Source organism: Microchirus variegatus, assembly GCF_963457635.1.
Source record: "Microchirus variegatus genome assembly, chromosome: 8".
NCBI lineage: Eukaryota > Metazoa > Chordata > Actinopteri > Pleuronectiformes > Soleidae > Microchirus > Microchirus variegatus.
Window position 1 is genome coordinate 22,138,620 of NC_139809.1, and position 288,358 is coordinate 22,426,977.

General features: G+C 40.7%; 6 protein-coding genes across 6 annotated transcripts; 5 read left to right on the top strand and 1 right to left on the bottom strand.

Moving 5' to 3' along the window:
- Positions 1-2,065: 2,065 nt before the first annotated feature.
- Positions 2,066-27,114, top strand: ano2a (anoctamin 2a; the record flags this gene model as incomplete). Its single annotated transcript, XM_083893881.1, has 26 exons — positions 2,066-2,200; positions 2,293-2,586; positions 4,412-4,504; positions 4,709-4,881; positions 5,207-5,261; positions 5,354-5,405; positions 5,558-5,613; positions 6,296-6,343; positions 6,648-6,712; positions 7,823-7,957; positions 8,042-8,202; positions 9,150-9,232; positions 12,950-13,024; positions 13,125-13,181; positions 16,498-16,572; positions 18,488-18,689; positions 19,920-20,031; positions 20,118-20,175; positions 20,849-20,949; positions 21,047-21,219; positions 21,315-21,467; positions 21,650-21,702; positions 23,641-23,819; positions 24,056-24,161; positions 25,101-25,656; positions 26,441-27,114. The coding sequence occupies exons 1-26, from the start codon at positions 2,072-2,074 to the stop codon at positions 27,112-27,114; spliced, it is 3,918 nt and encodes a 1,305-aa protein (XP_083750007.1). The 5' UTR covers positions 2,066-2,071.
- Positions 27,115-56,703: 29,589 nt separating this feature from the next.
- Positions 56,704-62,074, top strand: cers3b (ceramide synthase 3b; the record flags this gene model as incomplete). Its single annotated transcript, XM_083893533.1, is given in 11 exon segments — positions 56,704-56,826; positions 56,829-56,881; positions 58,136-58,253; positions 59,021-59,139; positions 59,260-59,317; positions 59,642-59,692; positions 59,784-59,876; positions 60,613-60,741; positions 61,512-61,618; positions 61,702-61,855; positions 61,955-62,074. Coding segments are annotated over 11 exon segments (1,125 nt in total).
- Positions 62,075-77,059: 14,985 nt separating this feature from the next.
- On the top strand, positions 77,060-79,930 carry cfap161 (cilia and flagella associated protein 161; the record flags this gene model as incomplete). The annotated part of the gene is made up of 8 exons (XM_083894286.1): positions 77,060-77,131; positions 77,750-77,839; positions 77,940-78,157; positions 78,237-78,318; positions 78,455-78,490; positions 78,601-78,723; positions 78,854-78,927; positions 79,747-79,930. The coding sequence occupies 8 exons, from the start codon at positions 77,060-77,062 to the stop codon at positions 79,928-79,930; spliced, it is 879 nt and encodes a 292-aa protein (XP_083750412.1).
- Positions 79,931-83,635: 3,705 nt separating this feature from the next.
- igf1ra (insulin-like growth factor 1a receptor) lies at positions 83,636-193,604 on the top strand (the record flags this gene model as incomplete). The annotated part of the gene is made up of 21 exons (XM_083893256.1): positions 83,636-83,741; positions 96,826-97,389; positions 163,458-163,758; positions 165,684-165,820; positions 167,579-167,723; positions 169,413-169,621; positions 170,140-170,263; positions 171,230-171,465; positions 171,616-171,783; positions 173,610-173,817; positions 179,108-179,388; positions 179,532-179,674; positions 180,686-180,851; positions 180,951-181,059; positions 181,274-181,338; positions 181,656-181,885; positions 183,310-183,417; positions 184,428-184,587; positions 184,851-184,980; positions 187,300-187,434; positions 192,077-193,604. 21 exons carry the CDS (start codon positions 83,636-83,638, stop codon positions 192,600-192,602), a joined length of 4,251 nt encoding a protein of 1,416 aa, XP_083749382.1. The 3' UTR covers positions 192,603-193,604.
- A 16,190-nt stretch (positions 193,605-209,794) lies between these two features.
- Positions 209,795-216,933, top strand: synm (synemin, intermediate filament protein). Its single transcript, XM_083893567.1, has 4 exons — positions 209,795-210,982; positions 213,345-213,469; positions 214,657-214,736; positions 214,917-216,933. The coding sequence occupies exons 1-4, from the start codon at positions 210,200-210,202 to the stop codon at positions 216,794-216,796; spliced, it is 2,868 nt and encodes a 955-aa protein (XP_083749693.1). The 5' UTR covers positions 209,795-210,199; the 3' UTR covers positions 216,797-216,933.
- Positions 216,934-217,092: 159 nt separating this feature from the next.
- Positions 217,093-246,479, bottom strand: ttc23 (tetratricopeptide repeat domain 23; the record flags this gene model as incomplete). The annotated part of the gene is made up of 10 exons (XM_083894287.1): positions 217,093-219,229; positions 219,325-219,407; positions 220,977-221,126; positions 221,289-221,416; positions 222,923-223,028; positions 223,147-223,318; positions 243,381-243,506; positions 243,607-243,763; positions 245,035-245,158; positions 246,297-246,479. 10 exons carry the CDS (start codon positions 246,477-246,479, stop codon positions 219,178-219,180), a joined length of 1,281 nt encoding a protein of 426 aa, XP_083750413.1. The 3' UTR covers positions 217,093-219,177.
- Between the last annotated feature and the right edge of the window lie 41,879 nt (positions 246,480-288,358).

Genomic DNA, 288,358 nt, shown 5'->3' on the forward strand with positions numbered 1-288,358 from the left:
AGCAACTTTAAAGGTGTCTTTAAAAAAATAAATAAAATAATAATAATAATATTTATAATAATAAATACTTCCGCTTGGACTTCCGCGTTTATTTCCAGGTTATGGGGCCCATAGAGCATGCGCAGTAGTGTCACTACCATAATGCCTCTCGGCTATGTGAACGAGCCGTCCGCGTTATCGACTTACTCGACACGTACAGTACATCAGCGAAAGGCATGATGGGAGTGCGCTAATGACGTGCGCTAGCAGATTTCATGAATACCTGCATCACGTTAACTTCGGCTTTAGTGTATATGTGTTACAGGAATAATGTTATTTTTGCCTGACTTCCCTTATTGTATAATTATTATTAGGAACAATAGTTAAAGTTAAAAGTAGTTTTATAACTCCCGATTCTTTCACTTCACTTAACTAATATTCAACTATAATTCGCGTGTTCATCACATTTAACAGTAACTTCATAAACCGATAGTGACGATAAGACAAACAGCCTCCCCGGGAATCAGTGGTGAAGTGACCGCAGGTCTCAGTGCATCACACGGTCACAGCTCCACAGTCCACACCGTCATCAGTGTCACGATGTCCGGGACTGAACACAGTGATAAAGTGCAGCATGTCAGTCTCCTCTCCTCAATGAATCCACACAGCAGCTCGTTAATACATCGATAATACGTTTGAAAATAAATGTTAATGAGCGATGAATAAATAGCTAAAACCTGCTTTGTCATAATATTTTAAAAATGTAACCGAAACCCCCTCATTGTCTTCATTTATTCACATTTCTCATAAAGTTTTCATATCGTACAGTTCACTGACAGCAGCACCGTTCCAGAGACGCCACATGACCGCGCTTGGCTGTGCTCGTACACAGCTGTGATGTCACTCTGGGAAATAAGATTTTTCTAGGCTTTTTATGGCCTTTAGGAATGTTTTTCAAATATGAAACTCCATGGATTAAAAATATAGAATACAAAGATCTATAAAAGCCCATGTCCATGTCTCGAGGTGTCCGGTGGACACTTTTACAGGCGTCTCTTTTACTATTGTGGTCAATGGGAAAATAGCTTTTTTGGCCCCATGGGATTTTGTTGTTGCAGTACCCACAGTGGCCACCATGTAAAAATAGTCTTCAAGGCAGAGGGGGCGGAGCTCTATCCAGTTCATATCATACATCCATGACTGGAACCTCCTGTGCGGGACCTGTCAGCTCCCAGGATCCACCTCAAGCCAATCATAAACACTCACACCCATGCAGAGAGAGAGGGAGGGAGGGAGGGAGGGAGAGGGTGAGATAGTGTGTGAGAGGAAGATAATCTGAAGATTATCTCTGACATTTTCTGTTCTTCAATTTGTTCCGTATTGTTTGTGCATCTTTGTCTGAGACACATGATGTGCTTCTCCTCAGTCATTAACAGTTCACCTTCAAAGAAGGAGTCTAGTGACCAAATTACCTCGACAGATTGTAAACTGTGCCACTTGGATTGCAATGAAAGCTTAATCTGACCCCACAGCTTCCACTGGGTAAAGAAAAGAGATGAGACACGCAGCTTAACTTTGGCTTAGATTTGGTCTGTCAGTTTAAAAACAGACTTTCTCTTAATGTTTCACATTATACATTATATTTAGCTCACCAACTATGACTCAGCCTGATATTAATTATATATTTGAGGTTTATTTAAATATGAACACTAGTGATAATCCACAGTGCTATTAAATGTAGGTCTACTTTATGAGCTACAATAATCACTAATGGATTAATGAGGTGCAAGATAATTTCAGTCCAAACACATGCTGATTAGGTTAATTGGACACTGGAAACTGCCCATAGGTGTGAATGTGAGAGTGAATGGCAATCAAGTGGTCATCAAGACTTGAAAAGAGCTATAACAATACACACCATTTACCTTTGGCCTTCAGTTTGGATTTAAGGGTTAGTGACGTAAGTGCTCAAGGTGTTGTTCAAAATCAGTTAAATCCAAACTGTTTTTCTCACAGTCTCGAGATTTTGAATTCTTGTTTTCTTGATGCAGAGGGATGAAACGGAAATGGGCGTATACATGTCACCACAGAAATGAGTGAGTCGCCGTCAATTCACTCGTTGAAGCTTGTGTCTTTGGCCCGATCGCTGTCCGGGCTTGGGCTCGATGCTGCCAATGGAGGCCCCATCAACTCCAGTGATCCATCTGAGTCCCCACCCCCGGTATGGTTTATGCATATGGAGCTTTGTCATGTTTTTGCATATTCAGCACTTTGTTCATTAATCTCCTGTGTGTGTGTGTCTGCGTTTTTCAGGAGTCAGGCATCGATTTAGGCCCTGGTCTTTTTTTTGCTGATGGCAAGAGAAAAGTGGACTATGTCCTTTGCTACAAATACAAGAAAAGGCGATCATCAAAACACCGCCTTTCAATAACATCCAACGGGAGTATTCCAATAGTCATACCGAGCCAATGGGAGACAGATGATGCAAGAGCACCTGCGGTTGATGTGGAGGAGTCAAAGCTGACAGAAGAGGAAAAGGCTGTGATGAGGGACGAGTTTGAGGTGGGACTCCTGGAGGCTGGACTGCAGATAGAGCGTGACAAAGAGGTGTGTGTCTGCTATTACAGTCTACCAAACACAAGAGAGCAATTATGAATCTAATTGTAGGTGAGAAATATAGTGTATGTCTCTCTTTAATGTATTTGTTTTTGTAGTATCATTTACATTCAAACCATTGTTAAATGAGTTCACACAATGCCACACGTGTGTTTGTCAGTAAAGTGAATGTAGAGCTTCTGTTGCCCAGCTACATTTCTGTTCTGCGCACAGGGAGTGATTGCAAGAGCAACATTAAACCAGGAACTCTAGATGGCTGCAAACAGGTTGGAGTAAAACACAAAAACAGCACCCACAAGAAGTTTCAGAAGTGAATTCTACTGCTCTCCGCCCACCCATACACTGCTGCTGTATATGCAAAAATGCTCCCTTTGTCAGGTCTGATAGTATTACTTGATAGTTGACAGTTTCCAGATGAAGGCCGCAGAAAGCAATTAATGTTGCATTGTTTCTATTCATGAAAACTGAACAGGCAGAATCAACAACAAATATCAACAAAAGAATGCTCAAGTATGTATGTGTTTTTTTCCAGGTATGTCCAAGAATCGTTGTGTCTGTGGCCATGAAAGGCTTGCACATAAACTCAGCGGCTGTTTTGTTTTGGGGATCAAGCCTGCACAGGCCAGATTACAGGACCTTATTAGAGATTGATCCACCTCTCTGAAGTGTTTGTGCTGGCACATGAATGGATTGTTTGTGTCTGCGCCTGTGACCAGATATAGTCAGGATGATTAGACAATTGAACAGTGACGGATGTGGTAGAAAATTCAACCCAGTGGATCAGGGAATGATTTGGGTTGAAAGTTACAGTTTTATTCGCAAACGGTGAAAATAAACTTCCTCGTGATACAATGTTGTGATAAAACTCTTCTGACAGAGCCAGACTCAAAGATGTGCAGCCATCTGCCTCAACAAAAATGGGGCAGAGTGGAGAGGTGGGGCACAGAAAGGGGGGAGAAAATGGACAAGATGGTGTAGGCTGTAAAATGATGGTCCACATGCTGTGTGATCACTTCAATTTCACTTGATCAAAACTGATAATTATACGTTCTAATTAGGTTTATCAAAGTTAACATGTTAATCGTTGTGATTAATACAGCAGATATTAACGCGATAAAATAATTTAACCCAGTTAACGCAAGTTTGTTTACTTCTGGCGTGAGCTGACATGAAAGCTGGAAATTATCCGTGCAAAACATTCACTTGCCTGCAGTCAGTCAGATACTGCAGGAGAGACCGAGACAGTAGAGGATTGCTGGGCAGAAGGTTTCATTTGAAGACACGGCACCATTTATTGACAATGACTGGAAGCTGCAATACTTTGCCTCGACTGTCAAAAAAAAAGTTGCGCAACTAATTGCTGAGACCTGTGCAGAGGAATTCCTCAACGTGGTTACAGTGGTGTATGAAATGCACACTCTGGTCTGGTCACTCATTACTTTGGTCATCAGAAGAAAAGGAAACTTTTAATCTCGATAAATTTAGATTTTGATACAAGGGTTAGGGTCAAAATGATCTATTGACAGTCCTAGTTATTAAACAGTATACATAATTTGTACATAATACATAATACATGTAATTTGCTGTGGTCCTTGTTTATACTCTGCAGGTTTGGAGGCTTGGACAAGGTTTTCTCCAAAATGGCCCCTTTGTAACATAAAGCAGCATTTATACACGGTTGGACAAGGCTAATGTGGCTACCTCAGATTAGAATAGCAGGAGCATTTAAATACAAAATGAAGAGTAATTGTGTCTTATGTGTCTCATGTTCACAGTTTTACTAATTGGTGAGTTTTACATCTGTGTTTGTGTGCAGTCAAATGGCCGAGGGTTTATTCGGCTGCACATCCCGTGGCCGATCCTCAGTAGAGAAGCAGAGCTGCAGAAGATCAAAGTTGCTGTGAAAAAGGTCAGAAAAGTATATTCACACACTGTCACAGCGTGGTCATTGATCATGTGCTTTATTTTCTTTATTTTTCTCACGGTGCACATCACAATAACCGTTTTTAGACTGAAGAGTACATCAACCACCTATGACATGAAGGGAAAGATGTGTAAATACACTGCAACTGTGACTGGATCATCATTTTTGTGTTTCTTTTAAATTGAACAGAAACGCGAATTGCGGAAGCGGCCAGGGGTTGTCGGGCTGTGGGATTCCATTGTGACTAAAGTCAACACACCGTTTAAACCAGACGTCCCTGACTTTGACATTCACAAAGACTCCCAGACACACGTCCATTTCAAAACCCTCAAACACCATTTTATCAGAGACAAACTTCACCTGTGAGTACCTGTTCTGTCACATAAGCACACAAAGATAAAATGTACTTTCTTGAGGATGTGACTGCACATGCAGACCTTTATCATCATCATAACATCATCTATTCTAAAAACTGAACTTTTATTGTTTTTACTCCTGAAATGGAAATTGAATATTCTGTATGCGGACTGGGACACTCAGTAACAAAGAGTTTCCTAAAATATGGTTCCGTCATATATTAAAATAGATGATAAAGAATGGCATGTCTTGGATTTGCCTGATTCTAGGTTGTCATATGATGAACAGTCTATTTCTAACACTTGTTTGTTTTGAAACTGCTTCCTGCAGCTATGACATCAAGTCCACAGAAACCTTATTTGATAATGCAACACGCAGCAGAATAGTGAGTCTCATTTTTGAATTTGTCCCGTTTTTCTTTTTTTTATATACCATGCAGGTCTCCTTCCATTTACCTTATGCTTTGTTTGTTTCTAGGTGGCTGAGATTATTTCACGCACTTCCTGTAGAAACACTTGCCAAACCACTGGTGAGGTTGGACTTTAACTGGGATTCTAATCTTTTTCTTTTTCATTCTGTTCTTATGCTGCTGTCAGCCTGTGTTTATGTTGTTCATATGCCAGCAGTCACATAACTAACTTTGCCTATGTGTTGTGTTTTCTTTATTCTATGTTTCATAAGGTATCAACTCATTATTGGCTCGGGGCGTCTATGACTCTGCCTTTCCTCTGCATGATGTGAGTGTAATAAAATGTTTCAATCCCCCTCAAATACATATATTGTCATATTCATGTTTTGTACATGAAGGCCTTTATTGTATCACTATAGAATAAATTAGTCGACATTTGCATTGTTTGTTGCGTTGATTGTCTGTGAAGAATGTCACTAATCCAGGTCAACCATAGTCATCTTCTGTGGTCAGCTTGAGTTAAGTTGATGATGTTTCACGTCTCATCCATGAGGCTCGTTCAGTTCTAAGTGGTAGAAAAAAGCCTGTAAGTCTGGAGAGTCATTACATTGAACTATGCAGATCGTTCACCCCTCGGACCCAGTTTCAGGCTGTTGGTTTCAACTGAGAGACAGTCTGCTATTGTGTGGGTGTAGGACTTTGCTATTGTTGTTTTGTATGTGACTGTTGGTCCATTATGAAGAGAGCACAGCAGTTACCTACAATTCTATTCCAAGCTTGATGTGAAACATATTCAACTTAAATCAAGCAAGTCCTACAGCTAACCACAGAAGATGTTGCAATGATTGTTTATTTTTATTTATTTATTGATTAATGAGAGAAATTGAGGCGCATAAATCATTTTAATGGAAAAATATAACTTCACAGCTATGGTCACACTAAAGTAAAATATGACAATAACTGTATAAAAATGTATCTTATTTAAAGAGCTGGTCTTTCTTTTTTTAAAGGGTCCGTTTACAAGGAGAGGACGGAAAGATCAGCGAAATGACAGACAGGTGAGTTGAGTGAACTTCACAAGATTTGTTAACCAATGTGCAAACAAACCTACTACTATTATAGGAATAACAGTCAAATATGATAGTCCTGCATGTTTTTTGTTGTTACAGTGAAAATTACGGCAGTGTTTGAGCTGTTTAAAACTCTATTATTTATAGAGTCATTTATTTGTGCACTGTCAAGATAAATAACACAACTGGAAGCTAAGTATTATTCATTGGTTCTTGGCCTGGTAGTAACCTCTGTCCTGTATATACAATAACTGTAGTTTTTTTTCTTATCCTGTGCTTGGGTTTCCCTCAGCTCCTGCATGAAGAATGGGCTAACTATGGAGCTATGCATAAATACCAGCCTGTGGACTTGATCAGGTACTGAGTACTTGATAAAAGCTGTAGTTTGCAAATGCATTTATCAGTATATCAGCTACTTGTAGCTGCTTTTCTGTTCAAGAAGATGCACACGTGGGTAAGCATGGTGCTCAATAAAGGGTTGTAGGTTAAAAGTAATTTAACCTATTAAACCTAATTATGAAAGTAAAGTCTCTCATAATTGTGTGTAAGCGATTCAAGCTCCGAGTGTCTAAAACAGAGCATGAGCGTTGCACAGTGATGAGTATTTCCGCTATCAAGGTTTAGGAGAATAGTGAAGAAGGCCCAGGGGTCTGAGATGGGTTAAGTAGGGAAATGTATTTAAATATACTTGACCAATGAGAAAACAAGACAACAACAGCCTGACGCTACCTCCAATTCTGAAGATCACTTCTCGAGATGACACATATAATCATGACTCATGACCTTTAACATATGTCATTAGAATCAGGAAGACATGAGCTCTCTTTGGAATAATTGGCTTGCAGCTCCAATATTATCTACATTTTGGTTCACATCGGCCCCTGATTGGCTTCTTATTGGCAAGGAATAATCATAAAAGCTTTCTCTTGGAGGCAGCCTTGAAATTAGCTGGCAATAATAGATTGTTCTTCTAACAACTGTTATTTCAACTAGAATGGCTCTTTGTTTATAATAAATAATCTGTAATAACTCTTAAGACTGACCAAGGGTTATGTATTTCCCTCACAAGCTGGAAGCTCTCCCCATTCATCCTGAATCCAAATAAATACTCATCGCTTGTTTGAAAAAAAAGAAAACAATTGCCTGCCATTAGAATACTGCTGAATACATGTGTGTATCGTGGTGGAACCAGATTGGGTCAGACATGCCTCAGAGCAAAAAGGTCCGACAGTTAAGGTGATTTTTTTTAATATGCCATCTGATGCTCCCTGCTCTAAAATGGAACAAAGAAAGTCTGCCCTTCAGATTTGGACATTTTTGTTATTCTCCTACAGCCATAAAACAAACACTTGATGGAAAAGAAGTAGCTACCATATAGGGTTGGGGTTCAGGAGAGTGGAGTTATAAGTGAATGTGTAACCGTGCAGACTTCTACACTTAGCTTATGCATTGCATTTATTCTAACAGGAAATACTTTGGCGAACAGATTGGCTTGTATTTTGCTTGGCTGGGTGTTTACACTCAGCTCCTTATCCCTCCTTCTGTGCTGGGCATCATTGTCTTCCTGTACGGCATATTCACTGTGGATACCAGTGTACCAAGGTAGACATCTTCACACATGTGCATGCTTATCATTATACATTGTTATCACTTTGCATGTGACGATATTAATGTCTCCCTTTTCAGTCAGGAAACTTGCAATGACAACCTGAACGTCACCATGTGTCCACTGTGTGACGGAGTGTGTGACTACTGGCGTCTCAGTTCTGTGTGCTCACTCGCCCGAGCCTCATACTTGTTTGACAATGGAGCCACTGTCCTTTTTGCTATTTTCATGTCTTTGTGGGGTAAAGTGTTTTTTTATGATAATGATGCAGGAAAAATGAGAGTGTTGTATTTGATTGCTTCTGTCCCTATGTGTTTAATTATGACTCTGACGTCGGTTCAAGATGACAGAAGAGAATCATTACATTTTACAGTGTCTTGCATTAATGAAATCCATTAAACTAGTACAGTATAAACAGTAAGACCATGACTGATTACAAATGAATTCCTGTAAATGATCTGCATTTATATAGCACCTTTCCAGTCTTGATGACTACTCAAAGCTGCTCTACACTACAGTTTTGCCATTCACCAATTCACGCACGTTTTGACGTGTCACGCCATTTGCGTTTTCGTTCGGTTGATATCACGACCAGTTCTGACTTCTGAGTTCCGTTGTTAATTGAATGCAGCATAATCACTGCATTTAAAACAGGATGCACTGTTCACAGTAGACAGCCTTTTTCCTTGGCAGAAGCTTTCCCAAAAAACCAACACCTTTTGTTCGCACCTTTTCTGCCACAATGCTGCTGCAACTGTCTTGTTGGGTTTTTTGTAACAATGCGTTCATTTAGGCTCACTTTACTTTACTTTTAATGTCGGGAGAAAAATGTTGTCGGGAAAAAATTTGAAGACAGCGGGACTAAGACAGCTGGAATTCTCTTTACACAGGGTTTTCGCTGTCGCCAGTCCCACTGTTGCGAAAAGCGTAATGTAAAGTGGGCCTAATTGGTTACAATCAGGATGTGAAGAGGATTTTAAGCATTTGAGCAAAAAATGCACAAGAAAATTATCTCTCACCCTACTTTTAAATATAATGTAGACTGGAATCAGGCAGGAGAATCAGTCACTCCACATTTATCAGGTCTACCCTATTCCTCTATTATTTAAACACTTTCTCAAGCTGATTAAAATGTCCATTTTGAAATAAATTCACTTTTTAAGGTTTCTTGTGTGTATCCTCTTGTAGCTGCCTGTTTCCTTGAGCACTGGAAAAGGCGACAGATGTGTCTGAAACATACCTGGGACCTGACGAACTTGGAGGATGAAGAGGTAAGAATGCTCTCCACATGCATACGTCCAAATCCAATAAAAACACAATTGAGAGTGGACACAATCTGAATCTTTACTTGATTTTGTTTGGTCATCTTTGTAGCAATGTCTTTAAGTTTCTGTGTTCACAAGCTTTGTGTGAGTCCGGTGAGGTGAGAATGTTGACCTCATGGTTCAGGTTCAGTTATTGACGACAGGGATCATTTGTGTTTGACTTGGAGATTATTCTTCTCAAATCAGATCCATCTTCCATCTATTTCTCCTCTGTCTCCCTCTTTGTCTTTGTCCTTCTATTTCTGGCTTCTATCATTTTATCTATGTCTGCTGTCTGAAGGAGCGAGTACAGGTGGGCAAATTTATATACCTATTAGCTGTAATCACACTCCATGTTAAGGAGTGAACGAAATGACAACAACAACATAATAATATGAGAGGCCGTTTGAGAAATAATTCAGTCTTGCGCTCATGTTACATCATACTCTCTCACACCGTCAGTGTTTCCGAGTATTGATCGTGATCGGATAAAACTCACTGAAGTTTGTTGTAAACTGTGGCCACATTTTCTCATCGACCGCGCTACGTGAGGGCTGTTGATTACAAATCGAAATTTCCGACATTGTTGTTCGGAAGAGGTCAAAATGTTATTTAAAAGTCCAATTGCCTCATTGACACGGACCCAGTCGACCATTTTCACAATACTACATCCAGAGGAGGCGGGACACTGTCTTTGAGATCCGGCTGGAGGGACATCCTGATAAGTTAATTAGAAACTGGACATTCAAGTTGACTTCTGTTTCAATCAAACTCTTTTACACATACTACTATACTTACTCACACTGCATATCATTCTCTCATACATTCTCTATCATGTTGTTGCATCCATAATAGCGTGTAAGAGAGTATGATAGTGTTTGTGAGAGAGTATGATAGTAAACGTGTGTGAGTATAATAGTAAATGTGTGCGACTATAGTAGTGTTTGTGAGAGTATGATGTAACGTGAGGGCAAGACTGAATTATTGCTCAAACGGACTCCATATAATAATATGTATTAATCATGACGTAGTATTTTTGACATAGTCATTTTGACTGGTAATGATCAGCCATCCAAATCAATTTAACATGTTTGAAATTAAGTTATACAAATACATTTGATAACATATATTGCAGTTTCATTGTTTTTAATTACTTTAAAGGTCCCATATTATACCCTATTAACCCAAGTTAAACTAGGTCCTGGTGCCCTAATGAACATGTCTGTGTCATGCTTTAGTCAAAATATCATAAGGATGAAGCACAATAGCAGTTCAATAACTCTGCCAAAACAGCCTTTTTCAGAACGCTCGGTTTTGTGCCTGGTCATTTACATGTGAATGAGACCCAGGTAAACACATATCCACTGCTTCCAGGGGAGTGTCAATCTAACTTACTATCCACAGCCATACTGTCACCACTTATCACCTATTGTCATGCACTGTCGTCACAACCCCCGCTCTGTATACACCATAGTAATGTCCGTTTACCCGTTGTTACTGCGTTTCACCGTAATGCATAGAGTGACCACGATTTTGGCTTCTCGCGATCATAAAAACATTAAAATCGAAGAAAATCGATTAATGCGCCGCGCGGCGTGTATGTAAATTTCCATGCTAGAAAAAGACCCTGAACGCACCAGTGTTACTGCGGCTGAAAGTGACGTGTGTGGATCAACAACACGAGGAGAGAACGTGGAAACACGGCAGAAAGGCAGCCTTTGGTTGAGAAGAAATGTAGGACAACATCTACATCTTTCTGCAGTGCTTTCAAACGCGTGCTCCTCATATCACCGATCCACACGTCACTCGCTAACCGCAGGCACGTAACTGGTGCGTTCAAGGTGTCCCTCCAGCATAGGAATTTACACACACGATCAACAACAAAGGGCTTGTGAAGCGTGTGAACATTTTTTTCATAAATAAAATATATCCACTGGACACACAAGTCCTCTGAGGCTAGAAGTTTGTGTAAAACACTGTGCTCCGCTGTGCAGCCACTCTTCCTCCCTCGCCTGCACTCTCGTATTTCACAGGGACAAGGGGGAGCTACAGTGGAGCTGTGAAGTACTCTGCCTGGCGGGGTGCCAACATTCACGGTGAAATGTCCACACTGTTGTCACTTGGTCGGGAGGTGTAAACATTGCGTGTTTTATCGCCTATACTTACACAAAGTGGAACCACTAAAACATGACTGAGTCTTGTTTTTTCACATTTTGGGGACTGGTATGGCCCACTGAGTCCCAAATATAAGTACTAAAATATTAAAAAGTTGATTTTGCACAATAGGGGACCTTTAATTGCAAAGATGTAATTTGTATTATTACGATCATCATCATCTTTATTATAAGAATAAGAATAAGAAAGTAGTAGTAGTGGTATGTTCAATATTGTAGATTGATATTGATTAATATATCAGAACTATGAAAAGAACACTCAACTAAAAAGTGACAAATAAACCAGAATATATTTTATATTTCAGATCCCTCAGGGTAGCCACCTTTTGCTTTGCACTTTTCATCAGGTTATCGCCTGGAATGGTTTTCCAACATAGTCTTGAAGGAGTTGCTGACAATTGTTGGCAGTTGGGTTCAGGTCAGGTGATTGTGGAGGTCTGGTGATCACACAGCACTCAGTCACTCTCCTTCATGGTCAAACAACCACGTTAATCTTGATTAAATTACCAACAGTGTCACACATCATCACACCTTCTCCTCTCCCCTTCATGCAGACTGCATTCCTTTAGGGTGTGAAGGCCACTGCTGAGGACTTTTTATGACGCTGTGGTTGCGTCAGTGGTCCTGTTTGCTGTGGTGTGTTGGGGAGGGGGTTGTTCTGTGAGGAACAAAAACAGACTGAAACAGACAGGGCTGTCCCCTGGACTCCATCGAGGTCATCCAAGAGAGGAGGGTCCTGGCCAAACTATCGGTCATTATGGACAACACCTCACACCCTCTGCACAAGTCAGTGGGGGCCTTAAGAAGCTCCTTCAGTCAGAGACTGAGGTATCCTTAGTGCAGGACGGAGCGGCTCTATAATATAATTTTTCATAATATTTCGTAATTTTCTATGTATACTGAGCTGCTGGAACCCCGTACTCTCCCCACTGTGGGATAATAAAAAGCTATCTTATCTTATGGTGGGAATCAGAAGGTCTGATTCACACAGTCTCATCTGAATAGCTGATGTTAAGATCTCTTTGCTACGTGAACTTGGTGAAGCATCTAGTCTGAGGTTCTGTTTTATTTATTTATTACTGAGGCAAAGGGAACTCTTGGTAACCGATGGTTTTCGCAAATGCACTTGTGGACTCAATCATCCATCAAAGTTCTGAAATATTCCAGAATGACTGACCTTCATATCCTAAAGTAAAGTGAACTCTGATTAACACAACTGAACACATTAAGAAGGCAAGAAGTTCAACAAATTAACTCTTGTAACTCTCACACATGTTAATCTATCTCATAAAACTGGCTGAAGGAATATCAGAAGTGAGCAAAAGTGTCATCAAAGCAAAATATGGCTTCTCAACAATATAAAACATATTCTGGTTTGTGTCATATACTGAGACTAAAGCATAGAGCACATGATTGATTTGGGCCACTACCCCTTTAAAGAATCTATATATATGTATATATATATATGTATATATATGTGTGTGTGTTTTTACATGGTCACTTGTTGCAGGAGGAGCTGAGGCCTGAATATGAAGAAGCTCTACAGGAGAAAAAGGTGAAGATGAAAGCGCGGTTGAAGAAGAAGGTACTGTAGCCGCCTGTGTTATTCAGATACAGTTTCATGTCTTGTAACAAACACACGCCGCTCATACTGTGTTGGTTTGTGGGTTTGTGCTCTGGTACAGATGACTCACTCTGGAGATGGTGCAGACGGAGAACGAGACCAGATGCTGGCCTCCCAGGTATCACCACACGCACACAGACCAACACATGAAACAACAAATCAAATTAAATTTATTTATATAGCCCACAATTACAAAACATAGTTTATCTCACGTGACAATGAAGTGTGAGAGAGTGAGTGTGTGTGCACCACAGGAATTCCCCCAGCAGTCTAGGTCTATAGCAACTATAAGCTTTATCAAAAAGGAAAGTTTAAAAAAGTCTAACTTTAAATACTGAGAGAGTGTTCCCAACTGTCATTAGGAGCTGGTTCCACAGGAGAGGAGCCTGGTAAAGGGCTCTGCCTCCCATTCTGCTCTGACCATTAAGTTCTTTGTACGTGAGGAGGAGGATTTTAAATTGAATTCTAAACTGTACAGGAGCCAGTGTAGAGAAGCACTAGAGTTATTTGGTCTCTCTTTCTAGTTCCTGTCAGAAATCGTGCTGCAGAATATTTTTAATTAACTGAAGGTTTCGAACAGACTTGTTGGAACATGCTGATAATAAGCAGTTACAGTAATCTAGTCGAGATGTGACAAAGGCATGAACTAGTTTTTCAGCTTCCTTTAAAGCGGACCTAGACCGGAAGTTCCAATTAACGCTGTTTTTTTAGTGTGTATCTGTGTCATTACCTTGTTTATGAAGCCCGGAAGGTTCTAAACAAAAAGTTCAGCCACTGCTGAGAACGATGTGTTTTATTGTAATCTCGGGCTCAGCGAGATCTCTGAAAAAACCCGGTCCGGTTACGTAAACAGCGGTTCTCCTGAACAGCAGATCCTCCTGCTCCGGGCACTAGTCCGGGTACATTGAACCGCAGAAGAAGAACGTCCGTTGTGGAGGTGTTTCATGAGCGACAGTGTCTTCTGACTCTGGGTCTGACTCCAGGTCAAAGTCATAAAAGGGACTGCGGCGGGGAGTCGTGAAGAAGCTATTTTTAAACATTGTTAAAACAATGTTTTGATAATGAGTAGCGGTGCATCCACCGTTCCAGAGGGGGGAGCTGTGCTTCTGAGAGCGGGTGTGCTGAATATACTGGCCAATCACAAGCCTCTGTCTTCTGGCTGAGAGAGTTGAGTCTTAAGTCTCGCTGCTGGGAAACACCGTCAGAAAAGAGGATTTCTATCAGCTCCTTTACAGCAACTAGGAGGTTTTTGACCATAAAAACAAGTTAATGTATGTAAGTAGAGCTCCATAACTAACATATGTGCAACAGGACCACTCTAGACATGTTGATGTCATCTAAAGTGACAATGTGGTCAGAGAGTTGTTCTCTAAGGTGTTTAGGGCCGATTATAATGACCTCAGTTTTATCTGAGTTTAAAAGAAGAAAGTTACAGGTCATCCAGGACTTCATGTCTTTGAGACATTCCTGGAGTTGAACAACCTGATTTGTTTTATCCTGCATCATTGATAAATATAAATGTGTGTCATCTGCATAACAATGATGTGTATGTTGTGCTTTCAAATAATGTTCCCTAAGAAAGCGTATATAAAGTAAAACGTATAGGCCCAAGTCCTGTGAAACTCAAACACAATTAACTTTTGTTTGTAATGAGTCATTATCATTAACATGAACAAACTGGAATCTATCAGATAAGTATGATTTAAACCAGCAGAGGGCAGTACCTGTGATCCCAAGGGTCTGCTCAAGTCTCTGCAAAAGAATGTCATGATCAATGGTGTCAAAAGCAGCACTAAGATCTAACAGGACAAGTAAAGAGACTAGACCAGTATCTACATTATCTGAGGCCAAGAGAATGTCGTTACTAACTTTAACTAGTGCTGTTTCTGTGCTATAATGTAATTCAAAACCTGACTGAAAATCTTCAAACAGGCCTTTAATGCACAGATATTCACATAATTGATTGAAACTGCCTTTTCTAAGATTTTAGAAATGAAGGTAAGATTAGACATAGGTCTGTAATTAGCTAAAACATCTGGGTCAAGGGTCCCTTTTTGTAAGGAGGGGTTTAATCCCTGCTACTTTAAAAGTTTGGGGGCACATATCCAGATTAATTTGATTTAATATAGCGCTATTAATGAAAGGAAAAATATCTAACAGTTTAGTGGGGATGGGCTCTAATTGACAGGTTTGATGGTTTAGATAATAAAACTAATGATGTTAAATCAGGGAGATCTATAGGGGAGAAACTGTCTAATTGTACACACTAAAGCTCTTGTGCTAAAAGATAAGTCAGTGCCACAAGAACAATACATTTTTTGAAAGTACTTACACATAAGAGACTGCATTACCATTTCTACAGTACACGATTCCAGTTTTTACATACGTGGTGTAGGACATAGGGAAGTGTTTAACAATAACAAATTGTGGTTTGTGATAATGTGAGGATTGGGCAACCCATGGCCAAGCAGGAAGGGAACTTGGTTTGTAACCAGGTTTACAAGTGCTTTCAAGTGCTGGTTTGAGTTTCTGCTAGGTCAGGGCACAAACCAACAGGCTGGGGGGCACATCCAGTGTACTCATAATGTTGGTCCCAAGCCTGGATAAATGGAAGGGTTGCATCAGGAAGGGCATCCTGGGGTAAAAATCCCTGCCAAGTCAAAATGTCTATCCTTTTAGAAATGCTTGGGGAAAATACAGTATTTCAGGTTTGAAAGTACAGTGTAGGAGACTACTTGGAAATGTCCACTACATCAAATTATTATTTTGTATTGAAAAAAAAATAGGTGTGGTCCATCGACTATGAAAATGAATGTAGCTTCTATGAGACAACAGCAGCTGTCACTCACACACAATTCAACATCTATTAAAACTTACGTCTTCTATAAACTCTGTTAGATTTTGCAATTATTTCATTGTTTGGATGTGTTGCTACTGGTGTGTGTTTTGGTGCACAAACTTTTAGATTTACTCACCCCCTCTCACTTTTTCTTTTACTTTTTGTGGTTATTACCTGTATATTTATAATTGGCCTGAAATATATAATTAATACATATGATGATGTCTGTTCATATATATCAACAAATGCCATCACAAACGAAATTGCAGTCCATCTGGTTTTTGCATCAGGCCTTTACAGATTAATTCAGTCTGTATCAGTTAATGTTGGTGCAACAAGAAGAAACCCCCTGCTGCTGGTGGTTGAGTCCAAAGCTGCTTACCTGGCTGAGATTAGCCCAGATTACTGATGAGGAGAGAGAGAGAGAAAGAAGGGAGGAGGGAGAGGAGGAAGGGGAGGGGATTTCTTTCCTCTCAGGTGGTAAACACATGCCTGTCAGACAGAAAACGGAATGTCAGTGTGCAAAACCCGCTCAGCATTTCTCTGCATTCCATACTAAGAAACCCAAATAATATGCACGTTTTTTTCTTTACAGCAGGAGCCAGAGTCACTGGACATTGAGGATCACCTGTCAGGTTACCTCATCAATGTGTCCACCTTACTACTACTGGTAATTTATTTGAATTCACTTCATGTTCTCACCTTTCTATACCTCTGTGTAGCTCCACATGACTCTGTGTTTCTCAGTATAGCAGTGTGAACTCATGTTACCCTACCAACTTTGACATAGTCAAGTCAAAGTCAAAGAGGTTGGAGTATGACTGAAACACAATGAACTGCCCAAACATTTCCCAAAAGGTTTGATAGTATTGCTAGACAGAGCCTGTTTTCAGATGTGGGACACATTTACTGTGAGATAATTTTTTTGTTCACAAAGACCAAACAAAGGCAGAATAATAACATCAACAACAATCTCCAAATGTTACACACTGCCGCTTGAAACATAATTCAAAATATTATATTACATGAGAGGTACACTGTCCTCCTAATGCAAACTAACATTTTTCCAGAAAAAAATTAGAGTTGGGGCCAATTCCAATTCCTACCTTATCCCTCAAGCTCAACCCTTATCTTAACTGGCCCTCAAAACCAAGTGTTATTTTGTCACTTAGAAATGGGACACCCCTTAAATGCAGATACGTCTTCAGACTGCGGGGGGCAGAATAACGCGAAAGCTGCGTCCAGTCTGTCAACTCCAAAAAAGAAGAAGAACACATTTACGTCACAATTATTTATTATTTTATTTCAGTCAAGTTATTAGGTTGTCAGTTAGTTATAAGATGATACTCATACAAATACCACAACCACGGACATATTCAGCTGACAGTTACCACACACCACGGCTTATTGAAAAGTAAACCATAGCAAACCATCGCTTGTCTGCACCGGCCGGCTATTGACAAAAGATCGTACAATAAAAATAAATGTTACACAACAATGGCGTCAGTAATCCATAATATGGGTCTAAACTAAGATAATACAATGTTTTTCATAAATGTTATATCTCTATTAACAAAGAAAATACTTAATTTGTAGCGTACTCGTTTCGCTGCTTTCGGCGCCATCTTTGTTGGCATTGCGTGTTTTGGCTACCCAAAACACGCAATGCATTCTGGGTAGCCCTTGCTCCCAAGGGTGGTCTCGGAAAATCTCAATATTGAGGGCGATACAGCCCTTAAACTTGGCCCTTTTTCTGAGAATCGGGACAGCACTTGCACTAGAGGGAGGGCATTTTTGAGATTGAGGGTTAAGATTGAGGGTTAAGCAAGGAATTGGAATTCACCCTTACTGCTCGGTCACAAGAACAAAAAAGACTTTACTTTGATTTATTCATGAGTGAACAATACATTTTGCCTGTAGCTTCTCTTGGGTTCCCTGATTCGCTGATTTGGAGAAGTTGAGCTGAGCTAAATATCAGATCACATGGCCATTCACAAAGTCAAAATCCATTTCTATCCTTTATATACTTATGTAACGAACATAAACAATACACTATTATTATATATTTTGTAAGCAAACTAGATGTTTCTGCCTGCTTGTGACTCGGAGTGACAGTGTGTGTTCTTGCTGAAATATTGAGAGGGGATAATTCTTGTAAACAGACACTGATTTTTACAAAATAATATAGTGACAGAATATTTTATGGAACATTTATTGATGATCATTTAGGATGAGAGTGGGCAACATATTTTTTTTTCTGGTTCTGGTTTTCTTGGTTTCAAAGAAGTAATAGTCATTGAATCCATCTTTATGTACAACATGCATAGCATTTACAGTTTAGAAGTAAAATGCTGTAACGTTACAAAACGTTTTTTGAGCTGTGACATGTAACCTCACTGATACATTTTCTTTCCTGTGATTTTTTCCAAAATAAAAGTCTGGCTGTGTTTCAGCAGCTGTGAGCTGTGCTGTTCACTCATGAATAAATACAAGTAACACAATTTCAGAGTGCGGTGGTTTTTCTCCGTTAATTCTACATGTTGGAGTCTCTCATCCATGTAAATGGTTATCTTTTGTGTTCCCAGATCTTTGTGACCTTCTCAGCAGTCTTTGGTGTTGCTGTTTACCGAATCTGCATGTTGAGTGTGTGGTCCATGAACCCTGATCCTGAAGCCAAGGCCAGCGTGAGGATGACCGTCACAACCACGGGCATCATCCTCAACATGCTGGTGGTTCTGGTGCTGGAGGAAGTTTATGGAGCGATTGCAGTGTGGCTGACGGAACTGGGTATTGTATTTCATTTTAAGCTAATTTCTTTAAGTTTACAAGGACTGTATAGGGAAACCTTACAACTCAGTATGGGCTTGATTTACTGAGATCCCAAATAGAGAGCGCTAAATTGCGTATGCAAGCTCAATTGTGTTTTGCGTGTGACCTGCTGAGATTGCCGCTGCAATTGACTACAGGTGCAGAAGTGGTTAAGACCGCCCCGATTTAAATGAGGATTTTGCAAGGGTTGTCAACATGGAGAAAGAGCAGACTCAAAATGAAATTCGAAGCCACGGAACAGCAAGTACAGCTGACGTTCTGTCATGAGCAGATAACTGGGATCGAGGGATATGACATCCTTGAAGGGGCCGTACCTATGTTCCCCGGGTCCAACAGAACAAGTTGGCAGCGCATTTTAATGTTGTTTCGCCATCTAGTATAGTATCTAGAATGAATACAGTGGATATATATTATAAGTGCTAATATTAACCGAAAAAAACAGTGTTAGCTAGCTCGTTTTAATGTTGTTGTGCCATCTAGTATGGTATCTAGAATTAATACCCAACCCAGTTACACCTTCAAAAAGTCATACTATGGCAGACCAAGTCAGGTCCAACCCATTTTTGAGACTTGGTTCCCTGACTAAAAAGAGTAAAAGAGGAATAAGAGGAATAATAGTGTCTGTCTTCGGGTTAAAAAGGTTTACCAGTGGGGGGCCACAAAACAGAGACAGCCAATGAGACTTAAACAATCCTGCCCCCACTGGAAAGTCACCTCCAGTCATAAAACAAGGACTGTTACAAAATGAGGGGGATGCAGGATTTGTTTAAACTCAAATCAGGCTTTTTGTCTGCATACAAGCCTTAGACAAAGAACAATAGAATACAGCCACATGGCTTAGGTCCCAAAATAGTCCATTATTCTCTGCATTTAGTACAACTTTTGGTTGCGAAAGAACTCACTCAGTACCGCCAAGTCACAGTAGGTTTTTAGACGAGTGACCTCTTGCGTAAAGTAGTCTCTTCAGATGTCTCTCACTCATATTTCTATCTATCTATCTATCTATCTATCTATCTATCTATCTATCTATCTATCTATCTATCTATCTATCTATCTATCTTTCTTTCTTTCTTTCTCCTAAATAAGTTGATTTAGGAGGCAAAAGTAACTATCATGAGCAAGTGTGTCTCACATGAGCTGATGAAGCTATGATGATGGTTTTGTAATGATGTGACTCCTCTTCAACAGAACTCCCAAAGACAAATGAAGAATTTGAAGAGAGGATGATCTTCAAGTCTTTCTTTCTCAAATCCATGAACTCCTTTGCACCCATTTTCTATGTGGCCTTTTTCAAGGGCAGGTTGGTGCTGCGTCTTGTTTCATGTGTCTTCTTTCACTCAGTTCTCACCAGTCTTTGTCATGTGACTTGGTTTCCTCTTCCTACAGGTTTGCTGGTCGCCCTGGCGATTATGTTTATGTCTTTGGTGACTATCGGATGGAGGAAGTAGGCTAAGTTATATGCATTATTATTAAATAATGCTGTGTTCCATTTACATCGGAACTTGGAATTGGGAGTTCACTGCATTCCAGTTGTGAAGTCGGAAAAAGCATGGACACAAATGTATCTGGTCTCTATCTCTCCTCTATCTTCTTCTCTCCTTTCCATTCTTCTTTTTGCCCACCTCTCATTCAACACCCTTCCCCCTCTCTCCTACCCCAACCGGTCGGGGCAGATGTTTATAAGTCTGGAGATTTCTTCCTCTTAAAAGGGAGCTTTTTCTCTCCACTGTAACCAAGTACTTGCTCATATTGTTTCTGTTGGCTTTCTCTGTATAATTGTAAGGTATTCACCTTACCCCTCCATGTAAGTGCTTAATTTATGTTATGAATGGGCACTATACAAATGAAATTGAATTGAATCGGATCTTGGGTTAGCGATACTAGCCATCGTCGATAACAACTCTTGATATGGTGAATGCTATTAAAGTTAAAAGCAGCAGAGATTTTATGGTGGCAGCCATCTTGGAATACTAACTTGGGGTACATGGGGTTCCTCTCTGAGTTAGAAAACGAGTTCGCAAGAGTTCGCAAATTCCAAGTTCCGACTACAAAGGGGATGCAGCATAATACATGTTATTTATGATATGAATAATACATGTGTATTTTGTATTTCACAGTGTGCTCCTCCAGGCTGCCTCATTGAACTTTGCATCCAGCTTAGCATGATCATGCTTGGGAAGCAGCTAATTCAAAACAACGTGTTTGAGATTCTCATACCGTGTGTATTGATTTCATTTCTTGCAGAACTGCTGTTTTTTCACTCGCTGATGTCCCTATTCTTTGAACTATATTGTCATGGTTTTTGTCCTTTGCAGTAAACTGAAAAAGATGTACAGAACAATGCAGGTGGAAAAGGGGAAAAAAAGAGCAGCAGAGGCAGATGAGGACAATGAGAGTAAATCGGAAGAGAAGAGACCAAAGCAGCAATTTGACAAAGATATTGCCCTCGAACCCTTTGAAGGTGTCAGCTCAGAGTACATGGAAATGAGTGAGTTCTTCCCATCTCTCGTTCTCATCACTATCCACTCTTTCTCCTGCTACTTGCAGTTAACTATATTTGCATACATGTGTTCATATTTACAGTAATCCAGTATGGTTTTGTATCACTCTTTGTGGCCTCATTCCCGTTGGCTCCAGCGTTTGCCCTGCTCAACAATGTAATTGAGATTCGTCTCGATGCAGCTAAATTTGTCACTGAGACCCGGCGGCCTGATGCTGTGAGGTGTAAAGACATAGGTAATGATCAAATGAGCAGCAAGCCTGCTCTGTCATTCTCTGCCATCCTGTTTCTTTTAATCACTTTCTTCTTCTTTACTCTGCCCCTCCATGTCTGTCTCTTTGTCCTCATGTTCCTCTATGTGTCTGTTATCATCTCTCCTTTCCCGGTTTGTCTGTTCTGATGTGCATGCCTTCTCCAGGGATTTGGTACAACATTCTCTGTGGAATCAGCAAGTTCTCTGTCATTACCAATGTAAGTGTGTGAAACTTCTTTTTGTTACATCTTCAGGAACTATTTTGGCATAAACACTAGAGAAGCACCAGAATTCGGCCACGAAAACATTTCGGCCGGAAATGGCCAAAAAAGGCATTTTCGGTTTTTGGCTAAAACAATGCGCCTGAAAAGGATGTTGGGATGACACATGCAATAACTGTGGTCAGCACAGCCTGTCTATTCCCACTAAGAATCTGTCCAAGATCAGTTTTGAACACCAATTAAACGGTTCCAAAAAGATGTGAGCACACGGTGGAACAGCACCTATTAAATGGAAAATCTGGAAATCTCTTTGCACAAAAGCGAAACTTGGCTGCATACAGCACAGATTATGAACTCCCCGTGACATTCACTTCACACTAGTGACATTATTTATCTTCTCGCCCACTTTGAGCCGTTAACTAAAAAGATCAGCTCATCTGATGCATCTTTGGCAGACGTTATTCCCTTAATTTCAGCACTAAAGCATATTCTACACAAAGAGATTGAGACCCAGACCACGGGGTGAAAACAATGAAAAGTGTGCTGTCTGTCAAGTCTATCTACTCAGATCCCCTGCACTTCGTCACGACTGTACTCAATCCTCGTCATAAAGATGATTACTTGGATGTGGGGATAAAGCAGCATACAGAGAAGTGATCCAAGCTAGGTTGGATACGGAGAGCCCACTTAGAAACAGAGAAGCGGGGGCAGCGTCAGACGCATCGACAAAAGCGTCATAAAACCATATCTAACAAACACAGACATGCTACATACCCACTGAAAGGTCAGAAACTCAGCTAAAAGCTCATATAAACCATTCTTATGTGCATGAAACACAGTTAAAACACCGATGGATCAAACAGCAGGAGCGGAAAAAAACCGTCAGCGCACACATTGAAAAGCGGCACCGGAGCGTCAGCGTGATTATGTAAACAAAAAAAACATGTGTCGGCTGGACAGCAGGGAATCTACAGATTTCAGTGGTACCATTTTTATCACTCTACGAACAAGATTTACAGATCCAGCCGCAAACTAAGAGCAAAACAACAACTGACTTTAAGAAATACAAGCAGAAATGTCATCTTACCTTTGCTGTTTATCAAAACAGGTTATTTCCACCGGAACAAAACCACTTCTAATGAAGAACTACACTTACATAGTGGTCTGATTGATCATTACAGAGCGACATTAGATCATTCTGATTAGAGAAAGGCGAATGTCTGCAAAAATGCGTCATATGCATATGCATTTATTTATTCACACAGATTGCAATCAATGACAATGAAAGACATCAATCCATGCTACAAACTATAATCACTTTTATATGTCATATCAGCCGATATGGAGAAAAATCACATATTCCATAATGGTATTATGTCAATGGTTATTAATAAAAGGCCTACCAAATCACAATTTGAATCAAGTTGATTTTAAAACAAGCATAATATCTGCTGGCATTCTCGCTGTGAGAAGTTTGGGGTGAGTCCAATGAAGCTGGGATGATGTGGTCCTCATCCTAAGTGATCTTATGGTGATTGGTATTATCTGGTACTGTGGCTTAGTTGCTTAAAATGCCTCTCTAGTAAACAGGAGATCCTGGGTCCAAATCCCAACAGTACCTCAGTAATTCGGCTACCTTGGCGAGCACCCACACAGGAATGCCACTCAAGACAACCTCTGCAAGATAGTTGTCATAACACTAGTACACATGCTGCTACGCTGTTTGTATGTACAATCTACCATGTAGAGGGTTGTTATTGACTGGTGTTGCTAAACCCTGATATGTTCGTGTTTCTGACCTCAAGTGAAACTTGAAACTTCTCATTTCTTCTTATTCTGATTCTGATATTGAGCCGTAGAACTGGTAGTAACTAGTACATGGTTTCGGGTTGTATCTGTGATAACATAGCTGTGTCTCTTCCACTGTCTCCTCAGGCGTTTGTCATCTCCTTCACATCAGAGTTTGTTCCAAGAATGGTTTATCAGTACATGTACAGTGTAAATGGCACCATGAATGGCTACACAGAACACTCACTGTCCTACTTTAATGTCAGCAACTTCCCAGCGGGCACTGCGCCCAACACCACCCTCATCTCCGGAGTCTCCATGTGCAGGTCAGAACGACTCTTTTAACCCTGACCTTCCTTTGATCGCCCTGTAAATCCTTGAGAGCAGCAGCTTAACTCTTACTCTGTCTAAATTCCAAACTTGTTGGCAGATTTTACAAAACGTGAAATGTGGCTTTTATAGAAAGACATTTACCGAGGGAAGTTGTTGTAAGAAGTAGCATATTTTTTTGCTCTTTAATGACATTAGCCCATGTTGCCCATGGTTCATTCTGACCCTCCAGGTACAAGGACTACAGAGACCCACCGTGGGTACCAGATGCCTACACCTTCTCCAAACATTACTGGTCTATCCTGGCAGCAAAACTGGCCTTTGTAATATTTTTCCAGGTATGAGAATCATATTTACCACTGTGGCTTTGTTAATGTCACTCTAAAATGGTGATCATTTATATCAAGTCTTCCTTGAACACTCTTTCTTTATGAATTCTTCACCAATGTTGTCTTCTTAGTTGTGACAAGATGCAACAGGTTTGAAGGGATGCACAATCTAACATTTTTTCTAGATTAATTCTTGGCCTAGGTCACAGTATAAATGTTTAAGGTTGGATAAAATAAATAAATTGGTGAAAAGACAAGGTCATAAGAATAGCAATCTATAAAATTTGGTTTTAATAAGTGATTTTTAAAGACGTCACTTATTCCACAAGCCTTACCTTCTCAGGTAGGTTGTTCCAAAGTTGAAGGACTCTGATTGCAAAGGCTCGGTCTCCTGTGGATTTGAGCCTTTGGAATAGCCAGTAAGGCCCTGACTGGGGATCTATGACTGCATGGTGGTCCGTATGGGGTCAACATTTCTGAAATGTAGCTATGGGGCCAAACCCATATGAGCTTTAAAAGTCAATTTTAAAATGTACAAGGAGCCAGTAAAGAGCAGCCAGGACTTGGGCAATGTAAGAATGTCTGTTTTGAAGCTGGAGATGAAAAGAGAGCAATAGAGCTCCACCCACATCAACCTGCCTATTTACGTACATAATTGTCCCATTGTCTGCAGAATGTTTTACCAAAGAACATGATTTATCATTTAAAGGTCCAGTGGTTTTTATATTTATATCAGGATCAGGATCAGCTCTACAGAGTCAGCCATTTTGACCACCATGTTTTAAGGTAGCCCACATTAGATAAAAAACGTTTTTTACTGAGTTTTGATGCAACCTGAAGGCTACATAGTTTCAACAACACACTTAAAAAGAAGACTGGTGAGGGATATCCTGCATAATGTACCTTCAGGTCAGACAGAAAATAAAATAAATATATTTTTCTCTACAGAACCTTGCTATGTTCCTCAGCATGTTGGTTGCCTGGATGATCCCTGATGTTCCTCGGTCACTGCGGGAGCAGCTGAAGAAAGAGAACATGATGCTGATGGAGTTCCTGCTGAATCAAGACCAAGAAGCTTGTGCCAAATCTGCAAGACACTCAATTTCCTGCTTCCCTGCCATCATAGACATTGTGGTGGAGGCACCACAAGAAGAGCATGAGGAGCAGCAACTCGAGGAGGAGCAGGAGGATAAAGAAGAGTCTGAGGTCAATCTGGATCAACTCAGAATGATGAGTGACAGTGATCCAGAGTTTGGGAAGACAATTAATGAAGTTGAAGAAAATGCACAAATACTGTGTGAAGAGGAGGATGAGAGCAGAGTGGTGGAAAGTGGGAAAAATGAAAAAGAAGTAGTAAATGATGGGGCTGGAAAGGGGGATGATGAGCCAGCGGTGCTGAAAGATAGAGAGGAAGGAGGACACATTTATGAAGAAGACAATTATGTGAATACAGATGAGAAGTTTCTGGATCTTGATGCCATCATGAGTGAGCTGGGCCTGTTAGGTGAGTAGATAAACTTCATATTTCCAGTATTATATCTTAAATTTTCTAAGGGTGCACACCAGTCTGGTCCAGTTAAATCAAACCCTGGTGTGTTTAACCCCTTAGTACAGTTCATGTGAGACCTCTGTTGTGGACCAAACAACCAAACTCTGGTCCGATTGAAAGACGTGGTCTCGGAGTGCATGCAAGTGACATGTGGAGTGGTTCATCACTGATGTGAAATCTATCCAAACCTTTCACGGGACACATACTGGCTACAGCCTCAGTGTTCTCATCTACTGTACATCCGCAAGTCCGAACGTCTGTTTTCTGTGTCTAGCAGGTCGCATCTCTTCCTCCTCTACAGGAAAACTAGCACATTTATCCAAGCATTGTCACCCCAAAGTGGCATGAAATTGCAGACTCGCCACTCCCTTCGGGCTAATTATGCTAGCTCAGCTAGATGTGCTATCTTACCAGTGAAAGGGAAAGAGTTTTGAATCGAACCAGCTGAAAAATTCAACAATGTATGAAATTTCCATCAGGTGTGGACCAAATGAAGCAGGCTATCAGGTGTGAACACACACTTAGACACTGTGTGTATGAATAAAAGGTTGGGAAAGACAGATCTGACCATATGTGGTCAAAGTAGGTGCAGTCATACTCGGATCATTGAAGATGTTAATAACAGGTCTGAATGTGGCCTTAGATTTGCTCTCCACTTGAAATCTGGAGTAATCTAGTAAGTAATCTATTCCTTATTTGTGTCAGTAAATTATTATCCTTGTTTATTTTTGTCACATAGATGAGGAACCTTCAACAAGCAAAGCTATGAATACAAACCTTCCTCAACAAGGCTCTAAACAGGAAAACCAGACAGAGCCAGAGTCCCCGTCATCTAACAGAGGTTCATCTCAATGTCTGAGGGCCTCCAAGGCAGATCTAACGACATCAGATACTGACAGTAGGCTCTTCTCACTGATTGCTCCTCCACCTCCTAGAGATCCAGGCTTAAGGTCAAAGGCTCGCTGCTCAACCCTGCCTTCTCATCACAAAGGGGCCGAGGTTTGTGACAGACTGCCACGGACCAGCCACTCCACCAGCCTCACCAGGTTTCAGCAATCAGCCACACTCACTCCTCTGTGTCCCCTAGAGGCGTCACTTTCAGCATCATCTAGCTTGTTCTCTCACCCACACACACCAGCATCACCTTCACCTTTACATCCTGCACAGTCCCCAACAGTCAGCCCTGCGTCCCCTCAGCCCAAAGCCTCCAGTGAACTGTTTGTGCTGAAAGGTCCGCCAACCCAACAGTCACGCTCCAGGGGCAAAGCCCGTTGCTCCACCTTGCCTCCACGACAAAGAGTTCCTGGTCCGGAGGAGCTCTCCACCAAGACTAGCCATTCCACCAGCTTCACAAAGCTGGAAGAACAAATCCCACCTTCACCTAGTGAACTGAAACGCAATACGCCAGTATGAGGAGAGAGCAAGGGAAACAGGGGTGAGGGCAAGATCAGTCAAGCCTGTCCTATTCCTAGAGGCTCACCTCTGAAGAGAGAAATATTACATCCAGATCAATTAAATCTCCCTAATGTTCACAAAGCTGTGTATACCACTCAGTGGTTTCAGGCTGATCCAGCCAAGGGACAATTCAGAGAAAGACTGCTCTGAATCTCTCCTTTACATTAACTCTTTATATTGTTTTCTTCTTTTGTTTGTTGTTTTTGCCCACATTCACAGCTCACTAGCCTCTGCTCCCTGTTATTTCGAGTCCCATACATGCAGCAGTGCTAACCTGTAGACCAGAGGGAGATGGAAATGTATACAGCACATTTAGGATCACCAAATATGCTTTTAGATACATGTCTATTTATAGAGGTTTTGTTATATAAAAATGTAAAAACATTATAATAAAAGAAGTTCATATTTTTGATATCTGATGTTCCTTCTGATTTCTCTGAGTCATGGGGTGGACCATGACAATTTTTTTAGGACTCATGCAAAAACAAAAAACAAATATCAACCAATCTGGCACAAATTGTGTATTTTATGGATCTTGGTGTGGATTATTAACCCTAATGCAGCCTTTCCCTTCCTTCCCCACTTCCCCCCCTCAACTAAATCTGTCTATTTGGAACATAACTACATGACAACCTTCTGCCTCATTGCATCACCTAGGAATTGAAAGAATGAAAAAAGATTCAACCGTGACAATATGTAGAGGCCATATTTCAGCCATGAATATAGCACCATCTGCTGGGAAGATGAAAAATCTGACGATGCTGTTTGCAGTGCTGTGTGGAGACGCAAGATAGCCAACCGGTGCATATATCTTCATCCATCCATCCATTATCTACCGCTTTATGCTACACATGTGGGGGTACTGTGCCAATCCCAGGTGAGTCAAACACAGGATCAGCATACAGACAGATGACAATTTACTCTCATACACAACCCATGGTCAATTTAGAGTGTCCAATTAACCCAGTGCTTCTCAATTATTTTCTGTCATGCCCCCCCTTAGGATGGAGAAAACATTAAACACAAATCCAGGTATATAAACACAGTATCTAATGCGCTGTTTTTTTTGTGTTTCTACCGTAGAATATGTCTGAGAGAAATAAAGAAGGTAATCAATAAATCATTCACTTGAATAAGAATATGATAAGGAGCAATAACAGGATTTGAATATCAACATTTAATGCATGGCGTCAGTCTTTGTGTAGTGTATCAAATGTTGATATTGGAATTCTGCGTTATAATCGTAATAATCAAAATAAATGTATTGAAATACAACCCCTTATTCATTTGTTACCTACAGTTACTTTTATTGACCTTGTGTTGCCTGCGCGCGTGTGTGTGTTACGCCCCTGTAAAGGGGCTGATAGAAAAGAACGACACGCACACGATGTGACTCTGATCGATCCACTATCACAATGTATTTCTTTATCAACATGGTTAGTTTTACAAAATGCTTCACAACAGCATCACTTTGGTTAGTGACAACATTTGCAATAACTGACTAGCATTTTACTCCTGAAGAAATACCCAAAATTACTCTTATAATTAAACAGAGAGATAAGTAGACTCAGTCATTAAATGATGTCATCAAAATATAACAGGATGTCTTTAAGCAAAAAATATGACTTTAAATGACATATAAGACAAAGTAATCAATGTACACTGCATTTTAAACATTGCACAATAAACATTATCTATTAACAAGTACAATCCTTAACATAACATGCAATGTGCATGAAAAGAGTGACAATTATCTGCACCAGCACGAGTGCTGCTAGCAACAAGCTATGCTAAATAGAAGTTCACTTCCACAGCAACTTAATTCCAATGTCTTATTGAAACAACACATATATTTTACTCTGCAGGTTTGTATAACATTTAAAATGCAAATACGTGATTAACCACGCTTAAACCTCTGTTCTTACCTGTAAAGGGGGTGATAGAAAAGAACGACACGCATACGATGTGACTCTGATCTATCCACTATCACAATGGATGAGCAGAAACCACACGCTCCCCCACACAGGCTGAACCAGACATCAATAATCGAAAACCGATCTATATTTTAACCATACTATTTTCCAAAGTAAAGCTTACAGAATCAAAAGAAAACACATACAAATCACACAGTGCATTCTCCAAAACATTACAGAACACATTTTAACAACAGTTTATCGATAGAACATATTTTAACCCCAGATTATCTATTTTATAATTATCTTCCTCTTCTGCCTGGCAGGCTAAAGCAATGGATCACGCTAAAGCAATGGATCACTGATAATCTCAATATGTAAATTATGACTCTTCATCTTCTATTGTGTCTTCATATATTATATTATGACTTCAAGCTACCTTTACTTAAATATTTAAATATTGATTTAGCTCACATTTCCAGTTAAGTAGTTATCATACCCAATTTCTTATAACCCTTACATGTGCATGACAGGTGTAATGGAGGCCTCTTGTCAAGCCCAGGCTGATTTAATTCCTCTTCCTGAGGCCATCTCTGATGATGTGGTAAAAAAAACAAAAAAAAAAAAAACACACACACACAAAAAAAAACCTGTACATGTACATTTCAGATGGTAAAAGTTATGTTTAGCTGGGTTTTAAATGATGCTGTGCCTTATACTGTATGTCTATTCTTTTCCCCTCTGATATAGAGACACATTGGTGTACTTGTTGATGGTGATACAGCAATCATTCGGAAATGCACAGAACTTTTTCACTGTCCCTTCTGTAAATATGTGGGTGAAAAATATATGATTTACAACCATATAAAAAGCCATTGGTCCATAAAACACCAAGGTACTTATCTTACATATTTACACAAATTAATTAAGTATATTAAGTATTTTAATTAAGTATTTTTCACAAGTATGAATCTTACTCCTTTTATTGCCATCTTACACGGTACAAGTGTGTGATGATCAAGAGTGGGCTAAGTTGTCGGACGGCAACTCATTTTCATTGCTGGTATTGTGCAGCAACAATAATAAATAGACTGCAATTTACAAGGCACTTGAAAATGCACCAGGAGAAGCATGCTACTGCCCTTGTACAACACTTTGTGGCCCCTGTGCAGAAGTCTTTGGCCCCCGCTCAGCACCCAGAGGCCCCCGCTCAAGCCCCCACTCAGGCCCCTGTGAGACACCCATTGGCTCCTAAAAAAAAGTAATGGACAAAAGAAATTCAGTTGTCCTCACTGCAAGATCATTTTAAACAAAAGAAACCTCAAAAAACACTGCAGGAGAAAACACACCCACCTCTTGGAAAAGGTGTTGAAGGACAGATTTGTGGCCTGTCAGTGTGTCGATACTACACATGGTGTGTTCATTCATTTTCTGGTCCTGCAACACCCATACATGTCATGAAGAATATTTGGTGGCCAACACAGAAGATCGTGTGTGAGGTCGACCAGTGTCGTCTAAACGCTGACTTTGCTCGAAGGAGCGGGATGTTTCCTGTTGAGTGCGGTCAAACCGTGACACTAACAGGTGAGGCCTTGGAATCAATGGTAGACAATAAATGGTTTGGTGATGAGCGTAAAGCCAGCCTCTTGAGTTGGCAACACAATGCTGATGCAGAAGGTGTGCCTCTGTCTGTGCACCTGACTGTGGGTGGTCCACCCTCCAAATTTCATATCTCCATTTATGAAAAAAAGACAACCTATTACAGTAGGTTGGGGAGAGTGATTGTGTCATATGACTCACAGCAAAACAATTGGCATTGTCCCTGCTCTAAAGCGAGACAGTCTTGTATTCACAAAGCTGCTGCTAAATGGCATCTCTTTGTCACAAAGAGGGGGCTATTTCGAAAGGTGAAGAGCACGGAGGCACAGACACTCAATCTTACCCAGATCACCACAGTCCAAAATGTCAGTGACTCTAAAGAGGAGAGAGTTATCCACCAGATGACAGACAAATTGCGAGGATGCTTGAATACCTCCTCACCAACAACAAGCTCCCAGCGGATATACCCCAGGCTCTCATAGAACGAGAGAGAGGGCAGAACACAGGACAGCTTTCCTAAGCACCTTGTCCCCAAAGAAACAAAGTGTGTAGAATGTGAATACACACTTGGTGAACAACTCATCACATCAAAGGGCAAGATCCTGACAAGCACAGGTACTACACCTGAAGGCTGGTACCATCACAGGTCTTTCTATTGGTTATCAGTTAGTGCGTTACACAATCTATATGTACATGAGAAACAGAAAAAAAATATTTCTACTTATCTCAAATGACATGCAAGCAATAACCATGATCTTTGGTTGGACTGTGTTTTTAGGAATATCAACATATAGGAAATCATGCCTGAACTGTGGCATGATTTACAAGGCACTTGAAAATGCACCAGAAGGAGCATGCTACTGCCACTGTACAACACTTTGTGGCCCCCGCTCAGCACCCAGAGGCCCTCGCTCAAGCCCCCGCATAGCACCTTTGGCCCCCGCTCAGCCCCCACAGGCCCCCACTCAAGTCCCCGCTCAAGCCACCACAGGCCCCTGTGAGACACCCATTGGCTCCTAAAAAAAGTAATGGACAAAAGAATTTCAGTTGTCCTCACTGCAAGGTCATTTTAAAGCAAAAAAAACTTCAAAACACACTGCAGGAGAAAACACACCCCCCTCTTTGAAACGGTGTCGAAGGACAGATTTTTGGCCTGTCAGTGTGTCGATACTACACATGGTGTGTTTGCAGTTGAGAAATAATTTTCTGGTCCTGCAACACCCATACATGTCATGAAGAATATTTGGGGGCCAACACAGAAGATCATATGTGAGGTCGACCAGTGTCGTCTAAACGCTGACTTTGCTGGAAGGAGTGGGATGTTTCCTTTTGAGTGCCACCACATACAGTCTTTAATGTATTGCCCACGCACTGACGGCAACACAATGCTGATGCAAAGGGTGTGTATGGAATGAAATATTTGCCACCAGAAACTGAATTTTAATCGTTTATATTTGAATTTGAATCGCTAAACTTGAATAATTGCATTAGAAAACTGAATTTGAATCATTTATATTTGAATTTGAATAGCTAAACTTGAATAATAGCATTTAAAAACTGAATTTGAATCACATAATTTGAATTTGTATTGTCTAATTTGAATTATTGCATTGAAAAACTGAATCTGAATAGTATAATTTGAAATTGAATTATTCAAATTCAACACTCCATGTGTCTTTGCATTCAGTTGTCACGATTCAAATTCAGTTCTCACAATTCAGATTCAGTTCTCAAAATTCAGATTCAAATTACTGCGACATACATCCGGTTAGTTCAAGGATGAAGGAAGAGCAATCGAGCGCAGATATAGGATCTGCCGGCTTGGCGTTGTTAACAGCTGCCACGATCGGCTTCCTTAACCACTGGCTGTAGCTCTATCCTACCGGTAATTTGCATTAGTTTGTTTACTTGACTGGGTTTGTTTATGTGCTACTGGTTAGCAGATGAGAGGCTGACAAACTCTCATCTCATCTCTCATTGCTAAGTTAACGTTAGCCTACATTTACGTTACCTTAGCTGTAGCAGCCGGATAGATCGGAGTTTGTCAGCCTCTCATCTGCTAACCAGTAGCACCTAAACAAGTCCAGTCAATTAAACATCCTAACGTAAAGTGAAACTTACCGGTAGGATAGAGCTACAGCCAGTGGTTAATGAAGCCGTTCGTGGCAGCTCTTGTAGTTTGAAATCAAGACGAACACATTATTAATTAATTCATCTGTTAACCTTTCCTGCTTTATCTCCTGATGGCACACATGACAGGCCGTTTTTGATGAAGAGAATTCGGCTTTATTAGCTGATTGCACACTAACATTCAACACGCTCACTATCTGCTCCGGTCGCGTCACTATTCATTCACCGGCACACATGTAAACAAACACCCGACTTCTGCTCACGGGCGAGCGAGCTCGCGCACCGCGCCTCGGCTGCGTGCACGCACTCATTCACTCACTCGCCGTGTCCCAAAGCTGTCTGGTTACACATTAGTGTTAAGTGGCACATCCCACAACATATCTCTTCAATTGGAACAGCAGCGTAACTTCAGTGTTGTACTGTTTGAATGGCGGGTGGCAGTGCTAAGCTTCATTAAGGGTCGCGGGGGTGCTTTGCCAATCTCAGCTTACATCCATCCATCCATCCATTATCTACCTCTTATCCTCCACCGGAGCGTCGCGGGGGTGCTGTGCCTATCTCGGCTGATATTCAAAGTTAAAATAAATAAAACATTCATACTAAAGAGACTTTCAAACTATCAGGTAAAAACGTTTACATTAGAAAAGAAAGTAACGCGTCAACAACAAATCTATCGATCACACCAAATATCTAATGACGGAGCCGTCTGAGCCAGCGGATCGTTTCAACAGGGCAGTCCGAGATAAGGCTACTCTGTGCCGGGCACTGCACGCACCGAGCGTCCGCTGAGGCGGAGCCGATCACCTCCTACAAAGTCGCTGCCAAACTATAAATACATCACATCTTAATACACAAACCACCTTTTTGAATTCCAAATCACTAATTTCTCGCCTCAAATGATATTAAAACCGCGTTCTGGGACACAGAAAAATATTTATTTCAGGTTTGTTTTCTCTGCTGCTGTGTTCTGGCGAAATCCAAAGCGATTATCCTGTATCTGCACTCGATTGCTCTTCCTTCATCCTTGAACTAACCGGATGTATGTCGCAGTAATTTGAATCTGAATTTTGAGAACTGAATCTGAATTGTGAGAACTGAATTTGAATCGTGAGAACTGAATGCAAAGATACATGGAGTGTTGAATTTGAATAATTCAATTTCAAATTTTACTATTCATATTCAGTTTTTTACAATGCAATAATTCAAATTAGACAATACAAATTCAAATTATGTGATTCAGATTCAGTTTTTTAATGCTATTATTCAAGTTTAGCAATTCAAATTCAAATTATGTGATTCAAATTCAGTTTTTTAATGCAATTATTCAAGTTTAGCTATTCAAATTCAAATATAAACGATTCAAATTCAGTTTCTGGTGGCACATATTTCATTCCATATGTGTGCCTCTGTCTGTGCACCTGACTGTGGGTGGTCCACCATCCAAATTTCATATCTCTGTTTATGAAAAAAAGACAACCTATTACAGTAGGCTAAGTTTCATCATCAGAGCCACATATGATGTCCTACCCTCTCCAACCAACCTACATCTTTGGTATGGAGAGGACCCAGCCTGTCTCCAGTGCGCAGCCCCAGCAAACCTCAAACACATCTTGGTGGGTTGTAAGACCAGTCTTACTCAAGGAAGATACACCTGGCGCCACAACCAGGTGCTAAAGTTTTTGGCTGCCGTAATTGAGAACAAGAGGGCAACCACCAATGGCATGCCTCTGGATGCAAGGGGTGCCTTTCTACGGGGGACGGCTTTCGTCCGGGAAGGCGAGAAACAGAGGACCAAGCCACCTACAGACTCGGGCCCACTGAGAGCAGCCCAGGATTGGGAAATGCAGACAGACCTCAGCCAGAGGCTCACCTTTCCACCTGAAGTTGCAACAACCAACCTGCGTCCAGACCTGGTCCTATGGCCTTCATCGTTGAGCTGACAGTCCCTTGGGAAGATGCCATAGATGAGGCATTCGAGCGGAAGAGGCTGCGCTATGCCAACTTAGCAGCTGAAGCAGGGGAGTGGGGATGGAATGTGAAGGTGTGGCCCGTGGAGGTGGGCTGCAGAGGCTTTGTAGCCAGCTCCACCACAAGGCTCCTGAAGGAAGTAGGGATCAGAGGTCAGGCCCAACGGAAGGCAGTCAAAGAACTTTCCACTGCGGCAGAACAGAGCAGTCACTGGCTGTGGCTGAAACGTAAGGACGTAACACGGGCTTCCAGATGAGCACGTGGAGCCACCATACGACACACACCCAGATCTGATCAGCCTGCGAGGGGCCAACCCGGACGGAGGGTGTCTTGTGATAGGTGGCCGAAACACCCAATGAGGTCGGGGCACACAACTGAAGATGTGTCGTACTAGTGACACCACGGGGCTCATTGGCAATTCCACCCTACCGTAGAGGATATCTCCAATTCAATTGCTGTGCTGAAATTTTAGGGATCTTTAACAACTAGTCCTAATAAGAATCATGATGTCTGGTGTCAAAACCAGTGACCGCTGCGAAAGGGCAGCTGACAACCTGGGAAAGACCTGGGGCCTCATGTATAAACCGTGCGTGGAACCTTGCGGACTGCAGAGCAAACTCTCGAGCTGCCGTGAGAATTTGCGGAGCACTCAGCAAACTCTTGTCAGATGGAGACGCTGCAATATTAAGCTCTGAAATTTATCACAGTGTTTCAAAATAATATTATTAATGTGTCTACAGTGACTAACATGAATTATTCTGTGACAAACAACAATAATACACCACGTTTGAACATGTGTGGATAAGATCAGAGGACACTGATGACAAAACTCATCCCGCGCGTAAACACACACACTTCAAATGTGTGTGCGCGAGCGGGTGTGTGTGAAGGTGAGTCACACTTTTCCTCCTAAGACCTGGCGTCCACATGCGTGGACATCACATTTTGGGTTGTCTATACTATAAAACTAAATTCATCATAAAATTGGCCCGATGTCCACGTACGTGGACACTTAGACTGCCATCTAGTGGTGTCAGAAGTGTAAAACACTCTACAGGCGAAATTCAAGATGGCTGGTAAACAACCGGAAGGGTCAGATGTCAACTCCCTTCACAAACGACCGGGTAAAAAATCTAATGAAATTTTACGGCTGATTCTTGTTCAGATATGTATAAAAGGGTTGTATGTTTGCTATGGCATGCAAATTTGACAGAAGTTTGGAAAAGTAACGATCTACTAACTCCCTAAACATGATGTCCACGTATGTGGACAGAGGGACTTAGTTGTGTTGAAAATGTTAATATGTAGCTAAAAAGATAGCAACAAAATGTGAGAATGAAAATGTAGTTTGCTAAGATTTTAGTGGAAAACAATACTTTACAACAATACAAACATATATATATGTTTTGTAAATAAATCTACATAGATTTTTATTAAATTTTTCTCTTGATTTTACTTCATTTTGCGTATTTCTCTGTCAAGAGCAGAGCAGATACTGGGGTAAATTTTTGGGGACAAATCAGAGGTGGAAAATTTGTCTGATATCGATGATCCTGTGCAGGAAGTTGACTATCAACCCCACCAGTAGTGGGGATGAGTACCCAATACCACAGAACTGAACGCAGCAGGGGACAAAAACGTCGCTGTAGTAAAAATCGCGGTTATAGTTCAGACCATGACAATGCCATATCACAAACTCCCAAATGGTGCCGTCATAATCGGCAGGTTGAGGCTGATGGCTAAAATGACTGCCCTGAAGAGCTAACACCAGAACCAAACCCTCAAGGACAGTCCAAGAAAGGATGTGTGGCCTTTTCTGGATCGTATTCTGAAAGGCTGCAGGTGTCAGTCTTGACCTGAATGTGTGTCTACTGATGAGCAGATGATCCCATTTACAGGAGCCTGTCCATGTCGACAATATCTGCCAACGAAGCCAAACCCAGTTGGCATGAAGAACTTCATTTGTGCTACAGCAGATGGCATTGTGCTGGACTTTGACATATATCAAGGTGCACATGCACTGCTTGAGCAGGTTGATGAACCAGAGGGTCTGAGTTTGGGAAGCTTGGTCATCGATTGTCTGTCTCAAACTATGCATCCTGTTACAAAAGGGTACTGCGTAGTGAAGTGGTATGACAATAAACCGGTATTGATGACGTTGGTTCATGCTACACAGCCAGAAGACACCTGCCAGTGAAACGATATGTGACTATCTCGCAGCCAAGTATTATCCGTGTTCATATGTGTTAACATTGCTGTGTTCAGATTGGAAATACAGTGTTTTGCACTTTATTACACTGTTATTACACAATGGTGAGTTTATTGTATCTATGGAAATTCAGACCGAGTGTCCCCATATGTGGACATCATTTTTCTCAAAAACTATATCATGTCAAAAGATGATGCTTAGTTTTTATACTTATCAGGTCCCAATAAGCCCAAATAGCAAAGAAAAATGTAAAATGCATACCAAACAAAAGGTCGGGTCTTAGGAGGTTAAGTCTTACTTTGAGCAAATAACTGACATTGATTTAACACAAATTTATATTTTCTTTATGTAAATAGACACACTGACGTGAACGCATGCGCACACGCCAGTCTACAATGTTTTAAACGCTCCAAAATAAAGTTACAAACCAATTTGTTGGTGTTATTTGTTCTTTGTTAGAAAATTGGACTTGAATGTTGAGTAGAACATTTCCTTATCCCATTTTAATCCATACGATAACAAAATAACTGCAAAAAAGTTATTCCACCACCGCTGCGCCTTTCATCAGAAGAGACAGGTGATGCGGGTGCGCGCTCGTCAGCCGCTGGAGACTCCGGCGCACCTGAGACATCGGCACACTGGCAACTTCTTCCTCCCTCTTCCTCCCTCCCCAGCGTCCACAACACAATCAGTGACAGTAATGAATTATTATACAGTAAGTCAATGAGCTCTATCTGCTTATTCTGTGCGTAATGCATGTGTATGTAACTGGATGATGACGCGTGACGCTGACAGATTTATAGATTGTTGAAATGATCTGTAAATTCAGCTCACATGGATAAGTCATGTCTAAACAAACATGTTACACCTGAAAAACACCCACAGGATGAACTATCAATGCACAGCCAGTTTTTTTTTGAACATCAACATCAATATGAGAGCAGCCGCGGTGACTCTGACATTTATTTCCTTCGTGTTTGTATCTAATTCCAAATAAAAAAATAAACCTAAACATAAATTGATGCGTTGATCGCACACTTTCCATCTTTTTATTTTATTTTCCTCCTTTGCTGCCGCATTTGTCATTGCTCTTCAGGAAGGAGGCGTCAGAGAGTGCGTTTTTAGAGTCATTTGTATATTAATTTGTGGGTGGAACGAGGGCGTGGTGTGTTACTCATTCACCTGCGCTCAGTTTCACGCTTGATGGGATGTCTAAAGAGAAGGTGCGCAGGACTCGGCGTACGCTCGGTTTTATAAATCTGAGAATTTCTTTGCGTACGTACTTTTCAAATTTTGTGAGTACGCCCTCTTTCAGTATGAAAGCTGCGCACTCTTTTATACATGAGGCCCCAGGTGACGGCCTGAAGAGACAGCTGACAGGAGGGAACAGACCCCATCGGGGCCGGCATGGGTTAGCTACCCGTGTTCGGCAGGAGCCTTTCACTACACAGTGAATAGGTCCCTCCCAAATATGGCTACGAAAAATCCAAAAGGAAAAACACCCCTAGAGTCTGCGAGAGCGGGGGCGGAAGATGACTCATCGGGGTACCACACTGTAACTGACCCTGGAACGGAAACGACAACGAGTCAAATGATCAGCACAGGGCTTGACGGAGTGACAGCACTGGCAGGACATAAGCTACAAAGCTGCATCTGTGGCTGGAAAAAAATAACATCAGAGAAGGGTCTCAAGATCCACCAGGATCCAGCAGGAAAAAGTGCTTGAGAGAGCTTAGCGAGGGACCTCGCATTGACCACTACTTCCTCAGAGGTAGGGCAAATCAGTCGACTGAAGCCCAGCGGCAGGTTAGACACCACAGTCCACAGGGTATCAGAACCCCAGACAAAGCTCAACCAAGCACAGATCCACCAATGGCCATGAGTCCAGAGCCCATCCAGCCACAGACAGCAGTGGAGAGGAAGATGAATGGACGGAAGCCTCAAATCTTGTGGCCTAAATCCTGCCAGAAAAAGGAGTGGGAAAACACTGACACAGACCTCGTCCATCTTCTAGAAGGTCTGAAAGGGTGCATGGAAAGAAAGCTGGACAAGATCGGAGAGATCATCTACAGTTATGGAGCAGAGAAATTTGGAGTGAAAAGTGAGAACTTCAGGACCCAGAAGGAAGCATCAGCCCATTGCAAGTCCAGGAGACAACAAGAGATTGAGAGACTGGTGAAAGAACGAAGGTGCCTGAGAAAACGGTGGAAGAGGGCCACAGAAGTGGAAAGGAAAGGACTTGAGTCACTGCAGGGCGACATCAAGCAGCGTCTTGCATCACTGCGAAGAGCAGAATACTTGAGAAAGCATCACAAGAAGAAAGAGCGAAAGAGGACTGCCTTCTACAGAGATCCCTACAAGTTCGTCAAAGACCTCTTTGTCAAGGAGAAAAATGGGACCCTCAAAGTACCTATACAGGAGATAGAGAAACACCTAAGGAAGACCTACTCCGACAATCAGAGGCATGTGCCAGCCTGCATTCCGGATGACATGCCACCAATCCATCCACCTGAGCACCGGCTGTAAACAAGGCCCCCAACATGGAGCGAGGTTGAGAGCACAGTAAAGCGGGCAAGGACAGCGTCAGCCCCTGGGCCCAACGGCGTTCCATATAGGCTCTATAAGAACTGCCCAGGTGTCTTGAAGTACCTCTGGAAGCTAATGAAAGTGGCATGGGAAAAGGGAATCATACCAAAGGCATGGCGAAGGGCAGGGGGGATCCTGATTCCCAAAGAGAAGAATTCCTCAACCATCGACCAGTTCTGCCAGATTAGTCTGCTGAATGTGGAAGGAAAGCTCTTCTTCTGTGTCGTGGCCCAGAGGCTCTCAGTATTCCTGCAGAAGAACAACTTTGTCGACACCTCAGTGCAGAAAGCAGGGATTAGCGGATTCTCATGATGCCTGGAACACACAAATGTCATCTGGCACCAGGCATAATGGCAGGCTGCACCATCTCTCCACTGGCGTTTACCATGGCAATGGAGCTTATTATCCGAGCATCCGATGGGTGGTTGAAGAGCGGGCTGCGTCTTCCTCCAATCAGGGCGTACATGGAAGACATGACGAAGATAACATCAACAAACGCATGTACCAAATGCCTGCTGGATAAACTCCAGGGAAACATCAAATGGGCACGAATGGAGATTAAACTCAGCAAATCCCGGAGTATCTCCATTGTGAAAGGCCAGCTTGCCAATGAGAGGTTCCATGGGACACAGGTGAAACAAGGTGAGTAATTGCATTTATTAAACTTTTAAGCAAACCTACTTTGTAGGTTAAATAGCTATTACTATAAGGTCTGTAAACGATGCATGTTAATGCAAGTGGTGGATGCTAAGCTAAAGTTACAGTGTTGTGTAGCAGCATGAATGAGTTTCATCGCATGCATTACAGTCAATTTGAATTTACGTATAAATATGGTAGATCGCCCCCGGTTTCACTCTTTGCACTCCTTCCCGACGCGTCACTTCCGGTCGGAGTGTTTGGCTCTTGGTGAGTAGGATTGTGTGCTGCTCCGTGTTTCTCCCGTTCATCTACCTGTATGCTTATGGAGTTTCTTTTGTGTACTGCAGAGCAACTGGGTTTGCACGCCTTGCTCAAGGTGCGCTGTTTGTTCCGCTTGCGGTGGTAAGTGTCCCCTTCTCTCTCCGCATCATTCTGCCTGGTGTCTCACGGCTAACGCTGAGGTGGTTGCAGGTGAATGCCGGTAGCAGCGCGACTCTCTCTCTTTCTCTCTTACCCCGATTTGTTGTGCGGGCATCATACTCTGCAACAAGGTTTGTGATTTGTTTTTATTGCGGCGCTTAAAAATATTATTTTAGCTTAATAATAAGTGTTAATTTTGTATTTTTTTAGATAAATGTTGGCAACCTGGCTTAAAAAAAGGAAACGTGATCTGGATGACGTCACAATCAGCTGTTGATCAGCTGTCCGCTGCTGTTTTGTCTCTCCATGAAATTCTGCCGCGTCTCAGCGTGACTCCTGTTCCCTATTTTCGTTCACTGCCGTTTCCATGTACTGCATGGGACTGTCGTGTGTCGGCTTGTTTTAGTTTGATGCCTTAGTTTAGGTTTATTTCTTTATTTTGTTAACTTGGTTTTGTTTGTTCACTTGTCTTTTTGTTTTGATTCTCAATATTTATTTTGGTTGGATTGATCTGATTTATTTCTTATTTTGTTGTTACAGATATTTGTTTAGGTCATATGTTTAAGATTTAGGTATTATATTGGTTATTTCTTTTCTTTAATTATTGTTTAATTAATTTGGGCAATCTTATGTAGTTCAGTTGGTATAATTTGCCCAGTCGTTATTGTAATTATTTTGTTTAATTTGTTTATATATATTCTCTATATATCGCTTGAGTTATTTGTTTGATTTGTTCTTATTTCTGTGCAATTTATATTTTGTATAATTTGCCCAGTCTTTGTGAGAATCTTGAGTTTGTTTTCTGTGTGATTAATTTCTTTATCTTGTTTTAGTTGCCGAGGCCGGTGGTGGTGGTGCTGGTGACCTGGGTGGCGGTGTTCGTTTTCCCTGTGTGCTGTGGTCCCTTGGGATTTGGGTATTCACTGTGTGTGTGTGCGTGTGTGTCTGTCACATATCTGGGTGATTGAGTTAAATTTAATTTGGACTCCTCCCCTCACTAGCCCCATTTCACCCCAAGCCTCAGTATAAAACATGTTCCTTTTTCTGGTGTGAATGGTTAAATTGTGTTTTTTAAAAAAGAGGATTTAAACAATAAATTGTATTTTTCTTACATTTCTGAGCCACGTCTCTTGCATCCTGAGTAGAATTTACTTGCGTGTCCTTTATTGGGGTAAATCTTTGGGTGAAAGTCCCAAGGTGGCGTTGTCAGTCTCTAGTAGGCTACAAACAGGACCTTGTTAGTCCTAATAACTTTAGCTTTAGCAATATTACGTTACTTTGTTTGGTTCCCTCCTTACACTCGCCACAAAACCTGGCGTTGTCAGCAGGATTTACTCTAACAGCAGAGACGTGTGTTCATTTTGTGTTTATTTTGTGACCTAACATTTTTTTTGTTTTTCTTTTGTTGTTTTCGGTAGGCACACGGGGCATCAGTGAGAGACAAAGCAGCAGTGGATCTTCAGGTTGGCCTAAAAAGGTTTCCTTGCTACAGGTTTGACATTTGTGGTGCTGTTGCACTGTAGTTTCACCTGGTAGTGAGTTTCGTGTTAGTCATGGGGGAAGAGTTACAGGAACTTAGAGCCTTGGTGGCGCAGTTAAAAGCTGATAACGAGCGGCTGCGTCAAGAGCAGCCTGGCCCTAGTGCGTCATCTGCCACTTCGGCACAATCTACTGCCCCTTCTACTTCTAGTGTCTCTGTAGCAGAGAGACTAGTCTTCGTGCCCCGAGATAGGAAGTGTCCCATCTTTAGGGGGAAAAAGGGTATAGGGTTGAGTGAGTGGATAGAGGAGGTACAGGCCTGTATGAGGGCACGGCATTTATCTTTTTCTGACCGTGCATTTTTTCTGTATGACCACTTGGAGGGTGAGGCTAAAGAGGAGATCAGGCATCGTTCTGGTGCGGAGAGGGAGGACCCTGATAGTATACTTGCCATCTTTCGCGAACTGTATGGTTGCACAGAGTCTTATGTTGCTTTGCAGGAAGCAGCAGGAGGGAGAGACTCTTCAGGAGTTCTCTCTTGCGTTGATGGGTCTTATGGAGAGGGTGAAGCAGCGTGCACCTACAGGAATCCTGAATGCCGACGCGCTTCTGAGAGACCAATTCGTTGAGCATGTGCTGGAGAGTTCTTTGCGTCGTGAGTTAAAGCAGTTAGTGCGTAGACATCCTGCATGTACTTTGCTTGATGTCAGGGCTGAAGCGATCCAGTGGGAGCGCGAAGGTTTGCCTGGTGGTGGGAGGGCCCGCAGTCACTCAGTTCCCTCAGTGCTTAGTGTCCAGTATGTTGTTCATGGTAGCCATCAGGGGGCTGTCTCTTCCCCACCAGCGTCTGAGGTTTGTTAGATAAGGGGAGATGCTAAAGCGGCAGCAAGAGCAGCTGAATCAGCTCACTGAGAGCATCACACGGTTGCAGAACTCTAATTGGAGTAGCCGTCCATCTCGTGCCGACCCTGTAATATGCAGACGTTGTAGGCAGCCTGGCCATTTTGCAAGGGAGTGCGATGGTGTGCGTGCACCTCACCCACAATCTTCTGCACAACCCCCATCTTATCACAGTAGGCCGCCTCGTCCCGCTTTCGGGATCGGGAAACTAGCGCCCACCAAACTGCAGAGCCACAGTTTGGATGGGGCAGCTACTGGCTCGCATGTTGGTTTTAGTAGTCCAGATGTTCCCAAGTTGATCTCGTCCTGTCCCCATGTTGACGTGGGCATGGGTGGGGTAAGGGTCCCTTGCTTAGTCGATACTGGTTCTATGGTGTCCACTGTTTCTGAGACCTTTTTCCACCAGTATTTTGAACCTTGGGGCCAGCAGCGCCTCCAGTCTTGCCACTGGTTGCAGCTTCGAGCTGCTAACGGGTTAGCTATCCCTTACATTGGCTACTTGGAGCTGGAGGTACAACTTTGTGGGAAGTTGATGTCCAATTGTGGGGTGTTGGTCGTGAAGGATCCCCCTGGGGGTATACCTGCTCAAGTGCCTGGTGTCCTGGGAATGAATGTGATACGTAGGTGCTACCAAGAGCTCTTTGGTGAGTACGGTGAGGCTTTGTTTTCTCAGCCCTGCTTCTCTGGAAACCCAGAGGCCGTTGTGCAGGCACTGCAGCAGTGTCAGCGTGTGGATGCTCAGACCCCTTGGGATGGTCCAGGGAAGGCAAGGGTCAGAGGCAAGAAGGCTTGGCGTATTCCTGGTGGCGTCGTGAAGATCGTGGCAGCCACCTGCTCCGAACAGTATTCGGGTTCCACAGTCTTGTTTGAACCCCCAGCCTCTGGTTTGCCTGCTGGCTTGCTCACCTCCCCTGCCCTAGTTCGAGTGATTGGGGGCACGACCTATATACCAATTGTTAACGTGGGCTCCACCGATGTGATGTTGTATTCCAGCACTGTTGTTGGTACACTAGATCAGTGTTTCCCAACCCTGGTCCGCGGGGAACGCGGCCATGCCATGTTTTAGATGTGACCCTGCTCCAAAAAACACCTGAATCAGATGAAACATTTATTTTTTACTTTTTATTTATTATTTTTTTAAAGACAAAAGTTGAAACATTAAATTTATGAAAAAAAATTGGACAAAAGTTGAAATATAAAAATTTTTGGGGAAAAAATTGAACAAATTTGAAATATTACATTTTGGATTTTTTTAAAACAAAAGTTGAAATAAACAATTTTTTGGGGAAAAATTGACAAAAGTTGAAATATAAATTATTTTGAAAAATTGACAAAAGTTGAACGTTGAGCTTGATGATGAGCTGACGATTTATTTGAATCAGGTGTTTTTGGAGCAGGGCAACATATAAAACATGGCATGGCTGCGTTCCCTGAGGACCAGGGTTGGGAAACACTGCACTAGATGATGTAAATGTTGTAAGTCTTCCTTCAGGAGTCACTGAAGTGCCATCTGGTGTAACCACCTCGTCATCTCAGACAGTTGCCCCTACTGGACAGCACCAGATGCAGGACATTGATTTGTCATCATTGTCTACAGAGGAACAGGTTCAAATGTGGGGTCTCTGCTGAGGCGGTACACCACCGTCTTCTCAGCCCATGATGGAGATCTGGGCTGTACCAACCTGCTCTCTCATGACATACCCCTGGTTGATGATGTTCCAGTCAGACAACGCTATAGGCGCATTCCACCCTCAGAATATGAGGTTGTGAAAGAACACATCAGTCAGCTGCTCTCATTGCAGGTAATCCGGGAGAGTAGCAGCCCCTATGCATCCCCCATTGTGTTGGTGAGGAAAAAGGATGGTAGTCTGAGAATGTGTGTTGACTACAGACAACTTAATGGAAAAACCAGAAAAGATGCTTTCCCTCTGCCTCGCATAGAGGAATCATTGGATGCGCTGTCAGGTGCTTGCTGGTTTTCCACCCTCGACCTGGCCAGTGGCTATAATCAAGTGTCAGTGACTGAGTCAGACAGTTCTAAAACTGCCTTTTGTACCCCGTTTGGCTTGTTCGAGTGGAACAGAATGCCGTTTGGACTTTGTAATGCCCCGAGCACGTTCCAGAGGCTGATGCAGTGCATTTTTGGGGATCAGCAATGTGAGTCACTACTGCTGTATCTTGATGATATTGTTGTGTTTTCATCAACTGTTGAACAGCATCTCGAGCGGTTGCATGTCGTGCTTGATCGACTCCAAAACGAAGGTCTAAAGGCCAAGCTCAGCAAATGCGCCTTCTTTCAGAAAGAGGTGCATTACTTGGGCCATGTCATATCGGGTGAAGGTGTTTCTACTGACCCCAGCAAGATTGATGCAGTTGTTAAATGGCCAACACCCACTACTGTCTCTGAGTTGCGTTCTTTTCTTGGTTTCGCCAGTTATTACCGGCGGTTTGTGGAAGGGTTTGCCCAGTTGGCAGCTCCCCTGCATAAGGCTGTGGCAGAGTTTGGTCGTACCACGACTGGTAAGAAATTTAAGAATGAGGTGATTAAGCGTTGGATGGAGGATTGCGATACAAGTTTCCAAGCACTTAAGGCTAGGCTCACTACTGCTCCAGTATTAGCCTATGCTGATTTTTCCCTCCCTTTTATTTTGGAGGTTGACGCGAGCCATGGTGGCTTGGGGGCGGTGCTTTCACAGAAACAAGCAGGAACGGTAAGACCGATAGCCTACGCTAGTCGAGGCTTGAGGCCTACAGAAAGGAACATGGTGAACTACAGTTCCATGAAGCTTGAGTTCTTGGCCCTTAAGTGGGCCATGACCAAAAAATTTAGAGAGTACTTGCTAGGTAACAAGTGTGTTGTCTTCACTGACAATAACCCCCTGAGTCATTTGTCATCTGCTAAACTGTCTGCAGCTGACCAGCGATGGGCAGCTCAACTCGCCTCTTTTGATTTTGATATTAAATACAGGTCAGGGAAGAGCAATCAGAACGCCGACGCCTTGTCTCGTCAGTACCCACCTGGTCCTCAGGATTTGGAAGCCATGCTTCCAGGTACTGCCATGCCCAAGCCATTGCAGCAGGTTCTGGTTTTGAGAAAGCCTGAGGTAACCCAAGCCACCATTGTAGCTCTGCCACAGCACACTAATTCTGAGATAGGTTCCCTCCAGCAGGCTGATCCTGTTATTCTGGAGTTGCTGCAGTTTTGGCGAAAAAAGCAGCGTCCCAGCCGTGAGGAGCGGGCACTAATGTCTCAGTCCACATTGACCCTGCTTCGTCAGTGGGACCGCCTGGTCGAACGAACTTTGGCACTGTTGCGGTCCCGGTGCTATTGGCCCGGCATGTCCTCGGATGTGGCGCAATGGTGCCATGCATGTGAGAGGTGTCAGGTTGCAAAAGATGTCCACCCAACAGCTCATAGCTATATGGGCCATCTTTTAGCATCACGCCCGAATGAAATTCTTGCCATCGACTACACCACTCTTGAGCCTACCCAGAATGGTGTTGAAAACGTCTTGGTGATGACGGACGTTTTTAGTAAATACACCATAGCTGTCCCCACCCGGGATCAGCGTGCCTCCACAGTGGCTAAGGTTCTGGTATTGGAGTGGTTTTACAAATTTGGTGTCCCCGCTCGGTTACACTCCGACCAGGGCCGTAATTTTGAGAGCTCACTTATACAGCAACTTTGTAGTTTGTACGGCATTGTGAAGTCGCGCACTACCCCGTACCATCCTGAAGGGAATGGTCAGTGTGAACGGTTTAACCGGACACTCCACAACCTGCTGCGCACACTGCCTGTCTCCCGAAAGAGGGACTGGAACTCCTGTTTGCCTCAGGTCCTTTATTGTTATAATACGACTCCCCATCAGGCTACTGGAGAGTCACCGTTCTTCTTGATGTTTGGCCAGGAGCCCCGACTGCCCCTAGATTTTCTGTTAGGTAGAGTTGAGACTCCTGTTGACGGTTCTGTCCATGAGTGGGTCCAGGAGCACCAGGCACGTCTGCAGGTGGCTTTTGCAGGTGCAAGTGAGCGCTTGCAACAGGCGGCAGCCCGCCGAAAGCAAGTCCATGACCAGCGTGTGAAAGCTCTGCCACTGAGGGAGGGCCAGTTGGTATTCTTGCGGGATTTCAGTGCAAGGGGGCCCCACAAGACCCAGGATAGATGGAGTTCAGTGAGGTATCGAGTGTTGAGGGCACCTGTAGAAAGTGGCTCAGTGTACACAATTGTGCCAGTGGACAACCAGACTAAGATCAGGCAGGTCCATCGCAGAATGTTGAAGGCTGTAGTTGGAGCAGACCCCTCTGGTTGTGCCTCCTCTCTTAATCCACCACCTGTGGAAGAACCACCAGTTGAAAATGAGTGCTCATTTGATTATGATTTGTTGGTTTTTAGGCAACAATCCCCAGTGGCCTCTCGGCCCGTGCCTGCCACCAGGTCAACTGTGGTGACCCAGGCGACCCCCCAAATGCCAGTCCCACTATCGGGCCCCAATCCCTCTGGGTGTGTACTTTTGACAGCACCACGCACTGGGGAATCAGAACCCTTGGTCTCTCTCTCAAGTGGTGGCCCTGGTCCTGGCCATATGGCTCCACGCCGGACCATGCGTTCAACTGCTGGTCACCATTCTAATGTGCACCACATCCCACGGCCAGCTGGGCAGGTGGAGGTTGCCGTCGCTCCTGCGCCAGTATCCAATGCAGTGCTTGCATTTTCTAACTCAGCTTCTCATATGGAAAGAGTTCTCTGTCAAGCGTGTTGCTTATTGTTCTTTTATGGTATTCTGTCATTGCTTTAGACCTTGGAACTAGCATGTCTTTGTTGGGAAGTTGTCCATCGTCGGGACGACGATGCAAGAAGCAGGGATGGAATGTAGCAGCATGAATGAGTTTCATCGCATGCATTACAGTCAATTTGAATTTACGTATAAATATGGTAGATCGCCCCCAGTTTCACTCTTTGCACTCCTTCCCGACGCGTCACTTCCGGTCGGAGTGTTTGGCTCTTGGTGAGTAGGATTGTGTGCTGCTCCGCGTTTCTCCCGTTCATCTACCTGTATGCTTATGGAGTTTCTTTTGTGTACTGCAGAGCAACTGGGTTTGCACGCCTTGCTCAAGGTGCGCTGTTTGTTCCGCTTGCGGTGGTAAGTGTCCTTTTCTCTCTCCGCATCATTCTGCCTGGTGTCTCACGGCTAACGCTGAGGTGGTTGCAGGTGAATGCCGGTAGCAGCGCGACTCTCTCTCTTTCTCTCTTACCCCGATTTGTTGTGCGGGCATCATACTCTGCAACAAGGTTTGTGATTTGTTTTTATTGCGGCGCTTAAAAATATTATTTTAGCTTAATAATAAGTGTTAATTTTGTATTTTTTTAGATAAATGTTGGCAACCTGGCTTAAAAAAAGGAAACGTGATCTGGATGACGTCACAATCAGCTGTTGATCAGCTGTCCGCTGCTGTTTTGTCTCTCCATGAAATTCTGCCGCGTCTCAGCGTGACTCCTGTTCCCTATTTTCTTTCACTGCCGTTTCCATGTACTGCATGGGACTGTCGTGTGTCGGCTTGTTTTAGTTTGATGCCTTAGTTTAGGTTTATTTCTTTATTTTGTTAACTTGGTTTTGTTTGTTCACTTGTCTTTTTGTTTTGATTCCCAATATTTATTTTGGTTGGATTGATCTGATTTATTTCTTATTTTGTTGTTACAGATATTTGTTTAGGTCATATGTTTAAGATTTAGGTATTATATTGGTTATTTCTTTTCTTTAATTATTGTTTAATTAATTTGGGCAATCTTATGTTGTTCAGTTGGTATAATTTGCCCAGTCGTTATTGTAATTATTTTGTTTAATTTGTTTATTAATTTTCTTTATATCGCTTGAGTTATTTGTTTGATTTGTTCTTATTTCTGTGCAATTTATATTTTGTATAATTTGCCCAGTCTTTGTGAGAATCTTGAGTTTGTTTTCTGTGTGATTAATTTCTTTATCTTGTTTTAGTTGCCGAGGCCGGTGGTGGTGGTGCTGGTGACCTGGGTGGCGGTGTTCGTTTTCCCTGTGTGCTGTGGTCCCTTGGGATTTGGGTATTCACTGTGTGTGTGTGCATGTGTGTCTGTCACATATCTGGGTGATTGAGTTAAATTTAATTTGGACTCCTCCCCTCACTAGCCCCATTTCACCCCAAGCCTCAGTTTAAAACATGTTCCTTTTTCTGGTGTGAATGGTTAAATTGTGTTTTTTTAAAAAGAGGATTTAAACAATAAATTGTATTTTTCTTACATTTCTGAGCCACGTCTCTTGCATCCTGAGTAGAATTTACTTGCGTGTCCTTTATTGGGGTAAATCTTTGGGTGAAAGTCCCAAGGTGGCGTTGTCAGTCTCTAGTAGGCTACAAACAGGACCTTGTTAGTCCTAATAACTTTAGCTTTAGCAATATTACGTTACTTTGTTTGGTTCCCTCCTTACACTCGCCACAGTTGTAAGTATTTTTGCTTTCATTAAGAATAAAATATTAGCAGTATAACTCATTAACCTCTCCTAAAGCACATTGATGGCGGTTTGTAAAAGTTTTGTGTGAGAAGTTACTGTGCTATTTGTAGCCGCGTTAGCGCTTTGAAAGAGTATAAGTTATTAGCCGTAGCCCGTGCAATGCGCAGGTGTGGCATTGTGTCAGCAATGAACCGTGGCCCGTTTAATACGTGTGTGTGGCGTCGTGTCAGCAACTAGCCATGGCCCGTTTAATGCGTGTGTGTGTGTGGCGTCGTGTCAGCAACTAGCCATGGCCCGTTTAATGTGTGTGTGTGTGGCGTCGTGTCAGCAACTAGCCATGGCCCGTTTAATGCGTGTGTGTGTGGCGTCATGTCAGCAACTAAACATGGCCCGTTTAATTTTAATTGGCATTAGTGTAACGTTGAGTGAATTTTGTGACTTTGGAGAGGATGAGTATAATCACATTTTATTCTATATCGTCACTGTCATGATGAATTAATAATATCTATGTTGTATGAAATGTCTATTAAAATTCTAACAATGTTGGTGGTGCGTTGATGATTTCAAGGTGGAATCCACTGTTAAATTATAATGCTTAAATTGGCTACCTAGATTTCTAAAGCACCCCAAAAAAAAAAAAAGTTGTTGAGTATCAATGATGCTACTCTGGTTTCTGATCAATTCCCTTCTTTCCCTTTTCTAATAAGGTAGTAACTAATTAATGTCTTTGGGCTGGGCACATAATATGTGTATGAGAGGGTAATAAAATTCAACCATCATATACCATGTATTTGCATAAATGTGTGTGTTGACTTTATTGTGTGAATACGTTTGTAGTGGTGCTGGGTGTGGTCAATATCTCTGTATTAAGGTATGTATTTTCTGTGTTTCAGGTGTAGATGGTCCATTTGGTGGCAACTGTTGATGAAGTGGACTTCTAAGTTTTGTAGTTTTGCTACTTACAGTGAAAAAACAATTATTAATCATTACAAAGACAGTCATGGACGTGGAAGACGGGGCTTGAGCTGCATTTACCAAAACTGTCTTCGAGTCCTTCAATCCCATGTGGAACTTGAGAAGCACACAAAGGAGCACAAAAAAGGATCAAATCCAATTGTAAAAGTACGGTGTGAACTTCCCAGTCTGAAGTAGCCAGGGTCTGAAAAGGGATGGTACTCCTGGTTTCACAGCCTGAAATTTAAGCTCGGAAACTACCGGCAAAAGTTAAGTGCAGCAGGATGCCCTGAAGTGGTAATTAACAAAAGAAGAGGAGGACATACAAAGGGCAAAGGTGTTAAGAAATCAAAGAAGTGTGAGGTCAACTACTGCCCAGATCCGCCTGAAGGACAGAGTACTGAAAACATGAGGTAAAGCGTAAGTTGATGGAGGTTGAAATGCTGAAGAAGGACCCTGATCACCAGCTGGTGGAAGACCTGATGGTCGCTACGTTTTCTCAGCGCAGAAAAGAGATTACTGGAGATCAACCACTCATCACAGAAGTCATATCTAGATGGCCAGCTCTGTTCCATGAGAGACAGGTACTGAGTCACAATTGTACATTCCACAGAGGCAGAAAGCATGTTGTGCCAGATAATTTATACTCTTATTAACAAATATGTTTGACTAATATTTTTTATATACGTCTCCTCAGATTAGCTCAGAATTCAAGAGAATCGTCACTATAGACCTTCTGGAATCTTTTTTCGATGGACTCGATGGTCTGGTCCCGAGACTGCTGGAGCTGTTCAAAACAGCAACTAGGTCTGGAAAGAAGCAGCCACTCGGAGACATTTTGGACTGCCTTGAGAAAGACGTAAGTGGAGAAGCTGATGTCCACAAAATTAGGCACTGTTTATTAAAATATTTCCAGCTTTGTCTTGTAGGACACAAATGAGTGGAGAAGGACTGCGGCTCTGCTTGGTCTACCATGCTACATATCAGGCGAAGATCCATCAGACATCATCAGGATGTGTGATGTAAGACCATCACTTTCTTTGTAATGCAATTGGATTTAGCAATTTACATTTTAAGGGTTGACATTTTGAGAATTAATTAATATTTGCTATGTATTGGTTCATTTTAGTTGTCAAGTACTGTACTTGTCAACTAAAATCGTCTCACCATGTTATTTTTGCTTTTCAAGGCTCATGGTGAGACTCTTGATGAAGCCATGAAGGGGATGCAAATCGGCCTACTGATCGGCTATGAAGGTGCTGAACGGGATGCCTTTCCACGTGAAGCTTTTGATGTGGCTGTTGTAATTGAGGAGACCATTGTGCTTCACAACATTAAAGATGTGCCATTGAGCTTTGCAATGCTTATGGGAATGTGAATCTCGAGTATCCAGAGGCCATGAAGTATTCGTTTGAGTTTCTTCAGAGAGTGGTGATGAAAATCAAACCAGACCAAGCCTCTGCCCCAGTACACGGGTTAAGAAACCGCATCCTGAGGTACAAACTGTAACATGTCTACATTTTCTAACTTAGCTTCTCATATGGAAATAGTTCCCTGTCAAGCGTGTTGCTTATTGTTCTTTTATGGTATTCTGTCATTGCTGTAATGTAATTTATTTTATTTTATTTTAGTTTCAAAGAACAATGCATTTTCACATACCCATCACACACAAAACTGGCAGTATTCAAAGGAACTACAAAAATATATAATAAAAAAAATAAATAAATCAAGAATTGAGTATTACAAAAGTAAATAATAAAATAGGACAAAATGCATGGAAAAACGGTCCATTGTAATGTACTTTGATGGGTGGTGATCTTACTGTTCTCTGCTCATGTAGATTTTTATTTAACACATTGCACGTTTAAGGAATGTTAAATGCCTTTATGCAAATGTTTAGCACAGGACTTGAATCACTGTTACTGATGCACTTAATTTTGGGTTCATTAGAGCTGGTCTTGACTGTTCTCAGGCAGATGATTTTCTTACATACATTGAAATGTTTTTGTTTGTTAAATACACTTGTGCAAACAGTCTCAGGATTTAAAGTGGTTATTGTTGATGGACCACTTGTAGTAAGAGTTGATGGGGTCAATTTTTCTCCAGGTAATGACTGTTTAAAATGTGTTGTCTCTCAGTCATCTGCGTGTACTCAAAGGAGATGGAAGCTGCAAGTTGAGACAATTGTTCAAATAAATATTCTTTGAACAGAGGAGTTGTTTTGAATGTGATCTTTAAGGAAACTGGTGAACTTGTCATTTTTAGTTGAGGTAAGGGTTAAAAATGAAAAACTAAATTAAATTAGTCTACTTAATTCAAAAATGCATGTTCAATTGCTGCCTTAAAAACATGAGTTAACATCACTTACGAAGTTAACTGGTATGAATGTAGTTAATTATCTGGACTTGAAAATGTGAGTTGACATGGTGTGGAATTGTATGTTTATTTGACAAGAGAAAGTAAGTTTTCTTCAATGGATAATGTAACATAATTAGTTGTTTTAACTCAAAGTATCTAGTTTAAACATTAAATCAACGTTAATTGAACAATGACAATAACTTACGTTTGTGAGTTGACATGGTGTAGAGTTGTATGTTTATTTGACAAGAGAAAGTAAGTTTTCTTCAATGGATAATGCAACATAATTAGTTGTTTTAACTCAAAGTAACACGTTTAAACAATACATGAACATTAATTGAACAACTTGCCATACTTTGTTTTGTGAGTTGAAACAAAACTTATCATGAAGTTGAGTTTACTCACGTTTTTAAGACAGCAATTGAACTTAAGTTTCAAGTTAAACCACCTTGAAATTTATTACAGTGTGAGACTACATGTTTCAAGGTAAACTGCATTGGAAAATATTTATTTATATCATATGTGTAAAACAAATCGGGCCTTTATTAAAGCAAAGTGATGCTTCACTCCTTCTCTATTTGTGGGAAAGTTTTCTCTTTTTCCCTGTAACCATAACATACACTGTCTCCTCCTCCTCCTCCTCTGTGGCACCAGTGAATAGAGCCTTTGTGGAGGCTTCCCAGCATTCCAAGGGAATTCTTGCAGGTGAGGGTATGCAAACAATCCCACTCTCAGAGGACTGCTGTTGCTGCAGTGTAGCATTTATACAACTTTAACTTTAAAAAGCTCCACGCACAGTCAGGTGCCTCCAGTGCCAAGCTTACCTCACCTCAAAGAACGTGTTGCAACTATGAGTGTGTGATCCCACAAGCAGACAGGAGTGGGAGGGAAGGATCCATCTCTTTCAAAAATAAAGGTAAGTACACACCTTACTCACTGCATGCTCAAAAATCAATATACACACTGGAATTAATCTGTCATGGAAAGTATAAGTTTAGTAAATATTTGTCAATTTTTGGACAAAATCTATAACAGTTGATCTATAGAATCTAACAGGGTTTTTATCGCTTTGGGATAAGCAGCAGTGTATGAACTGCACAAGTAACAGACTTTCGTCTCACAGATCGGTACCTGGAAAACACTGTGGACACATTTCCCTTTAACTTACTGGATTTTGTCACACACGCATGCACGCATGCACGCACGCACGCACACACACACACACACACCAAACACACTCCTTTGTATCCACCATCAGTCTCATTGTCCCTGTCTTCTGTTGGAACTTGTCGAGACAACACTGCCTGCAGGTAAGTACGCTCATTTTCCCATGCTGACTTATCAACTGTCATTGAGGTTCACACCAGTGTGACATAAAGTTTCCCTATAAAATGTTCATTGATAACAGTAAGTATTTATATTCAATAGTTTTCCAACTGCTTAGACAATGTGCACGTATCTACATGTTGCTATGGGCAGAGTCCACAAGGGAAAGGTTTTCTAACTAATCTCAGTCACTTTGTATTGTTTACTCCTCACTCCTCACCTTGCCCTCTGATATTTTGTTGCTCTCATCATCATATTACTCACTTCCTTCATGAAGACATGCTCAGACAATTTGGTAGTGAGAAGTTGTGTTGGTCACAAGTAAAACATTGAAGTGTACATCAGTACATCTTTATGGACCAGAACTTGAGCTGACTTTGGATAAATGTATGCAAACTAGAAAAGCGCTCCTGCTGGGGTCTCCCTCATTCTGCTGGGGGACTTCAACGTTCATGTGGGCAATGACAGTTAGACCTGGAGGGGTGTGATTGGGAGGAATGGCCCCCCGATCTGAACCCGAGTGGTGTTTTGTCGATCACGGATTGTCCATAAAGAACACCAGGTTCAAGCATAAGGGTGTCCATATGTGCACTTGGCACCAGGATACCCATGTGGCCAGAGGTGGTTAAAAAGCTCCTCGGTGGCAGGGCCCCAGAGGTGGATGAGATCTGCCCGGAGTTCCTTAAGGCTCTGGATGTTGTAGGACTGTCTCGGTTGACGCGTCTCTGCAGCATCACATGGACGTCGGGGACAGTGCCTCTGGATTGGCAGACCAGGGTGGTGGTCCCTCTTTTTGAGAAGGGGTGTCACACTCCTCAGCCTCCCGGGTAAGATCTTAAGAGGAATGGCCCCCCGATCTGAACCCGAGTGGTGTTTTGTCGATCACGGATTGTCCATAAAGAACACCAGGTTCAAGCATAAGGGTGTCCATATGTGCACTTGGCACCAGGATACCCATGTGGCCAGAGGTGGTTAAAAAGCTCCTCGGTGGCAGGGCCCCAGAGGTGGATGAGATCTGCCCGGAGTTCCTTAAGGCTCTGGATGTTGTAGGACTGTCTCGGTTGACGCGTCTCTGCAGCATCACATGGACGTCGGGGACAGTGCCTCTGGATTGGCAGACCAGGGTGGTGGTCCCTCTTTTTGAGAAGGGGTGTCACACTCCTCAGCCTCCCGGGTAAGATCTTTTTGGGGATCCTGGAGAGGAGAGTCTGTCGGATAGTGGAACCTCGGATCCAGGAGGGACAGGGTGGTTTTCATCCTGGTCGTGGAACGGTGGATCAGCTCTATACTCTTGGCAGGGTCCTGGAGGGTGCATGGGAGTTTTCCCAACCAGTCTACATGTGCTTTGTGGATTTGGAGAAGGCGCTCGTGTCCCGCAGGGACTCCTGAGCGGAAGGGGACTCCCTTAAGAGCCATTCGGTCCCTGTACAACCGGTGCCAGAGCTTGGTCCGCATTGCCGGCAGTAAGTCAGATCCGTTTCCGGTGGGAGTTGGACTCCACCGTCACCGATTCTGTCCATAACTTTTATGGACAGAATTTCTAGACGCAGCCAGGGCGTTGAGGGAGCCCGGTTTGGTGAGCTCAGGATTGGGTCTCGAGCTCAACTGGAGCGGTTCGCAGCTGGGTGTGAAGCGGCTTGGATGAGAATCGGCACCATGGTCCTCAACCGGATAAGGGTGGTGCTCTCTTCGGGTCGGGGATGAGATCCTGCCCCAAGTGGAGGAGTTTAAGTATCTCGGGGTCTTGTTCACGAGTGATGGAAAAATGGAGCGAGAGATCGACAGACGGATTGGTGCGGCGTCTGCAGTAATGCAGACTCAGGAGGAGGCTCAGAGTAGAACCGCTGCTCCTCTGCATTGAGAGAAGCCAGATGAGGTGGCTCGGGCACCTGGTTGGGATGTCTCCTGGACGCCTCCCTGGTGAGGTGTTCCTGGAGGAGGAGGCCCCGGGTAAGACCCAGGACTCGCAGGAGAGACTATGTCTTTCAGTTGGCCTGGGAACTTCTCGGGATTCCCCTTGAAGAGCTGGACGAAGTGGCTGGGGAGAGGGAAGTCTGGGATTCTCTGCTTAAGCTACTACCCCTGCGACCCGTCCTCGGATAAGTGGTAGAAGAAGGATGGATGGATGGAAGGCTAACAATTGTTATAGCAATACCAGTCAATAACCACGCTCCACATGGTATTTTGCTCACACAAACAGCAACATGTCTATGGTTAAAAATGAAACGGTAATATGTTTATGACTGATTTACTGTGAAACAAATATGACAGAAGTGCTATTAACTATAAAGCGGTGTCTGGATGATGGCAGCCATTTTGGAATCCCATGTCCAGGTTGGTGAGGTTGCTCTGAGTTTAGTGGGTTAGAGGTGAGCGGTGAAACAGTCCAAAACACTGACTCAAAAGCTTGTGGCCCACAAATGAAAGTTTAAATTGTGTTTGCACCAATGTTTTCAGTCAAGCCACTATTTCTATTCAACATGTTTCCTTAATTTCTGTTTATATTCCATGTTCATTTTATGAGAAGTGCAATCATTGTGTTCAGGATGACGGTGTGTCTGTGTATTTCATGTTTGTCAGCAGCAGCATGTTGAAGACACTGAATGAGTGGCTGTGGTGGGAGTGTCTCTGGCTGCCAGCAAACGTCTCCTGGTCTGATCTGGAGGACACAGAAGGTCGTGTCTACGCTAAAGCCTCTCAACTTCATGCTGCCCTGCCCTGCCCTGTGCCCTCTGCCTGCTTGTAGTCAGATATGTGTTTGAGAGGTGAGATTAAACTCCTCACTCAGGGAGTAAATATGCCTGTGAGTTTAGCAATTCAACCATGTGGTTTCAAAACTCTGGGATTATGTTGCACAAGTGTGTTTGAAGCAATGCTCAAAGCCAAATAACCACTTATGTTATACTGTAGGAGAATGGCTACAGAAGGCTATGCCAGATTACTTGATATATTGCATGATATACAGCTAGGGCTCTAATCAACCAAAGAACCTCTTGGTGGCTATTTTAATTTGAAAAGGTGCTTGGTACTTTTCTCCTAATGAAATTCACCATAAAAAAAAAAAAAGGGTCGACCTATCACAATTTTTGGTCGAGCCAGAGCGTGTCGACCAATTAGTCGACCAGTCGACATTGGATGATATTACATCCAGCCCTATTTTTATCACAGTCGACATTTATAATTATTAATTATTAAAAAAATCATCATTACATAACATTCAGATTAGATGTTTGTCCTGGAGTGAACATTTAAGATACCTTGAACTTAAACTTTATGAGCAGAAAACAACAAACAGCACTGTTATCAGTGAATTTAACATGTTTCCTCAATCTCTGATGACACATTATTGTCATTTGAAATATTCTTACATATATCTTTTAAAAGCGAAAAAAATACACAAATGTGAGGTAACACATCTTGAGTAATCACACATTATTATGGCTGAGCAATATAAGAATATTACAATATTGACATGGGTTAGGGTTAGGGCGTGTTGATTTTTAGGTATTGTTATCGTGATAAGGTATCTGTGATGGCTTTTCCTAGTTTTAAAACCTGTTGCATTGATAATCATAATATGTATTATATTGAATAAATTTGTCAAATACACAAAATATTATAAATTAATTAAAATTAAATTGTATCAATACAATATAGTGAAATTAAAAACGCATGGAATCAACATAATTCTCTTTGGAAAAAGTCACATAATAACTTAATTTTAAGCCTAATTTGTGCCGAATTTGACCATATTTTGTGTTTTTCCCATATTACCCAGACTTAAATTCAATTCAATTCAGTTTTATTTGTATGGCGCCAAATCATAACATACATTATCTCAAGGCACTGTACAACATCACAGAGAGCAGAGAAACCCAACAGTTCACGCAATGAGCAAACACTTGGCATCAGTGGAGAGAAAAAACTCCCTTTCAATGTTTACACAATGCATATATATATGTGCTGTTATTGAGTTATTTGCCCGAATGTACTATAATGTTGCTTTTGTGCTGGTGTAGGTTCCTGGCCACCCCGCTGGCTAATGTCTGGAAGGTCAAGGACAGGATACGTCTGTTATCAGAAATAAATCCTGTCCTAGAAAATTACTTCTGCAGCCAAGCACGGGTTCCATCACAGGTGTGTGGAAGGGGCTTCTAACACGAAATATATAGAAGAAAAAAATATCCTGATGTCGGTCAGTCTTCACATCAATCACCAAGATGGGAAAATGGGGCCAATGAGCATCTATTCTGGTCAAGAGGGGGCCGGCCTAGAGAACAAAAAATGGGAGAAAAAAACAACTGTTCACAATATTGCATCATGATATCACACGTATGCTTAATAATTCTATGTATGATGCAAAATTAATGTATTAATATCAAAAACAGACGTTTATTTTGAATTGCATAAATAATAGTGTGGACAACTGTAATTAAAATTCGTACCAGGAGACATTTCGGCCACTTCCATTCGTGGCTCGGGTCCTAACAAGCATATTTATATATGTAATTGAATGTTGTATATGATATATTTAATAAAGGGATAATTATGACCAAATTATTATTGCTGTTATAAAAAACATATATTATATTCTATCACCTCACTGGCAGCTGTGCCTCAGCTACACACTGTGTTTAAAAGACAGTGAGGTCGTGGGCCATGTTTTCATTATAACATGATATTAAGTGGGGGGCTGCATGTAATAGATTGGGGGGCCGCATGTGGCCCCCGGGCCACCAGTTTGAGACCCCTGATTTAGAGTGTCCATTTTGCCTAATCTCCACAAATCTGCATGTTTTTGGACTGCACACACACACACAGGGAGACGTATATGTACTGTGAATGAAGTGAATGTGTGTTTATCTGTAACTGTGTGTATGAAAGACTCTCCCCTTGTATCTCAGGCTGATGTGAGATCACTGTGTAAAAAGACAAGTTGGCCAGAGAGAAGAATTCAGGTCTGGTTCAGGAGGAGGAGGAACCAGGAGCGACCAGGGATACGAAAGAGGTTCTGTGAAGCCAGGTGTGTGTGTGTGTCTGTGTGTGTATGTGTGTGTGTGTGTGTGTGTGTCTGTATGAATAATTGCACAATAACTTAAGTGTGTGTAACTTATGTAATGTGACTGTTCTCATTTGTCAACAGTTGGCGGTGTGTATTTTATTTGTTGGCTTTTCTTGGGGGAATCCTTGCTCTTTATGATGTAAGTATAGTTTTGGCCTCCATTATTCTATGTTGTACCACAGGACCTGGTTTTATTACAGTGTTGTGTGAAACTCTCTTCCCTGTATATATTTGGGTGTATCACTAATTCCCCCTCCTTGTCTTGCTCTCTCTGTATCTCACGTCTGTCAGTGCTCCAGGGTTATTCTCATGCTCTGATAGACACATGGCGGACAAATACACATGAGCTCATTGAATAACATTCAGTTGTTCAAAAGTTGTTGTTTTTTTATTGTTAGTCGGCTCCCTTCCAACTTTTCTCCTCACATTCCTTTCTCTCGCTCTCTGTTTTCTCTGGCTATAGAAACCTTGGTTGTATAATCTGAAGGAGGTTTGGGCAGGCTTCCCTAAACAGGTAGGTGTTTTAGGGCAAACCCACACGGTTGTTATGCATAATACAGTATTTTAGTCTAATTCATATATATATGTGTGTTTCATCCATACAGTCAATGCTGCCATCTCAGTACTGGTATTACCTCTTGGAAATGGGCTTCTACATTTCTCTGCTCCTTAGCCTCACGTTTGATGTCAAACGGAAAGTAAGTGCACACATTTGAGAAAAGTTGAACTGAACAGCTGAAAATGTTTACTTTAAATTTACTTTAAATTTTGTGATGAATATAGAATATATAATGAATATAGAACACACTTGTTTGGCCCGTTTTACTCCTAATAAATCATCACTTCAAATCAATATCCTCCCTTCCCAAAATATGTACATGTTACTTCCTTGTTGTGATAATCCTTATTGACTCTTTGCCTAACCCTTACCCTACCACCCATTGTAAGATAACAAGGAATTATAAGAATCCTGCACCACCCAGCTGATAATATTATACCAAGAAGTGTCTACGCCTGAGAGACGGAGCAGAGCTTGCTGATGATCCTTAAAGTGCACCTTCATGAAAACAGATTCAAGAGCCAGGAGGAGCAACCTAATATAGAAACAATTTCATGCACGAATGGAATATCTGAGAAGAATATTTTTCAAAGCAACACTTTAAGACAACATCTGTGCATTTTAAAGATTGCAAAAATTGCTGGTTTACTGACTCACCACATATCCATCCATCCATTATCTACCACTTTATCCTCCTGTGGAGGGTCGAGGGGGGTTAGCTGACACCTATATATATATTTCACCTATAAATTATTTATTTAAAATAGCTTTGCAACTAGTACAATACTTGTAGTTGCCTTCGCAGTATAAAAGGCTGGAGTGGAGTGAGAGTATCTTGTCATACGCACTTTTGCCTATCATATTTTCATGTGTAGGACTTCAAAGAGCAGGTGGTTCATCATGTGGCCACGCTGACTCTCCTGAGTTTCTCCTGGATTGCAAACTACATCCGTTTTGGGACCATTGTGATGGCACTTCATGACTCTGCTGACATTCTGCTGGAGGTCAGTGCTGTTGTTATGTCACTAACTTCAAGCGCCATTCTGTATTGTCACATGAACACAGAATAACAGTTTTTCTTACACAGAACAAATGTTTTCTTCTTACCTCTTCGAGAAAAGAAAAGCAACAGCTTGCACACTTAAAATGTTAGTAACGACTATGATTAAGTTCTACATTTAGCTTAAGTTGTTCCAACCAGATGACTTAATTTTTATTTGGCAGCTAAGGATTCTAAAGAGGAACATTTACCTTTTCTTTATTTGAATTCCTGAGGTAAATGCTCAGAATGCTCAAAACTTCAGGCTGAGATTTTTTGACCAATTCACATTGTAGTGTTTTGTTACATATGTTACCACCTCCTGTTACCGTCTCAATCTTTGTTTTTAAAGGTTGTGTTGCTCTGTATAACCTTTGTATATATTCATCTTTCCCATTCTTTATTTGTCAGGATAGAACATTATACATGGAGACCAATGAACATAAGCCTCCTTCCTTTCTTAAAACCAGAATCTGTTTTTCCAAGTTTTACTTTCAAAAGCAAACAAGCAGGTAATATACAATTCAATCCTTATATTAAACACTTCTTTATCGCATCATAGAAATTCTGCTAAAGTCACCAATGCAGAAACATGATGTCCCAACTTATTACCATACTAAAATATTAACATTATGTGGAGAAAACAAAACATGAATACTATCAACAAGCTAATATAAAAACTTCCAATTCAATAAATGTTTCATTAATTATTTATTTCTTTTTTCTCTCTCACAGGGTGCAAAAGTATTCAACTATGCTAAGTGGCAGCGGACTGCTAATACCATGTTTGTCGTGTTTACAGTTATATTTATGGTGACTCGACTTGTCATTTTTCCTTTCTGGTAAGTGTGAAATGAAAGCAAGATGCATGATTATCATTACAGTGAAAAAGGCAACAACTCAGTATGTGCATATCAAACCTTAGGCTAATCCACTGCGCATGGGTGTATCCAGTGGAGTGGTTTCCTCCCTTCTTTGGCTACTACTTCTTCAATGTCATGCTGGTGGTTCTCCAGATGCTGCACCTCTACTGGGCTGTTCTCATTTCACGAATGGTTTACAAGTTCATCTTCACCAAGGTGTGTTCACATGTGTTTCTGTATGAGGGCAGATGTCTTATTTATGCACTTTATGGTTCATCTTCATGTCCTTCTCTGCAACTCTTCCCCATCCTGCAGCTGTTAGGCGACGACAGGAGTGATGAAGAGGAGAATGACAGTGACTCTGCAAAAGAAAGAAACCACAAACTTAGTCACATGAAGAGCCCTGGAGCCAGAGACCGAGCCAGTGGTCACTGACACAGAGAGAGAGATTTTTATTTATTTACATTTTTCTACATGGAAAAACATTCATTCAAAAAAGCTTCACATCTAAAAGATTAATAAAAAAAAAACAACAAGTCATTGTTTTTGAGACTACAGATGACATCATTAAAACACCATTGATTTTTAAAAGTATCTAAATCTTTTGTCATTTTATAAAAAGCAAACTCTAGCCGTAGTCTTGCTCTAATGTTGCAGGCAAACACTGCATTAACCTCCTGGCCTTCCTTGTTTTCGAACCTGTTTTTCCTGGTAACATAAACGGCGAGCTTTGCTTCACCTAAGATAAAGTTTAAAAGACATTTGACTTTGTTTGTTCTGTTAAAATCAACACCAATAATAAAAACAGACAGAGAAAACGTTTCATTAAAAAGACTTAAAACATGAGTCAGTAGGTTAAAAAGAACAGTGAGCCTGCAACATTCAGTAAAAATATGCAAAACCGTTTCTTTTAAAACACAGAAAGGACACTTGTATGCAACAGTCGGGTTAAACACAGTGATGAACGCATTGGAGGCTATAGCACCATGTAAAATCCTCTACTGGAGGTCATCAGTCCTTTTTTTGAGCAGAGGTTTATACAAACTTTTACACTGTCTGCCACAAAGCTTGTTCTTGTGGATGGCCTTTACACAGTTGATGTAGCGGTTCCTTTGTCCGCTTTCTGGAGGCTCAGTCTCTCTGGGTTGTGTGGAGTCAGTAGGAGGCCACTCAGCTCACCAACATCAGGGCAGAGGTCGAGGTCAGGGACACAGTCCAGCTTGTCCGGCACAGGGGACCCTCTACTGTACTCCACGATGAGGCTCTTCTCTTTTCCAGAGAGCCTCGGCCTACAGAGCTCCAGAACCCTCTGTGTCATCCTATTAGAGTGGAGATTTCATAAAAACGCCAAAGCTTAAGTGTTGTTTATGTTAGGTCCTGCTGTTTTGATGAGCCCCTCCAAGCACACAGTCTTTGATTTTTTTAGGGCTGCCGTCAGTCCAGGAGTGGCATCAGTGCAGACGTCCAGCCTCGCTCCGTGGATCAGCAGTTCCTTCAACAGCCAGTGCAGAGACTTACACTTTTTCCTTTTGCAGGTAAAAAGTGCCCAAAGTGTTAAAGAACACCCTGATAAAATGGAGGTAAAACCCTTACATTTAAAAATTTGGAATCAGTTCAAAACAGAGCAGCATCCAGCCCTAGATTATTGACATGTCTGAGAATGCAGCTCGCCGCTCCTCTCCAAAATAAATCTGTTGGACCTGTTAAAAACCTTTGAATGAACTGGAGCCTGAAGGTGGCTGTTCTACTGACCAGGTGGATGAGGCCCTGTCCCCCCTCCTCTCTGGGTAAAAACAGCACCGCCTGTGGGACCCAATGAAAACCATTCCAGTAAAAATGTTTCATTTTGGCCTGAGTTTGAGCTAAAAAACCGGGGGGAGGGTCCACACATTTAAGGCGGTGCAATAAAAGGAAAGCCACCATATTATTTAAAACCAAAACCCGGCCTGGATAGGACATCTGAGGGAGCAGCCATTTCCATTTGGCTAGTTTTCCCTCAACCTTTTCTGTGGCACCATCCCAGTTCTTCCTGACCACAGCGTCATTACCCAGAAACACACCAAGGTATTTTAGGCCAGCTGTTCTCCAGCTCAGATTTTGGGGCAGAACTGGAGGGGTTCGTATTTTTTGTAGGAGGGGTTCGAGGGAGAGTGTGTAGAGCATGCCAGAGAGTGCACAGCGCACACAGACTACCATTTATCTTTAGCAAACTCTCAGTGTACAGCACCCTGATCTTAGCAATGAAGCCAGCGCTGAACACAAACTTTCTCATGGTTTTCCACAGGAAGTCATGTTCAACACGGTCAAACGCCTTTTCTTGATCTAGTGAAATTAGACCAGTGTTTAAGCCTAATGAACTGACTTCCAAAGACTTCCAAAACATTGCAAATTATAAAGATGTTATAGACCTGCCAGGTACACAGTATGTCTGGTCCCGGTGGATGACCTGCTCCATAGCCCTTCCCAGCCTGTTAGCCAAAGTCTTGGACAGACATTTATAGTCGGTGCAAAGCAGAGACACAGGGCGCCAGTTTTTTATGTCCTGCAAATTCCCTTTTTTGGGCAGGAGAGTGATCACCACCCTTCGGCAGGACACTGGCAGAGAACCCATGACCATGCTTTCGTTAAAAACATCTAAATGATCCGGAGCAAGAACAGTCCAAAATGTCTTAAAAAACTCAATGCCCTGCAGAGCGGCGTGAAGCTCATCCATCTGCAGGGGTGCCTCCAGCTGAGAGTTCATCTCTTCAGACACCTGGGGCAGCTCACTGCAGAAGCTGTTGAACAGTTGTTTGTTCTCTTCAAGTTCAGAGGCGTAAAGGGAAGAATAAAATTGGACTGCTCTTTCCCGAATCTGGCCAGGTTCAGTCAGCTCCTGCCCTGTGTCTGAAAGCACAGAGTGGGTCACATTTTTCTGTCCAAGCTTTTTCTCCAGGCCGAAGAAGACGCTAGAAGGAGCATCCAACTCGGTGATGTTTTGAACCCGGGACCTGATTAGTGCACTGTGTACTTTTGTGTCCAGCAGGTTGGCTAAAGCCACTTTTTTGGATTTGAGGACCTCAATATGTCCTTGATTTCCTGTGGAATCACTCAATGATTCAAGTTCCACAATGTTTATCTCCAGATCTTTAATAGATCTGGTGATGTCTCTGGTGACATTGTGGGAAATAGATAGTTTTTCTATTCCCGTGGGGGGTTTAGTGTAAGGCTTTCTGATGTTGTTAAAGATAACAATTAACCAAAAGTCAAGCTGTGAACAAACAATGGATTGTAAAAGCAGGGGTCGCCATGAGGGGCACAGGATGACATGTGTGGGTCATAAAGAAAGTGGGTTGTCTTGTTGTAACTTGCTTTGATGTGACTGTATATATGTTTGAGCTCTCTGAAGCAACTTCAGAGAACATTTAGACCAGCTTCGGTGACAGATTCTCTCCTTCATGCATGAAGTAAAGACACGATTTAACCAACACCGATGACTCCAATGAAATTTCTTTCACATTTTGGCGACGAGGATGGGATGGACGTTCTACTGCTCAGGGCCTGAGTTCTGACTGAAGGTTAATACCGGTAAGGAAATTTCCGCTCCACCAAGGAGGACAGGAATTCCGCCTGAAGTTAGGATCGGGTGCTGACCAGCGGACGCTCCATCTATTTAAAAGTGAGTACGGTGTTTTTTAAATCTTGTTAAAACCTAGGTGGGCAGTCGTAATTCCTTTGTGGTAGCTGTCCGGATGTTCTATAATTCCTTTGTGGTATGAATGTCGATATATTCTATAATTCCTTTGTGGTATGAATATTTGGTCTGGTGTAATTCCTTTGTGGTAATCGGGACCGTCTCATGTAATTCCTTTGTGGTATTGAGACTAGCTTAAGCTTTGAGAAAAAAAAAAAAAAAAAAAAAAAAGGATCCAGATAAAAATAATAAGAAAAATAAAAAAAATAAAAAAAAAGAAAAGAAAAAGAAAAACGTTTGAACTGCAATAGTAGTTGCATGATTATAAAAATTCCCCACTATAATAAAATGGGCGTGTGAATGTAATAATAAATATAAACTTTGTGACAACTTATTCAGTGTCTTAATATCCTCTGTGGATATTACGAGGGTGCGTTGCTCGGAACGAATGTGTCGTACAAACCATCTGGCTGAAAAAGTTATCCAAAGTTAGTGTATGTTTGATAAGATCCAACCATATTCGTATGGAAAGATCAGGGTGTGTGAAAACAGTTTGAGTGAAAAATAAGCCCATTGAAAGTGAAAAGCACATCCGTTCAAGTGAAATAATAGACAACATGGGGAACAAAACGGGAAAACTCAAGTCAGTCTCTGATCCTCTTATGGGTCCTTCTAAATTGATGGCAGAGAAATGGGGTAAAAGTGTTGTTGATGATGTTCCACTTTGGCACCACTTAACTGAGGAAGTATTTCCTATAATAGGCACATTAAGTACTGATTGTTTGAAAAGGTGTAGAGTGTTGTTAGAAGAAAGGAAGGGTCAGAAAGTAAGGAAGAAGATAGATTGGCAAGCGTTTGAGAAATGGGAAAGAGAAGCTGCTTTGAAAGAAGCAAAATCTGTTGCAGGATTAATGTTAAGTCAGGAGAAGGAAGAAGAAGGTGATAAAAAGAAGGAAAAACAGAAACGTAGGGCTAGAGAATTGAATTTGCCTCCTCCATATGTCGCACCCCTGTCTGCACCCCCTCCCCCTTCAGAGACACAAACAGCAGGACGATCACCAACAGATAAACATGCCCAAAAGGACTCTGAATGGAAGGAGGAGGAGAAGCCAGAGCTGTACCCTGATTTGTCAACTCTTCCAACACCTACGAGTAAAAACAAACAGACTAAGGTTCACCACCAAAAGGTCTCTCTGTGCAGTTTCCGGGGCTACAGGGAGCGCGACCATGACTGGAGACAGTGGAGGCAGGTCAGAGCATTCAACACATAGACACACACACACGAGTAGCCACTACTGAGGATAGTGATAAACCAGTTGTCACATATCAACAATATGTACACTTAACACGAGACTCTACAACACCCCCTACATTGATCTTAAATGTACATGGTATTAATGTGACATTCCTTGTAGACTCAGGAGCACAGGTCTCTGTAATCCAATCTAAATTACTCCCTGAGATACCCAAAACAAGTAAATTCCTAAAGACAATAGGAGCTTCAGGGGTTCCAGGTTTTGAGCCATTGTCTGAGCCACTGACTGTAAATTTTGGAGATTACAGAGGTGAACATCAATTCCTTATCTCTGATGTATGTCCTGTTAATTTGTTAGCACGCGACCTGATGTGTGTTCTAGGCATTGATGTACATTGTAATTCTACCGGAATCAAAGTAACATGTGCTACAGCTGGTCTATATCCTGTGTGTATTCCTGGAAGTGATTATCAATATTCTTGGGACCTTCTAAATTTTAGGGATATAGATAAACTGTTGTCCATGATACCACAAATTACAGAGATACCTGAGCAGTTGCAGTGTGTTTCACATTTCTCACAAAAAACTAAAGATTACACTTATGAGGATACCTGGAATATGGTAGAGGATAATGATGTAATAGGTATAGATACAGTCTTTGTGGGTTTAGAGTTTACAGCTGCATCAGTAAATCTGTCTGAATCTCAATTTACCTTGTTTACAATACCTGGGTCTGTCCCTCACATTCCACTGACAAAAAAATCAGATGTTGCATGGACAGAAATGGGACCTTGGGTTAAGGCAGCTTTACAGGTGTCAGACTGGCAACCCATTTCAAATGGTAGTTGTTACTCCCCATCAATGGAAATCACATCTTATCCTATAAACATTAAAGTAGCAGTTAATCGAAAGATTCACACATACACACATGGGGTTACACTGATGACATTAACTACTGAAGAGGAAGCATTGCTTTCAACAGTACCTGACAAATTATGGGCTAAAAGTAAATTTGATTTTGGAAATATAAAAGGTGCAATTCCTGTTACTGTTCAACCAAAATCTGTTTTCAGACCATGCAAAAGACAATATCCACTAAGTCCAGAATCTGTCGAAGGCATAGATCCTGTCATTCAGTCGCTCATAAAACAAGGTGCCAATGTGGAATGTCCTCATTCACCATGTAACTCCCCCATCCTGCCTGTAAAAAAACCAAATGGGGGGTGGAGACCAGTTCAGGATTTAAGAGCCATTAATGATGCTGTACAACACCCAGCCCCAACTGTGCCAAATGTTACAACACTAATGTCACAGGTTCCATCGGATTCTTGTTGGTTTTCTGTAATAGACTTGGCTAATGCATATTTCAGTATCCCTGTTCACCCTGAGTCACAGTTCTGGTTTGCTTTTACTTTCAATGGTAAACGATATACTTGGACGCGAATGCCACAGGGTTTTTCCTCTAGTCCTACTTTGTTTGCAATGACTGTAGCAGAAAACCTGTCGCATTGGCAACCACCATGTGGAAGTACACTTGTACAGTATGTTGATGACCTCCTTGTGTGTTCACCCACAAAGGAGGATTGTAGACAGGACACAGTGTCTCTACTTTGTTTTTTGGCAGAAAATGGTCATAAGGTGTCAAAAGACAAGCTGCAGCTTATCTCACAATCAGTGAGGTATCTAGGCCATATAATCACTCCGGAAGGTCGTAAATTGGGTCCTGAACGCATTCAAGCAATCTTGGATGTTCCAAAACCACGAACAAAAAAACAGATGATGACCTTTTTGGGCTTATCAGGTTATTGTCGTCCATGGATTAGAAATTTTGCGGAGATCTCCCAACCCATGTATGACATCACACATGGGGGAAAACATTTGGCCATGACTGACTTGTTGACTTGGACTACTGAGGCAGAGACAGCTTTTACTGACTTGAAACAAGCTTTATCTACCTCACCTTGTTTAGGACTTCCAGACCCGACCAAATCCTTTAATCTCTTTGTTTCTGAATGTAATGGATTTATGGCAGCAGTTCTCACCCAGTCCCATGGTGACAAACAACGACCAATTGGGTACTATTCAAAGCACCTCTCCACTACAGAAAGAGCAATGGTAACATGTCTTAGGGCTGTAGCTGCCGCTACAGAAGCAGTTTTGGCCACAGCTGACATTGTGGCTATGTGTCCTTTGACTGTTCATGTTCCACATGCTGTTCATTCTCTAATCCTACAGGCTAAAACAGCTCATTTGACTCCAGCACGACTTCTGCATTGGCAGAATGTCTTACTAACTATGTCACATGTCGTTTTGAAACGATGTACTGTTCTTAACCCTGCAACTCTGCTTCCTACAGCTGAAGATGGAGAACCACATTCTTGTTTAGAAGTGGTTGACATTGTATCAAAACCACGGGATGCATTGTTTGATACACCGCTGTCTAACGCTGATTCTGTTTTCTTTGTAGATGGTTGTGCCATGAGAAAGCCAGCTGATGGTTCATCTTGTGTTTCCTATGCTGTATGTAGTGAACAAGTCATCATTGAAAGTGCCAGACTGCCTAATAACCTGTCTGCTCAGGCAGCAGAGTTATTTGCATTAACCCGTGCTTTCATTCTAGGAGCAGGACAGAATATTACAGTATACACGGATTCACAATATGCTTTCAATGTATGCCATAACTTTCACACCCTGTGGAAAAACCGTGGTTTCTTCACTTCAACAGGAAAACCTATTGCTCACAGACCACTAATCATTAATCTCTTGTCTGCATTACTCCTCCCTGTTTCTGTAGCAGTATGCAAATGTAGAGCCCACACTGGTTCTAACGACCCAGTGTCACAGGGAAATGCAAAAGCGGATGCAGCTGCTAAAGAAGCTGCTCTTGCTCCTGCATCCCCAATTTTGCAAATGCCCCTAACTGTCCAGGATGATCTTTTTTCCCTCAATGATGTCTCTTTGCTTCAAACAGGAGCTGATGCTGGGGAGAAAGCATTCTGGAAGAAAAAAGGGTGCAAAAAACTCCCATCTGAAGTCTGGGTAGACATAAACGGTCTTCCAGTTCTTCCAAAATCTATATTCCCTTTTTTGGCTAAATTGACTCATGGTCCTGACCATGCGTCAAAAGGAGGGATGTTAGATATTGTAAATAGACTATGGTATGCGCCAGGGTTTTCAACATTTGCTGAAAACTTTTGTAAAAAATGTTTGATTTGTGCTACAAATAATGTTGGCAGAGGTGTGCAAATGTCTGTATCAGCACATCCAAAACCTGAAGGGCCTTTTGAACATTTGATGATGGACTTTATTGAGCTCACTCCATGCAAGGGGTACAAGTATTGCCTTGTAATTGTTGACATGTTTTCAAAATGGATTGAATGTTTCCCATGTAGGCATGCAACGGCTGTTTCCGTGGCAAAATCACTCTTAAAGGAAATAATACCACGTTGGGGTTTGCCTTCCAAATTGACTAGTGACAATGGTTCTCATTTTGTGAATAGTGTCATTCAAAGTCTATCAGAAAGCCTTCAGATAAACTTAAAAACACATTGTGCTTATCATCCAGCCAGTGGAGGTGCGGTAGAAAGAGCTAATCAGACCTTGAAGACAAAATTAACTAAATTAATGGCTGAAACACAGTTGCCATGGGTTGAGGTTCTACCCCTTGCTCTCATGTTCATGAGAGGGCGTCCACATAAGACAACTGGATTATCTCCTTATGAGATTCTTACTGGGCGTCCTATGCGGATGACAAATACTCCTTACCCTCAAAACAGGCTTACTCTGTTAGGAATGGATGATGACATGTTAAGATATTGTTGTGCACTTAACCATGTTCTCAAGCTTATCTTTCCGAAGGTGAAAGCAGCCCTTCCTGATCCTGCAGTAGCTGAACTACATAACATCCGGCCTGGAGACTGGATAGTGGTTAAGGATCTCAGAAGGAAGAGCTGGCATCAACCCCGGTGGTTAGGACCATTCCAGGTGCTGCTGACAACTCCAACTGCTGTCCGAATAGCTGAGAGGGATACCTGGATCCATGGAGCCCATTGCAAACCCTTCCCCGGAGATGCCTCATCCAACAGAGCAACAACAAATTAACCGAGGAGTATGCTGCAAAGCCTTGTTTGCAGTTTTCTCCATTGCGGTTATTACCACAATCCTTGGAGTCCAAGGGCCTGTCATTTATACTGATACTTTGACACCTATTCCTCCTCCGAGAAATGAAGACAGACTGTCAACATTAAGAAAGCACAAAGACACTGAGGGCAGAAGCGGCATGGGTGTGTCACCAATGCAAAATCAGGACATAGATAAAAAACTCACGACCATAGAGAAACTCATCCGAAAAAAGAGACAACTTTTTGAACAGACTGATTGGAAACCATGGAATTTCAATGCAAATGAATTACTGGATAATTCTAACCAAAAAAATAGTTGGTATTCTTTCATCGGATGGATAAAAAATAAGGTGTATGGCTCAAACACTACAGTACTAATTGTTCAGAGTCCTCCAGCAAACTGGCATTCTTTGTTCCAGCTGGAGGTAAAACACTGTCCTTGTTTAGATCCTGTCATTAGTTTAGTACAATATTATGCTGATTGTCCCCACATGGACAATACAAGTCGGGAAGTGTGTAAATTTTCTCACCATGGATGGTATACAGCGACGAAAAATCTCTATAACCATACGACATATCAAGCGAAAATGTATCTATCTTGTGTAGATTGGTTTTGTGATAACATGTTTCCACAACCTTTCCCTTCAAATTCCACGCATGCAGAACCAACTGAAATTCCTAACAAGAGCACACGTCTTTCACATTCTATTTGTTTATGTTCAAATGGTACAGGTCAGTTCATGGGAGTTTCACATTGTTCAAACCCTGTCATTAGTTTTAAAAAGAAACATCAATTTAAATCTGGTCCCATTAAAATAACATTTAGAAATAAAGAAACTGTGATAGTTAATGGATCGCTTCATGCTCCTGCATATAAAGGTATACCTCCTATAGGAAATTTTTATTGGCTTTGTGGAAATGAGGCATTTTTGTTTTTACCACCAGATTGGTCTGGGTGTTGTTATTTTGTTAATTTGACTATTGCTAATTTAGCAATACTCCCAATAACTCTAAATCAAAATTCAAACCCTATGCACGTTCATAAAAGAGAAATGGCACAGTTTTCCACCCTTTCATCATATCATTGGCGTATTTCATTGGGAGAAAAATGGGGCATCGGATTACTGCCTTGGTATGGTGTCACGTTTCTAGCTGATCATATTGATAATATTACATATTCAATGTCTGGTTTTGCTAATGAAACTATAAAAGGTTTCCAATATTTAGCTGCAAATGACAAATCCCATAGGTTAACTCTGTTAAAACACGAAATGGCGCTTGATTATATTCTGGCAAAAACTGGAGGTCTTTGTCTGACTTTAAATTTAACAGGTGACTCGTGTGTTACAGTAATCCCTGATAACTCAGATAATATTACTAGTGTGATTACAGCATTGGAGAAGATCCGTGACTCATTTGGTCCTTCTGAATCAGCAGGTTTTAGTTTTAACAAATGGTTAACTGAGCTATTTGGTCCATGGGGTGCAATGATTGTTCATGTGTGTATTCCTGTGGTAATTATGTTTGGTATAACCCTTTGCTGTTGTACTTGTGCACTCACTTGTATGCGAGCTTTTGTATACAGGTGGATAGGGGGAGTATTGGGAGGTGACAGAACACCATTGTATGTAAAAGTATCTTGTGAACCAAGTAAGGATTGCGAATCAAATTTGTGTCATGACATGTCAGAATGGGCCCCAGGGAACCCATATAGTGAAAGTGATTCAGATGAAGAAATGGTATGAATAGAATTGTTTTTTTTTGTTTTTATTTTCTTTTCTTTTATGTTTTGTTTTGTTTTTTATTGTTGTTATTTTTTTTCTTCTTCCTTTGTTATATTCTGAAAATCCAAATTTAACCTAGACTCACATGTTTGCAGAGTATAGTCATAGTAAAGAGTTAGTTGATAAAACTATGTGATTTCCCAAATAAATTGAGTTGACACTTGGTGTCAAAAGAGAGGAATGTGGGAAATAGATAGTTTTTCTATTCCCGTGGGGGGTTTAGTGTAAGGCTTTCTGATGTTGTTAAAGATAACAATTAACCAAAAGTCAAGCTGTGAACAAACAATGGATTGTAAAAGCAGGGGTCGCCATGAGGGGCACAGGATGACATGTGTGGGTCATAAAGAAAGTGGGTTGTCTTGTTGTAACTTGCTTTGATGTGACTGTATATATGTTTGAGCTCTCTGAAGCAACTTCAGAGAACATTTAGACCAGCTTCGGTGACAGATTCTCTCCTTCATGCATGAAGTAAAGACACGATTTAACCAACACCGATGACTCCAATGAAATTTCTTTCACAACATTGAGAGTATGCTGATGACGGAGAAGTTTAATCTCTGTTTTTCCGCAGTCCCACCACTGTCTAAGACAATTAAAATCAAAGAAATTATACCTTCTCTGTGATGGGACCACTAGTACTGTCTGGAGTCTGTATGCGTCCTTCTCCACACGTCCACCAGTCTGTGAGCGTGAACGAGCTGCCTCAGAGCGTGTTGAGAAGCTGGAAGCTTAAAAACGCCATATAGATATATTGAAATAATACATTTTGAAAACATACTTTTGTCATTATCGCCATCAAGATGTTTTCTGACTTTGCGTACAAGTTTTCATTAATCTGTAAACTTCCTGTTCTATAAAAGCAGACTCCCCTCTGTTTTTCATCTGGAATCTGAGTCACAGAACATTTCCAGATCAGGGAAGTATTCGTTTATGTTAGGCCCTCTAATAATTTTAGCTGAGTAGATCTTCTTCTGACTGCGGCTTAGTTTCAGCAGTGCTGCATCACTGCTGTCAGACATAATCAACTTCACTGTCACTGTTCGTTTGTTTCTGATCACTCACTCTGCTGCTCTTTCTTTTACCACACATATTATTTACTTTTGCTTTTCTTTTAGTTGTAGTTGGTTTAGACATCACTGCCTCTTCTACCATCACCACATATGTTTGATTTTTAGGTTCACTTTCTTTATATAACTGTTCTTCACTTTTATTTAACTGTTCTTCACTTTTTTTGTTATCATATAATATTCTTTAGGTAACCAATAGGGCTGCTACGATGAATTATTCGAGTTTAGAGAGGTTTTTTGTCTTTCATTCTGTTCCGTTTCTATTACTCCTTAAACCATACAGAATGGACGATTAAAGCAGATCTTGCTTACTTGTGTACTTTATTTGTACATTCAACCTTAACTGTACGTTCAGGTCTAACCAGCCTCATTACTTCACTATATGTGTGTCACCTCATACGATCTGTGGCTCACAGGTTTAACCACCTGTGCCGTTCTCCAGACTTTCTGTGAAACAAAGGGCTGAACTCTTACACTGTCACTTCCTTGAAAGAGTCCATATCCTTTTTTCCGTGTTGTTCTGCGGCCACCCTGCCAGAATCATCTCTCTCACTCTCCAGGTTACTTACGTACTTACGTAAATTCTGAGGTGTGGTGAAACTATGGTGGATGGACTGTGAATGGGCAAGAGATGGCAGACGGAAGTGAGATGGGGATTGAGTTTGATGGCAGGAGAAATGAGGAATGGAGCACTATGGAATAAAACAGTAGTAGATGTAAACGAAAAAAACAGGATCAACGAGGTAGATCAGAATCAGAAAACACTGACAGTGAACAAAGGGCAGCAACAATGATAAGATAGAGAGATGAGTATAAAGTGATAATTAAACTTACCAAAGTCAATGCATCGTTTGGTGAGTGGAATCTAATTCATCTGACAAAGATAATAAACAGAATGCTGGGTGAAATTAAAAGTGCAAAAGTGTTGCGAAACGTGTCGTTGTTAATAGTATGCAGAGATAGTGCTCAACAAGGGAAGGCATTCAGAATAAGTAAAATTGACGGAAAGAAAGTACCATGCTCATTGTTTGACAGTAAAAAGATTGGGACAATACAGGGTGGGATCTGGACTTACCTGTTTAAACTAAACACGTAATAATTCAAATGATTTTAATAGGAATATTACTAATATAATCCAATTATTTGAATTAATACTTGTTTAAACTAAACATGAAATAATTTAAATGCTTTTATTATATTAGAAATATTCCTATTATAAAAGTATACACATATCTCATGCCATTCTGTAGCCTGAGTTTTAGTAGCCCATATATTGATTGAATATAAATACCTTGTGTCAGTACATTCATTGAACCTTTCTGTTCTGTTTAATGTTATTTAAAGCCCATGGTTATAATTATTCATAAACATGCAGTGTCATAATAACTACATCTCCGACGTTTATAACAAACCAAACCGAAAATCGGTAGAAAATTGAGCAAGTTATGGTTATTTAAAAAGTCCATGTACCACTACAACACATGTTATGGGTGAGCGAGCCGACTGTGACAAGATGGCCGCCAGTGCAGACGTTCGACTCCATTGGCCGGCGGTGCGGACGAGATATCTACTCTTTCATATATCTATGATTAGCAACATATGCGTTCATGGAAGCGTAGCTCAGCGGCTCTGTTATTGTTATCAATTAGACTGTGGCAGCAGGTACAACAAGCTACATTTACGGCTCACGGTTTAAAAATAAATAAATATATATATATATATATGTCAGGTTTAAATCGGGCTCGGGCTCGTAATTACAGTTAATGTGTCGGGTCGGGTCGGACTTGGTTTTTTGGGCCCAATCTAAGCTATATTCTGAATAGGATAAGCATATGGTGCGAATATCATCCATCCTCCTGCGATACCTAGACAGTTCGGTTACGATACTGAGCGGCAAGAGAGGTGTCCGAGCGTCAATGGTTCTAGGAATTCTGCCAAGCACATGCGCAGAATGGATCGAGTTTCCGGTCAAGTGACACAAATACTTTAAGTTAACAGTGATACTCTAGTGGTTAAGTTCCTTGACTTTTGTGGGGAAGGTCGTAGGATCGAATCTAGGTCTCGACTTTTTTACCGTATTATTATTACTGTATAAAGCATTATGAGTACTAAGCATTAATAATCCATAAATCATATTGTATAAAGCATTAATTAAGCTTGGGATGCATAAAATATTACTAATAAATATATTGGGCGTGTGGTGTTAACCAGCCATACATTAGCCTGGCATGCCTCGATGTCTCACTTAGTGATGGGATCGGCAGTTCATTTGAGTGTACTGAATCCGTTCATTAAAATGATTCGTTCAAATGATTCGTTCAAATGATTCGTTCAAATGATTCGTTCACCATCAGCCCAGTGCCCTGCTACGTGACTCATCTCCTCCCTGAGTGCAGTACATTCACGCCGGGATTCAGTGAGTGAGTGACAGCGCAAACGAGATTCATGTCCTCAGCCACAGTTCTCTGTGTGTCAGTTCGTTCCTCAGCCACAGTTCTCCACTTCTCTGTGTGTCAGTTCGTTCGCGAGATTCACGTCCACAGCCACAGTTCACCAGCTCTCTCGCTGTGTCAGTTCGTTTGCGAATCATGACTGAGTCAGTGACTGACAGCGCAAACGAATCACACCAGCACGGCAGACAGAGTTCTTCTTAGGAGCGAGTGACGGCGTCGGCGTACGACTTCACGATCGATTCACAGAACGTGGCAGTTCCACTCCTGGCCGCCACGATCACTGCTGAGCTCAACTGAACTAAGAATGGAACGAATCAGTTCATGAAGTGATCCCAGTCAGTTTGTTCATTCAAATGATTCGTACTTTCGAACGAATCACTCATGACCGACACAACACAAGTCTCACTCCAAGTATGATGGACATTACCCCACACTCCTATAGTAAAATCTTGATCGAATGAGAGCCACATAAATGTTTCAGGGACCTACATCAGCTTCCCAGTCCTGTCCTTTGCAACCTCTTTACATTCATCAATCCATCCTTCTTCTGGTTTATTGGCAGTTGGCAACCAGCTTAGTGTCTTTAAGAGTATGGAGATGTATTTATGTACGTGTTACATATAGAATGGACTGCATAACAAACCAGGAACAGCAAAAAGTTTTCAATACTTTGATGTAAAATTATCAAAGGACAAATATCTTTGTCATAAATGTACCATCCTTAACCGTGTTATAATGTATAACAAAATGAAGACATTTATCTAATGTTAATATTATTTTTTAACTTTACATCAAAGGATCCAAACAAATTGCTGCTGTTCCTGGTCTGTTCTGCTGTCCATTCTATATATTATATAAAACGTATATAAATCTCCATACCTATATATTATACAAGCCACTGTTTGACTTCACACATACTATACCAGCACACCCTCTTGTGTCCACTGTCAGGAGGTGGAACTAGATTTGGTTTGTTACCTTCTGTTGCCATAGAAACTTGACCGTAAACAAAGAGCAATAGCTGCAGCCACACATACGCTCAGATACTTGTCAGTATTAGGGCAAGAATGGCTGAGAAGAGAACATATCAGCCAAAGGTGAAGATCGGAAATTGGACTGAGGACCAGCAACTCGAGGAGGTTTGTTTTAAAACTGTCTTTCTTTCTGAAAGCACCTGTTATGTTAGAAAGAGATACTGTTTGAATCATTTTACACAGGGTGAGAAGTATGTTGTTTTTAAGAAACAGGGTGATCATAATGAAATCACTGACACGATCACTTCCCTCATTCCACTTTCAGCTGTTTCTGCCAAAAGTTAAGAAACCAAAAACATATACATTCATTATTTCAGCTCTTCATTGAAACTTGCAAAGGTCACCCCTTGGATTATTTATTTTTGCATCATTTCACCATTTGGCAAAAGTACAGGGAACAAAATACTTCTCATTTCACCATCAGAACAATAAAGAAAACTACAATGGGAGTACATTTAAAATACATATTGTTCATGAGAAAAAAAGAGGAAAACTTCAAACCACACTATTCTTCATTGAGCATGTACATGGTTCCTAAAGAAAATTGATTTACCTAATCATAAGTAGCTTTGTATTTCTGAAAAGCCTTTTTTCCCCTATTTTTTTATTTTATTATTAACCCTGTCACACAAAACTCACCTGTATACAAATGAGTCTGAGTAAATACAACCAGTGCTCATGCACTCCACATTTTGTCATATACATGTTGCTCATGTTTTCCAGGATGCAAAGAAAGAGTACCAGGAGAAAAAGGAAAGGGGAGAACTTGCGTCCCAAAAACAAGACTTACTGAAGCGCAACATGTTGACACCAGTAAATTGAGTTTAATCTAATTGAAAGCACAATTAAATACAATCACAATAACATCTGTACAGTGTTAGTAACAATAATGATGATTTGTTTGTGCTTATAGGTGAATCTCTCTGTGACTAATGATGGCAACTTGCACATTGGGGATGTTGTATCGCTGGTGAACCCTGGAGGAGAAAACAGGGAGTGCAGCGCAGTGAGCATCAACACAGACATCGACAGGTTGATTAAGTTTCCTTCGCTCACCATTCAGACCCCGTGTGAAGTCTGTGCAGGAAGAATTATCCAGCCCTGCACACGCACCGCCTTCATCATCACCAGGTAAAAACACGGACACATCAGCATGTACATGAACAGACGTGATAACAGTCTAAGATGTAAACCTCTGTGTGACTCACAGTGTAGATGACAGCCCTGAAGGATCAACTCTGTATTATGAACAAACCTTTGCCCTAAAAACAACAAGTGGTTTTGCCAGGGGAGTAAGTGAACATATCATATAGACCATGAGTCAAAATGAAATATAAACTCTCAAATGGATATCTAATAATGTGAATTAACTGTGTTTATAGTGTCATTGTGTGTGTTTACATATTTTCTCTTGCCTTTATTCCTTAGCTTTACTTGACAAGTGATCAACGGAGTTTTCAAAAGGTAGATGTTTGAATGAAAACATGAATTATTTACTGAAGATGAAGAAAGAAGGAGAACACTTTGAATGGATCAACCATTGATGCTTATTATTATTGTTATTTTGATTCAAGTACGCGAAAAAGTCCCGTCTCCAGGAGGTCAACTTAGTGGAAGACACTTCGTACCTGTCATGGTGGAAAATAGAGTATTTTGACCCCCAGGAGAGGCTGGAGTTTGAGGGCCAGCCTGTTCCTGTAAGTCTATTCTGACTCTTTACAACATTTTAATGACTAAGTCAGTGACATTGAATACTTTATGTTTTGATATTATGCTTTTCTTAAAACTGTGGTTAGCAGGGTTTATTTTATCTCTATCTTTTTTCAGGCTAATGTGAAGGTGGTAATCAAACACTGCAAGACCAACCAGGCTCTTGCTGTTCTGAGTGATCACATTCTTTGGTATGTTTCTTTTCCTTTCAAAAGGAAAATGTTTTGATATGTTAAGTTTATACAATTGCCTCTGATCTGTGTTCTCATACTGACAAAAACAACTTGAGCATTCACCGACTGAATGTGCTAGTATTGTCTAAATATTTAATGCACAAAAAGAGCAACATCATTTTGAGTTACAGTGATATGATAAATATTTAAATATTTTTAATCCAAGTTGAAATATGCATTGTAGTTTCACTTCTGCAGACACTGACACTGCTTTTGTCAGAGGTTGGAAGCTTTCAACCAGAAGTCATTTTGCAACACTTTCATACACATGGGCAACTCAATGTGCTTTACATACAAATTAAATAACAGTTAAAAGTTAGAAACATTCAAATTTGAACAAAAGCTAATTACAATATAAATAAAACAGAGTGCAGAATAATAGAAAGAGAGAAAGTAAACACAAAGTTAGTGCTTACAATGTTAGTGCAGCATATAACAATAATTCACCTAAAAAGTGTTAAAATAATTTACAACGCAGCAAGTGATTAAGCATTAAAGTGCATTGAAAGAACTCAAATCATAAGCATGAATATAGAAATGTTTTTTTAAGCTGAATTTAAAAATATTACCACTTATCACTTATCACATTCTCCAGTATCTTGTCCCACTGGACTAAATCATGCTGCTTCACCACCTTTGGTTTAAACTAGGCTTGATTATCTGACCTGGGTCAGTAGATCTTAGACGCCAAACAGGATACTGTAATTCTGAGCTTTTTGTTCTGGTTAAAACTTTTGAACTTTTTTGTAGTGAGTTGACAGTTGTGTGTTTCTGCAGGACCACGTGTGGTAGAGAATACGAGTTGACAGCTCACACATTCTTGGATTGTCACAAAGCTGAACAGGACACAAACCACTGGATGCTGTGCACATCTGCCCCTGTAGGAGGCAGGCTTTTGATTCTCGACCACTCAAAGTTGGCCGACAACAACAGGGAGCTCCCTCAGGAAAACCTGGACTAAATGTAACACAATCCACTCTTGTGTTGTCATGAAGAAATGGAGGAGGTTGATGAAATAAAGCTAATTGTATTGTCTCTTTGAGTCACTATACTCTGGATTCCAGCCTGAGTATACGGTAATCTATCAATTAATCAAATTTTATGTATATAGCCTACAATTACAAAACACAATTGGTCTCACCGGACTTCACACGGTTGGTAACAATCTCTGTCCTTGGAAACCTCGGCCAGGGTAAGGAAAAACTACCAGGGAAAAAACCCTTATAACAAGGAAAGAGAAAGAGGTAGAAACCTTAGGGAGAACCACAGGTGAGGGATCCACTCCCTAGGACAGACGTGCAGTAGATGTTACCCAAAACATACAAAACACAATTACAAAAAAATACAAAGTAAAACGTCTTTGAATGTCAGCATCCATCTGGATCACTGGGGTTTTTTTACAGCCTGTAGTGAAGGCTGTTGTGGTCAGAGACTTGAGGATGAGACGCAGTAGAAAGAAGCATTTGTTTCTTTTGTTGCTAAGTGATTTGCATTGTCTTGCATTTAGAATAGTGTGATTTTAGTGGCTAATAAAAGAGGAAGAATACAAACAAATACAAATAAAATACATTTAAATCTAATGTATTTTCACAATTGGCAACAAAAAATTGCAATATCATTTGAAATCAATCAAGCTATTTTAAGGAATGGTACTGTGGCCCTGAGGTGCAAAACACAACACAAATCACAAAACACAACACAAATCAAAAACACAAATTACAAAACACTATCTGTAGTGTGCACTTCTACATGGAATGGCAGCTCAAGTGAGCTAAAGTGAGTTAATGTTTTTGTGTTTTCTGCTTTTGTGTTTGCGTTTTTTGATTTGTGTTGTGTTTTGTGATTTGCGTTTGTGTTTTGCACCTCAGGGCCAACGTAGGAATGTTTTGTTAAGTAGTTGAATATTTATTACTATTTTCATTGGACAATGTTAAAACATGAATATTTAATGAAAAGAAAATTGAAAGAAGAGGAACAAAAACTGAAAATAGTCACGTACCAGACAGATATGAGTATTGGTAGATAGATACTCAAGGTTGTGATATGTTATTCATTAACATGCTCAGTTGTTTTGTGCCCTGTACCACTTGTCCAAATCATTAAAATAGAGCTCCTGAGTCTCTTTTAATGGAGGAGAGGTCATGAATTAATACTCTGAAATTGTGTTTTGTGTTTGTTACTTTGTCAAATCAATAACCAGTGTCACAGCAAGGATGAGTTCAAATTCCTGGATGGACAGGATTTGAAATGATCATATATGAGGGGCTTGGTCATGTGCAGAGGAGGGATACTGATTATTTTGGACAAAGGATGTTGATGATGGAGCACATGAGGATAGTTGGTAACGGAAGAGGACACAAGGGAGAGGACAAGATAGAGGCAGATGATCCACTTTGGCTGCCCCTAAAGGGAGAAGCTGAAAAAGAAGATATTTTCCAACAAGCAGAAGTGTCCCTGTGTGTTTCATAAGCAAGGTGACGCTCAAATGCTAGTGAAAGTGCTACACTTGTGTCGATGAGGGCAGAGGGTTCATGAAATCATGACTGAATATGTTTTTTTTGTGTGTGTGATTGTGTGTCAAAGACTATGCTTTGCTATCTGGAAATAATCTGACTTTATGCTTCAATAAATGTACAGTTAATACATTGTTTTTGTAGTGCAACATTTCAAGCAGCAGAGGGCAGCACTGAGACAGCCTAAAGCATTGTGAAATTACCTCCTTTACTTTTTTAATGGCTTTTTCGATGGAAAAAGCCTGCATGTCCTTACAGTGTAACACATGTGAGTTTTCAGTGAACAGCCTGGAAATAAACATGATAATGACAACTAAATGTTCCTAGTGGACCTGAATCTTGAAACACCTCAATACAATTTTGATTAAAACAAATATCTGTTTGAATTGTGTGATATGATTTGAAACTACATGTCATACAAGCCCTTCAACAAAACCCGATATCCATCAACCTGTCCTTATAATTCTACTTGTATTTGTTTCCTCTTTTCTGGCATAAACATTGACCTCGTCAGGTCCAGTAGTCCTCATGGAGACCTAAACCTGGTCCTAAAGAGGCAGAACCTGATTTCTGAGGAACTGGTTAAATTTGAGCCTAAGATTTGAAATGTGGTTCATTTAAGCTTAATGTTGGGGATAAGGCCTTCATTGTTCAGATAAATGGAAATTACTAACATCACTAGTTGTTGTCGTGTGCACCTTCATCACTAGATGTGGCTACATCCTACACTCTGGATCTTGAAGGCAAGGCACAAGAAGTTAGATTTTCATATTTTCTACCTCAGGTTATTGCTTCTATAAATTAATTAAAACCACAGTATGTCACGCAGACATTGCATCTTGCATCCATGGCAGAGATCATGACCAGTAGGCACACATTTACTTGACCTCTGTTATTTTGTTCCCCGTGGTGTGAAATCACTAAAGTCTAATGATAAGTGATGGCTCTATAATATAACTGGGAATGAGTAACAGTATAATATGAACCTCGTTATACGCAGTGTGTCTGCGCGCGCCCCCATGTGCGTCTTGAGTTTATTTATGTATTTGGACAATCCCAGGGTCTGCTCTTGATCCAGTCCGGGCTTTCCCTCTCTCCAGCCGGCCACATTATCCGTACCACTCTGCGTTTCTGTGTGTGAGAGAGAAGCCGACTCTTGTTTACAGCACTGAGGAGCGGAGACCTACAACACGGGGCTGCACAGACCGAGAGGCGAACCGTGGGATATCAGTCTTTGGATTTACGCTTAAAGGAAATGTGTTTCCGCCTCCTCACAGTTTGGATAAACGCGTTTCAACGTGGACATATTGGTTCGTCTGGATCTGGAGACCCATTCTCTCTTGCGTGGCACAAGTCTGGTATTTTTCGGTCAGACTTACAGACATAAGTCTGAACCCAGCAGCTTGGATATATATATATATATATTTTGGGGGAAATCCACTCGTGTCAGCTTGCTGCTGTGGGGTCGCCTGTCCTGGTCTGGATGGCAAAATAAGGCACTGGAGATTTTTTTTTCATTCATTTTCCAGTCTATCGCTATCTCTCTCAGTGTCGGAGCCACCACCCCTGTGGATCTGGACGTGTTTTCTGTCCCCCGCTCCTTCGCGTCCTCTTCCTCCCCCACGCACAACCATCCACGGCGGATTCCTGCGATCGACAGTGGCCTGAATATGTTTGCTCGGTGCCTCTCATCATATTAAACAGTCCCGATCTGCTCACTGTTATTCACCACTTGGGCCTGATCGCCTCACTGCTGTGCTTTTTCCAAAGAGATGGAGACCGAAGATGGGGATTACCGTCTTCTATCCAGTAAATTCACTGGCATGTGTACCACACCAGCCCGAGAATCGCAGTACCCCTTAATGGGCACAAACAGCAGACTGTTTTAGTAGGAAATATACATATTATTTTTGTTATTATTCCCAGTCATAACAGGGATTTTTTCCCCCCCACATTCATTTGTAGTTTTTTTTATCCCTAATGTAGACCAAAAAACCCTGGTAAACAAGCAACAACGCATCTGAATGTTACCACAGAGTAAGTAGCCTTTAATGGCTACATACACATTTTTATTTCTCTATTTTTTGTAAAAGCTAGTGTGTGTGTGTGTGTGCAACGTTATTGCGTTATTTTTTTATTTTGAAAAGAGAATAATGTTGAGGAACATGAGATCTGACTCACTGATGGGTACAGCGACCTTGTTTTGGAGTCTGATGCTGTTTGTCTCCACTGCCTGCATATGGTCCACACATGGAGAGAGTAAGTATTATTGTTGCTGTTATTATATTAACATTATTGTTGTGATATATCAGGCTTTATTCTGCAATATTTCAACATGGACCTCTTGTAAAAGAGGTGTTTACTGACTTTTTACATAAATAATGTGTCTATGTATTTATTCGTTGACTTATAACATGATAAATGCCTTATACTGTTAAGACTTGGTGGTTAAACACAGTGATCTTCCAAATCACCGACGTGTGTGCCTCACATTAGCTGAGGAAGACCATGTGGTGTAGCTGCCGTCACTAACACACTCAAAAACAACCCTAGCTGGTTTATTAGAATTATTTATTCCCATATTGAATGTTTTTTTGTTATAGAAACACGTGGGTCAGTGTTCATAATGCTGACACTGGGCTTCTAACATTAAAACAGAAAGAAGCAGCGGCAGAGAGGGATGATGGTGTGAGGGAGCAGAGCTGAAGGTTACAACAACCATGTGGCCATTTTGCATTTCGGTGCGCATGCACAACCTAATCAGATAAACCGGTGCAAGACACATATGGCAGAAGAAAACATAAACAGTGGGTCTGTTACCTTCATAAACAATAAACAGGATGAGGACACAGCATTGTTTTTATCTTCTATTCTCCTTGTGTCAGAGTCAAAATCACATGTTAGTTATCCCTATAAAATATTGTTAATTAGTGTAAACCTTTAAATCCAGGTGCACCAGAGTTTCTTCCTAACATCCTCCTACTGAAATGAAAAAAAAATGATGTGTAATGCAAGTAGAAACCACATTTCTGGTTTGTGCAACAGCATTTTAAAAGTAAATGTTCATGAATAAACCTGGTTCCCAAACACCCACAGTTGGGTTTTGGGGGTAAATAAAAAACAAATTTGCTGAATTTTTTCAACATTTCAGTTGAGATTTATGCGAATAGGTTTTTTAATAATGTGCAAAAAATGACGTTTTGACTAATTTACCATACCACATTCTTTTAAATGATTAGTTTACCAATTCAATATATTTTTATGTTTTACAGATATGGTAGTAAAAAGAGTCGCTGCAAAAGCATTGGATGTTTTAAAGTCTGAAATTTAGACTAATAAATGCTTTATGGAGAATACTTTACAACTTTCCCCATTATGTAAATGTGTCTGTCTGTGTACAGTATAGCCTTTACAGTTATTAGAATCATTGTAGAACTTTCTAGCAGTTGCCCAGCGCGTACAGTGCGAAATCAAAGGGCGATTGTTTTAATTGTATTTCTGTTAAAAGCTGTGACTCTGAATCTTACTTTCACTTTAATGTGTTAAACTGTAACCAGAGGATGTTGTTTAACTGTTGCTCAGTAAATTTCAAGACCTTCTCAGGTGGATCTTTGCACCTTGAGCTCAGGGTCTTTGTGACTGTGTTTTTACATCAGCTGACAACACATCTGTTGTAGTGATTTTGCTTTTTCCAGAGGGGGATACGTGTGGTGACGTCGGTGACAACTAGACAAGAGAATGAGACCTCTATTAGAATTCAAATAGAAAAAGACAAACTTTTTTGTTTGTTTGACCATAGCCAGTGTGGGGGATTATTTCTTTGCTTTCTCCTCCAAACACACCCATGAACAGAGTTTGGGGCTGCAGTGGTTGCTCTCAGATCTTGACTCGCTGTGGTCTATAATACATCAGGGCATCCAGAACAAAGACACTCAGAGACAATGGCTGTGGTGAATATCAAGAGAGGAATGCACTGCACCGGTTTATCACTCGTCGAGGGCTGGATAGTATTGGCCAACATTGTTATCGCAGTTAAAATAAATAAATAAATAAATAAAAATCATGAATCAATATCAGTTATCATCACAATAAATGTCAGGCAAATAAAGATGAAGTTTTGCTCCTGAGTTGACGATGCTAGTTAATTATGGTTTTAAACTTCTATATGGACAGAAAATGACATTTCAGCAGAATATGCATGCGCAAGTATGTCTTCACAGTGCATAAACATTATTTTGATATACATTTAACCGAGCAATATATGCTATTGAAGAAAATCCCAGATTCTCACAAGCTCTGTCAGGGGCTTTATTTCTCTATTTAACTGTCTACACCTATAAAATGGAATTAAGCCTCTTTTTTAACTTTGCACTACAGTAAACTTTTCGTGCCATCATGGCACCCAAGTATGCAGCAAAAAAGTCTCTAAAAAAGGAGGGAGTGAGTGTGAAGAAGATACAGTTATTTGGAAATAGAACATGCAAAAATATATTTTTGCTATGCTTGGTTTGTTGATTGAAGGAAGAGTATAGCAACTTTCTTTACATGTCATTGCCTTTTGCTGTGTAGAACCTCATCACTTGGCACCACAACTACTACTTTAGAGTTATAAATAGATATGTCACCAATAATGCTGGTGCATAAGGGTTGTGTGAGTACAGGCAACCTCTGTCCTGCTTTCTGAGGGCACACACCACGTGTTCTTGTTCAGTTATTTATGAACGGACATGCTGCTCTGGAAAACTTGAATGGTGACATGAATAATCAAATGTCAGCAAACACCGTGTTTGACAGGAAACCTGTCTACCTTTCCCTTTGGGCTACAGCATCTTACAAAGCAACTCTCTCTCCTTGTGGATCAGATATGACTGTTGTCAATCTCTCCTGAGGTTCCCCCCACTGCATTCTGGGACTGCCCACCCATACATTGCCTTCCCCATGGCTTTGGCCTGGCTAGACACATTGATGCCTTGTTCATCTCTTGGTGAAAAGTATAGCAATTAGGGGTGTGCAGCTACCCCATTCTCACTGGTGAACAATCCCCTTAAATCCTCGGTTTAAACTGGTTTTTCACCATTGTGCATCCTCACTCAGAGGTTCTGAGAATTAGGGATAATTGCTTAAACTAAAATGTTCCTCTCACTTTACTATGTAGCTGTTATACGTCTGCCTTCCCTCTGTCAGTCATAATGTAAAACACATCACAAAAACAAAGCAACACTACAATGAGAACGTCTTAATCATCAGTGTGTGAACTTATTTTACAGTTGTGAGAATGTCATGGACATTTGTTTTGTATTGGGAAGTTGCACAGCTTTAAGTTTCACTCTGAAGCTAGCTGCTCGTTGCCAAGTAGCAAAGCAGCTCGTTGCTTGCGAGCATTTCTTCCAAACATCACTGTGCCCTCGAGGCCAGACTTGTGAATAACTATTGAAGGTGAGTCTTGTAAGAGTCTTTTGTTGAGAGAGGAAAAAAATATATAGTATCTTAATTTAACTGATTGTCACGGAAATGACTTTCTGTGCAGTTTGCATCTTCTCCCAGTGTCTGCGTGGGTTTTCTAAGGGTTCTCCAGTTTTCCTCCACATAGATGTGAATGTGAGAGTGAATGGTTGTTGATTTCTGTATTTTGGGCCTGCGATGGACGAGCAACCTGTCCAGGGTGTGCTCCGCCTTTTGCCATAATGTCAGCTGGGATTTCTCCAGCTCCCAGTTGACCTTCGTGTGTACGATTAAGTGGTAATGAGTGAGTGAGTCTGCATATCAATGCATTTGTTTCTTTTACTTTATAACCGATTACCGATTGGTTTCTTTGTTTTTTTGCTTCTCCTAGTAGCAGTAGTTTTTATATCTGTGGTGTGTTGTGGAGTGTTTGTGTACGCATGAGGGTTTGTTAAGCAGCTCTCTGCCCCTCTCTCTCTCTCTCTCTCTCTCTCTGTGTGTGTGTACTGCAACAGGACTCGCCATGACAGCCTGAGTCAGTGGCTCACCCTGTGTAAGGATGTGAAAGTGTGTCACTGGGCTAGTTTGTGAGGGTGTAGACAAATGCTGTCCTACAGCTCCTGCAGCCTGTCAGCTGTGGTTTACAATGCTTAATTAAACATTTTATTTCAAGTGGCCCATCATTGGATTTGCTCTAATGCAGTATCTGGCCAGCACATACATCATCATGGGTTGCTGATTTAATGACCCTCAGAGTATTGTACAATTTGTAAGATAATTGTACATTTTAGCTGTTCTGATGGGGGTCACTTACTGTAACAAATGAAAGCTGTTCATCAAGAACTGCATGTGAGTCAGTCCTGAGGAGAGAATTCACTACATAACAGGGATGGTTTGATACCTCTTTTTCTTGTTCAATACCAATATCACAGCCTTGAGTATCTACCAATAACCTTCTTTTTGTCTTAAAATAAGTCAGTGTAGCTCACATGATTGCTCACATTAATTTATGCCATTACAGCCACCATTGAGTATTGATTGAAATGACGTCACAATCTCGACCTTTGAAAGCAAAGTTGGATTGGAAGATTTAACTACGCAGTGTGACGTCCTGCAGGCATGCTAGAGGGGGAAAAACATAGTTTTGTGGTTGTAGCCATTGTAGCATGACTACACTTAACCTGCTCCTGCTAACCTGAAGCTGCTGCCAACTAATAGTAACCATGGCAACCTGATACGTGCGTCAGGCTTTTCAAAATAAAAGCAAAACAGTTGCATTTTATACGCAGCATAAACACTTGTTCATGTGTGTTTATGACTGACATACCACGGGCAGGACAAGGATGCCCAAAGGCCCGCAATCAAAATGGGAATTAAAAAATGAAATGAGTTATCATGACATTAAACCAATGTCCTAGACTACTCTAGATAAGTCTAAAAATGGCTTACCCATCTGCACTAAAATAGAAAAAAAAGATTGAGAATGGAGGATTTGGAGAATTGTGACACCCTGAGGTCTGATTCTAGGATTGAATATCGGAAATATCAAAATGTAAATTCTTCTACGATCCCAAAATCCTGTATTGATTGCATGCTTCTCTAGCACAGACTGTGAACATGGACATACACATCAGCAACAACATTGTAGCCGAGTCATGTTCGCTGTGTACTTCTTCTTTATGGGAGCACAATATATGTTACACATTTGGAGAATTATATCTTTGAAATAGCTTGAAATCCAAAGCCCAATTGTGCTATTAACAGTTTCATAGTTTTAAAGGTGTATCGGAGTGATGTCAGTAATGGTAGATTCTCAAGTCTGTGATATTGGTATCGGAAAATGTAGAATTGTGCCATCCATAGGTTTAGGATTGTATCGGAATTTAAATTTTTGCCGATATCTAATCCAGCGATTTAGACCAGTATAGCACTGCGGTAGCTGACGTAGTGCAATCTTGTCATCACAACACTTGAACTATGAACCAAAACAACATGATTTTGTCAGGAAGCTGTACTGATCAAATCCATAAATGTACATGTACAACTGGCCACATATACAAGGCAATATTTCTACCAGCTGTATACATTCTCTGGAGTAGGATGAGGGAAAGTTTATAAGAAAGATTAAGATGTTGTAATACTGCAGGTCTGGAATGATGTTCTCTCCAGCTGTCCATGCTCGTGTAAAGCACCCAGTGGGCAGTATAAGGGTCAGATATATTCGGACTGTCAGGTTCTGTGATATATTGTTCCATCTCTGAGGATTTAAGGTGCACAGTGAACTCTGGTGGCTTGAAACTGGCACTGGTACTGTTCGTTTTTCACTTTTCCTGCCATTATGGCAGTATAAACAAACTGAGTGACATGATGGGGTTAAAAACTGAATATCATGTTGGCTCAGTAGAATTATATTTACAATCCCATTTTACTGTTTGGAATTTAATAAATGAAGGTCCATCTGGTCACATGTGATGACTAAGCACTTCAGCAGCTGGATAACAATTTAAATTTAAATGATTATAGCTGCATTTCACATTGTATGTTCCCTGTATACTTCTATTCCGGAAATTTAAAATGAATAATTTTGATAAGAGTCATGTTAATGCATACAGTAAATGTAATGTGTGTTATTAAACGTGATCGGGTTAAAGTGTGCAGTCTGTGCCTCCTGCCCTCCCTCCCTCATGTTTGGGAGCAGGGGAGTCTTTGTGTGAGACCTGTTATGATGGTGAGTGTCGTGTTACTGTTTGGGGTTTTGCTGATATCTGAGCCAGAGTGTTTGAAGTTAGGTCCACTGAGGGGAAGTGGCCCACCAGACTGCCAGTCAGATGACTTCCAGTATGTTGGGGATTAGAGCCAGTTGATATGGCAGGTGTGAGGAGATATGACTGTGCAGAGAGAAACAGGCTCCCTCACTGCTCCCACAAGAACAGGACTGTAGTGGATTTGTTTTTAGTTAGTGGTTAATTTAACTTTATAGCAATATTATTACCAATATATTAAACCTGACACTTGCTTTAAATGATATAATGTTTTGAACAAATACAAATATTAAAAACTATTACATGTGATTAAAACACCTTTTTATTTTAGCATTATAGAATGACAATATTTAAATCCCACGTTGACTTTAATGTCTCCTTTGTGTGATCACATCATTCTTAAATGTGCATATCAAATACTTAAAAAATATTTTACCAAGTGGTCATCTGATCAGCTTTAACTGGCACTTTTGGCTAAGACCCCATGAACTGCAGTGTAGGACATGAGGGCAGTGCAGCACCCAGACTATTTACAGCATGCACATGACAGGGTTTGGCTTTTATTGTGTTGTGCTGTATTTACTGCACTTTCCCATTTACAAATCAAATAGTTTTTTTCTGTGCGTGATCCAAGGGCAAAGTTTACAAATCTGAGGGAACATGCTTTAAATGCCTGGTTTATAAAGTGTGTGCACAGATTGCTAAACCCATATAGAGCCAACCCATTTACTCATGGATCTTTTATATCCCCTGCCCCAAGGAGGGCTCAGTACCCCTGCACGCTTAGTTTGTTTCTGTAACTGGTCATTTGTGTGAAGCTTGTTTTGATGATGCTTTCAAGAAAGTTCCAAGCTGGAAAGATCAAGTGCAAAAAGCAGTCATCCTCTGCTGCCACTGGCAATAGTGCATGGATACATGTAGCTCTTGTAAAACTACAGACTATTATGTGTTTTCTAAGATGATGGATTAACAATCATTACAATGTGCAGAAAATATTAGCTGGTTTTGTTCCAGTTTTAGGGCTGAAACAATGAATTGATTACTTTATTGCTAAACTAATTGTCAACTATCCTGTTAATATTTTTGAGTGTTTTTTTCCCCTGATTTTTCAGCTTCTTACATTAATATTTTTCTTGTTTCATTCATTCAATCTTTTAAAGCTCACATAGAGTGGTTCTGTTGCACATATATGTTAGTTATGGAGGTCTCCTTACATACATTAACTTGTTTTTATGGTCAAAAACCTCCAAGTTGCTATAAATGAGCCGATAGAAATCTCTCCTTACTGACGCTCTCCTCAGCCACGGTGTTTCAGACTGAAATCTCACACCCAGAAGTCGGACGTAGCCAGCGTAGAGCCTTTTCCAACTGTCTTGTGATTGGCCAGTACCCGGAAGTGACATATTCAGCACACCAGCTCGCAGAAGCACAGCTCCCCCCTCTGGAACGGTGGATGCACTGCTACTCATTATAAAAACATTGTTTTAACAATGTTTAAAAATAGCTTCTTCACGACTCCCCGCCACAGTCCCTTTTATGACTTTGACCCGGAGTCAGACCCAGAGTCAGAAGACACTGTCGCTCGTAAAACACATCCACAACGGACGTTATTCTTCTTCTGCGGTTCAATGTACGCAACCGGACTAGTGCCCGGAGCAGGAGGATCTGCTGTTCAGGAGAAATGCTGTTTAAGTAACCAGAATGGTTTTTTTCAGGGATCTCACTGAGCCCGTGATTACAATACATCAAAGCGTTCTCAGCAGTGGCTGAACTGTTTGTTTGCGAACCTTCAGGGCTTCATAAACGAGGTAACACACCAAAAAAACAGCGTTAATTGGAACTTCCGGTCTAGGTCCGCTTTAAAATTCAATAATTTAGTTTTGGTTTGTGGACAAAACAACACATTTGAGATCATCATAATTTCAAGGTTTGGGAAGTCCTGACAACAGTGTCATGCAATCCAACAGCAACTCAAATTCCGAGTTCTGATTACAAATGGAATGCAGCACCAGCTCATAGACCTTTCTATGTTTCATTTCAAAAATGGCAATCGGTGCATCCCTAGTTATTTTGTCACTTAGAAATGGGACACCCCTTAAATGCAATGCCCTTAATAAGATGATACTCATACAAATACCACAACCACGGACATATTCAGCTGACAGTTACCACACACCACGGCTTATTGAAAAGTAAACCATAGCAAATAAATAAATGTTACGCAACAATGACGTCAGTAATCCATAATATGGGCCTAAACTAATATAATACAATGGTTTTCATCATTTTTATATCTCTATTAACAAAGAAAATACTTAATTTGTAGCGTACTCGTTTTGCTGCTTTTGGCGCCATCTTTGTTATATCAAAACATGCAATGCATTCTGGGTAGCTCCCAAGGGTGGTCTCGGAAAATCTCAATATTGAGGATTAAGCAAGGAATTGGAATTCACCCTCAGTGAACCAAACTGGGTGGCTTGGCAGAAACAGCTGTTGTTGAAAGCCTTCACTTTGTCTTGATTTTCGACTACTGAAATATTGTCAGTTCTCCTTTTATTATTATTGTGAGCAAGGTTTAATTTGACCAGTGCATGTGGGGTCTGGTGTGTGCATGTGTTTGTTGGGTGATATTTCTACAGAGTGCAAGGGCAAGGTTTATCAATCATACACTGATGAGCTGATGGATCCCAATATGTTGTGGCGATAATAATGTTTACTCAGGGAGAGAGAGAGAGAGAGAGGCGCAGGCTAATTCCTCCCTTTGGACACTGGCACTAAAATTACCCACATCATTCCTAGGTCATTATTGTCAAATTCAAAATGTGTTTTTGCCCCACCACTGTCTTTTGTCATAATGCATGAATGATTTGGGTATCCAGATCTTATTTTAGCATTGTTGTCTTGGTTGGATTTGCAAGAATCAGAGAAGCCTGAAGGCTCAGCAAAAACCTACTCAGTTTTTTTTTCAAGGAAATTATTGAAATTCCTGGTACTTAACATGCCTAATGAGAAGAGGAGTTTACCCACCATTTCCATCCATCATTCCTTTCTCTTATTCTTTTGTTTCCAACATTGTTTGAAAACAAATCTATTTCAAGTTTTATTAAAACAGTGGGATAACTTCTCGCCATATTCACTGCTCAAAAAGACTTTTGCTTGTATTAAGTGTTTTCTGTTTCTGTATCTTGGTTTCCACTTCTGTTAGCAAAGCCTTTTTTTGTTTGTTTCTTTTTAAACCTTATCCCTCTGTCGCCACAGCATCTCCTAGCCCCCCTCCATTTTCTATTCTCTTGCCAGACACCCACTGATTTTATTAATGCCCTCATCAGGAAGTGGAGCTTAGAGTTTCTCTTTACTAACAAACAAATTAGTTGTTGTGTTCGAGTGGCTCCACCCCTCCTCCCTCTCTCTGGCTGGAGGAAAATTCTCAATGAATCAAAGAAGACATGCAGCCCAATGGCTCACAAGTGGATCCCAGGGGCATTGGTGTTGATTGGAGAAAGTAAATACTATTTTCTACTGTTGTAATAGTTCCTGCTCTAGATGTGGGGAAGCGAAACAGAAGCGAGTGCAGCCCATTCACCCCTGTAAACAATGCGGCTTCTATTTTCTTTTATCGACTTTGAACAAAGAACACCAAACATGGCCTTTATTTTGTCTCCATGAAGTGGTGTTAATTTACTTGTGAGGTCATTTTGAGAGCATGTTCATATCCTTTGATTGAATGTTGACAAAGAGAGCACAATGCCAATTTTGTATGATTTTGAGTTTGTTTTTCCGCTTGTAGAAATATATATATATGTTTATTTGGACACCAGGAACAGTTTAGCTCGTTGACTTATACTAACTATGATGGTGAGACAGTGTTTTGACAAGGAGCAAAAACTCTGATTGAAAACATCGCTGTTTGTCTAATTCATTGGTTCTCAAAGTGCGGCCCGGGCGCCAATGGCGGCCCACAGAAACATTTCTGGCGGCCCGCAATGAATTACAGTTGATAGTTTTAGCTACTGAACTTGTGAAATGTTTATTGGACATTACTTATCAGGAATAAGTGTAAACAAAAATACTGGGTATTTACCTGGTTTCTATATGGTGAATTGTAGTGTATTATTGGGTTATAAGCTGGTAATAATCAGGTAGCTACAGCCCCCAATTACTAGCTATTTACCCAGTAAATATGTGGTAACAGAAATGTGTTACTTGGTATTAACCTGTAATTAGAAGGTAAGAACAATGGCCAAAATATTGGGTAATTACCCAGTAAATTATAAAGCGTTATTATATTAATGCTTATATTACTTAACGCTAAACTGTAGAACTGTAATCTGGTCATTAAAATTATTACAAATGGGATTTCTTTCTGGGTTTTTTTTCCTTTGGCGGCCCTCTGTCCAATGTTGGGTTCCTAAATTGGCCCTCAGGTATCAATACTTTGAGAACCCCTGGTCTAATTGGACGGGCACAATGACAGTGTCGCTCACTGCCATGGCGTCCTAAGCCTCTGTAAGAACATAAAAGGTTTAACCAAGGAGCTTATATCTCAAAGCATTTCCTGTGCTGACTGTTGAGCCTTCTTTTAGACAGTTTAAAATAATATGCTACCTGTTTGCCGCAGCAGTACCAATTCTGTCATTATATAAATGATTTACTTTTTATTAATATACCGTCATGATGCAACAATGGAGTTATAGAAGAACATTTGACTCAGAGATTAGAACACTCACTGGCATATACGTGTCCCTCTACGCTCTAAGTAATTGCTTGATTTGATGTATGAAATATTCTCACATATTTTATCAGTTGAATACAACACGTTGCAAAAAATTAAAAAATTTAGGAAAGCAAGAAGGGGGATTTAAGAGTTGGTTGAAATTTCTGTATTAGTTAGCTGAAGGTAAAAAGTGAGTGGTTGAAATAGCATACAGCTATAGCAGGGATAACATTAAACCACGTGAATTCATTCCATCATTCATTGTGTGTCACTTAATCCTTCACATAAGGGTTGTGGAGGAGCTGGAGCCAATCCCAGCTAATAAAGGGCAAAAAGTGGGCTCACACTCAGGACAGGTCGCCAGTCCATCACAGGCCAAACACACAGAGACAAACAACTAATCACAAATGTGGATTTAAGCTCTGCATGTTTTTGGAAACTCACTTAGTTTCAATACACTCCCTGTAATACTAAAACTGTAAAAAAAAAGACATTTCTTTTACAGAAAATGTCATAAAAACTCATAACATAACCTAGTTGCTGCAGCTAATAAATGAATATTTAAAATAGCTAAAGTAATTTTTAATAAATTATTTTAAAAAATATTACAAAAGTGGAATGTGACCTCGACCAAATCTTTTTGTAACAATGTAAATGTAAATGTAAATGTACTTTATTTATACAGCCCTTTACAACAATCCTTTCGGTGATCCAAAGTGCTTTACAAGAAATAAATAAATAAAGAGGAAACACATAAAAGTAATTAAAAACAATAAAAACAATAAAATAGTGCAAAATAAAATAAGATAGAATCAGATAAAAGACAAGAAGACAAAAGATAAAAAGTGTCACCATACTACTCGGTATTAAAAGCCATCCTAAATAAATAGGTTTTTAGCCTTGATTTGAAGAGGCCCAGGTCAGAGATAAGACGCATCTCAACAGGGAGTTTATTCCAGAGCCTGGGAGCAGCAACAGCAAAGGCTCGATCACCCCAGTGTTTATATTTTGACCTGGGCACTTCCAGCAACATTTGGTTGTTTGACCTCAGAGCTCTACCCGGATCACGAACAGTATCAATATCCAGCTTTATGTCATGAATTGTTTTGAATAAGGATCGATTTAAACTTAGATAAACACATGGATGGTTGGGTCAAAGAGAGGTCACCTGAGCTTGTTTGAAAGGCCAGTGAGGGTTTGATGCTGCATTAGAGCATAATAACATCATGAAAATATTGTTAACCATTAATACCTAAGTGTAGTAAGTGATTGGTGCAATAAAGTTACAGCTGATTGATCACAAGTAAATGTTGTTTTGTGTTGTCAGTGTTTTGTGTGAGGGAGTGTGTGTTTGTGTGTGTTTGTGGAGGGAGGGAGGGTGGCGCTCCAGGCGCTGTGGTTTCAAGTGTTGTTTTCCAAGCTCAGAGGAATGGCTTATTCAAACACCAGGTCATTTGAGGTGACAGACCAAACATTTGACTGAGAAACACAGAGCTTGTGTCTGATACAGTCGAAGCACTGACATGTCAGCTTGTGAAGCTCGACATGAAACTGAATAACAATTCCGCCCCCACTTTACCTCTTAATTAGGGATGCGTTCACCTCAGATGATCCCATATGATAATCCCTCTCCCCTGTTAGAATAATAAGACCTATGAGAGAATACTCCAGGCAAACATTATCTTCTGTTATATGATATAATGACATGGCATGCCAGAACTTACACATTATTGTTGTTACGTATTTGTATGTATGTTAAAATCGTACCTTTGAATAACAAAATTGCATGCTTTAAGAAGATTATTAAAGATTATTAAATGAATGTCGTGGCAAAAGTAATCTGTGTCCTAATCTCTATGGAGCAACGCTGTATTTCCCACCCTCCTGTTAGACGGGGTCAGCCATATACTCTATTACTATTTATGTCTATATGTTTTAATTAACATGCTAAAAGGAAGTTGTTGTTCATGTATCAAACATATCAATTGGGAATGTCAGGTTTACCTATTCAAAATAAATGGCACATAACACTTTTCTCGTCTTGATGACCTTTTGAAGCACATTACACCACATTATCCCCATTCACTCAGCACATCTATATGGAGCACCTTTTCTATCATACATCTGTTGGGGATCTAACCTCTTACCTTCTTGTTGAAAGATGACCCACTCTACCGTTGATCCACAGCTGTCAAGCTGTATATCATATAATATATAAAATGTTGCAGAAAATGTCATATTAATCGCACATTTACTCTTGTCAGAGTTTATACTGTGAATTGAGCCATTTGTTTATCTTTAAAAAGTAGTTCCTCATTTAAAAACTTTACGGAAACAATGCTCCATTTGATGATACATGCTATTTGGATTGTCTATCTTCATTTATTTGTATTTAGTTAATAATGATCTTTTTTTTTCTATCCAGTTTGTGGTCCTGGTTTTGACATCCGGAATGAGATCAGCGAGTTCAAGAGGCTTGAGAACTGCACGGTGGTGGAGGGCTACCTGCACATCCTCCTCATCAATGACAAGACTAACAACATGCAGCAGGACTTGTTCCGCTCTCTCAGCTTCCCTAAACTCACTGTCATCACGGACCACTTGCTGCTGTTCCGCGTCTCAGGCCTGGACAGTCTCAGCACGCTCTTCCCCAACCTCAGCGTCATCCGTGGACGCAATCTCTTCTACAACTATGCTCTTGTGATCTACGAGATGACCAGCCTGAAGGACATTGGCTTGTACAACCTGAGGAACATCACCCGGGGAGCCATAAGGATTGAAAAGAACCCTGAACTCTGCTACTTGGACTCAGTGGACTGGTCCCTCATAATGGATGCTGAGTTCAACAACATTATCAATGGGAATAAGAAGGCAAAGGAGTGTGACAATGTCTGTCCAGGCATCATGGAGGATAACCCTCTCTGTCAGAGGACGTCGTTCAATGACAACTACGACTACCGCTGCTGGACCTCTAACCAGTGCCAGAAAGGTAACCTGAAATCTATGATTTTACTTTTAAACTACACTAGTTGTGAGTTGATAACTAGTTTATTTCGTCTTTTCGGAAGAAGAATATTTGTTGCACGTTTAGGGCAGTATTTATTTATTTTTTTTGTGGTGTTGGTATTGGTATCTGTATCAGTTTTGGTTTTGGTCAATTTAATTTGCACCATGTTGGCTCCAGTGCTGGTTTCAAGATTTAAGAGCTCACTGACTACACACGTTAAATCCACAGAGATCAAGCAAAATCACAGAACCTGACAGACTGAATGTGTGATCATTACAATCAGGACTATGGAGACACAGATGACCTTGATCCAGACCTGCAGCGTTACATCTTCAAATTTCTGATAAACTTTCCCTCACTCTACTCCAGAGAACACTTACATATTTAAAACAAAACTTACACAATAACAAAACATGTGAAATAGGCATGATCGTTATGATAATTATTGGAGTCTGATACGAGTTTGTATCCAGATTCACAGCTTCACAGGTGGTAGTTAAGGGGGAACTTAAGGAAAACTTTACTTACAATCATCGCACCTCTAATTAAGGCTGGGAATCGGCAGAGACACCACGATGCAAGTATTTGTGAAATGATATATTGTGATATACTCGCAGAACAGATCGATTGAGCGTGAGCGCTTCGCACCATCTAGTGAACTTAAACATCATTGATTTTTTCATGCTAATCTACAAAAAGTTTGATTTATATTTGAAACATCGGTTAAAGTTAAAAAGTATAAAAATATATGCTAAAACAAATGAATACTTGGTGTCTCAAAAGCAATATAATATCGGCACTCAAAATATCACGATATGTCACATGTCCTATGTATCAATTTAACCCCTACCCCTAACTTTGTCAAAATAATTTTTTTATTGGTGCCATAGTGTCTCAAAAGTAAGGCTTTACATACATGCTCTTTCATATCAGTAAAACTTGTAGAAATGTGACAATCATTTCCTTAACTGCGACTGGGAAGCTGTGGATCTGGATGCAAACTTCAGCACTGTCATTAACAATAGTTCCTGATATGAAGTGATCACCCCGCCAGCTGAATCTATTGTCTCTGTGTTCCATCACTCCATCTTCTACAATCACTTTGAGTATGTTTTTAGTAGTGATCCACCTCTGCCATCCACTAAAATCCTCATTATTCTGTCCCCGACTGTTCGAGTATCCTGGCTCACTGCAGCTATTCACCATCTTTACTTTTTATGAAAACACCCAGTGAAGATCTAAATAGTCTGACATATTGCCAGATATGTCAGTTGTATATTTCTATGAACATGTCTTCTACCAGAGCTCTATTGGTATTAGTAACTAACCCTAACCTTAAAGTTTTCTGAAACTATCCCTAAATCAAACTAGATCATGGTCTCCATGTGATGTTTTCTAAATCATTTCTTTGGGCGTTTGTGCAACATGACTACAGTAAACGCGGCTGTGACTTTGATCTATGTAGGTAGTTTCCAGTCTTGCAAACATTCTTAAATTGTGGGTCTCTTCAGTGGCAAACAACTCCCATGAATCTGTGTAGTGTTTTCCCTTCATTTCCGTCAGCCTGTTGGATTGTCCACGGTCCAGTGCAAACATTTCCTCTCTGTTCATGACAGAGACCTTGTCTTAAGATCAGGCTATTTGTGGAGTGAAGCATGGCTGCAATATAGAGCAGCAGGTACTAGAAAGGCATGCTCAGTTGAGGTTAAAGGTGCACTGCCAAGGAATGAGCTAGTCTACCTGTCTGGACCATGTCAGTTAAATATTTGCTTTAGGGACTTTTTGCAATCTGTGAAAAGGGGTGTATTGAAGAATCAGGGGGCGGGTCACCCTCATTTAGCTCAGGCCCTCTCAGAAGGGTCATGCTTTAAAAAAACAAAACAAAAAAAAAACAGTTCAGAGTAGGGTCATATTATTTATATAAATGGATGTCCATCGAAATTTAAATTCCATGCAATCTGCATGATTGAATTAGTTGAGTTATGATTATTTGTCAATTCTATTTAATTTGTCTCAGTGTAATTGAGGAGCAGCTTGTGGCAACTTTCCACATCTTAACTTCTCCTTTTTTGATGATTTCAGACAGCTTTTGCTTTTTTAATAGAATTTGAGACGAGAGCAGCTGTATGCATCTCAAATCTTTTTATAATACACTCCCAAAGCCAGTTTGACACAGACAGATGAGGCTTGTGGTAACGGAGAACTGTTGAGGGAGTTAAACATTTTTTCAGCAATGTTCACATACATTATTCTTCAAATAGAAAAGGAGGCATTCACTTTTTTTTATTCACAGTTCAGATTCTTTCATAGACCACATTTGAGAATATGCTTCATGTCAGCTATTAAGACAGTCCAGGCAAAAAGTTACAAATGTACAAATTATTAAAGACCAAACTCCTGACCTTACTTTGCAAACTATCTGCAGGGGCCATACAACTGTATAGTGGCTGCTCTGTTGCCTCACAGCAAGAAGGTCCAGGTTCATGACACGGCCCAACCGAGGATCCTTTTATGTGTGTGGGTGGGTTTTCTCCAGGTTCCGGGGTTTCCTCCCACATTCCAAAAACATACAGAGGTTTACTGGATATTGACCGTAGTTGTGAACGATCGTCTCTGTTTTGTTCGTCTCTGTGTTTGCCTCATGGATTGATGACTTGTCCAGGGTGTACCCCACTTTTCATCCAGTTTCTGACATGGGCAATACTTAAGGTGGCTTCGTTATGCTTTTTGGGGGTTTCCCTTTTCTCTGTCACAGGGTTGTCTTTCTTTGGCAAAGAAAGTCCCTAGAAAACACACATAATATCTTTATGTCACTATGTAACATGCCTGCCAGATGTGTTGGCAGTATACACTGTCTATGAATCAATGCCATTACTACTGTGGCCACGACTGATCAGGAAGTAAGGGGTGTTACATTTTTAGCATGCACACCCTCTTTTTGGCAGGTGGGCCCAGAGCTAAATCACATCATGTCATGATAAACTGTTTTGCAGAAATTAAATCAATCAATCAATCAATCTTTATTTGTATAGCCCACAGTTTACAAAACATAGTTTGTCTCACGGGACTTCACAGGGTTGGTAACATCCTCTGTCACAGCATGAGCATCTAGAACAGTAGAAGATGTCAACCTAGTAGTAGGGGAAATTAAAAAAAACAACTAAAAACTGCTTTATAACTCAGTGCCAAAAAATCAATACACATCTCCATTTTTCTATACCAACCTGACCAACCCCTACAGACATGTGTTGCGTTCACTGTCACTGATGTAATAGGAAACTCTAGGTCAATTACTTTTCAGTTTGTACTTTATTATCACTTATTTTTTACTCCTTATACATATATTCATTAAATGTTTACATTTCAATCGAACAATTAAAACAAAATGCCATTTGATTTCACCCATTTTACTCTATGTTAAGAAACATTCATGTTATTTTAAGTGACTGAACCTGGCCAGATAATAATTTATGGATTTTAGACAGACAGAGGTTGGGAGGTTTCCTCTGGGAAATTATCAACTCCACCATTCACACACAGCACTGTTAAATTAAAATCATTTCAGGAGATAGGAAAGAAAAACACTCCAGGTACCCGATACCATAAAATATAAATAAAATATTTTACTCCGAATCCATGCTCTAATACAGGGGTGTCAAACTCAAATACAGAGTGGGCCAAAATTTAAAACTGAACAAAGCCGCGGGCCAAGGTTGAACAAATTAACCTTTTAATAGGGACCCAAACAAGTTTTGCATTGAATATTGAACAAGCAAGGCTTATATAACTTTATAGTGACATGCAAAATCGAGTTTCAAATAATAATAATAATAATTAAAAAATATCAATGGCATATCAAATAAAATTTAAATAAAAATTGAATGCACCCTAAATACAGGATAAGTGGTAGATAATGGATGGATAAAAATATAATGCCTCTTTTCTATTTGCAGCCTTCTGAGGTAAATATCAACATTAACTTTTTCCACAAGCTAATAAATTTGAAAATAAAATAATGAATAAATCAACCATTCAGGCCTTTTTACTGCTCAGTTTGCGACACACTGATCTAATCTGATGTGCCCAAGCCAGATACCTGGCATCTTCTCTTGGATGCTAGTTCATAAATGTCGGAGTTCAGGCTTGGAGCTGAGGCAACCTTCATTATCGAACGAAGGTGTTCATCAGTCAGACGTATCCTGTGAGACGTTTTCGTCATCTTCATTGAGGAGAAAAGTTGCTCACATAGATAAGTGTATAATAATACTGGCGGTCCAGCTCTAATGTTAATTTGATATTGCCTCAAGGGCCAAATGAAATTACACGGCGGGCCAAATTTGGCCCGTGGGCCAGAGTTTGACACCCATGCTCTAATACAAAACATGCAATGTGCTCACTTGCATTGATGCAAATGTTACCATAAAAGACGCCTTAATGTCATCTTTGAAACAGAGGTTTTCCTGTCCTGCTCAGTTGCTTCCTCTCCTCCTTCTGTTTTTTTGTTTTCTCATCTCATGTGTTCTCCCTTCCTTGTTGTAACTGACATAAATATATGATGATATATATAATATACATTATATATATAATTTAAGATTAGTGCAGGCATGATGATCATTGAGACATGTATTGAGTATTTTTCAGTAAGTCTTTTGAAATATTTTGAAAAGCTTTTGTAATTGAAAATAACATGCAATATAATATATTGCATGTTATTTTCAATATTATGTGTTTCCAGTGTTTATTTCAGGAGGCACAGATTCCTATTGTAGCACGCCACCAGCAAGGCCTAAATAGTAACATGTAGCCTATCAGTGGGGTTGTTTTGAAACCGCAGGTTACAGCAGTTTTAACAAAACATGCAACCTAGCCTGTAATTTAACATCCATCTTACTGCTTCAGTCTGCTCCTCCAAAATAGCTTTGCCGGCCATTCAAGAATGCTGATGCCCAAACAGTATGATGACTTTTTTTTTTGTTTCTTACATTTGGAACCCTGCGTCTCTCATTCCTGTTCCTCTTCTCCATTTGGTTTGGCCTTCTCTATTTTAACATGCACACCCCATGCTGTAAGGCAATTGTTCGTTTGCAGAATTTCCCCAACTTTTAGTAGTAGTTTTAAGGCTATATCTTTTGAATAACATGCATAGAATAAGTTGTAAGTAATTTACCAAACATAAATTATATTAGAGCTCACGGATTTGCTCTTGTTACAATCAATATTTTGATTTGGCTAATAGTTTGCCATTTTTAAAAAGTGGGTCCCCATGTAGAAATAGGGATGCCAATATCACAAACTTGAGTATCCAGTGATAATGATATCAGTCCGATACAGTCATTTTAGACCTTTTATACTACGAAGCTGTGTTTTGTCATATTATGTGCCATCATCTATTTTCCTCTAAACGTGAGCATAATTTACAAAACTGACAACATATTCTATTAAAGAAGTGATTGAGTGCATTAACTCCTTCAGGAAAATGTTTACTGACATAATGGAGTCACTTGGTGGCTGTTCAATATACGTCCATGTTGGTCTTCAGATAGAAAACATTAAGACTATCTTCAGTTTCAATATATTTCAAAATGTTCAAGTTTCAAGTTTTGATTTTGTTTTTATGCTGTCCAAAAATGTGCATACAAACAGGTTGACGGAAACATTTCTAGTCCGGGCTGGTGAAACTATGTTTTTTTGATAGTTCAGCTGAATTTAATCCACCTACAATTGACAATGTGGGTTATTAGATTTCTTTGTGATTTTACATGAATAACATTGTGTAAAAAAACAAAAGTTTCCTAAACTGGAGCCATGTCCTATGTGATACTGTGTTCTGTGGTATTGTTTTATTAAGTCTTATAAGTGCCTGGGTGTTCACCTAAACAACAAATTGGACTGGTCTCGGCCAGAGCAGACTCCATCTGCTAAGGAGACTAAGGTCCTGAGGAGTGCTCCTTGCATATATACATATGTATATATATATATATATACATATATATATATATATATATATATATATATATTGTCTGACTATCTTATTGCTGCTGTAATCCTGGGAATTTCCCCATTGTGGGACAATAACAGTATATCGTATTCAGTGACGTGTGGTGAGCTCGAGGGTAGGGTAGGCAGTAGGGGTGGGCGATACTGCAAATTTTGGTATCGATCCGATACCGATCCAATACCAGTCAGTATCGGCGATACCGATACTTACGGCGCTCGTTTCACGCTGCTCCATCATTTCATTTGGATTATTAATTTGTTAATTATTAGTTAATAGTAATCCATCCAGGACAGTTTATAAGTAAAATACTTTAAAACAGTACAAATTGTCGAATTAGAACAAATTATCTCCCTTCAGTGCACTTCTTTTCTTAAATAAACAAAGTGTGAATTATCATTGCACACCAAATGTGACAAACTAATTATTTTCTTTCAAGTATTTTTCAACAAAAATAAAGCAAAATTAAATAACACGTTTCAATGGGATAAATGTATTATTTCAAGGTCTTGACATACTTTATACTTTATTGAGTTGGCTAAAGTAACAATTTACCAGTTGCACTTAAAATTATGTATTATCCAATGTCGAAGATGGCCAAAATATTACTTTCACCACTATTATCTACCTGGATATTCCCTGCCAAACTGAGGCCTCTGTTAATGACCGCTGCCTCTGGGTCTGTGGTTTATAGTTGAGTAGTTAGTTGTATTGCCACTGTATTTTACAGGCGTTTTACGAACTGCACACTTTGCTGTTGTTTCATTTGTGACTTCAAAATAAAGCCACACAGCGCTCCTCTTTCTCGTGTTCACCATTCCTCCGCTCCGTCTCTCACCATCAGTCACAGACCCAAGACGTACACACCCTATTTCATACGTTGCAGACAGTGCAGCATGCAATCTGAGAATATCAAGATTGTAGTATTGTACTAAAACAGAAACTTAAACTGTGTGTGTGTGTGCGTTGCATGCTCATTTGAAGATGAAGTCCATGCACCGTTCCTTCTTCACAAAGTTGTCGATGACAGAGTTCTAAAAGTCTCCTGACTTGGCCTTCAGTTTACAGAGTCTACAGAGTTTACAGTTGCTCTGTCCTTTTTCTTATACCACTTTGAAAAGTGCGTATCATTTTCTGTCCCTTCCTCTGGAGAAGGTCCTGTAGCTCAGGCGTCGGTCTCCTGCTAATAAAAGCTTCCGTTTTTCATCAAATGTCAGCCTTAAGAAATGTTTAAGCCTCTCTTGTAGAGCCATCATTACACCTCCTGCTAAATTGCTGGACATAAAACAGCGAAATGGCGTGACGGTGTGTTGACAATTCACGAAAGCAATGCGTAATAAGTAAATGCAGCACAAACATAGTACAGTTACGTCAATAGGCAGAGTAGCATTGTACTTTTTGACGTACATTTTAACTGTACGGGAAACTGACTGCGCATGCGCAAACAGTCCCATGCACGGCGATGAGACAGAAAGGCAGAGCAGGTCTGTGCCTTTGTTCTGTAATAGAACACTATGGCGACTGTCTTGTGCAGCCGCTGCCTGACCAGAAAACAACGCTGTTGAGTCGCTTTTATTAGACTATGAAAATCTCCAAATGCGGACACATTCAAAGTTTTCTGAAATAAAAAAAAACAACATTTAAAAAAATAATCAAACCTTACATGAACTCAACCTCAATTTTTTCCTGACAGCCTAGGGTAGGCACGGCCCGCACGTCACTGATTGTATCGTATCGTTCTCATATGTCTGACTTCAGAGGCAGTGGAGGAGGAGGAGCGTTGTTTGAACCAGTTCACCTCTCCCGAAGGCCCAGGCTGAGGTCAGATAAAGGCTTCAGAGAATAGTGGGAAAAAAGAGGAGTCAGTGAAACAATAAAGGACACAATGAAGCCAGAGCAGCTCTGTGATACAGTATGTGTTAGTATCCCAGGCAACATTTCTCATCCTGTCCTTGTGAAATACTAGATGTGTCTACCGCTCTTGCTCAAGATTCTTCTCTCCTCCCTCCACCCCTCTGCATAATTGCCTTGTTTTGCTCCAGTACAGATGTTCCTTCAAGGGCATGCCGTGGTTTTCTAGTCAATACAGCCCCGTCTCCTCTTTAATTACACTACATGAGGAGGGAGCGCTGTCTGCCGAGCTCACTACTGTAGCCTCTGGGCCTTCTAGTGCTTCATGGAGCAACATCAAAAAGGACTCTTACCATATGCTTGTCCACTCACCAGATTCTTTTCCCTACAACAGTGTGGGATTTATTAGACAAGCCCCCCCCCCCCAAGACATGAATGTAAATGTAATGTAAGGAAGACAAAGTCAGGTTAATGCTGTACTTTGGTTGGGTGGAAGTGAGAGTAACAGTGTAGGGAAGTGCAAATTGCAGCAGAAGTTTAGGTTGCTTTTTAGTGGCAGGCAGTGATGCGTAGAGAGGCCCTCGCTTCGCAGGAGGAGGGACAATGAGGGGAAATGTCAGACAAATGTCAAGTAGACAAGACCAAAAGCAAGCTCTCTCTAAAGTGCAGTGCTCAGAGGGTAAAAAAAAGAATTGTATTCCCACCCCTTGTTTTTTGTACCTGAGTCACCCTTTCCGTCATCCCAAATTTTCTCCTTGAAAATCCTCAGTAACTTTTCGAGAATTACTTTAGAAAGTAAACACATTTAGCTGTCAGTTAGTTGGTAACAAAGTAGGTTTACACGTAAAATATATATTGTTTGTTGTCAACGATACCAGCAACCTCTCAAGCAGAGCTTTGAAGTGACGTATGCCATAAAGTAGAATGTTATTGTACTTTGTTTGGCATGGACTGTAAACTAGAAGTTATATAGTGCCAATGCAGATAAAGCAGACCTGCCCAGGCTTTGACAGAGGTGACATTCACACTGTTCATGTACCATCAACATAATCTAGAAGACATTATTATATTTGAAGTAGGGCTGTCAAAAGATTAACATTTTTAATCAGATTAATCACAGGGTAGCTGTGGATTAATCACGATTAATCACAATTAATTACCAATCGTAAATATGCCTGAAAAATTCTAATTTAAATATGTATGTATGTAATAAAGTATGTGAAAATATAAATGTAAAGAACAATAAAATACTGTAAATAACTTGTAAAAACCTATACAAACTTAGTAAAAAATAAACATTACATTGTAAAGAACCCACATTATAAGACAAGATAAATAAATAGAAAAAATAAAATACTGTAAATAACTTTGAAAAAACGTTTTAAAAAACTATACATTGCACTGTAAATAACTGACATTATAAACAAAATATAAAGTATAGAAGTTAAATAGTTTTCTTACTAAACCCACAGCAGGAAATTCCTCATCAGCACTTTGAAGCACTGCTTCTACTAGTTAGTGTTAGCGTCAGCTAGCATTCTGACGCAAATGTTAGCTGCTGTCTGTGTCCCCGTTAGTTAGACAATGACTGTTAATGTTATGATTATATCATTATCTGCGCCACTTACAGCTGTGTGTCTTTCTTTTTTCTTCCTCTTCTAACTTCCTGATTGATCAATCAATCAATCAATCTTTATTTATATAGCCCACAGTTTACAAAACATAGTTTGTCTCACGGGACTTCACAGGGTTGGTAACATCCTCTGTCCTTAGACCTTCGACCAGGGTAAGGAAAAACTACCAGGGAAAAAAAAAAACCCTTGTAAAAGGGAAAAAGGGTAGAAACCTTAGGGAGAACCACAGGTGAGGGATCCACTCCCTGGACGGACAGACGTGCAGTAGATGTTACCCAAAACATACAATACACAATGACAAGAATAAAAAGTGAAAAAAAACAAAAAAAAACTTGATTGATAACTCCTCTTCATTTTCCTTGAGCTTCATTTACAACTTGCAGAACGATAACTTCACACAGGTTAGCGTGAGGTGACGTGGGGCCCCGTTAGGGAGGTTTCCGACAGAGATGTCGATGCAAATCAACCATTGTTGTTTAAGGGGGACGGGGATGCGGCTGCTCATTGGGGAATTTAGGCTCCGACTGTCGGGTCCCCCCCTATCGACTCGGAGCCCCATGCAGTTGCCTGTTCATAAACTGCACATCTACTCGTAGCACGATGAAAGTGAGAAAGTGCGTTAAAAAAAATTAACGCGTTAATTTCACAAATTAATCATCCTGCGTTAACGCGTTCATTTTGACAGCCCTAATTTGAAGGTGTGGGGATTTTCTTTAACTTCAAAATTAAGAAATTATCATATGATTTTGCCATGGTTTTCACATTGAGTAGAGGCCTTTTTTTATTATTTCTGGGTCAATGTACACAGTGTCTAGGCCAGATTGGGTCCAGATCAATGTTTAAAAATCTGGTTTTATAATTGTTTCTAACATTGTGTAAACATACTAACTAGTCGTCCTTCTGCTACTCCACCCTCTTTGTCTGTTTATTTCTTCACTTTGTTCCACTTCATTTCGCCTCAACCCAAAATCTCATCTCTTGATTTTCCCTGTCAGCTGTTCCACTGGTGTTTCCTCCACTGTTTTCACCTTGCTCTTTTCTGCAGGGCTTATCAGAGGCTGTTAACAGCTTGGTCTGTCAGATATCTCTGTGCTGTTTACTTGTCGGACGCATTCTCTCAACACTTCAGTTGTCATAGCCAAGCTTGTTTGGCCAGACTCTAGATCCCTTGATATCACACTGTTTGCTTTGAGGTTTTAGCGATCCTATGTCTATAAAGTGCCTCCTACCACTGGAGTTTAGCCAAAGCAAGATAGACTGTTACAATTAAGCCCAATTTATACTTCTGCGTAAAGTGCTCTGCGTAGGTTACGCAGAGTCCTCTGTGTCGACGCAGAGCCTGTCGAAGAGCCTCTGCGTCGTCTCCGACTGCACAAAATATTTTAGACTGATGAAGGCAAGCTCTTGTTTTCAGGAAAGGTTAGTCTTCATGGCACCACAGGGAGGCCCACACTCTTAAGGCCACATTATACTTCTCCGACTGCGTAATGCGTTATCCGACTGCGTCACCACGGAGACGCCTCGAGCCTTTATACTTCTACGTCGTGGTGATGGACACGCGCTGCAATTTCCCGCCCGATCAGTAGGGGTCGCTGCGCAAGGTTGTTGTGCTTCTGGCTACAGTGAGCAATGGTTTCCGAGAGAGAAAGAGAGAGAAAGACTGTTGTTGTTGAAACAGTTGCCGTTTCTCACTTTTCTGTGTGACGGAACGCAGTTTTAAGATAGTTTGAGGCGAGAAATTGGCCATTTAGAGTCTAAACATGTGCTGTGTGTGTTAAGATATGACGTATTTATAGTTTGGCAGCTCTGTTATCGGCGGGGATCAGCTCCGCGTCTGTGGAAGCTCGGTGCGCACTGTGAGCCGGCACAGAGCAGCGTTATCTCGGCCTGTCCTGAGGACCAATCGTAGCTCTTGCCGTCTCCGTTGTCCCTTGACGGAGTGACGGACACTTAAAAAATATTTCGTGCAGTCGCGGAGACGACACAGAGGCTCTTCGACAGGCTCTGCGTCGACGCAGAGGACTCTGTGTAACCTACGCAGAGCACTTTACGCAGAAGTATAAATTGGGCTTTACTCACTAATCCTCACATAGCTCACATCTCTCTTATGTGACACAATATTAACTTGTGTTTTTGGTCATTGCTCAGCCTTGGGGGCGTTTTCGTCTTGTTTGTCAAACCTTTATCTGCTTTTGCTGTCAGATTTTAAATCTCACATAGAGTGGTCCTGTTGCACATATATGTTGGAGGTCTACTTACATACTTTAACTTGTTTTTATGGTCAAAAACCTCCTAGTTGCTGGAAACGAGTCAATAGAAATCTGTCTTTTCTGACGCTCACCTATTTCAGACATAAATCTCACCCCCAGAAGACAGAGTGTGTTGTGATTTGCCAGCCAGCGAAGAGCCTTCCCAACTGTCTTGTGAATGGCCAATACCTGGAAGTGACATATTCAGCACACCCGCTCTCAGAAGCACAGCTCCCCCCTCTGGAACGGTGGATGTACTGCTCCTTATTAACAAAACATTGTTTTAACAGTGTTTAAAAATAGCTTCTTCACGACTCCCTACCGCAGTCCCTTTTATGACTTTGACCCAGAGTCGGAAGACACTGTCGCTCGTGAAACACCTCCACAATAGACGTTATTCTTCTTCTTCTTCTGCGGTTCAATGTACGCAACCGGATGTACCCGGACTAGTGCCCGGAGCAGGAGGATCTGCTGTTCAGGAGAACCGTTGTTTACGTAACTGGACCAGGTTTTTTCAGAGATCTCGCTAAGCCCGAGATTACAATAAAACACAGCGTTCTCAGCAGTGGCTGAACTGTTTGTTTTTAAACTTCAGGGCTTCGTAAACAAGGTAATGACGCAGATACACACTAAACAACAGCGTTAATTGGAATTTCCGGTCTAGGTCCGCTTTAAGCGATATTATGTTCTTAATGTCTGCCTATGAATGCTTCATGTATCTTCAAAACAGAAACTGCAGTTGTTTTCTGAGCAAACAAAGTTGAGATGTTAACTGGGGTGAAAATGTTATGATGTCAGTTTGCATTTTTTGTGCCGAAGATTAATTTGACATAAAGGGACCTGTTGTTCTTTTCTGCCACAGAGACTTAGTCCTTTGTGTGTCCTTGTGCCGAACCCGGGAGAAACTCAGTAGAGCAAGTACATTTTGCAGTCTTGGCATTTAGCAGAACTCTCCACCGTCCTTGGATCATTTTGCATTTGATAACATGTTTACTCCCTCCCTCCTGACCCAACTGATATCACTGGCCTTAGTGCTGTGACCTAAGCCCACTTAACAGCAGAGGAAAACACTTTCTTCTTGAGGATTCAGCTGGCAGGCAGACAAAATCTTAGCTTGCTGCTGCAAGATTCTTTTTGACAGTTGAAAGGCTGGTGTTATGAGATAATTACTCACCAAAGAGCTATTTATTTGTCTAGCTCTCAGTATTGTAGCACTCCTAATGCTCTTTGGTTTATAGGAAATATATAGTGTAAATTATGTCTGGGCATAAACATTTTTTTTTTTTTTTTTTTTTTTTTTTTACATTGGTCAATATTGTATGGAAACCTGTTTGTACCAGACAAAAAAATAAAAACAGAGGTATAAAAAGTTGACTCTATTTTAGTTTCATCAGTCCACAGCACCTTATTCCAAAATGAAGCTGGCTTGTCCAAATGTGCTTTAGCATACCTCACGCAACTCTGTTTGTGGCGGGTGCAGAGAAAAGGCTTTTTCTGCATTACTCTTCCATACAGCATCTCCTTGTGTAAAGTGCGCTGAATAGTTGAACGATGCACAGTGACACCATCTGCAGCAAGATGATGTTGTAGGTTTTTGGAGCTGGTCTGTGGGTTGACTGTGACTGTTCTCACCATCCTTCACCTCTGCTTATCTCAGATTTTTGTTGTTCTGCCATTTCAGGCCTTAACTAGAACTGTGCCTGTGGTCTTCACATTCCTCACAATGTTCCTCACAGTTGAAACTGAGAGCTTAAATCTCTGAGATAGCTTTCTGTATCCTTCCTCTAAACCATGATGTTGACCAATCATTGTTTTCAGGTCATTTGAGAGTTGTTTTGAGGCTCCCATGTTGCCACTCTTCAGAGAAGATGCAAAGAGGAGAAACACTTACAATTGGCCTTTCTCTACAATTGGAGGTCAAGGGTCACTGAGGTTACCAAACCAAATTTGAGTTCCAATAATTAGTGCTAAATGTATTGAAATCAATAAAATGACAAGGGTGCCTAAATTTATGCCTAGTTTTGTATTTTCTGTAAATAAACTTTATTTCACTTCTCAAACATCACTGTGTTTGTCTTCTATATGATAAATTTAATTTATAATTAATAATATAATATAATTTAATTTAATTATATTTATTTATTATTTCTTGTCCAAACAACCAATGATTTATAAAGGTAATTCATGAACATTTACAGGCGTGGCCAAACTTTTACATACCACTGTACATGATATAGAGAGATATATAGCTCAAGGAGTGACAATACACTGTAAATACACTATAAAATAAATCTACTGATTATGATCTGTATAACATGATCTTAAAATCCACTGATTACCTTTTATTTCAGATAATACCTGGTTTATGTCTTTATAATGTTAAATTAAGAATATTTATGTGTTAGAAACAATTTAATTGACTATAAATATGGCAAAATTGTGCTATAACACAAATCATTAGGCTTAAAATAAAAGGACTGTTATTAATTTACTCTTTTCAATCAATATTTGTAATATTTATTTTTTAATATCTAGTGTATTTATCTAATTTATTCAATATAAGAATATGGTCATTGTCAATAGAAAAGTAATAACAGATACCATATACTGTCTCATGTCAATGATATAGATATAATAATGATTTATTGCCCAGCGCTTCTATTAACACAAATGATCATGCTTGATTGTGTCAACACATTCTCAGCTCAGTATTTATTCTCTAATTGATTCAAAACAAGAAGATAATCCCACAAGATGCCATCAACATAGCTGCTATACATGTTTTATTTATCTATGTATTGTATTTTTTTTACAGTTGGCACAGAACCAAAAATATTCAAAAACAGAATGATTTAATTCCAGCGATTTGCAAATTGCGATTAATCAGTCATTTAGTCCATAAAATGTTACAAAATGTCAATCAGTGCTTCCTTAAACTCAAAAAATAATAATGTTCTCAAATGTATTGTTTGTCCACAAACCAAATATATGTTATGTGGAGCACAGAAACCAGAACATATAACAGAAACCCACTGAAATGGATGAATCTATCATCAAAATAGTGGATGATTAATTTACTAGTTTTGTCTATTAATCATTGCAGCCCTATTTCAGTGCAACTTTTTTTTGTTTTGGAAATGATTAAACGTTTCTCCCCAATGCAAACCATACTGTACTGAGAAAGAGTTATTTGTCATTTGACTTAGAGAAAATAGAAATAGAAATAGAAAATATTATATAGCAGGTTCATAAGGCTTATCTTAAATCACTACAGTTACATGTAAACAGCCTTGTTTACATTTTCCTATTGTGGTTGTTTGTGGCTCATGTACTGTATATATTCATTAACAGAAGTTTATTGAGGTGAGAAAATACAATTCAAGTCCTTATATTTTCCTTTAGAGACTTGATTTCTGGTGGTCATATGTCTTGTTGTCAAATGTAAGTAAGATCAAACTTTGCAAAGAATTATGCTCGCTTTGGGCTGACTAAGTGCTAGATTTATTGATACTTAAGGAGTAAGGAGTGTATGTTAAGTTGGGAGACTGCCCCTTAGTGCCCCTAAGTGTATAAGGTAGAAATTCCTGCTGGCTTAGTCATCACTGTTGCGGGGGAATGAAGGGGGGGGGGGGGTTAATGTAGCCCGGGCTGGGTGTGCACATCCACACAGAGTTTGTTGGAAATTAGCAGGCGTTGAATTAAAGGTGCTGAAAATATTGACTTGCTTGTCATCTGTTTGTTTGTTTTGTTTTTGTTTATCCAAGGTTGATGTGCACCAGGGCAGGCTGAGATCATATAATCCATCTGTCCATTGCTTTGTTTAACCAACATTCATCGGCAGACACGAGGAAGCTTTTAAATATTTAATAGCAGTTGTGAAGCTTATCAAACTCCTGTGGTCGTGGTGATGAGAAACGGAGTGAAGCTAAAATTCTAGTCTTGGGAGTCCAGCGCTTTCCTGGGACATGCTCTGGTCTGCACTATGACTCAGTGCCCATACATCTCCTCTCTCCTTCCGATGTCAACTTCTCGCCTGTGCTTCTCCATTTTGTTCAAAGCCAAGGCGGTGGGCTGTTGTTTAGTGCCAATGTGATGGCACTAACCCCTGCTTTCCCTGCAGTCTACGATGGAACCACAGTTTTATTTTCTGCACTTTTTATGTGCTGGTATGCACTTTAGCATGCTGTGCTCAGGCTGCTGTGATATGTTTTGTTCTGTTTGTTTTTTTGAATGGTCTCTGCGTATGTGTCTTCATTTCTTTTTGGCCTATTCTTAATTGTGTCTTGTCTTAATCTTGACCTTTCTGCACTGATCCTACACTCTGCTCCGCTGCAGCCAGTTTGACGAGCTGACCATTTGAATCAGGTCTGTTGGAGCAAGGAACATCTAATAATGCAGGCCAGTGGGTTACCAGGACCAGGACTAACCCTAACACAAGTAAAAGGCTTAATAAATGACAGTGAATTTATTTGGCGATCCCCTTAAAAGTCTCTCATATGTGCGTCAGCCACTGACTGATGACTGGTTTAGATAATGCCATTGACCTTCAGTCAGGATGCACATTATACCAAGCACATCCGCCTAAAAATTTTGTAAATATGAATGTGAAAGAGGCGGTCAGGCTAATTGAAGCTTAAACGTTTTATGGAAAATGTAGGTTTGTGCAGTAAATGGAAGTTGATGAGGGTCAGGCAGTGATGTCTCTCCCAGTTCTGACTTCCAAGTTCCGATGTAAATGTAAAGCAGTGTAAGATCCAGTACCATATCAAACAATCATTTGCTGTTCTTGTCAGTTCTTATTTTGCTGCTGTTGCTTCAGTGTATGTGTTTTTGTATCAGGGTACATTCTATCTACATCCCTCCTTCATCCTCCTACTCTTCCTCCTCTCTCCTGGCCTTTACCACATTTTCCTCCATCTAGGTCATGTTTGTAAATGTCATTCAGCTGCGAGTGTTAGCACGTTCACCTAAAACAGAGACCCTCTTCACTGAATACCCAGAACCTGAGCCCTCTTACAGCAAGAGGAAAAACTGTCAGGCTGCTTTTTTCCTGCTCAATTGGTTTTATTAGTTGTCTTTTGACTTTGGAGATATCTTCAACAACAAGTGTGACTGGTTATGGTGGGATTCTTTCTGCCTTTCTGTTTTTTTTTTCGTTTAAATATTATTTGTTTTGAGTTCCTCCCAAACACTAAATTGTAACATAGTTTGCGTCACTGCTTGAGCCGAGTCACAATCATGGATGTATTATATGAACTGGATAGAGCTCCGCCCCTTGGCTCCCGTTCATTCCTATGCCGCTCACCCAGCACATATGCCAAAAAAGTTTTTGACTTCCGCGTTTATTTCTGGGTTATGGGGCCCATAGAGCATGCGCAGTAGTGTCACTACCATAATGTCTCTCGGCTATGTGAACGATCCGTCCGTGTTATTGACTTGCTCAGCGCATACATGAACAGCGAAAGGCATGATGGGAGTGCGCTAATGACGTGCGATAGCGGATATCATGAATACCGACGTCATGTTAACTTTGGCTTTAAACCATGGATTTGTAAATAGATGCAAAACCAACGATAGTGAAGTGAATATAGTAAGCTGAAAAGTACAATGACGTAGTTAAAGATTAAAACGATCAATAAAAGTGGTTTATTTAATTGACCGTGGTTATTAGTTTAAAATATAAACTAGGGATTTCAGACAAAAATATATACAACTCCCACACACAGCAGCTCGTTAATACATCGATAATACTTTTGAAAATAAATGCTAATGAGCGACGAATAAATAACTAAAACCTGCTTTGTTATAATATTTAAAAAAAATGTAAACGAAACCCCCTCATTGTCTTCATTTATTCACATTTCTCATAAAGATTTCATGTTGTACAGTTCACTGACAGCAGCACCGTTCCCGAGACGCCACATGACCGCGCTTTGCTGTGCTCGTACACAGCTGTGACGGGAAATAAGATTTGTCTGGGCTTTTTATGGCCTTTAGGAATGTTTTTCAAACATGAAACTCCGTGAATTAAAAATATAGAATATAAAGATCAAGAAGATATTATAGGTCCATGGTCACAATGCATGAAAAAGCCACAGCCATGTGTCAGCAAAGTTCATTCATGATGACATAGTTATACAGTGTATTATTGTCCTTGTATGAACAGCGGGGCTGATTGTGCATGATGGCTAGCGCTGAGTTTATCCGACTCCTGTCCTCAGTGGCCGACAAAGGACTTTTCTCAAAGCACAGACAGATTGACATTTTTTTCCTACTGTTCTTCTCTCTGACATAGAGCCGGTTTGTGATGCTGCAACAGCCTCCAAAAACATTGACTGTCACACTTGCACACACATTTTAACACTCACACAGTAACATCAGTTCCATGTCCTTTATCACGTGCCATCTCTCTGCACACATTTTCCTCAACTCATGCCCAGGTTGTGTGTGTGCCCACTGTGCCTGTTGTGTTAGTCAGTGTGTTGGTGTGGTGCATAGTGTGTTTCCAGCCTGCTTTGATGCATATTTGGTGCCTTCGGTGATAAGCTGCCTGCTGCCTCCTGGCTGTGCAGCTCAGAAGCTGTGACTCATCCTTTGCTCTCTACAGTCATTCATAAATCTGCATGAATACTATGACTTCCTCTCACAGAGCAGTGGGGCCTCCTAGCTCTGTGGTAGGTTCCTCCTCTCAATCTGGTGCTAAATGGCAGGAAGGATGAGGGCTATCTCCAACTCTAATAGGGCATGTACACACTAGAACACATTTAGGGAATCCGTAAAGGTTTCAGCTTTTTGCTTTATGGAACTGGGAGCTGTTTTGGGAGCCCTAAAATGCAATTTTTGGGAAAAAAAAGGTCCCACCTTTGCTTTTTCATATATGCAACCAATGTTACATTACCTCTCTCCTGCTCTTGCATTTGCTTTTGTTATATTTATTGTCTTCCTCTTCTTGTGTTTGGAGATCTTTTTGCTTTTAGGGCAGCCCATTGTCAAGAGGAAATACATTTTCTTGTAAGCAGAGGGTTACCAATTAAAATATCCAGACGCGTCAAGGGCCCGGGGAGCGCCTGAGCAAGCCCCTGATGAATCCTCATCGCTCCCTAGGTGCAGATAAGTGTTGCCCACGAATGCTGCTCCCAGCTTGTGTTTGTTTACTACTGCTGTGCAGTCTTGCGTTTTTAGGGACAAAGTGGAGCTCCGCCAGACAACAATTTCGGGAATGTCTCATTGTGATGTAGCAATGAGTACAGAAGTCAACATTGTGGTGTATCTCTTGTACTTAGACTGAGGCGGACAATAAAAACATGAGCGAGTCATCTTTTTTCACACTTTGCCCACTCAGAGTCCCAAATATAAGTATTAAAATTAATAAAAGGTTGATTTAGCATTATACAGTATGTCTCCTTTAAGAATGAATAATAAAAAAGATAGGGAAAGTCCTGTTTCTGTGTGGATAGGACCCTGAGAGAAAAAAGCAAGTTCTCTCGACTGTGTCCTGCCCTTGGTGCCTCAGCTGTGCCTCTGTCTGCATGCCTTGCCTGGCTCTTTCCTCCATTGCAGGCCAGAGCAGCCATGTTCTCTTTGCGGGGCTGGCTTGGCAGTTCTTCCAGCGAGATAATGTGCCATGGCCTTCAACTAAGCTCCGAGACCATGGGTTAATTCCAGGAAAAAAGAAAAAAGAAATCTCCTGCTGACAAATCTCTCCTGCAGAGGTGAGGATGTACACTGGCATACTGCAGAGCGAGAGTATTCTGCTTTGAATAGTTAGCATAGTTGGCCAGGTTCACTGAGGTCACAGAGACACTGCTCCACTTTCCCTGTGTTGTGCATGTGGTAAGGAGGTGATGGGGGTGGATATGATCCACTCACACTATTCCACTCACACACACGGCTAAAATGTCTTTCTTTGAAAACAGATCCACTTCCCAAGGGCATGTCTGTCTCTCTGTGTGTAGATGTGGGATGTATTTTGTTTTAAAGCTTCCATAGACCGGAGGTTCCAAATAACACTGTTTTTTTGGTGTGTATTTGCACCATTACCTCATTTATTAAGCCTTAAAGTTTAGAAACAATTATTATTCTCGGCCTCTACAAGCGGTCTGAAAAAGCCTGGAATCGTTACTAGTCCTGGCACATCCGGTGCGTACATTGAACCGCAGAAGAAGAAGAATGTCCACTGCAAGGTGTTTCACTTGCGACAGTGTCTTCTGACTCTGGGTCCGACTCTGGGTCAAAAGCGTAAAAGGGACTGTAGCGGGGAGTCGTGACGAAGCCATTTTTAAACATTGTTAAAACAATGTTTTGATAATGAGTAGCAGTACCAGAGGGGGAGCTGCGCTTCTGAGAGCTAATGCGCTAATTATGTCACTTCCAGGTACCTGGCAAATCACAAGACAGTTGGGAAAGCTATTGTTGGCTGGCCAATCACAAGACAGTCTGTCTTCTGGGGGTGAGATTTCAGTCTGAACAGCACGGCTTATGAGAGTTTCAGTGAGGAGAGATTTCTATCGGCTCGTTTGCAGCAACAAGGAGGTTTTTGACCATAAAAACAAGTTCCAAAAACAACGTATGTAAGTAGACCTCAATAACTCACATACATAGTATGTGCGATAGGACCACTCTATGGGAGCTTCAAATCATTGCGACAAAGTGGTTTTGGTCCTGGATGAGTGAGCAGGTACACATACCATTTGAATGCGGCTATGTCATATATCACCAGTTATTGTACAACCAAAGGACAGTTATTATATCCTGCAGGAGCTGAGATCAGGATGAGTCATGGATCTCATGGGTGGGTGTGTGTGTGGATTTTGTACGTGCACCTTATACAGAAGAAATATCAAACAGGCCTGAGCATGCCAGCAGTTTTTTTCAATGACTGGAAATTAGACGGTTGAATTAAAAGCCCCTGTCAGCCACAGACTTTTACATCCTTTCTTTTTATTTTTGTTTCGGACAATTTTCCAGCATGAGGATTGTCGTTTGTATTAGCTCCAAACAAGGTTTTCATCCTGTCAGCATTTTGCAAATCTTCCCTCATGTCAATTTTAGTGTCAACAATCTATAAAGCGACCAGCTTGTCTAATGGCATTCGTCTGTTAGTTTGTGTCTGAAAGGTGACCTTGGCCCTGTCTGGTGCCTCCACTTCCTTTCTCGCTCCTCCTCTTGTTTGGGTTAGATCCTCAGGGAGCACTGCATTTGTCATCATGCAGCTTAACAGGTGGCCAAGTGTGTTCTCCAGTACACTTGGCATGTCTCGCTTGGCACACTGGCAGCTCCTTGGCTGGCCACCTCAATTGCCGCAATTCCAATGCAACAGTCACCACTTGGTGCTTTTCAAACACCAGGGTGGCCCAGGAAGAAACATTGCTCTCAAATTTGAAATGTATCTGACTTTTCCTGTAGAGAAATTCAGCAGTGTGTGAGGCAATGCTGATAAGCTGTATTTATCTTCTTCCTGTCGTTGTGGATAAGATTTGTTGATTCTCTCATCAGTGATGACATATTGCTGGGTCATCCCTGCTTCCCTCATCACTGGCTACAAAAGGGATAGGGAGGGCGGTAGTTTCTGGTCAAAGATAAATTGGTGTACAGCTGTACTGCAGTGTGCAGCAGTAGCAGCAGTCAGAAGGCAGCTTGTTACTGTAGTAACAAATATAGAGGTCTCTGGAGCTCCACACTGCAGCTCCATCTCTGCTGGATGCTGCTGCTTGGAGGGAGAGGGGGAAAGGCCACGTCACTTGGTAGCTGCCACGGTCCTCATTCATCCTCTGTATATTTGCTTTGGACATTAAACATTAATGTTACACTGTCATGGCTCATAGGGTACGGTAAGGTGGCAAGGACAACTTTGACTGTTTGTGTGATGGCACCAATGTTTCCAGATAAAATAATGCCAACATTGGTCTTTTTCAACACTGCAAAGTAGAAACACTGGCTCATGATATAAGGGTGAGCAAAGACACGTTTAAAACTCAGAAAATCAAATACAGGTAAGAAAATACACACAATTTCCTTTTCTTGTCTATTTATGTGACCCTACTCTGCAATGACATAACATTCACATGCATTTACCTCGATCCTGACCTGATAGACATATACGGTATCTGAGAGGGACAGATGTCATGGACATGCAAGCCTATACTATTTTATAATTTTATTACTTTGCATGAACAAAATTATTGCTGCCATCTGATTTTGTATTTATGAGTGGATGGATATCTCAGTGCACCTTATCAGTGTATGGTATTTGATCATTTGTTGAGGAGATACTGTATCTATAAAGCTCTGGATGTCAACTGACACAGTTTCTATGTTCATATTATTCATGGTTGTCTGACATTGTTGTCTAGTGTACATCTATACACAGGGTCCGATTTGTCAAAAAATGTTGGCCGAAACCGAAAAACATAAAGAAATGATTATGCCAATTATATACCATTATTTTTTTTAAATCTAATTTTTTTGTTATGGCTGGGACTGTGTGTACTTACCTCACTAAAGTCAGGGCATTGCAATGATAGTATATTATATTATAGAGCGTGCCCCTCATCTGGTGTAGACAGGCCCTGTGCCATTCACCGCTCCTGTACTGTGCGCTCCCTCCATCTCTAAGCAGGCTCTCCGTATCCAACGCAGACTGGATCATTTCTCTAGCTTTATCCCCACTTCAAAATAATAATGTTTATGAGGAGGATCGAATACAGTCGCCATGAAGTGCAGGGGATCCGAGTAGATTTTAGTGTGGTGAATGAGTGGTGTAAAGTGAATGTCATGGGGAGTTCATAATCTGCGCTTTATGCAGCCAAGTTTTGCTTATGCGCAGAGACTTTCCAGCATTTAATAGGTGCTGTTCCACCGTGTACTCACATCTTGTCGGAACGGTTTTATTGGTGTTCCAAACTGATCTTGGGCAGACTCGAAGCAGGTATAGACAGGCGCGTGCTGGCCACAGTTTTCGGTGGTTTTGTTTTGGTGTTAACAGTCTTTCGGCTGCCTAATTTTCAGTTCATCCCTAAATGTAACATCTTTATTGGCAAGAACAATATAACCGTAATAATGACGTATTTGATAGTGCGACTTTTCAAAGTTTGTATGTATCATCAGTTAAGTTGCATATTTTGAAATTTAAAATTTCCCATTCAAATTTGATACACCCTAATACATGGTGATAGGTTTGGTTTTCAGTGCATACTGACTTTAAGAACTCACTGACCTCCACTGTCTGTATGTTTCCATCTTTGGAAGAAAGCTCTGCTGCCAATAGAGTGGAATGGAGGGTGGATGTGCATTAGCGACTCCTTTCATCTGTTTCTTCCCTCTGTGTCTGATGAGAGCTCTGATTGTTGATAAGTGTCCAGCACTTTGTTTCTTTGAAGTCACCCCCCCGCCCCCCCCAACACACACTCTCTCACACAGTCCAACAATGCGTCAATCACAGACATGAGACTTTTGGGGCTTGTTTACACTTGAGTATGTGTCACGGTACTAACCTGAACATAAACACCACCCATTTCTATTCATGTTTTTTTACTCACCTCAATGGACCCAATGCTGTGGCCCTCAGCCTACCTTCATCTTTTGTTCTGTTACACTTTTTCATGCAGGATGTGGTTTGAAGATGTTGTGACTTGCTCCTGATGAGTAAGTTGGAATCTATTCTACATTGATGTGGTCAAAAGTACAGGGTTCAATGCTTATTGTGTATTTGCTGTGTTGAATCCACGACTCAGCCCTTCCCAGCAGTGAGACACTCTTCTGTCCCATATGTACTGTTGCTAGTGCTTTGCCAGACCAGACATGTACTTGCTTGTAAAAAGCTTGTTTTTGCATTCCACCTACCTCCCTGCATAATATATGGTATTATCTTCCAACCCTATTCTTTCCTTCGCCCTTCCTCTGCCTGTGTGTGGGGTAATGACATTGATGCTCCTGTTCAGGAAAACCCCCGGAACTTCAACCAGCTCCCACTTTCTCTGTTGTTTTCTCAGACAGTAATAGAGGGACCACAAATTTCTGTTTATCCACTGGTTATGCTTGTAGCTACAGTATGGACATGCATTGAAAATAGAAAATAGTTTTCTTTTGAGACTGTTTAAATAAGCCTGGCTCCCTGTAAATCCATCCAGCCACTGTACCTAACTACCTAGCTACCGACCTGCCTACCTACCTACCTACCTACCTACCTACCTACCTACCTACCTACCTACCTACCTACCTACCTACCTACCTACCTACCTACCTACCTACCTACCTACCTACCTACCTACCTACCTACCTACCTACCCACCCTCCATCCAACCTACTTACCTACCCATCATATCTACTACCTACCTACCATCAGTGTCCCCACCAGTCTTGTAAGCAAACCTATTGCACTGTACCTACAATCCTACCTACCACCCATCATTTTGTCTTTGTCTCCTTTTCACTCCAGAAAAGTTTTATATCTATATTCCAGTCATGATTTATGATTCAAATAAGCTTAATCCAAAACCGATTGGAAATCAAATCTTAGTCTTCTTGCGCAATACAGCAGTTCAGAAAGGTGTTTTAGGGTCTGAAAATAACTCAAAAGTGAAAGAAGCAGGGAATGGGTTTGTATTGTAAGTATTTGTTTCTTTGGAAATGAATCATGAGCCAGGAGGTGTATTAGGGGTGTGTATTTGTGCCGCTGTACTGTATGAGTATGTGCCTGTCTGCATGCTTGTAGCGTGCTCACACATAAAGTCACTTTGTTCATGGAGTTGTGGTATTGTGACGCAAATGCTGGAGCTAATTTTGTTTACTCCAGAGCCATTAAGGAGCGTGATTAGCTTGCCAGCAAGGCATAGGGCCCAGCTCAAAGACTGTCTACACTGAACCTCACAAATGGACAACAGTAACAAATGGGTATCATTCATGTGTGGACGGTGTATAGGGACGATTTGGGCGATGCCCTACCAAATAGGAGGAGAAATATATAATTTTTTGTGTAACTAATTCCAAAGATCCTTAGTACGAATATTCCTTTCATACATCTCTGCCAAAAGTAGTTATTATCAGTGGTCTGGACATATTATCTGTCATTGAATCAGAATCATCAGATCCAAGTCATCCAGCATCCAAGTTTTAAATGGTCCCGCCTCTTTTAGGGCAATTCGATTGACTTGGAGAATCACCCCAGCATTCTCCCATTGACTCTCATTTCTTAAAAGAAATCTTAAAAATGACTCCAATGCATTTTCAATGAGGATCTTGGGGCTCGCCCAAACGTACTTGCGTCATACATAAACTGAGCAAAGAGAGGAGGGGATATCTTCGATCAAGTCACGTTTCCCCATAAGTTGTTCGCCTCTCTGCTTCCGGCGCCCTAAGTGAAGCTCACTGTTTTAAAAATACACGGAGGATTGTGCTGGTTTAACCTGTCCCAGCACTAACTGATAAGTACACATAGTTTTAACAGTGCCACGGAGTTCACGCTTTCATACGTGTTAGCTGTTTATGGCTCGTAGCAGCGGACAGCAGTCATTTGAGGCAACGTTCGTTGCTAACATTGTTGATGTTTGTATCGCTCAGGGTTTAACTGCAGGTTAAACTACACGCAAATCAGACAATCAGACTGTTTTCAGTGAGAGAGTATTGTAAGATGCATTTTGCAACACATCTACACTACACTTAATGAATAATTAGACTGCACTATCTTGTCATATGTTTGTTGTATGTATCTGGTAAAGGTTGTGAAAGCTCTTGATCCTTGGTCAGTTAATAAATACTTGACTTAATATACTGTCCCTGTCTTTATGTGGTTGCTGGACACATCTTGTGTCCTGTTTAGCTGTTTTACATCATACAACGTTCAATTAATGTAAGTCATTTTTGTTTATGAAGTTGCCATCTAGTGGACACAAGAAAGACTCTGTTAATCATCTAACAGCAAATTGATACTTGGTCTTGCTTTATGCACCTATTGAATGGGTCACCTTAATCATTATCAGAAACATTTTTAAAAACTTAAACATTTTCTTCAGGAGCCATCACTGGTATATTTATACCTGCAACATATTTTGATAAAATCTCTGTAGTTATTTTTTCTAAGTCCATGTCCTCTTCGGTGCTTCTTCTTTTTTTGCAGGGACAATGATCATCTCTTTTTTAGTTTTAAGCAATCTATGCAAGTTAACAATGTGACGGTGGCATGTAAATGCATCTGCATGTTCCAATATCATTACTGTCAGATGTAATGATTTTTTTAAATGGTGATATGACCATAGACATATACAATATAACTGGCAGCATATTTATGTCTGGCACCTCATATCTGTACTGGCTGTTTCCTTTTTTAGTGGCATTTTTGTGGGTAAACTCTCCCAATTTTGTGAAGTGTTAAAAATCATTATGATGAAAATGCAGGAGCTGCTGTTTAGTTACATAATTTCTGGTTAATCCTTATATAATGTCTTTTGTAATGCTTAAAGTATTATTCCTGCCCTTTACAATTTATACTTCAACTTTATTATTATTTTGAAGGGAATTTAATCTGTGTTGGTCTATTTAGTTCGTTATGCATTTAAACATTGTGTTTCTGTGACACACTATGTATGTGAATGTGAGCAAAAAGAAAGAGCAAGTGTTGGGAGTAAAGAGACCGTGACAAAGACTTTATTTTATCACTGAGGTGTAGAAGGGTCTGTAAATTGTGGCAGTAGAACTGAAGTATCCATAACTCTTACTGAAGTATGGTGATGAGCGCCGTGGGTACAGTTGGAGCACTTCCTTGGATCATTATGGATTATGACCAAAAATATGTACTGGAATTGACAGATTCATGTAATCTCTGCTGTGCATGTACTTTAGACCATCCTGTGTGTTCAAGCTGTGTGGATGAATCAGAGTTTGAGGAACTGGGTTGTGCCAACCCAGTTCCTCACCTTACACCATGACTGGCACATTTAAGAATAGTTAGAGATGCTGGACTCTGGCCTACTCTCTGCAGCAGTGATATGATTAGCATCCTGTGCCTCTGGAAGCCTCATGGTCATAAAAACCAAACAGCTGCCCACTTCAGCCTGGGGAGGGGCTGGCATAGCATCAGGAATCACAACAAAACTGGAATGCTCTTGAAGTTTTTACACCTTGTGGTACGCTGGTGGTACATTATTTCACTGCCTTCACTGTTACTTGAGTGTAAGGATTAATAGCAATCATAAAATTAGAATTTTTGTTCTATTTAGGGAATTTTGAGGAAAATGGAGGAGTGCTATTTTCTGTCTTTTCTTTGCACAGTATGTTTTCCGTAGCCCGACATTTAATTGGGATCACTCCTTGTCCCTGTAGAAGCACGAGCAGAAAATTGATTTGTTGAATCCTGTCAGACTGCACTGCACTAGGTGGTGCTATGCCACCTTTCACTTTGTTTGTATTAGGCATTTTTCATGCCTTTTTATCACAGACTAAAACAACTTAAAGGTATGTTTGGAGATCCTGGAAGCAGGCTGAGCAGGCGACATTTTGAATTAAGTCCACACCGTTTTTCTACAGACTTCCCTCCAAATCTATGCCTCAGAGCACAGGAATACGCGATGCTTGTTCACGAAGCGTGCCGGTTTCACATGGATTCACAAGCGCTGTGCTGCATCGGTAACTTTCAATAATTTTCAGTGACGCTAACTTTTTTGGATACGTGTTCAATTGACAACATGATGCCGAAACACAACAAATACTCTCAAATGATCACAAAGACAAAAAGTTAACGTACCTGTCCAGTGGAAACAGAGCCACCATGGCATCACTTTGCAGCCCTTACTGGGCTTTCAGTTGCTGCCACCATTAAAACGCAGCACCAATGTTCACTCTGGTCTTGCATCGCTCTGCACCTTCTTTCTGCTATCCAGTCACTTACTATTATTATTATTTAATTGTTTAAGCTGACAGAGCATAAATTCAGCCTCCTTGTCAGTCCGAAAATCCACCAGTCTGGATTTTGTTGTCTTCTCCCTCTGTTTACCGGCTTCTCCTATTATTCAGCTCAAAGGAACGTTTGAACATGTGCAGAGTGCCTCATCCAGTTTGACACTAGAAAAGCACTATAAATAAAGAACATTTACAGACCATTTTTTCCTACCATCATGAACATGTTCAGACTGTCTTGATATGTGTGTGTTTTCTAGAAATGTATCGCTTTTTTGTGCTAAATGAATTACCTTTCTATCTGGTTAACAATCTGTTTGTGTTTCGTGACAGTATCAAAGCGGGGGTTTGCTATTTCATAACATGTAAGTACATGTTGTGTGTCCAACAGACACTTTGGTGCTATGAGACAGATACCTTTACCTTCAGCACATCACTTTGTGCCCGCAGGAAAACACTGCACGCAAACATAAGTTTAAACTCCTGGCCTGGTACAAGCAGGAGGAAGCAGCCTCTTGGGGCACAGCAAACATAGAAAGGCAGGGCCCCAAGCTTCTTTTAAAAGGGTAATGACGGAGCCCCAGCTCCTGATTTATGGAGTGTGTATGAGCTGGGTGGGTCATATCCTGCCCGAGAGGCCAGCTACTAGAAGAAGAGAAGGAGAGGGAAAATGTCAAGAGTGAGAAAACTTTGAGACAAAAACGGAGAAAGGCAGCGGTTTACATTTCTTTACCCAGCGGTGAGGTCACATTGACTGGTCAACACAGTCAAGATCAAACAGGTCTGTCACCCCATAGTCCAAGAAATCCCCCACAGCTCTGATCTATGACCAGGCCACATGTTAAAGCTTCCCCTCAGCCACAGTCAGACTGAAGCAGTGAGAGTAAAAAGGACTAAAAACAAAAAAAAAACCCAGACAATATTGTGTGTTTAAAAGCATGGGTTATGTTCACGTTTGACTGAAAGGTGGAATGATGCCGTTGTGTGAGGTGACACATACAGACGTCAGTGAAAAGCATCTCTGCTGTGTGTCTATAATCGTACCAGAGTCATAATGCTGGGAAGTGTTCATCTGTGACACTGTTTTTCTGGCTCTTCTTTCATTGTTTCTGTCAGCTCACTGACACACCCATTCCAGGAATCTCCAGTGGTTTGCTGACTTTATTTTCTCATGTGAATACTTATCCTCTGGGTGGCTCAAATTAGGATTATCGCTCTGTACATTGATTTAGGGTACTGGCGATAGGCCACTGTTAGGGATGGTCTGCACTGTGTAGCATTTTTGAGACGTGGAGGAGGTCTCACATTTCTGTCTTTGTGGCATGCGTGTTAGGAGGTGGAGTAGGGGGTGGAGGGCAGGAGGTGGGGCCTGAAGAAACAACGGTGACTGCTCTTGGGTCTGTCGCCCTGTTCCCTGCCTCTTGGCAGTAAACTCGATCACTGAAGAAAAATACACACACTGCCTTTTACAATGCAGGCCTTTGTCTCTGGTCGGCAACGGAACCGTCAACCATTTTGGAAATAGTTTCCAGCTTATTAAAACGCTTCCAGACCATGACTGTTGAACCACTGAGTTCTCCAGTTAATTGTTTGGCATCCGTCCCCTTCTTAGGTCTGTCTTGGGCATCCTCAGAGAGAAAACAACTCTCTGACTGGGATTACAATGATTACAAGGCTGTTGTTGTTAGCACAGTCATCTCTGTTCTCAGACAGTAGAGAAACATTTGCTTTATTGTTTCATCATTTTTCTTTTGTTTCCCAACCTCATCACTATATTATCACTCTTCTCCTCTGCCATATCTTCAGTGAACTGTGTATTTAATAAGCTAGTTCAAGCTTTGCCTTGTGTCTTCATCAGTGTCATTGTTCCAAGTAAAACTGAGCTGCTTAGCAGAGATGAATTGGCCTTATTGTGTCACTAGCGTCTTATAAATGTCCATTAATGGTCTATTAGTTTATTTCAACCCTTTTTCTATTGGTTAAACTTAAATCACATACTCTATTATGCAGTGCAGCAATTCTACTGGCTCTTGCTATATGACACTCAGTATTTAACATGAGGCTAAAGCCAAGATACATTTAGCTCCATTATTTCTACTTTGACGATGAAATTGCAGTTAAACTGAGAGAAAAAATATATTTCTGTGTTATAATATCAGCACAATAGGGATTTATTCAATCTGAATATTGGTTATCATTGCTGCTGTCTCATCTGAATTGATTCCTTGGAAACAATATGTGCATATTTGTTGTGTCATTGCATCTGAAGCTTTTTCTTGCTGATCTGTGTAACTATTTATTTACTTGTAATCGCCTCTTGCCCTGTCTGTGCCTGCCATCATAAATCTGCTAATTGAATTCTCAAAAGTGAGACACTCACTTGACACATGAAAACTAGGAAGAATGCTCGAATGGGCAGAAACAAGTGCATGCAGATGTGCCTGAAAACAAAGCGCTCTTCCTTGTTTTCACTGGATTTAAATGCCCTGCAGTCAGCCACCTCTGATCCCTGATTGACCGAATCGTGATTCACCTGCTTGAACTCAAATGTCCATCAGAATCTACAGCAAACATTCACAAAATGAAATAAAGTGAAATGTATTTGTATTATCTCGAAACAAGTTTGCCAGTGTTGCCTGTCAAGCATTACTGCTTGCATGTTTTGACTTCTCCTTGATTTTACATTTACATTTTATCTGCTTAGTCACGGTTATGTAAGTTCAGTGTTGGTGTCCCTGCTGGCATACTTGGTGCATACAGTAAATTCCTCTGTCTGTTATTGAGAGAGATAAGGAGAGGAGATAGAGGACTAATGCGTAATGAGGACAGAGGACAGACAATAAACAGATTCTGTTAAACGAGCCAATTGGTATTGACTCATCCTCTTGTTGATCCTCACGTGAACAGCTGCTGCGCTGGAAGGCCACTCAGCCAATGTTGGCGTGCTTACCCACTCTGGATGGGGATTCTCTGCTGTCAGAACAGTTCATTTATTTCACAAATGGAAAAAAACAGTGCCTTTATGTAATATCACAGACAGCAAGAGGAAATAACCTTGACCCCAACAACTTCACTCCTCAATCCACTACCTCTAAGGCAACAGCCTAACCTCAACCTTCATTCACTCAAGATCAGTACAGCTAAACAAAGTAATCCAGGATATCAGAATATTTAATTCATCTCAGAGGGAAATGTGGCTGCATCAAGATTTATTTGTTTTTTAAATAATATGAAGTTGTAATTCAATTTCAAAACAGCTCTAAATAGGAAATTATTTGTTTGCCAATTCAAATTGGTGTGTGTTATATATGTGTAAATGAATCGCTACATCGTCCCATTTTAGACAGTTTGTAAAACACTTCTTGAGTATTATTTAAAAATGATTTTAAAGAACATTTCTATGTCACAAAAACAAAACGGTGAGATCTTGAAGCAAAACGAGCATCACACCAGTCCTCATTTGAATACCTGTTTTCATAAACAACATGTGTTTGTGATGTTACCTTAAGAAAATGAGACGGTCACAGCTCAAATAAAGAATGCATGCAGTAAGTGATCTGCTGCTTATACGTCACTTGCCTTCAGCTTAGCTTCCACAAAATGCAGGGTTTAGCCTCTAACGCCACAACAAATTGGGGTATTTTTAGAACAACATCCACTGCCTCTTATTCAGCTTAACAGTAATTAGCATACACTATTAGCATTAGTAATTAGTAATTAACCTAATCAATTGGAAGCAATGGGGTACCTTGCTCAGATGTAGCCCAACCTGTCAGGATTCCAACCAACAAGTTATAAGAAATATGTGTCCATAAATTTAATTGACTATTTTGCACAAGCAACAATGTTTTACATTGAGGCCATGCTGGTTTGGAGCATCAGCATCTCTATGGCTGGATTCATACACATGCCGTTCAGCCCAGGGAAATATGGGATTAAATGTCTTGCCTAGGGACATGTTGGCATGTAGACTAAGATCACACAGCTTTATTATCACATTTTTACTGATTCACTGCTGATATTTCATTATCCCATTTTGGGTTGATTGCAATTCAGTAATGTGTTGTCTCTTTAGGACCTTTTCTGTCCTAATGAGGAAGAACCTAATTTCTAAGTTTTGAATTGTGGTTAGGTTGAGGATAGAGTTAGGCATTGACCGGTTATAGTTAAGGTTATGAATAATGCTTTGTTTACACTGTCCAGATGAAGGGATGTCAACTCAGTGTCTTATGAAGAATAACTGTGTAAAACGTTGTGTATTTGTCCTAGAGGTAAATGGAGTGAGTGTAAATGGTTTCTATTTAAAGTTGTGCAACAGGATTGGTGTTGCTGTATTGTATTGCTGCTGTTGCTTTTGGCTTGGTCACCTACATTCATCCCTAACTCCACGGATACATGATCATGTTCTCTGGATGTCATGCCGCTATGGCATCCACTACTAGGCTTCTCACTGTGTCTTACTGTTGGTGCCAGGATGCCTGCATTTCTGCTATTTCCTCTAGTGTAAATACGCATTAATAGACACAGAGCTCTCTATGCCTCACATGCCTCATGCTCCGTGTTTAAGTTTTGTGCCCATTTCATCACAAGATTTGATTAATGGGGTATAATTCAAGTCCACGTGTGGGTCAGGTGCAATTAAATATGGTGAAATCCACACATTTCTACAAATGTTTGGATTGTTGAACTCTTTGAAGTTTCTGCAGGGTTGACAAGAAGCTTTTCTGTTCTCCTTGTGATCCAAGGCTAAGTGGGATGTATGCACCGGAACCATTACCCTTGTTTAAATCTGCAACAAGATTAGAGGTACCCTCTGGAGAAAGGTCCCATAATGATACTCACTGCATCAATGCATCACAACTGAGGCTGTTGTTTAGGGTGACAGAGCATTCTAAGAACTCCTAGATCAGCCACATGAGTGTATTTCAATTCTCTCTTGCTGTGCAGACAGATCTTATAGCATGACCACTTCATAGCTTACCCCCCATCTGGAGGGTAAAAACATTTTGTACCACACAGAGAGGGAGTGACGGATTTAGAACTGAGTATTTCCTCAGCCACTAGGTTAACATCATTTTAGAAAAAACGGTAACACTTTATAATAACGATCATCAGTAAGTCCTTTATAAGACATTAGTTAATGATGAACAAATCATGAAAAAACATGAATAAACCTTTGTAAATCATTAGTTAATACTAAAATATCTTATCACAAATATGTTGTAAGTCATCTAAACCTGATTAGTTAATTATGAAATATTCATAAACTAATCATTAGTAAATGTTTACCAATAATAATAATTATTAATTATTAATAATAATTATAATTAATAAGATTTGTTATCTAATGAAAGAAGCCTATTCTTCATCTTTTAGAAATCATGTGTAAATGTCTTACTGAATCATCTATAAGTCATTTGCAAGTGCATCCCCTTAATCTAAAGTGTAAACACTTCATCACCAGAGAATGTGTTCATATCATTAAATTTTGCTCTGCTATTACACTTAGTTTATTAAAGGTGCATTATGTAATAAATCTAAAGCAACTGGCCATAAAATCCTCCTAATATGTCACAGAGACTCAGGAATAATGTTCATATAACAAGCTGAACTCACCAACAACAACAGTACAGCCAAAATATTCATATTAAAATAAATCTTTTGCAGACCGCAAATCATGTTTATGTTTTGAAATCATGTTTTGGCATGTGGCAGCACCTAGATAGATAGATAGATAGATAGATAGATAGATAGATAGATAGATAGATAGATAGATAGATAGATAGATAGATAGATAGATAGATAGATAGATAGATAGATACTTTATTCATCTCACAGAGAAATTCACAGTTCAGCAGCTCCAGAATATGTTACAAGATAGACATATTCTTGTAACATACTGCTGTCTACCGATCATTACAGTCAGTAGAGTCTCAGCTGCCGAGCAACCACGGGTTGCCAGTTACGTCTGAAACCTAAGACCTCGGTATTTTGAATTTGAGTGGAGTAACCGTTTTTGGCCACATTCTTACATACGGCGCCTTTAAGTTCAATATATTTAAATGTAGCAGATAAGCTTTAAATATATTCAAAATACTACAATTTATTTTCACCTGCTTATTCTACTTAATTTATTTAAAAGACTCAAATTTACATACAGAAAACCAAACAAGACGGAGATGGATATGGAGACGCTGGAGAACAGGCTTTTAGTCAGCAGGGTTGAAATTAATAAGAAATCAGGTGCCCAAATTTTAGGCAGGACGTCCTAAAAGTAGGTCCTGTCTTTTCCTCCCGTTTCCCCCGGTAACCAGCGAAATGAAAAGGCAAAAACTGCGGCCAGCACGCGCCTGTCTATACCCGCTTAGAGTCTGTCCAAGATCAGTTTGGAACACTCTTTTCTATCTCTTTGAACAGTTAACTAGAGATCAGCTCATCTGATGCATCTGTTATTCCCTTGATTACAGCGCTAAAGGTCTTCTACACAAAGATTGAGACCACGGAGTGAAAACAATGAAAAGTGTGCTCTTGAGAATCTGTCAACACGTTTTATTACGCTCTACTCTTATCTCCTGTATTTCAGTTTTACATTTGCTATCATGTATACATTATACAATAAACACTATGTGGGCAGGCTAAGTGATGTTTTTCCACATATCTACATGGTAAATTAAGAAACGGGAAAGTAAAGTAATAAGTAGTGAAGTTACTTTTCAAATCCATTAACTAGTAAAGTAATCTCCTTACAATTTACAGCAGTAACGAGTAATTAGTAACCAATTACTTTTTTGAGTAACTACCCCAACACTGGTTAACAGCATTCATTAATAATAACAATGTATTATAATCACTTTTATTGGCTCACAAGTCATTCATAATATATCAACAAATTATTAAGTAATCCTTTATTAATGATTTGTTCATGAATATTTCATGGTTAACAAATCATTTGCAGATTACTTACAACATGTTTGTGATAAGTCTTATAAAGGACTTAATAATGATCGTTATTATTAAGTGTTACCGAAAAAATATCTATTTATTTTTTCAGTCTGACTAAAACCAGACTTTTAAAATAAACGTAAACATGTTAGTCTGACTGACACTGTCCTGAATGGAATTTCTCAACATAGGGCTAACACACCCAGATAATGTGTAGGGCAGTCAAATTACTACTGCGTGTATACATTCATTCACGGGACCCAAATTGGTAACTGGCACAGTTTCGGCTCCCCGGCTTTAACAGGACTATAAGAAGAAATTGGTACACAGAAGAAGACATCAGCGAGAAAAATTTAGACCTTTTTTTTTTTTTTGTCTGACAAGTCAGAATATCAGACAAAAATCTGTGCCCCATCAGCTCAAAAATACCCTAAATTGAAGGGAATGGATGGTACAAAGACAGGGAAGAGTGCTCAATGTTGTACCAAGTAACTGCCTGCTCAAGTTGTTTTGGTCTGTCATGTAGTAGGTCAACCAGAAAATGCCTAATACTGACAAGCTGAAAGGAGGTAAATCCCAACAAACTGTAGACCTTGAATTTCCTTTGGATCAAAAAGGTATCTGTCTATCTATCTAGACACGCATCATTCTACAAATCAATGTACCGTCGGTGCTTGTATGCTGGGACAAGGAAATGATGTTTGCAACCGTAACTTGACTTTGAGTGAGAAGAGGAAACAGGGCAGCGTTTAGATCGTGAGAGGTAGTGTGGTTGCCATTATACATTATGTGCTATACTTAAAGAGCAGGAGAGAGTGGGTGAACTGGCATGAATTGCCCATCAAGCATGGTCCAGACTTTGGCAGTTTGTACTTGTTTCTGAAAACGTGCGCACAAGCACGTTGAAACACAGCCACAAACACTTACAGAGTTGCCAGACCAGTGCACGAATCCCCCCTGTGCTCCATGCCTAAGCTATAAAAGACATTTAACATTGTCATTCATCTTGCACTATCTGGTTAACACCAGAGGGAATGTCGATGGGAGAAGCCAGAGAACATGGTGTTGTTGATAGTAAATACTCTGACGACAGATATCTAACAAACTCTTTTCAACTGAGTGAAACTGCTCTTTGCCAACCTCTGACAACAACAGTATGGAAGAGAAAACAGTGCTGAGGCAGAGACTCCCACAAACACCCACTCCTGCCTGATATCTCCCATCTGTCACACTTGAGAATTGCAGTGGAGTAACACACTCTGTAAGTATTATGTAATATTGAATCAATGTTCAGTCAAAGCAGGCATGTTTGGATTTGATTGATTTTTGGTTGTCAGTATCAAATACAAGCAATAACACTTGTATCTATTGACCAATGGTGAAAAAATAGCAAATAATATCTACAATGTTCTCCAGAATAACCTCAGAGTCACTGAATTAAAAAAAAATATACTGCAAGAATAACTGCAAATCCAAGCCCAATGCGTAAACAACAGATGGGCATATTGACCTGAATGTAACATTACATCGTCATACTAACACTTCAGTGACCTAATTTGTAGTGCTACTTCCTAATTAGTAGCATACATAGTGGCAGTATCAGCAAGCATTTGGTTTGTGGACTGCATTTGTGTTCGCTTAAGTCATGAAATTGAACAGAGCATCTCGTAGCAACTGTGGAAACCACAATACTCACACTAGCGCTCATGCACTGGACCTTTTTTCCTTCTGGCGAAAATCATGCCTTATGTAGAAATATAATTTTAAGTCTTGTCGTGCAGGTTTGCTGTAGTATGAAGGTAGTTGGATCTGAAGGATTCGCTATGTGCAATATCCAACTTTAAACTGACTTCACAGTCAAGCAGCGTTTGAATTCTAGTGTCATTTCATGGAGTTTTAAATCAGGTTTACATCAGGGAGGGCTCCTCAGTTTGTCGGTTTATTCCTCTTGCAACTGGAATGCCATAAAGAGCCTCTCTACTTGTGATATGCAGGTTCCACTCCTGGTGAGTGTGTTAATGAGAACTGATTATTGTGATCGATCAATTAACATTTTATTTTAATGCACTTCAGCGATTACGTACTTTTGAATGATACGTTTCTCCAGAATACAGCTGCCTACTGAAGATGCTAAAATCTCTCAACAGACGCGTCTGAATCAAAATGTAGTAATTTAAAAAATAATAATAATAACAATCTTGCACATTTAGGAACCTTTCCAGTGTGTTTTTTTTAATCACAGTTTTGATGAAGGAAGCCAAGCAAAGGTTCTTCGTTATTGTGATTTCATTTTGGCAGTTGGTTGGTTGTTTGGCGGGTGCAAAGGTTGGAGTATGTTTGGTGTTCCCGCCCTCAAGTGGCTGCTTATGTGCGAGTGTGAGGAGCTCTCTACTCCATCTTTAGGCAGCAGACAGACAGCTGGTCAAACAGGCTTAGGAGAGCAGTGTGCAGTCCAGGCTCTGACTTAAGCCCATTATGTCCTCTTTACTCCTCATTGGTCAACAACCTCAAGTTCAAAACTTTTTTGATTGTATTGTAGCCCTGCGTGGCAGGTGGAGCTCTGCAATCTTTTGGCCAAACGGTGACCTGAAAGCAACAGACACTCCAAGGAAATCGGAAATAACTTAGGTTTTTTGTGTCAACGTGTTTTCAACTCACGGTGTGTGTTGCGATTGAGTGTGACAGGGTGTGCTGTGAGAGTAGGAGGGCCCCTCTCATGGCAGCTGTGTCGTGTAACACGTAGGCTTGTGGAATACCACACTGTTCTCCCGCTCTCTTATGGTGGGTGGCCTAGGTAGGTGGAGCCAGGACTTTGGGTACCACAAGGGTGCTGGGGGGCAACACAGGGATCGGTGGAATGTTTGTGTGACAGAGAGAGAAAAAAATAGACAACCTTACCTTTTTTGAAATACATTTCTCCTGACAATGTAAGTCCACCCAAACAAACTTAATTACTTCAAAATCAGGAAGTCATTTATTAGCTAATGCATTACAACACCAGCAATGATTGTCTTTGTTATCCCCACTGGATGGAAAAAGCAGAATATTGTTCTTCACAAGGAGCTCAAGGAAGCAGATATTGATTCATGCAAAGATTTTATTTTATTCCAAGAAACCTGTTTTTTCAATCGGGCATGACACTGGTGAACCCCTCACTGGTGAAATGATTTACTTTTATTGTTCTCTCCTTTGCCATGTGTATCACTTCTCTTTAAATACAAGCCAGCAGTTGCTGGTCAACCAGACAGTGCTGTTTTATTTGAGCAATGGCCCTACTGTGGGCACCAGGAATGCCTCAGAGTTATTTGAGAGCAGACACATAATCATAATATTACACTGACAGTGATGCTCACTGTGAAATAGTGGTGTTATATTTTGCTCCCTCTCATCAAAGCCGATCTCAATTTCTGTTTTGCTGGGGTGTGGGGCTTTCAGCGACATCTGGATTGTGTGTATGCATTCACCTTCCTTCCATCCTCTCCACATCCTTCTGAAACCGACTCATCCAGGCGCCTGTTCAAAGCACACATGCGCTGACGTCACATGGGCTGCTTGCGGGCTGACATCTGTGTTCAGACCCAACACACTAAGAAATCAAAGTACGAGACTGTACCTAAAAAGGTACAAATGCTTTGGTTTGTACCTCTAAAGAAACATTCCTGCACCCCTAGTGACACAAATGTACCTGTACACACTGAGAAAGGTACAGTGCTTGTACCCTGATAGGGTACAACTGGAGCGACAGCAAAAGGTACAGTCTCGTACTATGATTTCTTAGTGTGAAGACGTATCAGAGAGACAAACTGGCCCAGTCAGTGAGGCTACCCGGCAGTGCAGTCCACAATGGCTCCTGTTCATACCTCACATCCCACAACTGCAAACAACATTAGTAAGTGTGTATGTATGTGTGCATCTGAACACATCTGCTCACACGTCTGTCTGTGTTTGCATTAACTATCTGATGCAATTTCCATCAAGGGATCAGGATGTCATTAGGGACACTCCTCCCTGTCTGTGTCACTGTAGACACAGTGTAAAGACAGAGGTTTGAAAAAGGAGGGGAAAAAGCCATCTATGTTAACCTGGTTAACCATCTCTCAACAGAGGAGGTGGCTGCCACACACATCTACAGTATGAGTCCCGCCACATCTCTTGCTCTTGCATTCGCTGTCGCTCTTTTTTCGCTTTATAATAACTTTTGTTTGTTGTCCTCTGTCCTACTGGCATGGTTGTAATACCAGTGCCGCATACAGTCCTGGCGCATGCACTACAGTGGAGTCATTTGTGTGGATGATTCGGAATCATTCAAACGATGCCGTGTTTGTTCTTAAAATGTTTCTATACAGCGCTTTCTGGCCTAAATACCTGTATTTTTCCACCAGTTACGGGGAATTTCCACCGGCATAGTGCATTATACCAGGTATTATTTTAGTACCTGTTCTGGCGAGGTTCCAAGCGCACTGAGTAGGTACTATGCGTAACGTCGCAGACTGCCGGCTACCGATTGGCCGAGTGCCATCACAGGAAGAGACATCCTACACAAGGATCAAGCCGAACAGTCACGAACTGTAGATCAGTTAAAGCTAGTTAACAATCCTAAAAATGTGGGTTAAACAACCACCAGGGAAATGCCTAAAATCTCAATATTTAACAGAGAAGTCTGGTGTGTTTTGGGACAGCACTGCTGATCCCCACCGGTACGCAACCAGCTGCATAAACCCTGCCGCAGTAGTGACTGTATCAGACTGAGTTGACTGTGCTCTGGAGACGTCGACACAAAGATCAAGCCCGACTGTGCTGAACTGCAGATCAGTGAAAAAGACTTAACAATCCTAAAAACGAGGGTTAAACCCCAACAATTACCAGGGAAATGTCTAAAATCTCAATATTTAACAGAGGAGGCTGGTACTGCGAACGGCATCACAAACCCTGAGTCTGTGCTCCGCTCATGGAGGACATACTGAACAAATATTTTTATTTAATTGACACTGAAAACAACTGCAGTTTCAAGCAGCCGTGCAGTAATGACTTCACCCACATTGAGTAGCAGCTGAAATTCAACCTAAACCAAGCTGTGCCGTGGCGAGGTGAGGAGAGAAGAAGTGAGCCGGGTCTACTAGTGGAACTGTGCCATTAGTAAGAAATAAAGAAGTCTCTTGAATGAGAGGTGAGATGTCTTGTTTAGCAAAAGCAAGCCCTGAAGTTTACATAAAGTTAATAAAATGGGGATTTCCAAATGTAAAGAGCATTGAAAAGGAGATTGAAAGATTTTATTTTGGTTCCCAAACATTGTCAGACCTGGACACCTCACCTGCCCAAAGTAAATAAAAAGTAGGTGATACATGGCCTCAACAACAGGCGTCTACCATACAAAATGAACCAACTGCCTGTCTAAGTCAGGACAGGACAAGGTAAAAATGAAATAATACAATTATATAAATTATTAGCAAAATTTGAACCCCAAAATACTTACCATAATTATATTAGATTGAAATCACTTGCATAGCTGTGACAGTGGGGGGAGAGCCTCTCTGTGCAGCACATGTCTACTGGCTGTGGACTGATTGATTTTCATGATTCCAATATATTGTTATAAATAAGTGTGAAGAGCCCTCCTCTCCTCTTCCTCTCCTACCTATAGTCTCCACCCCAAACACGGAGCTCAGTGCAAGAATTGATGATGTGTCACTGGATCCTCTAGTCGATCAATGGTCTTGTAGTCCACTGGGAGCCAGCTACTGGCAATTCATCATCAAGGGTCACAACACATTTAGCCTTGTCTCACAAGCAGTTATTGCCATTCAAGTGCCATGGTCAGTCTGTGGGGGAGGAGAAGAGTGGTGTTAAGTTATGTTAGAGAACAGCATGGAATAATCTATGAAGACTCTGAAGGGGCTGTGACCTTAACGTGTCTGAAGAATGTTTTTTTTATTTGTCCATCCCATGACTTGCCTCTGCAGCATGACCACAGTCAATGGAATATTTACATCCATATTTCAAGAAACACAATCATTCATCACAGTTGTTTTCGTTTGTCATTTTTTCATTTGTTTTAATGACATTTCAGTTCATTTTAAGGCTGGGCAATGATTTGATAGCAATATTTATGTATATAATGTGTGTGTGTGCATAAACACATTTCTGTAAGGTCTAATGACTTAAAATGAAATATTTTAAAACCACCAATTAGCTGTTTTCTTCAACTTTCAGCATTTATCATGATACTTTTAGGTTTTATCGTCCAGCCCTCACAAAAGGCAAATTTAATTTAATTGTTCAGTTTTTTCCATGACCTCCAATCATGCAGCAACTATTAGCACTGTTGTCTTACTCCAAATGTGGCTATAACCTTGTCTTTGTCCTTGTCATATTGGACAAAGGCAGCTGTCTGTTAAATTACAGCACAGTAGCTCCGCTGGGCCCAGGCTGCCACCTTTCAATGAGGCTGCTGTCTGTCCCTTGTCTCACATCTGGATCCAATAGGAGCTGCTTCCTCCTCTGAAGTAGGGACACATATAAATAGCCACAGAGCCATAACCACACTATGTAGCACAGGCTGAATGTTGGCTCATTTGTTTGCTGCTGTCCTGCTTTTGCTCTGCCAGCTCAGATATGGCTGCCGGGTGCTGTTGTACCCCCGTTCGTACCCCACACATGCTCCTCAACTTCACCTCTGATCCCTGGGCTGTGGTGTGACTGACATATGCTGAAAGCTCAACACTTATTAGAGTGAAGAAGGGCCAGGGTGGTAGCACAGACAGGCAAGGGTGGGCATTGGGTGGGCTGGTAGAGGCCAGCGTGGGCTGAGGAGAGGAAATGCAATATCCTGGTTATAGCTGAACAACTAAATGTGCTGCTTTTATGAGATGTGAAGCAAAGTAACATTATGTAACTAGTACCTTGTCTTTTCTAAATATATGCAACCAAGTCTGGTGTCCTCATTTAGATGATGTGGAAATAGACGTGTCACTCATGAGGTGCTGAGGGATGCAGCAGCAAAAGTGAACCACATAGTTCCGTCTGACCCCTGTCACTTTGTTCTCTGTGTGTGTGTGTGTTTGCCACGGATTTATCATCCCAAATTAAAAGTCATTCTAACAAGAGGTGGGTCTGTTTTTGGCCTTTTCTGTGTCCCCCCATGATCCTTCTTTTCCCCTTGTTACCTCATTTGCTCATTCATGCCGGGGGGGAAGACGCTGCAGAGCTGTATAGTGGGAGGGAACAGATGCATTAGCACTCATGCACTGATTCACCTCAGACAAGATATATACACACACACACACACAAACACATGCAGTGACACTTACTATTGCACACTGTGGTGTTATTTGAATGGTTCTGTCACTGTCCTCTTTGTTTTCTCTCCTGAACCAAAGCTTGGTGTTTAGTCACTGTTCGACTGATCAATTTATGGAAATAACATGTCTGGCAGATTACAATGAGCTCCTCACCTGCTTGATTTTGTCACTGGAACAATAAACGAGTGTTGCGAAAATATTTGCATTTAAAGGTACAATATGTAGTATTTATGGGTTTATATAACCCAAAATCCACTTTTTTATACATAGTATGTGCTCCTGCATTGTCTAGTCGCTGTATAATAGTTTTTGTTTCATTTTCGTAGTATTTCAAAAAGTCATGTTAAATAACATGACCGCGGATTGCGGTTGCATAGCCACTGTTAGCAGCGAGACGCCATGTTTCTACCGGAGCCTGTAAGGACAAACGCGAGAGAACAAAACAAGCGTCTCTTTACTTGTAGCAGAAGTCCCGCCTCCACTCTCTCCGCTTCGTCTGCTACGGCCGTGGTAGCTCGCCCTCTCCCTCACCTCACGAACCTCATCTGCTGACACGGAGAAAGACGACGAGGACGACATTTGACCAGCTGCGGATACCGTAGCGCTCAGGGAAGGGAGGGGGTGAGCAGAGCAGCAGGTCTTTGTTGTAAATTTCAGCCTCTCCTCTAGATGGCACTATAAACTACTTATTTCCCCTTTAAAAAGACGAGACGTGTTCTTGTATTTATTACCTCTTTAGGACCTCTTCTTTCATAAACACCAACCTTGACATGGCCAGTCGTACTCATAGAGACCAAGACCTAATGAGGCATAAGGTAAGGGCTAACCTTTAATTTTGTGCTGAGGTTTAGGCTATGGTTATGCATTAACTGGTTAGGGTTAAGGTTAGGGATAATGATTTCAGGCTGCCCAAATTAACTGAAGTCAATGCAGTGTCCTAACAAGAGTAGCTGTGCAAACCTATGTGTGTATGTGCATGTTTGTGTGTGTGATGTGGTAAAACTACAGAGACATGGAGGTTGAGTTCCAGGGAAATAACTTGAGAATGTCCTCGTTCCCCTCTTGCCGGCCTCTTGAGGAGGAGCCAGCAGAGCTCGCTCCTGCCCCCGCTCTGCTCTGCTCCTGCCTTCCTTCTAGCAGCTTCAGTTTCCCTCCCAGGCCATGAGGGTATCAAGTTTATTTTGGAGGGGAGGAGGAGGCGGAGGTGGAAGGGCACAAGGATGAGGAGGGCTGGTGTTTTTGCAAAGATGAGAATCTGGGGGTATGAATCCCACAAATCTCGTGTTGGTGCAGGACTGGAAATGAGAAGAAGCATGGAGAAGTGATGGAATGGAAGGGTTGAAAAAAACAAAAACTGGAACAAACAAGTTCCTCCTGGCCCATTGTTCCCCTTAACCCCCTCATCTGTGAATTCCATGCCAGCAGCTGGAGCAGTGAAGTGGTCATGTTATGAATGAGGATGGAAAGGAGAGACCGAGAGACTATAGGAATCAGGAAGGAGAGAGGAGGCGGGTGACTGACTGCTCGTGCTGAGGAGGAGCCTGGGGTGGACACATCTTGCCTCTTCCACAGACTTTGTGTGTGTGCCTCTGCAGAAACAAAGGCCCAATTTGGTCTGTGCTGCTGCGCGACACTGCTTGTTTAAGAAGATGCAGCAGATAGGTCATCATGGTGAGAAGTAACAGGCTCAACTTGACTTTCATAATGTATGCACCTGCTTTGGTGACCTGCATCTTTTTATCTGAGGTGTGAAGATCTGACAGAGAGATTTATTTTTGAGATGTTTGCTTTTGCAGCATTAATTGTGTAACATTCCTTTCAGAGGATCTGTTTCTCACTGATAATAAAATGGTCAATAGATGTTAAGTTACTTTTTTCACCTAAACGAACAATGCCACATTCTTGCTTTGGTTGTCTTTAAAGGTCACAGATAGTTTATCCTGTTCTTTTTTTTCTCGGGCAGTATATCACATGCTTTGTCATTACGTAGGGCGTTAAACTGCTAAGATGTATTGATCTCACATTCCCATCACTAGCACAATTGCGTCCGGCTTTGTCTTGGTTAGGATTCATGGTTAGGTGACCTTGAGTGTCATGAAAGGCGCCTCCAAATATAATGCATTATTATTATTATTATGGTTAGGATTCAGTGGGGACTATGGCAAGGTTCATGGTCGCCGTAGTGTGCCGGGCACGCAACAAAAATGACTTCATATCCTGTGTCGGACCGGGCACGTCAGCTCTAAAAGGATGTCGTGCTGCTAGGGCACACACATCTGAAATGAGCGCTTCATTTTCAATGGAAGATTGGCCGAGCAGGCACGATTGTACAAGCATTTGTATGACTCTTCTGTCCGAGAGCACCAAGACAGTTAAATGGCCTTAAATTCATGGAAGGAGGTCGCTGGAAAAACATGGGGGGAGGGATCACTTTGTGAAGCACATGGAAAGAGTGGTGCTTACATTGAGACGATTGTAAGCAATATCCTAAACTTCAATGGCGGAAAGTTGTTGTTTACTATTGTTGCTAGGCATCCGGACGTTGACTTCCTGCTTATCCACAGAGAACAGAACTTTATCTAGTTTGATCTTTTTTTTTTTTAAAGGTATCTGTAAACATTGCATCGTTTAAAGAAATGTCAAAAATAGACCCAGAATGAACTAAGCTCGGGCAACTAATGAAATGAAATACAAGTTATCAAGCAAGAGACATTCGCAAAAGTGATGACGATTGGCTTAGGTTGAGTAAAGTTCTATGGTAAGCCAATCAGAGGTGAAGTTGGGCGGGTGCTTAGTCTGCTTACTCATTACTCAGTAGAAACAGGAACGCCGAGCCCTGTGGCTTATATTATAACAAAGCGCCTAATCTATAGATTTCAACAGGCTAATGGCTTCCATTAGACAAACAGGTGGAAGAGATAATGCGCCGAAGAAGACGCTCGTGCGAAGAGCAACTTTTGCTCAAGTCTGCCAGTGGATGCTGACAGCGTGGGGCAGCGGGTTTGTAAAGGCTGGACTGCTGCGTGATGAAGAGAACAGCACACACACACAAATGACCGTGAGAGCGACAACGAAAGAGAGATTGTGTCTGACAAAGTCATTCTGAGGCTGTTTAAGTCCGACACTGAAGAAGATCACTTCAGTGGTTTTAGTGTGCAGGAGGAAGATAGTACTTACATACGTATTATGTCAACTGTTTTTTCGTTCTATTTCACACTAAAGAGTAAATCTATGTTTTATTTATTTGGCCTGTTGAGGTGCAATAAAGAAGATCAAAAGTTCCAAAACATATATTGTGTTATTTTTATCAATCCACTCAGCAACGTTAAAATAGTTTAGATTTGTGCACTGTGGATTTCTGCTTGTATTGTATTGAGTGTCCATTTCATTATAGTATTCAGATTTATCAGAAATATTTGAACACGCACAGTACACAAGTTCCGTCAAAGAGGGGTGGAGATGGGGTCCAAATTATTTGACACATGAGTATTTAAAAATGACTTGAAAGTAACGTAATAGTTACTTTCCAAACTTCAGTTACTCTCTCTGGAAGAAGTAACTTGTACTGTAACTAATTACTTTTTTAGAGTAACTTGGCCAACACTGGTTATCCAATTGAAAATACAAAATGGCTGCCATCTTTCAGGTCATTTGAAGCTTTTTGTAATGGTTTGATTGAATAATCCTATTCCGATGGGCTGTACATCTATACATATATATATATATATATATATACGTATACATATACATATATGTGTGTTTATATATATATGTGTATATAAATATGTGTGTGTGTATATATATATATATATATATATATATATATATATATATTTATGTGTATGTATATATATATATATACATATATATATATATATATATATTTATGTGTATGTATATATTATATATATTATATATTATCTGGCAGACCCATTATATATGTTATAATTATCTAACACATTGAAACACTGGTCTGAAATGTATGTTGTTGTCATGGTGATCATAGCCTTTTGCTCTCACCCGTGCAGCAGTGGCCTTAACCAGTCAGTCTATCAGTGAGTGCTGGTTGTGTGCTTTTGTAGGTAATGAGAGCTGACACAGAATGAAAGCGCAGACAGCTGGACATGCTGTCACATGCTCAAGGACAGGAGAACGTCCTCTGGTGTTGTTTACTCATCGTGCCCGCACCGATGGCTGCCTTTTCCTGCTGTTTTTTTTGTCTTCACCCTCCCCTGAGGCTTCAGAGGAGGAGCAGCTCAGCTTGGAGATGACCCAAAACTGTGTTTACATATTGGAAGTGCTCTGTGTCCAGCTAAGACATATTGGGAACACAGTGTAAGAGCTGGATGATCTCACTTGGTCTTAGGGCAACTTAGTGAAGTCATGTTTTCCCCCCTCGAGGACAGACAGTGCGGACGCCTAATAACATACTTCAGGTGTGTGTACATGTAGCAGGAATGTGCTCCTTCAGGCAGAATGGAGCTGAGACAAAGAAGGTGTAATGTCCCTTTGATCTGGAGGACTGTCTGTTCAGTCACTGATGTAGTGTGGAAAACAATTTGTTCATTTAGGTTCACAACAAGTTGAACTAGCAGCTTCAGAGGAGGTTTATAATCATTATCTTTAAAAAAAATAAGACTTTGTTTTGTCAGTCTATAGTTTCCAAATAACTTGCTTTAATTATGCTGTCCAGTCAATATGGTTACCATGAAATTAAGAGCAAAAACAAATGGACTCTGAAAATACATGAGGAAATGTATTAAACATATAGTATTGAAAGTTGCTTGTATATTATCCGTTTAAACCTTGTTGGAGGTTGGTGGTTGAAGAGGACAAATGGGAAATGGTAGATACAATCAACAGCACACTCACACACACACACACACATGGTTTGAGCAGCTATCCTTATTGACATTGACACCTAACCAAACCACTATCCATAACCTTAACAATTACCACTTAACCCTAACATTAACCTAACCACAGTTCACATCAGAAATGAAGTTCTGCCTTACTAGGACCAGGTTTTGGTCTCCATGCGGCGCGGACTGGTCCTGACAAAGTCAGTGATTATGCCAGAAAAGGTCCTAAAGATGTAACAAATATAAATACAAGCTCACACACACTCCTTTGTGGAGGGTCAAGGCAAAGTAATATTAGCTCTAACAAACCACCTCAAGACAAAGCAGTACTTTGAAATTTGGCCATGGTAAAATGCCTGGAGTCAGAGCCAGCACTTTGATGACTTTCTTTTGAGTGGTAGTTAAAGGATATGGTCTTCTGTTTCCTGTGTTTGCTCCGTCTTGCTGTGTGTGTGTGATTGATGGCTCATTGATTGAACAGCATGCTCCCATTCCCTCTCTCAGCCAGCTACCTGTCCCCCTGGCTGTCTGTAGCCAGCCAACCCAGCACCGGCTGTTCCAAAGTACATTCATGTTTGTCTAAGTGCATTCTGGAGGAGATCACTGATCTAGCAGGTGTGAGTTATGCCCTCCTCTGGTTTCTTGCTATGGCTTCAGTCCTCCAATTTGAACACTAGTTAATTTTTAACTCAGGGCACATTCAAATGCAGGCAATATTTAACACCTGTTCATATTACAGGTATTACATAATACCACAGTTATAAGTAAACATATTAATGTAACAATGCTTTTTTGTTGTATGCATGGCTTTGAATTGAAATCTGTTCCTGTAGGTACAGCAATTTTTTTTTAACTTTTATTTTTCTGAATCAGTTCCAGAGTCGCTGCAGTGTTCCCATGGGCCAGTTAATATAACCCAGTTACAGTTTATGATGTTCAATGTGCCAGCTCTCAGACTAATAATAGTTTACAAGACATTTATGAAATAACTCCCAACACATTATACTGCATCTCAGGAGGGCAAGGATATGGTGGTTCTCAAGGCTCTTCATTTACATGCAGCACATGACGAGGTTGCTGCAGTGTCCTCCTTCCGCAGATTTCCCACACATACTGGAAAGGAGCAGAGTGATCTTTTTTAAGAATGGCATTAAAGTGGTTAAAATGCAGGTCTCTGGCAACACCCTCAGTCTGAATGAAACAGAGCACTAGAAGTTTTCATAAGTCTGCAATATCACAGGCAAGAGTTCACATTCTTTAAATTCTATTGATTTTTTTTTTTAATCTGCAATGGTCAATCCTTGCTATTTTTAAGGAACAATCAAACAATTTGTTTCATAGTAAACTAGTCATACACATAGTCCTGTTTAACCATAGACATGTTGTTACTGCTAGCAGTGTGTGGTTTTTCTCAGCTGGAACACAGTGAACACGTTGTGATGTCACAAGTTTTGATGTTAGTGGAACACAGCAAAAATGATGTACTACAGTTTTATGTTAAGCAATTCTGTGTTTCCTTTGTTACATGTTATCAGACAGTGAAACAAAAAACTGTCATTTTTTATCATACAGCATTAGACCTTTAACCATGAAGATTGATTAAGTGTGGTATTTTGTGAAACATATTTTAGATGTGTTTTGTGTCTACTCCTAGTTGAATAAATGTGGAAGACGATCTCTTTCTGGCAGCCATCTGTATGCATTGCTGTACAAAATGGATCAATTTAAGGAATTTTGGGCCATCACAAGGGGGGGATATGGCTCCAGACTGGTGTTTACATTCCTAATTTATGTGTATGACATGTCTGCAGTGAATTTCCCATGATGCCGTAGTCCCCCTATTGGCGCTCGAATACTGTTGCAGCCTTGTCCGTTGAGTCGTGTGAGGTCTGAAAGGACAGGGAGACAAAGGCATATTTTTATTTGTGAGTCGAAGCTCCAAAGTGAGCTGCAAAGTTGCGTGTCCCCCTATCTGTGTTCCAGCAGAGGAGGAAATGTGCCTGTGGCCAGCAGGAGAAAGAAAGATAGGAGGGAGGGAAATTCAGCCCACTGTTTTCAAACTGTGTCTTTATGTCTCCCTCGACTGCTAGTGTGCCACTGCATTTCACAATGGTGGTCATTGTTTGTTTGGGGGAGAAAGCGTGGGTATTTTGTTTATAGTCATTTTTGGAAGTCTTATGTTTGACACAGTGGGGGCTTAGCACTTCCTGTGTTTAGAAGCGGGCTTGTTCTCTGTGCCCATTTCTCTGCCTCTCAGCTGGCACGTCTCCTCTCTACGCTGCGTGCCATCCTTTGAAAGCCCCGAAACTTTTTTGTAAGTGATTTTATTTATCTTACACTGGCTGGGAGTTCAGGGGCTGTCGTAGTTTACCCTGCTGGCCTGGTCTGAACTTTTTGTTTTTGCCGAATCCATGCAGATCAGAACCCTTCTTTATCTGCTGCAGTTCCAGTTAATCTCTTACTTCTGTACCTTAGGCCCCCTGCAGTATGACAAATCATCTCTCCCATGTGGCATAGACTTTTTACAGTAATCTCACTAAGAGCTAATTTCTAATGGAAATTGCAATCTGATTGTAGCAGAGAAGAGAAAGGCTACCTTATAGGGGTGTAACAAACACACAAATCGGAAATAAAGTATTAGTAAGAAATACACCGAAACACGGACTACTGAATGAATGTGAATGTGCTATGGTCTGACTTTTAATGTGGGTTTAATGAATTGCTAATGATGTTACTTTGTCAATGTGTCTTTAGACTCATGTAAGACTCATAATTAATCATCAACTATTTTTATAATCGATTAATCAGGTTGAACATTTTCTGTTTTCTCTGCTCCATATAACAACAAAATCATTAAAATGTAATAATTGGGTGAAAAAAAAAACATGACATTTAAGAACACACGTGAACTAACAACTCTTAGGATGTCTTAAGAAGGTCTCAGTTTTATTTAGTTATTACATTACCTCAAAAGTACAAGAAGTGACAGGTAAATCTGAAATGATTTACTCGACGAATAAACGATTAATACAAAGGGTGACATACATAGGGTCTTTTATGAAACATATGTGAAGGTACGCAGTGATAGATTTGACAATTAATTTACACTAAACAAAGAAATGCATTGGGTTGAATCAAATAATTTATTTCAAGTAGCTTCCCAGTCATATAGCCTATGCATAAAAGTATCAAATCAAGCTGTAAAGCAAGTATTCAAACCACCACCAACTGACTGACTTACACTCACACTTACACCTGTATGGCAAATGGATTGACCTCATTCCAGATGTCATCAAACCATTTCCAAACCACCACATCCCTTTACTACATATGTTTTAATACTCTGGGAAAATGTATGGTGTGGTTTCTTTCTTATTTCTTATATTCAGCAATTATTTCTCAATGCATTTTTTCCCTGTGTCTCTCCGCCTCAGAGCATCCTTTTGTTTCATTACTGGAGAGACATATACAGTGAAGCCCAGCTAGTCAGACAGTGTGCTATGAAAATATCAGATATAGACCTAAAAATCAAAGTGTTTATGTCTATGAAGGTGGAAATTAATGGTATTAATGTGTCATATGTGAGGGGAGAAGGGTACACTCTGTCGCCCTATGCGAATGTCACATGCCCAAAGTATGCAATTCCCGCTCCAACAGAGGAATACAATTCGTGCACCTCCATCCAAGGCTACACAGCTCTCATTCCAACAGTGTCCGCTCGTTGTTTCGTGCCTCTTTTTCTTCCTTTACTCCTCGCTTCTCCTGAACATGGAAGGTCATGTGAGTTGCTGAGGGCCCTAAAAGGGGGAAATAAGCCAAATATCCCTGTGTGTGCAGACACACGTGTGTGAGGGAGAGAGAGAGGCAGACAGAGTGAGAGAGAGAGAGAGGATGAGGAGAAATAACAGATCTCTTAACCCACCCTGAAAAGAGGAGGTGAAAAATGGTGAGAGAACCATGATGTCACTCGGAGCCAATGTGGGAATGTGGGCTTGGGACTGTTTTGCTGTCCTGCTCTGGCCACAGTTAATCTCCTTTTCTGTTGCTGGTCAATTTTGGCCTGGCATAGCTTACCCTTTCCAGACCTTTGGCCTCTAGCCTCTGGCATTTGGCCCTGGTGCATTTCTTTAAGACCTTATAGGCTAAACCATTTCTCCCAGTCTAATGAACCATGCATATCATATCACTCATCTCACTGTAGTTGATTTCCCAGTGAAACTCTGTCCCTGAATCAAGCATGGCAAATATTAGATAGGGGACAACACTACTGTGGGGGGACTGTGCTACTTCTATAGTCTCCAAGCTCTTTATATCATGACTGTACTGCTTGTATCTGAGAGCAGAAGTGAATGGGAAACTTGCGTCATGGTAAAATCTGATTAACACTGAAACTCAGGTTGAAACTGAGGAGCTGTGTCTGTGCTGAGCCTATGAGTGAAGGTGACGTAGTTTCCAATTTGTTCAGAGACTTGTAAACACTGACATTTGTTTTCTCTTTACACTTCACTACACAGGTTTTGTGGGACTGCCATATTTGGTTTTTGTGTTACTTAAGTACCAACGAGGACAAGCTATTACAAGTGTATTGTTTACTGCTCTACAATGGCTTTTTAATGGAATTGCATTAAATGGTAACCCACACCACATTTGTTTTGTATTTTCAACTTCAGCCCCCTTTTAATAAATGTGATATTTATATTAAGTCATATGCTTAGCTGTGAAAGGATCAAGTGTTGAATTTTAACATGTCAGACATGTTCAATCATTCATCCCTTTGAGCCTTATCAGTGTGCAAACACTATATAGTTAGCAATAAGTGCCTTTATTCCTCTGTGTTGTTCACAGGTCCATAAAACTTGCAAGCTATTAACTCCAAAGAGGAAAGGCAAAACAAGCATGAGGTCTGTGTATTTGAAGGAGGAAGGTGAAACCCCAATGGGCCTCTAGCAGATACTTGATCAATGCAGTTATGTTTTACAGTACTACCATCTGAGAGTCTGTTGTATCAGACCATTACATTTGGAAAGAGTAAAGTCTCAGTATAGGCTTTCCGTGTGGAGAGAAAAGCCTCAGTGTCCTGCTGTAACAGATGTTAACTCGGGGCACAACTGTCCCTGTTCAACACACAGCTTGTCCTTTTTAAAGAAGGAGGGCTGTCTCACAAAAATGGATTCCGTGTATCCTCAAGATACTCCCTGAAAATGAAATTAAATGGGAGAAAATGGAAACCCTGTAAACAGATGTCATATTTGAAGTGGTAAATGAGACTGCACACAGAATGCCAGGCTCCAGTGAGGTGGCAGACACTGAGAAAGAAGAGAGAGATGCACTGGAGGAATGGGCTGAATATGCCAATTCACTACGGTCTGTGTGAGCTCGCAGCCACTGCTGTCTGAAAGACAAGGAGACTGCAGTCACACTTACAGATGGAAACCCCATTCAGACTTGATATCAACATCCGTCCTGAGTGATCGGTTACAGGCAGATGGCACTAAGGGCCTGATTTACTAAAGCTTTGCGCCAGCAAAAATGTGTGCAAACTGGATTGTACACGCAAATTTGCGTTGATGCTGATCTACTAACAGGGCACAACAAGAATTGCGTCTCTCAGACGGGAAAAATAGCACTCGCAACCCATTTAGCGTTGTTGCCTTAATGCATATGCAATGTGGGTGTTTACACGCAATTTTGTGTGTGCTGGGAGGAGAAAATGTAAATATGTTATTTTAGCACACGCAAAGTGATTTATCAAACCTGAAACTGATTGTGGTGTTTATTTTTACGTCTATAATTAGCACGTTTGAAAGGCAGGTCTTATTTGGTATATCTGAATAAATATCAAATAAATATAGATATCCAGAGGAGAAATGCGTGTTTGAACTGGTATGGTTTTACTTTGGTCTGCAGTTTGTGATTCTAACCTTTTTTGAAAAAAGGGTGAAATATTCCCCGTTTTTCCTCAATGGGTCCAGCTCCAACCTGCTCTACTCTCGGTGCAAGGCGAAGCGCAGGCGGCACAGTGGTAGTTTGGCTGAGCGGTGCACAGTGCGCAAACGTCACCAATACCTCACAGGCCGGTTTCCACAGTTCCAGGCACATTTAAATGCAATACATAATCACATCAATCACTATTTAATGTAACTATCTGCTTGGTGTATTTGTAGTTGTAGTTTCTGTGAGTGGGTTAAAATTGTGTCTATTTTTGTTGGATAGCACTAAACTTTATTTATTTTTAATTTGTGTGGTTTTATGTTTCCTGTTTCATTTGATCTGATTGTTTGTGGTTTGATTATATCTGTGCTTTTAATTATTTTTACAATGTAATATTGCCTTTGCTAGTCCAGTTTTATGTTAAGATATCGATACTGTACCAGTACCGTGGCCCAAAAACCGTGATACATACAATCCGTGGGGAACCTGTTGCGTTGCATCCCTAATATCGGTTGTCCTGTCGCATCTGATGTCAGATCAAAGGCTGTTGGCACGTGTAATGGAAACTTGGCCTGACTGAATGAACACAGATGAAACCAGGGACGCACTGTGACTAAAAAGCAGCCGCGGCTGCCGTGATGATCCGCTTTATTTATTTATTGATTATTATAAGATTTATTTTATTAAATGTATTATTATTTATAAACTTATGTGTGTCTTGAGAGAAACAGCAGAGCACTCTCCCTGGCCAGTGAGCTGCAGGGGAGTCAGGAGGAGAGTGCTGCACCTTTTTTTTTTCTTTTTTTTTTACCGAAAAATCCATAGTCCATAGTTTTCTTTGTTTAATATGTCAGGTAATGATGGAGCTGTCCATCATACCAACGCAGTATGATGGACCCGGGGAACATAGGTACGGCCCCTTCAAGGATGTCATATCCCTCGATCTCAGTTATCTGCTCATCACAGAACGTCAGCTGTACATTCTGTTCAGTGGCTTCAAATTTCATTTTGCGCTTCGGTTGAGTCTGCGCTTTCTCTTTCTCCATGTTAACTAGCGCAAAATCCTCATTTAAATAGGGCGGTCTTAACCACTTCTGCACCTGTAGTCAATTTAGCGCTCTCTATTTGAGATCTTAGTAAATCAGGCCCTAAGTGTAGGTCTGAATGTTCATGATCTGTCTTGAATGCTGCCTCAGATATGATCACAAAAATACTTTCAAAGGTGGTTTGAGGACACATGCAACCACATACCTGAGCATGCATGAATGCAATCTGTCCTAAGGGTGCATCTTGGAGAGGTCAGGCCTGTAGAGCTGTGGTAGGTCAATGGACATCTCTCTTTCTCTCTTGCTCACAGACACAGACATAACTGTGTTCTCACAAACAGATATGGGGTCAGTGTGTTTTTGAATGAAGGCTGGGAGAAGCCAGATCTTATCTCATGCGGTCACAGGAGACTCTTCCAGAATGCATTTTAATGCCAGGTGTGAACAGACGCACTTATCTCTGTCTGCAATCAGATCACTGAGAATGGATGTAAATGTCATGTGGGAATGGTAGAGACTGCAATGTAAGCTTTGTATATAATAAATATGACCCCTAATGTACACCTACAAATGCAAAATCTATGATACCCCAATTTCACATGCAAAATGGAACCAAAGTGAAATGTGATTTCAGGATTTACAGCGAATGACCTTCTCACTGTTTGCAGAGCGCTCCATTATAACCTGGTAGGAATGCTAGCAGTGAACACAACATTTTCTCCATTAGCTCAAGGCAAATGATGCCATGCTTAGTCAGGATTAGGGCCTCCTTGAAGTCAGTATGAAACAAAAACCTGTTTGGAAACAGTCGGTGAGAGCATAACATAACATTACGTTAGCTTCGGCAACGTTATAATATATGATAATATAATAATATAAATAATGCCTTTGTTATCATTGCTGTGCAGACTAGCTCTGGGTAAATCTAGTCTGTGGGTTTCCATAACTTTGGATCTGTGGGGATCCGGTAAAATGTTCCCATGTTAGCCTGTCTCGGACTGGTTTGGCACAGCATCTATCCACCATCTTCACTTTTATGATGAAAACACCCAGCAAATACTGATTTAGTATATAGTATATTGTACGTCTATAGTGGTGAGCAGTGCTGTTTCTCCCAGACAGAGTTACCATAGTTGTGTGATGTCAGCTACTGGAGACTCTATTCCAATGCTCTGATGATGATACAACAGTTCACAGATAAAAAAACTGTGTATTGATTCAGTTTGTACATTAGTCCATGGCTGGAGGTGTTCTCTGGGCTGCTGGCTGTCAGGAACAGGTGGGTACACACAGCCATGTGTTAGTCGGTGCCTGCAAACACACAGAATGAATGTTAAATGAATGAAGGACCAAGTTGTGTAAGTATGTGTATACGTTGTCATGTTTCTCTCCTATGTAAGCAAAGTTGTGCCATTATCCAAATTAAAATGCATTAACAGAAATGCTTTTTCATTTTCAAAATGGAGCTGCATTTTGTGACTCATAAATAAAAATAATAATCAATATTTCAAAATGCATTTTAATTTTCAAATTCAAGACTGCTCATTCTGTGACTTAATTAAAATGATAAAGAAAATGACATTTAAGATTTAATTTTCAAAACATCCTCCAGCAAAAAGGTACATTTTAAATGTCAAATTTGAAAATTAAAATGCATTAACAGAAATGCTTTTTCATTTTCAAAATGCAGCTGCATTTTTTGATTCATAAATAAAATTAATAATCAATATTCCAAACTGAATTTTAATTTTCAACTTCTAGACTGCTTATTATGTGCCTTAATTAAAAGACAAAGCAAACAGAGAAATGCTTTTTCGTTTTCATGTTCGCCGCAAAAAGTGTTATGTTACCTTTTTGCTGGAGGATTTTGAAAAAAATCTTAAATGTCATTTTCTTTATCATTTTAATTAAGTCACAGAATGAGCGGTCTTGAATTTGAAAATGAAAATGCATTTTGAAATATTGATTATTAATTTTATTTATGAGTCACAAAATGCAGCTCCATTTTGAAAATTAAAAAGCATTTCTGCTAATGCATTTTCATTTGGATAATGGCACACATTTGCTTCCATACTCTCCACATTTTATATAAGTAAGCAAGCATTTAGTGATATTCTTCTCCAGTGTTTCCTCAAAGTCACTAGAGAGATGTAGTGTACACTGTAAAGGAGGCTGAAGAGATGTGAGTGCTTGTTGCTCTCACTAACCCTGACCGGTCACCCAGCGAGTAAAAACAGCCTGCCAGCCAGCCCGGCGCAGCACTGCCAGGAAACACACTGTATTTAATGAAGCATATCTGGGAAGTCAGGTATTTTTAGAAGCCACTTTTAGTGAGAGGGAAAATCTCAGGATCTGTAAGAAAAAACAAGAATGAGTTCTGCAAAGAGTTGTTTTTTTCCGTAATAATTTTGGTCTATTTTTTTTGGCTTTGGATAATTAGCTTGTCACCTTTTGAAATGATATGACACAAAATGTTGTATTAATACTTGATTTACCATATATATGTAATTTAAAGTGCAGCTAAACTGATACCGTGCCATATATTTGTATGATACGAGAGCTAAATGGGCCGTCCCCCCTCAAATCCTCTCAATCCTTACAACCACGGTGAGTGAGTCTTCAGAGGATATTGGAGAGTTAATGAGGAAGACTGTTGCAGGTTTCTGTCTTCATGTTACAGATGCAGTGTGAGGCAGGTGCTTCTGAAAAGGAATGTACCACTACTCAGAACAATAGATGTCAGGTCTATAGAGCAATTTTGGATTATGAATAGGGGCAATAGATAATACTTTGAGGCCTCCGGTGTAGAGAGCAGACATCCCAGCTAAGACTGTTAAATATTGAGATTTTAGACATTTCCCTGGTAATTGTTGGAGATTAACCCTCATTTTTAGGATTGTTGATTATTGTTAACTGATCTACAGTTCTTAACTTAACCGTGCAGAGTTCAGAGAGGGCACTGATGAATAGATGTCTTTAACAACTTGGAAAGTTTTGGCTCATCTATATTAAATCTCCATTGTGTAGCATTCAAGAGGGTTTATGGGAAGATGGTTGGTTTGTATTGGGTTTGTATTTTATATAGAGCTTTTCCAGTCTAGATGACCACTCAAAGCTGCTTTACACTACAGTTTCCATCAGGATTAACGTGGGGTTAAGTGTCTTGCCCAAGGACACATCGGCTTGTAGACTAGCAGAGCCAGGAATCTTAACCCACAACCTCCAAGTTGAAAGACGACTCGCTCTCCCACTGAGCCACCGTCGCCCCTGGAGATATGGAATATCCTACCCAATAGTTTGTTTAGTGTGTGTCTTCTTCTTTCAGCTTCTCCCTGTAGGACTTGCTATATCAGATCATCTCCCTTCATCTTGTCCTGTCCCTTGTTTCCTCTTCTGTTACACTACCTATCCTCATGTCCTTGTTCACAATATCCACAAACTTTCTCAATATGGTCTTGAACATCTAAAAATAATATAATAATTATCTGTCTGTTGTCTGTTGCATGTGACCAAACCTCGCCTGTCTTAGTTTATTTCCAAACCTGAGGTGTCCCTCAAATAATACTCATTTATAATCCCGTCCATCCTAGTCACTCAAAACAGTGGACGGCTTTAGAAAACCGGTCTATAGGACTGTGGTGAAGACTGGTGATGAAATTCACGGCGATGGGGGACCTGGGACGTCTAGGAATGGACAGGGGGTTCAATAAGCCTGGGGTTCCTCACCTGCTCCAATCAGGAGCTGTAGCTGATCACCAGCGTAGCTGATCACCAGCGTCCTCAGTGGAAGTAGGTGTGCCACGCCTCCTGCAGAGAGTGGAGAGAGAGAGAGCAGCACGGAGGAGCGCCACACAACAACAATAATAATAATTATAATAATAATAATGGAGATGGTTGTTAGATGCCTCTCTAACAGTTGATCGAGGTATATCTTTCATTAAATGGTTTCTGCTAAACAGAATATAGGTTATAGCTTTTACTGGAAAATTGCTTTCATACTGTCTTGTCAAATATGTTGAAAATATACATGGACATCGGCTTTTTACCAATGCTAATGCTAAATAGAGCAGATGAAATGGGTCTTCTTACTTGGTACTTGGGTGCAAACAACAACAACAACAACAACAACAACAACAACAACAACAACAGCAGCAGCAGCTGCAGAGTGGACCAAGGCCTGAGGGTAGAGGGAAAGGGTGTGCATTTGTATCTGTGTGTGTTGTTGTGACTAAACGCGAGGGGAAATGCCACGCATGCCTGAACACACAGACCAGCACATAGTTGTGTGAAAAACACATTGCTAGTCTTTAGTGGGCACAGGAGTGGAAGGGACCCAGAAACACTGGGGCAGGAAACAGTGGGCTCACAAACACCTTTTTCACACAGGATTGAAGAGAGTTTTGTCCAAGCTCTTGTTAGCCAGCTGTCTATGTGAAAAGATAACAAATCAAATCACATCCTAACAGTTGGACACAGGTAAGTTGCTTGACTGCGCCATTTAATGTCCTTGTCCCAGTCTACAAGCCCAAGCAAGGAATCGGTTTATTGAATGAACTGTGTCCCACTCTGCTACCCTAGGTGGTGATGTGCTTCCTTGTTTGCCACTATTAGGCATTTTCATTTTAAAAACCTTACGTTACAGACCTAAACAACGTTAGCTAACAACTAGGTGATATCATGTGAGCAAATGTTGTGTCTTTCTACAAGAGCCAATGGCCAAGTGGAAATTTGCTGGTTTGAATCTGTTGGTTACCCAACACCCATTGGTCTCCCAGGTGCTGCTCAATGGTTAACCACTGCTCCACTGCACTGTTTTAGGGAAGGTTCAAAGTAGAGAATAGGTTAAATGCAGCCAGGAATTTTCCTAAGGTGATTAATAAAAGTACCCAAATATACATTCAATGTGTGATATGATACAAAAAAACATTTTCTGCTTATTTTGAAAGATATTAGAGCTGAAATAATTACTTGATTAATCGATTATTAATCGATTACCAAATGCATCGTCAACTCTTTTTCATAATCGGTTTGAATCTTTTATCATTATTAAAACAAGATTTGTTTCAGCTTCTTGAATGTGAATATATTCTTCATTTGCAAATGCAGAGGGCATATTCACTTATCGCTGTGTGTATGCAACACATTGAACTTCAGCAAATAAGTGCAGTATTTTTCCATATATTTTGCGTACAATTTTTGTTATTTTGTGAGTCATTTTGCAGCCCTACTTTCTCCATTCAATTAACTTCTGGTCTGTTTTTGTTATGCTTTTGCCAGTTTCTTCTATTATTTTCACGTCACAGCCTATGGACAGGAACTGTGAAACTGTGCAAGGCATCTAGGCCAGTTTAGGTCCAGTTGAAAGTATTACATCCAAGAGAAATTCAACTCCCAACTGCATTTTCTTGGACTTTGTAGTCTGACTTTGAGAAACCTTGCAGTCAGACTACAATGTTAATATGTATTGTGTTCTGAACAGCAGAATTGTCAATATTTGACCAACATAAAAGACAAAATGTTGCAGTGGTTTTCTGCTGCCTGACCACAAATAATCCTAAAACCAATATTCCTTTGTGAACTGAGGGACACAACTGCATTTGCTCACTACACAAGTATTACTTAGAAACTAGCAGAGACACATGCGCTGCTCTTTGTGCCACTTCTGCTCTGGGTAGGGCTGGATAATATATTGATAATATATCTATATCGTGACATGAGACAAATATGGTCTTCAATTTTGGATGTTGGCATATTATCATGATAATGTATATGATGTATTTTCCTGGTTTTAAAGGCTGTTGCATTGATAGTCATCATTAATTACATCGAATACATGTATTATATATATATATATATAGATTAAAAATGCATGGAATTAATATTATTTTTAAAAGTCACTCCTTTGATTTTAAGTCGAATTATTTGTGTTATAGCACAATTATGACCATATTTGTGGTTTTCTAACACATGTAAAGATCCTTTATTTAACATTAAAAAGCCAAATAAATAAAGTTATATTATCTGTAATGAAAGGTAACAACTGTATTTTCTAAACGTATTTATATATATTTTATATAAATATATATATATATATATATACATATATATGTATATATATATATGTATTGAATTATTTATATCATGAAAAGTATATCCCATACTGCCCAAAGCCCTAGTTATCCCTCTATCACTGTAGCTGACAGCAGTGGAGTCCCTGATGTGGTTTGTCTTTGGCTGTGGGGGAAGCATCCTCTCTCTCTCTCTCTCTCTCTCTCGCTGATGAGGTTCAAACAAGTGTCTGGAGTGATCCACTCGGGGCTCCCAGGGAGGATCGGATTGCCGGATGAGGATGTGGCCTGGTGGAGCTCAGGGAGCCGGGTGTGGTGGAATCAGGGGGCTCAGCCCGGTTCCAGGCTGCAGCAGCCCATGATAGTGGAGCTTCCTACTGTACTCCTGTTCTGCTACCTTACTGTCTGCTACTGCTCTCAGCTTTGGTAACCTGATATTTTTGGCCTCTGTCTCTGCACAGACTAGAGGACCTGGCTTCCTCACATTGCAGTGGATTATTGTAGTGTGCAGATTGAATGCTTTCATAAATGGAGCTGATGTAGAGATAAATTTAATCATAGCCTTATAGAGCTACAGCCCCTTTTATATACTGGAACCAAAGAAGAGGGTGCGATTGTCACTTAATGTGCAGCTTCCACATTAAACTCAGTGAAGTTATACACAGCTGCAGTTATCACTTTCAAATTCCTATTGAAAAATACAATGTCATGCTTGTATTTATTGTACATTTATCTGCAGTACTGTTGCTGTTTTTATTGCTTTGTTGGTTTATTTATTGTTTTTAGGTTGTCCTTTTATTATGAATTTTTATAATATAAATGATTAATAAATGATGATGAGACTGATATCTCATTTCTCATGTTCCTTACATTTTGAATTATAAACAATAACCTTTTTAAAGTCCATCCTAACTTGGAACAAGGCTTGTTGTTCATGAGTAAGTAGATTTTTCATTAAGAAAAGATAAGATCAACTTCATTTATCCCACAAAGGATAAATTCACTTGTTACAGCAGCAAAAGAACAGTTACTACATTTGCTGACAGCAAAAACACAAAAAAAGCAAGGGATTAAAGAAAGGTAAAACAGAAAAAAAGGAATAAAGTCTATGTGCATTATATACAGAAAAAATATGGACATTATATGCTGTGAAATATGTAAAGAAATATTGTATGTTGCAGGTGGATACATACTTTTGGCCTTTGCACAGGATAAAGCACTAGTGTACAGGCAGTAGGCACAGAAGATGGAGGTAGTAATGGTGGAGTAGTACAAGTGGAGGTGGTTGCAGTGCTACATTAGGAATTGTAAAGTTTGACTTTAGTCAGGATGAATGACCTGCAGTATCGTTCCTTTTTGCTGCCGGTGCAGCAGTCCCACAGTATCATGTAGGGGATGAGAGGGGTTGTCCATGATTGATGTCAGCTTAGCCAACATCCTCCTCTTTACCCACCTCCTCAATGGGGTCCAGGGGACAGTCCAAGACTGTGCCAGCCCTTCTGACCAGTCTGTTGAGTTTCTTCCTGTCCCTCTCAGAGCTTAACTTTGCGGTTTGTCCAAATCTGTGGAAAAGCCAGCGCTTAATTGCTATGGTTACCGCCTCCCTCCATACCCCTCTCCCCCCATGCCTGCTCAAGGGAGGACTTGTTTACCATCTCTGCTCCAGACTCAATAACATGTCAGTCATGGGCGTTAGATCCGCCCCTTGCCTGACTGTTATTGGTCCAGCATGCAGCTCTCCGGTTTAACACCCACCCCTCCTCCCTGCTGTCCCTCCCCCGTGGCCCCACTGTGAATAATGAATGATTTCCCTACTGTCTGCCAGGCTGCCTACCTCTCCTCACACATGGACACACAGGTTTTGTTGATCTGTTTACGAAGAATGAAATGCCTTATTAAAGTTTCACTATGGCTGACAGCTATAATTAGTTTTGCAGAATTATATCAGTCATCCAAATTTCTTAAAATCAGTTTTGCAGATGCCTGGGAATAATCTTTTATAAACTATAAATAAAATATAAATATTAGATAAAAGCTATACCTTTTTGTCAACAATGACTGAGGTGAAAAGGGGGCAGGGTTAGATGTGGTTGAAAGAGTCACACGACAACCTGCTTGCTGTGCTTTGTTCCTGCTCTAAAAACTGATACCGAACATACTTGCATATATAAATTCTCATCTTTATGTTCACTCTCTCATATATTATATCTCCCATTCTCCTCCGAGGTCATGTTTGTTGCTAAGATAACTCCTCTCAGGTTTCCGCAGCGATCCCCAAAGTTGTTATTGTGTAGTTGCAGCGGAACAGAGGATTAGCATTCTTCCCCTTGAATCCTCTGCGACCTGGAACATTCTGCATTCTTCACATTCCCTTGTGACTGGAATATAGTACCTTTACAGGAAAACACAAGCAGTGTCTCTCAGCCTATTAGTGCCTTTTTTCATGTATTTAATATTTGGTATTTGTTTTATTCAAAATATAAAAGTAAAAATAATAATAATGCATTCATATAAAAGTCCTGAGCCTCTGCATCCGATTTAGCAGTCTGACTCTGCAGAGAAGGTTTTTGTTTCTACAGTTTGTTTCGTCTCCTCCTCTGTAAGTGAGCATGTGCTTAAACAGAGTCAAAAATACCGATGCGCTGATGATGCTTGTAATTTATTCCTGCCTGGATCGAGTGACATGTCCCTCCAACGATGATGATGACTTGTCTATAGAAGAGCCCCTTGTTAGGTAGTCCCTTTCCTTTGAATCCCACAAAGTCCTGCATAGCATTGCTATCTGTAGAGAGCCACAGTGTGGAAATAGGGTTGCATGAGGAGCATCTATAAATAGAGAATTGTATCATTGATACCGGGTTGTTTGGTCATACTAGTAAAACCCTGTCGACTTATATGGATTTGAGGCAGCAGTTCCCCCCACACGCTTACTTCTGGCAGAATGTATGCATGTTTGGAATTTCTCTTCCTTCAGGAATCTGTTAAAATGATTCAGAGGGAACGACCCTTTTCCAATAAGGCTTACAATTTGCCTTGGCTGCCCCCTTTTGGTAGGATTCCAAGAAAATGAAGCCTGGCTGATGTCTCTCTCTTTCTCTTGCATGCTCGCTCTGTGTGTGTGTGTGTGTGTGTGTGTGTGTGTGTGTGTTCGTGCGTGCGTGCGTGCGTGAGAGAGAGAGAGAGAACCACCGAACCATTTGCCTGCTGTCACACTAATGTCTGCATCATCATATTTCCAATCAAATTATGTGAGACCCTGTATGTGTTGGCATTTCATGCTCTGGTTTTAGAAAAAAAACAACTTGTTTTGGAGCAGATCCGGAATACATAGATTCAATATGTGCAGCCAGCACATCTGTATTATTATTTCTTTGTAAGCTATCCTTATTAATTATCTTTTTCAGGTCTTTTTCAGTATATTGTGCATTTATAGAATGATGGCTAATGTGTAAATCATATTTTAGCCATTACCCTTTTTCTTTCTGACCTTTTTTCATTCCTTAAAATTATTATAATTATATTTTACAGCTCCGCACATTTCTTCTTTTTTGTGCATTTATTTATCCTGCATGGCAGAGGTCTCAAACCAGGACCACATGTGGCCTCCTAGTTGACTTCATGCAGTCTACCACTAATGTGTTTTTCTGATATTAGCAGTTTTAATTTAGCATTATAAATTACTTTCTATTGTAAATAAAAAAAAAAAAAATGAAATGAAATGAAAAATATCACCATATCCCATACAGCTGGACTTCACCAGCACCCCTCCTGACCCGACTTGTGCCCCCCTAGGTCATTTGAATTTGAGACCCATATAGGTCATAAAGCAAAACACCCCCATCTTATCAGGACACTGTTATTGGAAAAGAAAATAAATAATAATATTTTGGGTTGGCTCCAGCTGAATGAGGTTTTTGAGTTTGGGTTTCTTGAGGAAATGTTTTGTCCTCCAAGAGATTTTATTTCTTTTGTCAAAGATTCATGAAGGAATGTTCCAAACAGGCCATTTCACCTTCTACACTGTTGGCTTTAACTGGATGCAAAAAAGAATGGCAATCATTTGAGAAACTGTCAGGAGTGAGGAAGATGAGTCGTTTGCTCTGCGGCATTATTTGTCCTGCATGGGGCATGTTCTGTCTCACACTAATGTTTTCAAGCGACATGGAATATTCATCATGAGATTAACTGAGCAGCTGGGCTTCATTTTCCTTCACTGATTCACAGAAATGAAAAGCAAATAAACAACATCCTCTCTCTCTGTGGCACAAACAAATATTCACCACGTGCACGTCAGATGCACATTCACTCATCAGTGAAGATGGCTGAGGTAATGACGATGACAGAGAAGTAAGAAAGTAGTGAAATGTGTGCCAGTTTGCTTTTGTCTGAGTGTGTGAGCTTGTGCTTGTGTGCACACACACAATTCCTTCCAGCTTTAGCTTTGCACCAGGAGGCGGTTGCTTAGGAGCCAGGAGTGCTGTTTCTCTTATTTCACTCATTTCAGTTTTACTGCCTCTGTGGGGAAATGTGTCTTGCAGCAATAACAAAGACCCTTAATAGTAAACAGTTAAGACCCCAGTATACAAACTACACAAGGTTGTGTGGGTCAGGAGTTTGTTCACTTCCATGCAGTGTTTCTAACTGCACTGAAATGATATCACAAGTGACGACACAGATGATTAATGCTACACATATCCCAAAAGGAACATTAACACGCTTAGTTCACTGTTTCACACAGCAACTCTAGTGAGACAGAGAGACTTCTCAAAGTCCAGGTGCTCTTCCAGCTCTCAGGGTTTAGTAAGTGCTGGGAATCATCTGCTTTTGTTCACATTTGCGTCTCCTGAAGTGCTTCTGTCTATCCAAGCTTGGTAAAACAATCAGCAAGCACTGATCTGATTTTCTTGTGTCTCACTACCGGATTTGGAAAGATGTAAATATGTTGAGATAAAGACTGATACCGTCATGTTATTGAGTGTTTGAGTATGAGGAGAAATTTGTATAATATGCTTAAATTTTTTTTTTAAACTAAAAGTAAATATGATATTCTTCTTGGTGAGTTTAAGTAATAAAACGTCGGCTTTGTTACTAAAAACCTGTCACAATTATGTCGACCCTGTGCTGATACACCAGTTGTAGTTTTGCACCTCGTCCAATTCTAAAACTGGTAAATGGTGATTCACAGCCATTCACTCACGATAGAGCACATCTATAGTATTAGTGTCTTATGCCCAAGAACACATAAACATGTAGACTAGTGGCATTGGGAATCAAACCCACAATCGTCCACCTGTAAGACAATTTGCTTTACCACTGAGCCATCGTCGCACAACTAATGATGGTCTTTACAGATCTTGAAAACATTTGCATTTGTTTTTCCAAATTGCATTCTGACTCATGATTACCTTTTCCCATAAAAATCTGTTGTATATGCATATTTACACATGTACACTGCAACTGGGCTACATTATTGGGAGAGATGTCTCAAATGTTTTGGCCACGGATGTAGCAAACATATTTCTGTATAATCAAGTCCAGTACAACCCTTCACAAACTATGACCTCAGGAGTAAACATAACTTTCTTTCAAAAGTTCTAACATAAACTGAACATCAGAAGCTTAGGAAAGGGACCATATGTGACAAAGATGTTGTAATGGATTGCATTAGTGTGAGTGGGTGTAGTTCATTAAGTGGCTGGGGATTGTACATACATATGACCTACTGTGTTTACTCTTATTTTTCTTTGCTTTCTGGCCTGTTAGCAAGTAAGGAATATTAATAACTAATATTGATACATCTGCAATCCTTGTTTTCTTTTCCACATTTACATTTAAATCACAGAGCCTGTTCAAACCTGGTAGCATCTGTCTGTCCATGAGTGATCCAATCATGTACAGATCACCCAATCTGTCTGCACTGTGTCCTCAGATCTGATCACAAAAATGTAATTCAGGGTGATTTGAGGACACACGCGACCACAGTCCTGAGCTGCATGACTGCAATCTGACCTCAGGATGGATTAGAGACTCCCTCAGCTGACCTCCACTGACCAGCTGTGTAATCACAATACGTTTTAATCTAATCAGTGCCTGTATGTTAATTTGTTTGTCACCACTGTCACAGCATCATGAGTAGAGCTTTTAATCACTCAAGCCTCTCCCGTCTCTTTTCTCTTTCTCTCATGTGCAGAGAAAAACACACTGGCAGAGGACACGTCTGTGTAGACTGTTACCACTCACCCAAAAACTGACCTCCTCCTTTTGCATTTGTCTCTGTCTCCTCCAGTATGTCCAGCTCACTGTGCCCTGGCCTGCACAGACAAGGGGGAGTGTTGCCACAGCCAATGTTTGGGCGGCTGCACTGAACCCAACAGCGATGTGTCCTGCTCCGCCTGCCTCCACTATTTCCATGAAGATCGCTGTGTCCCAGACTGTCCCCCTGGGACTTACAAGTTTGAGGGCTGGCGCTGCATCACCATGGATCTGTGCTCGCAAGTGCACCTGCTCGGTGAAAATCACTTTGTTATCCACGGAGGAGAATGTATGTTCGACTGCCCGTCTGGCTTCACACGCAACGAGACTAATCGGTAAAGATGCACATTTCACTTCTAGTTGAGGTCTGATTTGGATACACCATGCCTTGTGACACAATTTGTATTTCTCAAAGTCAAGGGTCCTTCCTTAGAGAGGAGTCCAAGGGTGAATTCCAATTCCTTGCTTAACCCTCAATCTTAACCCTCAATCTCAAAAATGCGCGCTCCCTCTAGTGCAAGTGCTGTCCCGATTCTCAGAAAAATTAAGTTGAGGGGCAAGTTAAAGGGCTGTATCGCCCTCAATGTTGAGATTGTCTGAGACCACCCTTGGGAGCAAGGGCTACCCAGAATGCATTGTGTGTTTTCACATAAGAAATATGGCGTCGAAAGCAGCGAAACGAGTGCGCTACAAATAAAGTATTTTCTTTGTTAATAGAGATATAAAAATTATGAAAACCATTAGTTTAGGCCCATATTATGGATTACTGACGTCATTGTTGCGTAACATTTATTTTTATTTTACAATCTTTTGTCAATAGCCGGCCGGTGCAGACAAGCGATAAGGGGTGTCCCATTTCTAAGTGACATAATAACCCTCGACACTTGGTTTTGAGGCCAGTTAAGATTAAAGGTTGAGCTTGATGGTTAAGATAGGAATTGGAATTGGTCCCAAGTCCCAGCTAGCTAAGATTTATTTTAGTTTACAATCAAAAGGGCAAAATAACAATGAGAAAACACTTGGAAACAAACAGACAAGCATTATATAAATAATAACTCAATAAATATGCAACAATTTGAGATTTCCTTTTCCGAGTCACGTTATTCACGTTGTTCTTGACTCAATACAGTCAGGTTGGAAAACTCTAGCTGTACTAGAAATGCAGATTTATTTTACATTTACAAAATGAATGTGCTGCTGTGTTCATCATAGAGCCATTTTTATGATGACATCACTGAAAAGCTCCCAAAGGATTAGATCGGAAATACTTTATAGATTCTCTGGGGGAAATTGTTAATTTTCTTTTTTAATTTATTCTTGTAAATTATCTGTGAGGAGAACCCAGTCCTTCGCAGAATTGGAAGCATCCTGCAATAGCGTTCAGTGACATAAGATGAGATAAGATAAGATAAGATAAGATCAAATATAGATAAGCCGCTTGAAAATATTTCCTTAATTTTTGAGAAGCAGTCACTGATTATATAAAGGTCTTCAAAATAGATAAGCACATCAAAGAAAAAATATTTGATTCACATCAAGTAATTGACGAGGCACTAGAACTCTTTAAAGGATTGATCCTTTTCACAGATGTGAATAGAAGTGTGCTTTCTCGTCAGTATTGCCACACACTCTTCCACGGCTTGTGTTCGCTGTGTACTTATGCATAATGTATTCATTTGCATCAAGTATCCTTGAGCTGAACTTCACCTGAATCAGGCCTCTGCAGGCAGGTCTCAAAGCTGGACGTGCTTGTTTGCATGTTAAGATCAAGAGTGAAAGTTGGAGCATTAAGGATTCATGTTTGGACTTCACAGACTCAGAGGAATGAGCTGGGCGATTTTACAGCCTCTTTATTGACGTTCTTTGTTTTTGTTTCTTCTGTACAGCTTACCTCGCTGCATTGTTTTCTCATTCACATTTTCCTTGACAACTCTCTGTTGCTGTGTAATTTTTTTTGCTAGTATGTGTGTGAGGTCACTACAGTGAATCACTCTCCTCACGAAAGCGAGGGTTCAGATGAGGGCCCATAAAAGATTATACTCTCCATACGAGATGTGACCTTGTATCACACAGTAAATTTATTTGCCTGAACCCCTTGGAATGCTTGAGAGCCGAGGGGAGTGGACGGATTATTTAAGGGTGAGGGGGAAAAATGTTTGAATATTTCATTTAAGAGTTCTCATGTTTCTCTTTCTCTCTTTCTCCATCTCTCTCTTTATACCTGCTTGTTCTCTCCTTCCCTCTGCTTTACTGTATACAGTATGTTCTGCAGTTCCTGCAATGGACTGTGCGACAAGGTCTGCACATCCCACGTCATCGACTCTGTGGACACTGCCCAGTCCCTGAGGGACTGCACGGTCATCGAGGGCAATCTGGACATCAACATTCGCCGTGGAAGTGAGTGCATCAATGCAGGGGCACAGTGCACAGTGTAAATAAGCTTAGCAGACTGAACCGGTGTTGAATCGAAGTCTGACTCATTAAGATTAAATTTGAGTTGAGATAAAAATGCTTTACTGTGGAACACAAATGACACAAAGAGTTGTTTCCTGTGTAACTGGAGTTTGACAGAGCATAATACACTGAACTTGAATGATGACTCAAAGCTGCTTTACACTATAGTTCTGTCATTCACCCAACATGTTTAGGTTTAATTGCCCAAGGAGTATTAGAGTATTAGTAGCATTGGAGTATAATGTAAATAGTTGAATGGTGACTTGTGTTCAGGCTCCGTCACATTCTCTGGATGTGAAATGTGACAAATCTGGATACACAAATATTCTTTTTGAACAAGGTTCACATTAATATAGCACTATTCAATTTGTATATTTTCAATTAAGGAGAAATACAATTTTCCTCTGTGTCCTCTCTGATATTATATATTACCCACATTAAACCTTTGTCATTGAACATAATTATTGTTTGTATGACTTCATGAACTGTAGTTCCAGTGAACTATATTATTTTGAAACATTTTCAGTGCGACGGCACCTGGCTTCTCACTCTCGAGGGAACCCTATGGAGAGAGAAGCCAAAACATATTTTGTTATTATTTTTAAATAACTGATACATGTATCATATAAATGTCAGAAATGTTATACGATGCACACATTTTTGCTAGGATTTATTTTGTGACTTGGATCCCAACGGATTGTTATCTTTTGAAAGTGGGTCCCCATATGAAACACTGGACTAAACTCCATCAGCCACAGTCTCCATTTTGAAAATGGAAACACATAAATATCACGTTAGTGGAGTCAGTTACAATCTGTCGCCCAGTGCCTGATCACAATTCTTATTTGACTGAAGTACACTTAGGGCAATAGATCAATATTATATCTATATCATATACCATATAGCATATGGTCATAGATTTTGGACATCATCATATCGTTATGGTATCTGTGATGGTCTTAAAGGCTGTTGCTTTGGATAATCATCATATTTATTATATTGACTACATTTGTAAAATATAAAATATTGTTAATTAAAGTTTTTCAAAAAGTCACTTATTTCATTTAATTTGAAGCCTTGTTATATGTGTTATAGAATTTTATAGTCTAATTAATAGTTTCTAACACCTAAATATCCTTTATTTAACATTAACAAGCCAAAGAATTAAACAAGGTATTATCTGAAAGTGTATTTTATGTTCATGTAATACAAATCATATACATTAGATATTTTATTTTGAGTGTATTTACAGTGTATTGTCATTCTCCAGACATCTCAAAGTAAAGCTTTATATCCCCATATTTCTTATATATTGGGATATAGGCTAAAAATATTGAGATATAATATATAAGCCATATCACCCAGCCTTACAGGAATATTCATTTCATTTATATTGTGATATGCAGTATATCAATATTGAATGATTGAATTATCACATTATACTATGATTCTGTTTATTTGCTAAGGTGGCAGAGTGGTTCCAATGCTATCCCATCACTACATAATTATGATAAAGCGAGTGCTCATTTTGCAGTAAGAAGGAAACTGACTTTCAGGATAACCGCAGGAGATATTCCCTGTGGATTTTTAAATGTGCTTTTGTTTTGTGCTGTTATATTTTCTATGTTCTGATGTGTCTCTGTGTTGTTCTGTATGTCTCTGTGTATGTGCCTGTGTTTGTTGTTTATCTCCTGTCCTCAGATAACATAGCGTCTGAGCTGGAGAGCTTCATGGGACTGATCCAGACGGTGACGGGTTACGTGAAAATTCGACACTCCCACGCACTTGGCTCTCTCTCCTTTCTCAAGAGCCTGCGTTACATCAATGGGCAGGAACTCATCGACAAGTATGTCTTGTCTGCTCTGTTTGTTTGCAACCTTTTCATTTGTTTTTGCCTGTGAATACTTGTGGTGACTATGAGCAAACCTCAGACTCCAAGGGAGGTTGTCACCAATTTGTAATTGAAGTTGCACAAATGTCGGAGTGAATGTCTGTCTCGATGAAGGATGTGCACATTGACTTAATTTAATAAACATATTAGGTTTTGTTTTTCCAGATATTAGATGATAATTTTAAGAGCAGCTAATGAGGTCATGCCGACATAAGTAATAAGTGAGTAGAAAGTCTCAGTTACTTCAGCCCTGTGGTAACTGTGACAGCAGCAGTCATAGATATAGTATGAGGGAAAGTTCTTTTCTTTTTTTTGGAAACGGCCAAAGGGTTCACGGGAAAGTCAGTTGCCCTTCTCGTTGTTGTTTCTCCCAGGATAAAGTTTCACTCAGAGGAATGCTGTGGAGGGTGCTCAGAGTGTTTACATGATGCTCATGTTTCTTTTTCCTGTCCTCACATTGGGCCTCAATCACAAACAGTGTGTTTGTAAAAATCTGTACTTAAAGCTGTGGTGCACAACTTTTAAATATAAACAAAAGGTTTGTTACATTCAAACAATTGTCAGATTGTCAATGTTTCTCAGTATAGCAGTATTTATATCTCGTGTTGCCTGGTGACATTCCCACACTAGGAAGTGATTTGTTTTATGTCAAGGCAGACATAAGCATCCCCATAATTACACCAGTAAAGTGACATGGCTGCAAACAGCTTGGCGTACGAGTGAAAGCACAGAGAGGATCCCACGAAAAGTGTCAGCTGGGATAACAGCTTTAAACTGCATAGAGTTTGTTACACACAATTCTGAGATTAATCGATATGTTATTAATTACATTTGTTCTCTATGAATAACATTCCTAAAACCATGTGTGCACACAAATAATGAAGGTCCAGCTGTCCGAGACAATGTAAAAAAAATGTTTTTATCTAAATCTGAATGAATAGCATTTTTTAAAAGACAACAGTCATTTAATCGATTTATACATGTGTGTTAAATGGCCATAAAATGTATCCCTATTTTTTTATCACTATACTCGAAATCTTCATCAACTGCATACAAGTTGATTTAATTTAGTGCGCAAATTAATTTAGAATATTTGAGAATTTTCATATTCTCAACTCCAGCATCATCTGGACGGAAACATGATATTGTTTACCCTCAGTGATTGCAGCCTACCTTTTGGCACCATCTCTCATAACTGGTTTTCTTTCCACGTCTGTTTTCAGTGCACCACTCTCTTCATGATGCACCACATTTTCCAAGATTTTCTTATACAGAGAAATAGAGGTGTGGCAATATGCTGAGTGCAGAGAGCAGACACAACATCTGTCAATTTAGAATGATTCTTATCCACAAACATATTTAAGGTGATGAGAATAATAAACAAATGGATGGAAATTAATTTTTCATTTATCCGGCTGTGATTTTGCACACAGTCCTATTTTGTGAGAAGGAAAAGAACATTCTATGACATTCCTCCACAGATATTAGTGAATGAGTCCATCATACAAACCTGATCCTCAGTGTTATCCACCTCTGTCAGTGATCAGGTGGCAAAACATGTCAATTTAACAATGTCTGACAATTTCTCATGCCAACATTGAATTTTACATGGTCTGAACTTGCACTTTTTTCTTCTATTATCAGCATGTATTCGTTCTCTGCCATCAACAACCAGCACTTGCAGTACCTGTGGGACTGGAGTCAGCACAACCTGACGATACGCGCCGGTCGTCTCTTCTTCCGTCTGAACCCCAAACTCTGCATGTCTGAGATCCACACCATGTGGGAGAAGACAGGGATAACTGTGAAGCCAGAGGAGGGCGATTTTCGTAACAATGGTGAAAGAGCCAGCTGTGAGTATTATTTTATACTTCAACTAATATACTATTTTTGTCATGTGGTGATCGTTGCCACTGTAATACAATGTGCTATGTGTGAAGGAAATTCATAACCTTTGGTCAGTCTTTTGCATTAATGCATATTATTACATTTATATTATTAATATATATTACACAGGAGAGCATGCTATTGTACAGACTGAGCTAATTTCACAGTTGGTACCAAGAGACAGTTATGTTTAAAAGCCAGCAAGAGCCTGGTTTCAAGTAAAAAAGTAAACCAAAACAATGATCTTGGAGGAGGTGGGATCGTGCATTGAATCAGACATTCAATCTCACATTCACTCCTACACTCAAATTAGAGTGTCTAATTAACTTCTGCATGTTTTTGGTTTGTGGAAAGAAACTGGACACCTGGACCTTTCTGCTGTTATAGGCAACAGTGCTAGCCAGTGTACCACCTTATTACCCTGAGCAAGGACATTAGATGTAAAAATGTACGTCTCACTGAAGTTCCTGCTCTGTCCGGACAGGTGAGAGTCATACGTTGAAGATCAAGACTAATGAAACGACAAGCCATGCAATCAAACTGACATGGGAGCGCTACCACCCAAACAACAGAGACCTGATCAGCTTCATAGTCTACTACAAGGAATCGTAAGTACCAAGAACATGATCAACTCGACTGTAACTGGACATTATACAATTAGCTCTACATTGAGATGTTTTGGGTTTGTTCTGTTTTTTTTTGTTTTTTTTAAATAATCTATTCAAATTTGGAAATTGAAAAACGTTGACATTGACACAGATATTTAAAGCTATACTTACCTTTCTTGCATGTATCACAGCACTTCACAAAATTTGAACATGAACACCTCCGCCTCCCACCTTCCAGGGCGGAACGGCAGTGGCCATTTGCATCCACGATTCATTAGCAGCCTGGACACAGAGTGCCAAGGTGCTCCGCCCTGCTCTGACTGTAGGCTGGGACTGCGGAGGTTACTTTGCTCTATCCCGGCAACACGCGCTGCTTGTTGAGCTCAGTAACTGCAGAGTGATACGTGCTTTCACGTGAGAGTCTCCAAACACCACAAAAAGTCGGCAGATTTAGCGACAAAGTCGTCACGTTGTTAACACTGCTCTGTCAGAGAGGCGTGCAACTCGCAAGCTGTGACAGCGATCGGCGATGCACGCGACAGATGACAGACAGGAAGCTGGGCCAATTATTTTATTCCTAATAATTTAATTGGTCATACTTTTATCATAATAATATCAGAATTAAATAATGATGAGTTTCAAAACCTTATTTTACGTTTTAGAGTGCCATACACTTATTAGGAGCAATTTAAGATTACAAAAGAAAAATGTAAAAATGCAAGAAAGGTAAGTATAGCTTTAAGTCGTCGTAAAATATATTTCAGCCTTGTAATCAGTCAAAATTTGTATTTGAATAATGGTCAGTTGTAATATGAAATGCAGAACTGTTCAAAACATGATCTAGAATATGTCAATCACACGAACAATCAGTTTTGAACTGAGTAGAAATGTTATTAAAACAAAAACAAAATATGAATAAACGATTATTTTTTCTCAACCTTCAGCCATGTCTCGTGTTTCTTCCAGGCCTTTCCAGAACATCACAGAGTTTGACAGCCAGGATGGCTGTGGCTCCAACAGCTGGCACATGGTGGATGTAGACCTTCCTCAGGATAAAAACAGTGACCCAGTGGTCAGTCTTCCTCACCTCAAGCCCTGGACACAGTACGGTATTTTTGTGAAGGCCGTGACCCTGCAGGTGGACGACAAAGACAGTACTGGAGCAAAGAGTGATATCATCTACATTCGCACACGTCCGTCAGGTAAGTCTGATGACAACAATACAGAAGCTCTTCAGTATTTCTGATAATACCTTTAAAATATAAGTGATGGTGCCATTTCTACAACCAGTATTAGCCTCAGATTAAAAACCTATACATAAAACATACGATGTTGCTTTGGTCCCACTACAGTGCCATCTGTGCCAAAAGATGCCCGTGCATATGCCAACTCCTCAACTAAGCTTGTGGTGAAGTGGTCACCTCCGGTGTCTCCCAACGGCAATCTGACATACTACCTGGTCCGCTGGCAGCAACAGCCTGAGGACAGGGAGCTCTACCAACACAACTACTGCTCCAAAGGTTTGCTTCAGTCAATCTACAAACAACAATAAGTTATAATATGTTTAAACATATGGGCATTGACTCTTTACCTTTTTTATTTCAAGGAATAGTTCAACATTTTGGTAAACAAATGCCTTTTCTTTTTTCTTGATGAGTTCTATTAGAAGCATGCATTTGTTTGCTGCGTCCCTCTTGAAAACAAGCTTGGTGAAACAATAGTATCAGACCTGAATGAGGGAACATTTGTGTGTATACAGCAGCAGCACAAAGTCGGTTGGGGAAAAGAAGCGTTTATTATTGTTAGCATTATTAGCAATACCAGTCGATTAAAAACACCCGAAATGGTATTTTGCCTGTCTCCAATTAACATTTAAACAGTTCTTTGTGTACCACTGGTTTACTGAGAAAAAAATAATAAAAGAAGTCCTATTAAGGGTAAAAGTAGCAGTGTTTGTGTGGTGACAGCCATCTTGGAATCCTGACTCAGTGTACAGTGCCACTGTTAAAAAAGGGAAGTTTCTGTCCGAAAGTTGAAAATCCAAATTGTGGGGGGGGGGGGGGTTTCCATACATGGACCTTGGAAATTTGTTCCAAGAGTCTTGTTACTCCTTCCGCCTTTCACCAGTGCCAATCTCGGTGAATCTAGCTTAATGTGTTTATTAGGGATGCACTGATTGCCATTTTTGGGGCCGATTCCGATTTTTCAAGAAGTTTGACCTGCCGATACCGATTTTAGCCGATTCCGATTTCAATTTTTTAAACCACTTTTCAGCATACAGAAAGATATATATTTTTGCATCTTTTCTCTTTAATAGAACATTTTAACATAGAAATACAATCAGTTAACATCCAATATCCAACTAAAAATACAAAATGAATCACTATAAAATAGAAGTATATATAAAAATACAAAAACAATTGTCATGATACATTTGAACATGCTACCATGGAACATAATAACTTAAAGTGTGACTTTTTGAACAGATTACCACTATAAAATAGAACTAAATAATGCTGTGGAATATTCACACACATCTTAAAATTGCAGTGTTATGGAACCATGTTGTTCACATCCAATATCCAACTAAAAATACAAAAACGAATCACTACCTGTATGTGTAGTTTATTTAAGTTTAAACATATTTCACAACATAGTACCTACAAACAAATAAGTAAATGGCTCTCTCTCTCTCTCTCTCTCTCTCTCTCTCTCTCTCTCTCGCTCTCTCTCTCTCCCGCCTCCTGCCAACAATGCCTCGCGCTCTGCGCACACAGGTTTAAATGACAAACAAACAAATGCTGATCAAAAGTTTTGTGCAAGTGATTTAAGGTCCTGACTCTTCTTAGATATGACAGGCTTCGTTCAGTGATTGAAACAAATATATAAACATGAATGAAATGTTTATACATGAATGAAATGTTTACGCGGATGTTGTGTTATCAAATACACCGGTACGGCCGTATATTAAAAATTCATATCATAACGGGAAAAAAAACGGTATTCGGTGTGAACCTGTATACCCCAGCCCCACACTCTACTACATGTGCGTGTAGTCGCGTGCGCGTGTGTTGCTGATGCTGCGCGATGCCGGTGCATTTTGATTGGCTTATTAAAATCGGAATATTCTGACTGATCGGCCGGTCACCGATTTCGGCCGATCACGTGGAAATCGGCCGATTCCGATCACTGGCCGATTAATCGGTGCATCCCTAGTGTTCATACAGACATGAGAGTGATGTGTCTTGGGAAATTATTCTTTCAATATTGAAACTGACATTTTAAATGTAGGCTCTGATGAAGCAGAATATGCTGCCCTTCACTAAACACTGTTGTTTTCTCTCAGAACTGAAAATCCCAATACGGATCCCAGCATCAGGACTTACAGACATGGAGGATATCACCAAACCCACCAAGTCAGACTTGGCCGGGGCAGAGAAAGGCCAATGCTGTGCTTGTCAGAAGACGCCAGAGGAAAAAGATCGGGAGAAGGATGAACGTGTCTTTTTAAAAATCTTTGAGAACTTTCTTCACAATGCCATCTTTCTGCCAAGGTATACTTACAGTATATGTCTATACATATCAGTCTTTTACTCTTTTCTTTCTGCTGAGATGACTATTAAAGGGCTGAGCACGTTTGATTTGACAGGTCAAAATAAGGAATGAGTTGACAGTGCGGGTGTTGTGGCTCCTCTGCTGGGCCCTTTTGTCGGCCGGTGCAGATGAGGAGACATGCTGAGTAAGATCCAAAGCCCGCTTACTCTTGTGGCTTTCTGTTGCCGCGGCAACGATGGCACAGGGGATGTTAAGGGACGTAGCAGGCTGCAATTTAGGCAACACAAACAAACCCCAGAGAGAGATATGATTAAGGAGTCTTTGGCTTTTGTTCCCCACAGTTAGGAATGACATTTGTGGTGTGTTATCATTTAACTTGCTTGTGGCCAGTGTTGGGGTAGTTGCTCAAAAAAAGTAATTGGTTAATAGTTACTAGTTATTCTGTAAATTGTGATGAGATTACTTTACTAGTTACTGGATTTGAAAAGTAACTTCACTACTTATTACTTTATTTTCATGTTCTTAATTTACCGTGTAGATATATGGAAAACATCACTTAGCCTGCCCACATAGTGTGTATTGTATAATGTATACATAATGGCATGTAAAACCATATGATCCAACGCAGACTGGATCATTTCTCTATGCGCAGTTATATCCCCACATCCATATATGACACATACATAATGCTCTTTATGACGAGGAGGAGTACAGTCGCGATGAAATACAGAAGATCCGAGTAGATCTTAGTACAACGTGTTGACAGATTCTTAAGAGCGCACTTTTCATTGTTTTCACTCCGTGGTCTCAATCTTTGTGTAGAAGACCTTTAGCACTGTAATCAAGGGAATAACAGATGCATCAGATGAGCTGATCTCTTTAGTAGAGAAGAGAGTTCTGTCTGGAGTTCATAATGCGCTGTTTGCAGACAAGTTTTGCTTTTGCGCAGAGACTTTCCAGCATTCCAGCAATTTCTCCCCGCCCGGACGCCCTGCTAGCTAAAAGTCTGTTCTCCGGCGTCTCCATATCCATCTCCATTTCCCTCCTTAGCACCAGCAGCTACGTCACTCAAATCGATCTCCATGACAACAGTGCCCACACGATGCACACACATCACTTAAACGGATCAGAACTTTACACAAAGGCAAACATGGCATGTGTAACGCAGAAAAGTGTTACTATAGTCAAGTAAAGTAGTGTAGTTACCGATATCTTTAGTGTAATGCGTTACTTTACCTTGTTACCCAAAAAAGTCATATCGTCACTGTAATCCGTCACTTTGTAACTCGTTACCCCCAACACTGCTTGTGGCTATGGATGTAAGAGTCATGCACAGTGGCGATTGCTCTAAGGCAGCAAGGGAAGCTCAGCTTTCTCTAAAATGTCGTCATATATGTACTGTGTAAACTTGCACTAGAATGTGATTAGAATGTGTCACTCGTTTGTTCAGAATCAGCTGTTTATCAAGGATGATGGATCATCTTACACAATTTTCGTATACCCATAGAAACCTCCACATAACTGACACTTTTCACTGTTCTCTATGGGACAGCACAGAACAGGTTATTGACGGTGACGGTGATTGGACAAATGCGCCAAAAACATCACTTCTAGGGAAGCTCAGCTTCTCTCAGAGTCAAGTGGAGCAGTGGGCAGGCACAGACGCTGAGCTTCAACAACTCTTTACAGACAGTTCTTCCAATCATGATGCAGATGATTTCTGCTTTTTTATAAGCTTCATCGATAATACACTTTGTACAGCAATTACATCAATCAGTGACATTTCCCAGTCTGTGTTATCATTCCAAAAGATATTCACCACGTAAGATATGGAAAATATTGCTTATTATTTGATTGATCAAACATTTGTTAGGTGCATTTTAAAAACATTTAATGCTGATAACTTTTTTGATTAGGTTTGATTTTCCTTGAAATAATCAATCAATTAAAAGAGGAAAAAACAATAATGAATGTAGTGTTTATTAGTTTAGTTTATTAGTTTATTAGTGTTTTATAGCTGTTTTTTTCCTTTGCCACATGCAATTATTCTAATACAAACTAGCTGTAAAATATTGGAGACCTTTGAAACACTTGTTGTTATATTAAGAACACTCAGCAGGTATGTTATAAATCCATATCTTTAAATGATGCCTCTGAGCTTCTTAAGTGTATTCATTCCAGCAGCAGCATTATCGGTTCATGTTGTAATTGAACTGATATTCACCCTCCTCCCCCTACTCCTCCTCCTCTTCCTCCAACTCTGTATATGGCTGTGTTGATTTGTTATGTATAGCTGTCTTGGAAACAGGCTGGTGGCAGTTCCCAGGCCAGCAGCTGAAGGGTTCTGTAAATGCCCAGACTCGCCGCTGTCACAGAGCCAGCGTTATTACAAACCACTCCAGAGGAGGACACAAAAAATGGCTTTTTCAACAAGTTCAGAGTTTGGGGCAGGGGTGAAGTGGAAAGAGGGTGGTTGAAAACAGAAACAGAAAGAAGGGCAAATGTTTTCCATTCTGTCCCTCTCCAGTGTGCACTCCACTCTCCTCTTTCCCTCACACGCTCTCTTTGTCTGAGACTAGGTTTCTTCTTTTTTTTCTACCTTTTTTCTGGGATGAGACAGTTGGAGAAGGATGAGGGCTGTCAGTATCTGTTAAAACCCACTTGTCAGCTGACTGGTCAGTTGATTGTTAATACTTCTGGTTATATCTGATGTGTTGACTGTGTGTCGTGTTACTATATTGAAGGCATTTTTTTTTACATCAGACCTCTGAGCCGAGCACGGGGCACGAGACAAACGCAAAAGTGATGACGATTGGCATAGGTTGAGTGAAATTCTATGGTAAGCTAATCAGTGGTGAAGTTGGGCGGGTGCTTAGTCTGCTTACTCACGCGGCAAAGCAAAGGTGCGCAATAGAAACAGGAATGGCGAGCCCTGCGGCTTATATAAAGAAATCTATAGATTTTTACAGGCTAACGGCTTGCACGGGGCGCTCTAGCAGGAAGCACAAGAGCGAGGCAGACAGGTGGAAGAGATAATGCGCCGAAGAAGACGCTCGTGCGAAGAGTAACTTTTGCTCAAGTCTGCCAGTGGATCCTGACACCGTGGGGCACTGTGGAAAAATCCACGATCACCAGTGGTTTTAGTGTGCAGGAGGAAGATAGATGAAGATTCGAAGAAGAAAGTACTTACATTACGTAAAAACATACGTATGTCCATTTCATTATAGTATTCAGATTTATCAGAAATATTTAAACACACACAAGTTCTGTCAAAGAGGGGTGGAGATGGGGTCCAAATTATTTGACACATATGAGTATTTAAAAATTACTTGAAAGTAACGCAATAGTTACTTTCCGAAGTAACTTATTACTTTTAGAATTTGTAACTCAGTAACTACTTTAGTTACTTTCTGGGAGAAGTAACAAGTACTGTAACGAGTTACTTTTTTTGAGTAACTTGCATAACACTGCTGATCCAGTTATTTTGATCTGTATTGGAATGATACCGATACAGAGTACGGCATCAGCTCATTCCTACAGAGACCAGTCAGTTCTTTCTGTGAACTCAGTGTGTCATTACAGTTAAGGCCAAGCACTAACAATGTGATCTACCAGCCAAAGACTGAAACGGTATAGTTGTCCGCGTAAAGGTAGATCTTTTTTTAGCAAATGAGGTCAGAATGGCACTAACTCATGAGTTAAAAGGTCAAGCTTCAATCAGCTCAGGAGTCTTCTCACGTTGTTAGGACTGCAACACATATCCTAACGCTCTCATGTTACATGTGAAAATGTGGCCTCAGTCTACGTCTCCCTCTCTTGTTCTTTTCATTTGATGCACGATTGCCCAAGTTTTACTCATCAATGTGAATCAGATTCATGCATCTGTGTCCTTACTTTCCTGTCAGTTGTCATATACTTGTAATATCTTTGTTAGTTGCTGATGGTTTCTGAGTGCTGGACTTTTTTTGAGTGCACCACACCGTTTCTGACTGTTAACAGGAATGTTAACATATCAGAGCGACTGCTCTTTCCCACGGCTCTGTCTGTGTTTGGTTTGAACACTTCTGAAGGTGAACGTCTGCTCAGACACGCAGGATGCTTGACTTCAGGCAATTTGACAGAAAGACGATAATGTGTCTGTTTTGATTTGTACTGCTTAGCTGTGAGGATTTTCATTTATCCAGTGACATAGTCAATCAGCAAAAAGCCATTTGTAGGCATCAATTTGGTATTCAGAAGAATGTGATGGGCATTACTCACTGTTTACCGCAATTGGAAACACCAATTTATTAGTAATTAATTCTTTTGTGAACATATTTGCAGATTAATCAATACAAAATGGTGGTTTCCCCAGTATGTAGTGCAATTTCTTGAATTTCCTATTTCTATTATTTTTGTCATTTTCATGCTTATATTTGATTTCATGCAATGGAGACAGGAAACTTCAACTATTTGACCATCAGGTCACCCTGCTGTATTTACACTTGTCTAAGCTGAAAGATGTTCGTACTTAAAAAAAACTAAATCTCAATCATTAATCTCTGCACTGTACACTAACTGCTGTCAGGTTATTTATTTTCCAACTTGTCGAGAAGCAAGGACTTTGTGTGACTGTGTCAGTAACTGACCAACAAGTTTCACAGGTAACTGTGATTGTAGGCATGGTGCCTCTGCTGTTGCTACAGCCACACCTGTCACGACAGTGTCCAGCTCCAGGTGCTTCCACATCTTATTGAATTTAGTATGGCACACTCAGTGTGCCTGGAAAATTTTTGATTAAACCCATTGTTTCAGACAAATGTGGCCAGCAGGCCTTTAGCCACCAGGGCGTGAAAATAATAAGAAATTAGACACCCTACTTTTAGGCAGGACACCCAAAAGACGCACTATTTTTTCCTCCTGTTTATCCCCCGGTAACCATTATCGGGAGGCACGTAAACATGACGTTACGCGCGTCTTTTTCCGGTCAGTCGCCATGGAAACTTGTCATGCGTTATAAAGCCATTAACGTGCCCAGCACTAATAATCAAATCAAATCTTAGCCCTAAACTGAACCAGTTTATCATTCATAAGGTCATGCCTGATTAGAATGTTTTTGTCTCCATGAGGACTATTTTACCTGACCAGTAAGGATAGCATTATATCCTTCTGATATCTGATCCAGTGATTTTGACAATTATCGGACTGATACTGAGTACCACTACTGACAGTCCTTGAGATTGGTTAAAATACTTTATGGAGATATAAATATAATAGTGCTTTAAATCAGCTATCCCTCATGTTTTTCAGACCTCCTGACCGCCGTCGCAGAGATGTTTTTGGGGTTGCTAACAACACGCTACAGCAGGACGGTACAGGGAACACCACCCTGAGCCCAGATTACAACAGCACAGATGGAATTCCACCAGTCAAAGAATACCCATTCTCAGAAGACAAAACCACAGCAGAATATTTAGAGATCCCTAACCTGCGGCCCTTCACAGTCTACCGCATTGACATCCATGCCTGCAACGAGGAGGTGGGCCGCTGCAGTGCTGGTGCATTTGTCTTCTCCAGGACCAAACCTGCAGGTGAGAAAAACATCTGAAAACAGCTAGTTATGAAAAGAGCGCTCTTGAGAATCTGTCAACACGTTCTCCAGAAACATTAGGAGAACCATGAGCTGGATGAATGTGAAGATTACAGGTTGTAACATTAAGCGTGTGCTTTCCAGTCAAAGCAGATGACATCCCAGGAAAGGTGGTCTATGAGAGGAGTGACAAGTTGGAGGGTTGTGTGGTGCTGCACTGGCCACAGCCTACCATGCCCAATGGGCTCATCCTGATGTACGAGGTCAAGTTTCGTCTTGGGACTGAGGTGAGCCAGACTGGGTAAAATCTAAGATCCCCTATTGTGCAGTACTGCTGCACAATATGTCTTATAGGTAATATTCCCTTATTCTAAGGCTATGTCCAGATGTACTGTAATGTTGATGTCATGTATTTTTAATCAGTATCTAATACCATTAGAATCATAATATTTGAACAACATCAACACAATGCAGCTTTACCCTGAATATGTACATCAGCGTAACATTACCAATATAGAGTTTAGTTGCTGTCAGCATGTACTGCTGCATCAGAGTCAAACACTGCATAACTGTGGAGGTGGGTAAGGTACAGTAAGTTGTTTACAATCATGTTGTTAATCACCAGAGGAAGGGCATCACACACTGTGATATATAAAAAAGTATATAATCAAGTATTTCAAGTAATAATTATATCCAACAAATTTTGACCATAGACCGTGTTTCACTGAGTTTTCTAAAGCAGTTGACAGGAGTCTCCAAATTCTCCGACACCTCTGCCTCCAACAAAGTCTGTCCTAAATTGACCTAAAAACACAGCAATTTGTTAACATTGACTGTTTGAAAGCTATTAGACTTGGTTCAACCGTCAAAACAGAAAAGAGTGTTATTATCTACCCCAAGTAAAAATGCTTCAATATCAGCAATGCAACCACCTTCAAAACTAGGAAAAACATTTCAGTTATGATAATGTCCCACATTCAAGATATTATAATATCAATAAAATGCTGTGTTTGAATAAATCTCTTAATTCAATGTTTCATATTTCCACGCCGTGCATGTGTGATGTACATGATAGATCAGCATTATCTTTAAACAAATTGTGATTTTACAAAACCTTGTTAATATGAACTCAAAATTTCAGAAATTCAATGTACAAATGTCCAGCAAAAACTGAAACATGTTTGAGTGAACGGGAGGACTCTCATATTAATACATTTATATTAAGATAGCAAAATTACACAATTCATTTATGTTAAGTCTCCATACTGCTTCAATGTTTTACCCTTTGTTCTTCCCAGCTTGAGAAACACGAGTGTGTGTCACGCCAGCATTACCGTGAGCACAAAGGAGCACGACTCACCAACCTTGGCTCAGGAAACTACTCTGCCCGTGTTCGTGCCACCTCTCTGGCAGGGAATGGTTCCTGGACGGAGAGCGTGTTCTTCTATGTGCCTCCACCCAAACGTAATACAGCAGTTCTCACACAATTATTAATGGGTATTCTCTCTGACAATTTAGAGAAGATAATCCAATTCCCTTTTCTTTTTCTCTTCTGTCTTGCAGGAGACGATGCCGTCGCTTTTTACCTGGTCATCATTATTCCCATCATAGCGACACTCTTCATCGCCGCCCTCTCCACCATCCTCTTCTTTGTGAACAAAAAGAGGCGAGCGTCTTTACAAGCTTGTTTTTTCCACATTGTCTTACAATGTAGCGCTGCCTTGCTGTGCTCATGAAACTTAACAACTCTTATACTGTTAATTAGAGTTAATAGGTGTTGTTGTTGTAACATTGCCCTGCGGTAAAGAAGTCAAGTTTACATAATCCTTGCCACATACGGAACTGCCTGTTGGCTAACTGGACTGTGTCTGTGTTAACAGGAACAGCGACAGATTGGGGAATGGGGTCCTCTATGCGTCTGTCAACCCAGAGTACTTCAGTGCTGCTGAGAGTGAGTTTTTATTGTTTTATTTTGTTTACTGTTGTATCATGTGCTGCATTCCATTTACATCGGAACTTGAAAGTCAGAACTTGGAGCAACATCACCCCTGAGTTCACTGTGTGGCCACTGTTGGAAGTACCAGTCCATGACAACACTCTACATGCTATTTTGCACACACAACCAGTGTAGTAACATGTCTACAATTAGACAAGGTTAATCAATGGTAAAAGTAGCAGTGTTTGCATGGTTGCCGCCATCTTGCAATCCTGTGTAGGGAAAGCAAACTAGTGTTAGACATTGACTTGCTGTGTGTTGTCTTGTGCCAGTGTATGTCCCCGATGAGTGGGAGGTGGCCAGGGAGAAGATCACCATGCACAAGGAGCTGGGCCAGGGTTCCTTTGGCATGGTGTACGAAGGTCTCGCCAAAGGAGTGGTCAAGGATGAACCTGAGACACGAGTGGCTATCAAGACAGTCAATGAGTCAGCCACCATGAGGGAGCGCATCGAGTTTTTGAACGAGGCCTCTGTCATGAAGGAATTCAATTGTCACCATGTGGTAAGAGAGACACATCCTGTTATGGTTTCCATCCATCCTGCACCTGAGTAAAAAGAACCTATAACACCACAGACATTACTGTGCATACCTTTTAGGCCACCATTGGCAATGCTCTGATTACTGTTTGTTAGAAAACAACCAGAAAATACAGGGACTACGTCAGATTTATTGAAAAACAACATTTTCAGAAAAAAGTACGAGGTGTGTCCTCCTCTTACACTTTAACAATAACAGGACTCTGGCCCCTTTAAACCTCAATGAAGTAGAATGGCGTTAATGTCACTAATGACACTTGTCTTGTTGTTCCTGCACTACTGTTCCATATTGCTGTAAAAAACATCTATTTCACCTGCTTTATTTAAGGCATGCTTGAGCCTTGCATACATGTTTTTCAAGTTTAAACGTACAAGGTTGCATGTTGTAGCTAACTTTCTCTCAACTCACTCTTCCTTCCTAGCATGTAAGAAAACATATGGTTGACCTTCAGTTATTATTAAAACTCAAAAGTCCATTAAACACATGGTGGTCCAAAAAACATGGCAGCCTCTGTAGACAAGATCCGCTCCTGATCTAACTATAAAGAACTTGTTTTGATGTGATGAGAACAGCACTGCATACATTCAAAAACAATATCAGTGTTATTATTTTTATGTTCTAATAGTTGAACAATGAACATAACTTCACTTAAATCTGGACCCTTAACCTTTAAATCTGGACCTTTACTGCATTTGCAAGCTTTAATTGAAATCTTGCAAATGTAGTAAATATGACCAACTTTTTTGTTTGGTGTTTCCTGTATTGCATGGATTTATCTTAATAAAGAGACTGACAAATAAATATGGATGGTCATTAAAACTTTGCTAAAACAACAAAGCTATTGGTGTCCTGGTGACATTTCACAGTTCATTAACATCTTGCTAAGAATAAACCCATATGCAAGGCCGATCATCATTACTACATTGCTAATTCATCTGTGTAGACGGCAGCAGGTCAGGAGCTGTTGATACGCTGTGGTTGTCAGCCACAGCCTGAGGTAGAGTTCAGCCTCCTAGAGATATGAGGAGGTTATACGCTCATCATGATCACAGCCTCATTAACTATCCTTACTGGATGTGCAAATGTTTTTCTTTGGAAAGTCAGCTGTTAATATGTTTTGATCAATCTGGCTACCACACGCCATACAAAGCAAAGCATGATTACCTAGCATGACCAGACTGGATACTCTGTGATGCCTGTTCTAAAATATGATGCTTCAGAGCTGTAAACAACTTACTGTACCTTACCCACCTCCACAGTTATGCAGTGTTTGACTCTATGCAGTATGGATTTATTATATCCATAATTTATGGATTTTTTTATTTACAGTGTGATGTTTGACTCCTTCCACCTGACCTGTGCTGTATTGTGTGTTGTGATTTGTGCAGGTGCGGCTGCTGGGTGTCGTCTCACAGGGCCAGCCAACCTTAGTGATTATGGAGCTGATGACACGTGGAGATCTCAAGAGCCACCTGCGCTCCCTGCGCAACAAGGAAGTAAGCAGCTTTTCCTCACACGCACACACACATTTTCACACGGCATTCTTACTGAGGACAATCTGAATGTATGGTAACAGTTACGATTTATCACTATTCATATGTAATTATATACCACTTTTATAGTCTCAAAGCTGCTTCACACTACAGTTTTGCCATTCGCCCAATCGCTCTTTCCTATCACAGACAGTATGTAGACGAGCAGAGCCATCGCTCAGACCCACAGGCTTCCAGTTGAAAGATGACTCCCTCTAACACTGAGCATGTAGCCCCATTATGTCATAAATTCCTGGAAAAGTATGGAATTTTGAAATGGAAAATGTTTAAGAAACTCTTTATATGTGAATCAATATGGTCAGATCATTGAGTGCAATTGCCTCAGGGATGTCTAACCATAATTAAAACAAGATCTTAACTGTCAAAGGTCCCCTTTTAAGTAGTGTGACAGCACAGATATTCTTATTTTGATCATACTGCTTTATCTTATCTTATCTTAATCTTTTAAATTAATCTTATAAATAATCAAATTGTCCTCATAATTACAGAAATACATATATTATACATATTTGTTCCCAGGGTGTATGTATCACAAATTTAACAGAATTCATCATCATTTTTCAGAATCCAAAAAATGTAGTAAATGCTGATGGATTTATGTCTCTCTCCATGGAGATACAGTAAGCACAGTGTGGCACAAGACTCCAGGTCACCAGAGAATAATTAATAGAATTAATACAACTCGGTAATGTTATCAAAGAGCTCAAGTAGCTATCGATGGCTGCATTTCATTGCACTAAGTGGGGGAATCTTGTGGTTTCCTCATCAGTCCACACATTCCTCCTCTTGTATGACAGCTCCACCATTTTTGGCTGGAGTGATATTTCACTCACAGGATTTGTCATCCATTAAATCATTTCATTGCTTTACTTTTTATCATTAGGTCAACTTTTCAGACTTAACAGTTGTCTTAGGTTTGCCCTCTTAACTTGTCTCCACTCACTCTGTTGCAGAACACCACCAGTCAGGTCCTGCCCCCGCTCAAAAAGATGATCCAGATGGCAGGGGAAATCGCTGACGGCATGTCATACTTAAATGCCAACAAATTTGTCCACAGAGATCTGGCCGCTAGGAACTGCATGGTAGCGGAGGACTTCACTGTGAAGATTGGAGGTGAGTCAAGTGAACACAATGTCTTCAGACTCCTGTGGGTTGCTCGTGCTGAACTCACTCTGTTGGACTTGGAAAAATAAGTGTTTGAATTTCAGGGAGTGCTTGATGCAGTGGAGTCCTAATGTGTATGGTCAGAGAAAGAGAGGGAGAAGGTGGGGGGAGGAATGGATGAGCTCTCAGGAATGGATTTTCCTCTCCCACACAGAATGACTGATATTCAGTGGCTTCCCCAGAAATGATGCCTGAATTTTTTTCCATTTCAGATTTTGGCATGACCAGAGATATTTATGAGACAGATTACTACAGAAAAGGAGGGAAGGGCTTGCTGCCTGTCCGCTGGATGTCTCCAGAGTCACTTAAAGATGGCGTGTTCACAACAATGTCTGATGTCTGGTATGAAAACACATCACTCTTCTACACACACACAGAGGCCTGAATTATAAATGTACATGCACTTCTAAGAAATATCTGCATTTTATATTGTTTGTTTTTTTGAGCATGTGTACTGTGGAGTTTTGCTTCACTATCCTCGTGTCCCAGAAATCTCCTGTTTTCTTCTAAGACCAAGAAAATATTTTTGGATTGCATCTGGTTCAACTTTTTTCTTTTCTTTGCAACATAGCAGTATAGAGAAGGTTGAAACTGTAGTGTGCAGCTTTTAAATATAAAAAAAGGTCTGTTACTTTCAAACCATTGTCAAATAGGTTCAGACAAGGTTGATTAAGGTCTCATTCACGCTTACACGGTACGATTGGGGACTCAGTTCAACTGGGGGTTGCAATATTCAGCCAGTCTGAGTTTGCTTTAGTGAAACAAAAATAACCTTTCGAATAATGTATTCCCCTCTCACCTGAGGCGGCACTGCATCAAGAATTACTGACGACAAGACAACAATGAAGAAGAAAACTCTCTCATCTGTTGGTTAATGCAGGACAACTCCTGTTTCCTCCACATCAGAGCAAAACATGGAGCTGCATCAAATCCTATCGCTTTCTGTGAACATACGACACCTATACGCTGCAAAATGGGCTGACCACAGTTTGAGAACCATGGCTCTAAACAATAGCTAGCACAAGGCATGATTCACTCCTCTAAAATCCTCTGCAGGTGGAAAAAAACCCTTCATCTTATCAGTAAAGATAAATATTTTTTGACTGACAACTTTCCCTCATTACAGCTATATTGTTCTGGAGAAACGCAGATGTTCACCAGCTCCCATGCAAATTCGTCTTTCCCAATTCAAAATGTCCCACGGGCCAGTCCCTTCAGAGTGGATTTAAACTCCTCCAGATGTTCTCAAATGAGAGGGTTTTCATTGCTCACACAAACCCACCTCCACATTTGCTTACTGTATCCTCCTCTTTGATGTACAGATGAAGATTTAGTGTAAGACAAACCCTTTCTGGGAAACACCAGCATCCACCAGTAGGTGACCTGTAATCTGTTAATCAAGAAAAGCTGCCTGAAAGTGGCTTCGTCTGTCAGCACAAAACGGTGTCATCCTTTAATACGTAGTGTGTTGTAATAAATACTATCATGCTCTTGTGCCAGTGGTAAAATATGACTTGCAAGAGTGAACAAATATTGTGGTCTCTCTTAGTCAAGTTGAGATTTTTCCTCATGAATAGTTATCTCAGTGCAAGGTTGCACGAGGTCAAACCCAAGTGACGTTTACTGTAAATACTTTATTCTGTGGCTCATTGCGACTGAGTGATGCTGGTGCACTGACATATTACAGCTCACTTTGCTCTTCATCGGTGATCTGAAGGGCTTTAGGTTTAACGTGATGTAAATAACTAAGAGAAAAGTGTCCCAATAACTCAGTAACTGCTGTCAGTTCTTGCTCTGACCATTAAACTTCACAGTTATTAATTCAGTCATTTCTTCAGAGACTGGGACAGGACTCCCAGATGTATTGTGGGAGATTACCTTTCTTTGGGTTGCCAAATAAATTTACTGAAGATTTTTTACAGCCTTTTACTAAATAATTATTAAACAACACATGCATAGAGTTAAGTTTCATTAATGTATATATCTCTTATATATTATATATTATATATTCTTATATATTCTTCTTTTTCTTTCGGCTTCCTTATTAAGGGGTCGCCATAGCAGAACATCTGTCTCTTTCTTGTCCTATTACTTGTGAGACCAGGAGCACCATAAGACTTTATATTATGCACACATTTACGCTCGTCATGATTTCCATTGTGAATCAGGTTGCAGTGGTTTGCCAGCAGCCTTTCAATCATCTCCAATGTTAGGGCAAAAACCTACAGTTAGGCCGTCTTTCACTATGCTGGTCCCCATCAATGCCTCCCAGAGGAGCTGAGTGCAAACGAGAATATCAATATTTTTAAAAGCAAACTTAAGACTTACTTTTTAACCTGGCTTTGAACTGAACCTCATTTATTTATTTTCTTCATTTAGGTATCATTTTATCCTTATCAGCACACCCTTTTTCGAGCCTTATATTGTTTACAGTTTGACTATCACCTGTCTATTCTTTATTTATTTACATATTTATTCATCAGTTTGTTAGTCTGTCGTGTTTCCCTTGTGGCCTACTGTGTGATCCACGTTGGTGTTTCCTCACTTCCTAATTCCTCGTTGCTGTTTTATGTTTAATATTATTTTCTCAAAATTACCCTCAGCAGCTTTTGAAAACAAAATTATATACACATATATACATATATAAATTTTCTGTCACAGGTCATTTGGGGTCGTGCTGTGGGAGATTGCTACCTTGGCAGAACAGCCTTACCAGGGAATGTCCAATGAGCAAGTGCTGCGCTTCGTCATGGAGGGAGGACTCCTGGACAAACCTGACAACTGCCCTGACATGCTGTAAGTCTCCATGTGTCTGTGATTTTATATATAAAAAAAAAAAACATTTGATGTCACTATTTTGTATTTCTTCCTGATATACTGTAGCCCAGTACCTTTAAGAATGTATGGTGTGAGGGAAATTCTTAACGCTCAGTCTGACTTTAATGTTATTGTAATTATTTTATATTGCTAGTTGAAAAGTCTGCAAGAGAAAGCTATCGTGTTTATTTCTAGTTCAATAAGAAGCCAACCAGAGCCTGGTGTAAATTAAACACAGCCGATTATTCCAGAGAGAGTTTGTGTGTTCCTAATTCTAATGAACTGTTAAAGGTCAGTAGACAGATGATTATACATGTGTAATCTTGAGAACTGATCTTCAGAATTAGAGGTAGCATCAAGCTGTGTACATGCCTGTCTACAGGCCAAGTGTATTCAGATAAATTCCTACAACTTAACTAATAACAATACCTTCTTCGCTAGATAGCTAAATTCCCCACATCTCCATATTGTTTTGTCACTGCCAACTCCACATGTCTTGAGCTCCTCTTAATACTTTGCCCAGCATCTATTTTTAAATTAGGGTTCTGAGTGTGTAGGCTATCATGTGGTGTGTTTATACTGAGGTTGAGTCAAGATGAGGCCTGACATTAACGTCACAGGTTAAATGTGGTTGGTTGACGACATGGCTGGCAGTGAGGGGCCTCCTCCTCACCTGTCAGCATCGGCCCATAGAAGGGAGGCCACGACCTCTGTGTGAACGATGCCCCTCATTCCAACTGCTTCAAACAGGCATGAGTCTGGAGTTGGTGTCTCGCGTCAGCAGAGGGAGGAGGAGAAGAATGACAGAAACAATTCATTCATGTATTTATAATTCATTAATGAACCACCCTGGCTGTAAAGATTAGGGAAAGGTCAGTAATGGATGATCATCACTGCTGCATACTCTCTCTGACCTTAATATGAGGGCATTCTGCTCCCTCTGCCTCCCACTCTCAATGGCTAACTTCACCTCAAAAAGAGAGTGCAAGTCTGAAAAAAAAGAAAAGAGGACTGTGTGTTGTGCAGACACAAACTTGGTTTCCATGGCAGCGTGTCTGTTTTGTCCTGATTACAGGAGTGTGTGGATTGTGTTACAGAGGTGGTGGGGTAGCCCCCGGTCTCTGAGCTACATACAGGGAAGTCAGGGCTGGTCGACTCTGCTACTAGTGACTTAATGGAGATTTCCAGATCATTGCTGAAGTAGAGTGGGAGATGCAAGTCCATACAAAGACTGAATAGAGCGCTACATGAAGAGGAAGTGGGACAAAATAATAGACAGAGGGGATGAGTCACATTTGGAGAACTCTGAATGCCTAACTCTTGTTCTGTGTTTCCCATGGTCAGGTAACTGTGGCTCACTGATTGGATTTCCCATGTTTCTGTCTACAGTTTCCTTGAGACAAAAGAGCATTCTCTTGTCATGGCATTTGGGCGAGAATGAAACACAGACTCAGTGCTCCTATTATGATTTCTCATGGAATGTTCCATATCATTTACAGCCTTATTGTAAATGTGTTTTATTGCAACAGGGATATTGCATGTGCGTAACCCTTCCAGCTCTGTTGTAATAGATTCATGTTTAGGTTTATTAACATCCGCTGTGGATGGTTGGAGATGACTGTGATGACTCTGACTCACACTTGGCCTTTATTTTGTGTCTGTTTCTGATTTTATGGAGTGTTTCAAGGACTTTTTGTCCATCTCTGTGAAACTTTTGTCTAAAAAGCCTGACGGCCCCGTTTGCTATCTTGAAAGTGCAATTAACGTAACAACCACTGTTGATATAATAATCAACATTGTGTTGGAGGTGTGTGTTTTGTGTTGTTTTCTATGCAGATTAGAAGAATGACATTGCTTCTGGTATGCCACTGTAGTGTCTTTGGTGCAGTTTAACACTGCTCTTCTTGAAATGACCCAAATCACAATATGAGGAAATTTGTACTCAATGCTTTTTTTTAAGCTGCTTTGCACTACAGTTTCACGCAGCACCCATTCACACAGGGTTAAGTGTCTTGCCCAAGGACACATTGGTATGTAGAGCAGAGCCGGGAATCGAACCCGTAATGTAGTGACACCTACTCCAAGAGGTGTTTGCTGAATTAATTAAATCTTAATTTTTTATGATATTATTTAATCTATTATTATTTTATTTATTTATGTATTTATTTTTTATATATATATATATATATATTCTTTTTTAATCTTAACAAAAAGTTTTATTCTTTTTGGGTGCCCACAAAAATGTCCCATGACCCAATTGTTACAATCTGCAGTCACACCTTTTGATGTCACAAATTCTTACATACTAGACCTTTTACTTCTGTTCACAATAGCCCTCACTATACAAACAGTGGGAGAACAAACAAATGTCAAGCTGAACAACAGTCGCTTATATCATGTTTAAGAAAATCCACTCACTTTCATTTTCCATCATGATATCGCAACAACGACATTTGTGGCAATATTTCACATAATTTCAAAATTAAATGGTTTCCTTTGATACAGAAAAATATATTGTTCACATTTAAATAAAACATTTATAATGCGGGTCACACGGATGGTGTAGTGGTTAGCACTCTTGCCTTTGCAGCAACAAGACCCAGGTTTGTGACCCAGTCGGAACGAGGGCCTTTCTGCATTGAGTAATAATGTTCTTATTATCCTCCACATGAGGGCTGCCGCAGCCAATCTCAGCTTGGGTGAATGGCGGGGTTCACCGTGACAGGCTGCCAGTCCATCGCAGGGCAAACTTATAGAGACCAACCATTCATTCTCACATTCACACCTACAGTCAATAGAGTCCAATTAACCTCACATACACAGGGAGAGAACCTGCAAAGTTGCAGAAAAACAGAAAAATCCTCGGCTAAACTTTGTTGTGAACCCAAGCAACATTGTAGCCACTCGCCTTCGCGTGGAATTAATCTCCAAATATCAGAAACACACATTTAAGTGACAGAGCCACATAAAAATCACAAGCCACAAGTTTGAGACTCTGGAAATAGACCATTTTGTACAACAAAACATAAGACATCAACAGAAGCTGGGGTTTGGCCTTGAGTAGATTTTCTTTGCACCAGCTAAAGTTCACTTCAAGTTGTTTCTTATTTTAGCCATTACCTAATGATAATGTCACCACTGACAGGTCGAATGTAAGTCAATTTGTTTCAATGGCAAGAGCGTGTGAGTGTGCTATGACTGGCACGATGCTGACAAGAAGTTGGGATTAATTTCAGTTTGTTATCTAAATTTGCGTCAACAAGCCTTGTGCACGCAGCAGCAGCAGCAGCTGGTGGTGGGTCTTCAGCTGTCTGTCAGAACTACACAGACAAGTTACTCAACGGCCCGACTCCAAGCATTACACACACATCTTTTCATGGGAGGTCTGCGGTGCCTGAATTTGGACATCATCTGAACGTCAGTTTTAAGACACTGGCTAGCTGCTGAAAAAGTCAGAGCCACCTCCCCCTGCTCTGCTGCTGCTGCTTCAGTGCATGTGCAAGTGAGGAGCGTGATCGGGAAAGCTGTACCCATAATTCCTCAGTGTGGAGAGGAGCTGGCACCCAGTTGCAGTGAGACCACTGGGATAAACTAGGGAGAGAAAGAACAACAAGAGAGAAAGAAAGAACAGTAAAAGTGAAGAGATGGCAGAGGTGTTTATGTCAGCAGGTCTTACAGTGTATTCTTAGCTTGCTTGTGTATAATTGAAGTTGCGGCGTGTGGTGCAGCAGCAGCACAGAAAAACTGTAATAATTCCGACTTTTATGATGTTGTTTTGACATTCCCCATAGCTCGGCTGCTGGCCTGGCACGGTAACCTTGTGTCTGATTTACTGTTCTGCCGAGTACATGCTACATGGCTGATTTTACTGTATGTGCAGTCATGTAGCAGTAAATAACTTATCCACATTTTAAATGTCTCAATTTAACTGCTGTTGAAAATAGCTCAACACTCTCCTGGCTATATGTATTTGAAGTTGCAGCTGGCAGCAATGTCTCCTAACATTGGAGTATTATTAAACTAAATGTTATTGTAGATGTGATAATTTTTTACTGTTCTTAAAGTCAACAGTAGTAATGAAATCTAATTTAAACGTTGTATGTGCATACATAGAGATCAACACTGTGTAGTAATCGAGTTTAATAGAGTTTTTGTGCTTTGGTGTTTTAATGGCCTGAAATGTAAGTGTCTACCGACACCTGGTGGTGGGAAAAATGAACTTTTCACCAGTTTTAATCAAAAGGTTACATTGTTTATACATATGTATATATATATATATATGTATGTATATATATATATATATATATATATATATGGAGAGAGAGAGAGAGAGAGAGAGAGAGAGAGAGAGAGAGAGAGAGAGAGAGAGAGTTTTTTCTTTACAATTCCCCCTAGTTGCAATTCCAATATAAGAAAAGGGCCTCAAAATCCACAGTTGTCATTATTAGATTTAAGGGAATAAATTAAGAGAAAAAGAAGAGGGTTATTTTCATAATTCAGACTTTATTCACATAACATTTTGATCTGAAATTAGTAGACATATAAACCTACTATAAAAAAACGTTTTGTGATAAATGAAATCAAAATAAATGCATAATGACATCATTAATTGTTTTTGCAGGTTTGAGCTGATGAGGATGTGCTGGCAGTACAACCCCAAAATGCGTCCGTCCTTCCTGGAGATCATCAGTAGCATCAAAGAAGAAATGGATTCCTCCTTCAGGGAAATGAGTTTCTTCTACAGTGAGGAGAACAAGCCGCCGGACACTGAGGAGCTGGACATGGAGGTAGAAAACATGGAGAACATTCCACTGGACCCTGCATCCACCAGGCAGCCCTCAGCTGCCGTCACCCCATTGTCGGGATGCACGGGAGGCACACCACCTCCTTCCACCCAACAGTTATCCCCCATTCAAGGCCCAAACACACCATTACTGGGACCTGTGTCTCCCTCCTCCCCCCGCCTGCTTCCCTCAGGCTTGATGTCTCCAAGTCAAGCCTTGGACAAACACTCAGGACATGTTTCAGCCAACGGGCCTGTAGTGCTGCTGCGGCCCAACTTTGATGACATACAACCCTATGCACACATGAACGGGAGCAGAAAGAACGAACGGGCATTACCACTGCCCCAGTCGTCGGCCTGCTGATATCAGACCAGCCCCTCTTTCTCCTCTTTCACAGGGTAACAAACACAAACCTCTGCTCCATCTCTTCTGGAGAGATGGACGAGGTAAGAGAAGAAACTATTTTTTTCCTACTGAGTGCCAGTTGATGGTCTCTCCACTCCTTTAAGGTCAAGAACTTATAACATAAACCTGCTCAAGCATTTTTGGAGTTGAGAGTGACAGACTCAACACTGGGGGACTCCTTTCCTGTGCAGCCTGTATTTCATTCATCGATACAAAAGTCCTTCAAGAAGGAGAGCAATATGGGCATGTATCCTGAATCACAGATTTAAACATCAACTTTAAAAAAAGTATATCTGCCAGCAAATCCAACAGAAGAGCACTTTTTCCCCTGATGATTTCAGAGAGGATGTTGTGGATATCTGAGTGTGTTTTATACTAAAGGAGAAAAAAAACCACATGATTCTCTATAATGTTTTTTTTTTTTTTATATATGACTCCCATTGAGGACTAAATAGCTGATTTTTCTTTATTGTTGATATATTTGTGGGTGTCAAGCCCATGAGGAGCAGGTCACAATGGAACAGGGAGGGGTCTATTGTGTATCTGCCAAACTGTTGCCAAATTTTATACAGGTCTCCCATCTTGTTTACGGCTATGATTCAGAGTTGTTCTGACAATCACAGGCACAGAATCCAAAACAGTTACAATATTTCAGGATTAAGTTAATTATTTTAATCAAGTGACTCAATGTCTGTTTGGAATTCTTATCATGATCAACAAAAACATAATTTGAGTTACTTTTAAAAACAAAATACACAATGTTATTGGTTCCACCTCCTTGATTGTGAGGATTTGCTGCCTTTTTAAAATCTAAAACTTTGTTTCCACTGCTTTGTTCCAGGACCTTTAAATATGTTTGGGTTTTTGTCTGTGTTTTTAGCTACACAACAGAGAAAATATTTCTTTGCCAGTCAACATCACTGGTTCCCAAACACTGGGGCGGAACCCACAGATGGGTCATGGGAGATTGTTTTTGGTGGGTGGGGGTGGGGGGGAGATTGGATACATTTCACAACCTTTTACTAAAGAATGTGCTTAAAATGAGGTTTAATTAATTTATCCAACATCTCTTGATTTGAATCATGAAAAAAAGTGGCTCACTGTATAGAACAGGGGTCTCATACTCAAATGACCTAGGGGTAGGAAGTGCAAACTTTTTGGCGAAAAAGGGACTGTTCTGTAGGATTGGGAAATTATTTAAATAATTAAATCATATTTGTGACAATAGGTCACAGAATTTCAAAATTCATTTGATATGGAACAATATGTTATTATAGAGTAAGAAGTATTTATGATGCAAAATGAAAGTATTAATAAAACAGCATACTGAAATAACTTTATATTAAGTGCCGCATTTGAGGCATCTGGTATAGTGGCAACAATGGTTCCCAAACACTGAGTCAGGACCCATAGATGGGTCTTTGGAGACTTATTTTGGATCGCCAAACAAATAGGCAAAATTTTCTAAATGTTTTGTTATAACACATAACAAATGTTAATTAATTAAGTGTTCATGAAAATCAATTTTTTTCATTTGTCAATTCGAAAAGATATCAGGTTTTAAAATATGGTTGTTAATAAGTCACTATATTCTGTACAAATTTGCTCTTGTCATGATTCATAAATTCAAAATAACTGTGAGATTAAATTAAAATGAAGATTATGACCCCATATTTTCATATATATCTTAAAAAAAACAGCATTCTTTGCAACATGTCTTGAGATAACAATAAATTCTGTTGCATGATGAAAATCAATTAAGAAAAACTCTTCAGCGACTTTCACATTTTAAACATCACATGACGAGAGTCAGCCAACTCTGAATCACAGCCCTGACTGTCTTTATTTATTTATTTATTTATATTCCTACATACAATGGTATGCAAAAGTTTGGGCACCCCTGTAAATGTCCATGATTTTCCTTTATAAATCATTGGTCGTTTGGATAAGAAATTTCAGTTAAATATATCATATAGGAGACAAACACAGTGATATTTGGGAAGTGAAATAAAGTTTATATTATTTACAGAAAGTGTGCAAGAATTATTTAAACAAAATCAGGAATGTGCATAAATTTAGGCACCACAAAAGAAAAATGTCGTGCATCCTCCTTTTGCAGAAATAACTGCCTCTAAACACTTCCTATAGCTTCCAATTAGAGTCTGGATTCTGGCTGAAGGTATTTTGGACCATTCTTCTTTACAAAACATCTCCAGTTCGGTTTTTAGAGCATGGACAGTTTACTTTAAATCACACCATAAATGTTCAATAATATTCAGGTCTGGGGACTGAGATGGCCATTCCAGAACGTTGTATTTGTTCCTCTGCATGAATGCCTTAGTAGATTTTGAGCAGTGTTTAGGGTCGTTGTCTTGTTGAAAGATCCAGCCCTGGCACAACTTCAACTTTGTCACTGATTCCTGGACAATGTTCTCCAGAATCTGCTGATATTGAGTGGAAGCCATGCGACCCTCAACTTTAACAAGTCCCTGCACTGGCCACACAGCCCCACAGCATGATGGAACCACCACCAAATTTTACTGTAGGTAGCAAGTGTTTTTCTTGGAATGCTGTGTTCTTTTTCCACCATGCATAACGCCCCTTGTTTTGCCCAAATAACTCTATTTTAGTTTCATCAGTCCACAGCACCTTATTCCTAAATGAAGCTGGCTTGGCCAAATGTGCTTTAGCATATCTAAAGCGACTCTGTTTGTGGCAGGTGCAGAGAAAATGCATTACTCTTCCATACAGCATCTCCTTGTGTAAAGTGCACTGAATAGTTGAACGATGCACAGTGACACCATCTGCAGCAAGATGATGTTGTAGGTCTTTGGAGCTGGTCTGTGGGTTGACTGTGACTGTTCTCACTCGCCTTCGCCTCTGCTTATCTGAGATTTTTCTTGGTCTGCTACTTCGGGCCTTAACTAGAACTGTGCCTGTGATCTTCCAATTCCTCACAATGTTCCTCACAGTTAAAACTGAGAGCTTAAATGTCTGAGATAGCTTTCTGTATCCTTCCCCTAAACCATGATGTTGAACAATCATTGATTCAGGCCATTTGAGAGTTGTTTTGTAGCTCCCATGTTGCCACTCTTCAGAGAAGATGCAAAGAGGAGAAACACTTAAAATCCTGAAATACCCTTTCTCATGTTTGTATTCAAGAGAAAAGGGTATTTAAGGAGGTTACCAAACCAATTTTGAGTTCCAATAATTTGTGCTAAAGATATTGAAATCAATAAAATGACAAGGCCTAAAGTTATGCACATCTAATGTTCAAATAATTCTTGCACACTTTCTGTTAATCATATAAACTTATTTTCACTTCTTAAATATCACTGTATTTGTCTTCTATATGATATATTTAACTCAACTTTCTTATCCAAACAACCAATGATTTAAAGGAAAATCCTGAAAATTTAGTCCCACAACCAACTCTACAATCAAGGCACATGACTCTGCCTAATGAATATCATGTGGGAGGTGACACTGCTATTCAAATCAAACGGCACCAAATATGTAACAACAAAATGTGAGAGAGAAAATGAGAAGGTGGATCCGTAGAAAAAAATATTTCAGAGACAAAGTTTAATCCACAGCAGGTCTCTTTTAGAGTAGTTTCTCTACATTTCAAACACATATACAGGTCTTACAGTTGTATTTTTGACTGCAGGATCATTTTATACACATCATTGGTTTTGTCACTTTTAAAAAAGTTTTTATGGTTCAAGATGTTTGCCTCTATATGTCTGTACAGAACAAAGCTGCTATTTTATTCTTTTTTCTTCCTCCCCTCTTGGATGTTCTATAAGGAATCCTTCAGGTTTGGTATTTTATGGTCTCCACTACAATCAATTTCTTATATCTTAAAAAAAAAAAAAAAAAAGTAAAACTACAAAACAAAAAGATTTAGATATAAAATAAAATCTTCCTGTTACCCCCAAAAGGTTTTTCTGAAACACTACATTATGCTCATTTCATTTTATTTTTATGACATGTTTCTCCAGTATTTGTTTTGTGGATGTCTATATTATTATTATTATTATTATTATTATTATTATTTGGAATGGACACCGCTCGATGTGTGAGCGTGTACTTTCTGCACACTTTTTTTGTACTTGTCTTCTAGCACTGCACCTAGAATTGCCCTCTAGGTGCAACTCAATCTCAGGTCAAGGCTTTGCTTTCTCCACACATTCTTATGATCGTCCTCGACTCTCATCTTGTGACCCTTGAACCCACTGACCAGCCCTTATGCCCCCGTCATCGTATTCTGTTGAGTCTAGTAATGGCCTTCTGTCCTTCCCGCTGTGACCTTTAGAACAAATTGTACCTGCCCCCTGCCCCACCTTTGCCACATGCTTACTTTTAACCAAATTTAGCATTCAAACCCTCCATTTTCTGCCGCCTCTCAGATAAATAGGGCCTATTGGGTCGCCTGTTTGCCTTAATTATCACAACCATCTTTTCAACTACTTAAAAAATATATATTCCCCCTTTTTACTTACTCATCAACAAGCTGCAGTGCAATGCCACTTCTTGTGTGGGTAACAAAACAGGTATTTGTTTTGTTAGTCTTCACAATCACTGCTTCTTCTCAAAAGCCAAATCATGAATGGGTTAAAGTCCAGGGAAGAGAATGCATTTCAATGTCAAAAAAGGGGTGGAATTCTTAAAATGGAGGCTGAATAGTAAAACTGTTTTGAAGGATTTCCTCCTTACTTTTGAAAATGTTGCCTGTTGATCGCCCTGCCCCCTCAATTTTCTACTTGTAGGAGTGTTATTTATTTTATTTTTTTCTTTTCCTCTTGTAAAATCAGTTTAAATCACTGTATACATGCCCCATGATTCAGTTTGATAAAATTGTATTTTTTTGTATGTATGTATTTTCTTTCATGACTGGGGGACTTTAAAAAAATATATTTTTCTTCTTTGAGTATATATCTACCTCACTCTTTTTTATATATGTATGTATGCATATGGAAAAACAAGTACATCTCACTCGTCACTAGTAAATAGAAACCTCATGGCCTGGATGAAACCCACACAGGGATCTAGATGAACCTCACAAAGTAAACTAAGATAGAAGATGGACTCCTGCTATCAGTTCATCCCACATTTATTTTGCTCAGTGGTTTAAAGTAGTCGTTCTCAAAGCCTGGTTTGGGGTCGCAGGATATTTTTTGGGGTCAACAAACAAATTTGCAAAATTTTCCAAATCTCGGTGGGATTTATGTTTGTACTGTATGTTGTAATTAATTACTTTGGTAAATATTCTTCTACCAATCCAAATTAATATAAGGTGCTACAGATATAGCTCAAAATTATCACTATATTATGCACACATTTGCTTCTTTTATGATTTGTATTGTGATTTGTCATTAAAAAGTGTGTCCCCAAGTAGAACGTTTGGGAAACACTGGTTCTTCATAGAGTTGATCTACACCTCTGAGCAAACAAAGGAAAAGACTGTGTATTTTACAGCAGTGTTTTTCAACCAGTTTGCCGTGAGAGATCGTCAGGTGTGCCGTGGGAAATTATCTAATTTCAACTAATTGGTCTAAAAACATTTTTTGAAAAAAAAAATAATAATTATCTGCAAATAATATGGATATAAATATTCAAGACACTTTGATAAGAATGACTCAATTGTTAATATAGGTTGAAAAACACTGCTTTACAGTATTGCAAGGCTTGGAGCAGACGGGAGGTCACGGCATCAGCATCAGATATCCACTGACTCCACACATATTGTCACAACATCAAATCCTCAAGAAACAAAACCCCTCATTTCCTCATTGAAAATGCAGTCGCATGGAAATCAAAAGAAACGTAAAATATATTTGCTGTTCAAAGTCAGCTTGTATAACACATCTCCACTTTTCATCAACTTCAGTTAATTACAAACATCCAGACCATACTCTTAAAAAAAAAAGATATGGATCTGTATTGTGAATGTAACAAAGAGTATTCAAATGTATTCTGTACTTTCTACACAAAACCTTCTATATACCTTCTATACCTTTGATTGTTTTCAATCGATATAGCTACTTCATATCTGTGCATTCATGGTTCTCCAGTCATAAATATCTCTCATTCATTTCATCTTTTCACTTCTGACATTATATTGACCTGTTTGTTAGATGAGGTTACCTGTAGATCATAAACCTGTCGCAGCCTTTTTGAAAAAAAAAACAAAAAAAAAAACGTGTAGAAATATATGACAGGAATGTTGCGTAGATTACGGGTAGACACGGTTAAGAGTTAACAAAATGATTAGCAAAAAAAACAATGGTAGTCTTACGTTTACAGCTTCACACTATAGTCGCTTTAGTGGATTTCCTGTGTGAATACACAGTAACTAGCTAAGAAACCTAGTCATCTATCGTTTACCTTCAGAATGTTCTTCACGCAAACCTCAGGTTTATGGAAGGTGTGCTACAGCTAGTGCATTCAAACTGCAATAATAAGTTTGAGGTTTGTCATCATCATGCCTCTCTTTATGATTTGCATTCCTATACGGAGGCACTGGTCTACTCTTGTTTTATTTTACTATAATACTTATGTGTGTCATTACCTGATTTGGGGGAAAGGAAATAATCAAAAACTCTTCACTAGACTCTTGTCATCTTTCAAGCTCATCTGTATCTGAGGCCTCAAAGTTTTTTCATACCTATAGCGAGATTGTGTATTTTTGACTCGCCGTCTCCAAATATGTATCTGAGAATTTCTTGTATTTTCTTTTTTTCTGAAATTTGGAATAAATAAATGAATGAGAACTATGACTGCTTTTTCTATTTAATTCCCTCTGATGCGACACACTCTGATCCTCATCATTCAGTGACGTGATGGTCAGCACTGGTGCCTTCAAGAGCAAGAAGGACACTGGTGGTTGAATCTAGGTCAGATTATTCATTCATTCATTCATTCATTCATTCATTCATTCATTCATTCATTCATTGTCTACCACTTTATCCTCCACATGAGGGTTGTGGGGCAGCTGAAGCCAATCATCCTGGACAGATCACCAGTCCGAAGACAGACAATCATTCACTGTCACATTCACAACTACTGTCCGGTCAATTTAGGGTGTCTAATTAAGACGTTCACTCAGTTTAACACCTTTATTAGAACAAAAAGCAGATATCTTGGGTCCCCATCTGTGAGCTTGACAAAATGTCTACTCAACCTAAGCCAAGAGGAGTCTGTCCCTTCTCCCCATCTATCCTATATATATACATCCAAACCCCCTTCTTCTAACCGTCTCAGTACTTTTCCACTTCACTCAGAATCCCGTTACCCAAATCCTGCTTCCTCTTATTCTACCAGGTCAAGGATTGCACAACATACACACCATACCAAAAAAGGCCATTTCCATGAGTAAAGACATGTTACACAATAACCAGCTCTCACAATTTCAGGTTAAACAATGATCAGATTTTGATCTCTATTAAGAGATCACAAATCCGAGTAACGCTGGAATTCAGGGACTTCCTCCTCATGAGCAACCAACTAAGGCATCATGTTAGATTGTCCTCCTGTATCTTGTTTCTCAATAGTAGCAGTAATTAAGCTAATAGACAACGCGCGAATGCAAGGAACACAGCAACAGCCGGTATTTTTAGGTAACTTAAATAGCAATGAAGGTAGCGATAGACAATAATACGGACATAATGAGACCCTTCCATTTCCCGAAAATGTTGGTCATCCATTCCTCCAAAGAATTATCAATGCCCGAATCCTCGTGCATTGTTTTAGATAGTGTACGCAAACCTTCCAATGCCTTCGTCACTGAACCATCTGGTGCGGTGTTATTTGGAATAAACGTACAACACATCAGGGGCGGCCGGTGTATGGGGGGCGATATGGGCCGACGCCCTCCCAACTAGGAGGAGAAAGAGAATTTTTTTCCTCAGCAATTCCAAAGATCTTTAGTACTAATATTCCTTTCAGCCGTCTCTGCCAGCAAATGTAGTTATTATCAGTGTTCCTGACATATTGTCTGTCATTGTCCAATCAGAATCGTCAGATTCAAGTCACGTTTTATGGTTCCGGCTCTTCTGGGGCGATTTGACTGACGTGAAGAATCGCCCAAAAATTCTCCGATTGACTCTCATGTTAAAAACTTTTTTTTCGAAAAACATACCCTCCAATGCATTTTTAATTAGGATTTATGTGCATGCACTAGCGTGCTTGCGTTATATGTAAATTGAGCAAAGAGAGGAGGGGATAACTTCTCTTCACTTCACTTCACGTCTCTCGATAAGTTGTTCGTCTTTCTGCTCGCGGTGTTCTCAGCGAAGCGAAGCTCAGTGTTTTAAAAATACACGGAGTATTGTGCTTGTTTAATCGGTCCCAGCACGAACTGATAAGTACACGTAGTTTGACCAGTGCCACGGAGTTCACGCTTTCATACGTGTTAGCTGTTTATTACTCATAGCAGCGGACAGCAGTCATTTGAAGCTACGTTCGTTAGCTTGTTTGCTAACATTGTTGATGTTTGTATTGCTCTGCTCAGGGTTTAACTGCAGGTTTAAACTTCACGCAAATCAGACAATCGGACTGTTTTGTGTAAGAGAGTATTGTAAGATGCATTTATCAACACATTTAAAGATCAAATTCTGCACTTTCCTTTACACTTAATGAATAATTTGACTGCACTATCTTGTCATATGTTTGTTGTATGTATCTGGTAAAGGTTGTGAAAGCTCTTGATCCTTGGTTAGTTAATAATTACTTGACTTAATATGCTGCTCCTGTCTTTATGTGGTTGCTGGACACATCTTGTGTCCTGTTTAGCTGTTTTACATCATACATTAGATTCATGTAAATAATATTTGTTTATCAAGTTGCCATCTAGTGGACACAAGGAGGACTGTTAATCACCTAACAAATTGATACTGTCTTGCTTCTTTATGCACTTGTTGAATGGGTCACCTTAATCATTATCAGAAAAAATTGCCCCCCCCTGAAATTTTCTTCAGGAGCCGCCACTGCAACACATATCACCAAACATGGAGCAGACATATGAAGGTATATTTGGTGCAAAAGTCACAAGCACATGTAACTGTAGATTTCACATGCGCACACTAAAGTCACAAATGCGTAACCGTAAAGTTGAAGTTGTACATTAAAGTCACAAATGTGTAACCGTAAAGTTGAAGTTGTAAAAAAAATGGTATACCTTGTACACACAAATCCTTGTTACAGGTACACAAATCCTTATTACAGGTACACAAATCCATGTTACAGGTACACAAATCCTTGTTACAGGTACACAAATCTTATTGCTCCAATAGTTGCGGTGCAGTTGGTGCAAAACATATTCACACACCTGTGTTTCATAATCTGCAATATTTGTGCATTTGTAAACCGTAAAGTTGAAGTTGTACATATTTTTTTTATACCTTGTTAACATGAAATAGGACTACAGGTACACAAATCCTTGTTACAGGTACACAAATCCTTATTACAGGTACACAAATCCTTGTTACAGGTACACAACTACAAGTCAATTGATACAAGTGCTCGAATCTGCTTCTACGAGTTTCAGATACTTTTTTTTCCTCGCTAGGTGGTATAAGTGGTGCAAAAGGATTTGTAACTTGTGCAAACCGAGCGAATCGATCGATAAGAGAACAAGGCTTAGAGTGGGCGGGGCTTATGAAGCTCTCTGCTGAGTTTTGCGTGACAGCTCGGAGTCGGAGATTCATGACACTAAAAGTGTCAAATATACGAGAAATAAAGTCGCAGATTTATGAGATTAACAGTACATTTCCATTTTATTAAATATATAGACTCACGCCCACCATTTCTCCCGCTGTTTATGTGTTTTATACATATGAACCGTATCTATATCAGTTCAGTCTGTGGGCTCCCGGCTGCCTCGCTGCGCTGGAGGAGAGACGGTGTTTGTGGGTGACAGCGGCTGGATAACCTGCCTTCACCAGCTGACTGACAGACATTTACTCAACCAGAATAGTTTTAATACCGGCTGCATGAGAAGAAATCAACAGTGTTTAACTGATTAATTTACTTTTTTTCTTCGCCCAGGCAAAGCCGTGATCGTGCACCTATCTTTGTGAGAGGCGGAGGAGGGTGCCGTGTCTCCCCAAGCGTAGCGACAACAGTAGTGACAGCAACACACTGACGTGACAGATTTTTTTTTTTTTTTTTTAATAAATTTTTTTTGGTTAGTTTTACAAATAAACTTACGACAGTAAGTGAGTAGTAGTAGAGGGAAGAAACCTTGATATCTGACATGGTTTGATTAGTTAATAGCGTGTAAAAATGTGTAAAAAAAAAAAGTATAACAGCGGAGCTCCAGGGGAGGTGTGTGTGGTGCTTGTTGTATCCGCTCTGGGGCTCCAGGCAGGGGGGTAGGTGGTGGTCGTTGTCCCTACTGTGGAGCTCCAGGGTGTGGGGCAGGGAAATTTGTGAAAATGAAGAAAATAGCAAAGTTAAACTAATGTAAAACTGTTTAAAAAAAAAAAATCACTTCCGTCAAACCACTCCCGTCGTTTCGGTGTGTAGATACAGTTTCTAGGAAAAAAAATTAGGTATTGTCACGGCAGGGTGTTGGTCTCCGGGGCTGCAGCTGGATGCTCCTCCAACGAGGCAGCCGGGAGCCCACAGACTGAACTGATATAGATACGGTTCATATGTATAAAACACATAAACAGCGGGAGAAATGGTGGGCGTGAGTCTATATATTTAATAAAATGGAAATGTACTGTTAGTCTCATAAATCTGCGACTTTATTTTCTCGTATATTTGACACTTTTAATGTCGTGAATCTGCGACTCCGAGCTGTCACGCAAAACTCAGCAGAGAGCTTCCTAAGCCCCGCCCACTCTAAGCCTTGTTCTCTTATCGATCGATTCGCTCGGTTTGCACAAGTTACAAATCCTTTTGCACCACTTATACCACCTAGCGAGGAAAAAAAATATATCTGAAACTCGTAGAAGCAGATTCGAGCACTTGTATCAATTGACTTGTAGTTGTGTACCTGTAACAAGGATTAGTCCCACATGGCCTACACCACGATGCGTCCGTCTGGACCTCGCCATAGCCCCTCTTGTTCTGTAGCCCTCTCGCTTTCTACACTAATTTCTCCTGTGGTGAAGCCCCTTTCTGACTTTTCTTTATGGTTTCCCCAGTAAGTCGTCCCTCATTGAACTGTTCTTCTTCTACACTCATCATTTGTAACCCTGGTTGATACCCCGCAGCTCTTTTTGCAGCTGCGTCTGCCTCTTGGTTTCCTTTTGCCACTACTGTAGTGGCCGTGTCATGTCCTTTGCATTTCACTATTGCTACTTCTTCTGGTAGTAAAAGTGCTTCAGCAAAGTCCCTCATTTCTTGTTCATGTTTTATAGGTTTGTTCCCTGCTGTCATAAAGCCTGCCCTCAGCCATTGCCCCAAATCCACGTGGGCTGCTCCTACTGCATAGGCTGAGTCGGTATAGATGGTTATTTTCTTTCCCTGTCCTAGTTTTACTGCTGCCTCCACCGCTAGTACTTCTGCCCTTTGTGCTGACTGTGAGCCCTCTAGTCGTCCTGACTCGACTATTTGCACACGCTTACCTCAGCAAATTCTTCTTTTGTCTGGTCCGCTAAGGCTTTTGAACGTCTTAAAAACGCCTTCACTTCTGCACCCATTCTCACTATCCCGGATCCCCTGCTCCAGTTTGTAGTGGAGGTCGATGCCTCTAATGAGGGAATAGGGGGGGTGTTGTCCCAGTGATCTACTAGAGACAACAGATTGCACCCGTGTGCCTTTCTCTCACGCAAGTTAACCTCGGCTGAAAGTAGAGTACATATGCAAAGCTTAAATGCCTGAACTCTCGCCAAGCCTGTTGGCCCTTGTTTTTCAAAAGGTTTAACTTCACCCTTTCTTTCAGACCCGGATCCAAGAACGGGAAGCCTGACACCCTCTTTCGACTGTATGAGCCAGGGCCAATGGCCAGGAAACCTGAACCCATCCTTCCACCTTCCCATTTGGTCGGAGTGGTCAGCTGGCTCATTGAGAATCAGGTCAGGCGGGAAGCCAGTCAGAACCCGAAACCTAGCAACTGCCCGCTTAACCAGTTGTTTGTGCCCCCATCACTTAGGTTGTAATTCATTGGGCACATACTTCTCTCCTGACCTGTCACCCGGGGTCCGCAGAACCTCCTTTGTGATCCGCCAGAAATTCTGGTGGCTCTCGCTTGGCTGCGACGTCAAAGATTACGTGGCTGCCTGCACCATCTGCGCCCGTAATAAATCCTCCTCCAGGCCGCAGCAGGGCTTACCCCAACCTCTCCCGGTTCCTAGTCGACCCTGGTCCGACAGCTCCATTGACTTTGTCACAGGTCTCAGGACCTGCCGGCTGGCTGATCGCCGGCAGCGGGTGGCACCAGATTACAGACCGGGACAGCAGGTTTGTCTCCACCCGGGACCTTCCTCTCCAAGTGGAGTCCAGGAAGCTCGCTCCTAGTTTTGTAGGTCCGTTTCCAAAGTCATTAATCCTGTTTCTGTGCATCTCCGTCTGCCTAGGTCGCTCCGGGTACATCCCACCTCCTCCACGTAAGTGTCACAGGGTGACTATGCCCATGTGTGGGACCAGTGGGGGGCGCTGTTTGTTAAATTTGTCTCCACAGGCGTTTGGCGCCATTCAGGATTGCCCCGGAAGTATCCGGGGGATCGCAGATGTGTGGTTGGCGGAGAAGCAAAGGAGGCGGGGTCGGGACGGTTGAAAAGGGAGCAAGAGGAAGAATAAGGGACGACTTGAGACGAGGGCTGAGCGGACAGGAGCGGAGCGGAACAGACAAGACAAGACAAAGAGTGGACAAAGAGCGGACAAAGAGCGGCGGTGCGACTCGCGGAGCAGGACGATGGAAAGGAAGCGGGACGAGAGAGAGAGCGTGCAGCGGCGGAGCGTGTAGCGGCGGAGCGTGCCACAGACGGCGCTGGTCAGCGACAGGTTATAGGGGAGACGCATCGCGGGAAACGTGGAGGGGTAGAGGTGAGCTCGCCCCTCCTCCGAGCTAAGTACCGCTTTTATTTCACTCCCCTCACCGTCACTGTGTAAAGTTGGGAAGACATAGAAACCCCTTGATTTGTGTTTATTATTTGGCTTGGATTTTACTTTGCATGCAGTCGTCGTTTTGTTTTGGTTTTGATTTATTTATTTACAGTTGCATGTTAAGTTACTTATTTTTAAAGGGGTTTCTCAGGCTTTAACACAAAGCATTGACTGGTTATTCTCTGCACATGATAGTTGGAGTTGGCACCAGGACTGGATCCCACGCACTGGTAAAGAGAGAGAGGACACGAGAACTGTAACTAGACTGCGCTCTGTTACCACCTGCTCCCTCCCGTCATCATTGCTCTATGGACTCTTCTTATTATGTTTTTAACTTAGTCTCAGTCTGTTTTTAAGCATAGCTGTGCCATAATAAATACCATCTGTTGTAATCACCTGTTTATGCGTGTTTGTGGCCAGTGGCTCCCCAGAAGAGACCTCATTTTTATATTCATTTTATCAATACACGGACCCGTTACATAAGCAGACTCAAACCCGTGGGCCAGAGTCCACTGGTTCCCCCCGTCACGCCACCTCGGATTATTGATGGGGTCCTGTATACACGGTCAAGAAGCTCCTGGCAGCCAGAAAAAGAGGCAGAGGTCATCAGTACCTGGTGGGAGGGCTATGGTACCGAGGAAAGATTCATCATCGACAAGCAATTAATTGAAGAGTTCAATCAAAATTACCCTGCCAGTCCTGGTCCGTCAGGAGACGGACCTAGTGTGTGTGTGGGGGGGCTACTGTCACGAAGCGAAGGAACGAAGGAGGTTATAGTTAGGTTTGTCAGGTTTTTGTTATGTCACTTCCTGTTTTATTTTGGTGATGGGTTTCCACTGTCTGTGTTCACTGTCTCTGTCTTCACCGCGCCCCTGTGATTAGTAACCACTTGCACCTGGTGATTATTACCTCTGCACCTTTAATAGCGTCACTATCCCCTTGTCAGTTGTCAGTGTGCCACCAATGTGTACTCAGAGAAGACCAAGTATTGAATCTAGCATACGTATCTCATTGTTCCCTCGTTCATGGTTATATCGCAGCAAGGCTGTCGTTTTTGTTTTCTATTTTGTCACGCAGCACGGCTGTCGTTTTGGATTGTTGATTTTCTCACAGCAAGGATATTCTGTTTTTAGCAGCAAGACTGCAGATTTATTTTCTGTATTTTTGAGGAGGTTTTTTTGTCTGTCTGCTCCCTCCCAGAGTTTTGTTTGGACCTATGGTCGCCATTTTTTGGATTTGCTCTTTTGGCAAATAAATCCCTGTTTTTGAAACCAACTTCTGTTTCTCGTGCATTTGAGTCCATGATCCTGACTCCGGTCCTGGCAGTAACTCCTCCCACAGTTTTGAGAAAATGCCCGCACATCCTATATCCCGTCGTGCTGCTGGCTTACCCGGCCTGGCAGTGGTGCCGGCAGATGCGAGGTCCCGCACAACGCTGCTCGCAGCTTTAATTAAAACGGACCTAGACCGGAAGTTCCAATTAATGCTGTTTTTTAGTGTGTATCTGCGTCATTACCTTATTTAAGAAGCCCTGAAGGTTCAAAATAAACAGTTCAGGAACTGCTGAGAACACTGTGTTTTATTGTAATCTCGGGCTCAGAGAGATCTCTGAAAAAACCTGGTCCGGTTATGTAAACAGTGATTCTCCTGAACAGCAGATCGTCCTGCTCCGGGCACTAGTCCGGGCACATCCGGTTGCGTACATTGAACTGCAGAAGAAGAATAACGTCCGTTGTGGAGGTGTTTCACGAGCGACAGCGTCTTCTGACTCTGGGTCTGACTCCGGGTCAAAGTCATAAAAGGGACTGCGGCAGGGAGTCGTGAAGAAGCTATTTTTAAACACTGTTAAAACAATGTTTTGATAATGAGTAGCAGTGCATCCACCGTTCCAGAGGGGGGAGCTGCGCTTCTGAGAGAGGGTGTGCTGAATATGTCATTTCCGGGTACTGGCCAATCACAAGACAGTTGGGAAGGCAGTCTGAAATATCGCAGCTCAGGAGGGCATCAGAAAAGACAGATTTCTATCGGCTCGTTTACAGCAACTAGGAGGTTTTTGACCATAAAAACAAGTTAATTAGATCAAGTAGACCTCCATAACTAACATATAATTATGTGCAACAGGACCACTCTATGTGAGCTTTAATATTTATTTTTCTGAATTTTGCAAATGTATTCAATATAATACATATGATTATCAATGCAACATCCTTTAAAACCAGGAATGTCACAAAATACATATTAATTGATATTTTCCCAGCCCTACTTTATGATATTATGACACTGTTTGTTACAGGTAAAGGTGCAGGGGCCACACGGTGAGTGTAGTGGTTAGTACTTTTGCATGGATTTTGCTATTCTACATGCGTGAGTTTCCTCACACTCTAAATTGACTATGAGTGGATGGCTCTTACTGATTACACTGTTTTTTGCCCTATGTCAGCTGAGACTGGCACAGCAACCCCCATGGCCGTCATGTGGAGGATAGAGTGGTAGAAGATGGATGGATGAAGGTACAGTGTGTTTATTGGGGATGATAAATCCCTCACTCTTCTCCTCCATGTGTATTGTAGTGTGAACTTATGTAGCCTTCAGTTAGCATCTTAACTCAAAATAGTTTTGTTCATTGTGGGCTTCTTTAAAAACAGGCAAGTCCAAAATGGCGGCCTCCCTAGAGCTGACATGGCTCCTGATATAAATATGTCTCATTCTGTGGTTCATGAAAAACAACAGTTCAAAGACAATCAGGTCATTGTACACTTAAGTGTAATTATTTTTATCTTCAACCTCTGTCAAAAGTATTTTTTACACTCTGGACCTTTAAAAGCATTGAAAGCAGGTGTCATTATAAAATCCATGTGAATTCATCTTTAAAAACCACAATTAGAGAAAATCATGACAAAAATAACAATAACTTTTTTGTATCCCACTTCTAAAAAACATATTTCCAATTAGCTTAAAGCATGTGGAAACATGACTTGTAATATTAAAAATGCTTATCAAGGTTGGGTGTCTATTTAAGCACCACTAAGTCTGAGGGAAAATAACTATTCATAACTATTAAAAAACCTGGTTTGAAAACAGCTCATTTTGCTGTTGAGACTCTGTGGAGACAGTGAGCTCTCTTACGCGAGCCCGAGGCTTCCGCAGGATTATTTTTCTCCACACCCAGAGAAACGTCAGTGCTTTGGAATTATTTTTCTTTCCACTACCTTATCTTCACCTTCTTATACCAGTCCACATTGACGAACACTTTTTATCGCTAGTGTGGAGGCTTTTTTGTGCCACCGAGGCCTGTTTTGTTTTCCAGCCGCCATGAACAATAACAGAGGGGTGTGACGAGGCTGCCGGGGCTGCACCAACACCGCCTCCATTGGAAAATTAAAAAATTTAATAAATAAAACAAATGTGTAGCAACAATGAATGAAAGGGTGGATTGATTAAAGAGATGTAACAGATAATACCTTGTTTTACACAATAAAGCTTATTTGTCAAGAGCCGGCAGTCTGGCTAGACACAAGTGTGAAGTGAAAAAAGGAAAATGTGTGAATAACAGAGACTTGTGGAGTAGTGTGTAAAGCATCTCATGAACATTTCTTAGAAAAGAAATACTTCTTGAAAAATAAATATATGGTTCTGGTGGTTTTAACTGGAATTTTTTTACATATATTTTTACCTTTGGTTTGAGAGTTTGCCAAATCTTAGCAATGACATGCAGCGTTTGAATATAACTCACTGGTATCTCCTTGATGTGAACATCAATCCTCTCACCCAAGCCACACAATTTCAACTCCTGTGTTGTCTGAAAATATAAAAAGGTTATGTTTATGAATGTGTGTAGATGACCCTTGATCTGTTTTTAACCCTCAGCCATTTCCTGGGCTACTCTCCAGTTCGGATTCACCAAGAACTGTCTAAAAGGTCCAAAAGCTTAAAAACAGACTTTAAGATCGAATTGCATTGAGTATTTTTTATTTTAACTGTCAATATATTTACCTGTAATGACCACAGTTTCACTGCCACTCATAACGCAGTCACGTCGCACTGACACGGAATAGAATGTCAGTGAAGAGATACATTTATCCGGAGACTGAAGAAAAACAATCGAGCCCCCTGCAACTCAATTTTTTATCCACTTGGTGGAGCTAAAGATAGAGGCTTTGCGAGGAAGTGATGCATTCAGGCTAAGTTCGGTGAAATGTTTTGTTTTCTGTAATCAGTTCCCGAAAAACCACTGTAACAACTCCAGATGTTTTTCTTTTTTTACACTGTGGTAGTGTCTGTTGAATTTATATGCAAGGACCAGGACCAGGACCAGGACCCGCCCTCCTCCTCCTCTTCTTCCTCCTGCACATGTCAACGGGACACTGATCGCGCATTACCACACAGTTGTATCCACAGACAGACGCAGACGCGTGTGTGACGTTGCGGAAACCTGTCCCACAGACTAGACACATTTTAAACTCACATTTTGATTCGTATCATCATTAGATGTCAAAATGATGCCTTTCAGGAGACCTTTCGAGAGCGAGAAACAGCATGTGAAGGAGCTGAACAGCAGACTGGCCCAGTATCTGTGCAGGACCAAGCAGCTGGAGCAGGAAAATGCGAATATGGTCGACGAGATCAACAAACTGAGACAGAGGAGAACGGCGGCGGGGCTGGAGCCCAAGTACAAGGCTGAGATGCGGGATCTGAGGAGGATGGTGGATCAGCTGTCGGTGGAGAAGTCCCAGGCTGAGGTGGAGAGGGAGAAGCTGTGGAGGGAGCTGCAGATGATCCAGTGTATGTGCAGCGAGCAGACGGATGTGTGCGCGGACATCTGTGGAGAGCTGCAGGGATGTGAGAATGAGCTTCAGGTCGCTCACAGGACCAACACTGAACTCCAGCAGCGTCTATTGCAACTAGAGAGCGAGTGTGGAGCCATGGAGGAGGCACACAGGCAGGAGATGGAGCGGGCCACGCGTCAGGTTGAGTCCCGAGTGGTGCCCATCATTACGCAATCTTACCCCGTGGAAAAGCTGCAGGAGTGCGCCCTGGGTCTTTCCGAGGGCTGGGTGCAGACCTTCAATATGTACCAGCAGAAGGTGGAGGAGATGGAGCAGGTGATGAAAGCAGACCAGGCCATGCTGAGTGACCTGCAGAGAGAGAAGATGCTATACGCAGCACAAATGGACAATTTACGCATGGACGCGGAAAAACAAGGTCGCCTCCAGATGCGCCTTGAAGATGAGCTCATGAATATGCAGCAGACATTCTGCGTGGACTTGAGCAATTATCAGGTGAGACAGAAATAACTGCAATTAATGTTTCAAATGATACCACGAAAAACTTAAAATATTTCTTTGGTTATATATGAGGCTCTAGAGGTTATACAGATTTTTGAAAGGACAAACAAACCAATATGCAGCATGCTTCACAGCAGCAGCCGCTCCTCTCGTCTGTGCCACACCCACCCTCCTTAATGGCAATGACGCATTCTTGGCGACCTTCTTTTTGCATTTGCATCAAGAATGTCTCTCTTTTTCATTCTAAGGTAAACATAAACTTAAAACTATATTAAAATTAATATATTTAAATAATTAATAATTAAGTACCATTGTCAAATGAGTTCACACCTCAGTTCACACCAGTCTTTAGAGTTTAAGACAGTGGCATTCCTGCTCTGCACACAGAAAATTATTTATTTCATGTCAAGGCAGATGGAGGCAACATTACGCTAGTAAATCAAGATAGACGCAAACAGCTTGGAGTGTGACTGAAAAGTAACACAAAGAAGTGTCCACAAAAAGTTTCAGAAGTGAAGTTTACAGCTCAAAAAAGCAGTTCGATCCCTCTGCCCACCCTACACTGCTGTTGTATACACAAAACACTCAGCCAGGTCTGATAGTTTTGATTGACAGATATTGTTTTCAGATGAATGATGCAGAAAACAAATAATGTTACATTGACCAAACAGAGGCACAGAGGCGATTCTAGAGTCTGTAGGGGCCCTGAGCAAAAATTCCCAGGGGGCCCTTCCTTCCAACCAGTGTTCATCGCCATATGTTATGAATAATCTGACTACAATGAAAAATGTATGAGTTCAAAATATTATTTTTTTACGAAATGAATGAAATAACATGGAAAAACCTTGTAATTAAAAAGTATGTGAAAATATAAATGTAAAGAACAATAAAATACTGTAAATGGCTTTAAAAAAAACTATATAAACTTAGTACTTGTATACTTAAAAATACATTACACTGTAAAGAACCCACATTATAAAACAATATAAATATATAAAACAATAAAATACTGTAAATAACTGAAAAACAGATGCATTACACTGTAAATAGTCATTTTCCAACTTGCAGAACGATAACTTCACAGAGGAGTAGAAGTCACATTAAAAGTAAAGCACAGCCACATATTTTTATATATATATAAAATAACAGCCACAATATCTTTAAACCTTATGTGCAATTTGTTACCTCACAGGATTGAATAGCTAGATCAGGGAGAGGTCACACCACCACTCCCAACACTGTTGTATAACTGCTGGATTAAACCGGCCACTTAAACCAATTAGCTCTCAGACTGACAAATCCCATTAGTCTCCCAATCCCAAGATGGAGACCCACGCAGGTCAGCCTGGTGCTATTACAACATTCAGATGACATAAAGTAAAGCCATGTTGAAGCACAGGTACATTTATAAAACTGAAAAAAAACCAAAACAAGTATTACAGCATCAGTCAAGTGATTGTCAAATAAAATGGTCCTTAATTCACGTTTGATTCTTCTCAAGCCTCTAGCATTTAATTAGCATATTTTTTTCGCCACATGTTTCTTGGGACCCTGTCGATTATTTGTAAACACGTTTGACTTTCACGCAGTGATCACGCCTCAATAGCTTAGCTAAAGGGATTTTACAATTCTTCTTTTCAGAATCTGTTAATTCTCCTTTTTGTTCCATTTTATTTATGCACATTTTGATATAGATGTTGAGCAGGTTCTGACCAGGTTCTGAAACTCATCATTATTTAATTATCATATTATTTTGATAAAAGTATGACCAATTAAAACATTTGAACCAAATAAAACCTGTCTGTCATCTGTCACGAGCCTCGCCGAACGATGTCATAGCTTTCGAGTTGCGCGCATCACAGACAGAGCAGTTGTTTCCAACATGGTGATTTGTCGCTAAATCTACCAACTTTTTATGGTGTTTGGAGACTTACTGTGCTCAACAAGCAGCATGTGTTACAGGGATCACCTCCCAAAGCACGGTCAACTCCGCAGTCCAAGCCTATAGTCAGAGTGGAGCGGAGAACCTTTGCACTCTGTGTTCAAGCTGCTAATGCATCACGCATGCACATAAGTGCTGCCGTTCCACCCTGGAGGGTGGGACTTTGAGGGAGGCGGAGGTGTTCATGTTCAACATTTTACTAAGTGCTGTGAGACATGCAAGAAAGGGAAGTATAGCTTTAATTCAAATAAGCTTTATAGTATCATGCCATGAAATATTGCAATATTTTAGTGTCTAAATATTTTCTTATGCCCCTCCACTGCAACAAAACAAAATATAGCAAAGGTATAGACAGAAACTTCTGTAAAACCTCTGGTTTAATTTACTGCACTGTATTGTTTTTTTGTCACATAGATGATTATCGAGCAGCTGGAACAGGAAAAGAACCTGATGGCCAACACTATAGCAGAGAAGACACAAGAGCATCAGCACCTTCTGCAAGTTAAGATGGATCTGGGCATGGAGGTTGCCGCCTACAGGTGATGAGCTGATCAATCTCCTCAAGAAATAACAAAATGATCCCTTTCTGTTTTTCAAATCAGACAATGAATTGTAGGAATACAGCTTTTGTTTAATGGTCCAGTGCATCCTCTTTTTTTTCTAGCATTATTGTCCAACTCAGCTTCCCACTGCCTTAAGTACTCTTAGCTTAATTGGTTATTTTATGAAATCCATTAGAACTAAGAAGTTGCTTGCTTTCGATCTTGGCACAAAGTGCTCTGGTGTTAACACTTTCCCTGCAGTTAAATAATTAAAAACTAGCAAGTACACATGTGTTTTATTAGTTGTGTAATGATACATATTGCATGTGGCATTTAATATTATGTAATAATAGAATGGTATGTCTGCTTTCATGCTCTGAACATACCTAGATCTCACATGCTCACATACTAGTACTATTTTTGCAGAGGTACAGCTATTTTTAAAGCAGTTCATAAATACATACAGGTTAGTTCCATAAATGTAAGAATGTGTTTCTCTTTTATCCAGGTATTTTCTTTCATGAGCTCCTGGAATTCACATTCGCACACTTGGTATTGACAAATTCCAAGTCATTTCTGCAGACGTCTATCTGCTCATGTGTTTGTCTTTATATAGTAGTTTCTCCTTCACTGGCACATCTGTTGTGTTCTGAATTTCTTGAGTAGACAGAATGTTTGTCCAGAGACTTGGCAGTGGCATGTGTCTCTGTTGTTGTCATGAGTCAGCTTTTGCTGTGGGATTCACTGGGAGTGTGGACAGCTCTGCATCGTAACTGTTATTTTTAGGTCAGTCATCCACAAGGCTTTGACGGGAGAGGTTGTTCTTTTTTTGATGGATTTTGTTTTGCTCTTGTTTGTTTGGTGAAGCATGGCTTTGGAAAAGTGAGCCGTTTCAGCAAATAACCTCAAAAGTCTTTATAAGCAGCAGCTTGTTGTGAGTTTGATGGTATACTACCCTATATGGCTAGGTCCTGTGTTCCTACCATCTTGTTAAACTGGAGGGTTTAGTTTAGGAGGTCTGAGATGGCAGAGCTAAATGATGTACATCGTCTTGTGAGGTATGAGTTATTTTCACTTGATAGTTCCTTTTTTTGCAAATATGTGAAAAATTGTTTTTTGGAAACAGAGGGATAACCAGTAAAATAACCTGTGTTTGTCTGAGTATTTTGTCTTGTTTTGTGCAGGGCTCTCCTGGAGGGTGAGAGAGTGAGTCTGGAAGATGCTCATAGAAGAGTGAATCAGCATCAGAGAGAAAGAATAATAGGTACAGTATTAAATGGTTTTAACTAAGATAAACACTTTAAGACTTCTAGTTAATGCTACATGAAAACAAATATGAAAATATGTTGTAATAAATAATAAATAAGTAAAACTAAACAGTGAAGTGTCAAGAAATCTGAATAAATAGTGAAACGATCAATCAATAATTGCCTCTGTGCCTTAGATATCAAGATGCCTGCCCAACCCTACAGACCAAGAGCTTCAATATTAACTACAAGACAACAAAATGATACCCGGTATACCCAACCAATGCCAAGCTTGACGAGATCCCCCACGGCTCCCTCTGGGTCCAGAAGTCCCTCCAAGGTCATTCCTATTTCAGTTGCAGACAGGGCTCGTTATCAAAGCCCTGCATCCAGAAGAGACATGATATCATTCAGCAAAGCTCGGGCTGCCACTTCTGCCCCTATGTCTACAACGACCACCAGTGCTGCTGCTTCTGCACAAGATGAGCAAACACGCAAACATGAAACCCACATGAGTCCTAGTGTGCAGAAAACATCAGAAGAGAGAACTGTTAAAATCAAACAGGTCTCTAGGGAAGAGAGCCAAATAAGTCCCATCATGTCTCCCACTGCTGAGACCAAATCAGTGACAGTAGTGTCATCACCAATGAGCCTGAGCACTGAAACTGAAGCAGGAAGCCAAAAGGAACTGTTGAATGAAATGGAAAGAGCCCATGATTATGGTGTAAAGTTTGAAGAAGAAGGGAAAACAGAGTCTACAAGTGAGCAGAAGATTTTAGACTCTGTGTCTGTAGAGGAGATCGTCAAGAAAGTGATCAAACCAGCAGGCTTGGAAGCTCAGGTGTGTTCACCAGGAGAATCCAAGGTCAGGTATCATGTGGGAAAAACTGAAGAGGAGGATGGCACGACTAAAACACAGATTGTGCTGGAGTACAAGGTGGAGGAGGAAGTGGATTTTGGTGAGGACTCTGACTTAAATGAACTTCTGAGTCAAGGTGCGAAGAAGGTGTCACTGGAGGACATTAAGGATACAGCAACAAGAAGTATGATCACCAATTTGTTCAGTGACCTGCAGGGAGCAGAGAGTCTGCAAAACAAGTCTGTCAGTGTGCAAATCATCGAGGAACCAGTGGACTCTCGTGGTAAAGATGAGGTTGAAGTTGAAGAGATGTCCAGATCTACCTATCATGTGCCCTCCTCAACATACTTTCAAATTGAGGAGCTAGAAAACGTCCCTTATGATACTCACATGCAATTGCATGACAATGACGTGACAAAATCCGTTACAACAGATGCAGATACTTCTAGGGATGAATCTGTTCATGTTGAAGACATCTCTAGACAGAGTGAATCTCCATACTTCTCCCATGATCAAGAGTCACATGAGTATTTTGTCTCCACACCAGATGATAATCTTTCTGAGTCCGAGGAGGGTGGTGGCATAACCTCATACGGCCATTATGGCATGGTAGATGACCTTTCAGACGAGAAGTATTATCAAGATGGAAATATTCCACTAAACACAGCAATTCAAAAGGGAGGTGATGAATATAAGTTCTTGTCAGATTTCAAAGATGGTTTTCCAGAGTGCATCATTGAAGAAGAGGTCTGTGTTTCCCCAGTAGTGCAGGAGTCAGTGCTTGAGTTCCTGAGACAGGACTCATTAGAGCCCAAAGAGCAGCTGAAGGGAGCTTTAGAGCAACTACAAACCTCAGTTTCAGGTCCTCTGAAGGAGGAGTTGGCTTTTCTCACTAAAATTAGTCGTGAAAGTCCTCAGAATATGGCAGTTAACGTCACAAAAGTACAGCAGTCAAGTGACAATGGAACCATGACTATAGTTGCAGAACTAAATGTCTCTCAAACCCTGGAAGACTCTGGGCTACTGGATGCAGAACATGATCTGTCTGATGAGCAGATCATGGCAGCTCTCAGATCATCTAACCTTGAGTATGAGAAAGCCTTCCAGGTTGGGGCAGGAGGAGGGTACAGCTTCAGCATTGACAACACAGAAGATATTGCTCATGGTGAAGGGTCTGGGGGTTTCACAGACAAAGGAGAATCCGTGTCAAATCACTGAGAAACATATCAAATTTGGGCCATCCAAGAAGTCCTTCACCTTCCAGATGGGCAGCCATTCAGATATGTCATCAGAGCAAGAGCTGCAGTCCGAAATCTCAGAGAGCCCATTTCTCAATCATTTGCCACAATTTTCCTTGACAGCCCAAATGACTAAGAAATTATTCAGCCAGAAATATTTTTGGATGTCTATACTTGCTTGCATATCAATTCCACAAATATTGGCGCTTTTCCACTATCCAGTCCTGGCTCAACTGGGCATGGCATGGGGTGACTTCTTTTTTTTTTTTGGTTTTCCATGAGTGTTGGTACTTCTTTTTGGTACCTGCTCTTGCGAGCTGAGACGATACCATGTATAACATCCACGGACTGCCGGCCAATGATTGGCAGATTGTTGACATGATTGTTGCCATGAGCGCAATAGGAAACACTAGAATCAACTGTGCCAGTACCAGTAGTAGTGGAAGTGGTGGTGGAAAAGCATCATACGTATGAAGCTTAAAGCCCCAGTGCATATCTTCTGACCCCTAAGGAATCTTAAGTAATTATCAAAACACTGCCAGTGCTTCTACCCCAACACCTCTGCAACCCAGTTGCATTTATCCCATCAACCTGCTTAACATCCATATTTGTTTTTCTGCTGGTTAGAATCCACTTCTGTAGCTTCTCATTGGCACTTCTTGGCATTTTAATTGATTTTGTTACTTATTAAGAGTGTGTTACCTTTATCTCAAATATGCCCCAAACAGCATATGTGTCTTTTAGTTACATTTTTGAGATTACATACATATATAGCTATACTATGTTTAAACACAATAAAACAGTATATTTTCCAGCTTTAATTACACATTAGCAGTGTTTAAAGTGGTTAACTGAATTGTGCTTACAGCTTGTTTATTTTCCAACAGTTTTTGTTTTATTTCTCTAGATGTCTCTATTTCTGTGCTGTTAGACTGTACTAGACAGTTTTGTAGTTTCCAGCTCACCATCTGCCCAACTATGACATCATGGATGCATCTACATAATGTTGAGTCTCCTTTGTCAACACTTGCAGTCCAACAGCTGATAGTTGCTAATTATGAGGTGCTGTGCACCATAATTTGACTTTGTTGGGCTTTTTATTTTTATTTTATCGGGCACTGCTACCAAGTAGAATTATGTTTGTTTTACTGCAACATCATTTTATCAGGAGCCGAAGTAGGATGTACTGAAGTAGGTGACAGCATGAGAGAGGACAAAAGATGGTAAACAGGCAGACAGAAAGTTTGAAATTCTGCGATCAAGGCATAGTGCAAGTAAAAGTGAAACTTAAAAATGGTTAAATAACTCACAAACAAAAAGCTATTATATATATCTTCTCACAATAGCTGCATATTATAGATGGTTACATTGTTATTTTCCCCCTAAACAAGTATATTATTATATAAATTGTAATATACTGTACTTGGGAATAACATTTTGCTCCATAATTAGGCTCAGTGAGTTGGGAATTCAAAATGGTGGAACAGTAAGTGAATGTAAAGAAGCAGCATGGTCATAAGGAATTAAGGATGTGTATTTGTTGTAAAAGTAAAATGTTTTCATAAGATGGAGTGGTGGTTTCTTTGATGCATGTTTTGTCTAAAGTTCTTTTACTACACGTGTTTGTTGTCACAGTGTTGGCTTGATGGATTCACCTTTACTCTGATATGGCAGAGTCTTCAGTGACTATTTTTGGATCATCAGCTTAGTGTTTACCAGAGTTTGTTTTGTTGTGTACTTGCAGAGGCAGAAAAAAATCCACTCGGTTTGTCTTCATGTCTGTATTAATGTATTCACATATTGTCTTACATTGTTTTAGTGTGAATCTCATGCGTTTATAAATATATTAATTGCAAGACATCAACATTTAAAAAGATTTGTTGCATTTGTATGTTCACAATCAGCAAATTTCCATATAACAACATGGCACTAATACATTGATAAACAGAGTATAATGTTGAGTCAGCGTGGTTAGAAACCACGGATTGTGCAACATTATTGCTTTCACTGCTTTCACATTATTGCTCAAGTTTAAATTGGTTCAACCTCAAATTTGGAAAATTATAAATATTTTAATATGAAATTAAAACCTTTTGTGGCTATGATTCTCAAGTGTGAGTTTTTCTTTTTTTTCTTTAAAGCCAATATACTGTGTGGATGACACCAAATCATCAGGAATTGTTATTTGTCCCAAAAGCAAGTTTGGGATGGGAAAATAGATTGCTTGTCCAAACCTCCAAAGTTGTTACAATAACAAAATAATAATAATAAAAAAAGCATATTCATAAGAGTCAAGCATTGAGGTTGCTTCATCATTGCCACTTGAAACTTTAGTGCAACTTGTATGCAACTTATGGCAGCTTATATTTTTCTTCTACCTAGCCTTTGTAGTCTCTCTGCCACTTTTGGTGCCCTGAAACATAAAGCAGTTTAGTCAATTATGCTATTTAACAACAGGAAAAAAATGAAATAACTTAATAATGATAAATACATAAGATGTATAGATACCGGGCCAACATGTCCACAGCTTTTTGGGTTGTTTTTGTCTTCTTGTGCTGAGGCCCATACACCCAACTCTGAATCTCAAGGCACTGACATTAAAAGTAAAAATAATAATAAAAAAAAACAATTAAGTTAATGACAGTTGAATGAGTCCTCAGTGGAAGATTAGAGATCCATGTCATACTCAGAGGGGAATAAACACTCCTAGCAACATGTGAATGCACTAAACATCCCAAAATAACTGCTGTAGCAGTCCAGTTGAGATAACACCTGTGATGCCCACTCGCAGTGACAGGTCAACACAGACCCAAATGAATGAGTCAGGATTCTAAGATAGACAGCTTTCCTTTTAGTTTGTTAAGTTTGAGTAAATAGTCATTGCTTGGCTCAATAACATCAGAAACAATTACCTCATTTAACAAAATCCAGAAAAGTTCAAACTTTAAACTTCAAACATGTGTAAAATATTATTGCCCAACTTGCACATTGACGTAGCAGCCAAGATAAAATCCTGCCTGCCATTTCTGTAATGCATCATCAAAAATAAGTTCTGAAGATCTTTTGTTTTTAAATCAGGGAGAGAGAGAGAGAGAGAGAGGGAGTGAAAAGTTCCCCTCTTTTCGCCAGGGAAATGAAAACACTCAGTAATCTGGAACAGATCCATCTGCTCTCATGGATATTTTCACTGTTGCTAAGGTTGATGTAATGGAAGGCCTTTTTTCAGCAGGACCACATAGGAAGGGGGGGAAATGTGTGTGTGTTTTTCTGAGTGTATGTGTGAGCCATTGTTCTCTTGCTCTATTTATTAAGAGCCAGCTTTCCTTTGAAAAACAATATGTATTTATACGAGCAGATGACAGGGAAAATGCAACCTTACACATCTGCTCTGTGTCAGTGTACTTCAGAAAGGTCAGTAGTTGGACGTGCAGCGAGGAAAGTGAGCTGATACACCCTGTCATACTTGGAACCCTCTGAACTTTAATGTCACAACAAAGCAGCATAGCAACCAACATACTTTACTTGGGCAAGCTGTTACTAGTAAGAAATCCCCCTTTACTTATGTATGTTTAACAGGTCGTTGCAGAGAGCTTATGTCATACCATACTTAAGCTAAAATACACTTGTTATAGAGTAAACAACTTATGAGAGGAGAAATGTGATAAAAAATGAGCAACAATGTTTCTTCAAAACACAACAATGTCAAGGGTCAGTGTCCCTTTAATTAACAGCACTTACAGGAACCTAACAGGAGAGTGACATCCTGTTTCAAAGTCACCCATCTGTCAGGCTCCATTCAGACTGAGGAAACACAAATTCACTGTGTGTGATACTTTACACAGGACGATGGCTGTGCACACTGCACACTTCCAAGATTAGCATGTGACTCTGATAGCACTGAGATTTAAAGAGGTGGCAGGAATAACTCATCTCACTATGACAGGGACTGTGTGTACCTCTAAAAAGCCTCTCACTGATGTAGCTACGTGGCCATCACTCCTGGCCTTTTATAAAAGCCACCCATGCGAAATGTTTGGCAAGGACAATGTCATGTTTGATAGCAACTGCTGCATCCAAGAGTTCAAATGTATATTTATTGGTCGTAACAAAGACAAATACAACATGACAGGTGGTATTTGTGTTCTGCAATGTGTAATTACCTTGGTCATAGTCCTGTGGGCCTGCACCATCCTGCCTTCAGTCATCTCCACACTCCCAATCAGCTGAAGAGTGTCTGCTACCTCGGTGCTAAGGTCACCAAATGTAGATTGCTTAGACGGGAGAGAGGATCTCTGGATCTCCACACAGCTCTGCAATGGTGCATGCAAAAATGCAGGGTCATAAATTATCTCTTGCCACTGGCAACCGCTTGATTATTAACAAACTAATGGCAAAATGTACATGGACCTTGAAATTGCATGAAAAAAAATATGAGATGTGCCTGATGGTACATGTGTGTGTGTGTGTAAAACCTCTTGTTGGCCATTGAGGAGGAGGAAACGACAAAAATCATCCTGGGCAGAGAGAAAGGCTGGGTCCTGTGCACCTACAGATTTTTCATATGCACTTAGACTCTGCTCAAAGTAGTGACCTGTAGAGTCTACATCAGCATGAGGGAAAAACAAATAAATATGATGACGGTAGGTAAGAACTCAAAGTTGCAATTTATAACTTTTAGTAATTTATTTGATGTTGAGGTCTGGTCTTCATGAACAGAAATGATCATGTAACATTATTTGTATGCTGCATCCTTCATCTGAAAAAGGGCTCTGTCAAGCAATAGTATCAAACCTGACAGAAGGAGCGTTTGTGCGTATACAGCAGCAGTGCAAGGGTGGGTGGGGGAAAAAAAGCATTTAATCTATCACACTGCTGAATAGAGCTCCAGTAGCTGATGTCACGCTGACTCCTTTCTTCACAGGCTGTTTCATCATTAACATGAAGATGGTATAGAGCTGCCCCAGGATGCCAAAACAGTCAGAGATAGGCGGGAGAGCATTTTATTGGATCACCACAGATCCAGAGAGCCGGTGGAAGTGAATTGCAGCAATAAAATGTCCTCTAAGCATTCAGAAGAAGATGGAGCAATGGGATCCCACAAGCAACAGATTGTTTGGTTAGCTCTTGTTAAATTCATTGACTCTATAGAGCAGGGTTCTCTAGACCAGCTCCTGGTCCTGGGGAGCCACTGTCCTGCATGTTTTAGATGTTTCCCTGCTCAAACACACCTAATTCAAATGGTTAGCTTGCCAATAAGCTCTGTTGAAGCCTGATAATGACCCATTTATTTGAATCAGGTGTGCTGGAGCAGAGAAACATGCAGGACAGTGGCTTCCCAGGACCAGGAGTGAGAAACCTTGCTCTAGAGCAGAGATGCCATGGTTACGGCCCGCGTGCCGAATGTGACGTACAGGCGGGCCGGGTCCGGTGATAAGGGGAAAATATATATTTTTTTTATTTTATCTAATTTTAATTTTAATAAATATAATAAAATTAACAGTTTACACTTGTGTTATTTCAAGGAAATGTGTTTTGGTGGCACCTAGTCTATTTTGTTACATTTCACATTTTTAAATGTCGGCTACTTGCATGGATAGGAAAATGTTATGTTTTCAGAGGGTAACTGTCTCCTGCTTTAGGCTGTAATTGTAGGCCTCATTGTGAGGCTATTTCGGTGCCAATGCAATTTATTTTTGATGTGTAGACCTTCATGAATAATTTTAAATCGCCTACCTATCCATTTGTTGAGTCAGTGTTTGGCCTTTTCAGTCTGAAAGTATAATCCAGCCCCCCGGGGTCTCACTTGAAAAAATCTGGCCACCTGTCTAATTTCACCCCGGCATCCCTGCTCTAGAGTGAAATGAAGGGAAGTTAATCAGGAAGTTGAAGATGTCAGGATACTGCAGGTCTATAATAACATCCTCTCAAATAAATAGACACTGTGAAACCTATAGTACATTTGCCTGGGGGTAATAAGGCTATTAAAAGTCTGGTTTCCAAAACACCATTTTAAGGAATTTGACATGTAAGAGGGCCATGCAAGATTCAAGGCCTTCATAAACCTCTTAAGCCTCATGTTCGGGCTTGTGTCTGTGAATAAACTCACCATTGTGATGGGACTCTGCTGCAGCAGAGAGGAGGAGGGCCAGGCTGAGGGAGATCTGAGCCACATCTAGCTCCCCTTGGCTGTGGCTCATAGCAATGGCATGAGCCTAACAGGAACACCCATGTGCAGAAGCATTAGGTAACAACACAGCTTGGCGCAGTCTCAAGAGGAGGTGCCCATGTATTTATATACAGGATGTTGTTCTAAAGTGATATGTCACTTGCCTTGGAGAGATGCTCTATGGCTTCGTCCAAATGACCTTTGTCTTGTTCAATGGCAGCCATGTCCCTGTAGACAGTGCAGGTCTTCTCTGGTTTATCACACTCCTTCAGTAGTTGCAAAGACTTCTCGCACCATCTCAAAGCTTCCTCACGCCTGTCCTGTCTCCTATACACCCTAAAGGACAGGACACAAATAGACTGAGTGTCATTGATGACAAACATAAAGACACTGATCAGCCTTGACCAGACTTGCAGCACGTGGGCCAAATGTGGCCCCTCCAGCCACCCACTTATGTTGTGTTTCCATCATCGAACAGTTCGGTTTGTTACAGTACAGTTTGATATGGTAAATCCCTGGGCCATGCTTGCATTTCGACCGAGAGCCTTTACTTGGTAGGCGGGTTGTGGGCTGTGCCTGGTGATCGCATAGTGTGACGACGATGACAATAAACCAACAAACATGGAGGACATCCAGCAGCTTTTATTTCCTGGTCGGTTTGTGGCTGATTGTCTAAACAAGACGTCAATCTTTGTATGAGAATAGACTGTGGGAGTTTGCCTCAACTTCCATGGGACATTTAAACCAATCACTAGGGAGTGGCATTTTTCTTTCACCCAATCAGTTGACTGTTATCGGTGGAGCCATCCCGACTGCACCATACCATTTTACTGTGGTAGCACAGGGAAGGGTACAAAAAATTGGAACAGTTATGGTCCATTACTTTGGTACTATTCTTCATGTTTTTTCCACTGATATTATCTCTCTTTGAGCAGTTAACTAAAGACATTAGCTCATCCGTCTCATGCTCATGCTCATGCATCTTATTCCCTCAAAAGCGTCATCTTTCACAAAGATTGAGACCACGGACTGAAAACAATGAAACGTGCGCTCTGCTCTTAAGAGTCCCTCACCACATTTTACTAACACCTACTCGGATCACTTGAACTTCATCGCGACTGTACTCGATCCTTGTCATAAAGATCATTATTTTTATCTGGGGATAAAACATGTAGGGAAATGATCCAGTCGACTTTTGAAGCACAGTATCGGCGAATGGCGCAGGAGAGGGAGAAGAGAACAGCGCAGGTGCGGTGCGCAGAAATAAAAGGGCCGTCTGTCTGCACCAGATGAGGCAGATGAGGGGGCACTACCACTTTTTTATTTATGTTGATTTAGGCTACATTTACACGAGCTGGATATTTTTATAAACAGATATTTTCTTCCCTCCTTTCTCCAAAATAACTTTGTGCACACATCATCGTTTTCAAAAAAGTTTCCATTTATATTAACCCGCATAAATACAGTATGTTATGCTATCACTCTGTCACTTGTATAGTTACGTCCATACATCATATTAAAATATAAATACAGATTTTTCTGCACTGAACATCCTTTACAGGAAAGTGAGGATTTGTAGAACCACTGAACATAGGCCTCTCCAGTCGATGACTAAGCTCAGTAAATTACAGATAATCATCTTTTTGAGCTTTATATCCCTGAAATTATTCTTATGGTGATAAAGGCTCGAGGGAAAACATGACTGAATATGATAATGTTTGAGTGCTCAATGGATGACAGCATGAAGGTGAATCCAACAGCCCTTAAGGGCACAACTTGAAAAACAACATAATTGTTTGAATAAATTATATCTTAGAACAGGCTTAATTTGGGGGTTCCGGTGACGTCACCATCCTGAATGGCTGCCTAAAGTAACAGCTCCCTCGCATAAATATTTTTTTTGCGCCCATTCGACCGTCAAATTCGACAATTTCATATTGCTGAACAGAAAAGAGGGGCAAGAATGGTAAACACGCGTACTAACAAAGAAGGCACCGGTGAGGAGCCTGTGGATGAAGTAAATCCAGAGAACAGCTCTCCTGCACAGGTACCAGATGGCAAAGCTAATGCTAACCAATGCTCAAAAGACGCCGCAAGTCTGGCTAAAGTTTTTTTTTTGCTAAAGAGATTCAGGACTTCCGAAAAGACACAAAAAAAACAACTAAACGACATTAAATCAGAGATCACTAATGTTAACCCAAAAATGTCCAGATGGATCCTGGCATTTAAAGACTTTTTACTTTTTATTCTTTGTAATTGTGTATTGTACGTTTTGGGTAACATCTACTGCACGTCTGTCCGTCCAGGGAGTGGATCCCTCACCTATGGTTCTCCCTAAGGTTTCTACCTTTTTTCCCTGTTATAAGGGTTTTTTCCCTGGTAGTTTTTCCCTTACCCTGGTTGAAGGTCTAAGGACAGAGGATGTTACCAACCCTGTGATGTCCCTGAGACAAACTATGTTTTGTAAACTCTATACAAATATAGATTGATTGGTTGATTATTACATGATTGTTTTTAAAGCCATAGTGGCAATTTTAGCCGAGTTATTAAAGGCAAAACTGGAACAATGTCTACAATGAAACAGATGTAAATATGATTCCTTTTTGCAAATATTTAAAACGCTGTATAACAGACACTGCCCTGTGAAAAAAAGACGCACAAATCAGAATAAGGAGGGGGAACATAGCAAACAAAAACATAATGCCTACAGGAAGAAAAACACCCTGTACAGACATACAGGTACAGACCTGTACAGTACATAAAATTGAGGACGGACCAGTCAGAAACGAGATACAAAGGATATAGGAAAAAACTAAATAGTATCCTTAATGAACACAAGAAAAAATACTACAGTAATCTACGAGCAGAAAATAGGAACTATACCAAAAAACTATGGGATATTCTAAACGATGTGATTAAGAATAAAAAGACAAAACCTAGCTACCCTCCCTACTTCAAGGATAATGACAAGAAGGAAGATAACATGGAAATCATAGCAGAGCGATTCAACAATTTCTTTGTCAATCTAGCCAAAAACTAGCCAGAAACTATTTAACAATAGGCTAGACAACTTCATCAACAAACAATTGACTATACGATAGCCAATATGGATTCAGAAGAAACCACTCGACTGCTCTAGCTTTAACTGAGTCTGTGGAAATCATTACTGATGCTGTTGATCAAAATCTACATTCAATAGGAATTTTCATAGATCTGAAAAAAGCATTTGACACCATTAACCATGATATCTTGATAGCTAAATTGGAGAGATATGGTATTAGATGTATAGTACTGGAATGGATCAAGAGCTACATACACAACAGATCCCAAATGGGTGATAACACATCGAGTGTGTTATCTCAATGCTAAAAATTGTTGTTTTTAAAAAAGAGAAAAAAATCCATATCTGGATCACAATCAAATAACATTATAACCATATACACCTGTTTACACCTAAAGTGGTTTAGTTACACTATTATTAGTAACTATTTTAGTTACAGAGCATCACCAAAGTAATATGTAAGAACATGGTTTCTGGCTTAAAGTGCTTTCTTGTATGAGTAAGCGACTAGAGGATGTCTGTATTAACATAATTTCATCCATCCCCGGACACATGGGAGATTGGGTATTTCTCGTTCAGCATTAAAAATGTGAACTGCACAGATAACAAAAAAACCCACAGTGGATGCTCATTTATTTGAATTTACCCACAGATCGACATATCCTAATATGCTATGGTGATAGTAGGAGGGACCCCACCCACAAGGCAGCCACTTAGGACCTTTTATGGCAGCAAGTGGCAACTAAAGCAAAGCGTTTGGTATATTCCAGCATGCTCTCGTATAGAACTAAACATTGACCCTGTTGTTGTGTAATTCCATAGGATACAGTAGCTAATACCAGTATTATTGTCATTAATTTCTCATTATAGTCCAATTAATCCTAAGAGTCATTGCACGAGAAAACCAGGCAAAACCAGGCAGAGGTGGGAAGATGGGGGTCAGCCAAATCGGCCCATACTTTGTATGTGAGATATGTATTTGGAACTATGAACAGCCATATAATTAAAACCCTCCAGCTATTTTTCGTTATGGAGATCTGGGACCCCCCTCCGAGACCCTCCGAAATCAGGCTATTTACGGCTGAAAAATACTGAAGTTTTGATGGCTACCGTTAGAATTCTGATAAAGATATAGATATAAGTTTTATATTTCCACATAGCATAGGTTTCATTGTTTTACAGACCAAGAGTTGAAGAGGAAGCGTTGAAGTTAAGAGGGTGTGCTAGGGCGTTACCGGAACCAATGAAAGCAGAATGTTCATCCCTATGAATTTTAGTCATTTTCAAGGCGCATTATCTGCCCTGGGAGAATGGTTTTACTGTTGCTGGAGAGAGGAACATCTACTGATTCAAAAACAAGCATCGTAAATTTGGGCCACACATAACGCGGGCCGTGACTGGGGAGTCTTTATGGGGATTTTGGGGGGTTTGGACTATAGTAAATCTAGTAATGGCGTCTCGCTACAGGGTAAGTTAGGCCCAGTTTTTTGTGACAATGTGTGAAAATCATTAAACAAATGTTTTAAAAAGTCTAATTAATTAGTAGTATTGATTTGGGCTCTACATGTGGGATATAACGATACTTAAAATGAATTAATTGGTTAAAATGTAATTAATTTGGGTCAGACATTGCATGCCTCGGGAGTTTGGAGCTTGTAGCTTGTAGCCAGTCTTATTTATTGCAAAATGCACTAGCGTTCAAAAGTTTGGGGTCACCCATACAATTTTTTCCATTAAAGGTGCATTATGTAATAAATCTAAAGCAACTGTCCATAAAATCCTCCTAATATGTCACAGAGACTCAGGAATAATGTTCATATAACATACTGAACTCACCAACAGCAACAGTACAGACTAAATATGCATAAAAAAAAATATTTTGCAGACTGCAAATCATGTTTTGGCATGTGGGGCCACCTACCGCCGTACCAATCATTACAGTCAGTAGAGTCTCAGGTGCCGAGCAACCTGCCAGTTACGTCAGAAAACGAAATCCTAAAAGACCTCTGTGTTTTGAATTTGAGTCTAGTTTCCCAACATTTTTGTGGTTTCTAGCTACACGCTGAGAAACTAAGACAACGAATCGAGCTCCAGTCACTGGTGATTCAAAGTATGGTGATAAATGAACACCATCTGTATACTATAGTAAATGCCTATAACTAGTATATCTGTACTGCTCTTAATTGATCAAGAAAAGTACAAGTACCCGTATTTCGAACATGATTTCCTATTGTTCTTTACCATTTATGTTATCTTGTTTACGAGTGAAATGCCATTTTGTACAAATTACCTCTGCTTCCATGTGGCATGTGTATTAAACGGAAGCTCCGAGTCCTGGTAACCCACATGCAGAGCCTTTTTATCATCTACCTCAAAGTAAATGTACACAATAATTTAGCAGGGAACTTTATAGCTGTCTGCAGCTAAGAGAACATCAATAAAATGTGTAAAATTAGCCTAAATCATTTACAGGTATCCCCATATCCCCCATGTATAGCCCAAATCAACATTCCTAATTCATTAAAGCTTCTTCGTCAATTGTTTAGTAATTTTCACACATCAACACAAAAAAACTGGGCCTAACTTACCCTGTAGCGAGACGTCATTACTAGATTTGCTATAGTCCAAACCCCCCAAAATCCCCATAAAGACCCCCATAAAGTGTTACCAGGACTCGGAGCTTCTGTTTAACACACATGCCACATGGAAGCAGAGGTAATTTGTACATAATGGCATTTCACTCGGAACCATACTTTGAATCACCAGTGACTGGAGCTCGATTCGTTGTCTTAGTTTCTCAGCGTGTAGCTAGAAACCACAAAAATGTAGGGAAACTAGACTCAAATTCAAAATATCGAGGTCTTTTAGGTTTCGTTTTCTGACGTAACTGGCAACCCGTGGTTGCTCGGCACCTGAGACTCTACTGACTGTAATGATTGGTACGGCGGTAGGTGGCGCCGCATGCCAAAACATGATTTGCAGTTTGCAAAATATTTTTTTTTATGCAAATATTTTGTCTGTTCTGTTGTTGTTGGTGAGTTCAGTTTGTTATATGAACATTATTCCTGAGTCTCTGTGACATATTAGGAGGATTTTATGGACAGTTGCTTTATATATATCTATATTTTAACCAATTAATTCATTTTAAGTATCGTTATATCCCACATGTAGAGCCCAAATCAATACTACTAATTAATTAGACTTTTTAAAACAATTGTTTAATGATTTTCACACATTGTCACAAAAAACTGGGCCTAACTTACCCTGTAGCGAGACGTCATTACTAGATTTACTATAGTCCAAACCCCCCAGTCACGGCCCGCGTTATGTGTGGCCCAAATTTATGACGCTTGTTTTTGAATCAGTAGATGTTCCTCTCTCCAGCAACAGTAAAACCATTCTCCAAAGCCACTGCCCAGGGCAGATAATGCGCCTTGAAAATGACTAAAATTCATAGGGATGACAATTCTGCTTTCATTGGTTCCGGTAACGCCCTAGCACACTCTCTTAACTTCAACGCTTCCTCTTCAACTTTTGGTCTGTAAAACAATGAAACCTATGCTATGTGGAAATATAAAACTTATATCTATATCTTTATCAGAATTCTAACGGTAGCCATCAAAACTTCAGTATTTTTCAGCCGTAAATAACCTGATTTCGGAGGGTCTCGGAGGGGGGTCCCAGATCTCCATAACGAAAAATAGCTGGAGGGTTTTAATTATATGGCTGTTCATAGTTCCACATACCTATCTCACATACAAAGTATGGGCCGATTTGGCTGACCCCCATCTTCCCACCTCTGCCTGGTTTTCTCGTGCAATGACTCTTAATCATCTGATTTCATGACTTGAGTCCTACACCTCTGCCTGCATAGTCACACAGATACAATGGTCCTCTATCCTCTTATTCACTCTGCATCCTTCTGCCCCTCCTGGGACAATGCTAATATGTCACATCCCACCGAAGTCTACCAAGATTCCACAAGGCAGGGAAATTACACTTTAGGATTTGCACATGTGTTGCCAAGTAATCCACACTGCTCCATTTGTAAACGTTTCCAGAACATGGTTGACTCAAGTTTTCTCTGGGTTTTCACTACATGAGGCCAACCCAAACACAACAAATAGCCTGTTTTGGAAAATGTTTCTAGCATTTTTTAACTCATGACATTTTCCTTGATGAGTCTTTTTACTGTGTCTCAGGCAGATCAGTCTCTTAGGCATGGCTGTCTACAACAACTGTCAAGATTTTTTGTCAGCCATCTTTGGAAGCAAGTTATGAAATTAGATGATTAAGATTAATTGGACTATAATGAGAAATTTATGAGAACAATACTGGTTTTAGCTACTGTATCCTATGGAATTACACAACAACAGGGTCAATGTTTAGTTCTATACAAGAGCACAAACTCAAAAAAAGCTCAAGGTAAAGAAAATGCTTAAATGTCAAAACCAAATGTAGACTTATGAGAGAAGTTATTAAGAGACAAAGACAATAACTACATTTTAACAACCACGCTGAGTTGATCAATTCACACCTGATGAATGTTGCCTGCTTAACAAGAAAAAAAGCCATCTGGCTGATTTTGCTGTTGGAGCACACCTAGAATATCTGGAACAGGCTATAGAAGAGAACTGAGCTTTTTATTGTTCAAAGCTTTGGTGGGAACATTCCCCTCCATCACAAAAGTGTTGACTGACTGAGCTTTAGAGGCACGCCAAATCTATCGCAAAACAAAAGTGATTCAGTGAGCTTACACACCAGCCAGAGTCTGCACATTTTTTCAATTACACAGTAATACACAGTTCATGTCAACAATCTCTGACTCTCTGGAACAGACCAAGACAGCATCAAATACACATTCCTGTGTGTGTGGCTCACCTTATCTGCTAATAAGACCAACCTTTATTTACAATATCCCCCCCCCCCCCTTTTTTTTTTAAAAGTAATGAAAACATATTGTAAAAGAATGCACTTATTTGCATCACTTCACTAAAACTGTGAGATTTTAGTGGCTTTTAATGACGACATAAATTCTGAGGTTTTAAAGGAATTGCAATCCAATAAATTCAGTGCCTAGAATATAAATACCTTTGTGGAAATCATATCCACATGCAGTTCTGTTACACGTTACTGAGTAATATTTCTGGCATTTTCATTACTTTACCCCATAAGGAGTACAGAAATTATTGGCTCAATTTTTGATTGCTGCAGAATAAATGTAAATAAATGAATAAATGTGCCAAGCCAGAGTTTTAAATTTCAGAAATGACTAAATCTGCACAATCCTAAGAAGTTCTGGAAAGTAGTTTTCAATTTTTAATTGTTACTGCGATCTCATCGACTCCACTTTTAAATTTCCAAACAAATGATTGCCTATTTTAATTTATTGTTTGTAATCAGTCTTTTGAACTTGTATTATGACATGTGCTGCTGACCTCATGACCAGGTCGCCCTTGTAAAAGAGATCTTGATCTCAATGGGACTTTATCTGGTTAAATAAAGGTTGATAAAATGAATAAAAAGTAAGTAAATCACACATTGTTTTTGTTCTTTTAGCGGCTTCATTGTGTACATGAAGCAGGTCATGGCAGATTGTGAGCGAAAATCCTAAAATATGATTTATTATAAACAGAGTCATTGTTATAATCCAATCCAATTTATTTATTTATAAAGGACATTTAAAAACACTATTGACCAAAGTTCTGAACAGTAACGAAGCAAACATTTATAAAACACAAACAGCACAACAGACATAACAGGTGAGAGGCAAAAACATACACTGCACAAACTCACATGGAGGTGAATGAAAAAGCGAAGAGTGAGACTTTTTAAGAGAGACTTAAAAATGGGAAGTGACGAGGCCTGCCTACAGCGACCATTGTTTAGGGTTTCATAAGTGAAAATTCAGTTGTTAGGTGAACGTGTTATTGTACAGATGGAGCTAGTTTCAAGGTTGGCACCAAGAGAATGCTATTGTGTTCATTCCTTAGCAGTAAGAAGCCAATAAGAGCCTGGCGCAAATCAAAACATTCTATAATGTTGGAGCTGAGAGCAGGTAGCATCAGGCTGTGTACATGCCTGTCTTCATGATGCCTGTGTTCTCCTTGGCCATGTATTTTCAAACAAATTCCTTCAGCTTAACTCATCACAGACTCCAGGGCCTTCTTCACTGTTGTCCAAATTCCCAAACACAGATGAAATCCAAAGGAATATACAGAAAACTTAAATTTTACAAAAGCTGCCATGTTTGCAGTTCTGAATGTTATCTGCCAAACTTAAACATACTGTGGCAAACATTGTTGCATACCAGCAAGACAGTCACTGGTTTGAAACCTGGTTTGACTGAGGGCCATTCTGTGTGGAGTTTGCTCTCCTTCAGTTTCCTCCCACAGTCCAAAAACATGCAGGGTTAACTGGACACTCTAAATTGACTGTGAGTGTGGTTATTTGTCTATGTACGTTGGACTGGCCACCTGTCCAGGATGAACCTTGCTTTCCACACAGTTGGTCTAGTGGTTATCGCTGTTGCCTTTGCAGTAAGAAGACCCAGGTTCGAGCCCTGGTTGGAACAAGGGCCTTTCTACAAGGAGTTTGCATGTTCTCCCCATGTATGCATGGGTTTCTCCGGCTACCTCCCACAGTCCAAAAACATGCAATATGGGGATTAGGTAAATTGGTCACTCTAAATTGACCGTGGCCCTGCGATGGACTGGTGAATTGTCCAAGGTGTACATCGCCTATCACCCTCTGTCGACTGAGATAGCACCCCCCGCGACCGTCCGGTGGAGGATAAAGTGGCAGATAATGGATGGATTTTTGACCCATGGTTCGATAGATTCCACAATTTTTTTTAAATTTAAAAAACATAAAATTTAAACAACATTTACTTATATAGCAACTTAATGTAATATTTAATAACACATATTTTGGAACACTGTGAACAGATTTGAACATAAATAAATAAATAACCAAAGATTTCTCTCTTTTCTGTAACAAAGTTCTACATGAGAAGCAGTTTTGTTCCGGTGGAAATGCAAAGGTAAGACAACATTTCTGCTTGTATTTCTTGAAAGTCAGTTATTGTTTATCTCTTATTTTGGGGCTGGATCCGTGAATCTTGTTCATAGAGTGATAAAAATGGTACCGTTAGAATCTGTAAATTCTCCGCTGTTTACATAATCACGCTGACGCTCCGGTGCTGCTTTTAAATGTTTTTTTCACCTCCTGCGGGTTTGATCCATCTGTGTTTTAACTGTGTTTGGTGAACATGAGAATGGTTTATATGAGCTTTTAGCTGAGTTTCTGACCTTTCTGTGTTTGTTAAAGTTAGATATGGTTTTATGATGTTGTTGTCACTGCGTGTGACACTGCCCCCAGTACAGGACATCAGTAAAGAAGAGATTAACGCGATTAAAAACATAATGCATTAATGATGACTGTAATTAATTAATCACAATTAACGCGATAATTTGACACCACTAATAAAAATAAGTTTGGTAGCACTAACAGCTCATATCATGTGGCTGACTGGAAAAATAACTGGGAGTTAGAAAGGGCGTTTCCCGATTCTGTTTTATCACGCCATGAGACAGGTTCGTGGCTCTGAGTATCGCAATTTCGATACGCATATCGTTACAGCCCTAATATACATATATATATTGTAGCGGGTTATGAACAAACCGATGATACCACCCTGCAATGCCCAGGAACCTCTGCAAGGCCTTCACGTTGGTGGGGACTGGGAAGTTGCAGAGCAAGAGGGTTCAATTACTTCATGTTTCAATAGCTTTGTGCGTCCCACTTTTGTTGTACAAACATAAGAGTTGTTGAATAAAGGGTCTTAAACTGGGGTTTCCTGTGGTCCTCCAGATGAGACTCCTGGATTGCCTTCTGGAACAAGTCTGAGTCCTCCAAAGTGGTCAGTGTAGGGAACAGTGCAGTGTCCGATGGAGCTACCACCGAAAAGAAAACAACATAGTTGTTTTAGAGGACTCTACACAGAAGGAAAACTGTTTTTTTATTTTCTTGGAACCAGTATACTCCTCCTGCAACATCAATCTGCATTCCTGTGAAGAAGACAAAGTCCAATCCCAGCAAAGCAGGAAATGCAAGGGTCTTGGAATTCAGCACCACCACAACCAGCAGCCAGGTTTTATTCTGTAGACTCAGTTCCATCTCAACCCAACCAAGGGGCATTCTGGGTTCACCATCAGCCAGATAGAGTGGATCTCCAATCCATGGAGTAAGTTTGTCCTCTGGAGATTTGATATTATCTCATACATGCTTCACTGTAGATATGGTGTTCTTTTGGTGATGAGCAGTGTTGATTTTGCGCCAAATTGTGGAATTATGTCCAAAAAGTTCAACCTTGGTTTCATCAGACCATAACACATTTTCCCACATACATTTAGGAGATTTCAGATGTCTTTTTGCAAAATTAAGCCGGGCTTGGATATTTTTCTTTGCAAGTTAAGGCTTCCGACTTGCCACCCTACCCCATAGCCCAGACATTATGAAGAAGCCGGGAGATTGTTGTCACATGTACTACACAGCCAGTACTTGCCAGAAATTCCTGCAGCTCCTTCAGTGTTGCTGTCGGCCTCTTGGCAGCCTCCTGACTAGTTTTCTTCTCGTCTTATCATCAATTTTGGACGGACGTCCTGTTCTTGGTAATGTCGCTGTTGTGCCATATTTTCTCCACTTGGTGATGACGGTCTTCACTGTGTTCCATGATATATTTAATTCCTCGGAAATTCTTTTGTAGCCTTCTCCTGACTGATATCTTTGAATACTGAGATCCCTCTGATGCTTTGGAAGCTCTCTGCAGATCATGGCTTGTGCTGGAAGATGTGACTATAAAAATGTCAGGAAAAGCCTACTCGAACAGCTGAACTTTATTTTGGGTTGATCAGAGGCACTTTAATTGGTGACAGGTGTGTGCTGACTCCAGTTTAACATGTAATTGGTTATATCTGAACACAGTCAATTCCCCAGTTATAAAAGGGTGTGCACACTTATGCAACCACATTATCTCAGTTGTTTATTTTAACTGCACCTCCCTGAAAGATTTCTGTTTGTTTTTCAAATCGCATTGTACAGGAAATAGGTCACATTGTGTATACACATCTATATATATATATACACACATATATAGATATAGATATCTATATCTATATCTATAGATATAGATATAGATATATATGTATATATATCTATATCTATATCTATATATATACATATATATATATTTATACATATACATAAATATTAGGGGTGCAACGGTATTCGGTATTTTACCTGTTCGGCTCAATACGCAACGGCAAAAAACAGTATTTCGGTACGCTTCAGTCCGTCAAAATGTATTAAAATACACAGTGCTGCATGATTGGATACACTCAGGAGCAGAGACACGAGCGTAGCTGCGCACTCTGCACTGCTCTGCTCGCCGCCTTCAGCGTCAAACAGCGCGAGTGAACGAGACTCTGAAAGAAGGAAGTTTGAAAATGTGAAATTCTGACTATTTCAAACTGAATGTTTTTTAAATGGTAATTAGGGGTTTCCGGTACATGAATTGAAAAAAAATATTGGACAGACAGGATCATGCAGTATCACTGGGCCAAAACAACAACAAATAAAGATAAGTTAAATAACTAAACTAGTCTACTGAACACAGCCAATTAAACATCTTTAAATAAACAATTACCTGGCCATTACCCAAGCTAACGTTATGTCGTTGTAAAAGAAAATGTTTTGTTATTGTTATTTATTACTTACTAAGACATTTATTAACAATACTTAAACACCAACTATAGAGTCTTACAAAAAGACACCATTTCAATTTATTTTCACTTAAGTTAAATATTAATTAAGTAATTGGCAAGTGAATCTTGCCATGCAATGGTCACATTTAAAAGTAAAATAAATCAACATAGATAAAAAAGTGGTAGTGCCCCTCATCTGCCTCATCTGGTGGACCGACGCCCCTTTTATTTCTGCGTACCGCCCCTGCGCTGTTCTCTTCTCCCTCTCCTGCACTGTTCACCACTCCTGCGCTTCTCCATATCCAAAGCAGATTGGATAATTTCTATACCTTCGAAAAAACATGCAATGAATGTATGTATGAATGATCGTGGAGGTCGGAGGGGCTGTTTGGCGCACATTGGCAGCCACGCTTCCGTCAGTCTGCTCCAGAGCAGCTTTGGCTACACGTAGCTTACCACCACCAGTGAGAATGTGTTAATTAATAATGGCCAATTTGTAAAGCGATTTGGGTGTCTCGAAAAGCACTCTAGAAATGTAATGAATAATAATAATAATACGTGTTTTATCCCCAGATACAAATAATGATCTTTATGATGAGGATCGAGGACAGTCAGGATGCGGAATAAGGGAATAACGGATTCATCAGATGAGCTGATCTCTTTCGTTAACTGCTCAAAGAGAGAGAATGTTCTCTGGTGTGAAGTAAATGTCGCAAGGAGTTCATAATCTGCGCAGTATGCAGCCAAATTTCGCTTTTGCGCAAAGAGACTTTCCAGCATTTAATAGGTGCTGTTCCACAGGGAACTCGCTGTGTTTCGGCCGCAGAATTATCGGTGCATCCCTAAATATAACATATTTATTGACAAGAACAATGTAACAGTAATAATAACGCATTTGATGGTGTGAAATGTGTTTCAATCGGCACCTGGGCGCTGCGCCCTTGTTCCCCGGTTTAGAAAAATCTGTGGTATATGAAAAATCTATTTAAAATAAATAAACAAGCAACGCTAAGCCTGGCCAGGCTTATAATGCACTGGGGGAAACCCTGTGAATGTGGAAAAACACACCCGCGGCACAGCTGTCTGCTTTGCGAGTGGCCGCGGCCTGCATATAAACGTTTCATTAATGTTAATATATTTGTTTCAATCACTGAATGAAGCCTGTCATATTTGGGACAAGCGTCGGGACCTTAAATTGCTTGCACAAAACTCTTGATCAGCACTCATCATTAAATGATGAGTGTTTGTTTAAACCTGTATGCTCAGAGAGCGTAAAGTCTTATTGGCACGGGGCAAGAGAGAGAGAGAGCGATTGAGCGAGTGAGGTTTGCGGTCTTGGCCATTAGTTCATTTACTTATTTTTGTGTAGGCAATATGTTGTAAACAAAACTGTATCACATATAACCTAGCTTAGGTACATATCTTTCACCCTTTTCTCGCCTTTCGTGCGGCGCAGACAGGCAGGTGGTAAGTCCGGTGTTGGCTTTTCAAAATAAGAGTAGGCTATTTGCAGCAGAGCGTCACATTTCACGAAAAACACCGTTTTGTGCCAAAATCACATTTCATACAATAATTTACATTAATATAAACACAAAACAACATGAAAACAAGGTTAAAAATAAAAAAGGTGTGGTGGCTTTTATTTTGCGATTGCGATGCGCCACAATCAATTACATGTAGAGGAAACCCTGTATGTATATGTATATATCTCTCAAAACTGCGCTACCTAAATTATAGGCAACACATTTCGTGTATGCTGAAAGACGTGCAGACAATCAGCTTTATAACGGACATTTGGAGCTCCGACATGTAAATGTCTGTGGTCTATGCTTAGTTTAACATCACACTGGGTGGACAGAGAGTCAACATTTACCGACGAGGGGAACTCATATTAATGTTAAAAAATCTTTTCAAGCCATGGGACCTTTAAACAAAGTGAAAGGTAATTCCATGCAAATGTCTATTGCCATCTTGTGGCCAAACCTGATTTAACTCAGCTATTTCTTAAAGGTTCTCAGTCATACTGAGGGCTATAATATGAAGCATGTTCAACAGGCTTTCTGTAACTGAGCTGGTTCAACAAAACCCAAAACCTCAGTCAGAGATATCACAATGGGTATAAACTTGCTTAATTAACCCAGGTTTTCTTCATCACACTCTGCAAGATCACATAGAGGCACACATCATTTTTAGCAGTTAACAATAGGGATGCAACAGTACAGTTTTCCCACGGATCGGTAGGCATCACGGTTTTGGGGCCACGGTAACGGTACGGTTTCGATATCTTAATATAAAACTGCTCAGACAAGCAAAGGCAATACTGCATTGTAAAAATGATTAAAAGCACAGATATAATCACACCACAAACTTTATTTAAACAATGGTGCACTATCAAATCAAATTAAACAGCAAATTATTTATTTAACATAAAACCACACAAATTAAAAATAAATAAAGTTTAGTGTGATCCACTAAAAATAAACTGTATCCAAGAAACTACAAATACACCATGCTGCTGCAAGTGAAAAAGACGGGTGATGAGGACGAAAATGAGAGGCTTGCACTGGGTGGCACTGTACAGCAAGTGTCCGAATACCGTTGCATCCCTACTGAACAATTTGAAAATATCACAAATCAAAAGAACTTCGACAGATGTGTAGATCAGTGAATAATCAATAGGTCTAAAAAAATAGATTTTTCTAAAAATTGTGAGTCTTATCTTAAGATTCTGAATCAATTAAAAACTTCCAAAAACAACTCTGCAGCGCTCCCAGTGGAAATGCTCTCATTGATTAGAATGGAAGCTATTTGCAACGGCGACACTGTGATGTGTCCAGTGGAAATCCGCCTTGAGGGAGGTGTTGAAGATGTCTGTGAACACCTCCAACAGTTGGTCAGCACAGCTTTTCAGCACCCAGAGATGTTATCAGGACCGGCAGCTTTGCGTGGGGTTAATTCTCCTGACGGTAATCCTCATCTCTGCCGTGGTCACACTGAGGTGCATTTCTCCTGGTGTAGGGGTGAGTCTGGTGCTGGTGGAGGTTCTGGGGTTCTTGAAGCGAGTGTATAACCTATTTAGAGCATCGGGCAGAGAGGGGTCCTGGAGGAACTGTGCATCTTTGGTGTTGTAGTCCGTGATGCATTTGATGCCCCTCCACATGCTCTGTGGGTCATTGTAGGAGAAGTGATCCTGGACCCCTGCAATCAGCTCCCTCCTAGCTGCCCTGAGAGCCAGTGCATCACCTGACCTGAACGTTGCATCCCTGGCTTTGAGCAGAGACCAGACCTCTTTGTTGAGCCAGGGTTTGAGTACGTTGTCACTGTCCTGGTTGTTGTGACATCCTCCACGCACCTGCTGATGTAGCCCAGGACAGCTGATGTGTACTCCTCCGGGTCAACGTCCCCCTGATGATCAGCTCCTTCCCTGAAGACCTACCAGTTTGTGCACTCGAACCAGTCATGCAGTACGGCGTCAGCCTAACTGGTAGGAGGATGTGGTGTCTCTGCAGTGGCTGGTAAGCAGGGACCAGCATGATGGAGACAGCCGGGGGGGGGGGGGACAACATGATCTAATGTGTTGTCTCCTCATGTAGGAATGGTGACGTGCTGGTGGAACTTGGGCAGACTGTCTGTCAGCTGTACGTGGTTGAAGTCCCCAGCTACCATGTAAAAAGCCTCCAGGTGCCTGTGCCAGCTCTCCTAGTGCATCGTTAGCTTTAGCATCCGGTGGAATGTAAACAACCATGACTAACACCGCCGTACACTCCGGAGGCAGTGTAGCTGGCACTTAACAGTCATGCTGTATTGCCTCGGAGCAGTGGCTTCCCACCAATGTGCAGTTTGTACACCAACCTTTGTTGATGTAGACGCAGAGTCCTGCCTTCCCCTATTGTCAAACAGTTCCTTTCCTCGATAAGTACTGTTCGGCTGTATAATCCGTTTGTTTGCACGATTGTTTACACAATCAGTATACTTGCAGTTGGCTGTAAAACCAACAAAATTGGGCATAGCTCAGGGAGCTAGAGAAGCCACTGCACTCATGCGTGCCACCATTATTCATATGATGTTGCTTAATATACGGTTCATAGCATCAGCTTGCATATATGGTCATCAGCTCAAGTGGTTGATTAACACACAGATCGAGGATGGCGCCAATGTAGTTAGTCATCTGCGACCTACAAACTGTCCCTCAGACAGCCTCCCCTCTCGTCTTTTCAAAGAGGTATTCAGTAGGGATGGGACTTTTTTGTCGACAAAACGATCGACAATCAACACGTGCACACTTGTGTCACAAACATGTAAAGTTCACGACCAAGGAGGTTAAGGAAGCTGTGCACGAAATGGTGATCCTGCTGGCCAGTCTCCCTGCACTCTCAGATGATGGTACACCCGTCACCGGCCCGTTTTTGTGAATGGAATAGGTGAGGTCGGTAAGGTAACTGCGGATGTTCGGCCGCTGTCCGTGGTGCTCAAAGGCTGGTTTATAGGATGAGTGTCTGGCCAGTCACCTGTAACGTTAGCCTACATGGTGACAACAGCTGTTCTCTCCAGTGGCTGTGCGTGTCCAAGCATGTGTGTATGTGTGTGTGCCTGTCGTGCGAACGAGCTTGCGTGTGTGTTTAGGCCGGGGGTGGGGGACACAACACAAGCGCTACACAAATGAAGACAACATCTCACCCAGTCAAGATCTTGCACTCTGGTGGACACCTAACGAGTGCAGGTTCAAAAACCTGAGCCGTCTGGCGAGTGGCGACACACTCGTTCCAGCGGAGAGTCCGATTTTCCTTTTTTTGCCCCTCATTTTTTTGTTTTGATTCCTGCCTCAGCACCGGATGTGTTCCAACCGCTCTCAAACACGCTGTTGTGCAGCCACTTATTAAAAAGAAAAATCTCGACCCCTCTGTGCTGTTTAACTTCAGGCCAATCTCAAAACCATTTCTGTCCAAAATATGAGAAAACGTGTTTTTTATTCAGATCCAATCGTTCCCGGTCGCCAACGATATATATGAAAAGTTTCAGTCTGGTTTTAAACCATGCCATTGCACTGAGACAGCACTGCTGAGAGTTTTTAATGATTTAATGGTAACTGTAACTAATGGTAACACAGGAAACCCTGCTATGCTAGTGCTTATCAATTTGACTGCTGCTTTCTACACTGTGGATCATGGGATCCCCCTGGCAGGACTGGAGCAGTGGGTGGGCATTACAGGCTCAGCTCTTTCATGGTTCCAGTCCTAACTGGCCGATCGCAGTTTTTCCGTGCAGCTCGGTGAATTCACCTCAACCTCAGCCCCTCTCACCTCACCTTCAGGGTCCATCCTCGGGCCGATTCTTTTCCTGCTTATATTACCACCAGGGTCAATTTTTAAGAATCACAATCTTTCTTTTCATTTTTATGCTGACGACGTTCAGATCTACCTGCCTCTAGCATCAAAAACCAATGATTCTATACAGACATTGCACGATTGCATACATGATGTTAAATCTTGGATGACTATAAATTTCCTGAACATTAACTAATCCAAGACCGAAATTATAATGTTTGGATGTGGTCAAGCAGATTTTCCAACTGACTTGCTAGACACCCTTACATATAACATCCGATCATCTGTAAAAAATCTTGGTGTCATATTTGATGACAGACTGAAATTCGATCGAAAGGTTAGTTCAGTTGTAAAAACATTGCTTTTTCCATTAAAGGATTTTATCAAAAGTAAAAGGGTAACTGCCACATAGACTTCGAGACTGTAATCCATGCTTTTATCAACTCACGACTGGATTACTGCAACTCGTTGTATGCCGGCCTGGACCACTAACTCTTGCACCGCCTGCAGCTGGTACAAAATGCAGCTGCTCGCCTCCTCACTGGCAAACACAAGCGTGACCCCATATTCCCTGTCCTTGCTTCGCTGCACTGGCTCCCAGTTGCTTTTAGAATATATTTTAAAATGTTACTGTTTGTTTTTAAAGCTCTTAATGGCCTAGACCCCCAGTACTTGACCGAGCTCCTCCGCATTCACGCCCCTACCAGAACACTGAGATCATCAAATCAGCTGCTACTGGTCACCCCTAAAACGAGGTTAAAAACGAAAGGTGACCGAGCCTTTGTGGCAGCGGCCCCCAGGCTCTGGAACAACCTGCCCTCGCACATCCGCTCTGTGGGAATCGATCAAGGCTTTTAAATCCTTATTAAAGACAAACCTCTTCTCCCTGGCTTTTAACCAAGTTTAAATGGAAATCTGGCAAAATTATACAATTATAAAACCTCATTTTAACTCTCTTTTATTGCACTGTGTTGATGTATTTTATTTATTCTAGCTATTGTAATTGCAGCACTGTTTGAGTCACTTTTGTATTTAATTTTTATCGTCTGATTTGCTTTCAATGTGTACAGCAGATGTACCGGGTCAACCCCGGTTGTTTTAAATGTGCTTTAAAAAAATTTAGTTTGAGTTGAATTGGATGAACCTTGGATGGTGTATTTGCACCTAAGGCCACTGTATCTCAGAAGAAAGGTGAAACCCTGTCCAAAGAGGTGCTTCATATATATATATATATATATATATATATATATACATACACACACACACACACACACTATATACAGTATATAGCCAATTTTGGTTTATGTTCAGTTGCCATAGTAATCTAGCCAGGTTGAACAAGAAAAACCTTTGTGATAAGGAAACACACCTGCTAATAACACATTAATCTCACTTCATAGAACCGCCCACTGGTCATTGTATCTTCAGGTTAAAATATAGCCATCAAGATGTTTTGGTTAAAGCTCACATAGAGTGGTCCTGTTGCACATATATGTTAGTTATGGAGGTCTACTTACATACATTAACTTGTTTTTATGGTCAAAAACCTCCTAGTTGCTGTAAACGAGCCAATAGAAATCTGTCTTTTCTGACGCTCTCCTGAGCCACGGTATTTCAGACATAAATCCCCCCCACAGAAGACAGAGTGTGTTATGATTGGCCAGCCAGCGTAGAGCCTTTCCAACTGTCTTGTGATTAGCCAGTACCCGGAAGTGACATATTCAGCACATCCGCTCTCAGAACCGTAGCTCCCCCCTCTGGAACGGTGGATGCACTGCTACTCATTATCAAAACATTGTTTTAACGACTCCCCGCCGCAGTCCCTTTTATGACTTTGACCCGGAGTCAGACCCAGAGTCAGAAGACACTGTCCCTCGTGAAACACCTCCACAACGGACGTTATTCATCTTCTGCGGTTCAATGTACGCAACTGGATGTGCCCGGAGCAGGAGGATCTGCTGTTCAGGAGAACCGTTGTTTACGTAACCGGACCAGGTTTTTTCAGAGATCTCGCTGAGCCCGAGATTACAATACAACACAGCGTTCTCAGCAGTGGCTGAACTGTTTGTTTTGAACCTCCAGGGCTTCTTAAACAAGGTAATGACACAGATACACACTAAAAAAACAGCATTAATTGGAACTTCCGGTCTAGGTCCGCTTTAAGCAATAGTAAAATCAACAAATCAAATTGCTATATTTACCAATATGAATATGAGCTGTATTATAGTAAATAGTTTTTACGACTGAACCTGCACAGGCTAGAGGAGATGTCCAGTGCTGTCTTCATCTCGTCCTCCTGGTTGATGGCACTGTGTTGATGAAGATCTTTAAGAACTTGTTCTGCCTTCAGAAAAAACGATTCTGCCTCATCAAGAGTAAGAAACGGGTCAAGGTCATTATTCAGCTTGTTGTTTTGGCTGTTTTTCTATTGTTCAACCCCATGAACTGCAGTCAAACGTGTAATTGAAAGGATATTTGGTTGTAAGCAGAGCAGCGCCTCCCTGTGTGAGGTTTATGCTTAGGAGACATGCCTGAACATCTTGTTTTTCAATTCTGTGGGAGGAGATGGAAGAGCAGCGAGGGAGCAGCTCTCTGGCCGAGGCTGCATGTTCCCGGGCCTGCAGTCCCCAACCTGTGGGGACAAATAAACATCATTATGATTACTAGACGAGAAGAGAAAAGGTGCATGCGTCAACCGGCGTGCAGCCTTCTACAGTAGCTCCTGTTCATTGGTATACTTTTAAACTTTATCTCTCATACTTTTTTTTTTCGTTTTATGTCGAGTACGGGCCAATTCCAATTACTATCTTAACCCTCAATCTTAACCCTCAAGCTCAGCCCTTATCTTAACTGGCCCTCAAAACCAAGTGTTGAGGGTTATTTTGTCACTTAGAAATGAGACACCCCTTAAATGCAGATACGTCTTCAGACTGCGGGAGGCAGAATAACGCGAAACTGCTTGTCCGCACTGGCCGGCTATTGACAAAAGATCATAAAATAAAAATAAATGTTATGCAACTATGACGTCAGTAATCCATAATATGGGCCTAAACTAAGATAATACAATGGTTTTCATAATTTTTTATATCTCTATTAACAAAGAAAATACTTAATTTGTATCGCACTCGCTTTGCTGCTTTCGACGCCATCTTTCTTATGTGAAAACACACAATGCATTCTGGGTAGCCTTTGCTGGCCTCGAAAAATCTCAATATTGAGGGCGATACAGCCCTTAAACTTGTAAAAGTTAGCATGGCATTAGAAACACTCATACCGACTCCACAGTGCACCCGAGGCAAATCAATTGTAACGGCAGACTATTGATGTACATGTCTGTGTTGATAGAATGTTTGAAATTAAAACTAACCTTGCAATTTGAAGGATTTATGTCTCAGCAGCAGCAGCGCGTCATACTTCCGGCAGCGGCGGACTGATTCCGCTGCTGCTGAGTAAGTAGTCCCTCAAAAATTCATGCGATGCAAGGTAAGTTTTGTTTCAAATTATTATTCTATAATAATAAATTATTCTATCAACACAGATATGTACATCGATAGTCTGCCGTTACAATTGATTTGCCTCGGGCGCACTGTGGAGTCGGTATGAGTGTTTCTAATGCCATGCTAACTTTTACCATTGACTTGCGCTAGCCATAGCATCAGCGAACTTGGCAACCAGAAGAACTGAATGAAATTTCTTGAAAATGTCTCCATACGTCTCCATCACAGCGGCTGAGTTGAAAAATAGGTCTTATGTCCAAAATTCCAAACTATCCCTAACATTAAAGGTGACTGATGTAAACCACTATATGGTACAGTTAATCTATCACAACAAGAAGTGTCATTTGTCAAATGTATGAAAGAGGCAAAACACAATTTAATTGCAGTAATGTTTTTCTAAAATTACCTTTGAATTGGAAATATGCTTTAGCCAGTCTGGCATGAGCTTGGGCTCGTTTCAGATGTCCATCCCCATGTACCAGCCTGGTCAGAGCCACACAGCGTACCAGGTCCTGGATGCAGGCTTCGAACTGAGCAAATATAGAAATATAATAAAATGTAAAAATAAGATAAAATAAGATAATCCTTAGCACCAAAACAAAGAAATGTACAGTGTTACAGCAGCAAAGACAGTAGAGGAAAAAGGTTATAACATTGACAAGGATTGCAAACAAAACATATGTTATTGCACATGAATATTGACTGTCAGTGTTGCATCTCTTCATAGTCAAATGTACCATGCATCAATAAAAAAAATACAGAATGTTTTGGAACAATAATAATGATAAAATATTGTGGAAAATAACTGCAATAAAATAATATATTCATAATTCAGTCATGTGTACTGAATGTCATGTAGAGGTGTGTTGGTTTAAGCTATTTTGTGAATGTATGTGTACTTGTTCACACAAAAACTAATAAAAAGTAAAATAAGAAAAAAATGTATACACTCACTTTTCAACTGAAAAAAAAATATTAATATAATGTTAAAAATCAATTAGAGGATAAAAGTTTATTCTAGCTCACAAATGGAATAATCTGCAATCTTCCTGTTCTTCCCCAGAAGTGCAGTCAAAACTTAGTTTGGAGTATTACAATGTGTGAGCTAGAATTAACCTTTTTGGACAGACATGTGTAAAGGCATTCCAGTGTTTAGAACAACTACAATGAAAAAGGGCACCTAGTCAAAATTGTGAATCAGAAGAACCCCTTTCTGACGAGAAATGCCGAACAAAATGTGAAAAGCGTGCAAAAGGCTTTGGTTAAGGACAGAATAGGATGCATGCTAAAATAAAATCAACAACATTGATGTGCAAATGGTGGAGAACGAACACACATGACAGGAACTATAGGGGCAGGAGGAAGAACACATAAAAAACTGCACTGAAACGTTGTCAGTACCCTGGATGGACAATAAAGAAGGGAAAAAAAAGAAGCTCACAAAATTCACAGCAGTGAAAAGAAAAAAGAGCAGGGTCACACTCCCATACATCAGGGAGAGCTGGTCCAAAGGGTGATGAACCATGAGTGCAATTACAACCAGAATTAGATTAATAAACATAAAGTAATGTGCATGTAACTAGTCAGAACTAATTTCAACCCTCCTACGATTCATTCGTGTTATGAAAAAGACCAAAGGCTAGATGACATGCTTGCATTTGAACGCACCTCTTGGTTGTCTTCATGGACCAGAGCTTGGCTGTCAAAGTGTTTGAGCTTCTCCTCTGGAGACATCATCATGAAATCCCTCTTAATGTATCCTGTTTTTGAAGAACTCGACACATGTGAACCACTGCGAGAAGCTTCATCCAAGCTTCCATTGATCTCAGGACATCTGCTCACAGGGTTCATCAAGCAAGGTATTTTGGGAAAAGTGGAGAAACATAGAGGAAAGCATTTTAGGACTCGATGTTAGGGGTGCCATAGGAAGGGAAAATAACCTAAAGAAAAAAAACTTTTAAGATTTGTCCATTAGATAAATTATGTTTGATTTGATTATTATTATATCTTTCTATAAGCTACAATGGGTTAGTACGAGTGGCCTTCTAATACATCACTGTAGTTTAATGCCAACTGCCAAAAAAGAACACACACAAAAAAAACACATACAACTTGGTTAAAAGTAGGGATACAATAAAACACACTAAATACTAATAAAATGAATTAAATAAAAATAAAATAACACTAACAAGTTAGTCTCAAAGGCCAAGGAAAATAGATTACATTTAATAATAGATAGTTAGATTTAAAAACAGAGAGGGAAGAGGCCTGTGTAATGTGCAGAGTCAGATCATTCCACTGTTTCAGGGCCACAACAAAGCAGGCACAGGGAGTTAATACAAAATATCCTTGTGTGAGAAGGTTGAAGAAGGCAGTAATGCAACATATGGGATGCTTAACACCAAAACACCATAGTACAAGAACAAGAACAAGGTTAAAAGAGGCAAAAAAAACCAGATGTAAATTGCCATTAAACACCAAAGAAGAAGTAGAGGATGATGATGATGATGATGAAGAAGAAGAAGACGAAGATATGACAAAAGTCGTTAAATACGAAGAAGAAAAAGATCGTAATGCAAATCGTTAAAAAAACTAAACAAAAGTTAAACAAACACGTGAGCAAGAAATAAACCACTTACTCAGCAGAAGATGGGCATGTTTTCTCCATAGTGTTTGTTTAACAAGTCAATCGTTTCACCGTCTCAAAGCGCACCAGAATTAACTGAGCATCAGCTCTTTGTGTGCGTTTCCCTGGTTACAGTGCGAACACGATAGCTAAGCTAAGCTAGCATGCCTGCTGCTCTCGTTTACTAGGCTAAAACATTAGCAATTGCATTTCCTGAAACACTTGAACTACAAGTTTGCTGCTATGAACACGACAACGTTCAGCTGTTCACATTCAAACTGTGACACACTCCACAGCGCGCTTGAGCAACCATCGCTGGGACACAATATACTGTTGCACCCAGACGCTCATAATGGGCTGCATTCAAGAACCACACCGTCATTAGACAACACGACTGTCCTTCGTCAAGTTTACCAACGATAATCCATCCATCATCTACCGCTTTGTCCTCCACTGGAGGGTCGCGGGGGCAGCTGTGCCGATCTCAGCTGACATAGGGGGATAGCGGGGTACACCCTGGACAGTTCGCTGGTAAAAATAAGTGTTTAATTTAATTTAATTTAATTTAATTTTATTTAATTTAATTTAATTTTATTTTATTTTATTTTATTTTATTTTATTTTATTTTATTTTATTTTATTTTATTTTATTTTATTCAGATTACAACCACATCCACTATATGACAGTGTTAAATGTAACACTTTTAGAATTAAAGTAACACCAAAAGATTTGAATACACTCTCAAACTAATATAAAATAACTTTTTATTGTTTAAGTAACACCAGTTGAGTTAATTGGTCCTCAGAATAGCTGTTAAATTGACTATTTTCCTGTTACTTAACACATTGCAAAATGTTCTGTGTATGTAGGCTCAAATGTATAAAACGTATCATCTCCACAGGCGTTCTCTGTAAGACTGTTGCCTTGAATTTGTTTTGAACACAGGTAATTTACAACTGTAATTTTCAAATATATCCACTAGATGTCAGTACAGTGACACAGTAAGAGTGAAGGTCCCATGTATGCTGTAGATTTGGTAGTGTATATTCTATAGAGTGCTGCCTCCACCCAGAGCTTTCACTACATAATGTTAACTGGCAATATTACACGAACAAACAGAATTTTCCAAACCATTTTTACTTGATGTTTTCTCTGACCTCTTGTCATGACAAAAGGACGCACAATTGTGATTGATTATATGTCCTTATTCATTAATATACTCTTGATGTTGAACATTTGGCACAGTATCCATACAGCACAGTTTTTGCTCTTTTCTTGCACAACCCAAAACCTGTGTAATGTGAAAGCATTACTTGGCAATAAACCTGATTCTGATGTTAAAGTTGTTCAGTGTTACCAATATTAGGTTAGAGTGTGTGTTAAATGGTCTGATTTCACTGTAGTGCACAAGTTGCCACTCAGATGAAATAGTAAACAATGCACTGGAGCAGAATATTAATTCATACTATATAATAGCACACACATATATGTCTTATATATATGAATATACATATGGTGTATATGGACAAAAATACATCCAAGAAAAGGAAACCTGTCCTCCTCATCATTATTTTTACAGTAAAAAAAGTTACACGCCAGAAGTGAGAGGAGGAAATGTACATTTCCTTGTGAAAATATCATTTTCTCACACCAGTGCCCAAATGCGTGCCAAATAAATAAGGAGTAACATCTCTGTGGTTGCTTAGATAAATTGGTCTCTGGGGAGCAGACAACTTCCCAGGTTAATTTATTCTGTATCAATCTGGCAGCATATGTATTATCACAACTTTTAAACCTGGGGCAGGTCACATTTTGTGTGCAATCCAGCTGAAGATAACTTCTTATGTCGCCTCGGAATGGCGGCTGACGGTTGATTCTGGCTGACCATGAGACGACCCTCATATTTTCTTGTTTGTCCCATGAGATTTTGGTTGGCCATTCAGGACTCTCCTTGGCCCCACTCCCAGTTAAGCTTCTATTTCTGAAACCCAAGTGGCTCTTAATGAAGCTGCTAGGTTTGGCATGGGCCCTCAGCAAACCCAGGCCTGATCAGACTCTTCTTCTTCTGCCTTGGCAGCCACACTCAGTGCTCCCTCTGGCTTCCTAATTTAGTAACGGTGGGTAAAAATATGTGCTAACGAACAAGGTCTGGTATGTCAGGCTAGCGTCCAACAAAGCAGAGAGGGGAGGGAGTGGGGAGAAGGAGAGGGGAGGGTTGCTGTTTTCACAACAGGCGCCCAGTGACAGGGGGAGAGTCACTCAGACCTCTTTGACGTGTGTGTGTGTGTGCATGTGCGTGTGCGTGTGTGTGTGTGTGTGTGTGTGTGAGAGAGAGAGAGAGAGTGAGAGAGAGAGAGAGCGCTTTGGGGGTGGATGGCGAGAGGTGGAGGGTGAGCACTTAAAATGTCTCACCCTTGCCAAACTCCATTCAAACACATGTAATCATACTGTATGTTTTTTATCCAATCACACTCTAAGGCTTCAGGAAAAAAAAAACTCTGATAAGTATAAGACCTAATTCTCGTAATAGTACGACATTATTCTTGAGATACTGAGATTTTATCACAACTTTATTCCTGTATTATTACTTGTACTATTCACAAAAGCTTATAAATGCTAATACAATTATATAATACATATTATTTGAAAAATGTTATGTGTGTTATGTTATGCCATTTGTTAAAAAAAACCAAAGGATTATAAGACTCTCGAAAGCTTATTAAACGCTATACAATGTCATATATTGTATTTTATATATTATATTATTGTATATAATGCTTATAAGATGTGTGTATGTCATACAATGTTTAACATTTGTTATTTACAATAAATAATGTAAGTCTTACTGTAAATTGAATTTATTCTTGAAATATTGCGACTTTATTTTGGTAAGATTACAACTTTATTACGACTTTAAAGCTAAAATACTAATGCAATTATATACTATCATATTGTGTTATTTTACAAAATCACTACAAAATATAGACTGTAAATATCGACAAATTATACAGTAATGCAACTGTATTGACTTCATTCTTGTACTATTACAACTTTATTCTCAAATGCTTACATTTCTATTTCTTTTCAGTATTGCCCTAATACTCCGTTGTTGTAAGGACACATAATTTAAAGAGTTGCAGTTTCTTCTTAATGATTTGTAATGGATTATTTTATTACAATCTTTCAGTATCAACTTTTAAATTGTCAAACTAGGCATACATAAAATGTTTTTGGGACTTACTTTCTACAAAAGAGCTGCATTAATAGTAGTATTATTAAGTAAGTAATATAATCAGACACAATGACACTGTAGTGGCCAACCTGTTATTAATGTATGTTATCTTGTTCTCATCAGGCTTTAAAGATTTTTCATGAACCTATTCCAGCCAAACACTTGTAGTGAATAACAGTTTTCTGACATACACAGAAGTGGTGGTAAAAGTTGATTCTGAGTAACAGTCTCTAACTGAAATGCCACATGTGCCAAATGTGCAGAAAACAATCTCGCGCAAAAATTCAATCTGATGACAACCATCTCCTACGTGTTTACTGTAGTATACTGTATGTGACTGATGTGATTAATTACCGATACAGCTGTTTTTTACAAAAGAAACATTTTTGTTTTGTAAAAACCAAATCCAGATTCACGGCGCATGCAGTCCCCAAGCTGTGAGCATCCACTGTGCTCCAAATGACTCCATTTTCATCTGTCAGGAAAAGTCTACCATATAAATCTGCCCTCAAACACTATAGCTCTTGCCCTTCCTATTCACAGTTTAACAGGCTTGTGGCAACCTTGTCAACTTCACTTGTAAACTCAAAGCTCAGATAAAAAAGATTAAAAGCTGGACGTTTGTTGTAAGATGACAGCAGCAGGAAGACGACAGAGAGGCTAAACAACAGCCAGTTGCAGCAGGTTATTGTTGGGAAGAATTTCATAATGAGTCATGAAACAAATGTCATGCTTCTACTACTACTTTAGCTGCTACTTTAGAGACTGGGGGAAGTTGTGCCAACGGGCTGCGGTGTGAGACAGGCAAAGTCAACAAACCACACTCCCCATGTCTGTGCAAGAACATGCTGCACGATTTCTCACAATTACAAAACCAAAATAATAAAATAGTCGTGCCTCATTAGAATTTTATAATTATTTCATATTGTTTTTGTTTGATTGGAGTGTTTTTGCACTATTGAACAATAGCGATAATAATCATAATAAAAATGCATAGAAAAATTACCTCTTTGGAGGTTTGGAACTATTATTATTTCCTTTGTTATAAAGAAATATTTTCTTTCATGTGACTGATACATGCAGCAGTGGGCTAAGAAAACATTGTGTAAAAGTACAACTCTGCAGAGCTTTAATTGTCGACATAGGAATGTGTGAACAGTCTTGCAGAGCGAATTGGAAACAATTTATGGCTATAAGCATGAATACAAATGCCTATCAACTCTCATCACAATCATGTTCAGTCATATGCTCACGCCTCTCAGATATGTCGCAGTTATTTGTTAAAACCACAAACTAGCACCTAACTTTTACACAGCTGTCCCCACTTCCTGTTAGTTAACCCACAGATGCACGCCCACTCAGCTATGAACTCAAGACCCCGCTTGTAAACATTAGATTTAATTTAATATGACATACTTGTATATGGAATCTTAGATTGTAAAAGAAATTATATAAATCAAAAAAACACAGAGATATTATTTATCTACATATTCACTTTGCCTCATAAACACAGTTACATTTTACAATAAACTAATGATAACTTTTGTGAAATATTGTCACAAATCCCATTATTGTGAAATTATATAAAATCACCCACCTCTACTGAACAGTTGCTTTTTCCCCAAAAGTTTGTCTTTTTTTCACTTGCTGACTGAACCTGACAATCAGTGGCCCCAAGGTCATTTGAGTTTTAGACCCCTGCTTTATGAGATATTCCTTCCTTCTCTTTGCAGCATTACTCTTTTATTTAAAGCAAGGGTGTCGCACTCAAATGACCTGGGGGCCCATGATTGTCTAGTTTGGTCAAGAGGGGCCATTCCACCATGATATCACAATCAGTGAAATTAGCAAAATAGTATACTCGCAAATATATTTAGTTTTATATTCTGTCTATTCTAGGCTCATGTGGCCCATGACGGCCAGTTTGACACCTCTTTTTTGAAGCCACACTTTCCACAACATTTGGTAAAACTGGCACACTCCTTGCTGCTAAATTGCATGCCACTTTAACAAAGCCACCCCATTCTGACTCATGGCAACTATGCTAATGTTCCCACAGCTGCTACACTTCAGATAAAACATGTTATTTGCACATAGAATGAGGAAATGTGTTTCAGTGCTGTAATCAAAGTATTTGTGCTAGTAATGCTCCAGTTAAGAAGTGGAAACAAAGCCAAGAACTTAAACCAGGCAACGCTTCTTTTGAATCGACTGAAGCTGTCCAAAGCAGAGACACGATAGTTACAGTGCAATAAGATTAGCTGTCTCTCCATCCGGAAGCATCTTTCCAATGCCAGTGCTTTGTCCTACAATAGTCCTATATTCAAATGTGAATCGTTCCCTGCTATGGCCAAGACACTGAAAGGCTTAAACTTGTGTTTATCCTTTCCCAAACCTTGGCCTAATTTGAAGCATATGCGGAAAACAAATCTACTATTGTTTCACCATGAAAGCTTCCTCCTTTTTATTCAGTGTCAAAATCAAAGCTTACAGAGAGCTTTGGAGGTGATATCCCTTTTCTCAGTTAAAACAATATAAGGGACACTAAACCAACAACTGTGTTTTTGTGTGATCAGCAAGTACCTTCTCTCTCTCAAGTGCAGTTTTTACCGGCATTGCGAGAGGGAGATGAGGGAATTAAATCTTTCCTTCAATGGCCCTGCAATCAAGCTTTAGCTGCTAAAACATGGATCAGCTACTGTTCACCAGACATTTCCGAAATGAAGCAGTTAGAGGGGGCTTGTCTGAATCCCTACACACTCCAACGCCAAGAGCGCACAAGCACACACGCAATGCTGTCGCTCCGAATGATGACCATGAAAGGATTGTACACCTTGGTGCTCTGTTGTCCAGCCTTGCACTGTCAACTTTATCAAATGGGTTGAAATCAGCCAAAAAGAGGTAGACAAAAAACAAAAAGATGGTGTGTTTCTCTAATTACTTGTATAAAATAGTCACCCACTTCCAAGAGGCGTGACCAACAGATGTAGATGAAAATGCCTCTGTATGCTACTGGATAGACCTGTAACCAATCAGACCAATGATCCATGATGGCTATCTAGTAATGATATCTAATGACATTCGCCTGGGGGAGCTCCGTGGAGCAAATCGCTGAAAGTGGAAGCAACAGCCGAATTGTGGCTGAAAACCAGAAAAGCTGCTCGACATCTCTTCTCTGTTGTCATTGTGTGAAGCCTGTGTGAAACCGATGTTTTTAAGTTAAGCAGTACAGTTTAACCACTGTAAAGATTGAAATGATCTAAATTCAACAAGGAAAAATAAGGAATCTAAACTGAATATGAATATAATCAAAAAATATGACTAGAATAGCTTTTTTTATTGTGCTCATCAGAAAGTAATTGAAATGAAATAAGTTGACAAATATGTGGCCCGCCACAGCTAAAGAGGGCGCAAGTCGGCCCAGCGCAAAACAAGTAAATCACAGTATTGTGGGTCTTAAAACCATACACTTTGTATTTGAATTAAGGTTGTTTGATCGCTGTGGATAATTCCTAGTTAGGGTGTGGTGATCTCACATTTCAGAGCTTTTCTTGTTTTTTCGGCCAATCAGCTGACGATCATGGAGAACACACAAACAGGAACTAAACTGTGGCTGTACTTAACAAAGACAGACACAGATGTCACTTCTGCTATGTGAGTAGACTCGTTAGCATTTTAAGACAGTGATCTTTATGCTAACGTGTTAGCATAAACATTAGCAGACTTCATTGTCACAAAAACAGCAAACTTTATTTAGCAGCCAAAAGAGAGCAGGACAGACACAGTTGTTGTCTGAGATGATGACGTGACGCCAGCACCGCTCTATCTTCTTATGGTGAGTTTTCATTAACGTCGTTAATCTATGTAAAATTAGTGATCAGTCACATACAGGGACGTTTTTTTCTCTTAATAATCCACTGTGCGTTTCAGAACGTTATGTGGCTGCATTGTTTTTCACTAGCTTCAGGGCCGGCACAAATGTGCTGATGTGCTTGAATCATGTGTGAATGACACAGCTTTGTGTATAAAGTATTGACTTTGATGCTAATGATTTAGCAACTAGCTGAGAGTTAGCACATCATCAGCTCATTCAGGAACAGACTGATCCATTCACACTACACCACAGAGCCACTTCAATGTATTTCATTAGTGCCTGTGGCATACGCGTAGCCAATGTCGTCTTACCTTTGCTGTTTATCAAAACAAGTTATTTCCACCGGAACAAAACCACTTCTAATGAAGAACTACACTTTCCAGCATGCTTTGGGAACAAATCCCGGTCTGATTGATCATTACAGAGCAACATTAGAATCTCTTCTGGTGGAATCTCACAAGTGTTATCTTTATTTTGTTTTGATACCAACTTAATCCATAGAGAGCTTGTAGCTGCAGAAATTTACTCTATTTAGTTTTCGGACTGCAAAAAGAGGGTCAGGAAAGAAGAGATTAATGTCGGAATTCAACAACTGTTCTACTGTTTGGGTTTACTGGCACTTTGTGCAATAAAATGATTAAATGTGTTGTTCAGTAGCGTCGATACACAAATCAATTTTTTGTCTACACTGTTATATTGTGTGCAAGCCTTTATATAGCTCTGATGGTAGAGCTTGTGTTTTGCCGTCATTGCCTTTGTAATGCATAATATTACAAAGTAAAATAGTATTTTTTTTCCAGTTTGTCTATATTTGACATTTTTCTAGTTCTAATTCCTTTTTTTGGGCCAAAGATGGCCCACCCACTTTTGTATTGGCCCACCCAAAATATTATTTCTGCCTACGCCACTGGCCTGCGGTGGCAAGGCAGTTTGATTTGATATAAGAAATCTCACAAACAAAGCAAGCTGAAACTCTCGAGACATAGATGACAAGCAAACTACTTACACTTATTAGTTCAACAAGAACAGGAACAGGTAGCATCTAGCAGAGCGAAAGTCAGTGCAATATTCACCCTTGTAAAGCGTCTTATTCTATCATTCTCCTTAACAACTCTTCGGTTTTTGTGCTGCCTCTGCCATGACATTCACTTAGTATATAGTTCCACCTGTGTAACTGTTTTAGTTCTTTTTCTACATGTGAAGAGGATCAGTCAGTCAGTCTGTGAACGTCTGATTCTGAAGAAACTGGTCATAGTTGATTGCGTTGCAGCAAACTTTTTGTAATGAAATGTTAATACAGTCGTACATATATGGCCATCTATTTTATGACATTTTAGAAGAAGCAGAACTTCCTTTGCTATCAGAGCAATCGCCTCTGATGTAGACCTGCTTTGACAGAGGAGCCATTCAGCCTGGCCTGTTGTAAGTTGATGTACCATCAAAATTATCTTTGAAGTTTGAAATTATGTCACTTTAAATAACAATATAAAACATTAAAGATAAAAGCAAACTGACTTTGTCAATGACTGCGTCACACAATAAGAATGTCAGGGGTAGTTTGCCTATTGTTCAGCTGTGAAAGTGAATGAGAGGCTAAATGTCTGCCTGTGGTTCTCTGACCTTTGTGGTTCCTCTGCTGACTTGGTCCAGGTAAGTGCAGGTTGTGTGATGCAGTTGTATCAATAATAGAAGAAAGGCAACCCCCTCCCTCTGGTTGCTATGTGGGTCAGAGGAGGCTCTAAGTGGAAGGGAGAGATTGATGAAGAGCACCAGGGAGAGCGTCAGAGCCGCCCACCTCACAGCGGTGCAACCCAAGCTGCTCCCCCTGCACTTGTTCCGAGGCCCCCCTCCTGAGCTCCAGTGCCTCACGCTCTTTAAATGACCTTCAAATTAGCCTTATTTTTAAGAGCCCCAAACCCTTCAGGGTCTTTCCTGGAAGTATGGTGGGTCTTATTTCACTTTCTGTGCTTTTCTCTTTTGTTATATTCTCCCATGGACCACAGTCGGAGTACAGAACAGGCAGAGGACTGAAGCTGGTTTAGCAAAGGTGACCAATTTCTATGTCAGCCAATTGTGCTGTTTTGTGTTCCTGATTATACAAGTGCACACATATGTCTCTTACACCTTCCTTCGTCACACATCCTAAATTCAGCATCTGTATAGGTTGATACATTTGGTGTTGTGAGAGGTTTGTACATGTGATGGTGAGATGGGAGTCACAGTGGGCTTTTTCTTTCTATCCATCACCATAGCTGTGGTTTGAGTACACACAGTGGGTTGCGCTGGTCCTCAGTCCAGACCTGATGCAGAGATCTTGATTATCCATCTGCATTAAGAGAAATACCTTACAATAATGGAACAAAATTACTCAGAAGGCTGTTTATATGGCTAAGCGTTGCCTTTGATGGAATGGAGGTCTGGAGGGGCTTTGATTTATGAGATTTCCTCACAATTTTGGGCTTATGGCAAGAAGAATTCCCTAAACTCAATGATCTACACCTGTTTCAAATTTAGAGATTGAAACGCTTCTTGTAAACTTGCCTCAGCAATCGATGTACAGAAAATGAGAGGAACAAGCACTTGTGAGTCTTTGTTTTTTGATACTTAGCTGATCATTTAAATGTCCCTCTTAGCTTTGGGCAAAGTGTAGCACAGCAACTGTTAAGGTGACCAATGCAGTTCAGACAAAGTATATTGCAATCTTTTGGGACCCTCCCCCTTGGGAGCCCTTAGTATCAGCTCAGCTCACTTGGAACCTCGCCAAGTACCAGGTACTATCCAGTGTTGGGGTCTGCTGGGTCCCTGTAATCAGATTACATTTGTCTGTAACACAGTAATGGTGTGCACTTGGGAATGGTACATTGGTGGATGGGTGTGTTACTACCAGGAGTACGTGGCGATAAATGATTGTTGTCAGTCATGACATAGGGTGAGCACAGTGGAGAGAAATATTTTGTTGAAGGTGTCAATGCATATTTTAGTGTTCTGTGTGTAACCGATGGGTTCTTTTTTATTTAATTTCACCAAAAATCACTTTATTTAACTGTTATATATATGGTTTTGGAGGCTTTTATTTTGTTAGTTTTATTTTGGTAACCCTTCCTTTCCGTCAACATCCTGTGCACGTCGCACCGTTTCTCTCAGTGTAAAGAATGGCCGATGAGAAGAGGTAGGGGTAACGTGCTCTTTTTTAAAACATTTATTAAGAGTGTGAAATGTATGTTTTCTCTATGTCTTTACCACACGGTTTTAATACCATGGTTTTTCTTGAGCTAATTGAGTGATTGGGTATGTTATGTGTGCAGTTGTGAGTGCAGTTTACACGGCGCTCTGAGTGACGGTCGCGTGTCTAAGCTAAGCTAGTCTCTCATGCAGTTGTTATTCTTCCCCTCCTCTAGAGGTGTATGAGACTGATAAGAAGAATGCTGTGCTGTACTAACAAACATATATAACAATATATTTCTTATTCACCCTATTTGGTGTTGATATTCATAAGTGTTCATATTTACTTACTAAAATATTGCCAGTAGGTCTTGGGGGGGTTGGTGATTGTATTGTGACCATGAGAATGAGATTAGGAGTTACACATGGAGTGTAAAGAATGGCCGATGAGAAGAGAGGTGTATGAGACTGAGAAGAAGAGTGCTGTGCTGTACTAACAATAATATTGCTGTACACAGAGAATAAATCTCCCCCTGCTGGTCGAAACGAGAACTGTGGTCCTTTTTTTCCTCAACGTCACAACACAACGCAGACCGGTTACATGAGTATAATTCCCCTTTTTGTTAATAGCACGAGTAAAAGTAGAATGGTATGGAGTCTAATATGCAGCCCTGTATTATAAAAGAGAACTACATGCGTCCGTGTGCGCGTCATCAGTAAGCTCCCGTGTTTAGCCTACAGCGGCTTGACATCGAAATCATTTAAAGTTGATTGGCTGCTATATGGGGTATTCAGAACTGGGGTATGTAAACTTTTGATCAGGGTCATTTGGGTAGTTTCTGTTGTCAGCCACTAACCATGAGTAAAAAAAATGTTTTTTTTGTTATCCTTTATATTCTCTGAAAAATTGTTTAAAAAATCATTAATTCTGCCAGGGTATGTAAACTTATGAACACAACTGTATTCAGTGCGGCTCGCCTAATGTAAACACACATTACTTCCTGCTTCACAACGCACCTTCTCTGACAGAACCACATACACAGCTCCACACACTAGCTTAGCCTGTCACATTTTATTTACAGATGTCGATGAACAAAATGCATAATTGCGAGAGAATGCAATCCACTACAGGTGCATCTCAATGAATTAGAATCGTGGAAAAGTAATTCAACAAATAGTGAGACTTGTGTATTATATACATTCAATACACAGACTGAAGAAGTTCAAGGGTGAATTCCAATTCCTTTGCTTAACCCTCAATCTCAAAAAGTGCTGTCCCGATTCTCAGAAAAACTAAGTTGAGGGCCAAGTTTAAGGGCTGTATCGCCCTAAATATTGAGATTTTCTGAGGCCACCCTTGGGAGCAAGGGCTACCCAGAATGCATTGCATGTTTTGACAAAACAAAGATGGCGTCGAAAGCAGCGAAACGAGTACGCTACAAATTAAGTATTTTCTTTGTTAATAGAGATATAAAAATTATGAAAACCATTGTATTATCTTACTTTAGGCCCATATTATGGATTACTGACGTCATTGTTGCGTAACATTTATTTTTATTTTACAATCTTTTGTCAATAGCCGGCCGGTGTGCACACGCGATCGTTTGCTATGGTTTTTTTTACTTTTCAATAAGCCGTGGTGTGTGGTAACTGTCAGCTGAATATGTCCGTGGTTGTGGTATTTGTATGAGTATCATCTTATAACTAACTGAAAACCTAATAACTTGACTTACAAACGGATCGTACTAAATAATCCTGACGTAAATGTGTTCTTCTTCTTCTTTTTTGGAGTTGACAGACTGGACGCAGCTTTCGCGTTATTCTGCCCCCCACAGTCTGAAGACGTATCTGCTTTTAAGGGGTGTCCCATTTCTAAGTGACAAAATAACCCTCAACACTTGGTTTTGAGGGCCAGTTAAGATTAAGGGTTGAGCTCGAGGGTTAAGATAGGAATTGGAATTGGCCCTAAGTCTTTGGTTCTTTTAATTGTGATGATTTTGGCTCACATTTAACAAGCAAAATTCAGTATTTCAAAAAATTAGAATATGGTGAAAAAGTTCAATATTGTAACTTTATGGTGTCATATTCCAATGAGCTATTCAACTCAAAACACCTGCAAAGGTTTCCTGAGCCTTCAAAATGGTCTCTCAGGTTGATTCCAATTTTTTGAGATACTGAATTTTGCTTTCGTGCAAAATGTCAGTCTGTGTGTATTGTATTTATATAATACAGGGTTTCACTAATTCAGTTGAATTACTGAAATAAATGAACTTTTCCACAATATTCTAATTTACTGAGATGCAGCTGTATATGCTGTTTATCACAAATTGTCCCGCTGCTACAGGAATATTATTAATGTTCATGTTTCAGCAACAGGCTGAGATTGAAAGTGAATATATGTGTCATGAACACTCTTTTTCTTGTGTCCCTGTTGTCCCTGTGCTGTGTGTCTTCCCCCTCCCCAGTGTCTGTGTCAGGTGGGCGTGTCTCCTCAATTCTGGCACCTGGTGGATCTCCACACCTGAACCTAGGCCTCTCCTGCTAATGCTTGCCAGATTTTTTCTACCTCACTTTGTGGTAAAATAGTCAGTCGGGCGATGATTGCTTTGAGTCTGATTCTCTTTGTATACTGTATATATTTTTTTTTTTTCTAGTGAAACCTTTACTAATATTTTTTCCCTTTTGCATATATCTACAATTGCATGCCAGCCACACCCTCTAACAACACTTCACTGAACTTTAACTGTAACCATCTTGTGCCATCAGTGTTTTGGAGTCCGGCTCCAAACCAAGATATAACAATCTATACTCTGAGCAGCAGCACAGCATTACACAAAACCAGCTGTGAAACATACTTACTTACTACACATACTTTCAATATCCATCAACAAAAGTGTATGAAAGCGAGTGAGGGTTAGGTATCATCAGCTGAAGCTCAGTTGCTTCTCTGTCTCTGACATCTGTCTTCAACTTCCTCTCAAATTTCAACTGCAGACTTAAGTTGAGATTTTCTTCAGGGTGTCGTGAGGCTTTTTGGTTGATAATGTGAGACTTAGCAAACCCATAGCTGCAGCTTGCTGTGACCAAGTAACTCTGCCACGAGCTGCATCATGGGTTTCAGTCAGTGCAACAGACCAATACACCAAACTAAACTAAAAACATTTCATTTTGAATTGGTAAATTGATAAAAATCATTTCCAAAATTAAGCAAAATGTCTGCATGTTATTCATGTAAATATTAAATAGATATGTTTGGGGACCCCAACAAAATCTCCCATGACCCATCTGCTGGTCCCCAGGCTTTGAGAACCACTATGCTGTACCACTGTTATAAGTAAAGCCTAAGTAATTGAATCAATTTAACATGATTCCTTAATCTCTGATGACATATCATGTGCCATGATGTAACTTGCCTCTAAACCTTACAGATATAATTTTTTAATGATATACAGTTTATTGCTGACGAAAGCAAATAGCCAGAATATCAAGATGAATTTCAAACTTCTCTTGTCAGTACAGGTCTGCACTGCTTTTTGACAGGCTGCCAAACATTTGGAGCTAATTTTACAGCCATCATGATGGAAAATTGCCAGGAAGGATTGCAACTCACCGGCAGCGAGAGAGAGTTAGAAATCTAACATCAAGGGGAATCGAGTTGGAAAACATAATAAGTCATTGTAGTGGCAGTGAAGTGAGGGAGATGGTGTGAAAATAGTTAAGAGGACGAGCAGAGGTGGGACATGATGATGGATGGCTGGTAGATGGTGGTTTGTTGCTCCAGAAGGGCAAACATGGCCTGATTGATTGGTTCATGCTTAACAAAGTGGCCCCCATGCCCATTTGATCATGATGTTGTAATGCATTGGAAACATAACAAAAACATGTTTATGTAAGATGAAAGGATATTGAAAGTGATTTAGGAAGAAAAAGAGAAGCAGGTCACACAAAGAGATCATTGTGCTATTGGTATAATTTAAACAGAACAGTTTGACAGTTTTGAGTCCTGCCTTTTTTGGATTTGTCTTTGATTTCATAGGAAACAGAACTGATATTGAAGTCAATTCAATATTTTCTTCAGTAAATATGGGAGTTTTAGGAATGTGACTCAATGATGGTTTTCTAGTTTTGATGTTCACTCAAAGCTGCTTTACATTACATTTATGCCATTCACCCATTCACACTCTTTCACACATCTATGTGCAGTGTATTTTTTTTACACATCTTTCATACCCATTCACACACTATCAGCACAGCCAACAGGAGCAATGTGGGGTTATGTATCTTATACATCAGCATGTAGACCAGCAGAGCCAAGAATCAGACTGAGCCACCCTTGCACCATACTTACAATAGAGGAATTACACATATAAAACTCAAAATGAAACAGATAAGATCAGTTAATTGATCAGTTTGTAACTTTTTAAAATTGCAATAATAACAATAACATTAATTAATTACAATAATTATGTTGTAATGACCGCAAATCGATTGATCAATAGTGCAATTGTAATAGTGTAAAACTTAAATTGTCAAATACATTTTTTTATGTAATTGAACACCGACCTCTCGAGTTTTTAAAAAGTTAAATTCTGTAATAAATATGAATAAGTATCCAAATTAAAGCTGCTAATATTCCACTAAAACTAATGTCAACATGCTGGTGATGTGAAAATCATGACTCTGAATGTCTGCATATTATTCAGAATGTAGCATGTGTGGCTGAAATCCAGGATTATTAGTTTATTTAGATGAATTTCATTATTTTATTCATTTATTTGCCTTTACTGTATTCTGTAGCAGGTCTCGTTCATTCCAGTATAATGACAAGCTTAGTGTGCTTTACGCACACAGGTTTTATTGTATAAAACTTCATATCTAATCTCCCTGTGTCTCTCATGTGTGGCTCTATTCCATATAATACAATAGAAACACTAGGATATTCATCATCAACTCTAGAGCCTTCATCTGTGCAGTGGAGTGGCTGTTTCCTGACTTTTTAATACCTATGCAGAGAGGTTATTACAGGTTATTCAGAGGGATATCATGGTGCATTATCCACATACATGGTTTAAAAACAATCATGGAAATGTATGAAGCACTTTTGGAAGAACATCCCCAGCTGTTTGGCTCTTATAAAAGAGGATACATGCTGACTCCACATTGCACTTTTCCTCTGCTTTTGCCTCTTTGAACCCACTTCAAACATCAGTCTCTGTGTGTTTACTATCATGCCAGCCATGTGGATGGCATATGCTTGCATTGCAGTTGGGTTGGCTTGTCATAGGTGTGTGTCGACAGTAGCTCTCAGTATAAGTTATGTTTCTGATATTATAGATTTCTCACAGAGTAGAACAACAGTAGCTATACAGAAAGCTCATTTGTAGGACCTGGGTACCCTATACCTCATTCCTACTGGACGAAGAAAAAATCACAGGGTTTTTGACCTGTTTTTGAATCTGTTTAAGGTGAAACTAAACCCATAAACCGCTTATTTCAGATTAAAACCAGTGTATACTGTATATGGGTACCTAGTAATACTATTTGTTGTTCCAGGTACAACTCTTGACAGTTTAGTGTAAAGTATTGAGAGTACACACGTTATGATAAATATTGACACATGCCAATGCCTCTTTGGTCAAGTGCCCCTGCACTGCTCCCCACTCACTTTCCTTCCTCTTCTCCCTCACTGAGATCTCAGTTTTCTTTATTTTTTTCAGATTTTTTTAAAATCAGACCAGTGTAAATTATTCTGCAAGGCAGGTGAGTTTTTATCAGTTCTGATCAGCTTTGGGTGAACACATACATTTCTTTATGTCTGCTTAATTTTTTATGGTGATGCAAATTCTAGCATAATTTCAGGCACAGTGCTTACTACTGTATACTCATACTGTATATATAATATACACATATATATATATATATATATATTTAGCTTTGTTAGCATGGCGGTTAGTCATAAATGTTTTCAATTAAGCTTAGTTATTACTATTGACGTTCATTATTGTTTCATCTCACTACTTTTCACCATTTTGTTTTCTGTTTTTTTTTTTAAATCACTGTTAAAAGTTCTTTATAACAGTCCTTCTTATCCTGTCCTCTCGTTTGTCATTCCAAGTCGGGCCCTTTTCTTGTGATGTCAATCATGGGTGATGAAGGACAGACCAACCACTGACGATGGGAAATGCAGTAAACCTTTTTTTACCTATAGGTTCACAAATCTCAGGTATACCTGCTAATTTTAGTGTGAAAAAGTCTTTTCAGGTGATCCTCTTCCTTCGTCCATTAAACAACAACAGTGCTGTGATCTCTCCATGGGCCAGATGTCCAGAATCCTTAAGATGCTAAATGGAAACAAATCAACCAGGCTTTACTCTTTAATTGAGCACTGGGGTGTTTATATTCTTGAGAATGTCATAACACACTTCAAAATTCCCATAAAAGCGAAACTCTGAAGGCAGATTAGCCCATTTAGCACCTCCAGACACTATTTACCACAAGAGACTCAAGTCTTAAGTGCAGTTCTGCTGGTGGCACATGGGACTGGTCGCATCTTTAGTCACTCCTTATTTCTGCCCTGTGATCTTGCACTTAGAGGCACCCCTTGTAAAAGCAGAAGTCGCAGAGAGGTCGCCCTGACATCTTTATCATAATTGCCCTAAATACCCCCATTAGAGGAGCTAGCTAGTATCCTCAATAACACTAGTCATCCCTGGTAGCACTGGTGCATCTAATTGCCTGGGCCTTTTTTGAAAGATTGCCTGACATCAGCAGGGCTCCCTACGGGCTGGCCCTCTTCATTCTCTGCCCAGCAAAGCATATCGTTATCACAGCCAGCAAAGAGACCCGCCCTCAATGCTCCTGGATAATTAACTGTCTGGCTTAACTGCATAATGGGGAAAAAAAGAATGTTGGAGGTGTGGTAGTTATTGAAGCAGGCCTTGGAGAGGAGAGGTATAAGACAATACCAGGGACATTGATGCTCACTATTTTTCAGTGGAATGGGTGATAACGTAGAAGAATAGGAGGCCATATTGGAGACAGAAGCTGGTTATGGAGAATTGGTTTCATATGATAATTATAGACTCATATGCTAATAGCTGAGGAAGCCCGATTCCTCCAGCACAGCTCTCCACTTCACTGCATATTCTTCTGTCAGCTATATCCCTTTCCCCCACTTCAAAGGCTTCAACCGTCTTTACATACATGAGTGTCTTTCTGCTTCACAGCAGTCCCTATGTGCAACACACCCTACTCCTCCAAAAAAAGACAAGAACAGCAACAACAGGAGGGGGAAGTAAAGGTGCGTCTGCTGTTGTTTGACATTTACAAGTCTGTTAGGGAAACGCACGATGCCCATGCTTGCCTGTGAGTGTGTGCATGGTAGTGTAATTAGAACACGGCAGGCACGTGTTTGTCTTTGTGTTTTTGTATGGTGTAGGTATCAAGGACAAGTGCATTAATGAGCACCTGGAGAGGAACAGCTTGTGTCTCCTGGTTAGTGTGACCGCAAGCAGGGCGCAGACTCCTTCACTGACTCAGATGACGTGACTGATGGAGGGGGATGTTTCTGTCAGATCTGGGGCGCTCCCAGGAGCTGCAGTTTGTCTCAGCTGACAACAACTCTCACCAAAGGGGCCACATCCCACACATCAGTAGAGAGGCGAGAGTGGATCTTGTCCTTCCCTCCGCACACTCTACCTCGTTTTCCTAAGTTCCTTTACTTCACTTATTATTTTTACATGGCATTAGAAAAGTCTAATGTCATGTAAAAATAATAAAAAATAATGTTCCATTATAGCTCCTTGTTCAAGTCAGTTTCCACTGTAATCCCATATTTAAGTATACTTTATTAGCTATTGGTATACCTCACACTTGTTTATTAGTATATCTTATGTTGGAATCTTTTTCTTTCACCAGGTTTCAGAAGATTCACTACTAATTTTGTTGTCTTGTGCAATGATAATAAAAACATTCTATTACGTTTTTTGGATCTTTTCACCCCTTTTAAAGTATGACATGTCCAACGAAGCAGCTGCTAAATATTTAAACATAAATATTTATGTACAATCCTGTGATGGACGTGGATGTTTATTGGTGTTTACATTCTTTATCCTTCACACTTTTAAATACAGAATTTAAGATCGAGAAACCAGATTGAATTCCTAATTGAACACTGTATGGTTGACATAAACACAAATAAATAGATTTAATGTTTTACATTTGTTGTGCGGGAGTCAAAGTTAAAGCAATCATCACAAGCTGTTTAGTAAAAAAAAAAAAATACATAAATACATAAATACATTTCCCACAGATGTTATGAATGTTGATATTTTGTGAATGGCAAAAGAACAAAGGGATGGAGTCATATCCTGACTTACATATGGATTGAACAGGATGCACATGGAGCCAGAGATGTGACAGCAGCTGGACTCTAGTTTGGCATTGCTTGAAAGTTTACCGCGTTGCTGAGTCCAGATTTTAATGGGAAAAAGAACATATACAGTGTTATCATTGCCACTTCATAAATATTCTTTATTAATTCAACAGCAAATGTGAGCAGAGCTCTTGCTAACAGTACTGCTCTGGAAATGTGTATATCCAAAAAGACGAATTGCTTGTAAAACACCACCTTTAAAGAAATCCAATGGTAGCCCATTTTCTTCAGTCTTAAAAGTGAAAAATTGTGCTCTGACACAGATAAAAACTCCTTCATTAGATTTGTTCTGTTGTCTTAGATTGAACTCCTTACAGAATTGCATTTTCAACATGGAATTACATGCACTTTAGTATGTCACATCCTTATCAAAGAACAGGGCAACAATTGCCATTCCTGCTCCCTGTAATGTTCTCTGACACATAATTCAGAAATATGTGCCATCAACACGAGCATCCAGAACAACATGTTTACACTGAAACAGATGACTTTACCTGCACGCACAGAGTGAAATGATCTGTTTGGAGACGACACTAATGCTTCAACCTTCACTAACAAAAAGCCAAACAGAGCTGGAAAAGTGCATGATTAACTTGGTAAACACGCAGCTGTTGACAAATAAATAGCTGTTCTGGATCTTTAGATCAAACAACATGGTCAACATCAGTAGAATGTTTGTAACAGTAATCAGACGCTGTCGGTGGCCGAGGGGTATATCCGCGAACTTGTCCAATCCTCAACTTTCCAATATACCCAAAGTATACGCACTCGCACCTGCCACTAACTGTTTTAATTAATTATTAATAAATTAAACAAAATAACTGTTAAATATTATGATATAATGCTGACTACACTTTATTAATGTTCAAATTATCCATATAAACTTGATATTGAACACAGAAAACCTGAACTCATACATTTCTGTCTAGTTTTTAATAAAACTAGTTGACCTATTATACCTTGTTAAATATTATGAATATTAAAATGCTAACCACACCTGCCATATCTTCAAAGTGTTTATTAGTTTATTAAATTTCATGAAAAAGCATACAATATGTTCAAACTTTCCATTCAATGCATTAATAAAGAAATGGAGGCTTAACTATTTTTTATATGATAATACATTTATATTATAATGTAATAAATATTATGAATAAGTGCTAAATAAACCCATGATAACCCATGATGTTCACTAATAAGTTAACCAGTTAACTTATTATGTAACTATTACCAATCATAGCCAAAGTAATCATGATTGTACTTGTAGATAGTTGTTACATGAATCATTGTACAAAATTTGAAGGCAATATCTCCATCAGTCTGGAAGATAAAGCCGAAAATGTGTTTTTAGCATAATACATTAACTAACTTGCTAATTAATAATAGGGATAGATAGGGATAATTCTCAGGTGGTATGTGATGACCATGCACAATTTGAAGCCAATACCTGCAATACTTTGGAAGATACAGGCGAAAATATGTTTTTTATATCATTAATTAATTAATTAATTAATTAATTAATTAATTAATTAACTAATTAATAATAATGGTAGACAGCTCAAAATCAATAGGGATCATCTACAGGGGGTATGTGACCCATAAAAAAAATAAGAAAATTTACTCTCAAACGCCTTTCCAGTTATCGCGTTAACGCCTAAAATCTGCGGACGCACGAGAGCGATTACATAATATCCGCATTTCTCGCGGATATAATAAAAGTTCCATTTAAATAAAAAGAAATGCAAAAATAATGTGCTAACTCTTGATTGCTTGTTAAAAATTAAGAGGAACTAAATAATAATATGAATTGACATATATCGTTATACATACAAACATATGCAGGATGTGATTTGTTTATTTTATTTTATTTATTGTTTTCAGCTATGATGTGTTAACAACAACCTAAAACTCGGAAAAAAACTCCATTGACTTGTTATAACCAAAGTTGTGCAAATTGAAATACCAAGTTTCCAGTCGTCTTTGAACCCATCACACGTCTGACGTTATGTTGTCAGTGCGTCTTCCCGCCGCAAGGAAAAAAAAGATCACAGATTTTCAAGCGCAATCTAGCAGCTATATTTTAATTCAGAATGGGCATTTGCAAATGACTGAAAAGGCCAGAAACTACACCGTTGGCATCCCTGGAGCCTGGAAGCAGCAGAAGCAGGAGAACTGGAGAAGCTCGGCAGGTGTTGTTTTATCCAAGCCTTAGATAAAACAGTTAGGCTGCCGCTGCACAAGTTTTCTTATACTATGCCTCACGCCAGCTGCATTAACATACCAAACACATACATGTGTCCCTCCCCCCATACAGCAAATACATAATACTTAAGTTTACATGTCCAAAAAGGAGTCCAATCCCTTTTACCCCTTTTATCATTTTTAATATCTCAGTCAACATGCTTAACTATATACAATGCTGTACATATACTGTAAATGTCCCTGCTCAAACACAGTGAACACACAGTGACTCCAATACCTTCATCATACCTCTTAAAAATGATGTTCCTGTACGAATGTTTGAGCTTATACCCCCACAGACTGAGATGCAAAACTGTCCAAATACTAAGAACTTTAAAATTTAGCCTCCCCCTTAAACTTTACCCTTCTTCTCTATCAGAGAATATGTTTTGTAATTGTTCTGGTAGTTGGTTGTTTCTTATGTTTCTCGTGCCTTTTGTCACTTGACCATATACTGCACTCATGTGAAGTCTTGCTTTTTCCAGGTTCCAGTCTATTGCTGGTTTTATGGGCACAATAGCCCTCTACATTGGCTATAAACTTGATCCTCATCATAGTACAGCATCCCCTAAACTGCTCTTAAAAAGCAATGCTTAGAAAGTCACTCAAAGTTTGTATCGTCAGTGAGATTGCAGCTAAGGATTAGGCCACTTTCTTCAGGTTTCATCTACTTAAGCAAGCTTTGAACATCTACATTTTGATGTATTTATTTATTCATTTATTTTTATTTATCACCCGATCTACTGGTCGTATTGGGCACCTCTGCACTAAAAAAAGGCAAGTAGTTAATCTGCCCCAAAACAGAGGGAGAATAAAACAATGAAGAACACATGATTAAGGAAAAGCTCCCTCACGTCACTGTCTTGTTAGTGCTTGATTCTAATGACGAAATAAAAATGACTGAGCGCAATCCCAAGTTGACAAAAGTAAGGATCAATGCAACATTACAACCACTTACTGCTAGCAGCTTTGCTAACAGCCAGATGAATTGCTTTGGAAATGAATGCCGATTGGAGCTGATAAAAACCTGTGTGTATTTCAGATTTTGACCAAGTAGTGAATGCTGACACGGGATGGGGACATTAAACCTGCAATTGACCTTTGAAGTAAGTTCTCCTTCCAGTCAGAATTTGAACATATGTTTGAATTTAGCATTGATACAATTTTCCCCCTTGCCATTTTTTTTTCTTTTTTTCTTTATTGAAAATCCTCAGCCAAGCCCACTGGGACATTTGTGCTTATGTTACAGCTGCCCATGTTTACCGTCCTCCACCTCAGGCTCTTTCCACTGAGAGAAAGAGACTGGCTAGGGTGCAACTCTGCAAATCCCACCTGGATATGGCATTTGTAATAAACAACCTCAGGGCATAACTGCCACCCTTTCTCATTTAACTCCCAGTGCTTTGCCTCAAGCTCCTGTTCATAAACTCACAAAACAACCTTTCATTTGTGTCTTGATCATTGCTGTACAAATTGTGGCATGCTGTTTCTTTAGTAACTCAATTTGATGACATGTGACACGACTGTTTTACCGCATGCTCTTTTTTTTCACACACACTCACTCTTCATCACTGTGATAGCACACAAGGGGGAAGACATAGTTATTTAGGGAATTAAAGTCCTCATCGGTGCCACATTTCATCCCATGCTTTTCTGCCAAATGGCTGTTTCCATGGTGCCGGCCTGTGTTTACTGTGATGTGCCATGGCAGGGCCCTTTCTGGTACAGAGGGACTTAGTGCACAGCAGTGGAGGGTATTTCAGTCCCTGTCTGGAGTTTTGGGGCTTATTTCTCCAGCATAGTCCCCCCCCCACTCCCCTTCTCCCACCTGCTCTCGTTGCTGTTCCTTCACTGGGTTCTTGTGTGGCTGCTGCTCCTGTTCTTAGACAGACAGGGCTAATTTAAAGGGAAGGCTGCATTCTGCTGATCAGCTCTGACAGCAGTGTCTTGCCAGAGATGGGCGTGCCACCCCATGCTGAGAGTTTTCACAGCAATAAAAAAACAGTGCTGTTGTGAAAACCACAGTCTGTACCACGATTAGCTGGGCAGCTTGCCAAAGGAGCCAGATGAATCTTGCAGACAGAAGAAAGAGGTGAAAACACTTTGTCACAGTTCGTCTTCTGGGAGTGAGATTTCGGTCTGAAACAGCGCGGCTGACGAGAGCTTCGGTGAGGAGAGATTTCGATCAGCTCGTTTGCAGCAACTAGGAGGTTTTTGACCATGAAAACAAGTTAAAGGTGAAGTGAGTAGTTTATAGTGACATCTAGAGGAGAGGCTGACATTTACAACAAAGAACTGCTCCTCTGCTCACCCCCTCCCTTTCCTGAGCGATACCGTATCCGCAGCCGGTCAAATGTCATCCTCGTCGTCTTTCTCTGTGTCAGCAGATGAGGTTCGTGAGGTGAGGGAGAGGGCGAGCTACCGCGGCCGTAGCAGACGAAGCGGAGAGAGAGGAGGCGGGACTTCCGCTACAAGTAAAGCGACGCTTGATTTGTTCTCTCGCGTTTGTTCTTACAGGCTCCGGTAGAAACATGGCGTCTTGCTGCTAACAGTGGCAATGCAACCGTGGCCCGCGACCATGTTACTCAACATGACTTTTTGAAACACTACAAAAATGAAACAACTATTATACAGCGACTAGACAATGCAGGAGCACATAATATGTATAAAAAGGTGGATTTTGGGTTATATAAACCCATAAATACTACACAGTGTCCCTTTAATGTATCTAAGTAGACGTCCATAACTCACATATTATGTGCGATAGGACCATTCTATGGGAGCTTTAACCAAAGAGGACGCTGAGAGTGATCTGAGGAGGATGATGGGAACAACATATCCAGAGTGCTTGAACTTCTACACAATGTCAGGGCTGCTGACGAGGGAGAGACCGGATAAACTCTGGATCATCCCCATGATGCGGTTGATGCATCTGAATGGAATGTCAGGTCTGGGTGAGGCTGGGCATCGGAAGAGGGTTACAGATGCAACGTATTATATCTCTGGAGCACAAATGAGTCATCAAACATCTGAGCGGCCAATCGTCATTAGATTACTTCAATGACGAGCCGCTGTAGGCTAAACACGGGAGCTACAGTTGAGGCCAAAATTATTAGCCCCCCAGGAATTATGGTACATTTTCCTAAAATTCTTCCCAGTGTTTGCAGCATTGATAAAACTTGATATAATCAAACATTCACCAGTGCTATTTAGTAGCTTTTGGTACATTTTGGATATAAAATACAATTTTAGGCTTGCTTTATATTAAATATAGTGAACACACCTAATTAAACAATCAGGTTTCAAATCACACCTATGCAGTCAATTGGCTTCCGGACAACACCTAAGCATTCAATCAGCATAAAAGGACTCCAAGGAACGGGGCACCTATGCACATTGAGAGGGATTACTTATACTCATCATGCCAAAGACAAAGGAAATCAGTCTTGAGCTCAGAAAGAAGATTGTGGAGGCTCATGAGAAGGGGGAAGGTTATACTGCCATTTCAAGTGTTTCACAGTGTCTAGAACCGCTGTACGTTGCATCATTGCCAAGTACAAGGAGACAAATTCAGGAAAACACAAACCTGGGCGTGGTCGTAAACGCAAGATTTCAAGAACTCTGAATAGGAAAATCGTCAAAGATGTGTTGCTGACCTGGACTCTTCTGGAGTTGATGTTTGAAGGAACACAGTTGTGAGGGCTCTTCATCGTGGTGGGCTTCACGGCCATCGTCCGAGAAGAACCCATTTACTCAAAGAGCGGCACATCACAGCAAGACTGAAGTTTGCCCGTGAACATTTGAAAGGTAAGATGAGTTTTGGAAGTTTGTGCTTTGGTCTGATGAGACTAAACTGGAACTGTTTGGGCATATGGATGTGGCGTTTGTTTTGCAAAGAAAGGTAGAGGCCTTCAACACAAAGAACACAGCTTCCACAGTTAAACATGGTAGTGGGAGCATCATGTTGTGGGGCTGTATTGCAGCCTCGAGCACAGGGAGCCATGTTCAGGTGCATGGCATCATAAAAAAAGAAAATGATGTTAAAAATTGAGGAGGAATAATATGCAGAAATCTGCTCGTAGTCTATCCTTAGGTCGTCGCTGGGTCTTCCAACAAGATAATGACCCGAAGCACACATCAAAATTGGTCCAACAGTTCCTGAAGGATACCAAAACCAAGGTCCTGAATCTCAATTTGGATTTGAGGGCATGGCAACCTCTAAAATGTCACAATCCGCACTCCATATACATTCCACTGCTTTCTGTTGTTTTCCCTGCTGCTCCATGTTTCTCCTTTCTCTCTGCAGGAGGCATGGTTGACCTACTTCCAGAAGACACTGGTGATTGAATCCACCTGGCGACTCCGCCCGCACCTGCTCGTCATCAGCAATCAGGAGGACTCTTAAGGCGGAGTCAGCCCTCTCACCAGTGTCAGTCCGTTGTTTAAACTCAGCCGGTAAAGACCTACTAACCTTGCTACGCGAAACTATCTTTGATTCTCGATTCCCAACTCGACACTTATCCTGCGCTCCCTGCAGGTCACCACGTCTCCTGCCATTCGAAATTCACAGAGCTCCAGTGGATTCCACCATCTCCCAGAATCACTTCCGCCTTCCGTCCTCTCGTTCTGGTTCTCCTCGTCTCCCGTGGAGCTGCTGCTTCACTTCCTGGTTTGTCTCGCCTTCTCCTGCCGAGACGCTGTCTCCGCCTGTGCTTCAGCTTCGTCTCCTGAGCCTATGTTTCCCGATCCACGTCTCGTCGTCTCCAAACGAGACGCTGTCGCCACCTACGTCACCATCAAGCCGAGTGAGTCCGTTCCTCTGGCAACCAGAACACGAACTTTTGCCATTGAGGGGCGGCGGCTCCTCCAATGCCCAGCTGCAGTCCGTGTTCCTTGCTCGCACGTTTTCTATTACCTTCGTATTAGTCTCTGTAAACAAGCTAGGCTAATAAATATTGGTTTTCTTCAGTCAGCAAAGTGTGAAAAAAGATGACTCATGACTTTGAGGTCCTCCTCAGTCTAAGTACCGGAGATGAATCAATCAGAATCACAATACTTTGGGAAATTGTTTTCGTTACAGTTGCTCCATATCAGACTCGGCAAGTACAGAAAGAGCACACAAGTTTAAAAATAGCACACAATTTAAAAATTAAAAGGACAGGTGAAAAGGGAGCAACAGGAAGAACGCGGGAGAGACCAGACACATCAGGAGTGGACAAAGAGTGTGGTGCGACTGGCGGAGTAACCAGCCACAGACGGCGCTGGTCGGCTGCAGGATCTAGGGGAGACGCATCGTGGGAAACGTGGAGGGGTAGAAGTGAGCTTCTCCCCTCCTCCGAGCTAAGTACCGCTTTTATTTCACTCTCCTCATTGTCTCTTGTTGTACAGTTGGGAAGGTAGAGAAACCCCTTGATTGTGTTTATTATTAGTTGGTTTGGACTTTATTTTTCAACTTTTGCATGCTTCATCCAAGGTCTGTGCTGAGCGTGCAGACCAGACATTCAAATCAATGATGAAAAAGGCAGGGGAGGGCTGCATTGCCACTAAAGTGTCAAGATTGTTTAATTATTGTATTATACCACTGTCCACCACGGGGGTCTCATCTGCAGAAATGTTACACGGAAGGAAGTTAAGGTCTACTTTGGATCTGATTCACCCCGATCGCAGAGTGAAGGTGGATTGAAAGCAGGACAGCCAAAAAAACATGACAAGCAGCAAAAAGTGAGAAGACTTCAAGAAGGAGATGTTTGGTGGGACCCCTGGCTGGGGCGCCCAGGGTCAGAAGAAACTTTGATCATGGTCCTAATTGGATTCCTGGTTTCATTACAAAGATCACGGGTCCTGTCTCTTACAAGGTAATTGTAGGAGATGGTAACATTGTGCGCAGGCATGTGGATCAGATACTGTCAAGACCTGAGAAAGGGGAGCCAAAGGTCACAGAACCACTGGGACTGTCTGTTTCACCCACAACAGTGAGGGATGCGTCAGACTTCCACTCTGGCAGAAAACAGCGGTTTTCAGGAGACAAACACTCAGAGTGTCTTAAGTCCTGTTCTAGATAAAGCATCTTCATCATCATTATCTTCATCCATTCATTAAATGGATTGTTTAAATGTAAAAAGAAAAAAAAAAGGTAAAAAGTGACTTGGTTATTGTTACTTTCAAATGTGTTGAGTGACAAACAAACCTTAAAGGTGAAGTAAGTAGTTTATAGTGCCATCTAGAGGAGAGGCTGAAATTTACAACAAAGAACTGCTCCTCTGCTCACCCCCTCCCTTCCCTGAGCGCTACGGTATCCTAGGCCGGTCCTCGTCGTATTTCTCCGTGTCAGCAGATGAGGTTCGTGAGGCGAGGGAGAGGGTGAGGTACCGCGGCCGTAACAGACGAAGCGGAGAGAGTGGAGCCGGGACTTCCGCTACAAGTGACGCTTGATTTGTTCTCTCGCGTTTGTCTATACAGGCTCCCGTAGAAACATGGCGTCGTGGCAATGCAGTAGCGGCCCGCGACCATGTTATTTTACATGACTTTTTGAAACACTACAAAAATTAAACAAAGAATATTATACAGCGACTAGACAATGCAGGAGCACATAATATGTATACAAAAGTGGAATTTGGGTCAAATAAACCCATAAACACTACACAGTGTCCCTTTAAGTGCCTATTAATTGTTGTTTCAGTGTCAGTTGAGTAGGTCCCTGCTCGAAAATGACATGCCCAAACTAAATAGAGTAAATCTCTGCAGTTACAAGCTCTATGTGGATTATCTTGGTATCAACATAAAGAAAACACTGGTGAGATTCCACCAGAGGTGTAGGTTTCACTGTAGATTCCACTGTAAAGAGTAAATGTACATGGAACACAGCATAATTGAAGGATATTTTTTTTCCTCTCGCCTAAAAAAATATTGCATTTTAAAGCAAATATCACATTTAAAATATGCAGTAGGAGCTCATGTAAATGGAGTTCATGTAACAACATGTGGACATGAGCTGTGCTGCTAAAGGGAAGCAGAGGAAAATTAGGAGGTTTTAGTAAAGAGATGTCTAGGTGTTCTCTCGTTTGGCACAGCTTGGTACCATCTGTGCCATTTGAGATTTATTTGGTACCAAATTATTAAAACCCATTTGATTTGATTTACATGTCAATATTGGTCTAAAAAGAACCTGTTTTGAAAAAAAAAAGTATGATAACTCGCTGTAAATCGACGCCACCTGTGCGGAGCGTAATTACAACTCTGTGACTCTGCTGTGTCTTCAGTTACGCAGCGCCATAGCTCTGGCTTACCTTGGTCAATGTGGGTAATTGACAGCTTGTTTTAAACCTCTAAACCGATAGAATCAGGCTCCGGTCTCCAAATGTCTGTGAATCACTTCATTCGCGAGTCAAAAGTACATAAATGCATATGCCGCATTTGTGCAGATATTCGCCATTCTCTAATCAGAATGATCTAATGTCACTCTGTAATGATCAATCAGACCGGGATTTGTCCCTGGAAAGTGTAGTTCTTCATTAGAAGTGTTTTTTTTCCCACTGAAAATAACTGTTTTGATAAACAGCAGAGGTAAGACAACATTTCTTGTTGTATTTCTTGAAAGTCAGTTTTTGTTTTGCTCTTATTTTGGGGCTGGAATCTTGGTCCTAGAGTGATACAAATTGTACCGTACCGGAATCTGTGGATAGTTGGATGTGGTTTTATGACTTTTTTGTCGCTGCGTGTGACACGGTACCGGGGCATTCATGAAGAAGAGGTTAAGGTGGACCTTTAAGGTAGATCTAAAGATACTACTAAACTGAGCATTCTGAAAAGGGCTGTTTTGGCAGGGTGATTGAACTGCTGTGGTGCGTTTTGCTTATTTGTATTTTGACCAAACCATGTCACAGACGTGTTCATTAGGACACCAGGGAACTAGGTTAACTTGGAGAAGTAGGGTATAATATGCCCCCTTAAGAAGGTTCTAAGGGTGAATTCCAATTCCTTGCTTAACCCTGCAAGTGCAAGTGCTGTCCCGATTCTCAGAAAAATTAAGTTGAGGGGCAAGTTTAAGCTTGAGCTTGAGGGTTAAGATAGGAATTGGAATTGGTCCGAAGAAGCCGAGGCAGCATTCCTACACCTGAAGGAGAGATTCACCTTGGCTCCTATCCCAACCCTGAACTGCAGTTTACTGTGGAGGTCGACGCTTCTGACACCGGGGTGGAGACGGTCCTCTCCCAGCGTGACCCAGGCGACCAGAAGCTCCATCCCTGCGCCTTCTTCAGCCGCCGTCTCTCACCTGCGGAGAAGAACTATGAGGTAGGGAACAAGGAGCTTCTTGCAGTCGTCCTGGCCCTACAAGAGTGGAGACACTGGCTGGAGGGGACCGCCCAGCCATTTGTAGTTCGGACCGACCACAAAAAACCTGGCTTACCTCCAAAACGCCAATCGCCTTAACTCTCGACAGGCTGGGTGGGCCCTGTTCCTTGGCCGTTTTGACTTCACCCTGACATTCCGCCCTGGGACCCGGAATGTATGAAGTATGATAACTCGCTGTAAATCGACGCCACCTGTGCGGAGCGTAATTACAACTCTGTGACTCTGCTGTGTCTTCAGTTACGCAGCGCCATAGCTCTGGCTTACCTTGGTCAATGTGGGTAATTGACAGCTTGTTTTAAACCTCTAAACCGATAGAATCAGGCTCCGGTCTCCAAATGTCTGTGAATCACTTCATTCGCGAGTCAAAAGTACATAAATGCATATGCCGCATTTGTGCAGATATTCGCCATTCTCTAATCAGAATGATCTAATGTCACTCTGTAATGATCAATCAGACCGGGATTTGTCCCTGGAAAGTGTAGTTCTTCATTAGAAGTGTTTTTTTTCCCACTGAAAATAACTGTTTTGATAAACAGCAGAGGTAAGACAACATTTCTTGTTGTATTTCTTGAAAGTCAGTTTTTGTTTTGCTCTTATTTTGGGGCTGGAATCTTGGTCCTAGAGTGATACAAATTGTACCGTACCGGAATCTGTGGATAGTTGGATGTGGTTTTATGACTTTTTTGTCGCTGCGTGTGACACGGTACCGGGGCATTCATGAAGAAGAGGTTAAGGTGGACCTTTAAGGTAGATCTAAAGATACTACTAAACTGAGCATTCTGAAAAGGGCTGTTTTGGCAGGGTGATTGAACTGCTGTGGTGCGTTTTGCTTATTTGTATTTTGACCAAACCATGTCACAGACTTGTTCATTAGGACACCAGGGAACTAGGTTAACTTGGAGAAGTAGGGTATAATATGCCCCCTTAAGAAGGTTCTAAGGGTGAATTCCAATTCCTTGCTTAACCCTGCAAGTGCAAGTGCTGTCCCGATTCTCAGAAAAATTAAGTTGAGGGGCAAGTTTAAGCTTGAGCTTGAGGGTTAAGATAGGAATTGGAATTGGTCCGAAGAAGCCGAGGCAGCATTCCTACACCTGAAGGAGAGATTCACCTTGGCTCCTATCCCAACCCTGAACTGCAGTTTACTGTGGAGGTCGACGCTTCTGACACCGGGGTGGAGACGGTCCTCTCCCAGCGTGACCCAGGCGACCAGAAGCTCCATCCCTGCGCCTTCTTCAGCCGCCGTCTCTCACCTGCGGAGAAGAACTATGAGGTAGGGAACAAGGAGCTTCTTGCAGTCGTCCTGGCCCTACAAGAGTGGAGACACTGGCTGGAGGGGACCGCCCAGCCATTTGTAGTTCGGACCGACCACAAAAAACCTGGCTTACCTCCAAAACGCCAATCGCCTTAACTCTCGACAGGCTGGGTGGGCCCTGTTCCTTGGCCGTTTTGACTTCACCCTGACATTCCGCCCTGGGACCCGGAATGTATGAAGTATGATAACTCGCTGTAAATCGACGCCACCTGTGCGGAGCGTAATTACAACTCTGTGACTCTGCTGTGTCTTCAGTTACGCAGCGCCATAGCTCTGGCTTACCTTGGTCAATGTGGGTAATTGACAGCTTGTTTTAAACCTCTAAACCGATAGAATCAGGCTCCGGGTCCCAGGACATTCCGCCCTGGGACCCGGAATGTCAAACCCGACGCCTTATCCGCGTCTATTCTCCTGATCCTCCAGATCAAGAACCTGAATCCTGCCTCCCACCCGCATCTTGGGCGCAGCATCCTGGCCAGTGGAGTACTCAGGGCTCAACCGACGGAACCTGATCCAGGAGGAGGACTTCCTAATCGCCTGTTCTGTCACAATCCACATTCTCACATTTTCCCAAGTTCCTTGTTTTGTCCTCTGCGGCTCTGTGTCTTCTCTCTCTCTCTCTGCAGGAGGCGTGGTTGACCTACTTTCAAGATGACGCTGGTGATTGTCCCCACCAGCGCAGCTCCGCCCCAGCTGTTCCTGATCAGCGATCTGGAGGAGTCTTAAGGCAGGGCTTTGCTCATCACCGGCATCAGTCATCACCGGCATCAGTCCATTGTTTCACTGGTAAAGACGTACTTACTTACTCCGCTGTTAGAAACTTGACTCCAGTATATATACTCACCGCTCGTTCTCTCCAGGTCGCCACGTCTCCTGCACCCGAGAAGACAAAAAGGACTCCGTGGATTTCCATCTCTTCCGGAATCACTTCCTCCTTCTGCCTTCTCACCTCGTCACCTTCTCGTCAGCAGAACTGTCGCTACTCCTCACGTCGCCTCCTCATCTGGAACTCCTGTACTCCTCATTCCTCCACCTTGTGTGAGTTCGTTCCTTTGGAACCGACAGATGAACTTTATGCCACTGTGGAGTTGCTGACTTCTCCCGATCCTGCCGTTAGCTGTTTCGTACTCCTTCCTGACCATACTTACGTACATGCTAGCTCTCTGTACACCAGGGCTAATAAAACCGTATTTTTATATACTTACCTTGTCCATTCTCTTACAGTCGTTTCCCCTTAAAGGGAAACGTAACATCACGGACTGACCAAGAATGTACCTGGCACACAGGGAGGTGTTTAATCAGGCGCTAACCGCACATGGCGAAGCTATTAGCAGGCACGAGGCGCTACTCACTAACGTACCTTCATCCGTTAAGACCCTAGCTGCTAATCTCGGTTCATTACTTCGCTCACCTCTCTCAGCTTCCCCTCCAGATCTCTCGAACCCGGTTCCACCTGTGTTACCGCCAACTCTGTCGACTCGCGAACCGTTTGTTCCTACACCCGAACGATTTTCGGGTGAATTGAACAAATGCTCCAGCTTCTTGTTCCAATACTGGCTCGTATTTGACTTACAACCCACCTCGTATCCATCAGATCATGCTAAAATAGCTTTCGTGGTTAACTTACTCTCCGGAAGAGCCGCACAATGGGCTGCTGCGTTATTCCGTAACCCTCTCACTCGACCCGCTTCCTTCTCTAGTTTTCCTACTGAACTGAGTCGGATAGTCGATCACATGTTCCAAGCTGGACCTGCGGAAAGCTTATCACCTCGTCCGCATCAAGGAGGGAGACGAGTGGAAGACGGCCTTTAATACTATTGGGCATTTCGAGTATTTAGTTATGCCTTTTGGCCTCACCAACGCCCCTGCTGTGTTCCAACACTTGGTTAATGACATTCTGTGCGACATGCTGGACAGGTTCCTCTTTGTCTACCTAGCTGACATCCTCATATTCTCTGAGTCTGTTGTCTGTATGTCCAGCATGTCCGCCTAGTGATACGACTCCTGGAGAATAGACTTTTTGTAAAAGCAGAAAAATGCTCTTTCCACACCCAGTCCGTCCCATTCCTTGGGTTCATAGTTGAACAAGGCAGTCTTTCTCCTGACCCCAGCAAGATCTCCGCTGTGAAGGACTGGCCTACACTCTCCACCAGGAAGCAACTCCAACGCTTCCTGGGTTTTGCAAATTCTATATTCTATATCTATATATATATCTATAATTTTCTATAGACGCTTTATTAAGAATTTACAGCCGCATTGCTGAACCCCTCACTAAACTCACCTCTCCTAAACAGGTTTTCCTCTGGTCAAGCGAATCCGAAGCTGCCTTCCTGCGGCTAAAAGAGATGTTCACCTCGGCACCCATCCTCTCTCACCCTGATCCAGAACACCAGTTCGTCGTAGAGGTCGATGCGTCGGACACCGGGGTCAGGGCGGTCCTCTCCCAGCGGAATCTCGACGACCAGAAGCTCCATCCCTGCACCTTCTTCAGTTGCCGTCTTCCTCCTGCCGAGAAAAACTACGATGTTGGCAACAAGGAGCTCCTGGGAGTCGTACTGGCTCTCCAAGAGTGGAGGCATTGGCTGGAGGGGACCGCCCAGCCCTTTATCGTCGCACAAGAACCTGGCTTATCTACAAGACGCTAAGAGACTGAACTCGAGACAAGCCCAATGGGCCCGTTTCCTGGGCCGCTTCAAGTTCACTCTCACCTTCAGATCCGGCACTCGGAACGTGAAGCAAGACGCCCTGTCCCGCCTCTACGCACCCAATCCTCCAGATCAGGAAGCTGAAACCATCCTACCCCCATCGTGCATCTTGGGCGCTGCTGTCTGGCCAGTGGACCGAACCTGATCCTGGTGGCAGACCCCCCCAATCGTCTGTTCCCACTACCGTACGATCAGAGGATCAGTGGTGTCACTCCTCCAAGCTCGCCTGCCACCCCGGAGCTGCCCGCACTCTCCACTTCCTCAAGCAGCGATTTTGATGGCCCTCTATGTCCCAGGACGCAACCACGTTCGTCTCTGCCTGCCCTACCTGCTCCCGAGGTAAATCCTTTAACCGCCCTCCGGCTGGTCTTCCTCAGTCTGAGTCTTTCTCATTCAGAGCCATTTACACAACAACTTTACCAGTCACTCATTCACACCAACATTTGAAGCATGTGTATTGTTTATGCAGCACTTTTAAATTGTGTCTTTCTCTGGAACACAGCATGTAAGCCGGACACCGGACACCCAACTTATTTGGAAATCAACCCCCTTTACCCACTGAATCACAGCTGCCCCATATAATAAAGGATGATAAACGTCATATACTATTATTATTATATAGTCATATACTTTTTTATTTTATTATTATTTATTGCTCTATTTAATACAAGTATACGTTTAGCAGATGATGAATTGTTCTATATTGTACACTGTACTGTACTGTACTGTACTGTACTGACTGAAAATGGTATCCTACATGTCATATGTTGATGTGACTGGATTACTGTATGCCATATGTTGTGGTAATGACATCAAGTATATTGATGTAATGTGTATGACTGATGTTTTTACATAAATGAAAGCATAAATAAGGTTATTTGAACTAAATAAGTGTATAGTTATTGGCATAGAGCTGTAAGCACATGAATATCATGATTTGTTCAAAGAAAGAAAATGTTGGTTACTCTGAATTAACTGAATTTCCATTTTAAGCTGATCACTGTTTGATCTCCTCATTCCAGTAGATCACTTTCATTTGCTTCAGGTTCTCAGATAAATTGCACCTCTTCTGAACTTAAAGCCTCCTCCACTGCCCATATCAGAGGTGCCACCAGACACTCCAGTGTGACTTGATGCAATAGGACAGGCTGGAAGCCCTCAGCAGGCCCAGAGTGGACAGCTGTGATTACTGCTGACAATAATGTATGGTCTCCTCTGATTAAAAACACGAGACGTGGAGATATAGAAGAGCTGGTGAAGAGTCAAGGCATCACCTTAAGATATAAAGCTGAGGCCACTGCTGCTGTCAGATACAGGACTCTTGCCAAGCTCTGCAGGCCTTCTGCCCATTCTCTCTCTCTCACACACACAAGCATTCATTTTGCTTTATTATCTTTCCTTTTATATTTTTTCTTTCTCCTATTCTTTGACTGGATTTCATCCTCCTCTACACTGTGTTTCTCATCATTTTTATCCTGCCTCATTGTACACCAATCTTATCTTAATTCAATGTAAATGTTTGTCTCCAAAAAAATTGGGTTTTACATTTAAATTAATTATGGCAAAGTCATCTCAGTGGTCTTTCAACTCGAAGGTTGTGGGTTCCATTCCTGGCTACACTAGTCTACATGCCGATTTGTCCTTGGGTAAGACACTTAACCCCTCAACCCCTGACGGCTGCGTGTGAATGGGTATGGGAAAGTTACATTTGTGTAAAAGAAGTAAAATGAAAGTAAAAGGAACAATATGGTAAATTGTCTGGATTTATGTAGCACTTTTCAAGTCATGATTAGTTTCACCCATTCACTCACACATTCATACAATGCATCTACAGTATGTGCAGTGCAATTTTTATTGTCACACATCTTTCATACCTATTCAGAATGAACTCAGGGTTACATATCGACAAGAAGACTAGTGGAGCGAGAAATCGAACCCACACCCTTCCAGTTGAAAGACAACTTGGTCTACCACTGAGCCACCATCACCAATACAATAGTGAGGAATATTGTTTGGAAAATGAATGAGGGAAAATAAATACTTATCCCACCCTGACTAAGTGTCTCTACAATGAGCTTTTCCAGCCCAGAGATTACTATGCTAATCCCAACAATACCAGCATGCAGCTGGTTTAAACAACCATCAGCGCTGTTGTTTACATTATCATCCATGTTGAATGGTACTCATGAAGAGGAACCATTTCATTGGATTTGAATTTGGTATTTCATTGCCACTTCCTCTAAAAGTATGCATGTTCTGGGGACTGTGTTCTATTTTGACATGGAAATTGAACAACCTCTTGTCAAGTGTTTTGAGTCCTGCGCACCTTCACATTATACATCCCATCAAACGTGAAACTGAGTGTAGGTGAATGTGGAGCTGTGTGTGTTCACCATTGAATGAAGATGGACAATGAAAAACACAGAAGAACTAAATTCTGGCTGTACGTCTTAACAAAGAGAGGTCGACAGATCTCACTTCTGCTATGTGAGTGGACTCATTAGCGTTAGCATTTAAGCTAACGGACTTTATGCTAATGCATTAGCATAAACATTAGCAGACTTCATCATCGCAAAATAAACAAACAGATGGACTATTTAGTGGCTGAAAAAGAGAATGACATGAGAAAAAATGGACACCTTGAGGGGAACAGACAGTAGTTTGAGATGATGATGTGACGCCAGAACCCATCCATCCATCCATTATCTACCACTTTATCCTCCACCAGAGGGTTGCGGGGGGTGCTGTGCCTATCTCAGCTGACATTGGGCGATAGCCGGGGTACACCCTGGACAGTTCGCCAGTCCATCGCAGAGCCACATATAGAGACAAACAACCTTTCACTCACACACCTACGGTCAGCTTAGAGTGCCCAATTCACCTAATCCCGGAGAAAACGTTACTTTATCCTAACACAGGGCTCTCAAGTCTCACACATTGAGCGTGGCAGTCACGCTTTTTGGTCTTTTGTCACACACATTGTATTTCTCATGCTGAAAAAAAAAAGAAAAGATAATATAAAGTTATCTGATGCGTCGCTATGCTATGGAACCAGGAGGAAACTGTTCTCACACATGTGCTTGCCTGTTTATTAATAAACCCCCCACCCCCCGTCCTGAAGGCCTCAAAATCTGCCACCAACCACTACAATACACAATCATAATCCAGCATGTTAACACTATGTCACTCATGCAGTTATGTCTACCAATGCTTTCTTGTCGTATTGTTGTTTATTGGACCAGAGGATCAGTTTTTGGCAACACACCGACATACACAAACTGTAAACTAGCAACCTAGTATATATATATATATATATATATATATATATATATATGTATTAGGGCTGTCAAAATTAACGCGTTAACGCAGGACTCTTAACAGCCTTCTTAGCGATCAAATGTTCAGTGATCATAGCCTGCCGCTAGGGGCGTCTAGATTTCTAGGCTACAGTGATCAAGCCGCATCAGGGAAATTTATATCCTCCACTTTTTGAAATAATAAAACAATGTTCAATGTTGAAATGCGCTCATAGCTGTGGACCACTGGCGCAAGAAACATAGGCTAATAGTAGAGAAGAAAAAACTGTTATTGAATTACACGTTTATGAGTTTATAGTACACATAAAAAACCCATCAAAAATCCTTTGGCATTTCACAGATATCAAGGAAACAGATGTAATTGAACACAGCTGAACCTGATCCAGAGAGGCTTCACCTGCTACTCTTTATAAAGGCATTGCCAAAGTCCGCACGTTCTCGCAACAGCGTCGCCGAGCGCAGAGCCAGACAGTTTATATAAACGCGTACGTGCGTCAGCACTTCTCCCCACTCGACGTGCTGTAAGACCGGGCTGTCCAGGAAAAGTACCGGCTGCCCCGTGCGACGATCCGACGGCTGATCACTCTGCTGACTCCACACATCCAGAGAGCAACCCCCTGCAATTTTGCCCTCAGCCCGGAGGTGCAGCTCCTGGCTGCTCTGCGTTTTTACGCAGTGGGGAGCTTCCTGAAGGTGGTGGGGGACGGCACCGGCCTCAGCAAGGGGTCTGTGTCCCGGAGTCAGCAGGAAGCACTACGCGGCCATCAACACTCAGGTGGTGGTGGACCACAACTGCCTCATCACTGACATCGTCGCCAGGTGGCCAGGAGGGACACATGACAGCTTCATGTGGGCCAACTCCACTGTGGGGCAGAAGGCTGGCAGAGGAGAGTTTGGTCGGAGTATCCTCCTAGGGGACAGTGGCTACCCTCTCCGGAGTTACCTCGTCACGCCGGTAACCAACCCAGCAACACCACAGGAGGAGAGGTTTAATGAGGCCCACACACGCACCAGGACGAGGGTTGAATGGGTGTTTGGCATCTGGAAGTCCCGCTACAGGTGCATTCACCGTTCGTGGGGGTGAATGTTGCCGCGTGATTGTTGTCACCGCCATGCTCACAACATTGCAGTGCGCGTTGGCGCAGTTGAGCCGCCTCCTGTGGATGACGAAGAGGAACATTCAGAGGACGAAGCCCTGAACCCCGCCCCCCAGGATGTGCGAGCAGTGCTCCATCAGGCTGGTGCCTGGACCAGACAAGAACTCGTCAACCTCTTCTGAGATCCAACAACCACAGCCCCTACCCCTTCACTACCAGTCACCAAGCACTGATCAGTAAACCATAAACCCACAACCCACAACCACCACACCACCCATATCAACTGTCAGGCCTGAAGGCTGAAATAAATAAACAGAACCAATTCTGGTTCTGACTAATTTCTCTCTCTCTCTCGCTCTCTCTCTCTCTCTTACTCTCTCTCTCTCTCTCTCTCTCTGTCTCTCTCAGCTTTACTGGGCGTCTGCATCACCTGCAATGAAGGGGGATTGATTTAATGAAATTGAACGGGGGATACATTACGTAATGCAGATAAAAAAATAGAAATGTCCCGTACCTGAATTTTGATTGATTGATGATTGGAACGGAGATGGAGGGACGGTTGAACTGCGCCTCGGCAAGCGCCAGTTGTCTCTGGTGCAGCTCCAACCTCCCCTGCTTCATCCGGACCATCTCTTCCTGAAGGGCCGTTTGTCTTATGAGCTAGCCCTCTATCCACCACAGCACCACCAGCTTCTCCCTCTCCAAGCGCACCAGCGTCTCGCTGCAGGTGCAGGTGGTTATTGCAGGCCGCCATGCGGACACCGGGCCCTGCTGGTGGGCGCACGGGGACAGGGCACGGTTGTGCGGGGACAGGGCACGGCTGTGTGGGGTCGTCCTCTCCTGTGGGCGTGCATGTCCCTGCTCTGCTCCCGGATGGCTCCTCTTCCTCACTTTTTTAAATATATATATGGTTATCAGCACATAATGTGAAGCTAATCCACTAACTCAGTACTCATCATGGATATCGCAAGTTCTTATAAACAACGACAATAGACGCTAGAACAAATCTAAAGGTAACTTAGCCTTTGTAGGGCTGTGTAACGTTGATGGGCGTGCGAACCATAGCATTAATTCCTGCAGGCGCCCCTGAGCCTAATTGCACCTGTGTGGGGGGACCAGGGGGCGCTGTGTGTGACTTATGCGCTGATAAAGCAGTGGGTGTTTGCCTGGCATCGATTGATTCAGTTTCAGCACCACCGTGGTGAACAGCTCTCGTTAAGAGCTTCTTAAGAAGCTTCTTTGGCTTGATCTTACGGTTCTCCTAAGAAGGCAATTAAGAACGCGTCTGGGAAACACCCGTATCTTAGCGCTCCTTCTTAGCCATTCCTTCTTAACTAGAACTATGGTCTGTGGTCTTCCAATCACTCACAATGTTCCTCACAGTTGAAACTGAGAGCTTAAATCTCTGAGATAGCTTTCTGTATCCTTCCTCTAAACCATGATGTTGAACAATCATTGTTTTCAGGTCATTTGAGAGTTGTTTTGAGGCTCTCATGTTGCCACTCTTCAGAGAAGATGCAAAAAGGAGAAAAACTTACAATTGGCCTCCTTAAATACCCTTTCTCATGATTGGATTCAACTGTATATGAAGGTTAAGGGTTACTGAGGTTACCAAACCAATTTTGAGTTCCAATAATTAGTGCTAAAGGTATTGAAATCAATAAAATGACAAGGGTGCCTAAATGTATGCACATGCCTAATTTTGTTTAAATAATTCTTGCACACATTCTGTAAATCATATAAATCAATAAAAGTCTTCAAAAGTTGTAAATCAATTTTAAATTCAGATTGCATGGGTCTTAAATATTTGTGTGTCATGTCACCGCAAAAATGCGGTCAATCTGTTCTGCTAGTTCGGAAAAAATTTTTTCCTGGTAGCCGATGCGTTGTCTATGGGCTGGTTCAGAGGCTGTAACGGTACGCACCAGGGTTTCCGCCAGTGTATTATAAGCCTGGCGGGCTGCCGCTTTACTTGCCATCCCCCCCGCCAGGTTTAGCGTTGCTTGTTTATTTATTTTAAATAGATTTTTTTATACACCACAGATTTTTCTATACCGGGGAACAAGGGCTGTAAATGTTTTTTAAATGCTGGAAAGTCTCTTTGCGCAAAAGCGAACTTGGCTACATACAGAGCAGATTATGCTCCCCGCGATATACATATATATACATATATATATATATATATATATGTATATATATAGGCCTCGATCGCTAAAGACATCATGATTTGTTTTTTATAGATAAATACATATTCTTTATACCAGGGGTCTCAAACTCAAATGACCTGGGGGCCAATGGCATCTATTGTGGTCGAAGAGGGGGTCGGCCTAGAGAACAAAAAGTTCAACTGTTTTACAATATTGCATCATGATATCACACGTATACTTAATAATACTATTTATGATGCAAAATCAATGTATTTATATCAAAAACAGACATTTATTTTAAATTACATAAATTGTAGTGTGAACAACTGTCATTTCGTACCAGGAGACATTTCGGCCACTGCCATTCAGTGACTCAGGTCCTAACAAGCGTATTTATATATGTAATTGAATTTTGTATAAGATACATTTAATAATAGGATAATTATGACCAATTGTCTTATTATTACTGTTATAAAGAAACATATATTATATTCTATCACCTCGCTGGCAGCTGTGCCTCAGCTACACACTGTGTTTAAAAGGCGGCCGTGGGCCATGTTTTCATTACAACATGATGTTAAGTGGGGGACCGCATGTAATCGATTTGGGGGCCGCATGTGGCCCCGTGTTTATACTATTAAAGGGAAAATAGAACGCAAAGCCAACATTCTAGCAGAGTTGTTTGGTGTTTGTTAACAGTTGCTTGCTTTTTTTTTTTTTTTTTAGCTCACAGGAGGCTGATACTATCAACTAACTGTCTTTTTTCTCTTGTCTCTCTCTTTCTCACTTTCTCCCTCATCTTCACTCTCAGCCACCTGCACACACTCAAACACACATCAATTTCTGATGAATAAATTTGTATATTTTAGAAGCTATCTCACTTCCAGAAAGTATCCTCCAGAGGCTCTGCCTTCTACTCTCCTGAGTTCCCTTGCAACCCAGTGGAGTCATTAGTCTGCTTGCTGTGTTGAACTCTTTAATCATCTGTGTGTTACATAAAAAAAGGACTATTCCTCAGTGACATACAACGGCATGCTCGGCTCAGTCGGGTCTTGCTTTGATGTGTATAGGCCGTTGTGTTGTCTCTCTGCTATTAAGCTTCCTCAGGATCAGTTTTTTTTTTTTTTCTCTCTGTGGAGGTGAGATAAGATGTCAGTCTTTCCTCTTGTTGCAGTGAAGATGTGAAGAGCGCAAAGTTTGCAACAAAAAAATTAAATAAAAAGGAGCACAA

Coding starts and splice junctions, on each gene's coding strand:
- synm (XM_083893567.1), top strand. CDS start 210,200: ATGATGCCTTTCAGGAGACCTTTCGAGAGCGAGAAACAGCATGTGAAG. Junction 210,983..213,344: donor TGGACTTGAGCAATTATCAG/GTGAGACAGAAA, acceptor TTTGTCACATAG/ATGATTATCGAGCAGCTGGA. Junction 213,470..214,656: donor ATGGAGGTTGCCGCCTACAG/GTGATGAGCTGA, acceptor TGTTTTGTGCAG/GGCTCTCCTGGAGGGTGAGA.